The sequence below is a fragment of the Sceloporus occidentalis genome, unplaced genomic scaffold (assembly GCF_023333645.1).
Source record: "Sceloporus occidentalis isolate IW3139 unplaced genomic scaffold, rSceOcc1.0.p SCAF_6, whole genome shotgun sequence".
In the NCBI taxonomy this organism is placed as follows: Eukaryota; Metazoa; Chordata; class Lepidosauria; order Squamata; family Phrynosomatidae; genus Sceloporus; species Sceloporus occidentalis.
In genome coordinates this window covers 54277297-54565654 of record NW_028316986.1, presented here as the reverse complement: position 1 = coordinate 54565654, position 288358 = coordinate 54277297, and the positions used below count along the sequence as shown (strand labels likewise).

General features: G+C 42.0%; 10 protein-coding genes and 1 long non-coding RNA gene across 27 annotated transcripts in view; 6 read left to right on the top strand and 5 right to left on the bottom strand.

Moving 5' to 3' along the window:
* The window catches only part of TJAP1 (tight junction associated protein 1), a 78274-nt gene extending 31137 nt beyond the window's left edge, over window positions 1-47137 (top strand). Inside the window, exons 2-11 of one of the 6 annotated variants that reach the window (XM_089529687.1) lie at window positions 17327-17422; window positions 21628-21679; window positions 25612-25770; window positions 29542-29570; window positions 32158-32319; window positions 33658-33724; window positions 34224-34253; window positions 36700-36807; window positions 38266-38349; window positions 42887-47137. In XM_089529687.1, coding sequence (XP_089385813.1) covers window positions 25645-25770; window positions 29542-29570; window positions 32158-32319; window positions 33658-33724; window positions 34224-34253; window positions 36700-36807; window positions 38266-38349; window positions 42887-44200 — 1920 coding nt within the window. In that variant the 5' untranslated portion in view covers window positions 17327-17422; window positions 21628-21679; window positions 25612-25644 and the 3' untranslated portion in view covers window positions 44201-47137. Of the gene's footprint in view, window positions 1-17313; window positions 17423-21627; window positions 21680-25611; window positions 25771-25812; window positions 27091-29541; window positions 29571-32157; window positions 32320-33657; window positions 33725-34223; window positions 34254-36699; window positions 36808-38265; window positions 38350-42886 lie in introns of those variants that run through there. The other 5 variants (XM_089529688.1, XM_089529691.1, XM_089529690.1 and 2 more) reach the window with 5 other exon arrangements.
* A 763-nt stretch (window positions 47138-47900) lies between these two features.
* Window positions 47901-61692, bottom strand: LRRC73 (leucine rich repeat containing 73). 2 transcript variants are annotated; one of them, XM_089529684.1, is made up of 6 exons: window positions 60070-61692; window positions 57904-58064; window positions 54856-54978; window positions 53230-53330; window positions 50519-50630; window positions 47901-48828 (listed from the first exon to the last, which is right to left on the bottom strand). In XM_089529684.1, the coding sequence occupies exons 1-6, from the start codon at window positions 60339-60341 to the stop codon at window positions 48758-48760; spliced, it is 840 nt and encodes a 279-aa protein (XP_089385810.1). In that variant the 5' UTR covers window positions 60342-61692; the 3' UTR covers window positions 47901-48757. The 2 variants fall into 2 exon arrangements, with proteins under 2 accessions (XP_089385810.1, XP_089385809.1); XM_089529683.1 differs by having other exon boundaries at window positions 47905-48828; window positions 50447-50630; window positions 60070-61689.
* A 9988-nt stretch (window positions 61693-71680) lies between these two features.
* Window positions 71681-85006, bottom strand: YIPF3 (Yip1 domain family member 3). 2 transcript variants are annotated; one of them, XM_089529682.1, is made up of 9 exons: window positions 84932-85006; window positions 81123-81323; window positions 80421-80527; window positions 79217-79262; window positions 76507-76599; window positions 76122-76253; window positions 75432-75545; window positions 74115-74238; window positions 71681-72892 (listed from the first exon to the last, which is right to left on the bottom strand). In XM_089529682.1, exons 2-9 carry the CDS (start codon window positions 81297-81299, stop codon window positions 72774-72776), a joined length of 912 nt encoding a protein of 303 aa, XP_089385808.1. In that variant the 5' UTR covers window positions 81300-81323; window positions 84932-85006; the 3' UTR covers window positions 71681-72773. The 2 variants fall into 2 exon arrangements, with proteins under 2 accessions (XP_089385808.1, XP_089385807.1); XM_089529681.1 differs by lacking the exon at window positions 84932-85006 and adding an exon at window positions 84705-84878.
* Window positions 85007-85193: 187 nt separating this feature from the next.
* On the top strand, window positions 85194-93851 carry LOC149310760 (GDP-fucose protein O-fucosyltransferase 4-like). Of its 2 annotated transcripts, XM_089529679.1 has the most exons (3): window positions 85194-85473; window positions 86642-86713; window positions 90076-93851. In XM_089529679.1, exon 3 carries the CDS (start codon window positions 90303-90305, stop codon window positions 91896-91898), a length of 1596 nt encoding a protein of 531 aa, XP_089385805.1. In that variant the 5' UTR covers window positions 85194-85473; window positions 86642-86713; window positions 90076-90302; the 3' UTR covers window positions 91899-93851. The 2 variants fall into 2 exon arrangements, with proteins under 2 accessions (XP_089385805.1, XP_089385806.1); XM_089529680.1 differs by lacking the exon at window positions 85194-85473 and having other exon boundaries at window positions 86129-86713.
* A 4374-nt stretch (window positions 93852-98225) lies between these two features.
* Window positions 98226-112354, top strand: POLR1C (RNA polymerase I and III subunit C). Of its 3 annotated transcripts, none has more exons than XM_089529676.1 (9): window positions 98226-98614; window positions 101100-101171; window positions 101980-102087; window positions 103859-103991; window positions 104121-104237; window positions 104467-104616; window positions 107657-107806; window positions 109353-109469; window positions 110115-112354. In XM_089529676.1, the coding sequence occupies exons 1-9, from the start codon at window positions 98546-98548 to the stop codon at window positions 110231-110233; spliced, it is 1035 nt and encodes a 344-aa protein (XP_089385802.1). In that variant the 5' UTR covers window positions 98226-98545; the 3' UTR covers window positions 110234-112354. The 3 variants fall into 3 exon arrangements, with proteins under 3 accessions (XP_089385802.1, XP_089385803.1, XP_089385804.1); XM_089529677.1 differs by lacking the exon at window positions 98226-98614 and adding an exon at window positions 98688-98922; XM_089529678.1 differs by lacking the exon at window positions 98226-98614 and adding an exon at window positions 99507-99674.
* Window positions 112355-115632: 3278 nt separating this feature from the next.
* On the bottom strand, window positions 115633-190063 carry XPO5 (exportin 5). 2 transcript variants are annotated; one of them, XM_089529673.1, is made up of 32 exons: window positions 189759-190063; window positions 185858-185979; window positions 184902-184974; window positions 182551-182688; window positions 182002-182184; window positions 172553-172579; window positions 169214-169399; window positions 168629-168705; window positions 165389-165488; window positions 162885-162968; window positions 161950-162075; window positions 161264-161354; window positions 158485-158613; window positions 157962-158077; window positions 156552-156707; window positions 155045-155086; window positions 153746-153835; window positions 152985-153184; window positions 150394-150493; window positions 149073-149254; window positions 141711-141811; window positions 139327-139423; window positions 137663-137799; window positions 136332-136429; window positions 135756-135802; window positions 134800-134897; window positions 126875-126937; window positions 126669-126751; window positions 125653-125760; window positions 124818-124958; window positions 117579-117743; window positions 115633-117116 (listed from the first exon to the last, which is right to left on the bottom strand). In XM_089529673.1, the coding sequence occupies exons 1-32, from the start codon at window positions 190026-190028 to the stop codon at window positions 116976-116978; spliced, it is 3771 nt and encodes a 1256-aa protein (XP_089385799.1). In that variant the 5' UTR covers window positions 190029-190063; the 3' UTR covers window positions 115633-116975. The 2 variants fall into 2 exon arrangements, with proteins under 2 accessions (XP_089385799.1, XP_089385800.1); XM_089529674.1 differs by having other exon boundaries at window positions 134800-134894.
* LOC149310758 (uncharacterized) lies at window positions 182155-185949 on the top strand. Of its 2 annotated transcripts, none has more exons than XR_016281711.1 (3): window positions 182155-182238; window positions 182983-183127; window positions 185875-185949. It is a non-coding gene; the product is annotated as an uncharacterized LOC149310758 (long non-coding RNA). The 2 variants fall into 2 exon arrangements; XR_016281710.1 differs by lacking the exon at window positions 185875-185949 and adding an exon at window positions 185720-185862.
* A 189-nt stretch (window positions 190064-190252) lies between the features above and the next one.
* Window positions 190253-207598, top strand: POLH (DNA polymerase eta). The gene is made up of 11 exons (XM_089529670.1): window positions 190253-190315; window positions 192578-193013; window positions 196252-196386; window positions 197027-197244; window positions 198412-198581; window positions 199667-199770; window positions 200483-200602; window positions 201841-201964; window positions 202439-202504; window positions 204307-204479; window positions 205499-207598. The coding sequence occupies exons 2-11, from the start codon at window positions 192877-192879 to the stop codon at window positions 206361-206363; spliced, it is 2112 nt and encodes a 703-aa protein (XP_089385796.1). The 5' UTR covers window positions 190253-190315; window positions 192578-192876; the 3' UTR covers window positions 206364-207598.
* Window positions 207599-208835: 1237 nt separating this feature from the next.
* On the bottom strand, window positions 208836-228827 carry GTPBP2 (GTP binding protein 2). 4 transcript variants are annotated; one of them, XR_016281708.1, is made up of 14 exons: window positions 228584-228827; window positions 223887-223913; window positions 222457-222641; window positions 219985-220093; window positions 219360-219557; window positions 219079-219253; window positions 218642-218861; window positions 217782-217917; window positions 217320-217378; window positions 216292-216463; window positions 215498-215662; window positions 213695-213831; window positions 212903-213021; window positions 211466-211549 (listed from the first exon to the last, which is right to left on the bottom strand). XR_016281708.1 is itself a non-coding variant. In XM_089529671.1 (12 exons), exons 1-12 carry the CDS (start codon window positions 228767-228769, stop codon window positions 211352-211354), a joined length of 1830 nt encoding a protein of 609 aa, XP_089385797.1. In that variant the 5' UTR covers window positions 228770-228825; the 3' UTR covers window positions 208836-211351. The 4 variants fall into 4 exon arrangements, 2 of the variants coding, with proteins under 2 accessions (XP_089385797.1, XP_089385798.1); XR_016281709.1 differs by lacking the exon at window positions 212903-213021 and having other exon boundaries at window positions 211462-211549; XM_089529671.1 differs by lacking the exons at window positions 212903-213021; window positions 213695-213831 and having other exon boundaries at window positions 208836-211549; window positions 228584-228825.
* A 3154-nt stretch (window positions 228828-231981) lies between these two features.
* Window positions 231982-235262, top strand: MAD2L1BP (MAD2L1 binding protein). The gene is given in 4 exon segments (XM_089529668.1): window positions 231982-232010; window positions 232012-232061; window positions 232170-232423; window positions 234482-235262. Coding segments are annotated over 4 exon segments (873 nt in total). The 3' UTR covers window positions 235022-235262.
* Window positions 235263-235365: 103 nt separating this feature from the next.
* LOC149310753 (epoxide hydrolase 1-like) lies at window positions 235366-251500 on the bottom strand. 2 transcript variants are annotated; one of them, XM_089529666.1, is made up of 9 exons: window positions 251355-251500; window positions 247629-247839; window positions 243234-243414; window positions 242885-243097; window positions 242648-242777; window positions 241723-241937; window positions 239767-239875; window positions 238974-239099; window positions 235366-236977 (listed from the first exon to the last, which is right to left on the bottom strand). In XM_089529666.1, the coding sequence occupies exons 1-9, from the start codon at window positions 251381-251383 to the stop codon at window positions 236776-236778; spliced, it is 1416 nt and encodes a 471-aa protein (XP_089385792.1). In that variant the 5' UTR covers window positions 251384-251500; the 3' UTR covers window positions 235366-236775. The 2 variants fall into 2 exon arrangements, with proteins under 2 accessions (XP_089385792.1, XP_089385793.1); XM_089529667.1 differs by lacking the exon at window positions 242885-243097 and having other exon boundaries at window positions 235367-236977.
* Window positions 251501-288358: the final 36858 nt, after the last annotated feature.

Genomic DNA, 288358 nt, shown 5'->3' with positions numbered 1-288358 from the left:
TTAATACATGCAGGCAGGAACAGGCTGCCTGGCCAGGCTGGCAGATTGCAACACTACAATTATAAAGGGCCCCTTTCCCCTGCTCTGCCCGCCCACCAGTGGCAGAATGAAGGCTATGCCCTGAGATTCTGTAAAATATACAAAGAATATGTGTGGGCGGGAGCTGGTAAGCTGCAATGCCCCTCCTTTGCCTGCCTGCTTGCTTGCTGCTTTCTTGATTATCTGAATGCTGGGAGAATTGCAGCCTCCACAGACAGTGCTGCTGCAGTCTCTCACAGAGTCTGGGAGCAGCTGGAGAGGGGGTGGGTTGGTGGTAGAAAGGCTTCCTCTCTTTTTGAGAAACCAAAGAGCTTTTCTTCATGGGCATGTGCTTAGAGATTAAGAAAACACATTTTTATGTAATTTTGGAGAATGGGATTTATATTGCATATTTCTTTCCTAAGTGCAACTGTGACACCTGGCTGTCAACCTTAGCCTTGTGTTGTCCGTCTGGTATACATAGGATGCCCATTTTCAAATTTCTAGAGGACTGTTTCTCCTTGAACGTTAATTAAAACTGTGCTAGAAAATCTTGTATCATTTTTTAGGTGTGCTTTCTCTTTTTCTTCCTCCTGCCCTTGATCTTGCATGTGGAGGCAAAGAATGTATGGTTGCTGAAGTGTGTTAAACTGCTGCAGCATAACATGCAGCAAGTAAGGTCTGAACTCTTTCTCTTTATCTTGTGAAAGGTTCAGCCAGCTCTCATTCTCAGGTATTGGCATTCTGATTTAAGCCTGCTGTTTTAAATAGGTGTGACATTAATTCTCTAGGTAGGACCATTGCAATTAAGTCCTGGATGTGAGTTCATTGTTTTGGTGGGGGAAAAGAGGGTAATTTTCATTTTTATTTTAAAACCATCAAGATTGTCTGAATGTATGTGAGATAATTAAGAGGGAAGGCCTCTTAAGAAGCTTGTCCTGGGCTTGTCAGGGGTGCTGGCAGCAATTCTACTTAACATAAAGCTTCTCCTGTTTCAGATTTTTAATTGTATATTATTAGTGCAGACCATTCTTCTTAGTCCTGTACACTATCAACAGTTGCTTGTTCTGTGCAATCCATGTATTTTTGATGGTGCTATTGGGTTACTGGTTTGTATTTTCCTACTATAGTACTTCTTATATGAGGTCATTCATAGCAGTGTATACAAAGTCCTAGTAGAGTCATAGTCATATTGGTTGTTTTCCCAACATTTCTGTAATAAGAAACAGTGGGTAGTATTCCACTTACAATTGGGCAATTGAGGCTACGCTGTAGCACAGTCAAGATGGTTTTATAGTGATTAGAATTTGAACTGCTCAGTTTGCAGTTGTTGTTTGACTGGAGCACATGTCTCAGCTTCCCAGAATATATTACTACTATTGCCAAGAAGAAGCCAAATTAGAAAACACTTACCTAGAATCAATCTCTCTCTCTCTCTCTCTCTGTGTTTATGCACACATATGTGATGTGTTTAACTCCATCTGATATGGGCTGATTATGGCGGGAAATAGTCCCTTACATGAACTTTACTAGGCACTTTTGAGATATTTGCCTTGATTTCTTGAGATTTCCTTATGGTGTTACATAGAGGTAACTGTGAGAGAGAATCAGCAGTGCAAGAATCAGATCAGTCTTTGCTAATTTGGGGTAATATATCTGTGTGAGGGATAGAGATGAGAAAAGAAGGATGTGTATCCAAGGTGGGGCTGACAACCTGATGGAAAAAGAGAACACTGGCGTTCTTTAGAACCAACTAGTACTCATAAAGCAGAGGTCAAAATAGTGTGGCTCTCCAGATGTTGTTGGACAGCAACTCCCAGTATTCCTGATCTCAGGATATGCTGGAACTTTGCACTCCCAACAACATCTGGAGTGCTGCATGATTCCATTATTTCCTTGTGTTAAAAGAGTAGTGTGACTTTATATCTTCTGGTGGCTTATGTAGACCAGGACCTTTTAACTTGCTTCTGTTAACTGGGATTTGAACAAGCTTGCAAGCTGGGTTTTAAGCAAGAGGAGAGTTTGATTTCATCATATTTCTTTAAGCTGTTCTTAGTTCAAAATAGTCTGCTGCTATCCAAACGGCTTTTCTGTTTTTGTCTATGCAAAGATTTACTTAGTTCTCATCCTATTTCTGTTGCTGCAATGGATATGTTGGTGGCTCTAATATTCCTCATTTGGGTTCATGACTGAGGCAGCAATAGAGGTCTGTATGTGGCATGTATGAAGGCAAGATGGGGGACACGTGGGCTTGGCTGCTTGTTTTTGTTCTCTGCCTTGCGTGGAATGCAGTGTGTTTGCCTTTCTTGGCCTGTGGTTTCAGCCTGCATTCCTGTGTATAAAGTCAGCATGGCGGCAGGCGGCGTGCTGTTCATGCCCTCCAGCTACATGCTTTCAGCTCCACATCAAAGGTGTGTTTAGTGCGTAGCTTGTGCCATTCCTAGCCACACCTGGTGGCCTGCAGGCACGCAAGTAGGCGGGGCCTGGGCTGTGTTTGCAGACACTGTTTAAGGTTCAGACTTCTCCTCACTCAAGGAAGCAAAGGAAATGAGGTTATGTTAAAACAAAGGAGTCATATTCATGGTAACTGAGGAACTCTGTAGGGAGAGACAGTCATTCTAGGGGCATATGCCATCAACAATATCTGCAGCTAAATAATTGTTACATCTTCTCTTAAAATGGGCTAGCTTTGCTTAATTTTTTCTCAGAAAGGTCAATTGAGGTGGGTTCACTCTGCATTGTGCACGCTATTGGCTAGATGCCTACTAACTGGTTAGGTGCTGGAATGATAAAATGTTACCCTCTGAGGACTGAGTTAGATTACATCCAAACACCAGCCCTAATTGGCATATCAGAAGAGGTAACTTCTGATTACTTGGATCCAAAGGTGTAGAGTGCTTAGCCTGCGCTAGTTCCTGCCTAGTTTCTAGGTAGTGAAGATGGCTTATATCAGCCCCTATTAAAAAAACTGCTGTGCCTCTTCTTGCATATACAAGTTGAGCTTCTCTTTTCCCAGCAGACAGGATCCTAACCTCCTGTATTCTGGGTTAAGCTCCTCCTATTTGCTCCTGTAGGCAGGGACAGTAAACAAAAGACCGGCCCCTATGTAGAGAGGAGCTAACCCCCCTGGGCCTCAGTCTTGTTCCTGCCTAAGCTCCTAGCAGGATGTGTCTCTTCTTTTTAAAAAGTGCACATTGCATTTTTGTAAACTCTCTCCCAATGAAGCAGGGCCCTTTGCATGTGTTAACTAATTAGGTAGGAATACAATAAAATTCACATAGTCTGTAAAATACTCTCAGGAACAGTTGGTGTTCACAGTGTAAGATGTGAGATTTTGAATTTTAATAGTATGATTGTTGGGGGGGATAGAGATACTTGTAGAAGAACCTTTTGCTCGGTATGGTGTTGGAGGTACTTATAGATGTTTTATAAAAATGTGTCATGTACTTTTCCAAAGGGTGTGTAGAATGCCCTATGACAGTGCTTAAAGGAGCTGGCTGGTTGTCCTGAAGTTGTCTTATGTTGTTGTTTTTAAAGATTCTGCACAAGAATTACAGGGGTGAATAGCCATGTTTTTCTGTTGTAATAGATCCTCCAACTCATTCTGACTTGTCTGGCCAATAAGTAGAATATGATAGTGTGTGTTCTCTACACTCTTGCCTCTAATTTGCTTTGGTAATGAATCATGCAGAGGGCTGTGCCTTCCTTGAAACAGACATATTAATATAGTGGATCCCAGTTTTCCACTGGCGTTTGGTTCCACAGTCCAACCTGGATACTAAAATCTGTGGATGATCAAGTCCCATTATATAGCTTGATATAATACTGTAAAATGTATATAAAATGGCACAAATTGTAAGGTTTGCTTTTTGGAATTAAAAAAATGTATCTTCAAGCCATGGACAATTGTGAATAAAGAGGGCCTGGGGGCTTTATCTGTGTGGGTTCCCTCCACTTTTAAAAACATGATAATCCTTACAAGATATGTCTGCTATGGCTGGAGCTAAAGCTCCCTCTGCTGGAGCAACATGAATATGACAGATTTACTCTACAGCAAACATAGGTTGCAGGACCAAGCTACATGGTATGTAAGTGAAGTTGTGTATGGCTGTCTCCTTTCTGGGAAGAAGGAAGGCGGGGGTGGGTGGGTTATAATCTGTGTGAAAAGTGACAAGCAGCAATTTAGAAAGTTCCAAGAGATTTTCTTCTTATGCAAGAAATTTAACACAATTCTGGTATTTTCCTTTGTAGCACTTCAACTATCAACACCAAAAACCATGACACCTAATTTTCTCTGAGGAAAGGGCACCATAGCTGCAGGCACTGCAGCTCTTCGGCACTCCTTTGGCACTACATCATCTGGATGCAGTGCCACAGGAGTGCCGTGACCCTGCCCGCCGTGTGTCATGCAGACACCACACCCCCACTCTGCCCCAATACTGGCCTTTATCACCAGTCTGTTGAGGCTATACATTGTAAAAATAGATCCTAGGAAGCTTAGTGGATTAATTCCCATTGATTTTCTCTGCACCTTGAAAGTTTTGATTGTCTTTTCTGTCACAGATTAATTTTGGAATTTCTCTCTGGTAAGGTTACTTTTTGGGGAGAAATTAATTTTTTGGACTGTGTCTCCTAGAACTCTCAGTCTTTATGACTACTGGGTAGAGGATTCTAGGAAATGAAATTCTCAAAGCAATAAATATTCTCTAAGCACTCTTTAAAATAAATGCATGCAATGAGATTCTGAGATCTTTCCTTGTTAACCAACCTTAGAAAAATCTCCTGGACTCATTTGAGGAAACTTTTCTCCTCTTCTCTAGTGGGCTAGGTATTCCTTCCACAAACCAGTTCCCAGTAGTCTACATCTTTGATATTCTCACATTTTCACAAAGAGAGAGTTTGGAAATAGTTAGCAGGTGAATGAGTATATGCCAGCCAGCAAACAAGTAAATTCTCAATCCTGCCTTCATTTACCACATGATTAAAATTACTGCCACCACTAAAACAAGGAGCAGGGTTAGACCTGGATTCTCAAACCTGATTGTGCCTGTTTGCCTCTTAATTCAGGAGTGGGCAAAGTGCTCTTTAACTTAGAGATGAGCAAATTGTAGCTCTGTAGATGTTAGGCTGCAACTTATATCATTCCTCATTATTGGTTATACTGGCTATGTCTGACAGGAGTTGCAGTCAAACAGCATCTGGATGGCTGCAGTTTGCCCACCTCTGCCTTAAGTGAACTTCACTTCCAGTCCTGGAGCAGCTTTTGGTGCCAGCCCAGGATGAAAATTGTGTCTACTGCAGCCTCTGTCAATAGTGTGTGAATGCAGTGTTGGGATCAATGGCAGGTATACCGATGCTCCTTGATGATATATGACTCCCCCCTATATGTACAGCATTATCGAGCACATTTAGCTGGCCTGGATTTGATGTTTAGTTTTAATCTGTATTTTGAAATGTTTTTATTGACGTTTTATTTGTGTATTGCAATTTTTATCCTGTATTTTGTATTTGATATTGCAATTTTTATCTGTATACTGCTATGATCAACACGGAATAGCAGTTTATAAATAAAACTTATCATCATCATCATCATCATCATCATCATCATCATCATTATAATATTTAGATGGGAGAAGGTAAAAGGCACATAGGGCTTAAATACCCCAAAGGTACCTGATCCAGTCCCTATTAGTACATGGACAGGAGACTGCCAATGAATTCCAGGTGCTGTAGTCTATGGCGGGGTACAGACCGCCGATTTGCGGCGGTCTGCCGCCGCCGCCAGTAGGTCCGCGGGGGAGCCGGAGCCTTCAGACGGCCCGACTCCCGCGCGGACCGAAAAAAGAAGCTCCAAAATGGAGCTTCTTTTCAAGTCGCGTTTGCGACGTAGCGAGGCGCCAGGGGCGCGCTCGCTACGTCAGAAGCGGCGCGACACGTCTGGACGCTGTGCGTCCAGTACGTAAAGATGGCGGCGCCCATGTGGAAGGGGCGCCGCCATCTTGTACGTATTCTATACGTACTAGGGTTAGGGGGGTGCGGAAGCACTGCCCCTTCCTAACCCTAGTACGTATAGAAGACGTACTAAATGGCGGTGTGTATCCCGCCAAAATTTCAGAGGAAGGATTTGGCTAAACCACCTCTGAGAATTTCTTGCCTAAGAAAACTCTATGAAATTTATGGGGTCATCATAAGTTGACAGGCAACTTGAAGGCACAAACACACATAAAAGACACATGTTTTGGCTGGATTTTAGATTTACATATATTGAGGTTAGGAAATACATTCATTTGATTCACATTTTCATATGGAAATACCAATTTTGCACTTCTTTAAGATTGCCAGCAGAACAGAGTGCATCTTGGCTTGGCAATCTGTGTATCTGCAAAGCTTGCGGTGCATTTCATAAGAGAAAATATACAGTGCACCCTTGTTTTACGCGGGGGATCCGTTCTGGACCCCCCCAGTGTAAAACAAAAAGTGCGTATGCTCAAGCAGCGCCACTTCTTCCGGCGCCATGCACCAGAAGAAACAATGGCGTGCGCGTGCCACTGTCGCACGCTGCCACAAGCACAAGCCCCATTACTTGTAATGGAGCTTGTGCCTGCGGCGGCGTGCAGCAGTGGCGCATGCATGCCATTGTTTCTTTTGGTGCATGGCTCCAGAAGAAGCGGCGCTGCTTTCAGCATATGCTGAAAGCAGCGTATAATGCACCCACATATAACGCGGGCACACTGTACTCTCCTTGATAACCATAATGTGGACAGTAGAACCGAATGACTATCTCAGTGGGGAGAATGACACATGTTCACATTCCTAATAGAAATACCTTTAGTGTGGAGCAAAAACTACTGTACTAAGAAGCTGCATCTGGTTGAAGAACAGGTCCTCCCTATCCACTCGCCCACCCCACTGAAGCCTGTTTGCTTGTCTTGCAGAATTCAACTGAAATTATTAAAAATTAAGCAAAAGCTCTTTTCATATTATCATCCTGTTGTGCCTGCATGCTGGCTTTCTGAAAACATGAAAAAAGCTCTATATAAGCAGCAGTATGAGGCGATAGAATGGATTGCATCACTTCAGGTTCATGAACCATATTTTCACTGGTTTAAAACCTCCCTACAGACAGCCAACTAGATGAATGAAGACCAGAATCAGACCCCTCACTCTAAGATGTGCTAGGGGTGGTGTGTGTGTGTATACTTACGTTAGTGAACTTTCAAAGGTGATCTCCTTTGCCCAAAGCCTGAAGAGATATAATCCAATCTGCCTCATCAGGATTCTTCTACTTTATTTCCAGTTTATTCAGATGAATGTTTACAGATTGGATTAAAGAGAACAAATGTTGGAAACTGGCCATTAGGTGCTTTCACCTTGATTGCAGTGAAATATGAAAATATTTTGAGACACACGTTTTCAGACATTGAATTCACGTTGATATTATCATTGATACCTTGAAACATGATATTAGAATGTCTAGTTGCCCTTCCCAAGCAAATACTGTATTTATGTTCTTTCTGTTCATACATACAATCTTGGCCTGCCTGATCAAAGCTTGATAATTGCCTTTTCCTTGGTCAGTCAATGGAAACTTTCTAGAGCAAAGCAAAAATGAAGAATATCTCTGGACTCTGCTGACTGCAGCTACTTGGGTTGGGGGCAGAGAATATCTGATCCAAAAATAATGGAGACTGTTCCTTCAGATTCGTAGTAGTAGTTTTGTTACAGTGCCAAGATACTGAATGCTAAACACAGGAAAAATAAAATTTGAGTCTTACTTGCTACTCATTTGCACCAAAATGACATTAAGGACCAGAATTTGCTGACCAAATCCTGCAAAGTAGTGGTTGATGTGTTTTAGCTTATATCTGTATTTTAACATCATAAAAGTAACTGCCTGTAGTTTTCATGAACCTAATAGCTGCCAACCTACTGTTTTGTTAGGTGTGCTCATATCCTGAAGTGGGTACTATAAATTTGAGGAAACAGAGCTGCTCCTCTCTGAACTGGCCATACTTATATTGAGTAAGCTCTTCTATAAACAACAAGGCTCATTTGAAAATTTCCCCTGTTTCTTTAAAGCCTGATTACCTTAAGCTTTAATTTCCTGTCACAACCTGTTTTCTTCCATAGCTGTGCAGCAACATGATGAATCTGGAGGCAACTGAGTGGTGTTTGGAACAGTGATAGTCTATAGTTGATAATGTTTACAAAAGGCTTTAGAACGGGAGGTCCTAAACAAATTTAAGACAGTAATTCTCAGTGCAGTAAAATAAGAGATGATTTAATGGTAGACTGTGATAATACATATGAGGTGAAAATAGAACAGTTTTAACCAGCAGAGAAACCGAGCAATTCTGAAAAAGTTTCCCTGGATTAGTTTCCATGAAATAGTAAGAAATGTTTTGAATGGATTCTTCCTCCAAGCTTTTAAATGGAAAGCTTAATAGCCAAATCTGCGAAGGGTTCCATGGTAATGCTTAAACTTGTCAAAGTAAATTATTTTAAGGAGGGCTTGTTGGTGAGCTCAGTTGTTAATGGCCAGTTTGTTATCTTCAACTAGGACCTCCCTCATGGTTAGTCATTTGCATGGAACACATAGTGATTAGTGAGAGATCCTGTTTTTGTTCAGAGTCAGTCTGTGTCTCTATGTGTGTGTCTGTGTGTGCGTGCAGATGTGCACACACTTTTAAGTTGCCTGTTGACTTATGGTGACCTCATGAAATTCATAGGGTTTTCTTAGGTAAGGGATACCTAGAGGTGGGTTTGCTACTTCCTTCCCCTGAAATACTATATAGCCTATGCATCTGGTATTCATTGGCAGTCTCCCATAGTCCAATGCTGCTTAAACTGAAGGAAGAAGGTAGTAGAGTGAAGCTGTCATGGGTGGTATTTGGATTTGTCTCTCTAGGTTATCAGAATGAACGAAATCTCTTTTGGATTTCCAGAGAGAACAAGCCTTAGCCTCAACTCGGAATATACCAGTATTAACCAGGCAGTCTTCTGTATACTGGTTAACTATTCTTCCTCAACCCATCACTGTGGGTGACTCTGGACTAAGGAAAATCTATAGTTAAGTCTTATTTGTCTTATCAAATTTATCTAAAATTTGATTCATCTACATGAGTGAGCTGCAGCGCTGCGTAAAACAAAGTATGAGGCAGCAGCAGAAGGCATAGTGCAAACCAGCACTTAAACCTCTTCTTAACAGCGAGGAGTGCCTGTTATCAGCTTCGGCTGATACGCCAGTTATGCCCGTACCTGGAGCAGCTAGAAATGGTTTTACATGCCCTAGTAACCTCTCGTCTTGATTTCTGTAATGTGTTCTACATGGGGCAACCCTTGTGCCAAGTCCAGAAGCTTCAATTGATACAAAACATGGCAGCCAGACTGGTCACCGGAAAATCTAGGTCTGACCACTGGCTGCCTATTAGCTTCTGGGCACAGTACAAGGTGTTGGTTATTACCTATAATGCCCTACATGGCTTGTGTCCAGTTTACTTGAAAGAACGCCTCCTCCCATTTAATCCTTCCTGTACACTCCATTCCTACGGGAAAAATTTTTTACAACCAAGAAAGACCAGACTGGTGGTGACCTCCCAGAGATCTTTTTCTGCTACGAGTCCTAAAGCTTGGAATGATTGGTGCGGAGAGAGAGTGTTGCGTGTGTTTTCCCACCCCTGGACCATCTTCTCCTTCGGCGGGACAGCAGGAGAGCATTGGGAGTGGCTATAAAGCCAAATCCCAGAACACCAGCCTCACCAGGGGCGCGGAGAGAGAGTGCTGGATGTGTTTTCCCACCCCTGGACCATCTTCTCCCTCGGCAGGACGGCAGGAGAGCATTGGGACTGGCTATAAAGCCAAGCCCCGGAACACCAGCCTCACCGGCGGTGCGGGGAGAGAGTGTTGGATGTGTTTTCCCACACCCGGACCATCTTCTCCCTCGGCGGGACGGGCTATAAAACCAAGCCCCGGAACACCAGCCTCACCGGCGGCACAGACAGAGAGTGTTGGGTGTGTTTTCCCACCCCCGGACCATCTTCTCCCTCGGCAGGAAGGCAGGAGAGTGTTGGGAGTGGCTATAAAGCCAAGCCCCGGAACACCAGCCTCACCGGCAACACGGAGAGAGAGTGTTGGGTGTGTTTTCCCACACCTGGACCATCTTCTCCCTCAGCGGGATGGCAGGAGAGCATTGGGAGTGGCTATAAAGCCAAGCCCCGGGACACCAGCCTCACTGGTGGCGCGGAGAGAGAGTGTTGGGTGTGTTTTCCCACCCCCGGACCATCTTCCTCTCAGGCGAAGCGCCAAAGCTTCCGGTTGCTGTGGCGGTCCATGGAGACATCCCCCAATACCTTGATGGATAGTCTGAAAGACGTGGAGTAAAGTTGTGTTATTATACACAATTAAATCTTTCCTGAGTACAGGAAAGTCAGAGGGGTCCTACGCAGACCTGCAGAAAAACCCTTGAAGAATAGAAGTAATATCCATCTAGCTTGCTATTTTTTTGGTTTTAGGGTCAAGGACTCTCCATAACCACGTCTTTTGCAGCGGTACTTCGTGTTTAGGAACGTCGGCAACTTTTAAAACTTGTTTTTGAAATTTAAATGTGATTGGAGAATCTCCTTATTTATTTTTTTTTTTTTTGAGACCTCCATAATAAGTTTTAAAGTTCCAAATAGTTTGTATTATTTAATCTGATTGATAACTTCTGCTTAGCAAAGTGAAAAGAAGCTAGAATCAAAAGAAATAATGAAATAATAGAATACTCTGTAAATTTTGACACGATATTACTGTAGGATAGTGGAATTGTATAAATTAGCAATAATTTCTAATAGGCATAATGGATCCCAGAAAGAAGAATCAAGTGGAGAAACTACAAAATACACAACAACAACAGCGTAGACCATCTTTAGATCAACAACAACAATCTAGTGAAAATAAACCTAGTTTGTTGGAAGAAATACGAAAAATTACTATGGATTTGAGTGAAAAAATGAGTGAATTACAAAAAGAAATGGTAGACTTTAAATCTGAAATATGTAAAGAATTTAGATCAAATCTGAAGGAAATAAGAATATCAGTAGATAGAACTACTTCAAAAATTGTTAAATTAAATCAAAAATAGACAAAATAGAAGAAAAACATGCTAATTATGAAATTTTTTTAGAAGAACTCAATAATAATCAGGATGCCCAAATAGAAGAAAATTTAAAATGGGATTATAAACTGAGAGAAAAGTCATTAAAAATACGTGGACTTCCCGAAACAGAACATGAAGAATTATTTGAAACAATAATACCAGAATTGGCAAATTTTTTGAGTTATGATTTACAAATTTTTCATTTAGGAGTTGAACGAATTTTTCGATTAAATTCACAAATTGCGAGGCAAAAGAAAATTCCTCAAGATATTGTTATCAATTTTATTAGTAAACAAATGCGAGATCAACTAATTAGAAAACATAATGCAACCCCTTTGACAATAAATCAAATAGAGTTGCAGATTTTCAAGGATGTCCCCTCTAAAATTTTGTAAAGGCGTAATTTTTGACTTCGTATTTAAGGAAAGTTAACATTCCCTTTTGTTGATTAATCCCAGAAGGACTTTTGTTTTGGTACAGGAAAAAAATGAAATTAAAGCATTAGCTGAGGCTAAAAAGGTCTCAAATTTAATTTCTAAAGAACATAAGAAAGAGCAAAACCAACCAAGTAGTCAAGACAGAGAAGAACCAAAGATTAAAGAATACTATCTACGTAAACCCAGACAAAAAAATCTAAATACAGAACAGGAAAGTTTAACAACTCAGAAACCAGAAATATCTAATATAGATGATATGGATTCGAAACATGACAGTTTAGAAGCTGCCGTCAGTCTTGAAGAAATAAACTCAACACAAGAAGAGGATAATATATCTATTAAAGAATCTGATTTAGAAGAAAATCTACAGCAGCAAGATGAATAAAAACTTAAAGTCCATCTCCTGGAATGTTAAAGGTATTAATAGGTTGATAAAGCGGAAAAAGGTTTTTCATTATTTAGAGAATTTGAAATGTGATTTTATATGTTTACAAGAGTCACACATCAGGAAAGCAGAGACACATTATTTAAAGAATCCTAAATTAGGAGAATGTTTTGTTTCAGCTTCAGTTAAAAGGGAAAAAGGGGTGGCTATATATATAAATTCTAGATTAGAAGCAACTGAAGTTTTAAACGACCCAAAGAGCCATTATGTGGGTATTTTAACTAATATACATGAATATAAAACCTTAATTTTAGGAGTATATGCCCCAAATGAGAAAAAAGAAGGGTTCTATCAAAAATTATTGAATAAGGTGAAAAATATTTCTTTTGATGCAGTTATTTTATTAGGCGACTGGAACGGTGTATGGGAACCTAGTATAGACAGACTCTCTGTTAAAAAAAATCAAGCCAAAACAAGGCAAATTGCCTAAAAGCTTTTTTGATTTAGTAGATTTCTGTGCAGTACATGATATATGGGGATTAAAAAATCCATCTGCTAAAGATTATAATTTTTTTTCAAATGTACATAACTCATGGGCCAGATTAGATTTCTTTCTAATCTCATCTATTTTTTTGCCCAAAGGTAAAACAAGTTGACATATTTCCAGCTATAATCTCAGATCATAGACCCATTGTTATGGAAATGTGGTTGAGTAATTAGAATTATGATTGGAGACTGAACAAGACTTTACTATATGATGAAAAAATTGCAACACAGGCAAAAATAGAAATAATTAATTATTTCAAAGAAAATCTAAATGGGGATGTAATGATTGATAAAGTATGGGATGCAATGAAACCAGTCATGAGAGGTTTTTTTTATTTTAAAAGGCACGGAAAAGAGAAAAAAAGAAATAAATAAAAAAAATTGGGAATCTACAAGAACAATTAAGAAATAAAGAAAAACGATTGCAAACTATTGTATTAGATAAAGAGATACAAAGGGACATTAAAATAATACAAAATAAAATATCTCAGTTACTAGCGGACCAATTAAACAAAAATTTAAATTTATAAATCAAAAGTCTTTCGAATCAGCAAACAAACCAGGTAGATTCTTGGCTTATAAATTAAGGAAACAACAGCAATTGAAACAAATTTTGAAAATTAAAAGGATAGTGTTTATGATAAAGTGAAATAAAAAAAATCTTTGTTAACTATTACACTCAATTATTCAAAAAAAAGTTACACAGATAATGATGTTATTCAGAAATACTTAGATAATAAAAGGATTGCAGAAATTTCTAAGGACCAAAAAGATCTACTAAATAAAGAGATAACTCAACAAGAGGTGAGAGAGGCAATTAAGCAAAGCAAAACTGGGAAGGCCACTGGTCCTGATGGCTTCCCAGCCGAATTTTATAAAACTTTTATAGAGGAACTAAGAGCTCCCATGCAAAAAACGATGAATAATATTCTAGTGGGACAAATACCAGATTCCTGGTCTGATTCCAACACTACTTTGATCCCAAAACAGGATAAAGACAATCTTGATCCTAAAAATTATCGTCCTATAGCTTTGCTTAATGCTGACTACATAATTTTTGTGACTATATTAGCTGCTAGATTTAAAAAAATATTAAAAGACTGGATTAGTCAGGATCAAAGAGGTTTCTTATCGGGTAGGAAAATGAAGGATAATGTAAGATCTCTACTAAATATAATTGAGTATCACGGAAAAAAATTCGGGAATAAGTTAGCCCTGGTTTTTCTGGATTTCGAAAAAGCTTTTGATCGAGTTATTTGGTCATTTTTAAAAGAAATAACAAAAAAATGAATATAGGACAAAATTTTCAATGTTGGATCGATCAGATCTACACCAAACAACAAACCAGTCTAATAATAAACGGAGAAAAATCTAAAAAAAATTAAATCTTTAAAGGTACCAGACAGGGATGTCCACTCTCCCCCCTTTTGTTCATTTCAATTTTGGAAGTACTTACCAATACGATTAAAAATGATATGAATGGGGTAAAAATTAAAGAGAAAGAAACAAAGCTCAAAGCCTATGCAGATGACCTGGTTCTTACACTGTCAAATCCAATCGATCATATCCCTAAATTAAACAAAATTTTAGCGCAATTTGGTGACATATCCGGACTCGTGGTTAATAAAGATAAAACTTCTATTCTTGTGATGAATCTAAACAAACTAGAAAAAGATAATTTAGAAATGATATCTAATTATGGAATTAAAGAAAAAATAAAATATTTAGGTATTTGGTTGTCAACAAAAAATGTAGATCTTTATAACAACAATTATCTTAAGGTTTGGCAAAACATTAAAAATGACCTCCAGCGATGGGGGAAATTGGGTTTGTCATGGCTTGGAAAAGTTGCCACAATCAAAATGAAAGTTTTAACAAAGATCATGTTTTTATTTCAAACCATCCCCATCATAATCAATGTAAAACAGTTTACACAATGGAATAAAGACATCACCAGATTCATTTGCGGAGGGAAAAAACGGTGTGTCAGATTTAAGATTATGCAGGATGATGTTAAAAGAGGTGGACTGGGACTCCCTAATTTAAAACTTTATTTTTATGCCTGTTGGTTTGACTGGTTAATTGAATGGTTAACGATAGATAATAGAGATCTTTTGAATTGGGAAATGGATGGTGTATTATATGGTGTGCATGCATATCTTTTTTAATGAAAAAGTTAAGATAAATACAGTGGTACCCCGGGATACGAATTGACCGCGTTACGAAATTTCCGGGTTACGAAAAAGTTAGATTTAAAAAAACTGTTCCGGGTTACGAAAGATTTTTCGGGTTACGAAATTAATTTCGGCGCGAAATTTAAATCGGAAGCGCGGCTAGCGGCTTTCCAGCGCCTTTTCGGGTTGCGAAATGTATCGGGTTACGAATGGCGCCGCGGAACGAATTAAATTCGTAACCCGAGGTAGCACTGTAATGCATTCATTAACCATTGTATTAGGAAGCCCTTATTTAGAGCATGGTGCAAATTTAAGCCTCTGATCTATAAAAAATTGCCATTTTGGGTCTCAATAAATGAGGCCTTTCATAAAAAGGATGAAATGTACAAAGATAAATGGTTAACCTACAAAGATCTGGTTAAAATAGACAAAACTACTAATACTATAAATTAAAAACCCAGGATGAATTGACAGCAGAAGGAATTGTTTCAAATTGGTTCTTATATAGACAAATTAAAGAAAGGTTTAACTGTGACAACAATCAAGTGGGAATGAAAGTAGATAATGTAGATTTTGATAAAATCATTTTTGATGAGAAACAAACAAAAAAATCTTGTTGTTCTATAGAAATGTTAAAATAGAAATGCACAAGGAATATGTGAAACCCTCCATGATTAAATGGGCCCAGGATTTAAAAGAATTTTTACCCTTAGAACAGTGGGGAAAAATGTGGTCTAAAAGATTAAAACATACAGTATGTGTTGAAATAAGAGAGAATTATTACAAAATGCAAAACAGATGGTACCTCACACCAACAAAATTAGCAAAAATATATAACAATAATAAAACATTATGTTGGAAATGTGAAAAAACACCGGGATCGTTTGTATACATGTGGTGGTACTGTGAATGTGCAAAAAAATACTGGACCCAAATTCATGGAAAATACAAAATATATTGGGGTGTCAGATTAAATTAGAACCAAAATGTTATCTATTAAATATGATATCTGATTCCAATATAGAAGATAAATTTGATGTACTTCTATTTTATATGATTTCAGCAGCTCGGATAGTATGGGCGTCTCAATGGAAAGGGAAAAAACATCTTACATGGGAAGATTGGTTAATGAAACTATTGAAGTTTATGGAACTGGATAAACTTACTTGCTTGATTAGAGGAAGAAACTGGTGTAAAAGGAAGAAATGTTGGGAATCATTAATAAATTATGTTAAGGTGGAAAAGATATCCACTTATTTTGTTTGGTAAAATCAAGTATATATTTTTATAAGATAAGTACCTATAGAAACTGACGTTTAATCAATAGCAGAGTATTATGAGTATGAAATAAGAAATACGTTTTAGAATAATAGGAATACAAAACGGCAAGTAGAGAATAAAACAAAATGAAATATGTATTAATGTATGAAAACTCATATCACAAACTATTGGACTTTATAAGGAAGCTTCTGTTGTGTATGTATTGTAATGTATTGTGGTTTTGTTTGTGTAATCAATGTTACTATGTGTGTCTGTTTTAATGAATAAAATTTAATTTAAAAAATTATAAATAAATACATAAAGCTTGGAATGATCTGCTGGAAGAGATTCACTAATTATTCTCGTTGGAGGCTTTTAAAAAAGCGACAAAAACCTTTCTCTTCTGGCATGCCTTCTCTGAGTGATAACTGCCCAGAACCGATTGTACCCGTCCTTCCTACTATATCTCCTCGTCATTTGCGGATTGTAGAATAACCTTGTAGTACTGATATATATTTTAATCATGTTTTATTATGTCAATTTTATAGTTTGTGAGGAAGGGTTGGGTCAGGGTTTTCTGGGTTTTATTGTTTTTGTATTGTGTACTGCGTAAATTCTGTTGTTACCCGCCTCGATCCCCAAACGGAAGAGGCGGGATATAATTATTATTATTATTATTAACATTTAGTGAGGCTACTCTCATAACTACAAAAGTTTAAAAGTTGCAGTTATACCTGCAGTTATAGTGAAGCTGTTTGTTAAGTGCTTGGCCATGTGCTATAATAAATTATTTCATTTTGTTAAGTACTGATATACTAGTTATACTTTGTTATTTGAAAAAGTAGTACTAGCCCACTAGTTATTGGTAGCAAGTTATTTCCAAGCTCTGTCCATAATCAGTAAGAGAGTAGAATATCTACATATCTACATAATGCATGGAAATCTTCTGTCCCAATGCAAATACTTACCAAGAAATTGAACGGCCTATAAACACTCCCCTCCAATAATAATAATTATTATTATTATTAACCTTTATTTATAAAGTGCTGTAAATGTACACAGCGCTGTACATGCAATCTTTTTAATTGGATGGTTCCCTGCCATCAGGCTTACAATCTAGAAAAGATTTGAGCTATCAAAACTCAAGGTTTTCTTCAAATAAATTCATTGATTTTTAGAGGGAACCTTTCAAAGACAATTCTGTTCTGTTGAATTGTGGCTTGATGCTCAGATTTTCATCACTGTAGAAAACCTAGTTTTCTTGTTTTATATTCACTGTTGCTTGTATCCTTGCATATGACTGTGGTTTTCTTTATGCATTTCCATGTGGCATCCTGATTCATAATTCACACACAGCTTCCTTTGTCAGGTTTTAGAAGCCATTGGCCAGATGCTGTTAGATGCCATCAGGAAACTTCAGAGTCAAGAGGAGAGGCATGTTTGGACAAAACAACACTTTGGATCTGTAAGTACCTTATTTTAAAGGAAGTTGAATTGGGGATGTTCTTGATGTTTCCAATGATCTTACAAAGATACCATGAAATCTGTTGTTGTTTTTTAAAGAGGAGAGCAGGAGAAAGGTACTTAGCTTCATACTATACTTGGTTGTCACTGCAAGATTCTTCCCACTACATGTGTTTTTAGCCTTTTTTCTAGACACTTCATCCCCCAGGCTACATATACCCAAATCTGACTGTATTTTGTGATTTTGTCAACCACCTGAGTCAGCTTAATACCCCACAGATTATCTGGGGGTTTGATAGATACCTCAGCCATTCTAGCAGGAAAAATGTCTCAGTTGTTATTTAAATTCCCTCATTTTTCATGAACAGCCCATCTTAATTGGTCTTTCCCTTTTGTGGAAGAAAAAGGACACTGTGGGCAGTATTTTGTTCTGGGCAATTGTTTTCAGGGTTGTATGTCTTTCCAGAAGAGCTAGGAACTTGTTAAGAAATGAACAGTTTCTGAAGATGTTGAACTCTGCACCTGATGAAAATAATCAGTTTTCTGGTGCTTAAAATGAATTATACAGGCCTGTAAGGCTCTTTCTTCCATAGTATTGGTTAGAGCTGTGCTATGGTGAGTCAACCTGTGTTCAGGGACTTGTTTGATTATCTTGGAAGAGTGTAGATTCAATTGTTACTCTACAGCCTAGGAGCAGAGTAGCTATGTTATTGTGTGCTTGTTTGTTCTGTACTAGTTGAGGCCGGAAGAAAGCACTGTAGTAAGGAAAGGGGCCAAGGAGCTTGTTGGGGCAAGGCCAATACCAGGGCATCTCAAAGGCTTGTTTCAGCAGCTCCCTAGCCCAGCATGAGCCTGGTGACTTCCTGTTCCATTATCTTAGTTTATGGCTCTCCCTTAGGGCGTGCTTTTGTACACACAAAATACCAACCCCATCACCAAGGATGAATGTTGTTGATAAGGGTGAGTAGTTGAAGGGCCAGGAAAGCCTTAAGCAAAGCATTCCACCAAACTGCATGTTTAAGTGGACATAAACCAGAATTCCGTTTGTAACCCATTGCTGTCCCTTCCTGTTCCTAATACTCTGACCATTCATGGATTCTAATTGCCGTTGTTCCATATAGTTCCCTATATAGCATTGGATCACTTATGGTGAGAGCTGGATATGAGAGAAAAGTATGCATAGTGAAGTAGTTATAAGGGCTTCCTTTTAAGAAGATAAAAGGCTGCCACTAACTTTAAAACAATTGGGAAGGCTTTTTTTTTACCTTCTCTGTAATAATACAAAAATACATCTTGTAGAAATGGTGAACTACATGATCCATTTCATGAAAACCTATTTTTGCCTCCCATTTTTCCTAGTTTTATAGATAATTTTTTAAAAACTCTTGTTTTCTGATGAAAAAGTGATTAGTGCAAATTCTCATTAGTGCCCTGTAACATAAATGGGAAGATAGTTCTACCAAAGTTCTGTAGAAGCAGGGGTGGGCAATTAATGCTCCCCCCATACTCCTGGAGTGCAGTTCTTTGTTGTGGTCTCTGCATCACACATATGGATCTGCATCTTCCAGATAGCTCAGACTTCTGGCAGTAATCCTGGCCTTTCAAACCAGCGGCTCTCTAGGAGACATGTTTCTTTTCACATGGGACAGGACCTCTGGTATATACTTTTCCTTGTTTTCCTCTTCACACCAGAGTCATCACAAACACCGAGGAAGACAGTGCAAATGTCATACTCCTCACACCATGGTTCCCAATCTTTACAGGCTGTCTGGTGACAACTTTCACTGTTTTTTCTTCTCTCCATCTCTCATGGTAGGATACTTCATGCAAACATGGCCACCCTCATCTTGATTGTTTTCTAAGTCCACTGTTTTTGGAACTTTCAGCGATGTGATGTCTGCTGTCTGCAAGCAGTTGACAAAATGGGCTTCCTTTCTCTTGTTGCCTTCACCTCTGCTTATAGAGCAGACCACACCCCTTACTTTTCCTTTCATAGGGACAAGGTAGTCCTGTCTTTCCTCCTAAAGCTGGTTTCCACCTTCCATCTCAACCACCCTTTGGTTATTCCAACTTTCATGCACCTTAAATGTTAGAAGGATGCGCCTATAATATATTGCTCAAACTAAAGAGTTCTGAAAGAACTCTTTATCTGTCTATGGCATGCATAAGAAGGGGACAGCAATCTTGTCTTGGCATCTCTCCCATTTGGTGGTGAATGTTTTCCACCTTGCTGGGAAACTGCTTCCACAAGGGGTTAAAGCTCAGTTGACTCAAGTGATGGCCATCTCAGCATCACATCCTAAAGGGATTCCTTTTCTGAAACTCTGCTGTACATCTACATGGTCACAGCCATCTACGTTCCTGTCTCATTATAGGCTAGATACTTGGTCCTGATCCAATGCAGTATTTGGTAGGGCAGTCCTGTTGTCTGTCCTGACCCACCATCCGCAGTGAGTTAGCTTGCTATTCTCCTGTATGTGTAAATCACAGAAACGATGAAGAAGAAGTAGAAGAAGTTGTCTACCTGTAACTAATTTTTTGAGTGGTCATCTGTGCAGTCATAACCTGTTCTCCTCCCCTCTTCATGCTATCCCTTTATTCTAGGTCTACTACTGACGGACATATGCATGGCTCATATCTGTGTGAGTGAAGGAGCAGGTTACTGCCAAAATCCACTCTAGAAGCTTTTGAAAATTTCCATGCAGGTGCAGAATGACCAATATGTGCAAGCACACAAATATCACTCGAATTACAGTTAGGCAACCTGTTTCTTCTCAACTTTCTTTAATCCTTCATCACTTCTGGATATGCTGTTATATACTCCAGATGTCAGAAGTGCCCTGGCATTCGACACCTGGCATACTCAGGCTTTTTCTAGACTTCCAAATTATCCCTGAAGATGTTATTGAAATGGGTTACTAAAATGATACACCTTACATATGAGTTTTTGAAAGTGCCTAAGCATTTCACAATCATACTTCCATCATTTTCTGTTGCCTAAGCCTGAGTTTGTACGCAGCCACTCAACGATAGCAACAGCCACTTCAGTGGCCCTTGTGCAAGGCATCCCAATCCCAGACCTCTGAAAAGTGACTGCTTGGGCACAGGCTTCCAATTTTGGCTGGGCTGTTCTCCATATTATTATTATGTGCCTCCTTTCAGACTCTTTCTGGTATGCTTCTTAAACTTTTTTCCTGTGTGTGGTGTACGGAGACCCCGATGAAAAATGAGTTACTTGCCTGTAACTAATATTCTTCACATGCTCATTTGTGCATTCACACAAACCACCCTACCTCATCTTGGTAGCTAATAGATGGCTCCCTGTTGCTCTGCCACTTTATTAACTGTGTGAACTAAGAATAAGTCAGCACAAAGAGGTGTTTAAAAGGGATGTGAAGTATCTGGAATATTCTAGTCGGCTATTATATGTGTGAATGCATAGACGATATTCAAAGAACATTAGTTATAGGTAAGCAACCAATTTTTCTCATTCCTCCATCTTTGACCATCAAGTTTCTGTCATTTTTCAATTTGATGTTGCAGGATGAACATGCTTCTTTCTTGGGATCTTGGCTGGGTTGGATTCTGTTAATTAACAGAGGTTTACATTAAGCTATGCAGCATGGCAATCAGAGGTCTTCCTACTGGCAGAGGTGAAAGGAAGAATTTGGTTCCAGAAACCTCCATTTCCTATTTTAAGGAGAGAATGTTGCCAGGCTATCATGTACAAGACTACTTAGTGACATAATAGCAAACTTTAAAATTACTACCTTGAATCTGTGTATAATATGTTTAGCATTCAATAGCCTAGTCATTATGGTGGGCCTCTAAAAATACCAGATTTTTTATTTTGCTGTTGCTCCAGTATGCAAGCTTTTGAAAATCACACTTACCAGTCTTACCATATTCAGAGTGTCGCAAAAATAGTCTGAACAATCTGAACTTTAGGGTTATTTTCTACTTGAGAATCTGTGCTATTATTTCAGAAACAAAACAAATGTCCTGTCCTTCCAGGATCTAACTGGAACTTTGTATTTTGGGGAATGTTTGAAAACTGAAGAATCCATTTGGGACATGAAGTATTGCTAGTGCTATAGATCAACAGTGTCCTGGAGCCTACAGTGTCATGAATGTTCTTTCAGCTGGAAAAGAAGGGATGGCAATGGTCTCCATGCTAAGTAGTCTTTCTTTTCTTCACTTTTCAAGGTCAGTGGACTGAATACTGCCTTTATGTGGTTTCAAACAGCAAACCAAGCTGGTAAGTACTTTAGTACCTCTGTTATAGTTCCTATAAAAGTCCAGTAGAGAATGATTACTGCACCTCTCCACACATTGACCCTGGATCAGACAGCAAGACCTAGTCACTATGAAGAAAGCAATTTATGAAGCTGCCTTATATCAGGTCAGATTGTCTGTCTGTCTCATTCTGTATTATCTCCTTTGACTGATAAAGGCTCTTAGTTATAGGGTTTTTGCATTCCCTGTTATCTGATCATTTGTACTGGAGTTGGAACTTTGTCCCTCTCAATACAGTCGCCCTTCCAAGTATGCGGACGTAGAAATCTGCGGACGTAGAAATCCGCGAAGGGGTGGCCGCCATTAATCTTGATGGGGCATGCGCTTGTTGCGTGCCCCCCCCCCACAACCGTGCACCCCATTCAAGCCTGTGGGGCTTGAATATGCGAGAGATTTGGAACCCACGAGGGGAACTGGAAGGGATCCCCCACGCGTTCCAAGGGGCAACTGTAGTTGGAAGTGTTAGTTGGGGAGCAAGATTTTCTTAAAATTATGTCAGTACTTTAGTGTGGTCTCTGAATAGCTGTCCTTGCCAACTTAGAGAAGACTATACAAACATTTTCTTTATTTTTATTTTTTTAATTTTGCAAACATACATTACAAAATATTAATTTTGTAGCCATTTCTTACTTGCTTTTTGCATACTTGCTGGTTTGTATTTTTGCTGCAATTTACTATAATTCCTTAATTTTTGTTTTCTATCTTGAAAAGAGAAGGATTTTTCTGAGGAAGCGGTAGCAAAAATCTCATTGATTCTTCTAGAATTCTTATTAATCATTAGGCTACTAAATGTTTCACAGAAGCTGTTGGTGAGTTCAACTTTGCTTGCTGTTCCTGGATGACACTGCGGTAGCAAAGTGTTTGGTGTTGTAAATGTCTGGTTTTGAGCTCTAGTACTTTAGACATGTATTGATTTGTGCAGTGGGATACTGTAGGGAACAATTGTAGCAGTACACAGTACCAGACAGTTTAAGTACAAAGGCACTGTGGCTTCTTCACCCCATGCTATTTATTTTATGAAAATCCAGGTGTTTCACAATATGAAATATTTCAGAGAATCTGCATGCCTTCCATTATCCTCATTTATCTCTTGGTCAGCTATAATTATTACAAAGGCTGAATCTTGAAGGCTCGGAAACCCATCATGAATAGTAGTTCATTTACTGCATTTTGACTCAAGGAAAATCAATCCTTATATAGGAGAAAGAAGACAGGACAACTTTCTTAAAATAATGGTACAGATCCATTTAGCAAAGTGTTCTCTGGAGTGTCATGTTCTGGCCCTATCTGTATCTTCCGCTGTTTCTTAATACTCTCTTAGAATAACTTCTCAGCCTGTTCAGTCCTGACTTATTTTTGTTATGAGCACACCTTTTCATTTCTCTTTAGCCCTTATTGTGCAGTTTTCATTAGGTATGTATGTTAATACCAGGTATTATTAAGTGTGATCAACATTAATTCTACTGTAATGCTTAGGAACCGAAGTCAAGAATTGTGCAAATTCTAGCAGAAGGTAGCTCCATATGCATTCTATAGAAGAGAATGGCAGGCATCACAGGTGCTGTCTACTTAGTGAAACTGCGCAAGACAATGTCCCCTCTATTCTTTTGGCTACAGCATATGTTGTTTGTAGGTAACATAGCTTGTGAACTTTTCAGGGGCCAGCAGAGATAGGAAACAATTATTGGTTGGGAGCATCATCATCATCATCATCATCATCATCATCATCATCATCCTTTATAGATAAAGCACTGTAAATTTACACAGTGCTGTACATACAATCTTTTTAATGGGACGGTTCCCTGCCCTCAGGCTTACAGTCTAAAAAGACATGACACAAAGGGAGTGGTGGTGGGGAAGGGGCCTCTCTAGTAGGATAATACATATAAAATACATAGCAATACAGGAAATGATTCAATAAAACAGGCAACAAAAGAACAACAAATAGCAAGTGACAATTATGCAATGCCTGGGAATGCTGCCCTGAACAGCGTTGTACTCTGTACAACAACATTGTACTCCTGCAGGATGCTAGAGGGTTACACACACCTCCAGCCACCAGAACACTTTGCAGCAGCCCCACTCACTCCCTGCTGTACTCCCATCTTGGATTTTTTTTTTTTTAAAAAAAAATAGAATTCAAAAGCCACTGGGGGGTGAGGGTGGGAAGCAACTTAGGTACGTTTTGTGGGTCGCTGGGCTATTTTTGGTGCAGAAGAGACCTTTTTATAATGAGGAAGTAACTTGGAAACCAGCTTACAGCTTTTTCCCTTGTTAAACACAGGCTTCTTTTTGGCCCTGAACAGTCTGAGAAGATGCAAAGCACAGTAAAATTGCTTCCCCCATTTTTCAGGGAAAAGCTTTTTTTGAGGAAAAGGTTGAATGAGGGACAAGGAGCTCTGGAAAGCATGTGTGGACTATGGGACACACTTTCTCCACTCATGACTTAAAGGACTGCTGGAGAGCTTGATTTCTGCTGCCTTGCATAGTGTACAAGGGAGGCTTTCATGGCCAAGTTTGCATGGAGCCTCTCCAATTTCTGGAGTGAACATTCCTTGTCTTATGATTACTGACATGTTCATAGTCTTAGCTAGTAGTAGCTTGAGTACTGCCTTTTCCTGCCATTCTTGCATTGGCAGAAAGAGCAAACTATCACAATTGGGTTTTATCCCATGTACTAACTCCCTAGACAGGAGTCAACATTCTTTTCACTTACTATACTACCATTAAAATCCATCAGTGGTACTTTTATTGGCCAACTGAAATGTATAATATACTTGTTGCAAGCTTTTGAAGTTCCATGGGCTTCTTCATCAGGCAATATGTTGTAAACCAAACAGGAGGGGAAAAAACAATTGGAGATATTAGTCAGATGCCTGCATGTTGCTTCAGTCCTTAGTAAAGATGGTATGCTGGGGAGGATATCTTTTGCAGGCATTAGTAACTGTTCAGTTATTGTTCTGTCTACCTGGAAGAAGGTGGAAACCTATTTGTATCTTCATGAACATCACATCTGTTCTGGCCAGCCTTCTCGCCCATATTTTTTATAATCTACATTCTGTTTTTGGCATGTATAATCTTGGAAATTGATACAGGTATCTGAAGTTCTGAGTGATGGTTTTAAAAAAAATGGAATATAATCTTCTGTTCCTAAACTCTGTCATGTTGTATTTTTACTGCCTTGATAACTGGGGGCGGGGGCAGGAGGGCTTTCTACATGTTTAAATGTATAAATAAACAAACCTGATGCAGCAATATACCTCAGCAGATTTTAGAAGTATCTTCAATTCTAGGAGTGTCTCTAGCTTTGCCCTTGTCTGCTGAGAAAGAGAATAGCAGCAAAAGTGCCTCCCTCTGCTGTTTCTGTTTCACTTGGGAGTAATTTGGCTTTAACTAGTACAAGCTCACAACTCTTCCTGTGTGTTTAATATCTGCAGTTCCTGCCCATGTACTCCCTCTTGGCAGTGACAGCATGAGATCAATAGCTCCTGCCTGGCCTGTCACTACTGCCTATAAGGTTTTCAGTTTCCATATCGGAAACAGCCTTTCCTAAAGAGTCCAATCAATATGCTGCTCTGAGGCCTGTTCTCATTTGCTATATATAATCTGGACGCATGCTGTATGCTAGTGTGTGTGTGCACGCAGACGCGCACACAACAGAAAAAAAGAGGATGAGCCAGTTCTCTGGTCTTTCTGGCTGGGATGACACAGCTGTGCTTTTTCCTCTGCTCCTCCTTTTTCCTTCAGCTGTTATTCCAAAGCCTGTCTCCTACCTCTGCTCTCTGAATAATTGACTGTTCTGGGATACAGGGTACCTGATCACCTTGTGGAAACATCTCTAGACTGAATGGGGAACCTGTGACTGTCTGTTCTCTGCAATTTCTGCTGTTGCAGGTAACCTGTTGTGAAAGTAAAGTGAAAGGGACGATGACGAGTGTGGTACCTTCCAAGAAACCCTACCGCAAAGCTCCTCCACAACACCGTGAAATTCACCATGAGCTACCCATCCTGCGTGATGACCAAGATGGTGTGATTTTGGCAGAACAGAGTCAGGTAACTGAAACCAGGGCATCTAAGGGCCTGGCCCCACTGCATCAGCAGAAAGGGTTTAGTTACACCAAGGCAGGCCAGCTTAAACAGCAGGTGGATGGGTATGAGGTTTGCAACGTAAATTTTTCTTCCTGGTCTCTGGAATCCAGCAGTGACAAGGAGATAGCAGGGTGCCGAGCAGAATTGAACCTGAAGAGCAGGACACTATCACCTGTGTTATTACACAGCAGGAAAATAGGGAAGCGAAGTGTGAAGCACTGTCGGCATCCTAGTCGTGGCCGGCTCAGTAAATTCATGAGCCGGAGTGTGGAAACAGTAGTCGTTTCTGGAGACGAAGGCCGGCGGCCAACCTGCTCATTCAAAAGCAGAAGCCTAGAGCGGTCACTTATGTTCAAAGAACCTGCTGAAGTCTTAGCACCTAGGAAGTATCATGTCCCATCTACTCACCTGCCTCTCAAAGGTATCTTGAAGCAGACAGAGATGCTTGCAGTACAGCCTGAAGGCCTGCGTAAATCCCATTCAATGGAAACCCTAGCTCGTGGTTGCCGCTCTCGCAAGTATAGTGACCCTCAGCTGTGTCTCAACAGAAATGACAGGCATACATCTGAACCCAACAGCATGAGCTCTTCTGAATCCCTCAGGCGCAAAGAGAAGATGACGGAGGAGAAGCTCCAGTTCTCCAAATTCCTGGATGAGATCACTCACAGGGTGCTGAGCCCTGTACACTTGCATTCCTTGGGTGAGGGCAGAAATGGAGAAGGAATCCAGGACTCCCCCAGATGTTCCACACCAGAATGCCAGAAAGAAAGCCAGCCTGGAAGCAATAAGCGAGCAGCTGAGAAGAGCCCTCGCCCAACTAGGAGAAAATCAGAACGGAAGCGTGAGGGTTTTGAAATGGTATCCTGCTGTAGGAAACTGCCAGAGAAGATGGAAAGGGCTACAAAGCTAAGGAGAAAGCCTATCCTGGTGAGGAAGGACAGCAAGGAAAAATTCCTCTCCATGGAGAAGCGGGTGGTGGATATGTGTCAGTATCAGCTGCAGCACCTGGCAGAGCTGGGCTTGACAAAGGTGGCTTCCGAGCAGCAGCATCTGCCTTCATGGAAAATGCCTGATGAGGAGGGAGGGAGAGGCAAAGGGCAAGACGAGAGAGAGCACCCATTGCAGCATATGTGGGTGCCACCCCTGGCTTTCAAACACACCCAGAAGCCAGTGCTGGAGTCAAGCTGCTTGGAGAAAGGGCCCTTCTCCCCTCGCTCTCACTGGAACCAGGAGGGCAATGGCTCACCTAGAACCTCCCCTTCTTTCAGCTTAGCACTAAACAAGGTAGGTGTTTAGTGAGGAAGGACTGAGGAACAAATATTTGTATTTAAACTCCTATTGTATATATTATAGCTGTGAGCACTGGGGTGGCAGATTCCCCAGTCTGGTGAACTGCTGAAGGGATTTTACTTCTCTCTGAGGCATTAATCTATAGCTGTGGTGGCGAACCTATGGCATGTGTATCCTCTCTGGCACATGAAGCCATTTTGGAGGACATGCGAAGAGATAGGAGGGCGGGGGAAGAGGAAGAACAGGTGTGTGCCTGTTCCTCCTCTTCCCTCTGTCCTCCTGGGCCTTCAGCTGCCTCTCTGGAGTCAGGGAGGGTGAGGGGGGAAGAAGTGGAACAGGCATGTGCTCTTCTTCCCCCCTGCCCTCCCAGGCCTTTAGTTGTCTGTGGGGAAATCCTGCCTGAGAAGGTGGAAGCTCCGCCCCCTAGAGGGCAGAAGTCCCATCCCCCTGAAGTCCCATTTTTCTGGAAGTTCTGCCTCTGGCACCAGGTAACACCCGGTGCCAGAACACCTTTCAGTTTGGGCACTCAGTCTCTAAAAGTTTCACCATCACTGATCTATAGTGAGGCTAATCCTCACATTTTTTTTGTATAAGGTGGTGTTCATTCAATAGGAAATTAAGACCGTGTGCTCAATTTTTCATATATCACACATTCCAAGGAACCTATCGGTTTGTGTAGCTTCTTTCTAGCATCTAGGCTGCTCTGGGTTTGTTTGTCTTCAAGATGTTCTCCTCCCACCTTTTCCCTCAAAGCACTGTGGTCTAGTTGGAATAGCAGTGTTCAGAAGGGTGGGCAGAACAGTAAATGCTCTCTTTTTTTTTAATACTAGTCTCTATAATAACAGCCTTTGTTCCTTATGACAGCTTGTACCTTTGCTGCTCCCTATCTGTGTACAAGAAGGAGGCAGCCTTACATATCTACTGTAGCTTACCCATTTGAGTAGACAGCCAAGTAAATGCAATAGACACCCTTTGTTGAGCTGTAGTACTTAAGAAAAGCTAGGAGTTAGTTGTCCTTTAGTCATTAAGGAAAAGGATTCTGATGTTAAAGGTGCTCTAAAAGAATAGTATCATTTCTTTGACTAGCATTTTTATTTCTAATAACAGACATTAGAAGGAACTGGGGAGCTACAACTTGCTCCCAAATATGGATCTGCCAACAGTAATTCTATAATTTGGGTCTTCTAGGTGTTTTGAACTTCAGCTTCCGGAAGCCCCAGCCAGTTTAGTCAACAGTCAGGAATTTTGTGAGCTGAAGTCCAAAACATCTGGAGGACTACAATTTGGGAACCATTCTGCTAGATAGTCCCCTCAGTTTTGTACTTGGTGGTGCAATAGTGTCACTGTCATGTATTAGCATGGCTGAGTCCAATGGTAGAACTCCCTCCCATGGACTGCTGCCCTTCTTGCTGGCAGCTTGTCCTCTTTCTGACAGCTTTTCATGTCTCCTTTCCCTTTGACCCAGGAGAGAGCAAGTGCACAGTGGTGGAAGTAAGGAGGAGGAGCTTCTTGCTAACCAACCTTCTGTCTAACAAATAAGTCTATGCAATAGCGAGGCACAGCAGCAGTTGGCAACCATGCATTTCTTTCCCAGTGCTCCCCATAAACCTGGAGCCAGCACTGTGAGGTAGCATCTCCTATCATGGGAGGAAGATGGGATTAAAAGAAAATAATAAAATAACATAAAAAGCATTGTATAGAAATATAAAGCCAATATAGTGTTGTGCCTGACTAGAACAGAAGACCTGAGGGCAAATTCCTACTAAACTATGAAGCTCACAAGGTGATTTTGGAGCACTACCACTGTTGTCCCAACCTACCTCAAAGGATTGTTTCAAGGATAAAATCTGGAGAAGGAGACTGTGTGTGCTGTCTTGACCTCTTTCCAAGAATTACAGTAAATAGTATAAATATTACTGCATTACTAGAACTGCTTTCCTGAACAATGAGAAGGGGTAAGGTCATTGATAACAGTGTGACTCAGATGATTCACTGATTTACCAGAGCAAAATAGAGGGGTTTATAGCATCTGCTGGCTTGTCAAACAATATAGTGGCACATTGAACATTAAATGGGTGATCATGGAATACAAAAGAGAACAAACAAGTGGCCAGCAGGATCTCTGCCAGCATTTTTAGTAAAGAATCATATTTATCATAAAGCAAGTCTTTGGTGATGTTTGCGTAATATACACTGTAATGCAGGTAACTAAATCCATTTTGTAATGGAGTCTGAGCAGAATTTCGCCTCTTAACCGTACCTTCTAAAGCTATCATTCTCTTCTAATGTAGACAGTCTCTGAGAAATGTTGTGTCATCAGAGCTCTTTGCAGGAAAAAAGAGGACATTGTGGTTATTTTTCCCTGGTTAAATATTGAATTTTGCCACTCTGGAAATGGTCACATTTTTGTAAATGTTCTTAACTTCTGCTTCCTTTTTTATATAGGAGCCATTGACAGATGCAGAAAGAATGAAGTAAGTATCCTAGTTGTTTTTTGATCTTGTTTTATTTTGCAGATTGTCAGTTTTTCAGGTTTTTACATTTGCATTCATTCTCTGCTATTGTAGCGGCAATGGAATGCATCTCCATTAGGCTCTACACCTGTCAAGAAAACTTGAAGAAATAACTTTAGCTCAGTTTATTCTTACGTATCAGATGGCACCCTAGCAGAAACAGCTGTTAGAGAACTAATATTGTGTCCAGGCACAGACTCCTGCAATAAGGGGGCAGAGTCCCATTACGCTACAGCATGAAGTCCCTGTAGTAGCATTAAGTAAAACTTTCAACATTATATTTTCTGTAATGTTATTCTGTATGTCTAGAAGGAAGTAGAAGCACCATTTGCAACACTGTATGTATTGAATCTTGAAAACGTGTTTTAAGCACTATTACTTTTGTGTCATAATGTACAATTTGCTTTTTGTAGTAGAATATGCTTTGCATACTCTCAGTGAGTTGGTAATATATTTGCAGGAAGTACTATTTTTAAGTCAATAAAGAAGCCAAGTAAAGTTCATGGATATTTGATAGAATTTATGTATACATGCAAATGTGTGGATAGAACAACATAAACCTGCCATGTAATTCTTCTGCAGCTGTTTGTGTTTGCCTTATATATTTCTACTTAATGGCCTGGAAACTGAGCCTGTTCTACTTTGCTTGTACTGAACCCATGGTGGAGAAGGACTAATGTTAATAAATTCTCTTCTGTTCACTCTTGTTGACTTTCAAGGCAGCACATAAATTATTGAGTGAGTTTCGACTTCCAATGGAGGATACCTGAGCTGTATAACTGCATCTGGCTGCTATGTTTAATCTACATAATGTAAACTGAGAAGAAGGTGCTGGCATGGATGACTGTTCAGCTGCTGAGAATAAGGCTTCCTGTCTTTGCTCTCAAAGCAGTGTGACCAGTTGTGGAATTTCCAAATATCCAAAGCAGATCTTCTTATGTACTCATGCCAGCACTCACAGGGGTTTGCAACTCACAATCTGAAGGCATGAGACCCCCAGAGACCTCTTCACCCCATATCTAGTCTTTTTTTGTTTAGTGTTCCTGACCATAAGATTACATCCTATTTCATGCCTGTCAAAAGATCTCAGCTTCCCTTTTCTTGTGGCTAGCAGGCCATTCTTTCTGAGAATTTGAAGGGACTGGCAGAATCTAGCTTAGTCTGAACTGTGCTTGTGAGCACATTCTAAAATTGAGATAGTGTCATGGATGCCATCATAAAATGGTAATCATGTAGAAATAGCTGCTATAGTGGATAGGGCCGTCAAAACACCCATTCACAGAAGAGAAATCCAATTTTACAACATTAATACAAACCATGTGTAACAAAAATATAAATCCACATTTCAAGCATGCAACAAATCTTACATTTTGAGGACACTTTCCCCAAAATTCTAGAAAAACCCTAAACATTCATAATCATACCCAGACATATACACTGCCTTCCCCATCCACTTAGGTCTGTCTCTGCTGGTCTTCCCGTCCTCACCCCAGATCTTAGCAGACAAAAAGGTTCCTTTTCTTTCTGTTAGCTGGGCGTTCTCCACAATGAAATTTCCACTGATCACTTAGTCACCATCTTCATTTCCTGAGAACCTACTGGCCTAATTGTGCCAGAGACAAAGTGAGCAGGTGAAGATCATGGCTGAAATCCAGGGCATCACCTAGAAGTAATACCAGCTGTCTGGAAAAATGTACAAATTTGGCTCAGTGGTTATCAAGGGAGAAATGTGGGGCTATGCAGGAGCCCATGAGAACTGAGTTCATGACTCCAGGCTTAGTGGTAACTTTCCTAGAGTAGGATATATATCTTTTTTTAGTAGGATGTATATCTTTGACAGCAAGACATAGAGTATGGGCAAAAACTATTTTCAGAATAAGTGATTTGAATATTTCTCTCAAGCTGTATGTGGGGGTGGGGGGAAATAAGTGAGAATGTGGGTGCAGCCTGCCAAGGTCTGGAGGGGGCAAAACCGACTCTTATTTTCTCCACCTTTGATGAGAGCTTTTAAAAAATTACTGTTGGACCACAACTTCTGGAATCCATCAATAGCCATGCTAGTTGGACACTTCAAGAAATTGTAGATCAGAAAGTAAAGTTTCTGAACACTACCCTGACTTGCCAGTTAGTTTGAAAGTCCTTTGTCTTCCACTTTATAAATGTGATTCTGCTGTGAAAGGTAGCTTGCAAATAAGAATCATCTTTTGGAAATTTCAGCTTGGGCCTCAGTTCCATTACATAGAAATGCATTTATAAAAGTATAAATCATAAAAATGTAACTTTTACATGCCTTGTGATGTTTCCCGGGGAGGGCAGGAAACCTGTGAAGGAATCAATAAATTTATGGATAACTAGCCACTTTCTCCAAAAGGCCTTTCACCTTTGCCGCTTTGCAGTTTGAACTGAGCAGGTATTGAAGGTGAATTGTTTTCTGGATGGATCTTTCCACAGTCATTCAGGGTCCAAAAGTGATATACCTCTGTGTATGTATGTTGATTACAGCTTTTGAAATTCAATTAAAAATAGGTTACTGCTCTGTATACCTTAGGTTGTTGCAACATGAAAATGAGGAGCTGCGTCGCCGCCTGGCGTATGTCACCAACAAAATGGAGGCAATGGAGAGGGAGTTAGAGTCTGGACAAGACTATCTAGAGATGGAATTGGGACAGAATCGTGAGGAACTAGAGAAATTCAAGGACAAATTCCGTAGGTATGTCAACTTTAAGAACATCAAAACAGCCTGAGGGATTTTGAGAGTGATATACAGTAAAATAACCCAGTTGGACAGAAGAATGCCTTCTCCCTTTGAAGAATCTTACATATACCTCCTGTACCTAGCACCACTTCCAGGGTTGTTGGAGGAGCCTTAAATACAAATCTTATTCATCATCCTGGCCTGAGAATTTTTTATGTGTGTAAATGGGTTTTAATTTTGGGGAAGTTTTACAGGGACAGAATATTACCTTCCGCATTTATCGTGCTGTGACTGGCTTAATATTAGGCAGAATTGTTAAGGTTAAACATTGTTATAAGTATACTACATCACACAATCTAAAAAGGCTTTTAAAAAGAAAGGAAGATAAGAGAGGAGTACATACTGTTCCATACATTTTAGAAATAAAAAGAAACTCAAGGGTGGGAATAAAATGTTGCAGCGTGGTGCCAGGGATCAGCAGAAAAAAGGCCAGGACAACAGAAATATCATTAGGATATTTTTTTTAAAAATTGAGAACACAAAATATTGGAACCTCCCTACACATTTGCTCCACCTAGAGAAGCACTAAGTTCCCTTCCTTATTTCTTGAGGTGGATAGGTCATAGATCCTCATCTTAGAAACTAAGACAGTGGTGGTAAGGTTATTGCCAAGATAAATGGATTAATTATTTTTAAGCATTTCAGAGGCTGGGAAGGAAGGGGATGAAGAAAATGGTGGGGTAGGATTCACTCTCATTGACTCATTGACCAACTTTTCCTTCCCAAGACAAATTTGGGACCCTTCTATTATCATCATCATTATTATTATTATTATTATTATTATTATTAACCTTTATTTATAAAGCGCTGTAAATTTACACAGTGCTGCAGTTCTCTGAATCCTTTCTTCCTTAAACTCTGCTGTCCCTATGCTGATCAAAGAATCATAGAGTTGGAAGAGACCACAACGGCCATCCAGTCCAACCCCCTTCCATGCAGGAACTCTCTAGCTTCTGTTTAAAGACTTCCAAGGAGGGAAGCTCCACCACTCTCTGAGGGAGTGTGTTCCACTGTCAAACAGCCCTTACTGTCAGGAAGTTCCTCCTAATGTTGAGGTGGAATCTCTTTTCCTGTAGCTTGCATCCAGATTTTTCCTATCTTCTGGATCTCATTTCATACTACTTTACCCTCATTCTATTTAAATTTCTTGGGCTTACTAAGAGATATGTCAAATAACCGTAACTTGTGTCACACAACAGATTTGTGGCAAACAATACCCTGGAGCTGTGTAGAACAGTTTCTTTTATAATTTTGACTGCTCAGTAATCTGGTCACTCTTATTTCTGTCTTTAGGTTGCAGAACAGTTATACAGCCTCACAAAGAACCAATCAGGATTTGGAAGAGAAGCTGCATGCCCTGGTAATTAATCTGCTAGACCTGTTATGGAAGGAGTGGGTGGGCCAAGCCTAGCTAAAAAGTGGATGCCTAGGCGATCAGATTGTTATGCATTTACACCAGGATGTAGTGGGTCAGATTTAGGATACAACAACTCTAGAAGAGAGTTGCCAAGAAGAGCAGGTGGGAGTGCCTTTCATAGCTTTTGCATTATAGTGAAAGAGTTAGGATTTTTCTGCAACGTAGCTGTGTGTAGCTTTGCCTTGCATCAGCTTTTTAAAAGTGCTGGAAGTGTGATGTGTTTGCTTTCCACAGGATCTGGGCAGGGAAGTTCATCATGGGTTGTGGGCTATCAGATTGAAGCCAGCATTTGTGTATTGTGTGCATTCATAACACTCATGGCTGTTTCTTTTTTCTCCTCTCTCTCTGTCTCTCTCTCTCTCTCTCTCTCTCTCTCTCTCTCTCTCTCTCTTTTTTCTTCCTATGCTGCCGCTGGCGCACACTGGGTGTGCTCACCTCTCAGGCCTCTCTCAGTCAAAGCTGGATTTTTGCAGTTGCGTCTTTTCATTTGTGTGTTTTTCTTTTCTCCTCTTCACATGTCTCAGCCTATCCAGTTTCATGTTGGTCATGCATTACCCCAGTCCACTTGCACTTTCCTTGATGAGGTCCCAGAAGCTGAATCAGCCAGAAACTTGGGTTTGATTAAAATGATTAACCTTGGAATTGTGGCCTATTCTGGTCCACACATCTATCCAGAATATATTGTTCCATCTTACTATGGTGCAGCAAAGAAGTGTACTCTGTTAGGAGAAACTAGCATCTTTTGGCAGAAGAGGAACATAGGATCTTCTTGTTACCATTCTGCTATTCTCTCTGTAGCCCCATGAATGTAGTTCTAATAATTGCTGTGTTGGCTATTTGCATGCTAGACACCTCTTATCACTTGGGATCTTTTGGAGTTACAAAGTATATAGAAGTTACATGTTTTAAAAAGAGACAGCCTATTTCTATTTGAGCTGTTGCATGAGATTATGCTCCTGTAATCCCTGCTAGTACCAACCTCAGTACATGCCTGGTACAACTTCCCCTAACCCCTTTCTCTTAAAGATTTCAGAGGAGCAGGAAAAATCTAAGATGAATAAATTATCCTTAACTGGAGCTCATAGGAAGAGCCACAGGGACCAAACTAACAAGGCCTAAGAGGTGTGCATTCGGGACTCTTCATTCCAGTACAAATCCAACACCCATTCTTGATCATTTTAGCAGAGTATCTGCATTCTATTGAGCCCATTCATTTTTCATCTGGCACAGTCCTTCACTCTTCTCGTAGAAAGGGTGGTGGTGGTAGGCAGTTTAAGGTTCATATCTGGCAAACCTAATTAAAATTTGTTGTAGAGGAAAGTATTGGGAATAATGGTATCAGTGTCATTTATATCAACACCAAAGCAGGGTAGGCATGGTAGATTATCGCACTACACTTTTATAGCGCTGCTATTCCACTATAATTGCTTTGACTGCCTCCTGTTGTATCCTGGGGTTTGCAGTTGAGGGAGGGGCATTTAGAATTCTCAGCCAGAGAGCTCTTAGGCCTCATTGAACTACAAGCCTCGGAATTCAACAGGAGGCAGCCAGAGCAGTAAAAGTGGAATAGCAGCACTATAAGAGTGTAGTGCGGTAATCTCAATGGGAAAAGGTAGAAGAGTCGAACCCTGACTTGTGGAGCAAGGTGTCCCCAGTTCTTTTTCTGTAAAATGTTAAATTTTGTAATGCAGGAATATCATAATGTATATCTTTGGGAGGGTTATGTGAATTCTACAACTCTGGTTGAGTTGTGCAAGCGCATTTTACATACTTAATACATAAAAGCTGAAATCCTGTTTGCTGTTATTTGGGAACAAGCCCCACTGAACACACTGATGCCAGTTTCAGGTTAGATATGCATACAATTGGACCATATGAGAGGAAGATAGGTTTGCAATTAAGAGGAAAATGTCAAGTGGAATTTCAGAGCAAAACCTCCAATAGACAGAGTTCTCTCCCCCCCCCCTCCTTGTTACTGAGAGAAGTAGAATAAATTATGCAGAGCAAAAGCATATTTACTTCATTTGTAGAATTTAGTGGTGGGTACAGTGACAACCCCCCCCCCCCCCCAAAGCATATTTGTAGTCTCCAACCCTCCCCCGAGACTGTCCTGGGCTGCCCCTTTCCTGATAAAGATGGGTGGAAATGGATTTTAAAAAATGAGATGTCAAGTTGTTCCAAGGAAGAAGAAAAAAGGTTAGAAAGGTCAGAGAATGGATAAGCAATTTCAGAGAGTCTGGGCATTCCCCATATATCTGAAATTCAGTGGCAAATTGCCAAAATTCAATACCAAACCTCTAAACTCCATTAAAACAAGCAGTATATGCTTGCTTTAATCATTTGTAGGATAAGTTGTTAATAACTACTAGACTAAAGAAAAGCAGCTTTGGGGAGAAGATGATATAACTAAATGGGAATAACCAGATGTTTCTTGGATGACAAAGTTCTGTACCTGTAAACTGTGTTTTTCCATGTTACCTGAGTGAAATATGTGTTAGACGTATGTTTAAAGACATCTTAACACCACTAGAGAGCATTTCTCAGGCTCTTCACCATGTGTTTCCTTGCTGTCATATCCAAACCCTGATTGTTTAAGGGACAATGCTCATGCTCTGCATGGTCTGCTTGCCAGATAGGTATGAGAAGCAGCTGCATCAAGGGAAGTCCAAGTGCAGATTGCTTTCATGCTTAGAAAACGTGTAAGTTATGTCTTTCAAGCAAATGAATGCAGAATGACTTGAATTCCATGTATTGTTTGAGCTTTCACTCTCTCCCCTGCTAAAGTGGAGGGGAAAAGGGTGTTGAAAATTTTCTGGAGTTGGGTGGGGTGTGAATTTTGTTTGAAATAGTAGAGCAGAAGCAAGTTCAGTCTGATCTTTCATGGCGGGTATTATCCCCTGTATATTCCTGTACTCCAGATTAAGAAAGCTGAAATGGATCGGAAAACCCTTGACTGGGAGATTGTGGAGCTCACAAATAAGCTTTTGGATGCTAAAACAACCATAAATAAACTGGAAGAGCTTAACGTAAGTAATCATTTCCTTGAACCATGCATCCAGTGCAAATAGATGAGAGTGTGAGCAAGAATGAAAGGGCTGCATCCTTTCTAAATATGGATATGAGTATCGTTAATTGCTGTGGCAACTATGTGAAAAATTGAGTGTTTCATCTTTACTGAGGATCAAGGAAATGGAAGTCCTAAGAGAAGATTTACACCTTATAATTTAGCCTAAATCTGATTTAGAACTAGGCAGAATAATGATCTGAACCTTTGCAAGAAATCTTGGCATTCAAAAATAATTTGGAATGCCTGATCAACATATTAGATTAAACTTTCTTTTAGGGTTGCCAACTGTCCGGTATTTTACTTATGCTTTTGATACTTCTGTGTTTTGCTATTTATTTTGTTTTACTATAACCAGAATAATTATTTTTTCCTTGACTTCACAAAATGATATATCTGTGACATGCTATAGATTTATCAGGCCATATTTCCTTACGGGTCTCATTTATCTCCCACTGACTAACTATACCTACCAGTATCTCTATAATCATAATATTGGTAAATCTTCATACATTTTGATGCAATAATCACTCCCCTTAATTATGGGCATCTATATTGAACTTACCATGTTGTATTTGAAGACATTCATGAAAAAGAGGGCAAAGAGAAGTGGGTTTTCTACAAAATTAAAAGACGCTCAGTATGCTTGACTTAACCAAGTAGGATGTGGATTCTTACCATAATTGTCCAGTTTTAAATCCTTCTAATCTGTAGCATGTAGCTTTAAATAATTTTAGACTTTATTGACTAAAATGGGTTAAATCCTGCTTAAATCCAGATAGTGTGAGTAGTGAATCAGACATCTGTCATCCAAAGTGTATGCATCCAAAGCATACAGTATAGAATAAAAGTAAGGGTGAGCCAGTGTGGTGTAGTGGTTTGAGCACTGGAGTACAACTGTGGGGACCAGAGTTCAAATCCTCACTCAGCTATGAAAATCCACTGGTGACCTTGGGCAAGTCACACACACTCATTCTCAAAGGAGAGCAAGGCAAACCTTCTTTGAACAAATCTTGCCAAGAAAACTGCATGATGTTAGCCTGGGAGTTTCTATAAATTGAAAATTACTTGAAGGTACACAACTACAGCAAGGGTATGGGGTACTTGAAATTCAGCAAGTATGTAAACCATATAGGACAACTTCCTGATGTGCTCTGCTCTGAGTTCGAATAGCAGCTTTCTCTTCTATTCGGAGGAGTGTTGTTCGGGAATCAAGTCTTTTGACAGGTCTGGCAGAGAAGGTTGAAAAGATGGTGCAATACTGGTTCTTCCATTAGCCTAAGAAAAATGACCTGCCTTATGTGGCAGATTATGAGATACCATTAAAGACCAGTCAACTTTAATCACCTTTTCATTTTCTTCCCCAGGCACCAAGATACAAATATGTGACTTTCCACTTATCTTGTTTCTTTTTTGTCAGGAGAGATATCGGCAGGACTGTAACTTGGCAGTGCAGCTACTGAAGTGTAACAAATCTCACTTTCGAAACCACAAATTTGCTGATGTGAGTAGAAACTCTGAGGAAATTGGTAAACAGGTCTTGTTTTTAAATATGGCAGTCTGAAAAATGCTTACAGAATTAAAAATATATATATATTTTTTCTTCTGCTGTTCCAGCTAACCAGTGAATTCTGTGTGACTCTCCTCAGCTTTCTGAGTTATGATAAAGGACATAGTAAATTGAAACTTTTAACCCATTATGTTTGGATATATTTCAGTTGGATAAAAAATAAGAGGCTAGGTGACCCACAAGCATTTGTAGCACTTTGGTCATTTCCAGGCTTCATTTAATAATACCAGATCTCTCACCTTTCTGTAGTGCTGTGGCCAGTCCCATCTTGGAACTGCTTTGTATGTTAATTTTGATCTCATAAACATTTTCCAAAGCACAGCACCATTTATTATTATTATTATTAGTAGTAGTAGTAGTAGTAGTAGTAGCAGTAGTAGTATACCTGAACCACTTTTCAGCAAAGTAGCATACAAATAAGATCACAGTGAGATGTAAGTCATAACAGCCACATGGGGAAGCATACAAAATAGTTCACAAATCTGCTTGAAAGACATAGTTCAATTACTAATTCAATTTATTTCTATTAATGTTTTACTGCTGACCTAAATTTTTGCACAGAGGTGGTTAGATGCATGTCAGTAGGAATGACAGTTACATTATTAGAGTTACCGCAAAGAGGACCCCTTCACTTGTGTACCCACCTGGCAAAATGTAATGACACACTCTTGAGAAAAATCCCTGACACACATTGTACTATACATGGGTACAGATGGTCATTTATGTAGGCCATTTACAAACCATTAAAAGCTTTCAATCCAAGACTTTGAAGTGGGATCAGATGTATACTAACAGTTAGTGCACAATTATGTATACTTTTATAAATTGCAGGGTTTTTTTTTACACGTGTGCACCATTAATATATAGTGATGCTTTGTGTTAATATGCTGAAAAATACATTACTAGATAGGAAAATTAATAAAAGAAAAGGATATAACTTTTCCTATTAACTTTTCCTGCTGGAAAAACGCTGAAATTCTGGACCATGCCAACAATTATCAGGTCAGAATGCAGAGGGAAGCCATTGAAATCCATATGCACCTGAACAACTTCAACAGGAAAGAAGAAACCCTTAAAGTTAGCAAAGTTTGGCTCCCAGTCCTGAAAAACACTAAAATCAAGACCCAGCAAATGCAAATGAAAACCACCCTGTGTCAGTGGTTTTCCCAGAAAACAATGGATCTCTAATTGAAACGGATTATCTAGACCCATTTCAAACCGGCTTTCGGGCGGGTTACGGGGTTGAGACTGCCATGGTCGCCTTGGTCGATGACCTCCATCTGGGCATTGACAGGGGAAGTGTGTCCCTGTTGGTGCTCTTGGACATCTCAGCGGCTTTCGATACCATAGACCATGGTATCCTTCTGGAGCGCCTGGTAGAGGTGGGAGTCGGGGGCACTGCGCTCCAGTGGTTCCGGTCCTACCTCTCTGGGAGGTTCCAGATGGTGCAGCTGGGAGACGTGTGCTCCGACAAGAGACCCCTAACATCTGGGGTCCCTCAAGGAGCCATTCTGTCTCCCATGCTTTTCAACATTTACATGAAACCGCTGGGAGAGATCATCCGGAGACATGGGGCGCGGGGTTATCAGTACGCTGATGACACCCAAATAATTTTCTCTATGTCTCCGACTGATGCAGTGACCGGGGATGGCATCTCTCCTCTCGTGGCCTGTCTGGAGTCAGTAATGGGCTGGATGAGGGAAAACAGACTCAGCTTGAATCCAGAGAAAACGGAAGTACTTGTGATAGGTTCTCCTGGCCCAGGGATAGCGGTGGTTCCACCTGTCCTGAATGGGCTCACGCTTCCTGTGAGGGACTCTGTACGCAGTCTGGGGGTGCTCCTCGACTCGTCGCTCCACCTTACATCTCAGGTGGACGCGACGGTCAGGAGCACCTGTTATCAGCTTCGGCGGATACGCCAGCTGCGTCCCTACCTGAGCCAGGGGGACCTAGAAACAGTGGTACACGCTCTGGTAACCTCTCGGTTGGATTTCTGCAATGCGCTCTACATGGGGCAACCCTTGTACCATACCCGGAAGCTGCAATTAGTGCAGAATATGGCAGCAAGACTGGTCACTAATACATCTAGGACCAGTCATATAACACCGGTCTTAAAAGACCTACATTGGCTGCCTATTCGCTTCCGGGCGCAATACAAGGTGTTGGTTATAACCTATAAAGCCCTAAATGGCTTGGGCCCAGGGTACTTAAAGGACCGCCTCTCTCCGTACAATCCGCCCCGCACACTCAGATCCACCGGGCAGCATTTGTTAAGAGTTCCGGAGGCTAGATTGGTTAACACCACTAGAAGGGCCTTTTCCATCTCGGCCCCCACCCTCTGGAACTTGCTGCCCATCGAGCTCCGTTCAGCAACCTCCCTGGCCCAATTTAAGAAGGGGCTAAAAACATTCTTTTTCAGGCAGGCTTACCCCGATTCTTTGCCCTGAGAGTCCTCTTCCCCCCTCTGTCAGTTGTTTGTGATCTGGCACAAGTTCTTTTATTACTGTTTTAATGGTATTGTTTTTATAAATTGTATTGAATATTGCTGTTAACCGCCCTGATGTTTCGAAGGGCGGTATATAAATAAAGTTATTTATTTATTTATTTAAACAGACACAAATCCTCTTTGCATATCCTCCCACCCTGAGACCTTGCCATTCAACAACAGAACAATACACAGATTAACATGGAAATCACTCCTCCCAACCCAGGGTCATACAGTGTGTGTGTGTGTGTACACACACACACCCCACTCACTTTCATGCTAGCATTCTCTGAAGATGCTAGCCACAGATTCTGGCGAAACGTCAGAAACAAACTCTTCTGGAACATGCCACATAGCCCGAAAAACCCATTAAAAACTATGGATGCCAGCCAGGAAAGCCTTCGACTTGACAGTTCTGAGGTCCACTCTATATATCCTACCTATGGGGGAAAAAAGCTTTTTGAAATGGTCAAGTTCAGGTGGAAGAAAAGAACACAATGAATGACATGACTTTACACACTTAAGAAAATGACATTTCATTTTGGTATAAAAGTAGGCTGTTAGACACCCAGACAGACCTAGACGTAAATCTCATCTACACTTTAAATCTTTGTCCTATTTAACGTTTTAATATGAGTAATGTGTTCAGTGCCAGAGAGAAATTTTAAAACAATAAGCAAAATAAACAGTATTGTTTATGTGAGTATCTCCTTGTAGTTTATTTATAGTATTTATACTCCACATTTGTATTGTACGAAAAATTGATAAGACTTGACTGCAGCCAAAAGTAGTGTTCTCACCATTGTAATACAGGTTGAGTATTCCTTATTGGAAACGCTTGGGACCAGAAGTGTTTCAGAGTTACGGCTGGAGAGAGACACAAGGATCTGTGAAATGGCAGTACTCAAAAATTTGAGATTTTGGATTTTCAGATAAGGGAGACTCAACCTGTATTATGCACAGATGGTGGCATCAAGGGACATATATTTGATAAGTATTACTGGTTGTGATGGGGGGGCGCTACAAAAGGAGGTGAACTCTTAAGATTTTGAGGGGTTCATTTCTTTTAGGGATTGGCATTGACAGTTAAAGCCTGTTGGATTTTAGGGTAGAGCTTTCTAATAAATGTCATATGCATATTCTACGAGAAGAATGACTACTTCATAATCCATTTACTTGAGAGCTGCTTAACACAATGCATATTTTATTCAAACTTAGCCTGTAAATGTGGGAGTTCACACACTCTAAAACCTTTCTCTTCCTTTCTGTTTGCTCATTTTATAATGTCAGTCAGTGGGGGAGAGATAATAGTTAAGATCTAGTACAGGATGAACCCATTCAGATCCTGCAGCTGTTCAGGGGAACGTAGTTCTTTTTGGTCTTCACTGTCCTGATGCAAATATTATTGTGCTATCTCCAGCTGTGCCTTCCTGATGCAACTGACATAGGGGGGATCTTGGACAAGTGACATTATCAGGCTGGTCTAATCTCTGGAGTCAATGTGCTAGAAGAACCATTGATTCATCTACCAGGGCAGGGTGCCAGGGCAGTGGCCTATAATTACTACATGCTTCCTGGGTGCAGTAGATCCCCATAGTGGGGGTTGGTCACTCAGTCCAGTGCAGCCACCAGCTAATTTTTCCACCAATCAATAACACTGTATTTGCCTAATATGCACTAGCAAAGATTCTCAAGTTAGTGCATATACTTTTCTCTGTTTCTTCTAAATATGTTGTTTGTCAGATCTTGTTTCTTCTAAATAACTTGTTGGATCTAAAGGGAAAAATCTTTTTCTCATTTACTGACACTGAAATGGATACTTCTGTAAGTGGCTAGTGGTTCGAATGATTCCTTAATTATATCTTATCTTGGGACAAGTAGTTTCGGGTTGGGCTGGCACCATCATTTAAATACTGGTCTGTGTATTTGTCTCACCCTGTTAGTTCTGCTGTCTTCCACTTAACTTCCTTTCTCTTTTCTCCATAGCTTCCCTATGAACTGCAAGACATGGTCAACAAGCACCTACATAGCACTCAGGAGTCTTCAGGACCTGGCCAGGAGGCCCCACACACCTTGGCCCCAAATGATGTTGTGCCCACTTCAGTCATTGCTAGAGTCCTAGAGAAGCCAGAGTCACTGGTGCTGAACTCAGCTAAGTCCAGTAGTGGCAGCTGTCCTATGGCTGAGGATGTCTTTGTGCATGTAGATATGAGTGGAGCGCTGCCTGATGCTTGTCCAACCTCAGCGCAGTCTGGAAATGAAGTGTCAGGGGGAGCAAGACAGCAGCAAAATGGAAGTTGCAAGTCACAGGTCTGTTTGGAGAGTGAGGTCCCCACTTTTGAGAAATTGAGTCCATATCCCACTCCACCTCCTCCCCATCCCATGTATCCTGGGCGTAAGGTGATTGAGTTCTCAGAGGACAAGGTAAGGATCCCAAAGAACAGCCCCCTACCAAATTGTACTTATGCCACACGCCAGGCAATCTCGTTAAGCCTGGTTCAGGGGGAGGATGAGAGCTGTGACAGGCAACGCACCCTTCCCAGTAGCCCCGCTTCAGAAGGGCAACGCTCAGCCTCCAGTTGCTCTTACCAGCCATCCCCCAAGGTGAGTCGAGCCCATGGCTCTTCACAGAGCAGCCCCTTCAGCAGCCCTCCACAGGTTCCCAGCACATTTGCCAGTTCAGCCAGCTCCGAGGAGGATTTGCTAGCTAACTGGCAACGGATGTTTGTGGAAAAGGCACCCCCTACCACAGAGCGGGTGTTGGTGAATCGCACGTCATTTAGCCGTGACACTGCCCAGGAACTCCAGAAGCGTTTTAGCAGCTCTATGCAAGAGCTGGGCCGGGCAGCCTCTGCCTACTCAGATGGCGAAGAGTCAGTGCAGAGTTGCAGTTGGACTGTGAGCAGAGATTCAAGTGTGGACACAGACAGTACGGAATCCCGGGCCCGCCAGAGCCACTTCTCTCCCGACTATGGCACAGACTTCTCCCAGGATGAAGCCCGCAAACTTCTGCAAGAGGCCGGCAGTGAGGGACTGGCAGATCCAGCCAGTTCTTCCCCAGGGAAGCACAAAGACTTTGTAGATGTAGACTCACCAGGGAGCCCAGCGGAAGAACAGGGAATGCTGTTGCAGGGAAATAAGGAAAACAGCCAAGACAGAGTTTTGGAACAGAGCACAGAAGGCAGCAAAAACAAGCCTTCTGGCCGCCCACATCGCAGCCCCAAGAGGATGGGTGTTCATCACCTCCATCGGAAAGACAGTCTGACACAGGCTCAAGAGCAAGGCAACTTGCTTAATTGAGGGTAGGGAGGAAGGATAGCACAGGCTGCCCTGGTGCAGTACAGCCTCTAGTGTTGTTCCCAAGGGCTACACCTCTAGTCCTGAGATCCAAAGGACAACCACCGTGGTACTCCTTGCCAGGAATTCCAGGCCATTTTTTATATATTGTATTTTTACTATACATGAAGAGTGAGATAACTCTTCTACAGCACCTGAAAAAACATTTGGATGTACACCAGCACACACGTATGTGCTTGTGTCTTCACAGCTCAGTTTGCACTCATTCTCATTCTTTCAAAATTCAGTTCTGCCTTCACACTCCTATTCCTTCTAGCTAGTGCTACATCCTGTTATTGATTGAGTTATGCCCTGGGACACACAAGCCTGTATTCCTACTTTTTCAGTTTGTGCCAAGAAACAGGAACATACTTTCACTATTTTTCTTATCTGAACCCTCTATCAACCTGCCATGTGAAGGCCATGAATGAGGTATGAAGGATTACATGGGTGGATGTCCCTAATTGTGAAAGCTTTGTTGCTTTTATTTTGCTGCATTCATTTTTCTGTGTGTGTGCTATTGTGTTTATATGCATAAATGTGAACAAATTGGACAGTGTTCTGAGGTCACATCTGTAAGTTTCCTTGCCTCCTAAGTTGTGATCAAGGTATCTACTTGTTGGGATGAATTTCAGACTCTGAAAACTAAGTTTCATCTTCCAATATGGGATTCAGAGGTTCCAGTCACCCAGAAAAATTGGACTGTTTGCCATAGTGGACTGGATTGTGTGTCTGTCTCTGTATAACTGTCTTGTCAGCTCTCACTTGGATAGTCTGTATTTTATTTGGGTGTCATTAGCCTGTGTCTGTTTGTATATTCTTTTAGGTCCTGGGCTTTTTGAAATGTGATCTCTCCTTTTGTAAATGAGCAAAAATCTTGCAGTAAGCTTCACAAAATACCTGCTCTGCAAGAAGTGACTCATTTTATTCTTTGCTGTTGGTGTTACTCTTTATTGAATTCACAGGGCTCCTTCACTGGCTGTAGAAAGGGTTCTTGCTAGGTTAGGCCTAGACAGTGCAGTCATCTTGCCTCTTGATGGCTGTCTTTGTCATAAAATCATAAAATAAGATGCCGGCTCTTGTTTGACACACCCCCCCCCCCAAATAGAGGTGATTGACGGCAATGACATCCCTGTTTGAGTTGGTCTCCATATTAATACTAGTGCCTTTCCAAGGCCTTATCCAAGGCTTGTGATCCCTCCTCCCCTCCTTGGTTTGTCTTTTAAAAGTGTTTTCTGTGTTTTTATTTTATTTGCAGTGTTTGTGTTGTGTGTTTGTGTGTGTGTGTGCGCACGCATGCTCGAGGGGAGAGGGGGGAAAACTCACAGTATTAGGATTTTTCACCGACTGATCAAGTTCCCACAACTTAATTTGCTCACCTGCCCTAATCTCTTGGTTCATTCAGTGAAATGTTTAAGCCACTAGGGTCAGTTACATTGTCAGATGCCTTTGAATGAGGGCTGTGTGATCTTCCACAGGCGACTTATCTTTTTAATGTCTTTCCCCTTAGCACAGGGAGTGTTCTCCCTTGGAAACACCAGCAAAGCAGCCAAAAGCTGCCAGTAAACTCCACTCACAGCCCTGCAAGACCAACAGCTTTTCCTTAATTTTCCAGTATCCATTGGATAGCCGGTATAGCCTGTGTTGCATACATTTGCCTGCAGCCTACAGCACTTGTGCAGTTCCTCTGTTGTCTCTCACTTTAGCCAGGGTCTACTGTGCATAGCCTTGAACATAACTGACTAAAGATGTGGCCTTTCTTATATACTTGTTAATTGGCCACTTCTTTTGTTAAGCTGCTAGATATTGCATCTCAATGTTGGGGTGTGATTCAGTGTTTTTTGTTCAGCTATGTGAATAAATTGGTGCTAAACATGAACCCTTTCCCTTTAGCCCACAAGACACTATACCCCTTAAAGCAATGCTCCTCAAAGGAATGGTCCAGGTTGTTGCTTCCACAGTGAATATCCGGGAAACTATTGGAATATAATAATATGGAAAGAAAATAGAATATTGATCCCTGGAACTTTAGGGGGAAAATGCTGGTGTGCCACATCAGCTAGCTTGAGAAGCACTGCCTTAAAGTTCTGACCTCTGCAGTCACTGGCAGTTCATTGCTCTGCTCACCCACATCTGCTACTACCTTTGGTTTCTTGGAACTTCCTTTGCTCTTCATACTGCAAAATCCAAATTCCATTTCTTCCTGTGGCAGCTCTATAGTGTTTTCCTTTTCTCCTTGCAATAGCTGTTGGAGATGCAAAGACTTCAGGGCTGATTTGTGGCCTCTCATGTGTAGTCAGTATTAGACAGTCACAGTGTTGGTTGAAATCTATCCCTGTAGAATCTTGGCCCTTCTCATGAGCTACTTGGCTAAAACTTAACTAATTTTAGCACAGCAAAACTGAATGACAGTACTTTCTATGGCTGCACACTGTACTTAAGGCAACCTGAAACTGACAGTTGTAATTACCAGAGGATGAGAAGCAGGTACTACAATATTGATTGATACAGTGATTTTTTTTTCCCCTCCTCTTTTAATCATATTGGCTTAAAGGCTGGGAAAGAAGAAAAGAGTCCATTCTTGAGTGAAACCGAGGAGTGCTATTTCGCATGAAACTACCTGGCAATGAATCTGGAAAGCAAACTGAGGGGCTGGGGCATTAGTCCAGGAGCAGCCTACCTCCCAGAGTTCCTTTTGTGCAGTCCTGCCTCTTAGCCCTTTGTATTTTGCTCATCTTTGGCAGTATTAATTCTCTTGGGGAGCATGACTTGCCTTCTTTAGCTGCCCCACATTTTTACGGTTTCCCAAGTCAAGACTGTTAATCTGCAACTAATGGTTTTTTTCTGAGATTTTGAAACTGATGTATATTTTAAAGCAAGAAATAAACTATTTTAAAAGTATATGTCTGCATGTCTGTTTTGTTGCAATGAAAAAAATGCTGACGACAGTAAAACATAGAAACTCAGCTCTTCTTAGGGTTTTTAGTCAGTTGGCTTTCAGCACTTATCTCAAGCCAAGCTGAGATCTTTTCTATCTTCTGCTCAATCTTTTTGAATATGTGAACATTAGGACACTGTACACATTGCCAGTTTACCTCTGGAACTGTTAGCAGCTGTGTTCCAATGACTAGAGTTTGCACTTGGCCCTCTAATTTTTAAAGGGATGTTGGAGGATAAAGCATGCTGTTGGTTTAAGGTGAGAAATTCCCCTCCACAATGGATACAGATTGTATATGTGCACTTTCACTGCATGATGTCAATGGCTGCATCTCTTTTCTGTATATTTAGCTGTGTATCAGCCAACATTTGTTCAGATTTTTGGAATACAACTTCCAATTATTTTGTCCAGTAGGGAAGGTGCAGTCTCCCAAGAGCCCAGGATGGGGAGGTTGCTATGCACCCCTGCGAATCATGGGAACATGATTTCCAGAAAGTCTTTTGTCAAGAATTGCAGGGCACTACTGCCTCCTAGTGGCACTTGAGCCTTTCTTTTAACAAGAGATTGAATACCAGGTGCTCCAGGCTGTATTTCATGAGGAAGGTACTAGCACTGTTGGGATATAGAGTCACAAGGAAAATGTACAATGTGGGTTTTAATAGTAACCAGGCATTAAAGGGTTACTGTGACCCATAATGATTAGGCATTTAAACAGGAAGTGGCATCAAGAGATAGTCAACAAGTGCTGTAAAGTATTGTAGAATGCCACCAGTCTGAAAAGTCACTTGGGAGGGTGGCTGGATCCTTTGCTAGAGTAGTGACGAGCATTTAACCTCAGAGTGCGTTGTTACTAGTGTGGATGGCGGATGGTGTCGATGTATATACCATACGTATTGTACACAGTGGAACTCCTAAGAATAAAAGCCTCATCTGAGAGTAGTTTACAGCATCTCTTTGCTCATTAAGAAAGGGAGAGGTGTTTATCCAGCTCACAAGCTGCTGACTACAGTCACAAAGGTGGAAGATCTGGTGCCAAATGTTGACGTGTTGCCTCACATGCTACGCAACATCAAAAGCGTTTTAACAATCCTCTCCATGTCTGGTTAGAAATAAAAGACCCTCATGAAGCTACAACCATATCATTTCTGTGAATTTTATAAAATTCTACTCAGGACATAGATATAAGCAATAAAAAGAGTATCTGTTATACATAAATATACACATCTGAATAAATAGAACCTCCCCAAAAGATCAGATGAGAGTGGGGTGGAGAGGTTGAAAAATACAGCAATGGGACGATCACAAGCAACTGACAGTCATAGAACACAGGTTAATTTGGGTCAGGTACCAGTGTAGAGCTAAAAGGTGACTTCAGTAAGACACAGTGTGTGGATCTGCAGTCCGAGCAGGTCTAGCAATTGCACATGGGCATATGAGCTTTCAGACTGGCCTAGTGTATACACTCACTTGCAAACACACAGTTGACATTCACACATAATTGTGTGAATGCATTTCTATAAGCACACAGTCTTTCCACATACATGGAATTATATTTCTCATCAGAGGCTACTGGAGTTTCCTGATCACATCTCTGTTTCTGCTAGGAGACTTTCACCAAGGCCGGATGTTACCAAAACCATTTGGGAACTGGAATCTGAAATAGAAAAGTGTAATTTTGCTAGTGAATTGGATGGAAGGTAGAAGTGATCTGTACATAAAGTGAAAGCACAATTTGAAAATAGCAAGGAAACATTAGAGGTAAGAATGCAAGCATCCACAATCCTGAGTATCGGTCACTAAACACGTGTAGTCAGTGCTTTAAGAGTAGGGAGTGTTGTTGAACTTTACCCCCCACCATCCCTTACCATTGTCTAGGCTGGCTGAGAGCCAACGTGGTGTAGTGGTTTGAGTTTTGGGCTACGACTCTGGCGATCAGAGTTTGATTCCCACTCAGGCATGCAAACCCACCGGGTGGCCTTGAGTGAGTCACACACCCTCAGCCCCAAGAAAACCCCATGACAAGTTCGTCTTAAGGTCACTATAAATCAGAAACTACTTGAAGGCACACAACAACAACAAGGCTGGCTAGGGCTGATGAGAACTAGGATCTACAATATCTGAGGAGCCACAGGTCCCCCAAGCTTTCTCAATCTCATGCCCTCCATATGTTTTGGACCACTTCTCCCAGCATTCCTGATTGGCCATATCTGAGGCTCATGGGCCTTGAAATCTCCAGGGAGTGCTCTGTTGGGAAAAGGCTGTGCTGGCTATGTCCAAAGAGCACCCCTCCCCTCATGTTAAGGAAGGACTGATTCTAGAGTCTGCTGTAATATTAATGTCTGGCTATACAAAGAGACAGCCTGTCTTGTGTTGTAACCAAGGAAACCATTACTTAAATGCAATAGTAGAACTCCCATACAGATGTGCTACCTTTTGAACTGTAGTTTGCACACTGCCAGTTTCTGTTCCCAAAGTATGGTCTTTAATGGGAATATGAGGAACTAGTACGAAAGCTAATGCAACAACTTCTTTTGCACAATTAGTGTCAAAGGTGCTACAACAATCCTTTGTATACTGATATCTCAGACTAACATGACTTTGTCTCTGAATCTATGTTATGTTCTGTGGGTTAAGTTCCAGCAACTGCTTCTCACCATTGTAATAAAGAAACAGTACTTTTCTACCTGATAAAATGAGAATACTAAGCAAAACACATTAGACACAAAGTCCCAGTGGCATTCCCAGCCCCGGTGTCACCCGGTGCAGGTGCAGGACTTTGAGAGGGTGGGGCTTATGGAGGTGAGACCAAAAGGGCAGCCTCCCCCCAAGCCTTCTGAGTCCACGGAGGACTCAGAGAGTAGCCTCCCTTCCCCACATGTCCTCCAAGGACTCAGAGGGCAGCCTCCCTTCCTCCTGTGTCTTCCAAGTCCTCTGAGGACTTGGAGAGTAGCCTCTCTCCTCCCCCATGCCCTCTGAGTCCTCCATGGGCAGCTGTCTTCTCCCTCCCTCCATGCCTTCTGAGTCCATGCATGAACTGCTAGATTGCATTTAACTTTAGTGTTGTCATTTGGAGAGGGCAAAAGATTAGATGTCACTGCAGGGGAAAATTTTCATTATGAGGGACTACTGGGATGAAAATGGGTGCTACAAAAATGAGTAATTAACTCTTGTGATTTCTCTGACTTTTTTTTAAAAAATGTAATGGTTTCCCATTCTTGCCAACCTCCATGTCCCAATTTCACCACCTCTCAGTCAGGGCCCAAAAGCCTTACTGCTCTGACAGATCCAGGAGTTCTTCTCTCTGGCCATGACTTCACGAGTCTCCGTCTCCTCCTCTTCCTCACCCTCAGAAAGAAGGTCAGAGATCTGCTGCTGGAGTTCAGGGCTGATGTTGTTTTCCGCCAGGATCAACGTCCGCAAAGCTGTTGGATAGTTTTCCACCATGTCCAGCAGAATCTGAATAGGGCAAGAGCCAGAAACAACTGTACCAGACAGCTCATCTTAAGAGGCCAAACAGCCAAGGAAAAAGAATGCAAGAGATTCAGATCTGCCCAATATACAATGGTTCTGGGCTACATTTCTTTCTGAGCCCTTGATTTATTAGTTGCCTTTGGAACTACGTAGTTCTAAAGGAAATGCAATCCACGCTAAAATCAAACAAAAGACTAAATACAAATCAGAATTTTAAAAACAACACTAAAAATCAATTTTCTTCAGTTACAGGAAAATTTCTCATCAGTACAGACCTATGTTATATCGATGAAGTGTCTATTCTGGTCTAATAGCTATAGATGTATCACCCACAGCTTCTACTACCATATTTCCCTACCAAAACCTGTTGCATGATTGCTAGCTGTACATAAAGTTAAGAACTAGACCAAAGTGAAATTTATGGAAGGGAAACAAAGGTCTAGTTGGAAGGCAAAATCAGACATTTATGGACACCACAGATGGTATAAGGCACTTTGCATGTTCAGGCAAAGAATGAAGTTGGCAATGTAATCCCTCACCTCAGGGGCCGCCTACAGAAACTGACTGGACTGGGAGCTGAATCTTAATTCTACCCTGGTGAAGAGACAATGGAAATGTCATCTTCCATGTCACTTGGGACCAGAAGATGGCTGGGGTAAGGGTGGTCAAGGCAGACCACAGGGAAATACAACTCTAGTCTCTGGGGAATGCCCAGAGATCAGCTACTCTTGCTACTGCTGAACTTTCAACACCACCCCATCTGATGTATGAGGCTACTACCTTACTCTGCCAGTCCTGATGGGCAGCAAGGGCTACAGGATATGGCGGCTCTGCAGAGACTTATGGGCAAAGGAATTCAGCACCTGCAGAATCAAGTGACTGTGCTTACATCCGTGGTGAGTGAAATATGCAGCTCTCAAGGCTGTTTTTATGGACCCTGAGGCTCAAAGACTGCAAAAAACAAGCAAACAAAAAGCAAGTTGCCTCTCGTGGAAGCGGCCTGGAGTGGTGATTCGCTTTTTAATTAGATTGCTGAGGCTACCTGTACTGTTTAATATTTAAAGCTGTATTTCAAAACTAGAAGTCAACTTCCAGTTACTTCCCATATGTCGGCCCTCCCTGCATGAGCCTGTCTGGATTTTGCCATCTTTGAATGAGTCCCTTTTCTTGGTTCTTCCATCTCCACAGCAGTGTGAGAGAGCTTTCTCAGTGGCTGTCCCTAGACTTTGGGACTATCTTTCTATATAGGTTAGGCTGGCTTCCTGCTTGCTGTCCTGTCAGCAGGTGAAAACTGTTGTGTATAACAGATTTTTGGAAACTGACCAAGGAGTTTTAATCGTGTGCTGGTTCCACTGATATTATCATTTTAATGGCTACATTTTTTTAGTGGTTCTAATGCTATACACTTGTCTCTCCACATTTGCTGGGGTTAGGGGCACAGAACCCCTGTGAATGTGGAAAAACCACAAATATGTATTTACCTGAGAGAACACCTCTCTGGGAATCTCTAGGTCCCCCAGTGCAACTCTGTAGTCAACATCTGCCAGATGTTGACCATAGAATTGTGCTGGAGGAGATACAAATGCCTAGTGGAGTGTTCTCTCTAGGATCTCTAAGTTCTTTGATATGACTTTGGTTAAAGTTGACCATACAGTTGCGCTGGAGGACCTAGATATTCCTCGAGAGAACATAATATAATACATGAATAATCAAAGCTGCAAAAATCAAAGCTGCAAATGTGGAGGGACGAGTGTAGTTTATATTTTAACAATAAGCTTTTTATGTTTTTACCACCATGTGCATTTATTTTTCTTTCTTTTAACATCCACTCTCTGCCTTGAGTTCCAGTTCTGGGGGGAAAGCAGGATGTGAACAAACAAAAACAGCAGCTCTTCTATTCGTGATGCATTTTTCTGTTTTTAGCACTTTCACTGATCTGTATGTCCCATCAAGCCCTCAAGAGGCTGAATACTGGCTCTGAGCCTAACCAAAATTGCCTACTTCTTCCTTGTATCAACCTAAACTGGGATATGCAGTTTCTGAAGAGTTAAACTTCTTCTGAGATGTGTTGTTCACAACATGAGGCATCTTAAGTGCAAAAAATGTCCATAGTGTGTATGTGTATATACGTTTTATTTATTATTTTAAAAATGGGAAAGGCCTGAAATGGCCATATCCCATATCTTGGTACGTGCATGAAAAGAACCTAAAGTTTCGTTGGAAGTCAAAACCAGAGATGCCATCTTCCACCCCAATTCCACCTAAAGAAACTGATTAAACTGGCAGTTAAATCTTGGTTCTTATACTGGTAGAAATACACTGAATGTGTAATTTTCTCTTGATCCCAAGTACATTCAAGAGAACTGGACCTCAGAAGACATATCTTAAAAAAAAAAAGGGGGGGGTTGGAGGGCATAAAGAGGTCTCTTCCTTGCCTCTATCAAACAAAGACCTTTTATATGCAATCTATGGCTCCTCGGGTACTTTATGTAAGAGGGGGCAAAATACACTTGGAGTAAATGATGGACAAGACTTATGGCATGGAAAAGGAAATGAAGGCAACCAGCAGCCATGCTCCCCTTACCAAGGCTGATTGGTTGGTAAGTCCTGTTCCTTCCAAGTCCAAAACCTCTAGGGTCCGACTGGATGCCACAGAAACTGCCAGCATCGCCGCTATCTGGTCACCTATGGAGCAGAAAGCCAGGAGATGTTAGTAGACTTCATGCGGGCCATGTTCTACGTGCCCAAAAGCAGTAGCATTCACAGGGCACTATGGCACCTCCAGTCCCATCTCTTCCCACAACCTTCACCTAACACCAGACTAACACTTAACTACTAAATGCTAGGGACAGATTCAATAGATGCCACTTCCCCCTATCTTTTGATAAATTGTTGCACCTGTTGAATTTCCTGCCTGTTAAAGCACAACACACTAGGGAAGGAGTGATAACTCAGTGTTTATGCTCTTCTTCCCCTTGCAAGTTGGCAGAAAGGAAAGGGATGCTCTGGGCACAGCTGGAATGCTGCTCCCTCAGCCCCGGGGTAATACCAAGAGAGCTTGCTCTTTATTGTAGAGGCAAGTTAAACCTGGGCCCCTGGCATTCGAGGAACTAAGCCTTGGCAAAGGAGAGGCAGAAGGAGGGAATGCCTCGCCTAGTTTGGGAGGGCAGGAGCAGGTAGCGTGTGCTGAGGAGCAGCAGCTCCTGTTGGTTTCCCTGAGGCAAGATGGGGAGAGAAGAGCCTGCCCAGTCTAGTCTGGGTCTCACCAGCTGCCAGTTCTGCTCAAGCAGCACAGCTGTAGAGAGAGAAAGTTTCCATGGCAACCATGGCCGGGCCTTTACTTCTTGCTATTTTTTGAAGAAGAAGCTGGGGGAAGGGACACGTCATGACTGCCAAACAACGGTAGCCTAGGGGTCCAGCAAGAAGGGGCATACAGCAGAAAAGGTAACATCGAGCACAAAATATATTGCCATGCTAAAAGTAGAACGAGAAGCTCATCACCATAGGGCTGCCAAATGTGGAAGGTTCTTCCCGGCCCAAAGGGTAGGCTGGGAGCAAATCTCAATGTCTGTAGAACATAAGAGGCTGTCATCTTTCCAGGTTGAAAAACGTTACAGTCGTCCCTCCTAACTCATGGATCTGAGATCCGCGACCTCAATTATGCACGGAGGGGCATATCCCCCATATAAACAGAGGGCCAAATGTATTACATTATTACAGTGATCCCTCCACATTTGCTGGGGTGAGGGGTGAAGGACCCTCGTGAATGTGGAAAAGTTGCAAATAAAATAAACACTATTCCTTTTACCTAACAACAACAGCATTATTTATTTTCTGCCTCTCCTTAAGGCTTGAAACTTGCTGAGGATAATTCAGTAGCAAGCTAGGGTCCATTCACACTAGACAATTACAGTGCTAGTATTCCACTTTAACTGCTCTGGTTCCATCCTATGGAATCCTGGGCTTTGTAGTTTGGAGAGGCACTGGAGCTCTCTGGATGAGAATTCTGAATGTCACTCTCTAAACTGCAATTCCCAGAATTCCACAGGAGGGAACTATGGCAGCTAAGGTGAAATAAAAGTGCTATATGTGAATGGGCCTCCAGATATTCAATTTATTTCTTCATTGTTAGCTGTTATCAATCCTACATAGTCTCCATAACTCAAAAGTAGGGGAGGGGGGAAGACTTGTATGTCTATGCTCCTCTCACCCAGGGGGTTGTAGTCCAAGTTCAACACTCGCACCTGGGAACTGTGAGCCACTGCAATAGCCAGGCGCCCCCATCCTTTGGCTGTGATGCCAGGGTTAGCACTTAGGGTCAGCTCCTTCAAACCTAGGTCATAAGCAAAAAGCCCATTAAGACAGCACTCACAAGATTTCTTGTGAATTAATCAATCAGTACAGACTGCATATTGCCTTTTGTTTCACCAGAAAAAATCATGGTTATAGATCATGATCTCCATTTTAGGCTCAATTTCAGTGTCATTAGAAGGCTATATAACTTTTTTTTATATGATGTTTAAAATAACAGCCAAGATTCTGCATTGTCAAGACAATTATAATGATGGAGCCCCATCATTATAGCTGCTTTTGCAAATGCCTCTCCCAACCCCTGCGAAAACAAACAAACAAACAAACAAACAAAAACCCAAAAACCCGACCTCTAGACTTAAGTCAAGCAGTGCCCCAATTTAAGGGTTTCCAAGGCACTGCAGATTGGTAAATTATGACTTTAGTGCTTACCTGATCATGGGGCATGTTGAGACAGGCAGCCAGAGAGGCCTCTTGGGGTTCTGCCGCAGCTGCTTGTCTCAATACACCTCATGACCATCCAGGAGAACACTAATAATTTCCCAGCAGCCCAATCTGCAATGCCTCAAAAACTCTTCAGTTGGAACATTACCTGACTTCAGAGGTAAGTTTGGGGGGGGGGGGTCACATTTGGTCATTAACAACCACAAACATCCGTCCCAAAGGCTATGAGATCATAAGTGCAGTTTACAACCTCATACTGTAATTGTTGAACAGCATGCCAGCCATCATTTTAATATGTGTTTTATTATTGAAAATTACACATAGATTTTTAAAATTACCTCTCTCTCTCTGTGTGTGTGTGTGTGTGTGTGTGTTTGCAGGGTGAGGGTGGGTACTCTATATACACAAATCATTAAATGCTTTTAGGAACAAAAATGTCCCAAATCTGGTGGCTGACACAGGAAATAAAATAGCACCCACAATGATGATAAAAGTAATAAAAGGAATGCTGTTAAAGCAGCGGTGGAGACTTGCTGTCCTCCAAGTTGGGATGACTTGTTTGGTTAATTGGAGCTTACAGCACTACCGCTAGCAAACATAGTAACAGGAATGTTGGGAAGTGCAGTTCAAGTGCATCTGGAGGCTCACACAATTCCACCCCTGCTTTTTCAGCACTCTGAAGTCTGCCACCTAAGGTCTGCCCTAGTAGCAGCAGTACTGGTCTGTTTCAAGAAACAAAAAGTTGTGGTTACAGCATATGAAAGAGAAAATGAAATCTGGGCCAAATCATATTGTGAACACTTAGAATATGACATATTAATGGTTGCCCTGTGGCTGTGAATTCACTTATTCCATCTTCTTATAATCAGGACAAATGCTGTTGACTATCGTGTTGACCACCTTTTCCACAATACATATACTCCTGGCCAATTGGGACTGATCATTTAGTTAGAAGTGTCGCATAAACTGGGCTAAAAATAACCAAAAATTAGAGCATGTCATGCTAAGGATGGAATTCTGTTAGTGACTTGGTGCTGCAGAAGAAGACACCCAGCACCTCTGTGCATTGCTCCCACAGGCATGCAACCTACCTTTCTGTTGCTGGCATCCTTCTGGGCCTCCCCAGTGTCCCCCAAAAATCCAGAAGGACTGCATCTGCCTGCAGAAACACAGCTGGATACTGCCTGGCTGCTCCACATCCTCCCCCAGCCACTAAAGCACTGTAGAGGGGGCACACAAAGGTAGGTTGTGCGTGTTGGGAGGAGGAGAGGAAGCGGAGCTATGCCTGGTAGAGCATGCAGGATTTCAGCCTAAATTAGCTTCTAACATGTTAAAAACAAAACAGTTTGAATTATGGTTACTGAATGGTTATCTGATGACAGACTGTTTGAACTCCTTTTCCTACACTAAACTTGGTCATCTGATTTTCCCAGTCACACTATTCCAAACAAAGGGACAGCAAGTTGCAAAAGGAGTAAGTGTTGATAGGAGCATAAAAATAATTGTTCTTTCAAGAAAGAGTTTGGTGAGATGCAAAAAACACAGATTTACATTTTGGGTCATCTTTTGAACTTTGGAGTGGTTCCAGGCACAGAAGGTCTTCTTTTTTCGGATACTGAGGCATGGGGTGAAGACAATAATGGAATCAAGAGCAGAACAAGAGGAATTTAAATTCAGTCAAAGCTAGTCTTGGGTACTCTCTCCTTAGAAGAATTTGGTTTTTAACCGAGGATTATACTCTCAGCAAAAGAGTATTTGGTGTTATTTCTGAAGAGCATAGTTGAATAAGATTTACGCAAGGGTATTTCAGATAAAGAACTAGCTTCATGTGCTGACTTTTATGTTAGAGCATCAAGTCTAGGTTGCCACTTCTTCTTTTCATTTCTAGTACTGCATACAAATCCAGATCCCTACACAGACTCTGTGGGAATGGTGAGTTTTAGTTAACAACACAGCAAAGTAAAATTACTCCTGTTCTCAATACTGTACATTCTTTCTCAGAGTGGAAGTCAGTTAGCTCTCTGAAGATTCCCCAGTCAAGACAGTAACTTCACTAGAGTTGTGTATATGTGCAGTGTGTAGATTCAACTGTTGATTTATAGCAACTCATGAATTTCTTTAGACTTTCTTAAGCAAGGAACAGGCCTTCCTCTTAAATATAGCCTACAGCACCTGATATTTATTGGTGGTCTCCAAGCTGAGTAGTACCCAAATCTGATTAGCTTCTAAGATCAGACAGGATCTAGTGCCTTCATGGTATTTATCCCAGGCTGGGAGAAACATGGGATATAAATAAAAATAAGGCTGTTCCCCAGAGTTGTACTGTACTGAAAACTCAATGATCCAGTTTCATGGGGCAGGCATTCTATTCTCCCACCTTCCTGACAAAAAGAGAACAGTTTCAACCACTATGCTCTCCCAGTCTGCTAACAGAATAATCACACAGTGTAACCTAAGATCATTAGAATTCCAGAGATATGCAAATAAGTCCTCTTCTGATTACCTGACTTGGCTCCATCAGGAGGCAGAAGGCCACAGATCAAGTTGATACCTTCATCACCCAGCATGCAGTCCCCCAGGTCCAAAGCAACTAGTGAGGGATGGATGGAGAGTGCCGGATTGAGGAACGCTAGACCAGCATCGGTCAGGGGACTTCCATGGAGGCTATGGGAATTAAAAAAAATAGGGATTACAAATTCCCCTTCCACTGAGTAGCAATGGAACAGTGGAGGAATCATAGGCATATCTACTGTACTCAGATGCAGGGCCCACTGAGTTCCACTGGTTTACTTCCAAACACACACATACACACACAGAGTTTTGCAGTGAAATTCAATTAATGAGGCAGAGTAGCTGCACAATAAATGTTTTGTCCAGATCACATATTGTGACATGCTTTTAGGAGCTGCAACCCAATTCATCAGATGGTTGCAATGGACTCTGAAATAGGCTTCCTTCAGTATTCTCTGACCCATGTAAATTTCTATTTTTACCACAATAGGTTTGCTATTCTTTAAGATGGATTCTGATGTTTTTGCTGCGACAGAACAAGAAATTCACCACACCAAAAAATGAAGAACTGCAACTATCCCACACTTCCCTCCTGGAACAGCAAATACTAGAAAGTTATGTTTTCATTTTACTTTGATAAGGAATGCATTACAAGTAATGTGTGTGCTTGTGCATTCAAGTCACCCATCAATTTATGGCAAGCAACAGTGGCATCTAAATAGATGTGGAATTCCAGTTTGAGAATCAGTGAAAAATGGGAAAAACTTTCCAGTGGAGCAGGGAAAAACACAGTTTAGCATTCTTATTTTAGACTCATAACTACATACACTGCATAGATTGTTGGATTTATCTGAAGGGCTCAGGGAAGGTAAATTAAGATTATAACAAACTGCAGTCGTAATGACTTTGCCACCTTCATCCCACTACACCACTGGCAGCACCACTGGCTACCAAAAGTCAACAAGAACCAATCTAAGGGTCCTGCCCTGTTCCATTTAAGGACTGCACTAGACCATGACATTTAGAATATTTTAGCACAATTCCTATTGCATTATTCTGCATAACAAATGAAGCTAATTATGAAGGCAGTGCGCTCTTCCTTCTGTCACTGGCAATTTCTGGAAGCAATTTCTCTGCTTCACTGCAGGAAAGAGAAACCTATGGCCCTTGAGATTATACTGGACTCCAGTTCCCAACAGGCCAGTCAGCAGGACTAATGGTCAGTGCTGATGGAAACTATAGTCCAATATATGGAAGGGCACCAGTTTCTCTTTTATGCTGTAGAATATTAATCAGTGCTTGTTTTGCTTGTTAATATCCTGGGCATTTTAATCTAGATGGCTGTAACAACCACCATTTTGGATTAACGTCCCACCTTGCCCTTTAAAGCCTTCTAGGGCTGCATCTGTGCTGTAGAAATAATGCAGTTTGACACCACTTTAACTGCCATGGCTCCATGGGATTCTGGGAATCATAGTTTGCTGTGGCACCAGAGCTCTTTGACAAAAGGCTAAAATGACTCACAAAACTATGATTCCCAGAATTCCACAGCTTTGAGCCATGTCAGTTGAAGTGATCTCAAACTGGATTACCTCTGCAGTGCAGATGCAGCCAATGTTTCTGTACTACAGACACAGACGCGCACATATGTATGCACATAAGTGAACAGAAGATGTTAAGGAGTAATTGAGGTATGCTAAAAATATTTTAGGAAACCAGCACTGATGCTGCAATCCAGTGCATAATTACCTAGAAGGGGAAGACACTCTTTCAGCCTCAGAGGATGGCAATGGCAAGCCCCCTTCTGAAGAAAACTCTGACAGGTTTGCCTTGTCTGTGTGTGTTGTGTGTCTTCAAGTTGTTTCCAACTTATGGTGACCCTATAATGGGGTTTTCTCAGCAAGAGTTGTTCAGAGGAGGTTTGCCATTGCATTCGCCTGAGGCTGAGAAAATGTGACCTGCCCAAAAATAATAATGATGATTTTTTTAAAAATTGTAATAGGTTTGTTAGAATTTTTATTTGTGAGCTGCCTTGAGTCCCTTTCAAGGGAGAAAGGTGGCATAGAAAAATAACATAAAATATGCCTGGCATTTCAGTAAACCACTAATCTCCTTTTCCCAAGATGTACTAAATGGAGCAGGAGGAAGAAGGACTCACAACAAAGACTGGACGGAGCGGTTGGTCTTGAGGGCTTCAGCCAGCTGCTTGACCCGGTTGATGTTGGAGACAATCCCCAGGTTGAGGTTGAGTTGGGCCAGAGAGTGTGACTCGGCCACCCCTCGGCAAATCCGGCCAAAATCCCGGTCGGAGAGCTGGCAGCCCCGGAGGGACAGGAGTTTGATGGAGTTCTCTCTGAGGCTTTCGCAGATGTCGCGGATCTCAGCGCTGGATAAAGTCTCCCCAGAGATCTGGATGGACCCTGGCAGCATCTTCCTCCTTCCTACCTTTGGCAAGCGAGCAAAACCCTTTCAAGATCCAGGCAAGGAAGGGGCAACCCGGACTGACAGCTTTGCAATGCAAAGGTGCCCGTGAGGAGTGTGCAAAGGCGTGCAAAGTTGAGGGCGACTCTGCCACATGAAAGGCACCAATCCTGGATCAGAGCCACAAGGCCCTAGCTGCGAATTCAGGTAAGCACTGCTTTCCCGTCTCGCTCAGACTGGATCTGCGCTGGAAACCTGGATGCAAGGAGGGAGAGTCTGCACAAATCCCAAGGCAAGAGCAGAGAGAGAGAGAGAGAGAGAGAGAGAGAGAGAGAGAGAGAGGAGGGAACCCAGACGAACACTGTCTGGCAGGTTCAAAACTGGAGTATGATCCGGATCAGCCCCTCAGAATAGCCAGGTGTGCGGACTCACGATGCTGACAGAAGAGATCCAGAATGCCAAAACCAGGGATCTTAATCCAGAGCAGGATTTGGATGGGAGCAAAAAATCCCAGCCAAGTTCTTACATGAACATATATAGAGTTATAGAGCTGGAAGAGACCTCAAGAGCCATCCAGTCCAAGCCTCTGCCATGCAGGAATGTGTGTGAGAGAGATATATAATTGATATTAATATATAACTATATTAATATAGATAGACAAACAGACAGACAGAATTACAGTGATGGAAGAGACTTCAAGGGCCATCTAATCCAACCGCCTGCCATGCAAGAATATATATATATATATACACACACAATTTATATTAACATATAACTATATTAATATAAATAGATATATAGCCAGCCAAATAGAATTACAGAGCTAGAAGAGGCCTCAAGGGCCATCAAATCCAACCCCCTTCCATACAGGAATATATATATTAATATATAATTATGTTAATTACATTAATATAGACAGACAGACAGACAGAATCACAGAGCTGGAAGGGACTTCCAGGGCCATCCAACCCAACCCCTTTCCATACTGGAATATATCATTTATATTAAGATATAATTCTATTAAGATAGATAGAATTACAGAGCTGGAAGACACCTCCAACCCCCTGCCATTCTATATCAATCAGTATCTAGTGGTTCCACTGCCTTCCCCTTCCTTCCTTCCTTGCTTGCTTCCCCATCCAGAGCAGGACTCGAACCCAGAGCCAGGCGGCGGCACTCCTTGGGGCGTCTCCGTCCTCCTCCTCAGGAACCAGCAGGGAGCTCCCTGGGAGGCATGGGCCCGCTGCCTGCTTCCTCCGGCGCCGGCGGGGAGGGTCGAGGCTCCTGCTTTGTCTGGCGCTGCGCCGCTTCCCAGGGCCACAAAGGCGGCGGCGAGGGAAGGAGAGCACCGCCGCCGCCGCCGCAGCCTCCCTCTCCGTCTCCTGGCTCTCCTCCTCCTCCTCCTCCTCCTTCTGCCCAGACAACGCCAACGCCGCCTCCAGGTGTGCTGCTCTGCCCTCTAGTGGCCGCCTCCTCACACTGCGTCTCTCTCTCTCTCTGCTGGAGAGGTTGATCCAGGGCCTCAGACTTGGTCCTCTCCCTCTCCAGAGCATGTCCTCCACCTCAGCCTTCTGCCCAGGAGGGTTTTTTCCCAATGGGTCCTCCATTTGGAGCAGCAGGACTAAAAAGCATGGGTTTGCATTGATATGCAGGGTGGCCACCAGACTTGCTTCTCCCTTTCCAAAGTGTGTCCTTCATTTCAACCTTCTGTCTAAGAGGAATATCAAAAGACCCTCCATTTTGAGCACAACTTAAGAAGCATTCATTTATATTTCTATGCAGGGAGGGTGACCAGAGGTCCTCCTTTTCCAAGGCACATTCTGCATTTCAACAACAACAACAACAACAAAAGGGTATTGTCCCTAACCAGGTATAAGCGGGGGGGGGGGGGGAGAAAAAGGTTAGGTAATGGTAAAAATGGTCAAACTCTCTGGCTTTCCTTCGCAACCGCAAGCGAAGATTCAGGAAGGACTCATGATCCCGCGCTTTCTACAAGCACATTGATGACTAAAAAGGCCGATCAGAGATAAACAAGTCCGGTTGCAGAAGGCACAGCAGAAAGTCTCCTTGGGTGATGTTTCCAGGTTGTGGTTCTTTCTGCGTTGTCATTTCTCTTTGAGACTCATTATACAAGTGCTGATAGGACAAAGCCCATGCCAAAGGCCTGATACTTCTGGATAAGTATTCCAATGTATCTTTCGGCAGACGTTCTGTGAATTCAGTCTCAAATGATCACCAGCCAGACGCATTTTGACTTATGGTAGATTGATATGAAGGGTGACCAGGCATCCTCCTTTTCCAGAGTGTGTCCTTCATTTCAACCTTCTGTCCAGCAGGAATTCCAGTCTGTCCTCCATCTGGAGCAGAACTGAGAAGCATGCATTTATATTCATATGCAGGGTGACCAGACTTGGTCTCCTTTTTCCAGGGCATGCCCTAAACCTCAGCCTTCTGCCCAGGAGGGATTACAAAATGTCCTCCATTTTGCACAGGACTAAGAAGCATGGATTCAGAGGAGTCCCTAAGGTTTTGGTCACTTGGTGCAGTAACTCATTGTATCACACACACACAAACACACACACACATATAGTTATGACATAATATGTAATATAGTGGTAACGGTAATAGTTGTGACATAAACAACCAGCACAATTAAAAACTATACCTTTAAATTACAATATCATATGCACAGCCTACATGCATTTACATTACATGTCCATATACATTAGTTTCATGTGGTAGAAGTGAAAATTTGGTAAAATGTGATGTTTACAAATATTTTTCAATTTTTAATTTAATTTTTAAAAAGACTTACCTGTAGTGCTTGGTCAAGTGGAAGGCAGTATGGAAGAGGAAGACTGCGCTACAAGAGGATTGACTCAAAGGAAGCCATGGGCCTGAGTTTGCAAGACCTGAGCAGGGCTGGGTTTTTTTTAATAACACACACACACACACACACACTTAAAATCTGAGGCCTATCCTTTCTCCTCCTCCTAAGTCTCACCCCACTCACCCCACCTCTTCAGCATTTTAAAGGGACACAGGCAAATGCCACAGCCACTTTCTGCCGAAAGGCAAGCCTCTGGGAAGTAGTGGTGTCACCCCTCCTTAGGATGTCACCTGGTGTGGTCTGTACACCCCACGCTCCCCCAGTGATGCCACTACTGACTAGGTGCCCTCCTTTTCCAGGATCTGACCTACATTACAGACCTATGGCAACCAAGAACACCCCACCAAGTTCCTTGTTCAAAAACAGCCCCACTTAGGTATTGCAAACTCAGGCCTCAGGGCTTCCTTTTGGTGAATCCTCCTGTAGTGCAGTCTTCCTCTTCCCTACTACTGCCTTCTACCTGACCAAGCACTGTAGGTAAGTAGGTAAGTCTTTTCTCCAGTGAGTCATTGCTCATGATATATCCAAAGCATGACAGCCTCAGTTTAGTCATCCTCCCTCCTATTGAGAGTTCAGGCCTGAATTGCTCTTGGATTTGTCCATTTGTGTGTTTTGGTGTCCAAGGTATCTCTTCTAGATGGGTTTAACAATAGGATTTAGGCCAATAACTCCTTCATAATACAGTTAGTCTGCGTATGTTTCTGCACATGTAAACAAAATACCTTGTTGTGACTTGTTGATTTTTCCAAGGTCACACACATGTTGTAATATTGGCTAATGTTATTTATATTTCCAGTTTCCTCAAGGGCCATCCAGTCCAACCCCATGCCATGCAGGAATTCACAATCATTGTGAAGGTAAAATCTCACATTTTTTAAGTTCATGTACACTTTGGTTCAGTCTTTCTTCCTCACACTGAGCAAGCTCAACATTTCAGATTACTGGTAGTCCATTTAGTTGCTTTTGGAACATCGGCGGAGCAACTGTTTCAGGGACAGACCTTTACTTACAATTGTCCCATGTGAGTCATTTAAGTTCATTCAAAGGTTCACTCGTTGCAATCCTTAATTACAATATACACTCACAGATGCAATCCTTACTTAAAATACTAGGTAATGTTTGGGAGATAAAATACATTTTTAAAAAAGACTTTCTATATGTGTAGAAGGCAGCTGTGTTCATATCTGTAAAACTCTTCTCCAGCACCACATTTCAAATGAGTTTATTTTCTTTCTACCAGTATTGATCAATGCCCAGCTTTCATAAGCATATATAGAAATCAGAAATACTTGGGTGTTTTGGTGTATAGGGTAGAATTGCCCCACTGAATCAATAGTGTTTACTGCTTTACCAGGCTTCCATTGATCCAGTTGCCCTGCTTTAGTTGAGGTTGACGTTAATCTCAGTAAACTGTGTTGCTCTGCCTCTTGGATGCTTCTACATAGTGACAAGTTAGATATACAGCCTCATATATGGAAATCCTGAAAAGATGAGAGGGAACAGGTGAGATTTGTGGGACGTTTTCTCAGCAGTTATGAGAAAATGGATGGTGCACATGCACAGAGGTGCTCTTTCATAACTGCAGTTCCAGAGCAAAATTCAGCTGTCAAAAATAGATTTCGGAGCTAATGTACTGCAGAAATAATGCAGTTTGACACCATTTTAACTGCCATGGCTCAATGCTATGGAATTCCAGGATTTGTAGTTTTGTGAAATGTGTAGCCTTCTCTGTCAGAGAACGGTGCCACAACAATCTACAAAACCCAGGATTCCAAAGGATGGAGCCATGTCAGTTCAAGCAGTGTAAAACTGCATTAATCCTGCAGTGCAGATGAGTGCTAAGGCTTACTAACAGGGCTGAGGAGGCAGACTTGGGTATTTCACTGCCTGGGTCTATATTTTCTCAATAGGATGCCTCCAGAACACTAGCTATAACATCCAATCCAGTTTTGTTTTGTTTTTAAGCTGAAAATGCACAAGAGAAGAACAACATAAAGCATTCCTTCCAACTGTAACCCAAATAGGTTTTTGGAGGCAACTTGTTGTGGCAGAGCAGCCAAGCCAAGGCTCAGAACATGTGAAATGATAACCAAAGTAGCTTAGGTCCAAGGGTGATGCTGTAAATGCTTCACAACCTGTCCTGGGCCTCTAAACTACCCAGTTCCCACAATTGCAATGAAAGATGCTATCACATCTGTAGTTAGAGCCAGAGGTCAGGCCAGTCAGCTGGCATCCATCTTGTCCTTTACCTCAGGCAGGAAAATATCTTGGGTCAAGCCTCCTCTGCTCCTTAGTGGCTCTCCTCCGACTTTCATTAATACTGAAGGATTAGTAAACAGCAGTCAAGGGGCAGAGGGAGGAGGTTGTACAGTATTAAAGGATTACATTTCTTAATCCGTTACACGTTGTACTTCAGCTTTTTGTATACACAGAGAAGTACGGTAATACTGGATGAGAATAAAAGGAAATGTAGTCCAATACATCCAGAGGACATTTGGTCCATAACCAAACCTCTGCTTACTCCTACCACTGTTTCCCAGCCCTTTCTGCATCGTTCCCAATGCAGAATTAATGCAGTTTGACACCACTTCAACTGACATGGCTCCATCCTATGGAATCCTGGGATCTGTAGTTGTGGTGCCATCAAACTCTCTGATAGAGAAAGGCTTAATATCTCACAAAATTACAAACCCCGGAATTCCACAGCCATGGCAGTTAAGGCAGGGTCAAACTGCCTTAATTCTGCAGTGCAGATGAAGCCATAGGGCCCAAACAGACAGGCCAAAATAAAGCTGCTTTGGGTCACTTTGAAGGTATGCTGTTTAAGTGAAACATGCATCTTAAGAGGCCAGAAGCTGTGCCAAAGCTATGCTCTAGTCCTTAGGCCTGGAGCATGGCTTTGGCATGGCTTCTGGCCTCTTAGGATGCATGCAGCGTTTAAACCGCATATCTTCAAAGTGACCCAAAGGTATATACAAAAAAGTAATTAGTATGGAATGTGCTTGAGAGCAGCCTTGGGCCTTGTGTGTGTGTATGTGTGTGTGTGTGTGCGCACACACACACACACACACAGATTCATCAACATCGGGGTCACACGCAGGGAGGATGGGGCTTCCCTGACCAGGGTGATAACGACGAAGCAGAAGATGGGCTCAGGGGCTGCTCATCACACACACCCACATCATCATCATCATCATCATCATCATCATCATCATCATCATCATCATCATCATCATCATCATCCCCTCTCACATCATAAGCCCCACCCTTCCTGCGTGAGACCCGGATGTAAAAATTTGTAAATAAACCCACTCTGCTCCGCTCTGGGACCACAACAAACTCCAACTCCCAGAATTCCATAGCAGAGAGCCAGACAAAGAGTTAAAGTGCTGCCAAACTGGGTTATTCCTCCAGTGTGGATGTAGTCTTGTTCTCACACTGTGAGCAGGATGTTAACCATAATATATAAAAACTACACATATATAAAATGACATATCTTCCTTTCCATACATTCACTGACAACCATTACGATAAACATAGTTGCACCAATCTTACATACATTCTTTACTTCCTTCCTGCTGTTTGGAAATAAAAACCTTGATTTATGGTTATCTTTAATTAAACAACAATCCTTCGTTCCTTTTTAGGATATCCCCATGTTTTCCATTACCTCAAACACAAATAATCTTTGGATTCACTTTAACTTGGTGGGATTCTGGAATTTAACTGTTATTTAAGATAAGAGAGAAAAGATACAATCAAGATGTTACACTCTTTGACATTAACCAATATTCTTTGCATTTCAGTCTGATTCAACCCCCCTATAGTTATTATCCTCCTTCCCCCAGTTTGATCTGAGGTAGTTCGTTATTGCTTCCCAGTCTTCTTTATATTTATTTGAGTTTTCATTTCATAGTCCTTTCATTAGTTTATCCATTTCAAGCAAATCTAATAGTTTAAATGTCCATTTGTTCATCGTAGGGATCTCGTTAGTTTTCCACTTCTTCGCATAAATTATTCTCGCTGCTGATAGCATATAGAATAGAGACTTACCAGCTTTTTTCCCCCTACTGTTTACTCCAACGTATTTAACAAAAAGATTTCTGGTAAAAATTTCAAATCAATACACACACACACACACTTCAAAATATATTCACTTCCAATATTTTCTTGCTTTTTCACATGTCCACCACATGTGGAAAACTGAGCCCTTTTCTTTCCCACATTTCCAACATAAATTATTGCCATTCTTATAAATTTTACTTAACTTATCAGGTGTCAGATACCACCTGATAGATCTTATGATAACTTTCTCTGACACTGACAGCAAGAGTACCCTGACCTCTATTATTATTATTATTATTATTATTATTATTATTATTATTATTAATATAGCACTGTAAATTTCCATGTTCGTTCCCACTGATCTAACTAAAGTGTGTATCCAAAGTTCTGTGACCATTTGATCATATTATCCTTCACAACTTCTTAGTCAGTAAATATTTTTAGAAGAGTTAACCATAATATATGATGTAAAATGAACAAGCAGTTTGAACACTACTGTGATTATGATGATGATTATTATAGATTCAGTGTGTACGTGACAATAAACTATACTTTCCAGAATTCCATAGCATTGAGCCATGGCAGTTAAAGTGTCATCAAACCAGATTATTCCTGCAGTGCGGATGCAGCCAATGGGAAACAAAAGAGACATTTGTAGGCATAAGACAGACTTTAACAGTTCAAGGGATAGCAAAGGCTATGAAGGGACATCCATTTGGGACATGTTCAGTGATGCAATCCCTGCTCGGAAGAGTTTGCAGTCTAATCTAGCCATGGTTTTGCTTTTCCTCAGCTGGAGGGTGGGCAGCTGGTTTTAAGGAACTGCCTGGAAGGCACACAGTTTTGACAAAGAAGCTTTGCTTACTAGAGTAAGCATACTGTGCTGGGTTTTCTTGGCTGTATCTCAGTGTCATTAATTAAATGTGAGGAATGCCGAGCAAAGGAGCACGAACCACGGCTATGCTTTCCTTCTTCCTGGCCAATGGATTATAATGTGCTTGAGAAGCATCACGAGCCCAAGCAGTTTTGGGCTAAGGAGAGAACAGCTCAAACTGAGCCCTCAAGAAATGCCAGCTGGGATGATTAGTGTTGGGGCAAACAGGGTAGTAGTAAACCAAGTAAGAAGGCAGCTTTTCACATATTATTAGCCAGTAAGCAAAACCCATTTTATCATGAAAATAAGAGGAAGAATGAAACGATTCATTGGGCATTAGTTGCTGGATAAATGAGAGGAAATGGAGAAAGAAATAACACAGCATTTGGGTACATCGTAGCTGTTCCCTCTTCACGATTTGGAAGAGATGATTTGAGACAGGACTTGCTTTTAATTTGTTTTCCCAGTAACAGTATACTGTAAGGAGCAACAGGACAAGCCAGACCGGAATCCAGATTCAAGTGACAGGCCAAAAGGCTTTGACATTTATAGTTAGATAAAGATACTTCCAAATACATTAAAACCTGAGTCACTGACATTACATTATGTGGCAAGGAAGAATATCAGTCTACTACTTTTTTAATGATAGCCAGTGTGGTGTAGTGGTTTGAGTGTTGGACTAGGACTCAGGAGATCAGGGTTCGATTCCCCACTCGAACATAAAAACCCCTGGGTGGCCTTGGGCAAGTCATATTCGCTCAGCCTCAGAGGATGGCAATGGTAAACCTGCTCTGAAGAAACATGCCAAGAAAACCCTATGATAGATTCCCCTTAGGGTTGCCATAAGGCAAATATGACATGGAGGCTCACAGAAACAGCAACAAGAAGCCTGGTGACTTTGTGCACACTTTGCAGTTACAGAGTATTTCCATCATAAAGGAACTTAACTCAGCCAAATTGACAGTCCAATAATGTGCACAGGTTACAGATATGTACAGTTTAAATATTATTTGAATGTATTTGGAAGTATCATTACCTAAGTATAAATGTATAAAGTGTAGTGTAGACTTTCCAAACTTTAGCAAATTCATTTGGTGTTTAACAAGGGAATAACCAATCTGTTGGTTTTTGTGATGTTTTAAAAAATACCCAAGGCAGTTTGTGTAATAAACTGAAATCTACAAAGCCCAGCTCAATCTTAAAGATTCAAAATTTAGAAAATAAGCAGATGTAGCATCTTACATGATGGTTCCATCATGTACATAATAGTGTAATTTTGCACCTCTTCTATTACCAGCTTACAATGGAGATAATACCCATCAATTTCTGTCAACCTGGGGAACAACTGTTAATTTCCTCCCCTGTATTTTCTTGACATTTAATGAAGATTGTTTGTAAAAAAGTGAGTTATCTTTTCATTATTTTTTTTATAATATGTATCATTTTATGTTACTATTTGCAGTTTTTAATCTAGGAAAGTGTACGGACACGGTATTAGCTAAATAACAGTATGGTTTCCATGAGAGCAGAGAGTGCAGAGGCAGCTGGCAAAATTCCTGAGAACAATCAGATAAGCACTGCTTATAATAAGCATTCAATTTTAATAGGCATTAATAAATGCATTATTCAACTCCCACAGAAATTGGTGATGGCTACATATAAGCAGCATCACATGTGTTTAAAGTATTATCTCTAAGAGCCTGGACCTGAATGTTACAGGTGAATTGACTCAATAGTGCCAGTCCATGTTTCTCAGATTGTCTGTCGTGAAGTAAGCAACTTTCCCCCCCTTGATGTGATTTCAAAAGCCTTCAGCAAACCTTTAGCAAGCGATCTTCCCAAGAATTTATTGGGAGGACAAGGGGGGGGGGAGAGGCATCAGTCTTTTGGACCCACAAATATTGACATGCATACCTTGCAACTGTGCAGAGAAATTAGTTGCAGTTCTTATTTCTATCCTGGGAGAGAATTTATTTATTTATTGGATTTACGGTATATCCTGCCTTTCTCCCAAAATTGGCAATCAACGCAGCTTTACAAAGAATAATTTAGAAAAGACGAGGGGCTGGTACTTTTTCACTTTCATTGGAAGGTGGCAACTTGCAACACCACCACTACTTTGTGAATTTATTTATATTTAACCTGTTGTGAGGTTCCTGGATGGGCTGGGACAGGGGTAGGCAACCTTTTTGAGCCAGGGGCCGGGTTGCTGTCCCTCAGACAACTGGGGGGCCGAAGCCAAAAAATAAATAATTAAATATTTTTTTAAAAAATAAATATATAATTAAACCAGGACAAATGTAGGACAAAATTTTCAAATGGAAGACACTTTTTTTTAAAAAATGGAGGACACGTGAAAAAATTTGCAGATTTTTTAAAAAATGTTAATATAAATGCATGTTTCTGAGGCTTCTATAGACAATTGCCCCCCAAAGGCCCCGGCGGCAATCGGCAGCAGGATCAGGCGGGGGCCGGTCCCAAGGCCTCGCCGGGCCGCATCCGGCCCGCGGGCCGCAGGTTGCCTATCCCTGGGCTGGGACATAAAGCAGACAACCCCAACCCAACAAAAACAATGTAAAAACAATGACTATTAATAGTTTTTTGTGGGGTTTTGTGATTATTAACTTTTCTTGGGAGTAACAATGCCAAATTTTCATATCCAAACCAACTGAGGTTTAAAAAACAAGATGGATTTGGGAGTATTAAAATTCATCTTCCACCAGCACTTCTGCATGTACAGTTTGCATCATATTTTAATGTACAGTTTGCATCCTATTTTGATGTAGCAATTATGCAGATCCCTGAACAGTGGGTGATAATTAGCTTATTTGCTAATTAGCTTACTTGCTGTTCACCGCTATGATCTTTGGAATAGCGGTATATAAATAAAACAAATTATTATTATTATTTATTATTATGATGGAAATCAGTGCCTCTCAAACTATCTGATGTGGGAGTTCAGCAGTCCCCCCCCCCAACACCAGAGACCAGTACCTTGTTTGGGACCAATGAGAAGTGTTCCGTTTCTAGAAACTTACTAGGGATTAGCAGCTGATGGCTCGTGGATGGCACTAGTCTAAGGACTACAATGCTGATGTACACCACATAGGTAATAAGAGTTTCTTTTAATGTTTACTGCATCCTCTCAAACCTCCCACCCCACCCCAAACAGCCAGCATTTGCCCCATTTGATTTCCCACACTTCTGGAGAACTTTAATATGAGAAAATTCCCACACAGACATGCCTTCATGTGGAGCAGTATTTAAAGCTACGATAAACATGCTTAAATATGTGTCATTTTAGTGGCAACCTTATATCTTGTGTGTTATTTTTTTAGGGGAACAATTGTTGTGTATACAATTTAAAATTTAATTATGTTTTCCCCTTTACTAGCCAAGGTTTTTTTTTTCTTTATACAGTATACATATCACATTCAAACCCAGAAATTAATCTGAAAGAGCTTTGCAAACCCAAATAATTTAGTAAAGCCTGATATTCATGATACATAGACTAAGTGGTAGGATTTGCACTTTATTTTTACTATTTTTTAAAAAAATTGAAACCTGCATTTTTTTCTTGCTACATAAAATTCAATTTCTCTTTTCTATATTCATTCTTAAGTACTGCACACAATAACATGGGGGATGTCAGGAGGGAAGGAGGGAAATTGAGCAAATGTGAAAAATGAACTGAATGTGATCTATGTTGTAGAGGAAGTCATGTATACAAAGAACAAGTCCAGTCAACAGGAAGCTTTGTGTATGGTGCATAAAAAGGAGTGATCTAATGGTTGTCGTAAAAGCAGGTTTCTAGTTAGTGACAGCTGCTGCTACAGCAAAAATATGCCCCCTTTGTTAGACGTAGTGTGATGGGGACCTCCTCCCTAGACACATGACCAGCAGTTTAAGTGGCGAAAGCTAAAAGAAACATCTCACTGAATACTAGATTGTCACATGACTAGAAAGAAACTAAACCAATCAAATAATGTCAGTCTCAAAATACAAGATATAGTATGTAATATACAGTTGAGAGACTGATATAAATACTTCCACTCTGCAGATTACGGAAAGGTTTTCCTGAAGCGGTAAGGAAGGAAGGTGGTGATCTGCCATGTTGTGCATCAACCAAAGCCCAATTTTGTCTCATGACAGGAAGCCCCTTGGACAAAGGAATTTACCAACACAGTTTTGATCAGGTTTTAAGGCAGAACATCACAGAACCTACTGCTCTTAACTTAGAATTAGGATCCAACGGAAGAGATTGCTTAGAACCGACATTCATTTAATTTAATTCTTCCCTCGGCAAAAGAGAGGATTACACGTACACTGGCTAAAAAGACAAGAGCAAGCACAAAGGTATGGAGGAAAAGTCTGAGCTATGCAATCCCAGCTAGATATACATCGGCCAGGAGAAAGGCTCTGCCTCGCACAATCCAGCCAAAGTTGCACAAAAGCTGTTCCTCTGAAACATGCTGGGAACCTGCTGCCCTCACTTTCAAGATGAGGTCTGCAAATGAAACCAAGTCCTGCTTTTGTTACTTTTTCTTTCTTCCCTGGTAACAGCAGCAGAATATATGACCCATGAAGAGGCAGGGAGAATGAGTCTGTAAGGCTATGAGGTCAGCGCAGCAACAGGTCTGGTAGTTGTATTCAGAATGGAGACAACTGGAATGTCTCTGGGAACTCTTTGAAAGGGAGGGATGTTGGGTCTTTCCAATGTGTCCAGGATTCCTGTGAATGATAAAAGCAAAAGTACTGGTCAATAGCAAACTATATCCGCATTCATCTGCATCACATTGCATATTAATTTGGTTCCTTGCCATCTCAGTCTTTGCATATGCATCCATCTTGTACCCTGAATGTTATCCCCTCCACCAAATGTTGACTTTGCACTTTTAATACAGTATGCTGTAGAATTATGATGACATTGCTGGACAGGCAGATCCTGGAAACATGTTGTAGTTTTCGATAACAGATAAAATTAGAAAGGTCTTTAAAGAGAGGGGCACAAGGGTGCAAATTCACTCTGCTCAGGGAAGCCTAAAGCCCTCCCTCTATGGCATCTGACTCCATCCAGCCTGGAGGGAGAGAAAAGGCAGGGCCAGTTCCATCAGGCCTACACTCAAGAAGAAGAGCCCTCCCTCCAGTCCATCTGCCTTTGTCCAGGCCTCAGAGGGAGAGAAGAACTGCTAGACCTGATCCCTTTCCCCATCACCATTCCCTTCTCCTTTTGTGTTGTGGCTTTTTAGATTGTAAGACTGAGGGCAGGGAACCCTCTATTGTATGTAAAATGCTGTGTAAATTTACAGTGCTATATAAATAAAGCTTAATAATAATAAAGCCTGAACAATGCAAAGTTCTAACTAGTTAATACTAAGTGGAAGAGGATGGGGGCGTGAGAAACACTGAGAATCATGTGAGTTGGACTGTATTATCTTTATCTTTTTCTTTATCTTATCTATTATCTTTTCAGCCATGAGCCGTGCAAAATGTTGCCAGTTTAGGTTCACTCTCAAAGGAAAGGAGGATCGTACCTAACCAATGTCATGTTGATTACCATAAGCTGAGATGTTTTCTTTTCATACATCTCAGGGGCCCAAAGTGTGATTACCATATATTATACATTAGATATGTGTTCAAGAATGTACAGTGTATAATAAGGGATACTTCACACATGATGAGAAAAATCACTGTCATATATATGTGTGGACTCATTAGTAATGACAAATGCACACACATTTTGCCTACATAGGGGCTACAGCTATGTAGGAAGACCCTTATATATGAAATGGCCTGTAGCAGTAGCATGTCTTTCAGTGAAAAGAAGAGATTGGGTTATCACACGATGTTCTTAAAAACCAAATGTAGGCTTGAAAATTTATCCCAACACATTTTTTTAAAAAAGGAAAGCAAATGGAATGAAAAATGTACTCCCTCCCATTCCTTCTCTTACCTTCTACAACCTTGTGATAAGCAAAGTGCAGATAAAGGAGGAAAAGCATGTGCAGGGCAGCAAGCACTCCACACAAGATGAGTCTCTGAGTATGTCCCACTGTACGTGACACCAATACAGCAACCTAGGAAAGACCAGATCTTAATGTTTACAGACTGTTTATAAAACACAAATGAATTAAGATGAGTGGACCCCTTTCAGCCTGTATGACAATCTTTGTAGAGAATCCATTGCTAAAGTGTACTGGGGTGTATGGTTTAGTTTCACATGAATGGCCTCTTCAACCTTTCATTCTTTTCTTTTAAATGTCAGGGTTCCAGCACCAGCAGCTATAACTATGCCCTCAAGTTACCATCAGAGTTGGAGTATTTAAATTAGATTTCAGTGAATGTAGCAAGCTGAAGATGTTGTTATTGCCTGCTAGTGAAAGTAGATAGTGATGTTGCTGCTGATGTACTGCATGAAATTAGCAGGCCTTTGGGAATCTGCTCATATCACCAAAGAGTCAGGATGTTTCAAGTTGCAATCTTAGATGCTGTGACAGAAACTGCAAGTCTGCAGTTTTAAAACAGAACATCTTTCTTATCTCTTGTTACCAACAGTCTGAACAGAACAAGACTTCAACTTTATATCCAAATATCACTTCCTCCATCATACAGCAAAGCGGTTATCCTAAAGTCAATGTTTTGTACTGTAGAGGTTATTAAAAATTTTTGTCTGACAATTAAAGTCAGTAAAGTAATAAATGTAGTTCTTCTCAAAGCAACATGTATACTTTGCATGATCGAAGTTTTACTCTGAAGGAAGTATAAAGGGCTTTCAGTGATTGGCACAATTATACATTTGATGAGACCTAAACCTGGACTTCTCCCTGGAGCAGACACTGATAATATGAAAAAGAATAGGGAGGGAAGAGGAAAATAAACACATTTATATACCCATTTCTACACATACCTTTTGAACCACTTCTTAAACCTGATAGGCAGGGAACTTCTGTTATGATGGCTATTGGTCCTATCTCTGCTCTCTGTTTGTAGGCAGGCAAGCACCTTCTTATTTAAAGAGGCCTTCAGCCTCTTAACTGGTTAGGGTAGAAGGATGTACAATGGGTGGGCTGTTTTTTAAAACTATGAAACATGCGCTTAATGTATTTTAATTGTTTTAAATCAATGTTTTAATTGGATTGAATTTTTTTCACATTCAAATCACATATTGCTTTAACTGTTGTTGTTTTTTTAAATTACACTGTAAACCATGTTGAGTCCCATACTGTGGGAATGGCAGGATATAAATGTAATAAATGAAATAAATATTTACCATTCTTAGTGTAGAAAGACCACCAATCCCCAGCCAGAAGATATAAAAAAGGGAGTGAAAGTGGATGTTGTAGGTGATAAAGAGAGTAACACAATGCCCAAAAAGTCCATAGCCCTGAAAGGAAAAGATAATATCAAAGACTAGCATGTGAAAATGTACAGATAGAAACAGCTGCAATATTAATTATACCACATGCTTTCCTGAGGAAAGCCTTAAGCTTCAATAGTTTAAGTTCAGCAAGTGAGCTGAAGCTGAATGTCAAGATTTTTACCTACCAATTACAGTCATTAGAAGAATATCAGGTTCTGCCTGAGGCATGTCTACATCAATTAGGATTTCACTCACCACCCAGACATGTGGAAGCAAATTCATTTCTGTCTGGAAGCTAATAAGAATAGCCTAATTTCACTGCCATCTTTCCCCATCCCTCCTAATATGGCCCACACAAATAAACAACAACACCCTGTCTCTGTAGATTCAGATCAACCTTAGGATGTAAATTCAGATCAGCTTTATCTGTGGTTGGTGCAGATACAAAGCCATCTGTTACTCATGAGAGAAGATCAGCCCATAGCCGTATCAGAAGGGAATGGTGAGAGTTGTAGTACAACTCAACTTGAGGGTGCTAGGTTGGAAACAGTGACTTTAGACTATGTTAGAGACTACTGAGCAGCTGAAGTGTTTACTCACCAGTAGTGACAACATTTGCACCATGGTGATCTGAGCATTGCACAAGTATGCCAAGAAGTAAATGAAGGAGGAGACACCTATCCAGTAACCAAAGCAGGTGCCAATTGCAGTGCCCATCAGTGTCCCTTCCCTCTGCAGAAAGAGAAACAGAATGCTTATAAGAGGACACGATACACCTGGAAATACAGCTATTAAACAGTATCATCAACAGACAGTCCAATGTAAATAGGTGCTACCAGAACTTCAGAAACAGAATTCCTTCTAACCAGGAAGCATCCATAATACCTTAACAACTGCCTCCCCACCCCCAAAATACATAGAGAGTTCAAGGCAAAAATAGGTCTCTGGGTAGTAGCTTGTCAGGAAAGCAAAATGCCCTGCTTACAATAATTGTATCTGATGTCTTCATTCCATGCAGCAAAATGGCCACCAGCGTGAAGACCAGCATGAGGGGACCATACAGCTCACCTGCTATCTTCTATAAAAGATAAAAGGAATAATTGTTATTGATCAGTATTCTGGTAAGTCCAGTGTATCAATCAATTACAAAGAGCAAACAAAAGCTAATTTATACACTTAAAATAGGGTGGAGAAAGCAAGACCCCTGCAACCCACTCTCCCATTTTGCAGCTGCCTCAAGCCCTTAAACTTGGTGGTGTAGTGTTTAAATGCCTGTACTGCAGCCACTCATTCACAAACCATAAAGTTGCGAGTTCAAAACTAGCAAAAGGGTTGAAGCTCGACTCAGGCTTGCATCCTTCCGAGGTCGCTAAAATGAGTACTCAGATCGTTGGGGGCAATTAGCTTACACTTTGTAAACCACTTAGGAAGTGCTTAAGTGCACTGATAAGCGGTACAGAAATGTACTTGTTATTGCTATTAAACTTGTCCAGTTTAATTACAGTGCTACCTCGGGTTACGAATTTAATTCGTTCCGCGGCGCCGTTCGCAACCCGATACATTTCGCAACCCGAAAAGGCGCTGGAAAGCCGCTAGCCGCGCTTCACATTTGAATTTCGCGCCGAAATGAATTTCGTAACCCGAAAAATCTTTCGTAACCCGGAACAGTTTTTTCCAATGTAACTTTTTCGTACCCCGGAAATTTCGTAACGCGGTGAATTCGTATCCCGGGGTACCACTGTACCTGGAAAATGCTCAACTATGCTGCCAGGAGCACTGTTTTGCCTTAAAATAGCCCGCTCTGTGTAATTTTTCAGCTAAGAAATGGGGAAAAGAAGTATTTCTGGTCACTTCTGAGTTGTATTTTGTGCTCACATTGGACCAAAGATGTGGAAGTAAAACCTATCAGGGAACAGGCAAAAAATGGCCCTTGGTCCTTCACAGTTGCCCAGACATCTTAAAGGAACTAACAAGAGAAATCAGTTGTGTTATTTTATAAGTAGCAAGTTATTATCTGTCCTTTTTTTCAGAAAAAGACTGCTCAACTAACATCACATGTGATAAGAAAAGTTATGACATACAGCAGGGTGGGGTGTATTTCATGCAAGAGCATGGTCCCTGGACATTCTGTTTATAGGGGACACTGATGAAGTGACATCAGATTTAGTGGCAAACTGGTGTGCAGTCCCTGGATATTCTGCAGTCTGCTCCTTGACCTCTAGAATTCATCATCACTTGATGTACAGCCACAGATGAGTTCAATTTTACTTGTTGTTTTCATGGACTTTGAAATTCAGACTGATACTCTCTAAATTAGAGAGAACACTTGTTAAAGGTAGGCTAGCTACTCTTGAAAATCAAAGTAGCTGACTCAAATGCAATCAGACTGGATGTTCCTGCAAGACCAAGCCCACTGTGATATCAGAGCAGTTTGGCCAATGGTATAGACAGGGACAGAGCTGATAGAAAAAATGGATAAGGAGAAAGAATAGATGAAAAAGGAAATTTAAATCTTTACAGAAATCTGCCAGTATTCACCATTCACCAGTGAACTGATGGGGTCTTTGCTAAAAATGAGTAAGTATAAACTGATAAAGTGAAGTTAAAATACTGTACAAGGTACTGAGGCAAAGGGGCTACACAAGAACTGCCCCACAACCTTTGGGATGGGGAAGAACTCATACATCACCAAAAACTTCTGCCAAAGTGATTTATCATCAGGAAAATACCATTGTGAATTCAGGGTGAAAAACAAATGGGATTCTGCTTTATCTGTCAACTTCACAGCAATGAGAAATGAATTTGAATATAACCCCCATGCTCGGAGTGAGAAACCCATTCTTCCTTAGACACTATTGTTACCCTGGTTGCTCCATATAAATTTTGATATAAATGATAGCCCTTAATGACCCCTAGATGAACTCTGATAGTCTGTTCACCATTACCAGCAAAGCATGAAGACATGTACACCACCCCTGAGGGGTCGCCTTCATTAACATTTTTAGATAGTCTAGGGAGTCGCATATGAGGATTATCATAGGACCAGGAAGATCAAATGTTTGCCTTCCTTGAGGCTCTTACCCCCTCCCCGGGTCTGTTGTCCGAGCAGCTTAAGACCACTAAAACAATCGGACAGGGACATCCAGCTGAAAAGGAAGTAATTAAACACCTTTGCCAGCAGCAATATTTTGCCCGATAAAAAGTTTGGACTTTTGTTAGTCGGCGCACCATTTGAAAGGTCTCTATACTCCATGTCAGTCAGACCTCTGCTTTGGACACCAGCATTTCTGTTCAAACCCACGTTGCGGAGCAGAACTGTCCCATCACCACGCATCCCATTCAATTCCCGGAGGGAGTCTACATTCTGGTACGTATCACCCTAGTGACGCCTAAAATCCTATTCCACGTCAATCTCTGATTTTCCTGAGCCTTGTACAAGTGTGTGTGTGCAAGCGCATTGAATGCGCTTTTCCCTATTTCAATAAATTAAACATCTAGTTATTATTTCTGTCTCAGCTCCATTTATTGGTATTCCCTGGTCTTCTCAGTATACACAACGGGAGGAGATTCCACAGGGCCGTCATAGCAGGCCCCCTCTTGTAATAATAAAATTCCCCTAATCAGACCCTTGGCTTCACTATCACCTCCATAATATTAAGGAAAACCTTCACTTACTATCTAGTGCATTAGCTCACCTGGGGAAAATTAATCATCTTTACAGGTATCATGGATTCCAGCAACCTAAAAGAGAACAAGATGTATAGGAGATTATTACAGTCAGCCCTTGGTTTAACTCACCCATGTCTTGAAAATAACCCCTCCCTCAAATTCCTATAAAACAAACCTTGATTTTGCCATTTTGTGTAAGGGACACTGTTTTACTACACCATTATCTATACTGGGACCTGACCATCCACAGCTTTTCATATCCAGGAGGGTCCTGGAACCCAACACCAGTGGATATCAAGGGCCCACTGTAGTAGGAATGAACGAAAATTCAAATATTTTAGATAACCATATATTTAAAGAATTATTTGCGCTCATGCCAGACTAAAAACTGGGCATGTGCTAAATAACAAACCACCAACAACCTGATGCTATAGGATTAGAACACGGATGTGAAAAACTTCATAGTTCATTATATAATTTAAAAAATAGTTTTGTTAAATTAGATAAAAAACCTTGCTGGGAAATGGGGGGAGGGGAGCATTTAACGCAACCATAATCCTGTCTGCTCTACATAAGACTTGTAACGGGACTCAAGCATACACATTTTTTGTTTTACACGGGGAGGGGGGGGGGTCCAGAACGGATCCCCACTTAAAACAAGGGCACACTGTAATTTTTCCAGAATAGAATTTCTTACTTTTCTTCTGTGATCAGCAAGGACACTAGCTATGGAGGTTATATGGCCCAGAAAGAAAGCCTAACAGTAGTTTGTGACTCTTACAGTTAGTGTCAGTCCTGGAAGGACAGATTAATTGAACTCTGATGTATGCTCAAAAGGCATTTGCTGAATTGACATTTCATGGCTTAATTTGGCTCATACAGCAGCATCAAAAGACTAGAAATGAAACAGCTTGGTGTTATTTATTTGAGGAATAAAAATGCAACTGGGTGAAGTCTTGATCACTTCCCCCAGAGCTATCTTAATAAAGTACTGCAAGCAGATAGAACAGCAGTGTCATTCTCTTCTCTATAACCCAAATGCTACTTAAGGGAATAACCAGTTTCTCTTTATTAAGAATAAAAGTGTTGGGTGGCAGACAATTTCCACAATGGACTATGCTGCTATTACATATTAACATAGTTTCATTTATAAATGTGAGTTTTAAGAAAGCAATGACAGATAAGAAAAAGCTAGAAAAGTGGGAGGAACAATCTGCCAAGTTTGCTTACCGATTCCGAACTTGGTTTGGCTCCACATCAAAGTAGGGCCTGAGGATATCAATGTTGGCATACAGATTGAAGGCTTTTGAGGCTTGTCTTTTCCCTGCCTGCCACATCTAGGGAGTGCGGGTGAGATTGAGAGAGAAAGAGAGAGATTGAATACAAAAGACAGAAGCATCAAACTGAATGACAGAAGCATTTCATTGAAAAAAAGGCCAAATGTTTTTTAAAAACCAGAAGGGCACATTGGGCGGGGGAAGTGCTGCTTCCTATGTGATCCTCCCACTGCCCTTCTCTGATCTAAACTTCTCAACAGGGATTGATATTGATCTCACATTTTCTGTAGCTGTGCCTTGCAACATTCTGCTGCTCTAAAAATAATATTAGCTTGGGAATTAGTGGAAAACCAATTTGTCCCTGTAGGAAATACTTCCCATCAGTGCAGTTGGTTCTGCCTTATTTCTAATTACTTGCTCAGTGCTTCAAGGCAGAAATGCTTAGGGAGTCTCAGGTAAGATTAGGCCTACAGAGGGGATACCACTCTAGAAATTATCCCTCTAAAGCAGGCACAAAACACTATGGAAGAAACATCAAGACACTGTCTCCAGAGAACTGCAATAAATGAGAAACATGTGGAAATCAGCAGCCTTCTGGGCTCAGAACCTTGGTTTGCTGCTGTTCCTCAGATTTGACAAAGAAAGCTATGGTTACCTCATCGGCTACTTGCCGACTCAATTGTCCCTTAAAGCCTTTCATCCCTAGGAACTCTCCATCTTCTTCATCTGCTGCAGCTGCTTCTGCATCCACCTCTTCCTCTTCCTTTATGCGTTGATGCATCTCACCCATGTCTTCAAAGCTGGAGCCAGATGTGTCATCCATGTTTTCCATGTCAATCACAGCAGAACCCCCACCCTGAACAAAGTGAAAATATGCATGTGGTGAGACTGTGCACAATCATTTCCCCTTAATCAGAGAGGCAGCACAACCATGAGAAAAGAGGCTGAAAGAAATGCTTCTTACAAGATTCCATTTCTGTGGGAAAAGATACAGACATTCTTAACAATCAGATTGAGACCCATTTCTGGTATCTGTCTTCACATTCATGTATATTAAGAAGTGGAAAGAGCAAGAGGAAACCAATCCCACCCTTTTTGCTATCTTTACTTAATGTAATGGAGGGATCCATGGACACCAAAAATGACTACCAGACTTTGTGGAAGTCTCTACCTTTGAATGCAAGAATAATTAAATATAAAAACAGCAGGATGCCTACCCTCAATGGCTTGAAACAGCTCTGTCAATATGTACAGGAAACCATTTATGTCCAAAACAAAATTCGATATGTTTCCTGCTTCCATCTGCACTACCAGAAATCACTGTGAATGACTGGAGCGAAGATGCAAACTTGGTTTCATTATTTGTTCTTCCAACACCCAGTTGATGTTTACTCTTAATGGCTTATATTGTTTAGAACCTCGGCATATGAAGGAATGACTACTCTGTCCTCAACATGTCAATTTGTTGTTGTCTGTCTTCAAGACATTTTTGCCTTATAGTGACCCTAAGGTGAACCTGGGGAGCCAGTGTTGCATAGTGGTTTGAAACTGGGGTTGGATGACCCTGGACAAGTAACACACTCTGAGCCTCAGGGCAAACCTCTTTTGAACAAAACTTGAGTAGAAAAACCCATGATAGGTTCACCTTAGGGTTGTCTTGAAGACACACAATAACAACAACAAGGTCAACCTATCACAGGCCTTTTTTGGGGGGCAAAATTTGTTCAGAGGGGTTTTGCCATAGGCTTCCTCTGAGGCTGAGAGTGTAACTTACCCCAAGGTCACTTAGTGAATTTCCATGGCGGAGTGGGAATTTGAGCCCCAAGCTCCAGAGTCATTGTCCAATGCTCAAACCACTAAACTATGCTGGCTCTCAACATGTCCATACACCTGTTTAATAAATGGAAGTTTGTTCCTGGGTGCCTGTGGAGTTTGGAGTGAATTGACTGATGGCCATGGATGTGACACTACATTTCTGCAACACTCTCTACATAGAGGTCTGTCTGGCCTGCACTTGGGCCTCCTTCCAGTGCCAGATAATAATAATAATAATAATAATAATAATAATAATAATTTATTTTTCCCGCTTCTCCCTTTGGATTATATTTTATTTCTAGATAAAACTCTAGAAAAATTAAAAGGCCTTTAATTTTTCCTTATGCGTTGTTGCTTATGATTTTCAACTCTATGATTTTTTTATTGTTGAAATTTTAGTTGTTTAAAAATTTTGCTTTATTGAAATCATGTAAAAAGCCTTGGAAATACAACACTACATAAATGCGTAAAACAAAACAATAAAATGGCCTGTCTTCTTGGTAAATGGCAGCACAAGAGATCACTCCAAAGGCAGAGGTCTTCATGCATTTACTGTAATGAGAGGAAGAAATCAAAGCGTGAAGCGCCAACACCCCCCACTCCCACATCTCAGAAGGGGACATCCTCTTGTTAATGCTGGTGAAATGAGCCAAGCGCGCTTACTTGAGCCACTACTTGAGTGACCTCCATGAATGAGAGGGTTTCAGAGAAATGGGAAGAAGGGTCTGTTCGTCTGTTCTGTTTGTAAATGGACAGAAACCTAACACGTGCTCCTTGAGCTGGAGAGCCCAAACTGAGAAGGAAAGGGAGCAGTGGGAAAGTGGTGGTGGTGGCACTTTGGCGCTTGCCCTCGAGGAGCACAAAGAAGCGAGGGATGTGGCATCAGGGGCTCTGGTGCTTCTTAAAGGAGAACCAAGAGACAAGGGGGGCATCGGGGATGTGGCAGTTGCACCCTCAACCTATCCAAAAGTCCATACTTTGGGTCCCAAAACCTGCCCTTGACTTATACATGAGGTCAATTTATAGTCATGTATATATGGGACTCTTTATTTCATTAATTACATTATAGGGAGGGAAGACATCATGATAAAAATGTAACTGTAGAGCTCACTGTTTCTCATTTTAAGTCTTTAGTCTTTAAAGCCCTTTTGAGAAAAGACACTGCAGCCCAAAGGATCATGTATTGCTTCTCATGTTGTACTCAAATAAGAAGCCACACTGCAGCTGACAAAGCGAGAGAGTATATTTTTCTTACAGATTTCAGGCTGCTTATATTTAAAGAGGATAGGAACTTACAGTGTTGCATTAACCTCTTTTTGCAGTGGCTCCTACATCATTTTAAAGCTTTAGGATAACTGAAGGGTACATACAGTCCCCAGAGGCTGGTTTGTGAGGCTCCCGGGTCCCCCTGAAATTCTCTGAACTGTTAATGCTAAAAGTGCCCATCACAGCCCAAGTTTCCTTCCTGGTTAATTACAGGCCTCTCCTGGGACAAAAATCCCAGGGAGCATTTTAGGCAAGGCACCAGAGCTCTCTGACAAACCAGGCTAAATACCTCCCCAAACTAGAAATCCCGGGGTCCCACAGGAGGGACCCAAGACAGTCAAATGGTGCCAAACTGCTTTAGTTGTGCAGTGTGGATACTGCCCATGGAGGGATGTGAACTCACATCTCTTCTGAGTACAATGCTTTACTGATCAAATCATGTTTATAGTTTTGGGTGAGCGTTGGACTCAATGGAGAAAAGAAAAGATCGCATTAACTAGTTATATAAGGAAACTGTATGTCAGAGATGCGAAGGGCGGGGAAGACAAGGGAACTCTGTAACAGGTGGGCTCTTAGGTACAGTATCCACATCACTGCAATGCCTGAGGGCCTTGGCTTCTTTCCTCACTCGTTTTGATGGGAATGAAGGCTTTATGGAAGACTGAAGACACAGTCTCTAGGGCTTTGTCGACATGGTTTGTGCATTAACTCCATTGACAGGCCTCCTTCCTCCAGGGCGAAACCAAGGGGCTTCCGGGACGTCAAAGGCTTCTTCTACTTCAGATGCTCCTGGCAGCAGCAGAGAGAGGGCTTTGCAGCTCCCTTTTCATGAGGGCATTCATTCTAAAGAAGCAAGTCAGCTGCAATTCTTTCTTTCCCTTTTCCCTTCTTCCTGCACTTTTACAGTTTTAACGCCAACATCAAATTACGTCTCTATAGATCTATATCTATCATGTATTTTATACTGCTTCTAAAGGCACAGAAGTCCAAACCGCACTGCAGAAGTAATCCGGTTCCAGACCGCTGCGCTCTGGGCCCACAACAAATTCCCAGAATTCCATAGCCACACACGAGCCAAAGCGATGCCAAACCGGGTTATTTCTCCCGTGCGGATGCAGCCCCGGAGCCCCCCGGAATGCCTCCCAGAGAGCCCTACCTGCATGTTGTCCTCGAAGGCGCCCCACTCGGCCACCGCCCCCGCTCCGCCCCTGGCTCCTCCGGCAGCAGACCCCGCGGGGACCGCCATTCCGGCTGCGGGGGACCCAACGGCCCCCCGAGAAAGAGAGACACTGAGCTCCCAAACGGAGAGGGAGGAGGAGGAGGACCCGGATGTAGCACAACCCCCCAGCCCTCTCTGTTCAGTGGCCCCGAGGACGTGGATACCTCTCAACTCTCGCGAGAATTCCTGGCAAACGACAGCGCCATCTTGGTTGCTCAGCTGTTTCTGGACTTCATCTCCCATCATTCCTGACCGTCGGCCAAGCTGGCTGAGGCTTCTGGGAGTTGAAGTCCAACCCCCCCCACACACACACACAAAACAACAGACTCAGAGCCAATGTTTTGTTTCAGGGCAAGAAGAGTCTTTTCTTTGACCCCAACCCCCGGAGGAAGGGATAGATTAAAACCATAGCGGCCGCGACGGAGGGAGAGTATGACCTGCGTCTTGCCAGGCCAAGATGTATTCCCGCTATTATCCAGCGTTAAAGGAGTTTAAAAAATACAACAACAACAACAGCAACTATGTTTCTCATCACAGCGCCACACACAAGATGGCGGCGCCAAACAGACCATGGCGTAGGGAGGCGTCGACGTCACGTGACGTGACGGAAACCTTTTCCGGAAAGGCGCGGCGAAAGATGGCCGCGCCCTGGAAAGTGGGGAAGATGAGGGGTTAAGTTGTTCCGAGCGAGTTCGGAGTCCGAAATGTAAACGAGGGAACGGGAACCGGGGTGAGGGAGGTGGAGGGATGGCGGAGGCTGGTCCTGAGCCCCGTCCAATCAATAGAGTGATCGGATATGGCAACTCTTCCAAACATTGGCGCTGCGGGTGTTTTGGACTTCAACTCCCAGAAGCCTCAGCCAGCTTAGCCGGCGGCCGGGAGTCATGGGAGACGAAGTCCAAAACATCTGGAAGGCCCAAGTGTGGGAGCCACACCGCCAAGGAGGACAAGGACAATATCACCGTCTAAATGCCAGTGTAGGCCACTGTACTAATACAGGGAACATCTGCCAAGGCATTTAGTGCGGAGTGGAGTCTTTATTTATTTAAGTCCCCAAACTGTGCCCTTTGAGGGAATTTTGGGCCTCAGCTCCCAGAATCCCAGACTATTGGCCGAATTGGCTGAGGAGGCTTCTGGGAGCTGAAGTCTGAAATCTCTTCAGGGGTACAGTTTGGGGACCACTGATTTTAGAGTATTTGTCCTCAGCTCTTCAGCTACAAAGGCTCTTAGAGGGCCTAACAAACTGTTAGACTAACATCTTTAACTGTTTTTCTCCTGTTTGATGAAGAAGCCAGTGCAGCTTCGAAAGCTTGCAACGTGTATATTGTGCATTTTGGTTGGCCCAATAGAAGTATCTTTGTTTGGTGAATTGCGGGTGTTATTGGATTTGCCATATGGCCAACACAGCTACCCCTAAGTATGTTCCCTGTTTCTGGATTTCAAGGTAACCGCATTATAGTCACAAAAGGGGAATCCTAAAGAGAGAGCCAGTGGACTAGGACCTTCCTCTTTGAGGTTTCGACCTCCAGCAATGCCAAAACATTTTCCACCCTAAAATTGGGACTGATTTGGCATGTTTTGCCTCAACACCACCTAAAGTTTTCCTGATGCAAAAGAATGAAGACTGCTTGAGAAATTAAGTGTCCTCTGCCTAACAAAGGGGCCTGTGGCCTCACAGAGGATGGAAACATATTGGATTGCAAAGGAAGCAAATCAATTACCATCCAATTCAGTGTTCTCATAGATTGGCTGTACTTGTCCAGGGTTTCAGGCAGAGGATTTTCCAAGTTCTATCTGGGGCTGAACCATTGTCCTTCTCTATGCAAAGCATATGTTTCATCACTGAGCATCACCTCTTCCCCTCTTTTTCTCAGGTCCACACAACAGACTTTCCAGGGAATTATTCTGGATATGATGATGCCTGGGATAAGAATAGATTTGAAAAGGTGAGAGTACTGTGCTTAAGAAAAGGAGCTGGAACACTTCTTTTCAGGCATCTTGAGGTACCTGCCCTGTTTCTGAGCTTGGCAGCAATTAGCAAGGAGTTAGAACCTTCTTGGTCTCTAAGCTTTTAGTTTTGTTTTGTTGTGTGCCTGCAAATCGTTTCCAACTTACTGCGACCATAAGGCATGAGGTTTTTTTGGCACAATTTGGTCAGAGGAGGCTTGTCATTGACTTTCCCTGTGGCTGAGATTGTGTGACTTGCCCATGGTTACCCAGTGTTTGGGAAAGCAGCAGAATGGCTGATAGGGCCAGCCTAGTTTCCAAACAAACAAACCCCGGCTAGCAGAGTAAGTGCAAGCAACACAGTCTTTGAGTTTAAAGGCAGTATCAGAAGAACGATTACCAAAAGAGTTGTCAAACGGTACGAGATTCAAGGTATCAGATAGGCAGGTCGATAAAGCAGTCCAAGGTCAAGGGTTCCAGATAATCAAGATAGGTCAGCAGTCTAAGAAGCAAGGGTTTGGTCCAAAAAGTCACAGGAGCCGGAGACACAGTTTTTCCTCCAAGAAGATCAGAAAATTACTGGCAACCAGACATACATGCTCCAGCCGCCTAAATATGCAGGCGGCAGGCATTCAGGTGTGTGTGATTACCAACCCGTTTCTGATAAAGGCTCCATGATCTTCAAAGGCCCTCCCTTTCAGCTTGACGGTCCCTGAAGATAGGCACAGTCCCCTGTTCCTCCTCTACGTCGACAGCCCTCAGCCCCAGACGGACTTGGCTGCTGAACTTCTGGAGAGGCCACAGACTCTGCTACAGCAGAACTAGGGTCAGCCCCAGGCTCCCCAATTGCAGGCTCAGATCCCAGAGGCTCTGGCTCATCCTCTGAGTCGTCTGAGTTCTCCTCCAGGCTGAGCATGACACCCAGTGGGTTTCTATGGCTGAGCTGGGAATCAAACCCTGATCTCGAGAATCATAGTCCAACACTCAAACCAATATGCCGTGCTGACTCTTGATTTCTAAGTACTGTTGTTTCAACTATATGTTTGTTCAGGCAGTTGTACAGACATATTGTCTGTATGGTGGAGTAGAGGCCTTAGCTTTCCAGTCCCCACATAAAATGTGCGGGTTTGGTTACTATGCAGCAGGGATGGACAGCTGTGGAAACCCAGAGGGCTACATTACCCCTCCCCCTGGGGGACCTTAGGGGGTAAACCTTTCCCTTGCAGCTGCTACTGCCAATTTTTTTTTTTTAAAAAATCAAATTTTCCCCATATTTTGGGGCCTTACTGGGCCATTTTAGGCCCAAGAAAGGCCTTTGAATAACAGGAAGTAATTTCCCAGAAGAGGCAGTCAGGACATGCTATAGTTTTTTATAGGTTCTTCGGGCTATGTGGCCATGTTCTAGAAAAGTTTCTTCCTGACGTTTCGCCAGCATCTGTGGCTGGCATCTTCAGAGAAGATACTATAGTGTTTGTTGTTTCTCCCAATTAGGCAGGAAACAGGAGACCTTCCAGTGCTACATGAGAGGAGCAATCCCCTGAAAGTCAGTCCTTTCCTACCTATGCTCCCAGTAGGATGTGTTTTCTTGGAACTGGCTGATTGTCATTCCCATAGACCTCAAACATCCTTGGATTGTCCCTGGCTTCTGCTCCCCTCTCCTTTTCCTTCCTTTTTGACCCCTTAACCTTGCTCATACCTTTTTGCACATCCCTATTCACCCAGATTACCGACAGTATCTTCCCTTCACCTACAACAAGCAGCATTTTCAATAACGGGCTCTTCTGTTTGGCCTGTCATCAGCTCTCAGGGTGTGCACCAAGGTCATGATGGCACTTGTGGCACACTGGAGAAGGATTCACCTTCGTATTTATTCTCATTTGGATGATCAATTGCTCTGCTTGGTCTCAGAACACCAGGGCTGTCAGGACATCTTCAGTGTCCTTGAATCCTTGGAGAAGCTTTTTCTGGTGAAAAGAGCTTTCTCTCATCCAGTACCTGGTGGCATGACTGGAACAGCCTTATCTTTTAAAGTGTGAAGGACAAGCTAGAAAGAGCTTATAACAAAATGTCCTGTCTGTAAAATGGTTGGATGACCGGCAAAAGAAATAAAACAGATATGGCATGAGATGCTACAATTGTTTAGTTATCTGATGGATAATTAATGATGAACAAGCCACAGTTAATGTAAACCATAACTAAGTGTGACATGCATATGAGCCTACTGATTCTGTCTTTAATTATGTGCTTAGATTGCTTTTGCCATACTTAACTACTGTGACACAGAACCATCAAAAATATGTTATTTTCAGTTATCTATCTGCCAGTGCTTGACAATGCCAATTTCCCACCTGCCCAAAAGAATATTAGATGAATCTTGCTTATACTATAAAAGCTTTAGCCATAATTGTATCAGGGAAGGTTTTAGGCGTGGGTGTGAAAGAAATGCCAATGAACTGTCTTTATTTCCTTATTTTATATTGTTTTCAAGGGCACAAAGCAGAAACCATAAGAGGGAACTGATCCAAAGCAATACTTCTGAACCTCTTTGTAAAACTAGCCTTAGGGGAAACCATGCATGCATGACATTAGATGTGTGGCTCATCCAGGCATGTATGACTTTTAAACAGTAGATAACCTAAATGGTCCCACACCTCAAACTGCATCAGGAATATGGAGTGGCACTCTATACTTTCACCTCCACTGCAGTTGCAATCAAATCACTCCTCCCATGATACTAAGCACTTTCCTCCCATCACAAATACCAAATTTTAATCAGACAACAGTAGGAGAAAGTATAAAGCCTGCATCCCCAAATGCCATAAGTATAATCTGACTCGTGTTCTTTTTTTGCAGGCTGTTTATGTTTTGAAAGTCATGCACACCAAGGCCATGCACATAATTAACATGGCATCTAGTTGGCTCTTACAGGTTGCATTTTGTGCCTACCTTGTAAGAGTTTGTAATACAAAAGTCATCATCTTTTACTGAACAGCGAAGGAATGATCCAAGCATGCCTGTTTTCTGGTTTATGTGTAACAAGTCATTATTATGTGCATGTTACAAATTCTGATAGTAGTTAGGACTTTAAGCCCTAGTAACTCATTTAAGAACTATTTCTGAGCAAATAAGATTCTATAGTAAGATTAATTTTATTAGAGAAGGAACACATTTTTAAAGTAGTCCAGAAATCCCATTTTGGCATGGCTCCAGTTTGATTTTCTGCTACATATGTCCATTTTCCCCCTCTCGATTTCTGATTATTTTTTTTTTGGGGGGGGGGGGCGGCATATCTGCTCACCTCCTTAAAAAAAGAAAAAAATACTGCTTGATTTTATTTTTGCTCATCTTTCTCCCACTGCAGGACCCAAGGAAAAAAACACCATGATCTCTCTCCCAGGAGACTAGACTTAAAATCTCCACAGAGATGCTGCACTGCTGTTCAGTAGACTCTCTGACCCTTTTGCACAGTACCCAGATGTTCAATGCCTTTAGAAATAGCTGCCTAGAATATTTGCAAAACTGTTAGCTTGGGCATCTGTAAAGAGAAGCAGGCTGTGTTCGCACGGAGACTGAGACAAAGAAAAGAACATGGTATTTCCTTTGCGGGCTTTCTCATATCTGGCTCTCCTTTGCTGCTGGGTGCTGCTTGTCTTGGCCGTACAAGACAAGCATCACTCCCCAGACCTTGACAGAAAGGATGGTGCAAGTCCGGCTCATCTCAAGAGGAGTGAACAGGCTGAGCCATTGGTGTGGGATGGTGGCGATGCTGCAGAGTTTTCTCTGGGAGTGTCTGATGAGGCGGCAGTGGGGGGCTCCTTTTTCCAGCCTGCAGAGCCTCATATAGGGTTGCTAACAATGGCTGCTGCTGCAGTGCCTTCCTTCCGCGGCCCTGGCAACAATGACACCCGTGGCAACAAAGAGCTGCCTATCTTGTTGTGGTGGAGTGAGAACCTTTTCCCTCACTTTCCCGGTGAGACTGAGCGCATCGACTGCCCACGCAGCTCCTGCCTGACCACCAAGAACCGGCGAGTGAGGCTCCACCGGCGAACCCGGGCCCTCCTTTTCTATGGCACAGATTTCCGAGCCTATGAGGCACCTTTGCCACGGCTGCCCCACCAGGCCTGGGCCTTATTCCATGAAGAGTCCCCCATGAACAACTACCTCCTTTCGCACCAACCTGGCATTAGCCTCTTCAACTACACTGCCACTTTTCGCCGGGAGTCTGACTACCCTTTGAGCCTCCAGTGGCTGCCGGATCTCGCCTACCTACGCAGGCAACTGGCCTTCAGCCTGGAGGAGAAGGAGCGCTGGAGGAAGGGAGGCCTAGCCCCATTGCTTTACATCCAGTCCCACTGTGATGTCCCATCGGACCGGGACCGATATGTGCATGAGCTCATGAAATACATCAAAGTCGATTCTTATGGTAAATGCCTGAACAATCGAGAGCTTCCCAATATGAGGCTGGAGGACACTTCTACAGCCACTACCGAGGACTCTGAATTCATGATTTTTATTTCTAAGTACAAGTTTCACCTGGCTATGGAGAATGCTATATGCCATGATTATATGACAGAAAAACTTTGGCGGCCAATGCACGTTGGAGCTGTCCCTGTCTATCGAGGCTCACCATCAGTACGAGACTGGATGCCTGATGACCATTCCATCATTCTCATTGATGATTTTGGAAGCCCTAAAGAGCTAGCAGAATATATTGACTTCTTGGATAGGAATCCAGATGAGTACTTGAAATATTTAGAGTACAAGAGTCCAGATGGTATTAAAAACCAGTTCTTACTGGAGAGCATGGAGAAGCGCGAATGGGGAGTGAATGATATGACACTGCCTAATTATCTGAATGGGTTTGAGTGCTTTGTCTGTGACAGGGAAAATGCCAGAATCAATGCAGAAAGAAACCATAAGAGGACTCATGGGAAACTGCCAGCTCCTGAACCTCAGATAGCTCAGTTCTCACACATGGGATGTCCTCCACCTGCACCTGGATATGGAAACATTGAGGACATTCCTTCTGGGGACAGCTGGAAGGACATGTGGCTACAAGATTACTGGCAGAGTCTTGATCAAGGTGAAGCGCTCACAGCTATGATTCACCACAATGAATCACATCAAGGGAGATTTTGGGATTACATGCACAAAATCTTCATAAGAAGAACTCAGCAAAATTGACTACGCTATGTCGGCCCCATGTATATGTCAAGAGCTAGTTTTGCAACCAAAATTATGGATTTTGATATGCCCCATGGATAGGTCGAGGGTAAAACTTAGGGGCATGTAACAAAGGATGGAGGAAGGAAAACAATGTCAAAACATTTATACGATTCTAGCAGTCATAACTGTTTGTGCTCACACTAAAGCCTGAATGGATAAGAGAGCAGAGGAGGGTGGTGCTTCCAGGACAGAGTATAGTTCATTTTTTAATAAGAGTTAAAGTACAGTATTAACATTGACCCATGGATAAGTCGACTCAGGTTTTTTGGGTCAATTTTTGACTAAAATTTATAGGCTTATACATGAGTATATACACTATATACCAATTAAGTATTTTTAAATTAATCAGAAAAAGATAGATGTTCTAAGCCATGAGAAGACAAAATCATACCTGTACCAAAACTGAAGGTCTTGGATAACTTGGAAATAATACTTTATATTTTCTTCTGCTGTTGAGACTACTTTTTCATGACTAAAAGTCCAAATTTGGACCAAATTTTGCTGTTGCTTCCTTTGCTACTGCTTCATATTGTGAAACCTCATCTTTGGGCCAAAGAAAAACATTTAGGGTTTTTGTTGCTTGAACAGTATTTTATGAAGTATCATTTTTGTATTTGTAACATTTTACTTTGAACAGTGCCTATTGGACTTAGATGAAAATAACTCTCAAATGGTTCTCCTTCCTTTAATAATTATTCAACATTAATTTGTGGAGTTTTCCACACCAAAAAATGCCCTTCCTTAACTGCTGTCTGTTTCAACAGCAATGTGTGCATTTGTTTTAACAATGTTTTTGTCATAAATAATGAAGACCGGTGCTGATAAAAACATCCCCCCCCCAAAAAAAAACTTTAGAAAGGCTGAAGGTATAGCAGGTATAGGGCCCATGCCAAGACAGTGCATGTAGTTCAGATAGAACACGTCACAGCAGAGATCAAAGCCATAATTTGCTTACACAGTTATCTACCTTTGGGATGGAGGCAGGGGGTGAATTTAGGAAGAGAGACCCCGCCCCGAACACCTCTGAGGTGGCGCCATACAGCCAAACCCTCTTTTTCATTGTGGTCAGTACACTTTGTCTCAAAAATGGTTGCCACAAGGATGCAGTATGGGAGAAAACAAGCAGGATCATATTGCTACTGACTGGAGCATGTCTAGAGGAGGGTGACCAAAATGATGAAAGATCTGGAGAACATGCCTTATGAGGAGAGACCTAGGGAGTGAGTGCTGGTTGTGTTCAGCCTGGAGAAGAGAAGGTTAAGAGGTGATATGATAGCCCTGTTTAAATATTTGAAGGTGTGTCATTGAGGCTGGAGCAAGCTTGTGTTCTGCTGCTCCAGAGAATAGGACTTGGAGCAGTGGATGCAAGGGAAAAGAGAGTTCAGCTTAACATTAGGAGGAGCTTCCTGACAGTAAGTGCTGTTCAACATTGGAACACACTCCCTCAGAGTGTGGTGGAGTCTCCTTTGCAGGTTTTTTAATGGACTGGGTGGCCATCTGTCAGGGGTGCTTTGATTTTGTGCTCCTGCATGGCAGGGGGTTGGCCTGGATGGCCCTTGTGGTCGCTTACAACTACTGATTCTATGAATGCTGGGTATGTGTTGACTGGGCTTCACCAAGACACAGTCACCTCTTCAAACTTGATTTTCAGCAGTTTTCTGCTCTTCTTTTCCTTTCAAAATGCTTCTTTCCTTCTAGATACAGAAGCAGCATCTTGGATATAACAGACACTTATCAAACCTCTCATAAATATTCTTCAGGCTTCCATGGTCCTCTTTTTAATCTGATCCTTTTAACCCATTCTCCAAACTACCTTCCATGTACAAACTGCTTCTACTAATGGACTCCTCTGATTTCTAAGGCGGGATACAAACCACCATATAGTACGTATAGGATACGTACTAGGGTTAGGAAGGGGCGGTGCTTCCGCACCCCCCTAACCCTAGTACGTATCCTATACGTACAAGATGGCGGTGCCCCTTCTACATGGGCGCCGCCATCTTTACGTACTGGACGCATAGCGTCCAGACGTGTCGCGGCGCCTATGACGTCGCGAGTCCGCGCCAGGCGCCTCGCGACGTCATAGAGGCGCCGCAAAAAGAAGCTCCGAAATTGAGCTTCTTTTTTGCTCTGCGCGGGAGCCACGCGGTTTGGCTGCTGCAGCTCCCGCGCGGAGCAAACGGCGGCGGCGGGGAAGCGCCGCAAAGCGGCGGTTTGTATCCCGCCTAAATCTCCATAGCATGCAAGGAAATAAATGCCCTTAAAAGTGAAGAAGGGGCAGGACAACCATTTCCTTCATCTCCTTCAACCCAGTTGCATAATAGGCTGAGGGAACTGTTTTTCTGCTCAACTGGTTGAGAACCTCAGTATAGTTATACTCCTTCCTTCCTCAAAAAAGGAGGAACATAGGTGCTATTCTTTCATCTGTAAAAATATGTAGGTTTTACCATTAAAATTAGTATTCCAAATGCAAATAATCAATAGTTTCCCACTCTTGCAGCTCAGTGGTTAAATATTTGCTCGATCTAAATGTTTGTCCCAGTTCTGCCTGCTACTTCCCTTTTGCCTCTGACATAATTGCTGTGGGCAAGCACTGAAAAAGTTGCTTATTCTGCTATTCCCTAGCCTGCATTAATATTTCATTGCTCTATTCATTGAACAGCTCACATAGATCAGTAAGAGTGCTGCTATTGCTTCCTTTGTTGTTTGTCCAAATCCCTCCCTTTCCTCAAATGGATATTGTTCTTTAAAACCACTTAAACCTGTCCCGTATACATGTTATATGTATCTTCTCCCAAGCAATCTACTAAGCCTTGCCCCAAATCTTCCCCTATTCAGTGGTCACAAGGACTTAAATTTTTCATAACAAAACAAGGAGATGGCCATCACCACACGATAGTTGATAAGGTTTTTTTAATGAAATGCAGAAAGTCACTACTCTCATTCTGTGTTACCTAGAAAAATAAAATGAACATTGTTGTACTGAAATAAAATATATATATTTATATTATATTGTTGTAATAAATTTATATTTATACCTCCATAAGAGCCAGTGTGCTTTAGTGGTTTCAGAATTGGACAGTGATTGTGGTGGACAGGGTTCAAATCTTCACTTGGCCATGGAAACTCACTGGGTGATCTTGGGGAAGTCACACTCTCACAGCCTTAGAAGATGGCCCTCTGAACAGATTTTGCCAAAAAAAACCCACCTCTGATAGACTTGCCTTAGTGTCTCCATAAGTCAGAAACAGCTTGCAGACACACAACAACATAACAATCCCAGGGGAAAACAGACATTTCAAAGAAATCCAGCTTTTCATGAATTTTACTAGAATTTAAAACAAACTAATATTTCATACACAATCATGGAATCATAAGCAGTACAAATGCAGTCAAAAGCCCAGACGTTTGTTGTAGTATTGGCAATTCAGAGAAAATAAAGACTTCATTCTTTTAGGAAAAAATACTACAAAATTCTAAATTTATAAAGGAAAGGTCAAGGGGTAAATGGACACAAAGTCATTCTTCAGCCACATGGAACATAAAAAATTCCTCTGTATCACTTGTCTTCTCTTCTGTAGTTGCTATATGATTACAGAGGTTGCTGCAGCCAACATGTGAAAAAAACCTGCTATAATACTGCATCCATAAATGCAGTGTTGGAACAATGTTTATGTTAAAAAACAAACATGTACCAGTAAAATGCAAGCAGCAACCCTTAACTGCCCAAGTCTTACTGGCATCCCTCAATGCAAGTGTGAACTCAGTGCTCTATCCTGTGCTAAAAATGTAGGATATCGGCAACTAATCCCTAAAGGTAGTCATTACATGGTAAAATCCAAATCAAAATATGCCAAGGCTGATCTCCTGTATTTCTACTCATGTCTAGTTGACAGATGGCTTTCCAGTTAGAACTGTGACCTCACAACCGCAACCAAAGCATTCTAAAAATCACAAAGAATTCCTTGGAAAATCAATAATTCTTGCTGTGCCCATGTATCTGAACACCATCTTCCTGAGACCTTTTGAGTATAAGAGTGTAAGTCAAGAAAAGCAGGTCATGAATGGGGAAAAGACAGCAGTATATCAGAACTTGATATTGAAGAGTAGGCAGACCTTATCAATTTGCCTCTTTATTCTGGTATTATAATTTAATTCAATTATTACTGAATATGTAATGTCCCAATCAAACCTGTTTCCATATTTTATGAGCACTTGTACTGTATACATATAGTTCTGTTGCCCAGTCACTATATAATCTCATTGTCAGTTTTGTCTGATGTATTTGTAAGCTAAATAAAGGTATAGCTGACCATCTCTGGCCTTTACCTGTTTATAAGCAGTTCTAGCAGTAAATATTAAGAATGTGAACGTTGTCCAGTTGGTGTTGTGTGCCTTCAAGGCGTTTTCAGTTTATGGCAACCCTATTGAGTGTCATGGGTTTTTCTTAGCAATATTAATCTGTACTACTACAATGCATCCTTCTTTGTAGCATTCCACCTATTAAAGTGCCATTTAGAAACTGAGAAGAAAAACTGCTCTTGCCAGAAAATTACAACTTTAGTACAAGTGTACTGAGGAAGTAGACTGAAGCCTACGAAAGCTTATGTGGCCAATTTCTTTTTTTCAGTTAGTCTCAAAGGTGCCACAAGATCTCTCTACGATGTATAAACATCTCAATATAAGATGCCATTTCATTGACAGCACCAAACAGTTTATTGATAGCTTTGTTACAAATCAGATACCACATACTTCTTGTTTTGTTGTTGTTAACCGCCTTCGGGTCAATCTCGACTCATGGTGACTATGGATGAAACATCTCCAAGACTCTCTTTCCTCTGCTTAATTCCTGCAACCCCATATCTGTGACCTTAATAGAGTCCATCCATCTGGCATGTGGTCTTCCTCTCTTCCTACTATCCTCCACCTTTCCCAGCATTATTGTCTTTTCCAATGGGTCCTTCTTTCTCATGATGTGGCCAAAGTACAACAGCCTCAGTTTGGTCATCTTGGCTTCCAGGGAGGTTTCCAACTTAATCTCCTCTAGGACCCATTTGTTTGTCCTTTTGGCTGTCCATGGGATCCTCAGCAGTCTTCTCCAGCACCTCATCTCAAATGAATGGATTTTCTTCCTAAGTTCTCTCTTAACTGTCCAGCTCCCACATCCATACATGGTAATAGGGCATACAATGGCTTGTATGATTCTGACTTTCACAAGTAGGAACAGCTGCAGTATCCCAACTGAACATCTTCATGTCCCTGTATGTCTTTTACTGGAAGTCATTAGCATCACAAAGTGGAAGACAGCACCTCTATGTATTAGCCACACCAATTTTTCAGGTTCCAGACAACATTAATTGTACATTTACACAAGGCCTATCATTAAGAGCCATTGTATAATGCAACGGAAAAGGCTATATACCTATAATGTTGCACTGAAAGTGACTACATCCCAAATTCTGTGTCAACCTCAGCACTTCGGACGTTCAAGACTTTGTTGCTGCTGTTGGCCATATTTCCTTGCTAGAAAAATTAATGCATTTAGATATATATTGGAGTGAAAAAGGAATATAGAGCAGAAGCACACCAAGGGTGAAAGGCCAATACACAACAAACCACATCCATTCGTATATTTTAATTCTTCTATTTGTTTATATCCCGCCCTTTCCCCAAACCTGGGACTCGGGTGGAATGAGAACGCAACCAATGGCTAAACTGCATAGAGGGGCATCATAACCCTGCAAGTAAATGAATATATTGTAACCCGGTTTGAATCCCATTGTGGAGACAGGCGGGATATCAATCCTGGAAATTAATAAATACATTCAGTTTGTAAGTTGTCTCTGGCCTGGGCAGAACAAAAACAAAGGCGATTTAACCAGAAGCACAACACAGAGATTTATTGCAACATGCAGGTGGCTAGACTATCCAGAACCCTGTTATTTAATCCTTTCAGAGTGTATTTCTAGCCCCAAATTATGTGGCCCTCCTCCAGTTGTGTAACTCATCTTCAATAAGGGCCAAACCATACTGCAGAAATAACCCAGCTTTAAAAATCCTGGCTCAGTGCTAGGGAATCCTGGGAACTGTAATTTTGTGGGACGTTTAGCCTTCTCTGTCACAGAGCTCTGGTGCCGCAATAAACTACATTTCCCAAGATTCTCTAACACTGAGGCAGAGAAAGGAGGAGAAGGACCCGGATGGAGCACAACCCATCCCTCCCTATTCAGCGGCGCGCTAAGGACGTGGAGACCCCTCAACTCTCGCGATATTTCTTGGCAAACGGTGTGACGAGAGCGCCGTTTTGGTTGCTCAGGGCGAGAAAGTGTTTTATTTCTCTGAAGGGATGGATAGATAAACTACAGCGAGAACGGCACAGACAAGGCGGGGAGAGTCTGGTCAGCGTCGTGCCAGCTGATCTATTCACGCTATCCAGCGTCAAGGCAGTTACAGAAAACAATCATGTTTCTCCTCAGAGCGCCACACACAAGATGGCGGCTACAAACGGACACGGCGTAGTAGGAGGCGTCGACGTCACGTGACGTCACGGACGTCATCTCGCCGCCCCTCCCTTTTGGAAACGCGCGTCGGACAGAGGTCGCAAGATGGCGGCGCCCGGGAGCGTGGAGGAGATGCGGAGCCGGGTGGTTCTGGGCGAGTTCGGAGTCCGGAATGTAAACGAGGGAACGGGAACCGGGGGGATGGAGGGGGAGGGGTGGCGGAGGCTGGTCCTGAGGAGGGCCTGCGCGGCGTCCGTTGGATAGAGTGATCGGATGTGCCAACGGTCAAAACGTGGCTCTGCGTGTTTTTGGACTTCAACTCCCAGAAGCCTCAGCCAGGTTGGCCGACGGCCAGGAATCATGGGAGATGAAGTCCAAAACATTGCAGGACCAAAGGGCCGAGGAGGACGAGGCGCCTCAAAATGTAGAACGTTCCAGAAAAAGATGTAGAGAAATAAAACCCTAAATGCCCGGCTGTAAATGTAAATCCTTTTCCTAAGGTTTAGTTTCAGCTGCATGACACGCGCTGTGCAGCTTTATTATTATTTTGGGCCCCAAAACACACTGCAGACATCATCCAATTCGAGGCCGCCTTAACCGCCCTGGATCAGTGCTAGGGAGTCCTGGGAACTGTAGTTTGTCTCTCAGGCAGAGAAGGGATAAACGTCTCGCAAAACTGCAGTTCCCAGGATTCCCTAGCGCTGATCCAGGGCAGTTAAGGCGGTCTCAGACTGGATTATTTCTGCAGTGTGTTCTGGACCTCGGTTAAAACGCCTTGTTGGTTCGCAGTAGGCTTCTAGAACTCTGAGGGAGACAGATGCTTCAAGGGATGATTTGCCAGCTACAGTCCCTTGGCTGGAGCTGCATCTGGATTGTTAATTTGTGCATTGTGCTGAGATTCAAGGGAAAACAACCCTTTCAGTGTCTGCATTGTGTCCTCAAGCAGCCCATTGCCTAACGTATTTGATACCCTTTCTCCATCAGAGAAACAAACACACCCTGAAGCTCTGGGTGCAGTCTTGTCTGCTGCTGCTGCTTCTAGGAAAAAGGAACTTCAGAAGGATCCAGATTCTCCGCCTTTTTGCAACAAGGACTGGCTGCCAAGGAGACGCGTTTCCTGAAGGGCAGCAGCAGCAGCAGCAGCAGCAGCAAACATGGTGCTACTCAGTGGGCTTCTGAGTCGTGCTTAAAATGGAGGACATTTTGGAATTCTTCCTGAACAGAAGCTTGAAATGTAGGACATAGCATGGAAAAGGAGGACATCTCGTCACCCAATAGAGCAAACCCCCAGATCCAGCCTTGGCCAGATTCAAGTTTTCACACATAGAATTTATTTATTCATTTATATACCAGCGTCCTCTTGATACAGGGACTCAAGGCGGTTAACAAATGTTAATATAGAAAACCCTTAGGGATTGCTGTGTTGGTCATTTAGTAAATTCAAACAAAGATCTACCAAGCAGTGATACCTTTACTGGCCAACCGAAATGCACAGTGTACTTGTTGCAAGCTTTCGAAGCTCCATGGGCTTCTTCATCAGGCAAGATGATACAAACCAAACAGGAGAAAAAACTGGAGATGTTAGTAAGATGCTAGATTTTGTTGTTTCTGTCCTTAGTTAAGATGGTATGGGGAGGGTATATTAATATTCAGGCATCTTACTATTATCTCTAATTTTTCTCCTGTTTGGTATATAACATTTTGCCTGATGAAGAAGCCACTGGAGAGTTGAAAGCTTTCAACAAGTATACCGTGCATTTCGGTTGGCCAATAAAGGTATCACTGTTTGGTAAAATTTAAAATAGTACAAGTTAAAAAAATACAGCTCATTAAAGTGTAGGTACAAAGTTAAAAAAAGCATATGATTTTAGAAAGTTAAGAACACTACACATTAAGATTTCAAATGTATTAAAAACTCTATACAAACCTTAAGATCTAAATTACACAGCATTTAAAGTCCAACTTGCACTGAAAGAGACCTCTTTGTTGGCTGACCCTCAGTATAGATTATATTACCTTATAAATGCCAAAGTAGACCACCGTACTAATACAGGAAACATCTGTCAATATATTTAGTGTGGAGTGTTTTATTTATTTCTTTACTTTCAGTATTTACACTCAGCTCTTCGTCCAGAAAGGCTCTCAGAGCATCTAACAACTTGTTAATTTGATAGTTCCCTGCCATCAGGCTTAAAATTAAATTAAATTAAAGGATGAAATGATATGAAAGTTGCTGATTCAGATGTTTTGGCCTATTGTGGCCATTTCCTATCTGGAGCCTTGATGAGAGATGATAAATAAATGCCACAAGTAAGGAAACAAATACAATTTCTTGCATGCAAGTCACTGCTACTTGCTGCTGTGGTTACTTGAATATAGTGTGTGTGTCTGTAAGGATGTGGAGTCCCCCCTCCCTTGGCTGCAGTAGCCCAGGTAGCTGTAGTCCAGATAACTGTGAAAAATATTGTCCACTTTTTATTTCAAATAAATAAATGACAGTTGTTAATCAATTACCATCTAAATCAATGTTCTCATTGTATTTGTCCAGGGTTTCAGGCAGAGGATTTTCCAAGCTCTGTCTGGGGCTGAACTATTGTCCTTCTCTATGCAAAGAATATGTTCCATCACTGAGCATCACCTCTTCCCCTCTTTTTCCCAGGTCCACACAACAGACTTTCCAGGGAATTATTCTGGATATGATGATGCCTGGGATAAGAATAGATTTGAAAAGGTGAGAGTACTGTGCTTAAGAAAAGGGGTTGGAGCACTTATTTTCAGGCATCTTGGGATTCTTGTCCTGTTTCTGAGCTTGGCAGCAATTAGCAAGGATTTAGAACCTTCTTGGTTTTTAAGTACTGTTGCCTTATCTACATCTTTTTCCAGGCATTTGTAGAGTCATATTGCCTGTATGGCGGAGTATAGGCCTTAGTTTCTCAGTTCCCACATAAAATGTGCAGGTGGGCGGGCAACTGTAGAAGCCTAGGGGACTATATTAGCTCCCCAGGAGACTTTAGAAGACCAACTGCTGCTGCAAATAATAAAAGAAAAGTATCAAATATCAAAATATTTTGGTGGCTTACTGGGCCATTTTAGGCCCCAGAGTGGCCTTTTAACAACAGGAAGTCATTTCCTTTATCCTATTTTTTTTTAAAGTGCATCTCTTGGGCCTCAGTTGGCCCAAGGGGATGGCAGAAAGTGGCACATATGCACCCCTTGATCCCTGATGAACATTTTGGGACAAAGCCTTTAAAAAAATTAGGAAAAATATTTTTGACTGCCTAGGTGGCCTTTGGGGCACAAAAACAGCCTGTGGGGGTCATATGTCCTGTGAACTGCACATTGCTCATCCATGCCATTAATGTGCAACAGAGTTTGATAGTAGCCTATCAAACTTTTTTTAAAAAAAGTATAAACTGATTAAACAGATCCTTGGTTATGAAATGGTTTTTTTTAAATATATGTCTTGTTCCTTACCAGTGAAAGCATTTTATGCCAGTTAAGGCACTAACCTGTTTTGAAACTCTGCTTGTTTCCCACAGAATTTCAGAATAGATATGATCCATATGGATGAAAGCACACTGGAATTTGACATGGTGGGGATTGATGCCGCAATTGCCAATGCTTTCCGACGCATCTTGCTTGCTGAGGTATCAGTTTGCTTAGCTCAGTTAGTAAAAAGACACTTCTTGGACATTCCTCAGGCTTGGTGCTTCATTGGCTGGGTTTGGCTGCAATTACTTTTACAAGTACTAGGAGGCTATGGTGAGCTGTTTTAGAATTTCCTCCAGAAATGTATAAAAATGTTGAAGAAACGTTGAGAAGTCTGTGTTAAAGGTTGAAATATGGATGAAAGATTGAGATGCAAGAATTAAGACCCATTCTTTGTAGTTTTATATAGAAATTTATATGGTGAAAATGCTCTAAGTCACCTTGCGTTCGAAAAGGCAGGATATAAAACAAATAAATAAAAAATTGCATTACTTTTAAAAACGATTTTCTCTTGCAGAAAGAGGATAAGTGAGGTGTCTTAAGATTTAGGGCCCTTTCACACTGTGTAGGAGGAGGAGAGGCCCTCGCTCGCTTAAAAAGAGGACTGACACTTAGGCACAAATAAATGGAGGGACTTCCAGGGTAAATGTGGAGGATGTGGCCAAAGAAGAAGTGCTAGAGTCTAGAGTTCGATGGTCTTAGGCGACCCCTGTGAAGGGGTTGTTCTACCTCCAAAGGGGTCCTGACCCCAGGTTGGGAACCACTGGACTAGTGGATATAGGGCTTGATAGTAATGTTAGAAATAAGTCCCGGTGAATTTACCAATCATGGGGTAAAAATAAACATCTGCTCTAAACTTCTCACCTATGGACTGAACAATTAATTTCTTTCATGAGTCTTTCATGAGGCCTGGCTGCACTGGAGTGGTGGGTAGGAGAGGCTGCTTTTGCTTCATGGATGTCCATGTGACATCTCATTGCATGTGTGGGTGGGGGAAACATTCTATGTGAATTTGTGATATGGACCTAAATAAGATCAGTTTATCCAATGTACTTGCAATTCATTGCTTCTACATGTGTAAAGTGATGTGGATAGCTATTCTTTTTTTCCAGTCTGGAACTCAACATATACATAGAGTATGTTTACACTCTTCATTTCTGCACTTGGAGCTACCTGCATATGTTGTTGCTTCTCTCTCTCTCTCTGGAGGTTGAGAGGTTGCATTTTTAGATTAGGAGCAGGGATTACCGAACCTGTCCTTAATGAAGAGCTGGTAAATAAGGAATTGTGGAATTTGTTTAAATGTATACTGTCCCTAAAGTACAGTTACATATTATCAAGATATGTTTGTATTATTAAGCCACAAATGAGATCCAGCCACAAATAGTCCCCTATTTATTGCTTAAACTTCAAATTTGTATTTTTTTTGCCCTGTGCATATAGATACATTTTGGGGGGAAATTGCTAAAACACCATAGTCTCATATGATTAAGCTTTGTTGTTTGTGTTTACATTCAAATTCTGATTCTTTTCATAATATTCACTGCTTTAGATTAAACTAGGTAGAACGTACAAAGTCTAGTTTTGCAGGCTTTTAGCTGTAAAGTTGTAAATTAAGTCTTTAAAATGATCAGATGAATGATACTTCTTAGAAATATTACCTCAGACTTTCAGATCGCTAGAATATGTATGTCTTATCTTATGGAGTGAGTCTTGGCTGTACTTCAGGCAACGAAGCCCTGGACCTAAACAATGGATTTCTAGTTTATATCTTAAGACATGGCATAAAGAAATAGCATCAGAGCTTCAGAACCAAAAAAACAGATACATATGAAATAAGTAGATGTGGATGTTTATTGCGGACTGATCCTTTGAGATAATGTGTCTGAATATCTCTTTTTAGTAGTGCATTTATCTTCTCTTTCCTAGGTGCCAACCATGGCTGTTGAGAAAGTCTTTGTGTATAATAACACCTCCATTGTTCAGGATGAAATTCTGGCTCATCGTTTAGGACTGATCCCTATCTGTGCAGATCCTCGACTCTTTGAATACAAAAGTGAAGGTGCAGTGGTGTGGAATGCGTTTGTATGGAACCAAACTGACTAAAACCAAATTAGATTCTAAAAGCTGCTCACGTTACCAAAGCAAAGACTGTGTATAGAGTTCTTAATTTCTTTCTTTTCTTCTGCAGAAGATGAATGTGATGAAATTAATACTCTGCAATTCCAGTTAAAAATAAAATGTAGCAGGAATCCTCAGGCACCTAAAGAATCATCTGACCCTAATGAACTCTATATTAACCATAAAGGTAAAAACATCTGTTTCAGAGTAATTGTCCTGTATTCTACTTCTTGACACTTAGTATCTCAGTCTCCATTCAGTCTTCCACTTCTGAATCTTACTTGTGTTGTTAGTTGGAGCCAGTTGCTGCCCATAGTTGCTTCTTTTATTTCGTTGGTAGTAGAGAAAGGTGTAATAGTTGATTCAGCTGTCTGCCTAGTTACAAACACTTTTTCTGTGTCATTTTCTTTCTACAGTTTACAGCAGGCATATGGAATGGGTACCACTGGGGTCACAGGCTGACAACATGAATTCTAATTTCCGTCCTGTGCATGATGACATCCTCATTGCACAACTGCGGCCTGGCCAAGAGATTGACATCCTTATGCACTGTGTAAAGGGCATTGGTGAGGTGGTTAACACTACTAATATTGTGGAAACGTGGGGCAAAACTAAGCTGGGATTTTTATGTGGTAGCTGGGGCTTTCTGCTCACTATTCTGCTCTCCACAATGTAGAAGAATTTTTACTAAGATCCTTTTCCAAGGATTTTTATTGCATTAATATTCCTTTTTATATTTAAAACTTGGGCCTCTGCTGTACTGTAGACAATTGAGAAATTTCTGTTGAATAGCAAATGTCCGTGGATGCACATCTGTATGGCTCAGTGTAAGTAGTAGTTCTGCATGTGGACCTATGGTAGGCTGAGCCATATACCATCTCTTGTCTTACTGTACACTATCCCATTACCTTTCTGTGCCTCATGGGAGTGAGCTGGATTAGAAAAGCATGTGGCTGTGTCCCACTAGCCAGACATGAAATGATGACATCAGTGCTGAGATCCAGCAGCGTCTTGCAGAAGTCTCATTGCCGATGCAATAGCATTAGTTTCTTGGCTGATGTAGTCACATGTTTCTCTGCCCACTCTCCATGAGGCACAAAATGGCTATACAGGGGGTGTTTATAGTAAGTCAGGGGTGGGGTGGGGCTTTGAGCACTGAAGGGTGGAAGGGAATACCAAGCTCTGCAATGTCCCATAAAGTACATATACTGGTGAAGGAAAAACTTAAACATGTTTATATCAGAATGCCAGCCCATTGTTAACAAAAATAAATGTTGGAAATGCCAAAAAGAAGTGGGTGCTTATCTACATAGCTGGTGGTTATGTGAAAAAGTTAAACTATATTGGAAAACTATCCATTGTGAAATGAAAAAATACTCAAATTTAAGGAATGTGCAGACCCCCAAATGTATCTGCTAAATATGACTGAAAACCAAACATTGGAGAAAAAAGAAGGGAAATTACTTTTTTACATCACTGTGGCGGCAAGATTGCTTTGTGCAAAATATTGGAAGAAAGAAGATACCCCTAATATAGAAGAATGGAAACTTAAAATTTATGAAATTGATAAACTAACATGTCTGTTGAAAAAAAGACTCCTTAAAAGTCCATTATAGAGAATGGGATTCCTGGAAATATTATATCCAAGCTGTAGAATAATAATAATAATAATAATAATAATAATAATAATAATTATTATTATTATTATTATTATTATTATTATTATTATTTAATAAGATAAAAGACAGTGATGTAAGTTACAGAATTTACAACTAGACCTGATGGAACTGAGCCTGTCTTTTTCACTCCCTCCCAGGTCTGATGATGACAGTAGGTACGGAAGGAGGCTTCTTCTTGAGGCAGGAATTTTATTTTAATTAATTTTAATTTAATTCTTCTCATTAAATTTAAGAGAAGAATTGGTGGACAGAGTGACGTAAGTCACAGTAAACGGGGAGAGGAACTAGTTAGGGAAGGCCTGCCGGAAGAGATCCATCTTAAGAGCCTTCTTAAAGGCTGTAAGAGTAGAAATGTCGCGGATGTCCTTTGGCAGGTCATTCCATAACTTCGGAGCAGCAGTAGTGAAGGCCCTCTGGGGTTAGTCTAGATTTTTTTGGCTGAAGTAGATTCTTCCCCGAGGACCTTAGAGTGCGGGAAAAAGTATGTAAAGAAAAAGAAAATATGTACAGAGGGCCCTTCCTTTACGTGGGGAATCCATTCCAGATCTACCCGTGTAAGGGGAATTCCGTGTATGCTCGAGCCCCATTCGAAAGAATGGGGCTTGTGTCTGTGCCATGACGCATGCGCCACAGGCGTGCAAATTGTGCCAAACATTCTCCTGGTGTGGCTTTCAGCATATGCTGAAAGCTGCGTAAATCATGCCTGCGTATAACGTGGGCGCACTGCATATTGCTTTAGTAGAATAATAATAAGATTTGTCGATAAGAGTATTAATGTAAGCTACATAGTTTGGGGTTAGATAAAGAGTATCTGGTGGGTATTCTTTATTTTATTTTATTTTTCTTCCGCCTTTCTCCCAAAGTGGGACCCAAGGCGGCTAACATACATATAACACAACAGTTAAAATTGTAAAAATATAAAATTACAAATATAAAATTTAAAAACCACAAAGTTAAAATTAACAATCCAAGACCATCCCTCTTATCTCCCAATAAAACCAAGCCTGCCAGATCTCAAAAGGCCTGTTTAAACAAAAATGTCTTTGCCTGCGTGCGAAAGGCCAGCAGTGAGGCGGCCAGCCTAGTCTCCCATGGAAGGGAGTTCCACAAGGTAGAAGCAGCCACTGAGAAGGCTCTGTCTCTTGTCCTCACCAGGCAAGCCTGGGATGGTGGTGGGACTGAGAGAAAGCCTTCTCCTGAAGATCTTAGGGCTGTAGGTGGTTCATATGGGGAGATACGGTCTCTCAAATAGTCTGGTCCTAAGCCATGTAGAGCTTTATAGGTCATGACCAGCACTCTGGATTGTGCTTGGAAACGAACCGGTAGCCATTGAAGCTGTTTCAATACAGGAGTTATACGTTCTCTGTAACTGGCTCCAGTCAGCATTCTAGCCGCAGCATTTTGGACTCGTGGAAGTTCCTGAACAGTTTCCAAAGGCGGCCCCACGTAGAGCATGTTACAGTAGTCCAAACGGTAGTGTTATAGAATTTGATAGAAATAGCAATATAAACTATATATTATTGTATAATGATATAAATTTGAAAACTTAAAACATCTTTTATAATTGGATATTTAACTTATGTGAAACTAAACAGAAATTAAGAAAAAGTGATATTACAAATTATAATGGTAAAGATTATTCAGCAGTACTAGGAAGTAGTTGAATGTTTGTATGTTTTTGGATGTTTTCATTTATTTGTTTTTGTGTGTGAAGTTTTAAACCAAAGAATGCCAGCCCATTGGTGTTGGTGAAACTGATTTTAATTGTTCTTATGTAGTGGACTGACTGACTGCTACCTCCCCAATCCTATATCTCCCACCCCTACTTACTTCCATTTTTCATTTGCTACTTTGCCCCCACCCCTATTTTTATTTTGTTTTTATTAAATATATGTTTTAAACATAAAATTATGTCATCTTTCTTTAGGTAAAGATCATGCAAAGTTTTCTCCAGTGGCAACAGCCAGCTACCGCCTGTTGCCAGATATTACTCTGCTGCAGCCTATTGAAGGGGAAGCAGCTGAGAAGCTAAAGAAGTGCTTTTCAGCTGGAGTTATTGAAATCAAGGAAATCAAAGGTATTTTGTACTTCCTTTAAATTGTAAAAGTCACAGTTTCTGTATATTGAAGTAAAAAAAGTATTATGAAAAATATTCTGCCTCTATGGCTAATTGAGACTGGCATCCTGTTAGTATTATATGCAGGCATAAGTTAACCTTAATAAATAATAGATTCTTAGAGTTAGAAGTGAACACAATGACCATCTAATCCAACTCAGTGTCATGCAGTAATACATAATTAGAGCAGTTCTGAAAGATGCCCATCCAATCTCTGTTTAGAGACGTCTAAAGATTGAGACTCCACTACCCTCCAAGTCTGTCTATTAGTTCTTATAGTAAAGAAGTTCTTAATGTTTAGATGGAATTTCTTTTTTTTTGTACTTTGAATCCATTGGTTCATATTTTAGTCTCTGAAGCAGCGGTAAACAAGTTTTCTCCATCTTCTATAAGACATCCATTCAGATATTTAAAGATAACTGTCATGTCACCTCTCAATTTTCTCTTATTCAATAAATAATAATAATAATAATAAATTTTTATTTATATGCCGCCTCTCCCGCAGGATCGAGGCGGCTTACAGCATCAGGTAAAAACACATATGAAATGCAACATACAATTAAAATGCATCCCTTTAAGTCCCTCCCTCCCAATCTTACTACAATAAAATATCAATTAAACAATCAAGAATTAAAAGAATTAAAAATTAAAATTAAATTAAAATTAAAATTAAATAATCAAACATTCAGCCAGTCAGAGGCAAGGGGATGGGCAATTTGGGTGCTCTCTATGATGATATGTATCCATGGGAGGCCGGGTGGATTATTCAGGTCCTGTCGGAAGAGATCTATCTTGACAGCCCTTTTGAAGATGTCAAGATTGGTAATGTTCCAGATCTCTTCCGACAAACCATGCTATAGTTTGGGAGCGGCTGATGAGAAGGGTAACTGCCATTAACCTGGTCTTTATTGGCTGAAGAAGGTTTTCTCAGAGGACCTAAGTGTGCGGAGCAGATTTTATGGAAGGAGGCGATCCTGCAATAGGTTAGACACAAGCCATGTAGGGCTTTACCTTGTACTGTGCCCGGAAACTAATAGGCAGCTAAACATACCCGGCTTCCAAAGGCATTTCTCATAAGGCTTGGTTTCCAAACCTTTGATTAGCTTAGTCCTCTTTCTCTGGACATGTTCCAACTTGTCCATATCCTCCTTGAACTGTGGTGCTCAGAACTGGACATAGTATTCCATCAGTTCAGAGAAGCTCCAGTGGTGAAAGCTGGCTTTGCACAAACACCACCTGTATCAAAACCAACTCAACCAGCTTTGCTGAAGTGAGTGGGGAGTGGGACAGAATCAGGCAGCAGTCCTTTCCTGTGCCTCCTCTTGCACACTGCCATTGCCCCCACCTTGATGAAGACTCAGGAAGTGATGTATGGGTGCCATCTTGGCCACACCAGTGGGTTCCCACCAAAACGTATAGTGAGAGATCATTATGCTGTTAAGATGGGGAAGATTCCTTAAAAGCATGCTTGTACTTTGTGTTTCAAGTTTTTATTTCTTTTTCCTAGGGAAAAAAGTGGCAAGAGTGGCTAATGCTCGTTTGGACACATTTAGTAGAGAAATTTTTCGTCATGATGATTTGAAAAACTTTGTGCGCTTGGCTCGAGTAAGAGATCATTACATTTGTGAGTAATCCTTCAAATACTTGGTGATTTTAGTAATTCTTCAAGCCCACTGTGTGACTGTTTACTTTACAATCTCTTTATAGATGGTTCTGTAGTCCTTCAAATGTTATGCATTAAAGATCTATGAGTAGTTTTCCATGCTTTTAAAGCTGTAGATATGCATAAAAAGCTGTTTGACTCTCAAAATGAATATACATGTTTATTGAAATGGATAGTTAAAATAATTTGGTTTCATAGTTCAGTTTCTGAAACATTAAGCAACCTTCACAGTCAGATGTAATCTTTAAACCGTAATCTGAGGTGCTGATATTTGCTTTTGCATTTGAAAGCATAAAGTTGTTGTTGTTTTTATTGTTGTTATTATTATTATCATCATCCCCCCGCCCTTTTCCCAAATCTGGGGAGTTATTATCCTCCACTAACAGAAAGTCTGTTTTGGGATGTTAACAAAGCCATAAAACATGCTGCTTTTATTCCTAGTGAGGAATTAGGTTTCTAATAATAAGATGTTAGTTTGTGTATTGTGTATATGTTTTACATTGTATAAGAACAGGGCTGGCTGTTTTGTTGTTGTACTTGTAAAGCACTTTGCACATTGATGGCATTATATAAACAAACAACAACAACAATTTCTTTTTTCCCCAGTCTCTGTAGAGTCAACAGGTATCTTACCTCCAGATGTATTAGTGAGTGAAGCTATTAAGGTGTTGATCGGTAAATGTCAGCACTTTTTGGAGGAGCTGAAGTCCATCCAGAAGAAGTGACTTTAGGAACACAAAACTCATCAGAAGAGTCTTAGCAGAGCTCTCTATGGCTGCATTTTGAGAAGGAGCTCCAATGAAGTCTTTATCAGCTGGTACATCTACAAGAGATATGGAAGACTGACACCCTTTCCCATGTACTTCCTATTGGCAGTCATCTAAGATATGGTTGAAATGCAGCTGTGTAAAGGCAGTGCCACTGTGGAACTTTTTGCAAAGATCAGAATGTATTGACTTGGGACTTTGATTCTTTGACAGATGCCCCACATGGGGTGAAAAGAATGTGTTAGGACATTAAGTTGTAAGCTGCTAGTAATAAATTCTTGCCCATGTATGTTTGCCTTGAGGACTATATTAGAAAGCTGTACTGTAGATCCACCTCTTAAAGGTGAATTGTGTTCATAGTTCCTTAACATGGGCCTTAAGGTTTGTTTGGCCTGGATAATACCACAGCGCTATATAGTAAGGACTAATGCTACAGTCCTTTCATGCTAGCAGTGGGGTTTTTAACAAGTGTTGGCCACTTACTTGGCCACCACGTTGGCCACTTACTAAGAATGTTCATTTACATTGGTAAAGAAGATATCCAGGGATGTTTTTATCTGTGAAGGAGACATCCAAGAGTGAGTTACCATCCAGACAAGGCAGGGGTTGTATGATCAAACTTGCTGCTATGCTGAAAAAACATTATTCCCCTGTTACTTTCATAGCAAAATGTGGAACAGCCAGAAAGAAAATGTCACATGTTGACCAAGTGAACACAATATTATTCTTGGCAGACAAGAACCAACATTCAAAGGAAGCATCCAGGAATTGAATTTACCCACGTTACCTAAGAAGGTGGGAATGTCTTAGATAAGGGATTTTGATGTGGGGGACCAACAGTTTTCCCCATAATGTGCCAGGGACCATGCCATAATGGTGTTCATTGATTAGCGTTTCTTTCTTGGAAGTTCTGCAGGGGCTGATAGCTGATGGCTCATGGACTGGCACTAGTCTATAAACCACCACTTTGAGTAGCACTGTTCTAAAGTCTGTAGATTTGTTCAGCAGGCTGATCAGAAGAGTAGTGGCTGGCAGGTGACAAGTGCTTTTGGCAGTGAGAAGCAGCGGGTGGGACTACAGGCTGACTAAAACCATGCTGGGCACTAAACTTTCAAGCAGAAGTAGCAGTGGATGTTTTGTTTTTAACCCCTGAAACATCCTTGGCAGTCTAGGAGGCTGGTTTAGAAATTGCACATCAAAGTTGCTTTTTCTCAGGTTGACTGAAGCAAGCAGGCTAGTTTAAGAGATGTTTAGCCAAACCATCCAGTACCATCGCTTTGATTTTACAGAGAAGGCAGTGAAATTATATCTTGAGGAGGGAGACCAAAATGGGACATGACCTGAGTGTAGAAAAATCATGAAATAAATATAAAATGGCTGCCTGCTGTCCTCCGGTCTATTGGTAGTGAAGAGAATGGATGTGCGATTTTTCTTAAACAGGGGCCTCAGTGGAATTGAGAGTGTGAAACCATCAATGATGGACAAAGCTTGATGTGTATTTTTGCTACCATTATAATAACTCTTCTTTTTGTAGAATGATGATTAGATCATTCGACTTCTCATCCTCTTTTGCTCAAGATAAGGGTACTGGAGAGTCATAGAAACACTAAGCCAAGGGAAGCAGAAGGAATGCTCATTAACGAGTGAGATGCTGATGTAGCGTTTGTAGCTTTGGGTGTACTGAAGCAGCCAGCTTGCATAAGAAGGGATTAAGTCTTTTACCAATGGCACATATGTTATAAAAGAGACATTTTGTCTAGTATTTTTGAACCCAAGTGAACTAAAGTCTGGGAATAGCTGAAAATGGAGACAGCTTTACAAAAAAGTTTGGGGAAAGACTGAACACTAAGAGGCAAATATAAAACAAAGGGTATAGTAATAATCCAAAAGGGAATTGAAAATAAAGGTACAGATGTTGTCTCTAAGAGAAGGAACTCTACAGGGAGTACAGTACAGTAGCAACAATGATAATGTGCACCTGGCTTGCCTATGCAGTAGTGAGTCATCATCTACAGGATACATTCTGCAGAATGTGATTTATGGATATACTTTTCTGCTTATTAAAGCAGCTGAAATTACTTTATGCTCCTTTACAGCATCATTTTTTCATATTGGAAAGTATTACAGATGGGAATAATCTAATGCCTGCATGTTTAACTAAAACCTATAGAATTCTCACTTCCCTTGTTTACACAAGAGCACCAAATGTTTACAGCTTCCTAATTGTTATTTGTCCCCTAATTTCATATAGACCATGCTATGTGGGCAGATTCTTGTAACTTTTCAGTTCTTGCTGTTGCAATGGCTTAATTTTCTGACCAGTTTTTCCCACAGTTGGATAGATGTGATAAACTGTTTCCTTCCAGTTTAAGTCAGAGTCATGAAAATTCTACTTTGCTCTAGCAGAGAGAGATTGGACTGGCAGCTTCCCTACTCTTTCCATAAACACATGTAGACTTTTCTATTTGAACCGGCATTTGAAGTCTGATTGTTTAGTTGAGATGGGCCTTGTACAATGTGCTGGGTTGTTTTGTTATACTTTACATCACTTTTGTTTTTAACTTGTTTTAATTTTTTAATAGTTCAATCACTTTTTACCTTTTGTAAACCTTCTTCTAACTGTTGTAAGATGCTTTGAGACTTAATGGGGGGGAAAGTGGGATATAAATATAGTAACAGCTTCTATAAGCAGCATAATACCACAAGGCTGGACACTTCACTTGTCTATGATTGATGTTTTTCTAACATGTTTATTTTTAAAAGGCAGTCTTTTAAAAGCCAAGCTCCTCCATAAACAAGAATTTGGAAGAACTGTTTCACTTTCATTCTTCAGAGTAATTCTGCAACGTCAGGTTTTGCCAGTCAGACTCAGGTATCCTTGGAGCCCTGGTGGTGCAGTGGTTAAATGTCTGTACTGCAGCCAAAAACCATAAGGTTGCGTGTGCAATACCAGCGAAAGGGCTCAAGCTTGACTCATGCTTGCATCCTTCTGAGGTCGCTAAAATGAGTACCCAAATTGTTGGGGGCAATTAGCTTACAATTGTAAACCATTTAGACACTATTAGTTCAGTATGAAGCGGTATATAAATGAAGCTGTTTGTTTTGTTTGTTTTATCAAAGCTTCTGGTGTGTCCATGTACAGAATCGCTTGAGACCCCTTTGGATCTATTGACTGGTTTGGGGGCTGACCACATGCCTTACAAGTTTTTCAAAAAGAGATTTGCACCTGCTCTTCCATTGCCATTTTTTTTATAACAGAAAATAATGACTTCAGATGAGAGTGCCAGATCCTGCTTCTCCATTGCTTTAAAAACCCTTTTCTTCTACCACCCAAAATAGCAGGCCTCATAGTACAATTTAATATTTGGAAGTAGCAGAACACCTCTTTCTCTAGCATTCTTTAGAGTCTTTGAGCTTTATTCTGGGTTTTCTTGCCAGTCATGGCAAAACATTGGCTTTTATTACTGCAAATCCCCCCCAAAAAGATAAACTTAACTTTCCCCATAGTCTTTATTATAATTATTTTGGAATAAAAAATTGTTATTCTTTGTGATTGTAACTCCCAAATTGTAATCCCATTTACCCCACTTTAACACTAGAAAGAGAAAATAACTTATTTTCCTCTTCTGAAGTCATATTTTAGTCAACAATTTTGTTTTATTCCCCCCCCCCCCCCACCATTCCCTTTTCCTTTTGTGTCATGTCTTTTAGATTGTAAGCCTGAGGGCAGGGAATTGTCTATTATCCCCTCTGTTGTAAACCGCTTGGATTCCCAGTGATTGGGCGGTATATAAACAAATCCTATTATTATTATTATTATTATTACCCTTTAATGTAAAGAAAGATTCCAAAGTGAAACTGTTTACAGTGGACCCTTGTTATACGCTGGGGTTTGGTTCCAAGATCCCCCGTGTATAACAAAATCCGTGTATGCTCAAGTCCCATTAACTATAATGACATAGCAAAATGGCATCCCTTATAAAAAATGGAAAATCAAGGTAAATTTATACTTTTTTGGAACATTTTCAAACCGTGTATGCTTGAATCCGTGTATAAAATATCCGTGTATAAGAAGGGCCAACTGTATAAGGGTGCTAGTAACCCAGTGAAAAATGGGTCAAGAATATCCCTGAAAAATCCCAGAAACATGAGACTTATTATGACTCACATAGTTTCTAACCTATGCTGCGATAACATGATTTCTTCATTGCTGTGTCTTACAGTGAATCAGTAATTCATATTCTCATGAGAACTTATGTGATTCTCTGATAGCGAAGAAAGAGTTACACTGATGTGGCAGGTTTTGCTCCAGAACTTTAGGGCAATCATGCTTTGCTGCCTCAAAAGAGTTCTGTGTCCTAGCTGGGGTAAGAAACTGCCTTGCTTCCAGTACTGTCCAGTTCCCATGACCTGAGCCCTTAATGTGGGTAGATTGAGAGATTGCCTGTTTGCCTAGCTTCCTCCTTCAGACATTTTTACAAGCAGCTGCCAGGCCATGAAAGAAGTCACACAGCCACAGGCTGGTTTCTACCAAATGGGAACCAGGCACTGAAGCAGTAATACAATAGGATTGTTTTCTATCAGAGCATAAAAAAATCCTTGAGGAATTGCTAACCATTTCCATTGGTGCTAGGAAGAAAGTGGAATTATGTTGCCTCTCTACTAGGAAGTATATTTCCTATAGGAGCAAGTGGAAGAAATACTCTTGTCACTATCCATAACCACTACTGGAAAAATAGTTTGCAATTTCCATAGTAGATACGCTTATGCCTAGATATTAGTTGTTAGCTACTGATCGTCACCTCAAATTCAGATTATATTTAGCAAAGACCTGTTACAGACTGCCAAAATAAAGCTGCTTCGGGTCTCTTTGGAGGTATGCTTTTTAAATGATGCATGGGTCCTAAGAGTCCGGAGGTCGCGCCAAAGCCACACTCCATTCCTAAGCACTGGAGTGCAGCTTTGGTGCAGCTTCCGGATTCTTAGGATGCATGCATCATTTAAACAGCATATCTCCAAAGAGACCCGAACCAGCTTTATTTTGGCAGTCTGTAACAGGCCAAAGTGCATTAACTTTGAAGACTAGACTAAATAGCCTTTTGGAACTTTCCAGTTACTTTACAACTTTCTTTTTTTATTTTATATTTTTGAAAGTATAACATCTTTTTCCACACAATTATGTTTCCAACGTTCCTATGTCGTACATTAAACATTTACTTTACAACTTTCGACCTAGACAACTGGCACCCTTGCCACCAAAACAGGATATGGTGGTGGCTGTTGAATTCACATACTGGTAACTGTTACAGCAAAAACTGCACAGCCAGACAAAATAAAATCAGCAACACACAAATGTATAAAACTGTAAGACCTTTATTGACATTCAGAGGTGTATCACAATTGATTTGGACATAGTCAGATACAATGTCCTTACAAAAACTCTCAAATTACTTGAAATGTTTCTGTCATGGGTACGGAAAATAACATAACCGAGACACAATAAATACAGTTACACTAGACTCCAAAGCTACTGCCATAGGAGTTTTGTTTTAATAAATGTTACACTGATCTCAAGACTAGAGGGAAACATAAAAGTCTAAGTGGGGGGGGCAGGCTATTAGCAAGGGCCTGAACACCATGTTAAGGCCTGCAGTCTCCAAACATTCCTGGCCATGGCACCAGACTGCAAAATCATTTAAACCATACCTCTCTTCAGTTAAATATTATTTTGCATCTCCAGTTATGCTACTGCAATGGTTATTAAGTAATGACTTTCTAGTTAGTACTGAAAAACTGATTTCTTCAAATTCAATCTTTAAAAATCCAAGATTTTAAAGTCAAGAATACTAGGCTACATATACAATCCCAAACTACTGTGAAGCTTGCTTTGCATGTATTTTTCCATTACCAGGCTCTATTAGAGCTGCAGATCCAAACCTCTGCAACTCCACTTTCAAGTATAGCATTTCTGCTTGGTTATTTCAGATGAACACAAATTAGTCCTGGGTTACTGTAATCTGGATCATTCAGGCACCTGGCAGCTAATGCCAGACTTGGAGCTAGGGTACTTGTTTGGATAATATTTTTGGGACAAAGGAGGGTAAGCTATTTCACTTTAGGCTTCCTGAGGTATAGTTCAGTCAAAGTGACAACATAATAGTTTAACCTGCTTGGTTTGATGGAATATATGAGCAACTGCTACTTGAAAAGAAATGCAGCTTCTAGTCAATGGAGAATAGGGTGTGGCAATGTTCAGTGTGCAGATCTGTGATGCTGCAGGAATGCTGAGCTTTCCAAAAGGGAAATAGGAGGGGTCCTCTGATAGTGTCATACTGAGACTACCACAGTGTAAGTAGTGATAGGCATAAAAGGGAATGAACTGCATGCTCTCTTCACTCAGAAAGCACCATATGCCTGTAGAAAGGCTAATTTCTAAAGAATTAGATCAGTGATGAGATTGAATAGATGGCTCTACCCAATGGAAACCAACTGTGGAACTGAGGTGTGACTTGAACTGAGAAAATGAAACAGATTATGTTTCTTAGACTGAACTGTGTTTTCAGTTCACATCCATCTTCCAAGCAGAATGGATGAAGCCAGTGAGCTCTATCCAGGCTCAAGGGAAGTGAACAGAAAGTAAACAATGACTGAAAGAACACAGAATACCAAAGGAGAGGACAGCAGGAAAAATGTCCAGATCTTATGGCTCGAACAGAGCAATGAGTGCTCCGTCTTCACTGTTTTCCAATACATCTGACTGTAAAGATGGTTGCACATTTTTGAAAAGAGATGGGAGGTTTCTGATGTGAACTTCCTTCCTAAATTGTTCTCCTAGGGGCTTCTGGAAGGAACACAATGAAAAATCTAAATTAGGTTATAGCCATGCACAAGTAAATCAGTTGAAGAGCTTCTGATTTAAACTGAAAAATCACTCCTGTGATGACAGGAACTACTGTTGAGACACAACCTATTACATTATATCTTGGATAAAAATTCTCTGTTCCTGTAATCTAGGCTGCTCAGCATGTGTAACAACTAATACAGGTGTCAATGCCATAATAGGGCAAACCCAAATCAAGTACATTAAGGCATTTTAAGTCCAGAAAGCATCTCTGCAGCTGTAACTGAAGCAGAATTAGTTTCCCTCTCTAGCCTGGACAAACTATGCAATGCTTTTTTGTTTAGCATCTTAATAGGTAGCAAATAGGCAGCTGTCTATCACTATAGTAGCAGCTAGGTTAGATAGGGGGAAGAAAAGGCTTACTTAACTTTCCAGGAGGTATTGTCTGATACCATGACCTACCGCTATGCAGCCTGCAATCAGGCGTTTGAAATGGTCCTTCCGGCGCTTTTCTGCCATTTTCTTCAGTGTTACATTGAGTAGCTTGGAATCAAATTGTTCCAGAGACTCTTTCTGAATTTCTGGAACCGCTTCCATTACTGTCTTCAGTTCAGCATAGCGTGGACGCTTGAATTAAAAAAAAAAAAAAGTCAAAAGGGAACTGTGCCAAAGAGAAATTAACAACTCCTTTCCAATCAAAAAAGGAGAGCAGGAGTTGTCTCTATGGATTTGAGGTTGTTATTAATCCTCAAATAGAGCAGGGTTAATTAAGAACCTTTTTTCTTGTACTTTTGATCCAGAACTGTGCTGTCCAGGTTGTCTTAAATCTCCCCAAATACTCACATGTCTCTTGCCCGCATAGATCCCTCTACTGGCTTCCAGGCCAGTGTTCATTATAAGTTTTTGGACCTAGTATTTAAGGTTCTGAGCTTTAGCCTCACCATGTATTTGGCAGCTCAACTAACGGACAGGTTGCTTACCTGTAACAGTATTTCTTCGAGTGGTCATCTGCGAATACATACAAATGGGTTTCACTGCGCCTGCGCAGTGCTGCTCGGAACCTTCTGGAATCACTGGGCAGAGTTAACTCTGCAACATATTGAAACTTTTTGGCGGTAACTCCGCCCACCCGTTATAAGGCCCCTGCCTTCCCGCTCTTTTCCCCAGTTCCGCAATTTTTCCGCCAAGCAGGCGAAGGAAGAGAGCCAATGAGAGCAGGACACTGAGGGGACGGACGGGTGGGATTTGTATGTATTCGCAGATGACCACTCGAAGAAATACTGTTACAGGTAAGCAACCTGTCCTTCTTCTTCGTGGTCTCTGCGAATCATACAAATGGGTTTAGACTGACAAGCTAAGGTAGCGGCGGAGGGAGTGTCCTGAGACCAAAGCTATGGTAAACCAAAGGTATATTTATTGTAACAATAAACACCTTAAACCCCAAAAGGAGTCAGCCTTTTTTGTCCATGTCCAAATCAATGCATAGCAGCAACATTGCTAAACCTGAGAAGAGGACACACGGTCGTGCAAGACCAGTCCCAATGAATTGTGCAAACAACATTCAACAGACTGTAAAATAGTGGCATTGCATACATAAATGCTGAAGCATAAGCATCAGTAGTGCAATCAGTGTAACCCTGAAACCAACACAGCCCTCCCGAAAGCTGCGTCTCGGATGGCCCTGGTGTCCAACCTATAGTGCTTAATAAAAGTCAGTGGTTGGGACCAGACAGCAGCCTTACAGACATCCTCCAAAGGAATCCCCGAGAGGAATGCGGAGGACGCTGACATTGCCCTTGTGGAGTGAGACCGAACCCTGCCAGGGAGAGGCTTGCCTATCAGTTCATAGCAGAGGCGGATGGTACCAGCCACCCATTTGGACAACCTCTGTGCAGACACAGGCAACCCCTTCTTCGGTACCGAGTAGCACTGGAAGAGTCTGTCGGACCGACTGAAGGCAGCAGTTCTGTCCAGGTAGAAGGCTAGTGCCCTCCTGACATCAAGAGAGTGCAGGCGTCGCTCCTCATCCGATGTAGGATTGGATGCGAGAGTGGGCAACACAATGTCCTGGCACATGTGAAAGGCAGACACTACCTTAGGCAGGAAGGTAGTGTCCGTCCGGAGGACCACCTTGTCCTTGTGGAACCTCAGGAATGGCTGGTCCCTACGTAAAGCACAGAGTTCGCCCGCACGGCGGGCAGAGGTGATGGCCACAAGAAAAGCGGTCTTCCAAGTCAATAGTCTCAAGTCCGCTGTGGCCATCGGTTCAAAGGGCTTGGATTGGAGGGCGGACAATACCGACTCCAAACTCCAAGCCGGCGTTGGTACCGACACAGGAGGATAAAGGTTTGCACAACCCTTCAGGAACCCCTTCACCAAGGGGTCTTTGAAGAAAGAAACCCTCCCCCCGAACTGGTATTTGGCACAGATGGCAGACAGGTAGCATTTGATGGATGTGAGAGACAGCCCTCCATCCAAAAGTGCCATCAGGAACTCCAACACCACTGGAGTGGACACCTGTACAGGAGACAAGCCCTTCTGGTCAAGGAAGAGGCAAAATCTCCTCCATTTCAGGGCATAGGAGCGCTGGGTGGAAGGTTTCCTCGCAGCCAGGATCACCGCCCTCACCGATTCCGGCAAGGTAGTCAGCGCCAAATCCTCCAGGCCACCAGCGGCAGGCTCTCGATGTCGGGGTGGAGAATCCGGCCGTCCTGGATCGAAAGCAGGTCCGGGCGAGGGTCGAGACGGAGGAAGCATCTCCTGGAGAGGTGGAGAAGGGATGCGAACCACGGCTGTCTCGGCCACCACGGGGTGATGAGGATCGCGTGCGAGCGGTCCGTAGCCATCTTGGACACCACCCTGATGATGAGAGGGAACGGAGGGAAGGCGTAGAGGAGCTCTCCCGTCCAAAGGAAAGCGAATGCGTCTCCGAGGGATCCGTCCATTCGTTTCCTGGAGCAGAACTGGGGACAGTGGCTGTTCCAGCTGGTCGCGAAGAGGTCGATCCGGGGGGTTCCCCACCGATCGAAGAGGTCGCTGACCGTCTCGGGATGGAGCCTCCACTCGTGGCACACCGAAGAAGATCTGCTGAGGCGGTCTGCCAGCTCGTTGTCCTCTCCGGGAAGGTGAATCGCTTGGAGGAGGACGCGTCTCTGGATGCACCAATCCCAGATGCGGAGTGTGAGATCGAGTAAGGTCCTGGATCTGGTACCACCTTGCTTGTTGATGTAGTACATCACGGTGGTGTTGTCCGTCCTGAGGAGGACCACCCTTCCCGAGACCGCAAACTCGAACGCTCTCAAAGCCTTTTCCACAGCAAGCATTTCCAAGGCGTTGATGTGGAGGCGCTTGTCTTGTGTGGACCACCTGTCCTTGACGACCAGGTCGAGCAGGTGGGCGCCCCATCCCTCCAGGGATGCATCGGTTGTCAGGGTCAACTGAGCCTGAGGCTGATGGAAGGACATCCCGGTGCAGACGTTGGAACTGTCTAGCCACCATCTGAGGGAAGCAACCACCGGTCTCGGTACCGTGAGCCACTTCGAAGGCGGATCCTCCAACGGAGAGAAGACGGAGAGGAACCAGGCTTGGAGGGGTCGAAGACGAAGTCTTGCCCAGGGGGTGACGAATGTCGTCGACGCCATGTGGCCCAGAGCGACTTGGACATCTCTGGCTCTCACCCTTCTGTGGGAGATGCACGGCCTGAGGGATGTTGTCAGGGCCTGAAACCGATCCGGAGGAAGGAGAGCTAGGCAGTTTTCGGAGTCGAGGACGGCACCGATGAACTTGACCTGCCTGGTCGGCATAAAGTGGGACTTTTCCCTGTTGACGACCAGCCCGAGGGAGTCCAGGAGGCGCAAGGTGAATGAGACTGCCTCCTGCAGCTCGTCTTGGGATTCGGCTGCGAACAGCCAGTCGTCCAGGTAGGGAAAGACCATGAAGCCCTTCTGGTGAAGGTATGCCACCACCGGTGCCATGCACTTCGTGAAGACCCGTGGAGCCGTGGCCAGGCCGAAAGGGAGCACGTTGTAGTGGTACGAATCGGGGCCGACAGCGAAGGCGAGGAATCTCCGGTGGGACTGTCGGATGCCGATGTGGAAGTAGGCATCCTTCAAGTCGACGGTCGCGAACCACAAGCCCTGGTGGAGCAGAGGTAGAATGGAAGCCAAGGTTACCATTCGAAAGCGACGGTAGTCAAGGAACAAGTTCAATTGTCTCAAGTCCAGGATGGGCCTGATGCCCCCATCCGCTTTCGGTACCGTGAAGTACCTGGAAAAAAAGGCCCGAGAACACTGGTCGGGCGGCAAGGAGGAGATTGCCCCCTTTGCGAGCAAGGTGCGCACTTCGTCGAGAAGGGTGTCCGAGGGGGGAGTGGACATGAAGGCTCCAGTTGGAGGGAGCTCTTGGAACTCGAGGGCATAACCCCTACGGACGATGTCGAGAACCCACGAGTCCGATGTTATAGAGGCCCAGGTGTTAACATAGGGCCTCAAGATGTCCAAGAAGAAGAGGGGTGAAGGGGAGACGAAGCGCGCTGTGTCCCTTCAGGCTCTCTTCTTCCCCTGGTCGGTGTCCTGCCGGCGGGACTTGCGGTACCGAGGCGGGAAGTTACGACGGCCAGAGGAGGAGGAAGACTGCGAGGGGAAGCGCTGCCTCTGAGAGCCCTGCTGTTGGGGCTGTCGGTCCCGGGAGAAGGTCCCCTGTGACTGACCTTGTGGCTGCCACGGGCGTTGGCGCTTCCGGAAGGGAGAAGCCGGTGCGGAGGACATGCCGTGCTTCTTTGCCGCCGCCTTCATCCTAAACTTGCGGTTTAGGCGGTCGTCGGTCTCGGCGTGGAAGAGGCCGGTCCCGTCGATCGGCATGTCCTCGATGGCAGCCCTGACGGTCGGGTTGAGGTCGGAGGCCCTCAGCCAAGCGTGGCGCCGAAGAGCCATGGAAGCTGACATGGCCCTCCCGGAGCAGTCCACTAGGTTCCTGGAAGTGGTGATTAGCCAGCTTCCAATGGAGTGCGCCTCGTCCCTGATCTCCACCAGCTGCCTCTGGACGTCGTCTGGGACATCTGGAACGAGGGGGGAGATCCGCTCCATGAGGGTCTGGATGTAGGCCCCCATGCACGCGGTGTAGTTGGCGGCCTTGACCCCAAGCGCCGAAGCCGAGTACGCCTTCTTGGCCAGTCCGTCCACCTTTTTGGCCTCGCGGTCGACAGGGGAAGTGGCCTGCTTCGGGACGAAGCTGTGTTGGGCTCCCTCGACGATGGCGGAGTTGGGCCGGGGGTGCTCGGCCAACCAAGGACAACTCGCCGGGGCGACCCTATAAAGTGACTCCACCTTGCGGGAGGGTGCCGAAAGGGCGGCCGGAGAGTCCCAGGACCTCTTCACGATGGTCTGGGAGGGAAGGAGAGGCAGGCACGGCGGAGTGGGGACTCGACCATGCACCCGACGCTCAACCGGGTCCTCGGCGTCGTCCACTGCAGACGCGAGCTCGATGTCGAGGGCCCTCGCCATCCTAATCACGTGCTCCGTGAAGGACCTGACATCGTCCGACGGCGAAGATGGCTCCGGGTTGTGCATCCTCTGGGGGGAGGCCGAGCCTGAGAGGACATCCTCGTCCGAGGGTGCCTCCGAGGGTAGCAGCGGCTCGTCTTCGGAGTCCAGTTCGGAAGAGAGGGGATCCGTCACCTTGACCTGGGACCTCGGGCGGGTTGGAGCGAAGTCAACCGAAGAACGGGAGCGCCGACGGGGTGGAGACAGCGACCTCTCACGTCTACGGGGTGGAGTCGACGACCTCTCGTAGACAGACACGGTCGGAACCGACGTGGAAGGAAGAGGCCGGTCCGCGGGAGGGGGGTTCAGTTTGGTGAACTCCCTCAAGGCTCTGTCCTCCGGGACCGACATGTAGTAGCGGCGCGACTGCATGTCGTAGAAGAGGTCCGGAACGTCTTGTCCGCGGGGCAAGTCGTCCTCATCTTCAGCTGCCGAGCGAGAGGGCGACCGGTGCTCCGGGGAGCGAGGAGGCGCGGTATCATCCGTACCGTGGATGAAATCCATGGTCGGAGGAGGCAGAGGTGTGACCGGTACCGGGGTCCCTTGGTCCAGCGTCAGTTCTTGGTCACGGGGAGCTGATGGAGCGGAGGCGCGAGCCTGTTTGGAGGGGGAGCGCTTCTTCTCCTTCGGTCCCGGTAGGTCGGTAGCGGTCCGATCCTTGGAGGACTTTGCCTTCTTAGGGGCAGAGTCGCGCCCAGCCTCTTCGTGGCGCCTCTTCTTCCCATGTTTGGGAGGCTCCTCGGATGGGAAGAACGGGTTGTCCGGGAGGTCCAGGATGACAGCAGCCGCTGTCGACGACGAAGGCCTCGGTGACCTCGTCCCTTGCACCGGCTCGGTCCCGTCCTTCGGTGCCGCATGGCGCGATGTCTTGGACGCCTTAGAGGAGGAAGGCGAGGCCAGATGGACCTTAGGCTCGGTAGCCTCCTTCGAACGGGAGCCCCCCGATACCTTCTTCGGCTTGGAGGCCCGTTCGGTACCCTCAGCACCCGATGACTTCTGGGGGCGTTTGGAGGGCTTGTCGGTGGCGCTGGGCGGTTTGGAGCCACGGGCCACATCGGAGGTGGTGGAAGGGGTCCCGGCCGGGACGCACACCACACTGGGGACGGCTACTCTCCCCGATCCCACGCTGGAGACACTTGCCCGGGACGATGAAGCGGGGGGCGCCAGAGGCGGGACAGAAGAGGACCGTGAACCTCCCTCCTGCACTTTCCCCAGGGCGATCGCCGACGTGAGCCGGGACTCACGGTTCTTACGGGCCTGAGTGGAGAGGGATCCGCAGAGCGTGCAAGCCTTGGGATCATGGCTGGGTCCAAGGCACAACAGGCAGGAGGAGTGGGGGTCTTGAACGGGCACCTTGCCCTTGCAGATGTCGCACTTTTTGAAAGGCGCAGGCATCTTCAAAACGTCAAGCCGAAGGGAGATCCGAAACGAGGTCAGCAGTCCGAAGGTCCGAAGTTACCAGGGGCGGGAGACAAAGAATGGTCAAGATACAGTCCGAGGTCAAACGAAAGTGATTCCAAGCAAGTGAAGCAAGCGAAAGTTCCCTGAAGCAGCTAGCGCGGCGGAAAAAAGGAACTGGGGAAAAGAGCGGGAAGGCAGGGGCCTTATAACGGGTGGGCGGAGTTACCGCCAAAAAGTTTCAATATGTTGCAGAGTTAACTCTGCCCAGTGATTCCAGAAGGTTCCGAGCAGCACTGCGCAGGCGCAGTGAAACCCATTTGTATGATTCGCAGAGACCACGAAGAAGAAATGGTATATACCATCTAGATCTGCAGACAAAGAATTATTAGCTGTTCCACCAATGTATACAGCTCTGTCAGGGCTCCGAGCCTTTCAGGATCTCACTCCATGTTTGTGGAACAGCCTTCCTCTGCATCTCCGAATGGAGGAGGATCTGATCCACTTGTGTAAATGGCTGAAGAGCTTCCTCTTCGATTCACTGAATTAAGATGCTGAGCATGCCTAAGGTGACTGAGGTGGGCAGCAACTGAGGAGGATTTTGTTTGTTTTTGGTTTTAGCATATTAGTATATTATTTCAGTATTTTAGCATTTTATAGTGTGATGTTTTATCATTTTTATTGTATATGTTCCGGTGTATTGCCCTTTGGTGGAAAGGGCATAATAAATAAAGGATTATACATATAAATATTATTTCCTTACCAAAGCCTCGTAGACCTGGAAAGCCAAGTGAACAAGAGCTGCCATACAACCATCATGCTGCCCATGCACCTGCAATCCTTTCAATACACTTGTAAAAAACCAGATTACTGCATCAGGGTTCATCAAGTTCCTTGTGAGCCCCTACAGTAAAGAGGATAAAAACAAGTCAATAAGCCAAGATAGTAGCATCACTGCTCCTAGTGTCACCTGGTTCGGGGGGGGCGGGGCTTCCAGGGCCAGAAGCCAAAAGGTTGAGCTTGCCTTTTCTGCTGCTGAAGCAGTGAGGTCAGCAAGACTGCATTCAGCCCTCTCCTTTGCAGCTACGGCACCGTTCTCTTCACAAGTAGAGTGGTGCTGTGGCAGCGAATGTGGAAGGGTCACACTCAGCCCTCTCAGCTGCTGTAGTGCTGTGGCAAGGTTGGGAGGGGTGTGGAAGAGACTGCCACTGCTGCAGCGAAGCCAGGAGGGGCGCACTCCTCTCATCATGCAGTAGGAGGAGGTCCCAACTGGGTGTCACCTCTCTTCTGGGGTGTCAGCTGGTGCAGGCCGCACCCACCTAGTGATGCCACTGAGACAAGACATTTGTGCTTGTCTTTCCAAAAAAGGAGATCTCTAGCACTCATTCATACTAAACAAAAAGTCTCTAAAGAAGAGGGGGTGGACAAAAAGTGGCCCTCTAGATGTTGGACTACAACTCCTAGCATTCTTTGCTACTGGCTATGCTGGTTAGCACAGATGTAAGGTAGATTTGAAAAAACATTTTGAGAGATGCCCTGTCCTAAAGCAACTGCTAAGCCACACTGAACTTCAGCACTCAGTCCTGTAACAGAAGTACCTGTTTAAGCAATGGCCAGCAGAGATGTGAGGTTGTTCTTTGGCAGGACAGCGTATCCTTCCAGGAAAGGGATGTGTAGGCTGTAATAAGCAGAGCAGTGCAAACATCCTGGAGAAAGAAAAGGAAGACCACTTCAAGATTATCTATAAAATTTGTACATCAGGGAAATAGAATGTGCCTCATGCTGAAGGAATCTTAGATATGATGTTGAGCCCTCTTTAAGTGGATTCAATAAAAGTTCAGATTTCTGTTTTGGGCAAGGTGCATGGTGAGAAAAATGTTTAAAAAATCTCAACTGACTACTGAAACTTATGTTGCAGGGAACTTTTGAAGAAGTCTGCAATGGTGCCATTTTTAAAAAAATTGAACTAATTGTAAAGGATGTTTACATGGAGGAATGAGATGGGAACACTTCACTTTCCTCAGTTCTGAGAGCAGATACAACTGATACAGCTGCATATGAAATCTAACTTGCTGCTAGAAGGGAAGCATTGTTATCTGAGTGCAATAGTTCCCTATCTTGAAAAAAGGGGAAAAATAAAGTTTTTACAAAGCGCATAACTTTAGGCTTTTAATTAAGAGAAATTATTTTTTTACAGGCTCTTGGTTATTTTTGAGGGTTTAAGATGCAAGTGTATGTCAAGAACTCTTGAACCTTTTATGGATTTTCTAAATATTTGCCTTCTATGATTTGAATGGGTGAGGTGGGGGGAAGTGTGCTTTATTTTCTGAACAGTTGTCACTGAGACTTCTATTGCTGCTGACCTGTGTTTATTCTGAGACTGAGCTGATTTTTTTAAAAAAGTTTAAAGTATACAGCAACAACATATATTCCTCAAAGGGAGAGGAGCACTGAGAACAAGTTATCTCCGTCACTAGACACACATTACTTGAAGAGTTTATATTAACTTTCCTATTCCACATATTTGGTGGTTACCTGTATTCTACTCAATTAGTTGCTCTTTTGAAATAAAGATACCAATTATGAACACAGTCCTGAAGCACAGCTTGCTTACCTCTTGCTTCATCAAACACTTGCCCAGTTCAGTAAGCTCAGAGTTGGATGGTACAGTCACTTCTGCAGACATCATTTCTTCATCTGTCAGATAAAATGGCAATATAAAACACATTTTTCATGGCAGAGTGGCCAGTCAATGTGCATGAGTACAATTTGACTAGAAGTCAAACATTTCAACTAGAACATATTAATCCCTTTACTCACCATCTCCATCTGCAGCAACAGCACTATTTTGCTCTGCACCTTTCTTTGAGACACAGCAGACAGCTGCAAATACATCAGAAGGGGGAACACATGAAATGTTCAATGAGAAAACTTAATGAGATATCATATATGCCCCTCAGTGCTTTATTACTTAATGCATCATTAGAAATGCTTGAAATGTATTTAATAAAAAATAAAATAATAATAAAATTTATTTCTATACCGCTTTTCCACATTGATCAAAGTGGTGTACAAGACAAAAGAATACAACAATGCAACAATACAAAATAAAATTACAATATATACATAATGATAAAACTGTAAAAATTACAAATACAATTTAAAAAAGACTATTAAACCAAATCAAGGCCAGCTGAGCTGATGATCCATGGTGCAAAATACATATGGGGGGGGGGGGGGGGGAACCACATGATATCAAAGCACATGGGGGAAAGCTTGATGGAAGAAAAAGGTCTTAAGTTTCTTTTTAAAGAGATCCAGGGAGGTGATGGAGCGGAGCTCATCGGGAAGGGTGTTCCAAATTTTGGGGGCCGAAATAGAAAAGGCCCTTTGCGAGATCGACACATATTTCGCAGTCGGAACCCTCAACAGATTCTTACTGGCTGACCTGTGTGCGGGGCGGATTATATGGGGCAAAGAATCTAAACAAATTTGGAGGGGAGGAGGGGAAGAACGAGAGGTTGGACTTAGCATGATTGTTCATTCAGGGGTGACAGGGGGATCAATCCACTGTGATGGAGTTATTTCCCATGTGCCAACTGTAATGGCAGGAATTCATCTTCTTTTCAGTTGTACAGTCCACCCTCCCCATACGCAGGGATACGTTCCACCCCCCCATGTATGCGGAAAAGAGCGTATGCTCAAGCCCCATAGAAAATAATGGGGTGCATGCTCACTGAGGCACACAGGGCGAGTACACGCCCCATTATTTCTGCCAGAGCTTGCCTTCTGCGTGAGCTTAAAGCCGCGGAGAGCAAGCCTGCCTATAAGGAAGACTGACTGTAATTCTTTAAAACATTAATCCCCTTCCCTTCTCCGTCAGTTTGATTATCTAGCCCTACCTAACTTATTTCCTCATCTCAGTAATACCTACTCTTCTTCTAAGGGCAGTTGTGGATTAATTCTCCTACCATTTCGGAATGAACAATCATGGTAAGTCCAACCTCTCATTCACAGGATGGCATGGAGGAACAATCCGCAATGACAGGGCTATACCTAAGCTCCTTCCTTCTTGGTGGGAAATTCATTTGGCTATCATTGATTACAACACACTCCTGCTGAAAGCTGCCTGTGCTGACCTATACTAATCTAATTTATGGAGTCTCACAAAGGTGAATGGTTCTTTCTACCCTGCTGCATCACAAATGAACTGGATACAGCATAGGCTGAATAAGCTGACACTGATCTTGTGAAGCCATACTTTACTTGGCAGTGGCTTCTTCTCCCAGTCAAAGCAAAGAAAAATGCAAACCTGTAACAACCTACCAATTAATGATTCCAATGCTTTCTGACCTAAAGTTCTCGGACTATATGACAGAAATAAGATTCTGTGTGTCTACACTATTTAGTTCTCTTCAAATAAATCTTAAGTGATCTCCTTGCATGCAATGTATGCCACTGTCTCCCCTCCAGATGGCTTCGATTTGGACAGAAATTAGGTAGATAAACCACCTGCGGAGTCACCATTCGGGATATACACTTTGGTAGAAAGGTTGGCTCTACTATCAGCTCTAGCCTATCCTTCTCAAACGTACATAAATTTGGATTAACAGATAATGTGGCCAACTCTGACACTTCTTACTGATATGATAGCCACCAAAAAAACAACTTTGAACATTATCATCTGCAAAGACACTCAAATGGTGTATTTGGCCCTATGCACACTGGCCATTAAGGCTGGCATGGGGGTGGAGTCGGGATGTAGCATCCTCAGGACACACACCCCAACTCCGCCCCCCAGGGTGCCATGATGCCATGTGCTGCTTTTAGTGCCCTCAAAAAGCTAGAGCAGGGCTGCGACACGTAGTTGCTGCGGCCCCGATCTGGTGCAAAAAAAAAGGGGTGGTCTATAGAGCCCCTTTGTCAACTTACAGAGAACTAAGGTTAAATCCCAACTTGGAAACCTGTGCTGCATAGGGAACGATAGTAATAGTAGCCCCTCTCACAAATCTTTTTACACGTGTATGACCTGACAAAGGAATCCTTTCAAACTGTAAGGCTACTGACAAAGCTGACAGCTGCCTTTTTAACGTATTAGACCTAAAGCCCTTTTCCTCAACCTATTTTGCAAGAACTGCAAAACATGTTTGATTGTTACTTTGTCTTCAATACTTAAATGGTATGCCTCCTTGCAAATGTTTTTCATGTCATCGAATATACTGTTGAGTCTCTGCACGAGGCTAAGGTGGTATCAATCACCTCCTTCAAGTAATCTTTCAACATCAAATTTGACCTTTCAATTTCCAGGCTGTCAAACTCAGCCAATCCAGATTTGAATGATGAATTGGCCCTTGACTCAGCAGATCTGGTAGCCTCGGCAACCTCCATGATAGACTTACTGATTGCATATGAAGAGCAAACCATGGCCGTCATGACCAATAAGGTGCCATCAAAACCATTGTTTCTCTTTCTCATTGTATCTTTAACAGTACTTTCTGTATCATTTGGAATGGAAATGCATGATGACAGCCTTTCAGCCATGGTACTGTCAATGCGTGTGCTACCGTACCTTTGCCTCCATCTATTCAAAATTACCTTCTTAGTGTTCTGTGGTGGGGAAAACAAATCCACTTAGAATGGATTTCATCTCCTTTGGAGACAATGGAATACTGCACAACACAAAGCCCATTCTCCTGGATGTAACTTGCATTGACTCAGGTACTGTGCACGGACACTGCAACGTCCCTTCAGATGCACTGCAGTTATCAACTGGAAGTGTTTTTCTGCCCAGCTGAACAGCCTTTCCCATTTATTTATTAAGGGTTTTGAATGCAGACCTTCCTGATTTGATAATATAAATCTGATTATCATGTTGTCCAATCAAAACTGCACATGAGATCCCTGAGTTTCTTTTGCGAAACTGGTCAGAGCCAACCTCATCACTTTCAGTTCTAAATAACTAATGTTGTGTTTCTGTAGACTACAGTCCCTCTGTTAACCCTTGACAGTGACACCCCCCCCCCCCAATCCAGATAGGCTCACATCTGTTATCACTCTTACATATTCTGGGACTATTAGTTGCACTTGCTTGTCATCTTTTAGCCACCATTTCATTAGCCTTATCAATTGATTTTTTCCCCTTATGGCCTGTCGATGCCTGCAAACTCCTACAATGAAATCTTCCCCAAAGTACTATCTGAATGGACAATATCAGTAACACCATGATCTTGAGCAACTTCATGACATCCATTGTCCTTACAGACAGTAATAACCTTTTGACATCCCTCAACTTGCTCTTTCTCTCTTCTAATAGGGCCAGATATATCTGGTATATATCTGTGCTCCTAATTATGTTATTCATGTTGTTGGCTCTAACTGATTCTTTCCATAATTGATTAGGAAGCTATAATATTCCACCTCCTCTGTTTTATTGCTGTTTTGCATTCGGTCCTTGTCTACAAAATTGATCTCTTGGTCTGTTTCACTATTACCTTTACCATCTGTAATCCATTGATCCACCAACTCTTCTTCCTCAAAAGGGCCCTTTAGCAAACTTACATCTTTTTATAGTTGGCATGACTTATATCTTATGGGTACTTTCTACAAGAACTTTCTCTAGGGTTCTTTCTCCAAATAACAATTTACCCCTAAATGGTACATAAGCTAAATTGTTCCTTGATTTCTGGTCTGCCCCCCAATGATGTAACCATAAAGAGTGCCTAGCTACTGCCACTGCAGTAATGTCTTGTGCCACAAATCCTGCTGCATCCTGGAGTTCTTAACACCCCTTTCAATAAATTTTTGAAGTTTTTGGTTTAAACAGTCTGTTTGAGTCCTTATCATCTTCCTGTTTCAAAGAGTCCTAAGCAGTGTCTTGGTCTATTTCATTCCTCATCTCCTCTTGCCAAAACTCTTGATCTTCCTCCATTTCTAATTCATCTGTAGGCTTAGATTTTTAAAAACTCTTTCTTGGTTTGTCTTCCTCCTCTGTGTATATTGTTGTTTTTGTGTTATCTGAACCTCCTCTTTCATCTATCTCTCTATCCATCCATCCATAATTTCACATAGTAAAATACATTAATTACGTGTATAGTATTACTTTCATTTACTTTGATAATTCTCCCCCTCCCAAAACCTTCCTCAATTCTCTGTCAGAGCCGTGTCTATCTAATTACATATATTGTCACTTTCTATTCTTCTCTTCTTTAATTCGAAATCTGCTTTGCATGTATAATTCTTATTCCTTTACTTTTCTCATTCTTTTCAGTTTTTAACAATGTCGCTTTCTATTTAATTTTTATATCACATATTTACATATTTTCCCCTGATCACAAGTGAAATTGGTATTGTAAGCTAAAAATTAATTGAAAATAATACCTGTATATGCACCTTCCTTTTCTTTCAGATAACATATCCAGGGTTCCCAATCTTTCTTAAATTTATTTACCAATCTTTTATTTATGAAACAGGTTAGCTTATCTATCTCCATGTAATCATACATCTTTACTGTCCATTTTTCTATATCTGGAACCTTCTCGGATTTCCACATTGATGCCAGCAGCAGTCTAGCCGCACTAATCATGTAAAACAGGAGTTTCCCATGTTTCCTTTCTAAATCTTCATTTTCAATCATATTTAACAAGAGTATTTTGGGGCCTTTATTTATACTAATTTTGAGAACCTCTTGTATCTTTTGGTGTACTTCCATCCAAAATTTATTAATTTTTTTGCACTTCCACCAACAATGAGTCATATTTCCTAATTCCTCTTTACACTTCCAGCATCTATTTTGGGTATTATGTGACATCTTAGAAATTATCTCCAGAGTTAGATACCATCTGAATTGCATTTTAATCAAATTATCTTGGATTGCGTAATTTTTAGTCTATCTGATTCTCTTTTCCCAATTTTTTTCCCATTGTTCCAGTTGAATATTCTGGCCAAAGTCTTGTGCCCACTTAACCATGCAAGTTTTTATACTTTCTTGTTCTAATTCTTGTTTTAGAAGTAATTGATAGATTTTAGAAATTTCTCGTGGTCCTTCTTGTGCAATGATCTTTTCGAATTCTGTCTCGCCCTTCCCTATTCCATTAAGTTTCGTGTCTTGACTATATCTTTCTTTTAATCTTCTATATGTAAACCAATTGCAATTGTATCCTGCTTCGTATAATTCTTCTTCTGATTTTAATTTCCTTTGATTATTTTCCAATTTAGTTAAATCTTCATATGTTAGCCATTTCCCGCATACCAATTTTTCATTCCTAAAAAAAGCTTTGTTTATGGATACCCATAAGGGAATTTTGGTAAACCATCTCTCTTTTAATTTCTTCCACACATGATATATTGCTTTCCTTATGAGATGGTTACTAAATTCTTTGTTAACTTTAATTTTGTCGTAGAATAGGTATCCATGTAGACCATACTACTGTATGGTCTACTGTATGGTAAACTCCTCTTTCATCTTGTTGTTCTATTCCATTGTGTTGTTTGTTTGTCATTCATTTTATTATTTCTTGCCACACCTTATTTAAATCCACTTTTACTTGTTTTTTCATGTGAGTTTGAATTCATTTGCCTTGTACTTTCCAATTCATTAAATTCTTTTATTGTTTGTGGTTTTAAGTTCATTTGTCTGCCCATTTTTCATTGCACTGCCCATTTTTAATAGGAGTTGATGCACTAAATTCATTACATACAATTTCTCTTATTATTTCATGGGCTGAGGGACACCGTGCTGGGGAAGCTGACTCTTTCCTTCTCAACACCAGCAATGGAGCAGCTGCAGCCAGAGGGGTGTGGCCAAAGCTGGTAAGGCTTCAAAGCCTCCCCCCATCCCAGGAGGACCTGCTGAGGGACGCTGTGCTGGGAAGCTCTTTCCCTCCCAACATCAGGGCCAAGTCAGCCACAGAGTCTTGCCTTCCTTCATCCAGCTGTGTCTCCTGTTGGAAACATGATCCTCACAAGGAAAGCCTGTAAAGAATTGGCAATTTCTTCTCCACCTGTGTTTGATTTACCACGGAGAAGGTTGAAGATAGTTCAAACAAAAATCTCAACTTTTCCCCCTATATGGCTGCTCCTTGTGAACCCAGTGAGTTAAATGAATGTTCCTCTGTTGCTGAACTTCCTGATCTTCCATTAAGTTCAGTCCTTTGTGTGGCCTTCAGTATTTGTGCTCCCCTATGTCTGACTCTGCCTTTGCTGCCCTGCAGAAGTAGCTTGAGTAGGCACGTCCTTAAACATTTTCATTAAGTAGTCCATAAACTCCCATGGCATGCTCTGTAAAAGCACCTGCTGTGCATCTTCAGTGTGAGCCTGCTGAGTATCCTCTCTGTCTTGGTCATGCACCATATCCCAAGCTGCTACAGAAGATACCGAGCATACCCGTACAGAGGAGCTCTATTCTGAAGCAGCCCCTCCCATCACTTCTGAATCCTGTTTTGCAAGATGACAGGTGGAACCAACCTTTAGAGTTTTGGCTGCTACTGTTACTGTTTTTTTCTGACCTGATATTCTGTTTTTGACTCAAGTTTTGGCTTATCTTTGTCTTTTTGCTTTCTAATTATCACAGGCTGTGCCTCTTTAGCCTTGGATTTCTGCTTTTTAACTTTCTCTGCAGCGACTCTCTTGCATGCCAGCTCTACTTGATGTAATAAATATAATCTCCTCCTCAGAGACGGGATGGCAGCCATCTGAGGGGCATTTTTTCTCATTTTTTCTTGTCCCCTGATAAACTGTTCTGCCATCAAGGGGAGTTTGTCTTTATACTTACTGTTTGTTTTCCCTTGCAATACCGTCTTTATGTCTATACATTCTATTCTCCATTTTTATCCTAACAAAGCTGCAATCTCCTTACTATTTCCTTTTATATTTGACAGTGAAGGGCAAACATGTCTGGTTGGTATGGCAGGATCATAAAAACTGACAGAGAAAGAAGGGGCTTAATGTTTATAAGTGAGCTCCTGTTACAGCTGGTACACAAGGGAATAACCCAATCAATGGATTGTTCCTCCATGATAACCCCTGAATGATGTTCACATTTGTGCAAAACAGTTTCAAATGGTATATTATTATTCCTTCTAAGACAACTCGAGAACCATCAGGATGGCAAGGTTCAGATCTGAAACATGTTGGAAACTGTAGAAACTGAGGATATTGCTCGTTTATGTGGTTAGGGCTCAGAAACCAGGTGGTAAAGACCAAGATCACATTTTGACAACATTGGCAGTTATTTAGGCCTATGGTTTTCTAACAATGTACTCTTTGAGAAGTCTTTCAATTTGTCAGCTAAGGAATCTCCATGTATCTGTTGCAGAATTTCAGAGGTCCCTGAACTGCATTTTACACATGTGCTTATATCTCAATGGCTGCCTCCAAGATTGTCTGGCCTTACATTCTCCATATGTGCATGGAGAATGTGCTACAGAACATACTCCACACTCTTTTATTATGAGACATTTGGGGAATCTTATCTGCCATTGACAATCTGCTTATCTCTGAAATCATAAGCTTCTGACAAACACTACCTGAAATTAATTTAGGTGGCATTTATACCTAAAGTTATCCTAATAATTTGGGCACTATGAAAGAAAATATTTCTGAAACATGAAAAACAAGGTTAAAAGCACCAAAAGTATAGTTATGCCCCACAAAGCACTATGATCCTACAGTGTCAGTATAAGCATCATCCTAGTGACATTTCTATCCAGGGACACACAGATGATCCAAAGGTTTTCATGCTAACTCACCAATCAAATCCATGACTTCTCGGGTGAGCAGCCTAACCAACTGCTCCTCCAACATCTCTTGGGACTCTGGGTTGTCCTCTGCTGTGTCCTCATCACTGCTGATTAATATGGAGATAAATTTAAGCATACCAGTGTATATCTGAGAAGCACATGATGCTAAATGGAAAGAGGTAATGTCAGTAGTAGTTTGATCTGTGCAGTGATTTTCAGCCTGTTCTGAATAGGACTGCACTGTTCAGGATCAGTATTGTACCAAAATATAGTTGCTAGGCTGTGGACTGGGACCAAATAAGACAACAGTTGGCTTCTGTCCTGTTTTCAAGAACAATTCAATGTGTTGCTCCTAATCTTTGAAGACCTGAACGACTTGCAATCCTAGTAGCTAAAACTCTTCTAGAACAAGGCCAGATAGCCCGAAAACCCCACAAAAAAGCTAAAAGGACTACTTGCACTCAAATTAATCTGCCTGACAGTTAAGATAGTCTCTTAAGGCTCTTCTTTCATCAAATGTCCCTGCCAACAGAAATTAGGTAGGACATGACTGGGGAAAGAACCTTTTAGACGGTGGCACTGTTTCTGGAATGCTCTCCTCAAGAAGGTGGCTTAATGTCATACTTCTTGAGTACCAGGTGAAAGCGTTTTAACTTGCCTCTTTTATCCTGGATGGGTAACCCCCTAGAAAGTGTTACTGTGTTGCTGATGCTGCTTCAGAACTTCATGAGTTTCTTCATATAGGAGGTAATGGGCAAACAGCAAGTTGAAGTTTATAACACCTTGCATTTTCATGTATACAGTACTATACTTGTTTTATTTGCTGAGATTCAGTTGTGGGGGAAAGGTGCAAGATAAATTATTACCAAACAACAACAACAGAACAGCTGTTGCTGCTATTACTATTACTATAACAAATAATAGTACAGCAGTCCCCTTCATCTTGTTTAAGCCATCATACTTACCAAAGCAAACTTCTCTGGCTGATAACCTGCCATTTCTGGGACAGCCTCTGAAAGAAAGAAAAACAGTAGCAGCATCATAACATAGATGAAATTATAAATTATAAAGAGGGTGTACCAATTCTGTCTAAACAGGAACAGATGTAAGGAGGTGATATGGCATAGTTCCTTCACTCCATCACATTATGTGAAGGGTTTGCAGGTTCCTTCTGCTGGCTGCATCATGAATGATTCGGCAGGACTATGAAGGTCTTTACCAATTAAGTACACCTGGCGTATGAAGATACTAGTCACTGAGTACACTTATTTCCTTTCTTTCCTTCACACACATGCTTCAGGGTCATAAGTTTTGCAAACTATATACAAAATATAGTGGCCAATCTGTAGCAGAGGGATCCTTACCAGGAAATGTTTAGGCATTATCACTGCATGTCCATAGCAAGTTTACTGCTTTTAACTCAAGATGAATGATTTGGTAATAAATAAATAAAATCCTGGCTTAATTGTTCTGTTATCTTGACAGTTAATGATAGAGAGCTTTCAGCCTCCCTTCCACCACCACCCTCTCAATTTTTTTACCATTTGTAAGTAGGTGAAGAGTGGTCCAAGTATAGGACAGATAAGAGACTCATAGTGTTCAGATGGACAGGAGAGGACCAAGGGTTTCACAAATATACCTGTGTGGAACTAGTTAAAGAAATTACACAGCACATATCAGCCTCACCATTTCCTCATTGCAAATCATTAAATCAACCAGCCAAAAGGTGTAACTCTTTATGTTTGGCACACAGTGCTCCTTTAATAGTTTCTTTTAAAAAGCCAGCAGAGCAACTTGACTACCAGAAATTTCAGAGCAGGGGACATACAAGCAGCTGTAGAAACAATGTTTTCAACTTCTCTCTCTCTCTCCCCCTCTGCTAGCTCCTAAATCTAAGTTTTGTCCTCATAACACCACTGTTACAGGCAAAATTCACAAGGCCAGAAATCTAATCTGGACAGAAAATGTGTTGATTGTAATCCAAGGAGGAGAAAGCCTTCTCTGAAGATCTCAAAGTCTGGGAACATTCTAATAATAATAATAATAATAATAATAATAATAATAATAATATACTCTTCAGCCAAAAGGCTATCAGAGCGGCTTAGGGAGAATAGGGCCACTGAGATAATCTTTTAAACTGGAAGATGCTCTGCAGTAGAGGGAAGTGTGTGTTCACTTCTCAATTTATGCAAAGAAGAACTGCTATGGTGGATCAGGCATTATAGATCACATAAGGCATTATAGATCACATCCAGCACTTTGAAGGATTGAGCTTTTCCCACTGAGATTGCTGTGAAATGCTAGCAGAAATATTTGTTCCTTACTCTATCTTGTAACTCTGAAAATGATACTTTCCTCTTATTTCTCTGAGTAGTCCATAATTCATGATATACATTGTCAGTTACAAAAGTATCTGTGACAGACAGGCCCTTTAGCACGTCCTGGTGACATGCTAGGGTTGCCTCAGGGCGCTGTTTCCAGATGCCCCGCAACCATAGCATGTCACCAGGACGTCATCGCTGCACGGCGCTGTATATACGGCGTGCGTAGCAATGACATCACTGCTGCATAGGGTCCAGATGGACCCACACAGCAGCGATATGCTCGCGTCGCCGCAGGCAGTTTGTGGTGGCGCTAAAAGGAACTGCTTTTTAGCACTCCTTTACTTTCCGCGTAGCTGCGCCATGCAATTTGGTTGCTGGGACGAGGCTACACAGGAAAGAGGCGGCTCCTGGCCGCCTCTTTCTGGTGGTCTGTAACCTGCCTGTGTTAACCAGACACTCTCCTTGTTTCTTTGATTGATAAGGCACTGTGAGGAAGCCAAAACAATTTTAGAAGAATCACCTACCAGTAAATAGTAGACAAAGGATACGAAGCATAGGACGCAGTCTGTAGTCAGGAATATTGTCAAGATTGACAAAGGCAGAGTTGAGTAGCAGAGCTGCTAGACCCTCAACACTGTAAAAATCTTGCTGCATTGATGAACCAGCACTCCCCAGAATATGGAAACTGCAATTCAAAATGCATAGTCTAGACCAGTGGTTCTCAACCTGTGGGTTGCGATACCTTTGGAGTCGAATGACCCTTTCACAGGGTCACCTTAGACCATCGGAAAACACATATTTCCATTTGTCTTAGGAACTGAGACAATGCTCCTTTTATAGTTGGGGTTCATCATAACATGAGGAACTGTATTAAAGGGTCGCGGCATTAGGAAGGTTGAGAACTACTGGTCTAGACTGAACAAATTAAACAATTCATATGAAAGCTGGCAGATATTCTGCTGTAGAGGAAAGAGTGTGTTCACTTCTCATTTTATGCAAAGAAGAACTGCTATGTTGGATCAGACCAAGTCCATCCAGCTTAGTCTTCTGTCTCCAACAATTAGTCAAATATCTCTGAAAGTTGACAAGCATGACATGACACTATAAGCTATTTCACATTTGTCCTCAGTATTCCATAATTGTTTATACTGCCTCTGTACATAAAGATGCACAGCACAGCTTTGGTCTTTGAGATGGAGGAGCCCCAGGTATCATTGTTGCTGCCGCCAAGAGACCAGTCTCGAGCTTCGGGAGAGGGTTGGTGGCAACAGTGACCATCATTAGTTCTCCTTCTTTCTGAACATGAAGGGCTTTGGGAGGGGGGTGAGGGCAATGATGGCTGCTCTGTGCACATTCACACAGAAGCCTAAGGAATCAAGAGGGGGTTGGTGGCAGTGATTGTATTCACAGTTTTCCCACTTTCATGGGGGTCTTGCACCCCCCACCCTCACGAATGTAGAGGGTCGACTGTATGAACTAAATATAAATAATCAGAATAGCCTGGCTGGACCAAATGAAGGGCCTTTCTAGTTTAGGATCCCATTCCTATAGTGGACAACTAGATACATATGAGAATAGCATAATATATGAAGTTAATAGCATCCTCTCACTTTTGATTCCCATTAGTAAGCATACCAAGGTATGCTACTTCTAGTACTAGAAGACAAAATATAGCTATAATGACTTCATGGCCTGTTAGTCTTTCATGAATTTATCGAACTGCAATTAAAGCCACCCAGGCTGGTGGCCATCAGCACATTTTACAAAAGCAAATGTATCCACTCTGAAGAAGTATTTCCTCTTACCAGCAAGGTATGTTTTTCCCTCTTTGAATTATAATCTACAAACAGGAATTTGTTATTTCATCTCACCACTGAGAAGCAACTAATTCTAAATATATACCCATTGTATATACACACGTTAATGGCAGCAACTTGAATATATTTTTAAAACATCAGAACGCCTGATCAAGGAAGAATTTAGAACTGACATAGAATCATAGAATAATCTCTTCAAGCTTAGCTAATGCAGCAGGCTTTCATGAGAAAGAACCCCACTACTCCAAGACTGTAGTAGTGAAAGGATATGAAAACTGATTCTCTGTTAATTTCTCTGTTTTTTGCATATCCCGCAAGTTTTTTTTAAACGTCTCCTGGCTATTAGGGTAGCTGCAGTGTATTGTAATTATATGGGAAATCACTGAAATTCTTACCAGTTGTCATACAGGGTACAGAAAAAACCCTGCATCCTTTCCACCACTGTTTTGTAAACAGGAGAGTCATAAAGTTCTAGCAGAGGCTGAGGAAGGCCTAAGAAGAAGAAATGCTATCAGTGAAGAGACTCACTTCTGGAGGCAAACAATCAGTTAATAGGTGAGCCAGTCATTACTGGGAATCTTATAATGAAACTGTTTGGATACGTCCATGGACCACAAAAAACAAACAGCCACTCAGGATAGTCTGATTTACATCATACTCTCCCAACCTGGTGTCCTCCTGAGACTAGAACTGCCGACCTATAGTAATGTTGGTTGAGATATCTGGAGGCTGAATTCCACAATATCTGGAAGGCACTAGGTAGGAGAAAACTGCCGTAGACCAGTGCTATCCAAAGCTGGTCCTTGATCCAGTGGCTGCTGGTCTGTGGCAAATTTGCAAGAACCTGTGTGAATATCAAGATATGACACACACATGGTCCCAGTACTTGGCACACTGGAGAAAACAACAACAACAACACCTGTGAGTCTGTGACTTGAGATAAGACAGCATGAGAAGCTCTATCCTGGAACACAGATTCTGCTATTTTTAAAAGCTAAAAGGCAGAAGGGGGGGGGGAGTGCTGTTAGTGGGGGGAAAGTGAGTAGGGTTGGAGAACTAGAGATCCTTCAACTGTGGCCAGATACCACTTTCCATCAATTCTACAAGACTGGCCAATTATGAAAAATTGCAGGAGTAATGATTCCTCAGCATACAGAGGTCCTCAGGTTCTTCAGCCTGTGTATAGTTCTGTTCCAGGGGCTGGCAATAATTGGGAGATTAAAAATTCCATTGGCCCCTGAAGGGACTTTGGAGGGTTGCACCACTCATTTAAAAAAAATATTTGCCCTCAAATGCTCCGGGGGCATGTCTTCACATTTTTGGCCCTCTCTGAGCTTTCCCCCCAATGTTTCCTGTTAGAACAAAGTTTTTTCTGGGACCTAAAACTGACTAGCTGAGCCCCAAAATCCTTATTCCTGATGCATTTTATACAGCTCAGGTGCTGAAGGATGCAATTTTTACCTGTATACCGCTATGATCAACACGGAATAGTGGTTTATAAAAAAAAACTTATTATTATTATTATGTGGATGATCTTTCCTACTAAGTTATTTTACTAACAGACAAGGCTGAGCTGGAGTACTAATCAGAAAGTTGAGCTAACTATGATTACATGAGGGAGGTTTAGCTCATGTTTCTGAAAGAGATCACCCTTGTAAGATGCTTGGGGTGGAATCATTAAAGGAAAAAGAAGCAGCAAACATCTCCATCGAACTCATCTTGACTTCCAGCGCCTCAATTGTGGGCAGTAACTGTACAGAAGAACAGGTATTAAAGAGTTGATCAAAGCCTGGACAAATTTGTTCTCCTCTGACATGAATAACATAAATGTATATTCTTGTCAGTTACCACACCAGTTGCCCTATAATAATGGCCTTAACATTTGCCACTTTCTTCTGCCAGTAAATTGTACTTCATGTCACAATGGCCTGTTACAGACTGCCAAAATAAAGCTGCTTCGGGTCTCTTTGGAGGTATGCTATTTAAATGATGCATGGGTCCTAAGAGTCCGGAGGTCGCGCCAAAGCCACACTCCATTCCTAAGCACTGGAGTGCAGCTTTGGTGCAGCTTCCGGATTCTTAGGATGCATGCATCATTTAAACAGCATATCTCCAAAGAGACCTGAAGCAGCTTTATTTTGGCAGTCTGTAACAGTAAGCAAAAGTTGGGACTATTTTAAATATGTAGGTGAATAATTCTGTAACTTTTCTTACATGGACTTTAAGTCAGTCTGTACATATGCTCAAGTGCAGCTAAAACAATATGGATGGTTTTCAGCTGTGAGATTAGAAAAAAGAAAAGGGAAACAGCAGACACATTTTTCATTGAGAATGGAATAAATTTGTGGAAAGGAATAGTATCAAAGGAAAACTAGCAAAAAAAAAGTTGCTTCAGCCCCAACAGAGAATTGATCAAAAGACCTCATTACTGGGCATTAGGTTGGTTGTACTGTACTTCCTATCAATCCAAACAGACACAGCTTGGAAAATTAATTTTAAAAAGTTACAGTGGCTGTACTGGTTGGGGGATTCTGGAGTTGTGACCTAAATAACTTTTGCAAGCTCTCCAAAGGAATGAGCATGAGTGTAAACCTTTGGCATTTACCCAAGAAGGCCTACCTCTGATTCGCAGTAATCTAGGAAAACACAGCATTTGAATGTTTTCAACAGAGCCTCTCTGACCACAGTTAGTTTTTGCATTATTAAAAGGTTGCATCAACTGTAAAGATTAAAACATCACATGATTGCTAAAGTAACATGAATAGAAATAGGTACTTACCTAAAATGGCATTCTTTTCCACTTCCAGCATGTCTAAGGCTTTTGCAAAGTTTTCTCCCAATTTAGCCACTATCTCTGGTGTATACAGGTTGTTGTGAGTCCTGGAAGATAACATGGTATATTTCACAGTCAAAAGCTGTATCAACCAGCCACCTGGCAGTGGGAAACCACCTTCAGCTTGTGAACAGCTCCTGTATCTGAGGAGGAGGAAGGTGAGACCAAGCACTTGTGCATGGGATCTCCCTTCCTGACCAAGAAAAACACTAATTCCTTGGGGATTTGGAGAAGACTCCACTCTGTGTAGAGGGTAACAGCTGCTCTGCACAACAGTTACCCTCTGTTCACCTCATCTCAGCCCTCTGGAATGCTGGCTGCAGTGACCTGACTCCCACTGCTCCTTTAAGGATGGGTCATAGTCCCTAGAATGGCAGGTGGCACTGGATGAATGCAGCAGCTTATTCATATGCAGCTGTGTGTCACAGAGATGCCCCCTTGCAAAGGAGAACATCTCTGCACTGACCACACCATGCTGCAAGGGAGGGACCTCCATTCAGCTACGGGTGACTCCTCTCTTGCAATCCAGGGTAAACAAGGTTCCCTTACCAGCTAGATGTATCATCTGAGTGGGGGGAAGGGTCTCTGTCTCACCTACCTCTCTCCTTTGAGACCTCAGACCTCCACTCAGGGCTTCGGCAACTGCATACAGCACAAATTCTGTCACCAAGCAGCTCAACAACCTTCGCCAAAACTGCCACTGTACCTGCTGCTAGAAGTGATCAAGGGTAACTCAGTGTCTCCCCCTAGAGCAGCGTCTCCCCACAGTATGAGGGTGCAGGGGGAACAAAAGACTAGGATGCTGGGTGGTGGGGGCAGGCCTCTCAATTGCTCGCCAGAGTCTCAGCTTTCATATTAAGAAGTCTCTAGACTTGTGAAGAAAACCTTCAAGAACGTGACCAAAGTGCAACCAATGCAGCGATGTCTGCCTGAGCTTGCAGAGAGCCTGGAAGAATAGCTCTGAGGTGTGAACTGCCCATTCATGTCAAAAGGTGCTAACAGAGGCTGCAAGAAAGGAGAAGCATCATATTATGAAGACAGAGTAACTACTTGTTTTGGCTAAGCCTTTAAGCACCTTATTAGGGGCTTTATGGTATTATCATTTCTATCACCACCAAAAAAACCCTTAACTATTGGAAGTACAGGAAAATGCTCCCCTAAAGATCACATACATCCCAATATGCCAAGCAGAACCCCTTTCAGAATGCCAAATGGTATTTACTGAATTGGTTTTTCTAGTTTTAAAACAGCTTCTCCTTGTAGAGTTTTAACAAGTGCTATTTCTCTTTGGAAGTCTACTGTTTTAGCTAAGATGGTTTTTGAGCTAGATTTAAGATAAGAGTATGGTTTCTAAATTAGAGTAATTTCATCAATAATAAAGATGTGGCATGGGATGCATGGTTAATGCTATAATCTTATTTTTCTATACTATTATATGTCCAGCTCAGAGCTGAGACAGCTATCAGGAGAACCACAATGATACATGCTGGTCAAGGAGAGATTTGGTCACTTTCATCTCTGTGCGGTGTATACTGAAGAGTATGGGAATATCTGTGCTCAGTATTCTTATAATGGGATTGAATAAAATTCACTAAGGTGAGTTTTTAGCAACATATCTTGGAATCAGAATTGTACTAGGAGATGGGAAGCATATGCATTATCCACTAGGATAATGCTGCTGCTCCATATGTCAAGAAATAAATCTTTTAGCCCTACTATCAACCCTTAATTCTGACCAGAATTTTAGAACAGGAAATAGTGATTAACAGATTAAAAGTCATTTGACAGTCAACACATTAGGCACAGAAAAGAAGTCTCAAGCAAGAAGTACCACATTATAGTGCTCTGATGTCTTCTCTTGATTTCTGATAGTATTGAGTCAGCTATTTATTCAGACAGCTATTTATTGACTACTAGAAAACAATATAAGTCTTTCAGAATATAACAACATTGTATTGGCTTATTTCTCTTCCTCTCATGAAGCAGGGCTATTGCACCATTCCATGCCAGTGACATCTTATTATTTCATATATACTTCATGTCCTTTTATTTGCTACTGCTCTTGGGAACACCGATTAGATTTGTAACAGTAATTTAACATGTTGTAAAAGCCTAAATACACTGAAGGCACCAGATCCTCTCTGATCTTAGAAGCTCTGGTTAGTACTTGGATGGGAAACTACCAACGAATAGTAATAATTATAAGGAAACTGTCAACACTGTCAGCATTTCTCAAGGCCACGTGTATATACAGTTTTTGAAACAGAATGAAAATACAAATTGCACAAAGAAATAAAGTTGCCTGGAAGTCATGACTTTATCTCTTCTGCAGCAGCTTATTCAAGGTGCCATCAGCAGTTCCCCAAACCTGTTACCTGTTTACAGTACCTTAAAAAGTATTTTTCTCCCACATCCCCACCCACTGTCACAGGCTGCTCTTTCAGCACATTCTCAATATTAACAGGGGAGCATTAAGGAAAAGGAAATAGTTTCTATAGGCTGCAGAGCAACTAGGCAGTCTTGTTTTGCTATTCAGGGTGATTGGTTCTGTTACAGCATACAGAGATCATAGACACAGGAGGTGATAATGAGTAAGCAGAAAGGGTATCACAAATGCACAAAAGGAACCATTATTCTGGGTCAGAATCTTCTAAGGAAATAAAACCGCAACAAAAGAAAAGCAGAGATTTGGTTACAGAAACATGAAGTCTAGAGTATATGTAGGCCCCTCATTGGACTCCAAAGGGCCACAATCTGTTGCCAAACGATTTTTTTAAAAAAATCAAAATATTACCCTCCACCCTGCTTCCTCTATGGGACATGGAATCATTTTGCCATGTTTTAAACTCCCCGCCCCCAGATGCTTTAGTCTCAGGAGAGACTTTTGTTTTGTGAAAAAAATACTAAAACTGCTACATATGGAGGAAGCAGAAAAACAACCAAACTGTTCCCTACTTCTGTTCTTCTAAGTATTTTTCTTGCAAGGGCCCCTATGGGCCTCAAAATAGTCTTGGGGGCACATGTGGCCCAAGTGCCACTGTTTTCCCATCCTGTACTAAAGGATAAGGTATGTATTCTAAGTACACAAGGCAACAGAACATACTAGATACATCCACAACGATGCAGATAAGGAGCCTGCTAGATAATTAGACCAAAACCAAAGTTGGATTCCTTACATAAAAAAGCTTTCAAAGGTCTAAACTAATTAAAAGAAGGCTATATACAATTAAATGGTCATGTTCCCAAAGACACAGCAAAGAAAGCTTTACACATATAACTTACCTTCATGCAGACTTTTAGCTGTATCCACAGCTTCATCTGTCACACAGAGCACAAGGTACCATGCAAGAAACCCAAAGAAGAACAAGTGCAACCATTTACTTGACATTCTGATCACCCTTCTGCAGTCTTAGATGGCAGCCATGTACTGTGGCCAAACACTACCTATTTGCATCCACTCAGGATCAAATGGTCAGAATACAAATTCTTTTGAATTTTAATACATTGGTATTGTGCAATTAAAAAGAAAGAATGTACATAATTCAGGTGAGTAGCACTTAATAGTTTTATTGTAGCATATACACTCAGCTGGTGTGCACTTGCCAAAGGATGAACTGGGGGAGTGGAAATGTATCACTTAAAAATACAAGAAGAAAGAGAATCAATTTGGAATGTTTCCCCATGTAAACCACCACCACCACCACCACCACCACTTTGCATGGAAGAATACCATATGGTAGCTTTCCTCACTGCTAACCATCTATTATCCCCTCTGTTATAAACCGCCCGGATTCCCAGTGATTGGGCGGCATATAAATCAATCCTATATTATTATTATTATTATTATTATTATTATTATTATTATTACTTTTATCCTCCCAACAATCCTGAAAGATAGGTCAGGCTGAGACCTTGTGACTGGCCCAAATCCACACTTTGAGTTTCATGGCTCAGTAGGGATTTGAACTTGGATCTTCCAAGATACAATTCAACTACTGAACTACTACTACAATGCAAGATGTAATCTACCACCTAGTATCAAGTGATACAATCCATTTTATCGCCTCTGATTTGCTCACCTTGATCTGTATAATATTCAGGCAGAGCTATAGACTCTTACACAGAGACCAAAAAACTTGAAATAAGAAAAGTCACCTCTTTTGATGAGCTGAGGCTAATTTAACTACAGTTGGCCCTCCACATTTGTGGGCTTGACTTTTGACTTTTTGATTATTCACAGATTATCTGATGCAGCCTCCAATGATTTCTTGCACTCTACTAAGCCAACCCTCTCTGCCAAAATTCCCTGATTTCTTCCATAATATATTAATAACTCCCTCCTTTGTTGTCTTTGTTGCCTGTTCATCTCTGTTCAACTGCTAACCTGAGCATCTATGTTTTGGTCTACAGCCAGAAAGATTAACTCACCCTCTCCTACATGGGAAATATTAATGTGAGAGTACAAGAGGAAGACCCCCCCCCCCAATCCTCTAAAAAAGTTTTTCTTACATTGACAACTCTCACAGTCCCTCAATCGCCCCATGAGAGGCATTTAGCTGCTCTAATTAGGAAGCAACCAACTGGCTGGCATCTAATCTACTTACATTATTTGCTTTTACAGAAGAGCTCCACTGTCTACAAGTAATATCAAGGGAGCCATCTCAAACTGTGACCAATTAATCATTTATAAAATGCATTTGTAAAATCACTGCCCCCCTCTCAGCCACTGAAAGAGTTTAAATCACATATCACTAGCCTGATGACCTCCAGATATTTTAGACGAGTGCTTCTTAAGCTACCTGGTGTGGGAGACCAGTAGCGTTTCTCTCCAGTATGCCAGAGGCTGGTGTTATACTTTTTTCCAGTGCCTACAATTGATCTTTTTTCTTTCCTAGAAAGTTGCTAGAAAGTCACACAGAACTCCAAGTGGGCCCAACCAAAGGTCAGAGATTTACCTTTTGCCTGAAAACCATAAATAATGGAGGCTTCTAAGTGAATTTCTATTATTCCATTCTATAGGTATACATCTCTTACTTAGCATTGCTGTTTCATGCCTGGTGGATGATACTGAGACAAACAAGAACACTCAATGAATACCCTGCTAAGCATAACCTGTTACTTATGGGTCTCCCCACTTCTATCTAAAAGCTCTCTAATCCCATCTCCATCTTTAGTCAGAAAACAATATGCATTTCACTACAACTCAGTTCAAAGATGGATCATATAACATTTTCCTGTCTAAGAATGCCCATCTCCCAGATGTTCCTAGGTATCAGAAGACAGTCACATGGCAATAATACCAATGAGAACCATTTTGACTGGAGTTGCAGATCAACATTTTTTTAGAGGACTACATGCTCCCCACCTCAGCTTTTGATGATAATGTGATATACAATCATATAGAATCATAGAGTTGGAAGAGCCCGTAAGGGTCATCCAGTCCAACCTCTGCCATGCAGGAAATCTCAATGAAAGCATCCCAGACAGATGGCCATTCAGCCTCTGTTTAAAGACTTCTAAGGAAGGAGACTCCACTACACACCAAGGGAGTGTGTTCCACTGTCGAACAGCCTTTACTGTCAGGAAGTTCCTCCTAATGTTGAGGTGGAATCTCTTTTCCTGTAGCTTGCATCCACTGCTCCGGGTCCTGTTCTCTGGAGCAGCAGAAAACAAGTTTGTTCCCTCCTCAATATGACATCTCTTCAACTATTTAAACAGGGCTATCATATCACCTCTTAACCTTCTCTTCTCCAGGCTAAACATCCCCAGCTCCCTAAGTTGTTCCTCATGGGGCATGGTTTCCAGACCCTTCACCATTTTAGCCACCCTCCTTTGGACACTCTCCAGTTTCCTTTTTAAATTGTGGTGCCCAGAACTGGACACAATATTCCAGGTGGGGCCTGACCAGATCAGAACAGAGTGGAACTATTACTTCCCTTGATCTAGACACTATACTTCTATTGATGCAGCCTAAAATCGCACTGGACTTGTTAGCTGCCACTTCGCACTGTTGACTCATGTTCAACTTGTGGTCTACTTGGACTCCCAAATCCCTTTCACATGTAATCTTGTTCAGCCAGGTGTCACCCATCCTATATCTGTTCATTTCATTTTTCCGCCCTAAGTGCAGTACCTTGCATTTCTCCGTGTTGAATTTCATTTTGTTAGCTTTGGCCCAGCTTTCTAGTCTATTCAGGTCATTCTAAATTTTAATCCTGTCCTCTGGGGTGTTAGTTACTCCTCCTAATTTGGTGTCATCTGAAAATTTGATAAGTATACCCCCAATTCTGTCATCCAAGTCATTGATAAAGATGTTGAATAGCACTGGGCCCAGGACAGACCCCTGTGGGACCCCACTGGTCACTTCTCTCTAGGATGAAAAGGAGCCATTGTTGAGCATCCTTTGGGTTTGGCCCGTCAACCAATTACAAATCCATGTTTAACAGTTACGTTGTCTAGCCCACATTTCATTAGCTTGTTTGCAAGAATGTCATGGGGAACCCTGTCAAAAGCCTTACTTAAATCAAGATATACTATATCCACAACATTCCCTTCATCTATCAAGCTGGTAATTTTATCAAAAAAAGAGATTAGATTTGTCTGGCATGACTTCTTTCTCTGAAACCTGTGTTGACTTTTTGTGATCATGCCATTGTTTTCTAGATGTTCACATACTCTCTGTTTAATGATCTGCTCTAGAATCTTTCCTGGTATAGATGTCAGACTAAATGGATGATAATTGTTGGGATTTTCTTTTTTTTCCTTTTTGAAGATGGGAACGTTTGCCCTCCTCCAGTCTGTTTGGACTTCTCCTGTTCTCCAGGAGTTCTCAAAGATTATTGCCAATGGCTCTGATATTACAACTTCATCAGTGAAGGTAAGATCTCAATTTGATCATTTCCCCCCACAGGTGCATAAGAAACACACAACAATGTTACCAATAAACTGAATTTCAGAAGACTCATTGTGAAGCTGAGCACGTGAAAGAAGCTTCCATTCCGACTTAAAGAGAAGGGATAGAATGCACAATACCAAAGAGCAAAAGCAGCTTGACAAAAGTTGAAAGTGGAGGAAAACATGCTACAAAAGGCTTGGTTTAATTTGTTTAGCAAACCTTGGAGATACCTGTCAGAACTCAAATGCAGAAAAGGCAGGGTAGAACTGAGAGTTCCTTTCCCTTTATCTACATCATAATGCTGCTGTGTGAAAAGTGCTTTAGCTTATCCTTTCACTAGTTTTAATGGTGAAATGTGCTTTTCAGAGTTCCACTACACATGTTATTTTTACTAATATGCTACATTGACCCACCTTATAAGAGCAAGCAAGTTGTCGAAAAATTTCAGGACCTGCACAGAGCAAGGGTTACGGTAGATTGGATTTCCATTAGACATGTACCCAACCACAAATCCTCCAGCCTTTGCCTCTTCCAAGGAAGCGGGCCAACAAGCACGTTTTACAACTCCCAGAATAGTATATACACAAAAACTTATCTGCAGGGAAACAAACAAACAAAAAACCATAGAAAGAATTGTTTTTAGACTTTTCACTGTAAAAACAGAAACATGTTTCCCTTAGAACACACCAAAATAATTCTAAGATACTATTTCCCTCTACTGTGATCAATTATTTTGTGACAGATCCCCTTCCCCAGGCTGGCCCCACAGTTCCAACCCTTGGGATTCTGCCACTCAGCCTGCCCTTCTTCCCCTCTTAATCTCTTCTTGGATTTGGCCTCAGGGTGATTCTTTTACTGTGGACCTGTGGCTGTATTGCTCTGGTGGGTTGGTATTGGTATACATAGCCTGACTCTTTATCAGGCTTGACAAAGAAAGCCAATGACTGTTTTAAAACAACAAGTATAGGTTTATTGGAGCACAGTAAGACAAGACATGAACATTTGAATATTCTATTCTTTTATGTTACCAGATTCATTTTCTCCTTCTGACTGGATATTCTCTCTCTCTTCAATACAAACTCTGTCAGAATCCACAACCTCTCTCTCTCTCAACTCCAAGCCCTGTCTCTGTGTCATCTTCTTCCTGTGTGGCTTCTCTTGGAGACCAAACTCTGTTTTGTTACAATTATTTTAACCCACGTCCCCCTTTATAGCCCTCCCCTGAGCTGTGACTGGCTGCCCTCAAGCCATGTTTACCTACCATATCATTCACAACGGTGATCTGGAAAATACACATTAACCCATACATCCATAATCATGCATGTTGAACATGTTATGCCTATTTTATCATGTATATAAATGGGAAACTTCACCATACCTGAAAATGGATATGGCTTTCCCACCTGGCATTGAAATCCATATAACAAAATTGATATACATAAAATATTCAGAACAGAGCCCCCCATGTATGGTACTTTTTATTCTAGTTTCCTTCAGGCATCTTAATTCCCAAATATCCCATCGCTCTATAAGATGTTAAAAAGATTTTTGTTTTTTTCCCCAGAATGCAATGATATAGGAAACTGTTGCTATACAAACCACAACAAAACTATTACTACAAACACACCAAGGTAGAAGTCATACCTTTGTGCAATAACATAATTATTGAATCTGTACAAGAGTACAACAAAACATAAGAGAACAAAATTGTTCACTCAGATTGTTACTACTTACTCTAGAACGGTTCAGGCCACAGGTATCTTCTGTGACTGGATGAGTAATTCTGTTATCAGCGCCAACATAGCGGATAAAATCTTCAGAATTCATCAAGACTCTGCAGAATAAGATAGAAATGTCTTGAGTCAGGAAGATGCCTATGTACAGGCACAAATCTCCTTTGTTCCAAGTATACTCATTCCTCCATATTTGAGGCTTTGATATTTGTGGATTTGATTAATATGTTCTTTCTAGGAATATCTAGGTCCTCCAATGCAACTCTATGGTCAACTTTAACTAAAAGTCGCACTGAAAGACCTAGAGATTCCTAGAGAGAATACTCCACTAGACGTTTGTAGCTCCTCCAGTGCAATTCTATAGTCAGTGTCTATCGGACGTAATGGAGGATGTAATGGAGGACCTAGACTAGAGATTCCTAGAGAGGTGTCCTCTGTTAAAAACATGGTGTTTTTGTTATTTGCGGTTTTCCCATATTCACGGGGGTCTTGTGCCCCTAACCCTAGTGAATACGGAGGAACAAGTAATCAATTGAACTAGTCCATTTATCATGGAGGTCCATTTTTTTTTGGCAGAAAAGGAAACAAACAAGTCTAAACTGACTTGTTCTAATTAAACAGAACCCCTCTATTGTTACATTCCAATAATAACACTCATCCCACCAGGTTTCAGTGATGCCTATTATACTGTATTTGGTTTGTTGTGCTAGTTCAAGTTCATCTTGTTCATGTCACATGCTCTGTGCATTAGTGTAGAGACATCTAAGACCATGGGGTGTCCTCCCTTGCTGCCTACGTAAAGCAGCAAGGGGCGCATCCCATGATCTTAGTCTTCTGATTTTTTGACTGCAGTCTCCATGCTGATTAATGACTGACTGAACCAAGGTATGAAAAAGCTTCAACAATTTCAATGTCTTCATTGTATACTTTAAGATTATGTAAATCATCTGTGGTCATTATTTTTCTTTTTTAATGTTCAATTATAAACCTGCCTTTGCACTTTTTCCTTTACTTTCTTCAGTAATTATTACAAGCATTTGCTATTTGCTACTAGTAATATTGTATCATATGCACATCTTAAACTGTTGATGTTCCTTCTTCCAATTTTTACTCCTCTTTCCTCCAGAATTGCCACCTCTGCTTTAGGCTGATTGACATTTGCCCACTGGGAAAAAACTTACTAGTAAAAAGCAGATCTCAAGCCCATTCCAAATATGTTCTCTCTCTCTCTCTCTGTGTGTGTGTGTGTGTGTATCTATATCTATATCTCAGAAGTCACAACAGAATATATTCATTTATTTTCACACTTCTCACTTTTAACTGAGAAGAATCTTTTGAATAATCTGTTACATATATGAAATTCCTAACTGTCATGGCTCCACTCTGTGGAATCCTGGGATCTGTAGTTTTGGTGCAGTATTCAGCCTGTTGATGCACCCTGGGTCCCAAAGTGGCTTGCAAAAAGAATGAAGTGGTGTGAACAATGCTGCAGTTCTTATTTTCCACAAGAATATTCTCCATAATAGCCAAGTGTCTTGTTTCATATTCTGCTACCATAAGCTGCTGTTAAAAACTGATCCCCCCCAACAACAATGGTCCCAAGCAGCCGCATCCACTGGCTTCATTTTTATAGGCAACAATTAAGTCGGCTAATATAGGCGCGGTGCAGTCTGCAGCTGCCCCTTTTATCTCTGGGTTGGAGGCAGGGCAGCCTCACCAGCAGCCCTGCGGCCCCAATCCGGAGTTTTTCCAGACCATGGAGAAGCAGCAAAATGCAACTTCTCCATGGTGTGGAAAAGGGGTGTCCTTGGGGCTTCATGTCCCTCGACACCCCAGGAACCAGAGCCATGGGAGAAAGGGGCCGGCCAGCCCCTTTCTCCCTGGCATTGTTCCCACAGCCGTTTGGCTGCTGTGGGAACGATGCGGCTCCCAAAAGGAGCTCCGTTTCGGAGCTCTGTTCCGCGCCACACCCAAGCTGCCATAAGCAGCCTGGGGCTGCGTGGAGACGTCACGCACATGCCATACCGTTTGGACGCGGCGTGTGTGTGACATAATTATGCCATCCCCTTTGTAGATGGAAGGCCGCTGCCACATACTAGGGTTGTGGGCTGTGCGGATGCTCCACCCCCACGCAACCCTAGTATGTGGCGAGGCTGGCGCAAAGCACCGGTCTGGATTAGGCCATAAAAAGACTACAATACACTGAAAGGCACTGAAAACTGTGAAGTGGAGGCCAAAATCTAGCACCTAGACTTTGAACATGGAGGAGCTCAAACTGAGAAACCCACTCAGGGTTATTCCCAGGATTCCACACTCTGTACAGCCTTTTTTTCTATCCTTTTCTTTTTGTGGGGAGAAATTTTGAATGTCACTTCTGGGTTTAGTCTTTGTACCATTTTTCTTTACATCAAATAAAAGTCTGCAACAGGCCACAGAACAATATGCCCTAACAAGGTACCCACAAAAAAAGTGTGATTTACAGGTTACAATAAAACAACTAATTTTAAGATTCACCTACTCCAATGGCCTGTGCAGCTCTGTAATTATACTGCAGTGTGCTATACTAGGGGGAAATGCACAATATTTTTGTACCTTTTCATCTCTTCAGAAAGCCACAGGGTAACAACAGGAGACATTAGTTCTTCCAAGAAGACCTTCTGCCGCTCATAATCCTTGAATTGGTTGCTAATAAGGACCAGGGCTTCCATAAGAGCACACTTCTCCATCTGGGTCAGGAGCAGTTCATTAGACAGCAGCTGCTTCACGTGGTTATACAGCATGTCAAAGTTTGGCTAAAGGGACAGATTCAAGTTTCAGACAACCAAAGTAACAAACAAGATGACTTCTGATTTCATGCTGAGAGAATATTTGAATATCTAAGGCTGCTTCAGTTACAAGATATTTAACAGACTATGATTACTGTGGGAAATACTAACATTATTTGAAGCAAATATTTAACGTATGGATATAACATATCACCCAATTACATTTCTAAAATGCTTTTACACTTATGTCTAATGATATTCACCCATTACATTTGCTCTTACAGTAAGGAACTGCTCAAGGCCCAAGCCTTCAATTTCAAGCTCCCACATCCATAAATAACTCTTAAGTCTCCTCTATTATTAAATTTCTCCTCTTCCACAAGACTTCCGGAATCAATGAAAGATAGATGCAGTGATCAATATCTTTTCTAACCTTAATATTTAGACACAGCAGAATCACTGCTTAAACCTGTTCTTTTTCACAATAAAGGAAGCAATCTGATCACAGGAAGCTTTAAAACACAAAGAGTTTAAAGCCATTTCAGTTACAGCAATTGCTCCACATAGTGTACAAATTCAATTATGTACCAGCACAAGCTCTGGGTAATCCCGACACATCTTGATGATGGAGGAACAGGCATGTCGTCTCACATTCTTCACCGCACGGGTTCTTGGGGCCTGAGAAAGCCAAGAAATGAAAAATTAGAATAGTATATTATTTACACGCTTTAACAAAACCATAATTTTGAGCCTCTTTAATTGTTTAACAAGTCATATTCAGTAGTAGCTTTTTTTCAAACAGCTTCATTTATATACCGCTTCATGCTGAACTAACAAGTGTCTAAGCAGTTTACAACTGTAAGCTACTTGCCCCAACAATCTGGGTACTCATTTTAGTAACCTCTGAAGGATGCAAGCCTGAGTCAAGCTTGAACCCTTTCGCTGGTATTGAACTCGCAACCTTATGGTTTTGAGTGAGTGGCTGCAGTACAGGCATTTAAACACTGCGCCACTAGGGCTCTCTTTTCAAGGTACTAAACAAAAAGTTATAACTCCAGGTCACAGCAACAAAGAAAGCAGCCTTCTTAAAATGGTTTTTAAAACATTTAAAACATTTTTCAGGAACACTTAACAGGAAGTATGAACAGTATAGAAACACTACTAAGATGTTCTTGGATGTCATCCAAACCTGGACAGAATTTAATATAGTACACTCTGATTCTGTTAGCTTACTGTAAGGGAGGAGGCACAATACACAAACACATCTGTATAATATATTCAATTTTTGCCAATAACAGGTAAGGGCAGATACCTACAGGGTGTTTAAATCCATGACCTGACCACTGGTAACTATATTCATCTGCTCCTCTAATATCTAATACAATATCATTGAAGGACTTACTTTCGGGGTGGGGACTAAAGACTTATTTTTTAAAAAATGCAAATTTCACAGGAAACTGGGGTTCCACACTCAGTAGAAAAAGTATCTTGAAACACTTATTATTTACCATTTTGTTACGATAGTTTTCTCTAATACTATTTACACATTCAATATATACCATATAGCCAACTTCATGCCATGATGGAGATGTACTGAATAACATGTGTGGCTAATACCAAAGTTTGGCACCTCAGAGGCCTAATGCAAGAAATGCTGTTCAAGTATTAATTTACTATATTGATTTTTAGCCTGAAACACCTGGATCTCAATGGCTTTAGTAGCATGTGTATGTCCAATCACCAAGGTACTTGGGCTCATTCCAAACTTACAACAGCGCCTGATGAGTCTGTTATGAGCTAACCACATAAGATAACATTTTGCTTTGTAACTGCAATTAGGAAGCTTCAGCAATAAATTTTAGTGCAACATAACTGAAATGAACTTACTTTACTTTCTTCTACGACTTCAAAGGTAACAGAGGCAAAAAGCTATGGGAATAAGAGCAAAAATTATTCTTCATTCTCTATCGTGTGTTTTTCACTGATCGCCAATCTATGCACATAATCCAAGAACATTTTAAAAATTAGAGTAGTTCTTCCTATGTGTAAATTAGCTCAATATTTTGGTAGAGAATAAGAATTTCATAAAGTGGGCATCATCCCTTAACAGTTACAACACAGACACACTCTACAACTCTTACATTGACTCTCTTTACAAATAAGTTTAGCAGAGTTCTTCCATTGTTTCACTTTAGAACTGAATGGTTACCAATGAATATGAAAATAAACTAGTAGCAATACAGAATTAAGTATTGCACCTCAGGTCACCTAACACCAAAGTCCTCACCTACATCTCTTCTTCCTTCTACTACCCATAAATTGTGAAATTTGTCTCTGAAAAAGTTGGCTTCCAAAACATATTGGCTCTGTTTGAGCAGCCACATAACTTGTTATTACTAAAAAGCTCTACCCCTTCTTTTTGTTGTCTTCAGTTCAACTCCTGGAGAGGGAACCTTGAACAAGTTACTCTATTTTAATTGGTGAGAAGGTAAGGGGACATATGAGGAGAGGTTCCAGGACAGGAAGAACTTTACAATTTAATTCCAGCACCTGGAAAAAGATCAAGTGTAGCACAACAAAAGTGGTTACATATACCTTTTCCCTGCCTCGAGGATGTGGGAACTTATCAGTGTTTTAGCATAGCTTAAGGCCTGAGACAGACAGGTGGGAAGCAGCATGGTGCCGCTGATTCTAGGGTTTGGGTGCACGCAACAACCGCACACTCCCAAACCCTAGTCTGTACAGATGCCGCCATCATGGCGGGCTCCTGTCCATACGGGGGACGGCATGATGATGCCACCGCCATACAGTGACCAGACTTTGCTGGCAGGATGCGGCATCATAGGGCTGTATTGCAGCCCTTATGACACATCAAAAAAGGAGCCTCGTAGAGCTATGCTAAAATGCTAATAAGTTCCCACATCTGCAGCACAGACGTGGGGCTTACAGGCGTGGCTTCTAGCCGCCCGTCTGTACTTCCTCTAAGTTTTTGAGATATCTTCATCTCAGTATAAAGCACACTGTAATAGTCAATCTCAGAGGTTTCAAAGTAAGGGTGAGGTTAGTTATCCTTCTGTTCTAAGAAGAGCTGTACCCAAATGCAATACAAGTCCTCTTAGCTAAAAGTGGCACTTGCATCTCCAGGTGTAGCACTGGTTCAGAAGTGCCCTAAGAGTAGGAACATGTTGTGAAAGACCAATAACAACCCCCATGTTGTTGACTACAGAGCACATTACTCCTCTCAGCATAACTGGTCTCTGCTGTAGTGTATCTATCTCTTTAGAACCTTTTCCCATGCAACTTTTCAATATATAGAAAATTCACAGATATGGATTTCTGTGCTATAACTTCTCAAAATGATACCCCTCAAAGAGGATAGCACAGAATTACTTACCTTAGAAAGAACTTCTGGAAGATATTCAGGCCTGTACGTGACAAATGGAAAGAGTGCTGAGACATTAGAAAGAACACAGGACAGGATGAGGGGGTCCTTTGTTTCAAAGCGAAGGACAAGCTGCAGAAGCTCTATGCCATCTGACACTGGGATCTCCTGGAAGAAGAAAACAATATTAATATTTGTGTCCAGAAAATTCAGAAGGCTCACCTTAACAGAAACCTCTTAACACTTGCAGAAATGCAACTTTTAATTATCAAACTTAGGGCCTGAACAGACAGGCCAAAATAAAGCTGCTTTGGGCCACTATGGAAGTGTGCTGTTTAAATGATGCATGCGTTCTAAGGGGCTGGAAGCCACATCAAAGCTACGCTCCAGCCCTGAGGACTGGAGCGCAGCTTTGGTGCAGTTTGTGGCCTCTTAAGATGCACGTGTCATTTAAACAGCACACCTCCAAAGTTGCCAAAGCAGCTTTATTTTGGCCTGTCTGTTCAGGTCCTTAGATGAAAGGTATTCTCTTGCACAAAGTACTACAGACAAATTATTACAAGGTATTTCAAGACATGGATATGAATTAACATAACTTCAATAAATGATTCAGTGGAGAAATTGTGAACCACTGTATGTGGAGGCTCACCATGACCGGAATGTTATCGCTTCTTTTCTGGAGAGCTTTTAAAGACATGTTTCTGCACAGCTAAAAGTATTTAGCAATAACAGCACAGCTGATTCATTTAATCTACTGTTTAGCCTTCACCACCAAAATATTCTAATTCTAATATTGTGTGGTGTTTGAGCACATTTCAAAAATGGGGAGGAGGAAGACATTCTGAAAAGATTTACTTTGTTCAGGCATAACAAAGAGAAATCACAGGACAGCAGCACTGTGGCAGCTGAATTTGAAAATACTAACTTGCAGTTTTTGATTGCAAATGTTGTTCTACTCTCTCTAGCTCATTTTATTCCCTCAGCTAATTAACCTCCTAACTTAATCCTTAGAAGAGGCTTGAACTGAATGGAAATGAAATTCATGTTACCCCATTATGCAATTGTTGCTGTACAACCGGCCAAACCCAAGTTCAGATACTGTCCTACCTTGCATAGGCTTAACCACAAGTATGGGAGAGCAGTTATACAGTGATGCCTATGGTTTATACTTGAAGCTTTCTATCACAGAACTGGAACAAACAAGATGTTGCTACATTTTTCTATTCTCTTCTGCATTAAAATAGTAAACTTAAAATACTTATTTAAGATAGTATTTCCCAAAGGAAAAAGACAATTATAAATACAACCTAGGGTCTATTAGTGTAGACTAGTACCTCCACGGCATGATTTCAAGAGACAATGTTGTCACAGTAACACAAACAAGGATGGAGACAAATCATATAAAAGGTCTGGGTTACATACTTCCTTTTCCAGGGTCCGGAACACTGGACTAATAATGCTCTCCAAGAAAAATGTCATAGCATCCCATTGCACAAAGGCAGGAGAAAAAATGGAACAGTGGCTTTCATTGGTTTTAGCTATGAAAAGAAACAAAAGGAAAACATTAGAAAACTTTTGGATTAGTACTAATGTAAAACCATACTTAGATAATTAACAGTGCAAGAAATCCTTGATAAACTGTCAGACTGTGAATGCTTCCTAGAAATAAATACATTTATAAAACTTCTAACCTCATTTTACAGGAAACACTAGTTGAGTTTGACACTAGTTTTTCCTGTAAAAAGCTGTTTTTGCAGCATATGCTACTTTCACTAATAAGTGAACCAGGAAGGAAGCTATGTAAAGGTTAGAGATTTCACACAACAGGCTGAATAATCATAATGAGATTTTAAAGGCTCACATATCAAAATGGAAAAATTTTTAAAAAAATTAAGAGAAAGAAAAAGAAGCTTGTGAACCACTGCTAAAGTGTGGGGAAACTTACAGTTCGTGGGTCCAGCCTCCACAGGAGTGGACAGCTGGTATTTCAGCCATTCACCAGCCATTTGGAAGCCAGTCCGAGGGTCCAGTCGACATGCCATTCTGATTACCGATCCCTGTTGTGCACGAAAAGCTGTAAGAGAAATGAAACAGCTCAGAAACAGCTAAAGAAACTTTGATAAAAAAGGTATCTTCTCTCTCAAATCCTGTTTTGGAAGCATTTACTGCTGTTGTTCAATCTGCCTATGAAGGAAAAACTAGGATTAGTTTTCTTTTCTGAATACTTGTATTCTCAGTTCAGCACTTGGATAAGTACATCAGAAGTTATTATTATTATTATTAACCTTTATTTATAAAGCGCTGTAAATTTACACAGCGCTGTACATGCAATCTTTTTAATTGGACGGTTCCTGCCCTTAGGCTTACAATCTAGAAAGACACGACACAAAAGGAGAAGGGAGTGGTGGTGGGGAAAGGGCCTTTCTAGTAGGATAATACATATAAAATACATAGCAATACAGGAAATGATTCAACAAACAGACAACAAAAGAGCATCAAATAGCAAGTGACAATTATGCAATGCCTGGCAACGCTTCTCTGAACAAGATGGTCTTCAGCTCCGTTTTGAAGCTGGTTAAAGAAGTGATGACTCTTGTTCGCGGGGGAAGAAGGTTGCAGGAGTGAGGGGCAGCGAGTGAAAAGGGGCGAATCCGAGATGGGGCAGAGGAAATCCTGGGCTGGGACAGCAGACCTTGACTACCAGAACGGAGGGCCCTAGTTGGAAGGTGAGGAGAAATAAGGTCTGATAAGTAAGGAGGGGCCAGCCCATGGAGGGCTTTAAACGTTGAGAGCAGGAGCTTATACTGAATGCGGAAAGGGAGGGGGAGTCAGTGAAGGGATGCCAACACAGGAGAGATGTGGTCAGAGCGGTGGGTGGATGTGATAATGCGTGCAGCTGAATGTTGGACAGAAATTAAAGGACGGAGGTGAGAAAGAGGAAGCCCAGCCAGGAGGAAGTTTGAGAAATAATGTATATATTTGAGAAATAAAGTACATATCCTACCGATCTAGACCTTTTTGTATCTTTTCAGAGTTTCCTACTGGTCCACAACTAATTATGACAATGGATTTGCATCAACTAGGCAATAGGAACCACAGGCCAACAACCAAATGGATAAAAACAGGGTTGAAAATAACCTTTCAGTGCTGGTTAACTTCAATAAAAAGATTCTCCCTAAAATCTAAACAATTTGAATTTAAATAATTTAAACAATCAGGCAAACTGCATTAAAGGGCTGATCTCCAATATATGTAGTATGACTCATAACAATTTCATTCATCTCAAATTTTGTTTCCACAGACATACTGTATGAGGTCTTGGCATATGAGCTGAATTATAGCATGAAGAAATATATGCATGTACCTATCTAGCTATCTTCAAGAGTTTTGCCAAGTTTATTATCTCCACAGAATTCACTATTACAGGTTGAGAATTTCTATAATCAGAAGATATCACATTATTTTTTTAAAAATAAGTTTGACATGGAATTAAATTCATTAAATTAAATTCTGGAAAAATTACTAAACTCAACAGCAGCATTCAATTGATCGAAACTGTACAGCATTTGACTTGAATGACCCAATAACATAGCTGTTAATTCAGCAGCTACTGCTTTCCTTACAATTGTTTGAAAGTTAGTAGAAATAAGTAGCAGTCACACTGTATTAAATTTATGGAATGCACAATCTAAGGCAACTAGGTGCATACATTATTATTGCCTCTGGCTAACACATTTACCAACTGAACACACTCATGCTGAGGCGTTTGCCTGGGATTCCCCATATGAACTTGATTTATAATTTGCACATCAGAAAACATAACTTCTAAGAAATTTATAAATTCTGGCATTATGGGTTTAAGGGGAGCAAATTTAAACTGCATTCTCTTTATATCGCTTGTGTTCTCACACTACCTTCCAAGGCAATTTAATTTAAACTCTTAATTCTCTGTTACCTCCTGCAATGTTCTCCTAGAGGTACTTGAGGCTTCTGTTTGGGTGCACATCCTGAGCTGGACTCTATTTCCCTGATCCTTTCCCTTGTACCACACCTTTTGTTGCTGCTTTTCTCTTTTTTGGTCAGTTATTGGGATTGTATCTCCTTTCTGAAGCAGCCATCTCTTCTGTCTCACTTTCAGCTTGAAGACACAAATCTGCCACAGTGTTATGCTAGCTGAGACGCATGCTTAGCAATGACCAACTGAATGGCTGGATTTTCTTTCTCTAAACTGGGCTCACATACGGTATGTTGGGCAGCAATCACATAAGTAATTCTTAGGGCTGGATCTTCAGTATTTGCCTTTCCTTTTTTTCCTGAACATAATCATAGCTCCTTAGAAGTTTTGGAGTTCACCCCTTCTTTTTCTATGTAAGTGCTGTCCCAACCACTATATCCTGCTTAACTAAAGTACTTTTCTAAATGGAATTACTTAACAGGAAAGTGAAAAAAGTGAAAATAGTGACCTAAAGAGAGATTAATAGCGATTCAGAAACTTGTGCAGCTGGCAAGACAATGCCTCTGAACCCAGAAGCTGCATTTGGTTAACAGGGTTAACAGTAGACTTATGTCCTACAGCAGATAGGAGGCTTGTGCAAGTCAGGCTGCAGCACATCTCTGCTCTGAAGTGGCCCTTCCAAGAGTATGCTGATGCACCATTTAGTCCAAAGTGTATGGAGAAAACATCAAGCTATTCTCAAAATTTACTAGAATAAAAGTAAACATACAATTGAAGAAGCAATTGAAGTCTTCATCACTGTCAAAATCAAATCGAGAATATTCACAACTAGGGCTGTCTGTCTTGGAAGGAAACCCCACCTGCAAAAAGAAGGGACAAGAAGTGAGAGGTGGACCTTGCTCTAATATTTCTAACTCTGATGGAATTCAGACTTTGAAAAGTGGACTTAAAAATAGTAGTTCAGCTTGATGTCTTCCTAGCAAAGTTCTTATGGGAGCTGCAGCAAGATACTGCCAATAATACACTTGTCTGAATATCTCAAAATGCATTAGATCAGAAATATTTCCTTATGGTGCCCCTTTCCAGGTTCAATCAGGGAACAAGTTAAAGGGTCAAGATTTTTAAGGGCCTGCCAATTTAGCTTATAGAAGGAAAATGACCTGACAAAAACAGACGCTTCTTCTTTCCTCTCCGGCAGAGTGTGTCACCAGAGAGTATGTCACAAAATCTCATGTACTATACCAACTGGCAGGACAGCAGCTGGTGGAATTCTGCCTTTTGGTTGAGTCAAATCATCTAATGAAGTGGCATGGCTAGGAATGAAGCCTCCTGATAAGATTCTTTATATTCCAGGAAATTTCTGCCCTAAAACCTGAAAGGCCACAGCTCTTTAAAACATCTATACTGATGCCTTATCACATCATTGTGGAAGGACAGACTCTCATAACACTATACCTTCACTAAATTAGTCATAGATGCCCGCAGATAATTTGGAATAATAGCCAACAACCGAGGATCACGAGACAGGATTTCATGCCGAAGAAGTGCTCCCCATGTGATCTGTGTGGAAGAGCGTAAGAACTAGAGGGAAAACAAGGAATCAATCTATTAGGTTGGAAAACTTTATCAGGAAAACATGATTTCTAATGCTCAATTGGCAAATGGTGGGCAGAGGCCACCCATCTTAAGCATCTGTCAACACTTCTAGCTCAGTTGAAACCAAAGAATAATTCCAGCGATTGTATGACAAAATAATAGATAAAGAAACTTTTGTTCACATCTATATAACACCAAGTTCAACTTGGACTTCAATGAATGCTGGGATCAGAGAAAAGAATACCACATCTCGTTCAAGAGGAAAGAAATTCAGACATATAGTAGTCACTACCATGAATTGCACAAATAACCCAAATCATAATAGACTCTCCGTATGAAAGATTTAGAGCCAGGGCCATGCTGCCACCAACTAAGGGGCTCAACAGATGGCCCAAAGGAGCAACTTCCCGCCACCGCTTTCAGCGCTGGATCGGAGCCATGGCAACCGCATGCTGTGGCCCCGATATGGCGCTTTGTCAGTGCTAAAAAGAATGGCAAAATGCCACTCCTTTTAGTACCGGCAAAAAGGTGCCCTTGCCGCAACGGCCTTTCAGTGCTCCTTTGGCGCAGAGTGCCTCAACGCTGCACCAAAGGAGAAATGTGACGCCACACCCTCATCTTGCCCTGAGGCCGGTGTTAAATGTCAGTCTGTTTAGCCCCTTAGTTTTTTTTTAACTCAAGAAAACACAAGAATGTCTTTTAAAAAATAATTGCGATACTTAAGTTAATTACAGGCAGACAACGCATACTAGTGATTTTATACTCATAGTCCTAGAGGACCTTTACTTACCTACCTGACTAGGATGGGTTGTGAAGGCTAGAAATGACTCAAGGTATTTTTCTAGGTTGGCAGGTGTTTCCACATCTGAATCAGAGCCCTGTTAAAAAGAAAGCACTGATAAAACAATCCTGGATCCTGAAAGAATCCAAATGACCAATTGCCACTTGGCAGCTGCTCAGAATACACTTACAGAATTGTTTTATTTATTTTTTCTTCTCTAAACTGGAATGGAGCCTGACTTGTGGTTCTTGTCTGGAGTCTTGAAACACACAGTTAATTCATCATAATTTCAATTCCAACATATCTACCTTCTAAATCATTTATTATTTCTTTTGCTGTAATTTGATTTTTCACGTAGATTTGCAACCCTACTTTTTTTCTTCTCACCAGCGCTTATAAAGACTTGTCCAGGCTTCCCGTATACTCATTTTCTCTCTCTCTCTCTCTCTCTCTCCTAACAACCACTATTTTATAAACTGCAAGCTTCATGCAGTTAAGTTTTTTGGCAGTTACTAGATGGCTGCTAGCGAAGCAAAACCCGGGGAACACCCAAAGGAATCCACAGGTGAATTGAGACACGTTTCAAGATGCTGAAAATATTAGACTCTTTATTAGTAGAAAAGCCCACAGTGTTGTGACCCACAGCATAAAAATTGATCAATTATAGCAATTTGGTTGCTTTTTTATAAGGTGAAAATATCTCAGCACCTGTCAGGAAAATTCCCAAAGCTGGGGTGGGGGTCAAGAGAGATCACAGAAGAGTCAATATAGATAGCCAATATGTTGTAATGACAGTAATGGCTAGATAGTACTGCAACAAATATAATGGTTTACGCAAATGTTTAGGCAAGGTGACACTTACGTTACTAAAAAATTTAGAAACATAAATTTCTTTCTCTGATCTAGAAGCACTAATTCTTAATCTCAGAAAGATGGTTAAAATTGCTATAACACTCAGTAATGAACCCAGCAAGATATATGGACAATCCTTCAAACACAATATAAGACGATATAATTCACTTAAAGAGTACAGTCAGTTCTTTGTATTCACAGACTCTTCATTCACGGATTCAACCATCCATGAAAATATTTTAAAAAAAATCTTGATTTTGCCATTTTATCCCTAGAACCAAACCCCAGTGGATATCAAGTGTCCACTGTATTACTACTTGTCTTTATATGAGACAGCAAGAGGACTAAACTATTTTCTGTGCCATTTCACAGGATTAATCTGCCACACAAAATTTACAGTAATCACTTTAATACTACAGGTTTAGGCACAGAAGGCTGGGCAGAGTAAAGGCCACATGAGGTTGCCTTATCCAGACATCTAGCCCAGTAGTCTTGACACTGATAGGCAGTGGCTCTTCAGAAACCTCAGGCAGAAATTTCTCCAACCCTACTGTCAGAACGCCCCTGCATTCATATAACCCATTGGTCATTTATATATTCATTTGGGGATTCTGTCAGAGGGATTATTGGTTTAGGGTTTTGTTTAGATATTATTTGATTAAGGACATAATGGGTTTGATATATATTGGTTAGTTAGAATGTACTAGAAGGTGATAGATAGGTGGCTAGCTTCTGTGCTGGCTTATTAGGATTGGAATGTTACAATGTTAGGGAGTTACCCAGCCAGGCAGAGACTGCTCTTGTGTTGGGAGGGGTGAGTTAAACCTTAGGAGTTAAGGCTACTACTTATAGGCTGTTATAGTAATATGTTCATGATGTTAATATATGTTGTTGTTATGTTTAATATGCTAGCATGTAAGTTGGGTTGTGGGATGATGGGATATATAACCATTCTTACATATGTGCATAATTTGTTAAGGTTTTATATTACTTAGTCTAGTGGTGAGGGATGTTTGGGTTTCAAGGCCACAGGTGCAAGGAGGAGATAACGTTTGGTGAGAACTTGATTGTTTTGGGAACAGGCCAGAGAGCTCGGACGAGAGGACACTACGTCATCAGGGTGGAGATTCCTCACTGTGCGGGAAAGACTGATCCAATTAATTAACTTTATTGCTCTATGGGGGTGGGTCTGCTCGTGGGACTATATAACCCATCTGTAACTATGTATCTTCATTCCTGACAAAGAAGTCACTTCTGTTTCCTATACCTTTACCTTTCAATAAAGCTGTTACTTTTTATAAGCACAGTCTCTTGTTGTTTGGGGGTGGCAATTGGGAGCCTGACACCTACTGAGAGACACCAGATACTGAACCTATTTTGCCTGTGAAGTATGTGCTTTACTACTGAATTATTCCCTTTCAAATATAGAAAAGAAAAGAAACTTAAGATCTCCTCCAGGCTTAGCCCTTGTCTTATCAGGCTATTATACAGAACAACTTTCACTTTCATCTGATAAGCATGGAGATATTATTCTAATATTGCTAGCAAAATTCTTATTCTTTCAGATTTTATGGAAATTGATGGAAACTGTATGCAGTATTTCTACCTAGCCATGAAGATTAAATAACAACTTCCAAAAACATAGTCTGTGATAAAGGAACTCACCACCAATGCACATAGCTGGCTGCCCAAAGAACACAAGACTTGGCAAAGTCTCTTCAAAAAAACATAATGCTTTTCTACTAGACCTTCTCCATCAGCTGTCCTAAAAATAAAAGGTGGAGGGAAAAAATCACATATGCAGGCATTCCTCAGTTACAAAGCCTCTGACAAAGAAGATCCTTTTTATACCTGCCGAACCCCTCGTTCCCTCCTTATCCTCTATCTAGTTAGACTATTTTTGGAGCATCAGCAATAGGAAGATGAAGTAGAGCTGGGAAAATACAGACTTTCAGCAATGGGTTGCAATAGCATTTCTGTAGTAAACAATGCAATAAACAAACCTTGAGTTGGAAAAGTGTATGATCATACTCTAGCCTATTCCACTATAGCATGTATGCCTTTGTACGGCAACGTAAATAGCAGCTAACTCCAGAATCCCTTACTGAGCACACGTGAACAGCAAAAGAGACAAAAGGGGAAAGCATGTAATCCTTCTTCACCAGCTACCTCAAGCATGTTTTAAAAAAGTATAAATCTGTAACTTTGGATATCAAAATGGAAATCATAAGCAAAGTAGAAAGAAAAAAGTGGATGCATCTTGGAAGAAACCTTCAAGGGTCTCTAGATGGTTCAAATGGTTCTATTCACATATGCAAGGCTGACTAGAGCTGGTTTTTTTTTCATTTCATGTGTATGATTAGCTTTGAATTAAAATTTGCTGATGTATGTTGAATTCCTCTTGAGTGTAGGAATCCATCCCTATACATTACATATTATGTCTTCTGGTACCAAATTATCTGTTAAAGAAATAATGCCCAGGAACAAATCTACTTCATTAACTAAGGTATAAAGGTGAAGTTAGCCCCTTGACATGAATGTCTAGTTGTAACAGACTGTAGGGGGTGGGTGCTCAACTCTGTTACTAAGCTGAAGAGCCAGCGTTGTCTAAGGACTATGCTGGTGGTCATATGGCCAGCATGACTGCACCGAATGCTGTTACCTTTCCATTAAAGTGCTACCTATTTATCTACTTGCATTTGCATGCTTTCGAATTTCTAGGTTGGCAGAAGCTGGGACTAGTGACAGGAGCTCACCCCATCATGCAGCATTCAGGCCTCGAACTGCCAACCTTCCGATCTTCCGATCATCAGAATTGGCGTCTTAACCGCTAAGCCACCGCATCCCTGCGTATACCTGCATATAAGGTATACCTGCATTATAATTTTTGGTTAGGGAAGAATGTAAATATGACTAAAATCCCTACCTGGAAATGAGAGTGGCTTCCAAGAGCTACAGGAAACATTCCCGGGTCAAGTTCTACTTGCAATAACTTTGCATTTTATGGTTTTGCACAGAATAGGGCACAAAAGTTGGCATTGGAAGGAAAAGCTCATTTTTACTGAGCTGTTATAAAGCACAATTATCTTTTGACAAAACAAAATTCTGCAAGAGGTAAGGTATTAGCTGAATCACTACACCAAATATACTATCTAGGAACTACTGCTAGATTATTTTATCATAATCAGTTTTGCATCATGAAGGAAAACTGTAGTATTAAATCTAGCATCTGTTATGGCAAATGCCAGCTCACTCCATTCAAGAGCACATCCCAGAAACATAATCTCTGTACTGGGAAAATTATTTTAAGATCAGGAATCAGGACACATTGTTCTCATCTAGTGAGCAACATGAGGCTCTTAGAATCTTTCTGAAAGGATCCTGAAACTACAAAGGATGCCCGTATTTATATGTTTAATATGCCTGTGTATATAAATCAAAATCAAAAGCTTCTTATTCTACACATTTTGCCTCCTTAAAAAATCACATATACAACAGCTTGCAGTGATCACAGCAGAATGCTACATGTGTGCTTGCTGTCCCAATGCTGAACGGAAAACGTCAAGGGTGTACCCTTACCTCACCCCTCACTTGTTCTTTTTAAAAAAAAATGAAGCCCCCTTGACCTATGAGGAGCGATTCTGTCAGCCTTTACTCCCTCCTGACCTGTTCTATGCCCAGGATAGATCTCATTCCCCCCATAACAGGAATTAACTTCTGGTTTTGAAAAAAGACCCTCTGCAGGGCCTATATCATGCTGGCCTACACGCCCAGATCTTGTAAAATCCCTCAGACTTTTGGATGTTAGAACGTTCCTGAATTATACCAACACAACGACTATCAATCCGAACTTATGAATATTGATTTCTAGCCTCATCTTGCAGCTGTCCTTCAAGACTGTTGGAGGTACAGCTAGTATGGAATGCAGATTCTCAGCTCTTCTGGGTGCTAGAAGATTAGAATGGAACACAGCTGTATCAGCTGCACTAGTTGCCAGTGTGTTTTTGAATTCAGTTCAAAGTCTGCTTGTTACCTGGCCATTCAAAAGCTTGGAAGAAGGCTATCTGAATGAGTGTCTCACTAGTATAGACCAGTACAGGCCACCCTGGACCTTGCACAGACCCTGTTTATGTGCCTAACAACAAGACCTATTTGGTTGGCAGTAGATGGTGGTGGCTTTGCAGCTAAGAAACACCTCGCCTCTGAAAGTGTCTTTGGTTCTCTCACTGATTAAAATAACACATTGAAACAAATTAAAACAGTTCAAACCATGTACAGTTACAAACTGAATAAAACCATTAGGCCCCAATGACTTGAATATTTTTTTTTAACTTGGCACCAAAATGAAGCCAACATTGATACCAGCCAGAGAAGGCATTTCACAACTGGGGTGCGAGACAGAGAAGGCTCTTTTTCATGTTCTCACACAATATATTACTGCACTGCTGGACCACAAAAGAGGGATCCTTCAGCATTCCTCAGGGAGGAAATATATAGGGAGAGGCACTACTTCAGTCACTGAGGTCCCAAGCCATTTAGAGCTTCATATGTTACTACATGTTTTATTGTTGCTATTGACTTTTTAAAGATTATCTGTATTTTTTTCTTTATGTCAGTTTATACTTTTTAAAAAAGATGTATATACTTCTCTAAATTTGTAAACTGCACTGAAATGAAATGTGTGTCTTGAAAGACAGAATGTAAACAGATAAAGAATTGGCTTGAGGTGGAGCATTCTATGGTGTGGGTTTGGCAGCTCTGCCTACCCCTGAGCCAAGAACATATACTGATGGTCACTTACATAGGCTATGATGGGGGTGACACAATATGTTATGTTAAATTTAGGGCAGCTCATTTTCATTAAGCATTCATCATGTGTTCACAATAGTTGACAATACTACTCACTGAGCAGCAGAGAGTATGTAGTGCATGGCAACATCCCCAAATAAAACCATCAAGGGCTTGCGATCCTCCAATTTCCCCTATGAAAAAAGCATAGGAAATCTTTGTCAAAGCATACCTGATGTGAAGTTTTCAAGAACAAGTAGAAGTTGAAAATGTAGTTGTTACAAGCAAGTGGAAGCTTCTTCTGCTCACATAAGTGATGCAAAATACAAAAACAAACAATATGCCAATAGTTAACTCTGCACATTTCCCCCCATTCTTAGTGCTGCCACAGGTAATGTATGATATCAGTGTTACAATCCCACTATGGGAGAAAGGCAGGATATAAATACTGGAACTAAATCAATAAAATAAATAATTACAATAAAGGGAATCGTCCAATGAAAAAATCTCCCCTGCTGAACAAATGCCCTCTAGATAAGGTTAGATAAATGGAGAGTCCAGAGTTGTGCAGACCAGGAGAAACTCTTAGTAGGAAAAAAAGTGACTTCATGGCTTTACAGTGCTCAGTCTTATTTCATATCCATGGAGCCAGTTCATGTACAAAGATCCTTCATGAAAGAGACAAAGAGAAGAGAAACTCACTTTCCTGCTGACCACGATCAAAAGGCATTCTGCTGCTCCAACTTGAAGTTCTGGCTCATTCAAAAGCAGGCACAACATCTCTAAGAGCTTGCAGTTATCTGCAGTGATGTGATTCATAGCCACCCAATCAATGTAGCCAGCCAGAGTATTGAGTGCTGCTATCCCTACTCGACAATTTGCTTGTGCCTGTGGACAGACAGCAATTGAAAAGTCAGACAACAATTGATTCTGTAACTTGCTTCACAAAGTACTTACAGCAGATCACAGAGCAAGCACACTGACTTGCCCAAATAAATTTTAAAATTTGCTAGGTTCTAGCTTTGGTTGCAAGACACTCAGTAATATGAAACACATTTCCCCTATAGATAGATGGTCAGTATACACCATTGGAGTAATTTTCTCAAAATTCCCATACAAGTATTTGAACACTGGTAGAGAAAAATCAATTTAGGATATATTAGAGATGGATTTTTTTAAAGAAATTTTAAAGCCACAAAAAATATTTTTCTCTGATTTTTTTCCAGAAAAAAAACCCCCAGAACTTGGGGGAACACTGAAATAAATGCCATATTTATTTTCAGATCAAATACAGTGGCGCCTCCGCATACGCGGACTTTTTATAAGCGGCTTTGAGCGTATGCGCTCAAGCCGCTGGGCACGCGCGGGGCGGAAGGGGTGGTGCGTCCCATTCAGTTGAATGGGCGCGCGCGCCTGTTGCGCCCCGCACACCTCCGCGCCGCCGTGCACGAGCCCCATTGTTTACAATGGGGCTCGAGCATAGGCAGAAATCGCCATACGCAGTGGGATCTGGAACGGATCCCCGCGTATGGCGAGGTTCCACTGTACACACTTACTTTACTCCTTCAGGAAGATAAATCCTTTCTTTTTATACCTGAGCATATAAAATTATACTATTGGATCTATTTGTAGAATTTAAGCATATACATACCTTCAGTTTGTACAAGCAAAATTGTGAAAATGTTGTATACTAAACAAGGGCCACTGCTTACCCCAAACATATGCATCTTACTTTTTGTCATCTAATAAGTAGAAGGGGGAAACTTGAAATGCTTTTGGACATAAATAGTCGCTAAGGGCCAAAGCAGACAGCCTGGAAGGCGTGATCTCTGGCCACAATTGTTTCGGGACCATGACAAGCGCACGTCCCACCCCCGATGCAGGCCACAGCCACAGTCTCAAACAGGCCACCTTAGGCAGCCTTGGAGCAGCTTCTGGCTGCTTTGGGGGAGTGTTATCTAAATGCCACACCCCCAAAGTGTCTGGAAACTGCTTTATTTAGCTCTTCTGTTTTGGCCTAGCTTGATGACTAGGCTAGCATATTTGGATATGAAGTGTAATACAAAGTTGAAACTATGGAACTTTTCAATATTGTTTTATCATAAGCAAAAGCCTTCCTTAGTATGCTGTTGTCATGATGAGTACATCTTGTGCATCTTGTGTGCTGAACATAGTTATAATTCATAGGAATTACAGTTCTCTAATTCTTCATACAGTACTATGAAGTTCATAGCATTTCAAATAAATAAAACTTTATTTTAAATGAGAAAATATTGTATTAAAGTTTTTTTATGTTCCCCAAACTTTTCCCCATTTTTTCTCCTTTAGAAATGAACATTTATCCTTAGAAAAAATGTGCCAATTTTTCTGTTTTGTTTTCTGAATTCATCTCTAGGATGGTTTCATTTTCCTTCCAACTTTACTATCATGCTTCTCCCAAAGAAAATGAACACATCTTCTTCACTGTTAGTCCACTTGAATGAAATGCTAATTCAGGCTGCATCCACAATGCAGAAATAATCTAGTCTGATACACTTTAACTGCCATGGGTCAATGCTATGGAATTCTAGGGTTTGTGGTTTGTTGTGACACCAGAGCTCTCTGACAGAGAAGGATAAATGTCTCACAATACAATTCCCAGAATTCCATAGCATAGAGCCCTGGCAGTTAAAGTGGGGTCTGCAGTGTGGATGCAGCTTTACTAATGCTTAAGATCTTTTTTTATGTACAGTCGGCCCTAACCTCCATTTGCAAATAATGTGGAAAATTTGCAAATAAGGCAAGCCCCACCCATCCCGTCCTCCAATGGCTGGGACAGCTGTAGACAGCTGTCTCAGGCACCAGAGGAGAAAATGCGCAGAGCTTGCTCTCCTGTGGGCTTCCCTAGTCCCTCCTCCAATGACCGGGATAGCTGGCTACAGCTATCCCAGGCATGGGGGGAGGATGGGGTGGGCAGACCTCTCATGCGGGATCCCCTGGTCCCTCCTCTCTCTACAGCTATCCCAGGCACAGGAAGAGGGACTAGAGGAGCTTGCTCAAGAGCTCTGACCACTTCCTCCCATGCCTGGGATAGCTGTAGGCAGTTTTCCTAGGCATGGGGTGGGCGGCGTTTGTGCCTCTCAGATTGCAAATAACCAAATTCGCAAATCCCAAATCCGTGAATATGAAGGGCCAACTTATACACAGGTGAAATCCAATACCATACAAGAAGAGTTTTGGCTCACATGGCAGGTCCCTCTCTTTCCCATTTTGAAGCCCTACCATCCAAAATCTGCTACAGAGGGTGTGCCAATCCTTTGGAATATATTTTGACAAATTGTAGGGGATTGGAAGGGAAACATGCTTTCCCTTTCCATTACCAGAAACGATTTCATCAAGGAGAGATTACAACTGGCTACTACCCATGAGTTTTACTGTACAGTGCACCCGCGCCATACGCAGGCGCGCCATACGCGGACTTGAGCGTACGCACTCAAGCCGCGGCGCGCACGTGGGGCGGAAGGGGCGGCACGTCCCATTCAATTGAATGGGAGCGCGCGTCCGTTGCGCCCTGTGCGCGCCTGCGCCACCGCGCACGAGCCCCATTGTTTTTAATGGGGCTCGAGCATAGGCGGAATTCGCCTTATGCGGAGGGATCCGGAACGGATCCCCGCGTAAGGCGAGGACGGACTATATTTGTATTTTACCTATTAAGTCCCCCATATCCACAGATTTTTTATCTATGGATTCAAGCATCCACAGCTTGAATACATTTTAAAAATATATAAATTCTAAAGAGCAAACCTTGATTTTGACATTTTATATAAGAAACCCCATTTTACTATGTCATTGTATTTAATGGGACTTGAGCATTCACGGATTTTGCCCAACTCCAGCAGATAGCAAGGGCCCACCGTATTGATCTAAGTTGCAGATGAGACTAGTTTATTACAGGGATCTAAAAAACTGAACTGTTAAATGAAGGTCATGGCTACTGAACAAGAGTTTGGCGACACAGTGAATAGGAAAACATTTTGTGCTTCTTACTCTGGCTTGACTTACTTTTGATTCTTGAGATGCATCCACTTTCTGAAAGAAGAAAAGAATAAAGCTGAATGAGTTACTGAAATACATGGGGGTTTCTCATTACCTCTTTAGAGTCCCCTTCTTATTACAGAGAATAAAACCAAAGGCTTTTCCACTAAATTCCTCTTTAGTGAAAGAAGAAACAGGCTCAGATTTTAACATCATTTGATTCAAAGAAAAAATCATAAGTTCAAGTGAATTTAAAGAGAATGAACAATATATCAATATCTTGGACTCAGGAGCTGAGTAGAAAGACGGGAAAAACGAGGTTGATCTCAGTTTTTCCCAAAACAGTTGGAAATTTCGTTGTCCTCATGACCTGCTCCCAAGGCAGGCCGAACACCCACAAGCAGTCTGGACCACACAACGTCAAGCTGCACCTCGTTTTTTCTTTTCTTTTTGCCTTCCCACCATACATGCACATCATCGCAAGAACAAATCACCCATAACTACCAATTACCTCCCTTTCCCCACCTAGCTGCCATCCCATTGGCCCGACAACACAGATGCACAAGTGACAAATTGCCTGTACAGTGCATCAGTGCACTCAATAACACATTTGATACAAACATTTAGTTCCTTTTTGTTTCCTGCAACCAAATTTTATAAGAAGGGAAGAGCCAGAGGTGCTACTTAAGTTTCAGTAGAGCTGGACATTATGTCTGCAGTAATTTATCAGTTGAAAAAAGAAATTTTATTTTGACCGTATTGCTTAGAGGTAACTGGGGTACAGAGGTTGATGCTCTAATTTGCGCTAATGTATATTGTCCACCTAATTAAACTGGGAGCTCAAGGTTCTTTTCGGATGAACTGAAAGTGGCTCTGAATCTTTGTGAGATACAGTATCCTAAAACAACCAAGCTCTTGGCATGAACTATAATGAGAGTTTTTACCTTATTGTTGGGTTTTTTGGACAAAGTGATAAATAAAGAAGGTAGGACTTTGAGTTAACCTGCCTGTGCTTGATATGCCTTCACAGCAGTTCATGGGATAATTCTAATGGATATCATGCATTACCTAACAGCAGAGTATGTAGTGTTATTGATTACATCTTCTGCTCTTCAAAGTTATAGACCTATAGCAGTGATGGCGAACCTATGGCACGCGTGCCTGAGGTGACACTCAGAGCCCTCTCTGTGGGCACATGTCCCATCGTCCCAGCATAGAGTTTGCCACAGTTTGTTACTAGAAAGCCAGAGGGACATGGCACTTTGCAATAAATAAGTGGCTTTTGGGTTGCAGTTTGTGCACTCGGCCTCTAAAAGGTTCACCATCACTGACCTATAGGATGAGCTAGAATATTTTAGACCACTCAAAAAGTTATCATTTACGTATCCTTCCGTACATTTCCACATCAGCCCCTCAACGGCTCCCTCCACCTATTGATCTGGCAGAGGGAACAATAATTATGGGGGGGGGGGGACTTTAAGTAGTCTTCTTCTGCTGAACATTCAGTCCAAGAGCATCTGAATAATTCTTATCTTTTGAATGTAAATCAGAACATTGTGAAATCATACATGGATCCTGTATTATGGCTATTTTTGTAGCCTTAAGGCCACTTTTAACGAAAATGGTCCATCAGCCTAGAATTGCCTCTGGCAAAGTGGACTGGTATGATAATGTTTGTTGCTGTTGTTGTTTTGTGCAGCTAAAAAGAATCTGGCTCAACTAACCAGAAGGGTAAGGCAGAAATAACTGAAAGCTAATTTAGAAACAATGGCTTCCTGCTGCATTATTTATAAAGCTTTATTAAGGAAGAAAGAAAAAAGACATGCTGAGGACATGCTCAGTGGAAGGAGTTGGAGATGGCAACTCTGTGGAAGAATGAAAGATGCTTTTGGAATTTGATCTCAATATCAGTATATTATTGGAAGACTCAGCTACAAAACAGCACAGAGGTCATCCCATACTATACTGATTTTTTTTCTATTCTAGAGGTGCCAGGCTGGTAATTGCAGTATTGGAAGTGTGTTTAGGGAAAGTAGTTGCTCAAATGCAATATGGTATTGAGATCCAGGGGGTGGGGAATCATAGTAATCTGGAGATCTGTCAGAACAAGTTTTTGAGGTACTTGTTGGCAGTTCCTCTAGGAACTCCAGCTGCATTCCTCAGGACAGAGACATGTGTGGTATCTGTAAAAGATAGGGCTGAGATGGCAGCTCTTTTGTATTATAAGAGTGTCTTTGACATGACAGAGGACCACGTCCCTAAATAAAATAAATATTTTTTATCTTTCCTGGAGTTAAAAACAAGCTGAGGGACTGGATCTATAAACTGGATAATGATCAGAACTTTCTGTGTGCCTTCAAGTCATTTCTGGAGGGGTTTACTTGGCAAGGTTTTCTCAGAGTGGGGGTCCCCTCTGTCTTCTTTAGAGATTAAGAGAGTGTGGCTTGCTCAAGCTCACTCAGTGGATTTCCATGGTTGAATGGGGATTCAAACCCTGGTCTCCAGTTATAGTCCAACATGTAAACCGTTACCCCATGCTGGCCTGCACGCTGTAGATTCAGAAGCATTAATATTTATGGGATGATTGTTTCAGATGAGGTACCAATCCAACTATTTCTCAGACAGAAAGGACTTTAAGAGAGACCGGATTCACTACAGAAACTGATGTTCTAGCTAGCAACACCATACCAAGAATATATATCTTGCATAACCAAATGACACATTAGTAACTGAAGACAGCTGATAGTTAATGCTACTTCATGCATCCTAAGAGCTCCTGGTCAAAACCTCATACTGGGTCTTTGTTAACAGCAAAATCATGAATTGTTATTATTATTATTATTATTATTATTATTAACCTTTATTTATGAAGCGCTGTAAATTTACACAGCGCTGTACATGCAATCTTTTTAGTTAGATGGTTCCCTGCCCTCGGGCTTACAATCTAAAAAGACATGACACAGAAGGAGAAGGGAGTGGTGGTGGGAAAGGGTAAGAGGTCCAGCAGTTCCTCTCTACCTCCGAGGTCTGGACCAAGGCAGATGGACTGGAGGGAGGGCTTGGCTTCAGAATGGAAGGTTAATCTTCATCCAGGGAAAACACATACTCTCAAGTAGGATAATACATATACAATACATAGCAATACAGGAAATGGTTCAATAAACAGGCAACAAAAGAATATCACATAGTAAGCGACAATTATGCAATGCCTGGGAAGGCTTCTCTGAACAGGATGGTTTTCAACTCCGTTTTGAAGCTAGTTAAAGAAGTGATGGCTCTTGCTTGTGGGGGAAGAAGGTTCCAGGAGTGAGGGGCAGCAAGTGAAAAGGGGCGAATCCGGGATGGGGCAGAGGAAATCCTGGGCTGAGACAGGAACCCTTGACTACCAGAACGGAGGGCCCGAGTGGGAAGGTGAGGAGAAAGAAGGTCTGATAAGTAAGGAGGGGCCAGTCCATGGAGGGCTTTGAATGTCGACAGCAGGAGCTTATACTGAATGCGGAAAGGGAGAGGGAGCCAGTGAAGGGATGCCAACACAGGAGAGATGTGGTCAGAGCGGTGAGTGGAAGTAATAATACGTGCAGCTGAATGCTGGACAGAGATTAAAGGACGGAGGTGATAAAGAGGAAGCCCGGCCAGGAGGACGTTACAGTAATCCAGTCGTGAGATCACTAGGGCATGGACCAGGATCTTGGCAGTAGAGGCAGAGAGATATGGTCGGATTTTGGCAATATTGTACAAAAAGAATCTACAAGCCTTGGCTGTGGTCTGGATCTGAGGGATACACTACAGAGAAGAGTCAAAGATAAAACCAAGACTGTGGGCTTGCTGGACTGGTTGAATAGAAATGTTGTCCACAGAGACAGAAAAGGAGTGTTGAAGGGTGGGCTTAGGAGGAAGGACAAGAAGCTCCATCTTGGACATGTTGAGCTTCAAACGCCGATGGCACATCCACTGCGAGACAGTTGTAAAGCAAGACGAGACTTGCTGTTCAAGCCTTGGAGAAAGGTCAGGGGCAGAAAGATACAGCTGGGTGTCATCAGCATACAGATGGTAGGAAAAACCAAAAGAGCTTTCCTAAGGACAGTGTGTAGAGAGAAAACAGAAGGGGACCCAGAACAGAGCCCTGGGGAACTCCAACAGATAAGGGAACAGGAGAAGAAGTCGGACCCCCTGCAACTACTGCAAAAGATCGGCCAGACAAGTAAGATCTAAACCAGTTGAGAACAGAGTCTGAGAACCCAAGGTCAGAGAGTATGTCAATTAGGAGACAGTGATCAACAGTGTCGAATGCTGCAGCCAAATCGAGAAGGATGAGAACAGAGTAAAGGCCATTAGCCTTGGCCTGTAAAAGGTCATTCAAGATCTTAGTGAGAGCTGTCTCTGTGGAATGCCTTGGGTGGAAACCAGACTGAAAGGGATCAAGGATGGAGTTGGTTTCAAGAAACTTGTAGTAAAATTGTAGTAAAAGGGTTGTCACACTCTTAACTACCTTACTAAATGTGGGCTAGAGAATAAATACATTTTGAAATTATTATTATTATTAACCTTTATTTATAAAGCGCTGTAAATTTACACAGCGCTGTACATACAATCTTTTAGTCAGATGGTTTCCTGCCCTCAGGCTTACAATCTAAAAAGACACGACACAAAAGGAAAAGGGAGTGGTGGTGGGGAATAGGATCAGGTCCAGCAGATCTTCTCCACCTCTGAGGCCTGGACCAAGGCAGATGGACTGGAGGAAGGGCTTGGCTTCTTAATGAATGGTTAAAAGGAGGCTTCCTGGGTCAGAGAGGGGCTCGCCTCTGGGAACGCTTCTCTAAACAATATAGTCTTTAACTCAGTTTTGAAACTGGGTAGAGAAGTGATGAGGTGTGCATGTGGGGGAAGAAGGTTCCAGGAGTAAGGGGCAGCAAGCGAGAAGGGACGAATTCGGCAGGGGGCAGTGATAGTCCTACACTGTGACAGGAGACCTTGACTACCAGAGCGGAGGGTGCGAGTAGGAATGTAAGGAGAAAGAAGGTCAGATAAGTAAGGAGGGGCCAATCCATGGAGGGCTTTGAAAGACAATAACAAAAGCTTATACCGGATGTGGAAGGGGAAGGGGAGCCAATGAAGGGAGGATAATAGAGGAGAAATATGGTCAAAGCGGTGAGTGGATGTGACAATACGGGCAGCTGAATATTGGACAGAGATTAAAGGATGGAGGTGCGAAAGAGGAAGCCCTGTTAGAAGGAGGTTACAATAATCTAGTCGCAAAACCACTAGGGCAGGGGTAGGCAACCTTTTTGAGCCGGGGGCCAGGTTGCTGTCCCTCAGACAACTAGGAGGCCGAAGCCAAAAAATAAATAAATAATTAAATAATTTTTTTAAAAATTAAATATATAAATAAACCAGGACAAATGTAGGACAAAATTTTCAAATGGAAGATACTTTTTTTAAAAAAATGGAGGACACATGAAAAAAATTGCTGATTTTTAAAAAAATGTTAATATAAATGCATGTTTCTGAGGCTTCTATAGACAATTGCCCCCCAAAGGCCGCGGCAGCAATCGGTGTCAGGACTGGGCTGGAGCGGTCCCAAGGCCTTGCCGGGCCGCATCCGGCCCGTGGGCCGCAGGTTGCCTACCCCTGCACCAGGGCATGGACCAGAGTCTTGGCAGTAAAGATTGAGAGGAATGGATGGATCTTGGCAATGTTGTGGAGAAAGAATCTACAGGCCTTGGCGGTGGCCTGGATCTGGGGAATAAATGACAGAGAAGAGTCAAAAATGAAGCCAAGACTGCGGGCTTGATGAACCGGTTGAATAGAAGTGTCGTCGACAGAAACAGAAAAGGAATAATGAAGGGTGGGTTTAGGTGGAAAGACGAGAAGCTCAGTCTTAGACATGTTGAGCTTCAAGCGCCGAAGCCGCATCCACTGAGAGATGGCAGTCAGACAAGAAGAAACTTGCTGTTCAAGCCTCGTCGAAAGGTCAGGGATGGAGAGATACAGCTGAGTGTCGTCAGCGTACAGATGATAGGAGAAACCAAAAGAACTGATGAGTTTACCTAGGGACAGTGTGTATAGAGAGAACAGAAGGGGACCCAAGACAGAGCCCTGGGGAACTCCAACAGACAGGGGAACAGAGGATGAAGTCTGACCACCCGTGACCACTGCAAAAGATCTATCTGACAAGTAAGATTTAAACCAGTCGAGAGCAGAGTCGGAGAACCCAAGGTCAGAAAGTAAATCAACCAGGAGACAGTGATCAACAGTGTCAAAGGCCACAGACAAATCAAGAAGAATGAGAATAGAGTAGAGGCCGTTTGAGATCGTTTGAGATCTTGGTGAGGGCTGTCTCTGTAGAGTGCCGTGGGCGGAAGCCAGACTGGAAAGGGTCCAGGATGGAGTTGGTTTCAAGAAACTTAATACAGCGAGAATAAACGACCCGTTCTAGGACCTTAGAAAGAAAAGGAAGAAGAGAAATTGGACGATAGCTAGACAAAGAAGAGGGGTCGAGAGAGGGTTTCTTCAGAATTGGGGAAATGAGAGCATATTTGAAGTCAGAAGGGAAGGAACCCATAGAGAGAGAGAGAGAGATTAAAGATATAGAGGAGCGAGGGCAGAAGAGAAGGGGCTATAGAGATTAGGAGATGGGAGGGAATAGGATCAAGAGAACAGGTAGTAGGTTTGGAAGAATTTAGCAGCGTTGAGAGTTCATCCAGAGAAACAGGGGGAAACCCAGAGAGTTTATTAGTAGAAGGTACCAGGAGGTTAGTGGTAGGAGGCAAGTCGGGAGGAACTATTTCAGATCGAATAGTAGTGACTTTAGTGATGCAGTAGTTGGCGAAGTCAGTGGGGGAAAATGATGAGAAGACAGGGGGAGAGGAAGGTTTTAGTAGTGTATTGACGCAGGAGAACAAACGCTGCGGACGTCTCTCATTAGCGCATATCAGCGATTTAAAATAGTTCTGTTTCGCCATAGACAGAGCACGTGAAAAAGATAAAAGGATGAATTTATAATGAATGAAATCGGCCCGTTCCCTAGACTTTTTCCAAAGACGTTCGGCCGCTCGAGAGCAGGACCGGAATAACCTGATAGTGGGAGTGAGCCAGGGCTGAGGCCTAGTCATGGGGGAAGACACACGTACAGATACAGGAGCAAAGCTGTCGAGAGTTGAAGAAAGAGTGGAATTAAATAAAGATATTGCTGAATCAGCAGTCCCCAAAATCTAGAGAAGAGAGAGATGAATTCAAAGTCTGACTGAGATGGTCAGAGTTAACAGACTGAAGGTCGCGGAAATGGCGCTGGACAGTACGATGAGGAGGTGGGATATAAGTAAGAGTAAAAGAAATTAAATGATGGTCAGACAATGGAAAATCAGATGCCAGGTAGTCGGAAATGACACACTTAGCAGCAAGAATTAGGTCGAGACAGTGACCAGAGGAATGGGTTGAGGAGTTAGAATGAGGTTGAAGGCCAAAAGAAGCAAATAGGGATCTAAGGCGAGATGAAGAAGGATTGTTGGGATTGTCAAGGTGAATATTAAAGTCACCTAGGATTAGAGGAGGGACTGTATCAGATAGAAAAAACATCAGCCAAGATTCAAAGTCAGATAGGAACTAGGTAGCAGAACCAGGAGGGCGATAGATGACAGCAACTCGGAGCTGTAAAGGAAAAAAAGAGTCAAATACAGTGAGACTCGAATGAAGAGAAACAATAGCTGGGGGGAAAAGAAAGAACTTGAAACTGGCAGGAATTGGATAATAGTATACTGACCCCTCCTCCTTGACCCTCAGGGCGGCTTGTGTGAGTGAATGAGAGACCGCCAAAAGAAAGGGCAGCGGAGGTAGCAGTATCATGGGCAGGGAGCCAGGTTTCAGTAAGAGCGAGAAGGTTAAATGATCTAGAGAGAAAAAGATCATGGACAGCAGTCACTTTCGGAGCAACAGAGCAACAGTTCCAGAGTGAACAGAGGAATGGAAGCTGGGAGATAGGAAGAGGTTGGATAGGGATCAGGTTAGGAGAGATGCGTGGAGCCATGGGAAGGAAAGGATTCAGTAAGCGATAATCAAAAGAAGAGAAGATAACAATGACAAAAATAGGAATATAATAGCCAACTATACTTGATAATATTGCCTAAATACCACAAGGCACAAGGGATTTAATAGAGAAGGAAGGGGTGGGACTGGAAGCCTTTGTTCAAGGTCCCAGCTGCTGGGAGTGATGGAAGGAGAGGTGGCTGATGGATGGAGGGAAGGAAAGCTCTATCCCTTGAGGCAGGCCCGATAGATCAGACTCACTCCTCAGATGGATGTAGGAATGGGAGGCCCTTTCCCTTGAGGCGGGCCTGGTGGATGAAAGTCACTCCTCAGATGGATGTAGGAAAGAGAGGCCCTTTCTGCTGAGGGAGGCCTGGTGGATGAAAGCCACTCCTCAGATGGCTGCAGGGAGGATGGTCTAGAGACAGTTAAAGGAGTTACTGGCTCTCTCTTCCTGTGGAAGGATCCACTGCAGGCAGGGAGGACGGTATAGAGACAGTTAAAGGTGTTACTGGCTCTTTCTACCTGTGGAAGGATCCACTGCAGGCAGGGAGGGCAGTCTAGAGACAGTTGAAGGTGTTACTGGCTCTCTCTTCCTGTGGAAGGATCCACTGCAGGCAGGGAGGACGGTCTAGAGACAGTTAAAGGTGTTACTGGCTCTCGCTTCCGGTGGAAGGTTCCACTGCAGGCAGGGAGGACGGTCTAGAGACAGTTGAAGGTGTTACTGGCTCTCGCTTCCTGTGGAAGGATCCACTGCAGGCAGGGAGGCTGGTCTAGAGACAGTTAAAGGTGTTACTGGCTCTCTCTTCCTGTGGAAGGATCCACTGCAGGCAGGGAGGGCGGTCTAGAGACAGTTGAAGGTGTTACTGGCTCTCTCTTCCTGTGGAAGGATCCACTGCAGGCAGGGAGGATGGTCTAGAGACAGTTAAAGGTGTTACTGGCTCTCGCTTCCGGTGGAAGGTTCCACTGCAGGCAGGGAGGACGGTCTAGAGACAGTTGAAGGTGTTACTGGCTCTCGCTTCCTGTGGAAGGATCCACTGCAGGCAGGGAGGCTGGTCTAGAGACAGTTAAAGGTGTTACTGGCTCTCTCTTCCTGTGGAAGGATCCACTGCAGGCAGGGAGGGCGGTCTAGAGACAGTTAAAGGTGTTACTGGTTCTCGCTTCCGGTGGAAGGATCCACTGCAGGCAGGGAGGGCGGTCTAGAGACAGCTGAAGGTGTTACTGGCTCTTGCTTCCGGTGGAAGGATCCACTGCAGGCAGGGAGGACGGTCTAGAGACAGTTAAAGGTGTTACTGGCTCTCGCTTCCGGTGGAAGGTTCCACTGCAGGCAGGGAGGACAGTCTAGAGACAGTTAAAGGTGTTACTGGCTCTCTCTTCCTTTGGAAGGATCCACTGCAGGCGATAATCATAAGGATATTCAGTCTTAATCAATCCAACAGAAGGGAAACACTTACCATGCGTCTGTACTTGTTAACATTCTGTTGCAGGGTGTTGAGCAGGAAGCTAAAGATCTTGTCCATGTTCTGGGTGAGAGTTTGCTGGATATCCCGTCGTCGCTGGGCTGGCAGAGTCTGGAATGTTACCACATCTTCTGCCAAGCGCAGAAGTATGAACATCACCAGTTCTGTCTGGGTCTCCTAAAGTAAAAAACAAACAAAACACCTGAAGATACAAACAACATTAATATAAAGGTAATCTTTGGAGAGAGCATTTATGGATCATACAAAAGGATTCATGTATATATGGTGTGTGTATTGTTTGATGTCATTAATGGCTACAGAAACAACTTCTGAAAAGGTGCAGCAATCTGGGATGTTTTATATATCTTTCTAAACTTTTGTATGTCTTTTAAACTATTTCATGCTGTCTTATGCAGTGATTTGGTGTTTAATTTTTTTTTAACTGAGAAGCTTTTTAATTGGCCCTGGCCTTGTGGGAAAAAGGTGTAATACAAAATAAGTATGTCTGTAAGTAAATAAATAGATGTAAAATGCATGCTATACTCCTTGTTTGGAGAGTGTGTCCAGCTCCTTTAACATGTCTGGCCAGTGCTGGGGCCATTCACGCTTGATCATCTCCACCACGATGCGAGAAACAACATCCTTAATGTGACTTTCTTCCTCCAAAATATTCTGTGTACCCTGTGAACAAGACACTTGAGAATTACATAATGGAAGAAAATAGACAGATAATCCACTATTTACAAGCCTATCTGCTGAAAAATAATTTAAGAATCCTCCCTTTAAAATTATGCAATCACATTAATATAACCTGCTACTGCTTGAGAAATCTAATGCATTAAGACAACTGTTACTTTAATAAAAAAATCTATTTGGATTTTGTCTTGAGTGAAACAGTTCACAGCCAGACAGCTCAATAAGCTAAGGAGTGTCTGGATTTTGATATAATTTCCCTCTATAATTCTGTTTCTACAGATATGATGGAAACTTCGTACAAGGCAAGCCTCCAGCTATAGTCCTTCCTTATAAATACCAATCTGTCAAACCAGAAAAGCTAAACAAGGTTAAGCCTAGTTAATGCTTTGATGAGAGGCCTCCATGGAATACCAGGGATCTCCAGGTAGGTCCAGGAAAGAATCCTGCCTAAAACCCTGGAGTGTCTGTGAACTAAAGCTGACAACAGTGGGCTAGATGAAGCAATAACCAACTCAGTAATAAGCCAGCTTTTTATATTCTTATGGTAAATATGGGTTCTCTATCACACAGGTAAGAAAAGTGCAGAAAGAAGAATATCTTAGGACAATATGGGAGGAGGATTTAGGACAAAGAATAAATGTTCATGAATGGGGGAAAATTTGGAATCAACGTCATTTAAAAAAATTATCCATACGAATAAAAGAGAATTATTATAAAATAATTTGGAGATGGTATTTAACGCCAGTAAGGTTAAGCCATATAAATAAGAATGATTCAAGGCTATGTTGGAGGGGGTGCCAAGAAATAGGCATTTATATTCATATGTGGTGGGGCTGTAGAATTGTAAAGAAATTTTTACAAATAGTATTTAAAGAAATAAAAGAAATAATAGAAATTGATCTAGAATTTAGTCTAAAGATAGAGTTATTATCTACATATGACAAGATTAATTGCACCCAGGCTATAAATAAAGGATTTAATTACAAATTTATTAACAGCCGCGAGACTAATGATAGCAAAAAAGTAGAAAGATCTGGAAGATCTACAAATACAAGATTGGTATAAAGAGATATGGCAAATAGCAATTAATGATAACTTAACTTGTAGAATTAAGGTAAAAAAAGGAATAATGAAGAGAAATGATTTTGAAGCAATATGGAAAATATTTGTACAAAAGGCTTTAGCAAAAGAAGGAGGTGTTTTACCCCCAGAGGAAGAGTTACAATTTTGGAGGGTAGAGAAGATAGCAGGTTCTGGTGATGGGGAGCACTTGGGGGGGGGGGAGGGGGAAATGAAAAAGAAAAAGAAAAAAGAATTGAAAAATGAATTAATGATAAAATTAATGGTATTATACCTTTATGTGATTATGAAAAGTATATGATGAAAGGAAATAAGAATTAGATTTAGATAAAGTACTAAAGAATGGGATATAATGTGGTATATCATATATATGTGGAATATTATGTAGAAGTTTTCATATATTATTGTAAGTAGTATAATACTAATAAAGATTTTTAAAAAATAAAAAAAAACTGCAATCAATATAATAAATCCTTTTATTTTTAAAGTGAACAAGCTGCAGTTTCAAACTAAAGTGAAATCAGACTTTGGCTGGTGACACCTTTCCTCAAAAACATTCTACCATTAAAAGATAACTTAGCTATTTATCCAGAAACACTCCTGTGTTAGTCTTGAATATAAGTACGCAAAGGGATCTTGTAGCATCTTTGAGACGAACTGTGCAAAAGAAACTGTAGCATTAGCTTTCATTCAAGGAAGTAGACCAAGGCCCGGTATCGTTTGCGGTGATATTAGGGCTCGATAGGGCACAGCATCCATATTCGCCGAGCCCTAATATTGGCACCCTTACATCACAAGGCTGTGGCCCTGTCCACGGGGTGCAGCCGTGTGACATAAATGCGCCCGAGTGTCCAAACGGCTCTGGATGGAAGAATCGTCATAGGGCTGTGTTGCCGCCCTTATGACGCTTCATAGAGCAGCTCCTTTTGGAGGTCACATCTATGCTGCAGCATGCGGATGCTGCAGCACAGACGCGGGGCTTACAGAGACGGCTTTTAGCCACCTGTCTGTACTGCCCCCAAGTCTACAAAAGTTTATGCTACAATTGGTTTCGCAGTTAGTCTCAAAAGTGCTACAAGATCCCTTAGCTAGTTATTGTCAAAAATAGGCAGACTCACATTAGATATGAGCCCCATCACATTGTTCTTCAAATACACTTTCTCAAGCCGAGTCATAGTGTTCCAGCGGAACCTGTCCAACAAAACACAAAGTTGTCAATTCTACATTATAATAAAAAGTGTATCATGCTGAATTTGGCTATTGTTGGTGTGAAAAAGTGAAGACTGACTTATATTTCTCGACTGGAATCTGCCCTATAAAACACAGAGGAAACATCAACACAGAAAGTAGACTGCTTGGAGCTTTTTATTTTAGAAAAAAGTGATTAGCTGCTCACCCGATATGAATTTACTCAAAAGGAAGTGCATCCCAATTTGACTTATTTACTCCTAGTTAAGTGAATATAAAATTGCAACAAAGAGGAGGAGCATGATAAAGATTTATAAAATTATGCATAGTGCAAACATTGGTGAATAATGAAAACAGTTTCTTCCTCTTTTAAGAAGAGAACATGAGATTATCCAATCAAACTGACTAGTGGTAGACTCAAACAAGGCAAAAACAGAAGTACGTCATCACACAGTGTAATGAATTTATGGAATTTGTGCCTCGAGATGTGTTGCCAGTCAAACTTCAGATGGCTTTAAAAGGAGGATACAAACTCATGAAGAGGGTCTGTCAATAGGAAGCAGGAGCAATAAAAAGGTAAAAGTTAAGGTAAAGGTATCTCTTCTGGAGTTTGAGAAATACCATGAAAGAGAGGACCAAATAACTAGTATATTGGTAGCACCACTAAGAAAAAAAAGGCAGACATCAAAGCTACACACACAACAAATAAGATACCACATTTGCCTAACATTATACACCTTTCTTTCAGATGCCATTGGGTCCTCTATGATAAACTAAAGCAAAATTATAATTAAAGATAATTCTGACAAGTGGAAGTCTGACTTTCTCCTGGAAAACTTTAAAAAATTATAGTGTCAGAGTGTGTTGTTCATCTGATCTTTCTTACTTCACCACATGTTCCAGGATCTGAAGACCAAAGTGCCGTACGATAGCAGTCTGAGTTTTCTCTGCCAGCTTCAACCCACATGGAACACACACTGGACTTTTTTCTTTAAATTCTTCACAGAACTGAAATGTGAAAAATATTTTTTAAAGTAAACAAGAATATCCTTCCTACAGGAGAAAATCATGATATGAAGATACCAACACATCAAGAGTAATGCTTAATTCTAATATCAAAATGTTAAATTAAACTTATTAAAATCTGTCTCTCACAGCTGTTCTAAGAATGTGGAGAATGAAATGATTTTTGAAACATGGTTATGATCTTGTACTTTATGCTTATCTTAGTTAAAACTCTGGTGCACTTCCTAGCTTTGCACAGGCTTTTAGATTAATGACCACTAAGATTATGTTGTATTTGTTACTTCTTTTCTACTTTGTAATTTAATAAGTGGGAACAATCATAAAACTCAATAGACTTCCCTCTTCCCTCACACCTGCTTTATGAGTATATGTTTCATTGATGAGAATAGGCTCCACATCTTCCTTGTACACATTTATTGCCTAGGTTCCAGTGGACCTTCCTCATTTCTCATTTTCTCCCTACACATTTTCTTCCCTTTCTTCCAGTTCACTCCCTCCATTAAGTTACATCTGCTGCCATTAATAGTTTATATGGACTCGCTTCTTGCTTTCTGCCTCAATTTCAAATTCCTAGATCTTACATTAAAAGATTTTGAATAACCCCCCCATAAAACTTCTCATCTCCATGTTTCCTTTACTATTTTCTCCTTTCTGCATAAACTCATGAGATACTGGGGCTCTGGTATCACAACAAACTACACATCCCAGAATTCCATATCACTGAGCCATGGTGTTAAAGTGGTGTCAAATTGGATTATTTCTGCAGTGTGGATGCAGCCCAAGCCTTTGTCCATTTCCTGTTCCATCTCCTCACTCCATGGTAGTGCTACAACTTTTATTTTCTGACTTACTGTAATTCTGCCTGCAGAATTCCTGTTTCTACAAATGTCCACAGACATAGCACAGCAATACCACAACTGAATTGTTGTTGCGTGCCTTCAAGTTGTTTTTGACTTATGGTAACCCTATCACTGAGTTTTCTCGGCAAGATTTGTTCAGAGGGTGTTTGCCTTTGCCTTTCTCAAAAGGATGAAAGAGTGTGATCTTCCCAAGCTCAGTGATTTTTCACAGTTGAGCAAGAATTCAAATTCTGGTCTCCAGAGCCATAGGTCTAATCTGTACTGCAGAAATGCATTTTTACACTATTTTAATTGCCATGGCTTGGTGCTATGGGATTCTGAGAATCACATTTTGTTGTGGTACAGGAAGCCTTTGACAAAAGCTAAATATCTCACAAAACGCAAATCCCAGAATTCCACAGCCCTGAGCTATAACAGTTAAAGCAATGTCAAACTGCATTATTTCTGCAGTGCAAATAAGACCACAGTCCAGGACTCAAGCCACTACCCCATGCTGGCTCTCTGTTTTCCTATTCCTGTTTCATCATTTTCCACCTTTCCGTGTATTGTTTTGGTCAGAGTACAATCCTAAGGCCAGTTGTGGTAATTAGTTATCAAGGGAGATGATCAGTCTCCCATATCTCAGGTCGCTTCCGGTCACGTCTTGGAAAAGTTCCTTTTTTTATATCACAATTCCTAGAATTTCCCCAGCCAGCAGAGCCAATCTGGAGCACACGTTTTTTGCTGTTGTTAACTGCCTTTGAGTCAGTTTCGACCCATGGTGACCCTATGAACGAGCAGCCTCCAAGTCACCCTATCCTCAACTGTCCTGTTAGTTCCCGCAGATTGATGGCCATGACTTCTCTGATTGAGTCTATCCATCTGGAATGCAGTCTTCCTCTTTTCCTGTTGCCCTCCACAGGCATTATAATATTTTCTAATGAGTCCTTTCTTCTGGAAAGGATGCCCTATGAGGAGCGACTTAGTGAGCTGGGTATGTTTAGCCTGAGGAAAAGAGGGCTAAGAGATGACACGAAAGCCCTTTTTATTCGAAGGGATGTCATGCTGAGGATTGAGCATGCTTGTTTTCTGCAGCTCCAGAGAATAGGACTCGGAGCAATGGATGCAAGTTACAGGCAAAGAGATTCCACCTAAACCTTAGGAAAAACCTCTTGAAGGTAAGAGCTGTTTGACAGTGGAACACACTCCTTCGAAGTCTACTTTTTTGGAGGTTTTTAAACAGAGGCTGGATGGCCATCTGTCCGGGGTGTTTTGATTCTGTGTTCCTGCATGGCAGGGGGATAGACTGGATGGCTGTTGGGGTCTCTTCCAACTCTAAGATTCCCATGGTATGTCCAAACTAGAGCAACTTCAGTTTAGTTATTGCTTCCAGGGAGAGTTAAGGTCTGATCTCCTCTAGGGCATCTCCATTGTGTGTTTTTAGCCCTCCGCAATATTTATTCTCATCACTCTTCTCCGGCACCACATCTCCAATGAGTTGATTTTCTTCTTATCTGATTTCTCCGCTGCCCAACTCTCACAAACTTACATAGAAATGGGAAGTATTGCTTACACATTCCTCATCCAAAAACCAAAGCCTTCAACTTCCAGCCCAAGCCCCAGCAACAGGTCTGCAGGGTGACCCAACTTGCTCCTCTTTTCCCAGGACATCTCCTACGTTTCAGCCTTCAGTCCAGGAAGAATTCCAAAATGTCCTCCATTTTCAGAAGGACAAAGCAGCATGGATTTACATTTATATGCAGGCTGACCAGACTCCCTCCTTTTCCAGGACATGTCCTCCATTTCAACCTTCTGTCCAGGAGAAATTACAAACTGGCCTCCGTTTTGACCAGGACGAAGAAGCATGAATTTACGTTTATAGCCAGCGCAACCAGACATCCTCCTTTTCCAGGGCATGTCCTCCATTCCAACTTTTGTCCAGGAGGAATTCCAAACTGCCCTCCATTCTGACTAGGCATCATGACTAAGAAGCATAAAGGTCCATGTGTGTGAAGAAGGATTCTCCCTCTGATTCGATGATAAGGCCCTCCTCCACTTGGCTCTGCAGAGCCTTCTCCTTCTTTGTGGGGAGGAGGCCAGATGGCCACCCTCCAGGCGTGGGGAAAGCAGGAGCTTTGGGCTCCTGAGCCAAACCGCCAAGGCAAAAAGGTTGGGAGGCAGCCAGTTATCCAGCCACGTGGGCAAGGTGCCCAGCAATTCATTGGAGGGAGAGAGGGAGGGAGGGAAGGGCGGATGGAGGAGACCCAGAGGGGGCTGTGGAGCCCAGGAAACTTGTGGGGGTGGGATAAATACACAGAGCGTCCATCTGACTGAAGAGGCGGGAGAGAAACAAAACATTATTATTATTATTATTATTATTATTAAGCCATGCATGAATCCAGGGCTGTAAGAGAGATTGACTGCAAAGGCTGCAAGGCGTCTGGAAGGGCTGAAGTCTTACCATCGGAGCAGCATGGACCCGCTTCCCTAGAGTGCTTTGAGGGATGTACTACAACAAATGAGAGGACTCGCCATAGGGAAGGGATCATTGGGAAACACGTGCCCATGGTTTCCTACGGGTAAGCATGGCTTCCCTATGGGGCACTATTCCCCAATGATGATTCTCTATGGGCAAGGACTGCCAGACGTTGCCCTTTGAGCGTAGGGTTACCACTCTGGAGGCCCCGGGTTCGGATCCTGGCTCAGCCGCCCTGGAAGCCCGCCTTGGCCAAGAAGGGACACTCTCCCAGCCTCCCTCTGCGCCAGTCCTGCCAAGAACAGCCCATGATGAGGTCGCCAGGGGCCGGAGACGACTTGAAGCAGCGCCGCAAAAGCAACAACAACGCTCTGCCTCTCTCTGTGGCTCCTCTATGGAGAGGGAGGCCAGGAGGCCCCAGGCGGCGGGGCGCGGGGGCGGGGTACCTTGAGGGCCTCCAGGCGGTAGCGCTGCGTGGAAGCCGGGTCCATGGTCACCGTCACCGCCTTGACCAGCTGCTCGCAGAGAGTGTTCACGGGGTCCCAAGACATGATCCCGAGGCTGCGGCGAAAGAAAGAGGGGAGGAGGAGGAGGAGAACAGGGTAGGCCCCGTTGCCTCGGGCAACCAGGGAATTGGGGAGAGGGGCAGCCCAAGGGCAGCACTGCGCAGGCGCCAACCAGCCACGGACATTGGCTGGTCTCCCCTTTGGGACCATAGAGACGCTCTGGGCCGCTCTGTGCAGCTCTATGGTTGAGACGTAGAGCTAAAAAGTGGTAGAGTGCCATGCGCTTTATAGACTTGCCTGCATAGATCATGAAAGGCTATGGAAAGCCCTTGAAGACACGGGAGTGCCAACAGACCTGACAGCCCTGATGAGGAATCTGTACTCAGGACTAGCTGTCAGAAGGGAAGACGGAGAAACAGTGGTTCCCAGTTGGCCAAGGGGTCAGGCAAGGCTGCATCCTTTCACCCTATCTGTTCAACTTGTATGCAGAACATATTGTAAGAATATTATTATTATTATTATTATTATTTAGAAATATTATTATTATTATTAATGTTACAAATATTATTACTATTTATAATTTAGAAATATTATTATTTAGAAATATTATTAATATTATATTATATTACTATAGTATTATATTATATAATAGTATTATATTACAAATACTATTATTGTTATTAATAATGTTATTAACATTGTTATTAATTTAGAATTATTATTATTATTATTATTTAGAAATAAATATTATTATTATTATTATTATTATTATTATTTATGTAAGCAAGCTTGAACACAGAAGGAAGAGGAGTAAAAAGAGGAGGAGGGAATATCAACAATCTAAGATACACAGATGACACCATAATACAGTCAGCCCTCCTTATCTGTGGATATTTTTATCCACGGATTCAAGCATCCACAGCTTTAAAATATCCCCCCCCCCAAAAAAAAGTATAAATTCCAAATAGTAAACCTTGATTTTGCCACTTTATATAAGGAACACCATTTTGCTATGCCATTATATTTAATGGTACTTGAGCATCTACAGATTTTGTTATCCACGGGGGGCCCTGGAACCAAATCCCGGTGGCAAAAGAGGACCCACTGTATGCAGAAGATATTGTAAGAAAAGCAGGCCTGGACACAGAAAGAGCAGGAGTGAAAAGAGGAGGAAGGAGTATCAACAACAAAGATATGCAGACGACACCATCATACTAGCAGAAAACCTCCCAGACCTGGAACAGCTACCAAAGAAGATCAAGGAAGAAAGTGCAAAGGCAGGCTTATTGCTGAACATAAAGAAAACAAAAATAATGACCACGGAGAATCTACACAAGTTCAACCTAGATAATGAAGAAATAGAAATAGTTAAAAAGTTCTCATGTCTGGGATCAAACATTGATGGAAATGGGGACTGTAGTCAGGAAATCAGAAGAAGATTAAGAATGGGGAGGGTGGCTATGAAAGAACTAGAAAAGATCCTAAAAGGCAAAGATATACAACTGAGCAGAAATGTTAGAATCACACAGGCCATTGTATTCCCCATTACCCTGAATGGATGTGAGAGCTGGACAGTTAAGAGAGAAGATAGGAGGAAAATCCATTTGTTTGGTCCAGGCTCCTTGGCAGACGGATCTCCATGTATGATCTGGCCTAGCCTCTGAGACCCTCTGGAGAGGCCCTTCTTCTCTCAGTCCCACCGCCATCACAAGCACGGTTGATGGGGACGTAAGAGAGGGCCTTCTCGATGGCTGTCCATAGACTAGCGGTTCCCAAACTTTGGTCCTCCAGATGGTTTGGACTTCAGCTCCCAGAATTCCTGACTGTTGCCATGTTGGCTGGGGCTTCTGGGACTTGAAGTACAAAACACTTGGAGGACCAAAGCTTGGAAACAAACCACTGCCCTACACTCTGGAACTCCATTGCCAGGGAGGCAAAATGGCCCCCTGCCTGCTGTCAGCACTTCTGTACTTGGCAGGCAAAGGCACTTTAAAATGAACCAATTATTATTATTATTATACAGTACGTTTTTATTCAGGCAATTTTTAAAAAGAGGAAGTATTTAAAGTACCGGCTGGGGATGTTGTACTGCTTTAACTGTCCTGTTTTTAAGCGCTTTCATCTTTTATTCCTGAGTAACGTGTTTTAATACGGTATCGCTTTAGTTCTATTTCAATGTGCACTTTTGCATGTTTTAGGCCAGTGATCCCCAGACTGTGCTCTTTAAAGGATTTTGGGCTTCAGCTCCCAGAATCCCAGACTGTTGGCCAACGTGGCTGAGGCTTCTGGGAGACTGCAGTCCAAAATCTCTTAAGGGCACCGTCTGGGGATCACTGTTCTTCTGAATTGTATGCCACTTTGAGTTCCAGCTCTGGTTAAAAAAGTGAGATATCAATTATTATTATTATTATTATTATTATTATTATTATTGTCCAAAACACACTGCAGAAATAATGCAGTCTTCTGAGACCACTTTAACTGCTCTGGCTCAATGGTAGGGAATTCTGGTACCTGTAGTTCTCTGAGACATTTAGCCTTCTCTGTCAGAGTGCTCTGGTGCCACAATAAACTACAATTCCCAAGATTCCCTAGCACTAAGACAGGGCAGTTAAAGCGGTATCAAACTGGATTGTTTCTGCAGTGTGTCCTGGACCTAAATACTGCGTGTATAAGAAGCTCAGTATTTGCAAACTGCAACAGAGACTGGGGAGAGACACGCCATTTCCAGTCATAACGTTGCTGATCTATGACTTTCCTAGATCTATGATCCCGCCGAAAAAGATTCGCCTCATAAAGTCCCTGGAGGAAGCATGACGTAACCGCAGTTCCTCGACGACGCAAAGGGGAACCCCCCCCGCAGACTACATTTCCCAGGAGGCATTGCTGTGTGAAGGGCGGCCATTTCGAGCGCCGAACGAGCGGGTGGTCGCAGTGCCTCTCTCTCTCTCTCTCTCTCTCTCTCTCTCTCTCTCTCTCTCTCTCTCTCTCTCTCTCTCTCTCTCTCTCTCTCTCTCTCTCTCTCTCAGGAAGGCGGGAATCCTAGTCTGCGGTGCCCTTCATGGCTCGCGGGCGGGAGCGAGTGGTGGCCCTGGCCGACATGGACTGCTTCTACATCCAGGTGGAGCAGCGCCTGGAGCCCCGGCTGCGCGGCAAGCCCTGCGCCGTGGCCCAGTACAAGACCTGGAGAGGCGGAGGGTGCGTCAAGGAGGGAGTCTTAATCATGTCTAACGCAGTGGTCCCCACACTGTCCCCTTTAAGAGATCTTGGGCTTCAGCTCCCAGAAGCCTCAGCCATGTTGGCCAAGAGCCTGGGATTCTGGGAGCGGAAGTCCATAATAATAATAATAATAATAATACTAATTTATTTCTCTCCCGCCTCTTTGACAAGATCAATTAAAAAACCATATAAGCTTTAAAAAGGCTGTCAAGGCGGATCTCTCCCTGATTAACAAGCCTTTCCTGACGTAATTTCCTGATTAACCTACTTGGCCCCCAGTAATAGAATCATAGAGTTGGAAGAGACCGCAAGGGCCATCCAGTCCAACCCCATTCTGCCATGCAGGAAATCCAGATCAAAGCATCCCCAACAGATGGAGATCCAGCCTCTGCTTAAAGACCTCCAAGGAGGGAGACTCCAGTACACTCCAAGGAAGTGCATTCCACCGTCGAACAGCCCTGACTGTCAGGAAGTTCCTCCTAATGTTCAGGTGGAATCTCTTTTCCTGTAGCTTGCATCCATTGTTCTGGGTCCTGTTCTCTGGAGCAGCAGAAAACAAGCTTGCTCCCTCCTCAATATGACATCCCTTCAAATATTTAAACAGGGCTATCATATCACCTCTTAACCTTCTTTTCTCCAGGCTAAACATCCCCAGCTCCCTGAGTCGTTCCTCATAGGGCATGGTTTCCAGACCTTTCACCATTTTAGTCGCCCTCCTTTGGACTTGCTCCAGTTTCTCAATGTCCTTTTTGAATTGTGGTGCCCAGAACTGGACACAGTATTCCAGGTGGGGCCTGACCAGAGCAGAATAGAGTGGAACTATTACTTCTCTTGATCTAGACACTATACTTCTATTGATGCAGCCTAAAATTGCATTGGCCTTTTAGCTGCCGCATCTCACTGTTGACTCATGTTCAACTTGTGGTCTACTTGGACTCCTAGATCCCTTTCACACGTAGTTTCATTCAGTCAGGTGTCCCCCATAATCCTATATCTGTGGATTTCATTTTTCTGCCCTAAGTGCAGTACCTTACATTTCTCCGTGTTGAATTTCATTTTGTTAGCTTTGGCCCAGCTTTCTAGTCTATTCAGATCATTTTGAATGTTGATCCTGTCCTCTGGAGTATTAGCTATGCCATTGTTGAGCACCATTTGGGTTTGGCCGGTCAACCAATTACAAATCCACGTAATAGTTGCCTTGTCTAGCCCACCTTTTACAAGCTTGTTTGCAAGAATATCATGGGAAACCTTGTCAAAGGCCTTACTGAAATCAAGATATACTATATCCACAGCATTCCCTTCATCTACCAAGCTGGTAATTTTATCAAAGAAAGAGATCAGGTTTGTCTGGCATGACTTGTTTCTCTGAAACCCATGTTGACTTTTTGTGATTATGGCATTGCCTTCTAGATGTTCACAGACTCTCTGTTTAATGATCTGCTCCAGAATCTTTCCTGGTATAGATGTCAGACTAACTGGACGATAATTGTTGGGATCCTCTTTTTTCCACTTTTTGAAGATGAGGACAACATTTGCCCTCCTCCAGTCTGCTGGGACTTCTCCTGTTCTCCAGGAGTTTTCAAAGATTATTGCCAATGGCTCCGATATTACATTTGCCAGTTCTTTTAATACCCTTGGATGAAGTTCATCTGGTCCTGGCGACTTAAATTCATTTAGATTAACCAGGTATTCCTGTATAATCTCTTTACTTATTCTGTGCTGAAATTCCCCTATTCTGTCCTCTGCTCCATTATCCTCAGGTTGAGCACCCTTTGCCTTTTCTGAGAAGACTGAGGCAAAGAAGGTGTTGAGTAATTCTGCCTTTTTTCTGTCCCCTGTTAACATTTTGCCATCTTCTCCACGCAGTGGCCCTACCATTTCCTCCTTCTTCTTTTTGCTGTGGACATATCCAAAAAATCCCTTTTTATTCTTTTTAACCTCTCTAGCAAGCCTGAGCTCATTCTGCGCTTTAGCTTTTCTGACTTTACCCCTACACATGCCTGCTATTTCTTTGAATTCCTTTTTTGTGATTTCCCTCTTTTTCCATTTGTTGTAAATGTTCCGTTTCAAATTTAGCTCGGTTGAAAGTTCCTTAGTCATCCATCCTGGTTTCTTGAGACACCTCCCATTTTTCTTTCTCACTGGAACTGTTTGAGATTGGGCCTTCAGTATCTCTCTTTTGAGAAACTCCCATCCGTCCTGAACTAATACGAACCCAACACTTAGGTAATACAGGTAATAGACCTGTAGATCCTAGTAGCAATGCCAAGTACACTTGTCCCTCCCTTTTCATGGGCTCTTCGTGGGAGGGGCAAGTGGGGAGGATGCTGTGGCTTCAGCACTGGCATTTAACTGCACCACTACTGCACTCTTAGATCCTAAAGTGTAAGATATGACTCTGGACACTAAATGAGGATCATTCAAGCCATAGATCCTAAAGTGTACAGATACACAACTGAGCGTTAAAATCCAATCTTTCATAAGATGGCAGGGCTCTTTGGCAAAGATAATGCTAGGAAAGAGGGAGGGATGTAGAAAGCGAGGAAGGCCACATATCAGATACATTCATTCAGAGAGGTCACAGGTCTGGATCTGCAAGAACTAAGTAGAGCAATGGAACATAGAATGTAAGTCTTGGGCAGACTCATATGAAGAAGCAGGGCTTTCAAACACTGAAGTAAGCCACATAGGATTGGCTTCAACCCATGTTTATTCTCCCATCTCTGCAAATAGTCAGCAACAAACTAAATGATTACACATGGGAGAATAGTTTTAGTTTTGTACATGAGTTGTTGTGCTGTTTCCTTTGCATTGTCTATTAAACATGATTATACACTGTATTCTTTATTTCTAGTGACGTGACATCCTTTGTCATGTTCATTCTGTAAAAGCACAGCCTGTATTAGTATCCCTTTCTGCTGCCTGTGGTGAGTAAAACATATACCTCAGGTGTGGAACCTTTGACCTCCATATATACAACTTGTATACTCTTTTATTGGCTATGCCAGTGTGGGATTCTGGGAAATCAAAATCATTTGGAGAGCCAAAGTATCCTACTTTAAGTGACAGCAGAGGAGCAAAGGTTTGAAAATGACTTGTGGACTACAACTTCCAGAATCCAATAGCTAGCATAGCTAGCAGTAATCTTGCTTGGTAGGAGGTTTTATTGTCTGTACCTTTTATGTAGTGTATAATACTTTCCCTTTCTCTGACTTAGGATAATTGCTGTGAGCTATGAAGCTCGTGCTTTTGGTGTTACCAGAAACATGTGGGCTAATGATGCCAAGAAACTGTGCCCGGATCTCCTGTTAGCTCGGGTACCAGAGGCCCATGGTAAAGCAGATCTCACCAAGTAAGCCTAGGATTTATAGTCATTGTAGTTTCTCTTGGACATTAATGATGAGTATTTTTTGACTTAGATAATTGTGAAAGTTGTTGTTGTGTGTCTTCAAGTCATTTCTGGTTTATGCTGACCCTGCCATGGGTTTTGGTTTTTTTTGGACAAGATTTGTTCAGAGGGGATTGGCCATTACCTTCCTCTGAAGCTGAGAGAGGATGACTTTCTCAAGGTTTCTCTTGTCTCCAGAGTCATACTCCAACACTCAGACCTGTCAGTACTATTCTTTCATGCTCTACTTTAGGTCTTGGGTTTGCTTTCTGGAAGTTTTAGGAATCATATTTGGCTGTCTTTCGTAATTTGGATAAACTATGTATTGGCTGACTTTAAGTACAGTATACAGATTTCTAGGATTCAAATGTACCATCATATGTGCTTTTCTTCATAGTGAATTGTGCTAATTTTGGTTTATTCATTTTCTCAGTACATCTGTAGTGAATAAGAAAAAAATCATGTGAAGAGCATTGCAGGAGAGCGGGGAAACTTCTATTACATGTATATCACTTTCTAGTGGTTGGCGGCCAACTGATAATCTAGCTGGAAGAGATCATTTATTGGGAATATTAAAGCATTATTTTGTGCCTTTCCAATGTAGGTATCGAGAAGCTAGTGTGGAGGTGATGGAAGTGATGTCACGCTTTGCTGTGATTGAGCGTGCCAGCATTGATGAAGCCTATATGGACTTAACTAGTGCTGTGCAGGAAAGGCTTCAGAAGATGAAGGGACAGCCTATTGTAGCAGAGCAGTTGGCAACTACCTACATCCAAGGATTCCCAGACAGCTTTGCATCAGAAAAGACTACTGATAACAAAGGTATTTCATAGTTTCCATAAGGCTCCACTGTTCTACTTTGTCTTTCTTTTCTTTTTAACTTTCTCAAAAGATGTGCTTTGGAGAAGACGTTCCTCTGAAATATTTGTGCGTACATGAAAGGGCAAGTAAGATGTTAAAAGAATCCATGCATCCCAGGTGTTACAGATACTATTTCTCTCTCATAATTATATGATGGTAGAAAAGGCTCTGAACAGATTATTTAGAAAATGTGGCCTTGAAAGTCAGTAATTTGCTGTCAGTTCATAAGCCATTGCATTTAACAGACTATCTTAAACTAATACAGACAGGCTGTTGCTCATTCTAATAATTGAGCAGAGGTCAAATGAATTAGACTGTAATTATGTTTTACTCACAAAGAGTAGGCTGCCTCAAAACTTCAGGTAAGAAAGTAGCAATAAAAGGAAGTTGATTAAGTAAGCCTGCCACTGAAAATCCTGTAGTTTTGGACTGCTATGAATTGGCATCATTTTAAACTATCCACAATGTATGTGAAGGTGAGTACTGTATACAATTCTTTATTGCACACTTTTAACAATATTACTAATTATGTTTGAACAGCCTTTCAAGGATTAATAGTGCAGAATTTTCCTATTTAGGATGCATGTCAAGCTATAGATTAAGCTTTTGCCTTGGATAATAATTCTTTGAAAGTTGCTTCACATGTATCACTTCTTTGGCTGTAAATATTCAGACCTAAATCTAGAGCTGAATTAGCATCCAAACCACTAGGATAGGATTTTCTTTCCCTTCTCCCTTCATAGTCTCCACACTGTCTGGAAAAAAATTCCAGAGTGTTTGTCACCCTCCAGAGCAGAGTGTAAATAAGTGAGATGGGGATTGTCCCACCATTGGTTCTGCTGATGGAAGCAGTTCTTTCAGTCAAATAACCCTATTAGAGCCTAGCATTGAATTGATAAATCCAAACCAGTTTTTCCTCTCAGCAGTGGAGTTGCTTGCCTTGTAGGTTCTGTTCACCAGTACCTCAAGATGTAAATAGAAACAATTTTCATGGCTCTTTCCTTCTTTGGCAGATGCTGTAAGCATTGCACCTTTTTTGCAGCCTTTTTGTCCTTTTACTTTGGTGTGACATCTGTTACAGAGAGGTCATTAGGTCCATACTTTGAGTTGGTTTGTGTTTCATTTTAGAAGAGTGGCGGCAACATGGTTTGCGCCAGTGGCTTGAGTCACTACCTTTTGAAGATCCCAGCAGTCCAGAGCTGCAGCTGACAGTAGGTGCTGTCATTATGGAAGAAATGAGAGCAGCTGTGGAATCTGTCACCGGATTTAGATGTTCTGTTGGAATTTCTCATAACAAGGTGAAATAAGGGATTTAACATTTTTTTTAACTCAGCACTGCTATGAACATCAATGGTGATTTGATGGAATCAAGACCAAATGGAATATTTCTCTGTTGCAGCACAGCATACATAAAAGGAAAATAATGCAAAGGGTGAGAGCTATCAGTTGTAACCTAATTACAGTTTTAGTAGGAAACTTTATGAGCAACTAGTTTACCTCTTGAGGATGTGAGATGAACATTGGACAGCAAGGCAAATTTCACATGTAAGCTCTCGCTGGAATAATAGGAATATTTTTTTAGGTCTACAATCTCGAGCTTCCTGTGTATAAATGTGAGCCTAGCTAATTGTGGTGTTCATTAGTCTGGCTGGATCATAATTGTTTGAACACAACCAGTTGTTAAGGACAGATACTACACAAAGTCTGATCCACTTTGCTGCTGTTTGTATCATAGGAGTTCAGATATTGAAGTTGAGAAGCATTCTGAAGCTCGCATGTATAACATTTTAATATGTTTCTTCCTCTGAAACAAGTGCTACTTCAGACTTTTTAGAAGATGAGAGAAGTGGTCAAATGAGGGAAAAAGAAGAAACCTGGCTCCAAGAACTTCTGATTGCAGGCGTAGCTAGTACTTATTCAGGTGATAACTGACCTGATGGCACAGTGGGGGCCAGGATACCTAAAACTTCAGAGTAGGAAATGTTGTTGCCTAGATTGCCTGTTCCACGTAGTTGTTCTACAGAATAGTAAAATATAGACTGTAGAGTGGGGCAGAGATGGGAAATGTTTAGCCCTCCAGATCCTGTTGGGCTTCAGCTCCTGTCAACCTTAGCCACCACATTAAATGGGGAAGAATAGTGGGAGTGCAATCTCATAACATCTGGGGAGGCATGTTATTTCCCTTTGCCTTTGGGGCTGTTCTTTTCTGAAAAGCCGATGATTCCTCGAGTTTGCCTTAAAGAGTTTTTCATTCTTGTATATATTCCAGATGTTAAGAAGGAACAAAATGTTACTAATGAATTCTGATGGTGGAGGTATTTGTTGGAAAACTCATAAAAACTGGAAAGCCCAGGTTCGTAAAATGTCCTCATTTTTATTCTAGGTATTAGCAAAATTGGCCTGTGGTCTCAACAAACCTAATCGACAGACTCTGGTGTCACAGGGTTCTGTCCCTCAGCTCTTCAGCAAGATGCCAATTGGAAATATGTACGTAAAAGGAAACCCCACGTGAGATCACTTCTATGAATTTCTGGGTTATGTTTTTTGTTAGCATCTTTATCGCTTTGACATGCTTTGGTGTATTTTGTCCTCATTGCAAATGCAAGACAATAAGAAAGTAACACTAATCAAAATAGAAGTTAGAAGGGAAGATGGAAGATGGGAATAGGGCTAGAAAAATTCCTAAATGCCAGCATTGGAATTTGGGAAAAGAAAACCTTTTTGGTCTTCTTACTAAAATGGATTTCTGTTTTTTTAAAGTGCTGGTTTCAGAGGCATTTATCCAAAGTAGTGTCAGTTATAATAGGCCCATTGAATCAGTGGGATTAAGTGTTGACTCACCATTCAACAGTTGATTCATTGAATTTACTCTAATTGGGAATACCAGCAGCATTGAGACCATTGTGCTAGAATCTCAGGCCCAATTATAAATGCAAATTTATTCTAAAGAATGCTAGATACTGATAATATTTTTGATGTGCATCTTTCCAGATGGGTTATAAGACACATGATAATGTCATTAGAGAAATAGCTCCTCTGTCAAGTGTCTCTTCTATCACTGTGATTTAACTTCTTGTCTCATAAAGCCAAATTCTAATCCCTCTTTTCCCCCTGTGTTTACCTTTTGCTCAGTAGTATAAGAATTGGTGTCTAAGATCTTCTGTCTTCTCTATGTGATTTTTTTCATTTTTTTCAATAGCCGCAACCTTGGAGGGAAGCTGGGTGCTTCTGTCACTGAACTTCTGGGTGTGGAATATGTGGGACAGCTGACCCAGTTCAGTGAATCACAGCTTCAAACACATTTTGGAGATAAGACTGGGTAAATGACACCAGAATTCTGGTAAATTTTGTTTCCTTGTGTGCTTGCTGAAGCTGCGGAGGATTCTGCTTGAATCACAATCTCATGTGAAGCCCGGGAAAAACAGAAGAATTTAGATAAAAACTGGATGCATTTGAGGAAGTAGGCTCAAGTCTATGAAAGTTCAGGCTACCAACTTCTGTCCTTCAGTTAGTCTGAAAGGTGCTGCAAGACCCCTTTGTATGTTGATTTTCTAGACTAATATGGCTATGTCTTTGAATTCTATGAGTATGTACAGTAGGTGTGCTTGGGTATCTTAGGGGGCAGCATTTCTCATTTGTCCCCTAATTTCCAGTTACTTAAACTTTTAAGGCTGCCCAGTGTAAACGTATATGGGAATAAGCTCCACTACACAGTGGTTTTTAGTTCTGAATAAACATGCATATCATTCTTTTATGTAAGCCCCAAATTTTTAAATACATAAATTGGCTTTGCACACTTCCTAAATTTTACAAATAGTACAATTTTATATGTTAAATGATAAATGGTTCATTTTACATTAAAGTGAGAAGCTGTCCTTTTGTCCCCTTTGGTCTGAAAGTACTGAATGTGCCTTTTTACTGAAATGCTTTAAAATTAAGCTTAATTAGGCAGGATACATACTGCCAAAAAGAAGCGCCTCCTCGGTGCCTCTCTTTCCTGTGCAGGAGCGCCGCACATATAAATTGTGCGGCGCTGCTGCACAGGAAAAAGGGAGCCCCAAAAACCCAGTCCTTTTTGCGGTGCTGCAAAGCGCCAGAGATGTTTGGAGGCTGCGCAGCTGCGATGTAACTGTCACACGCCGCGTCTGGCAGGCGCACTGCATCTGTGGTGCCCTCATTACGTGCGAGGGCTGCCGGGCGTGTGGGCGCTCCAGGCAGCCCTCGTCACATGACGAGGGCGCCTCAAAGGCCTGTCTGTTCTGGGCCTTGGTTATGTTTTAATATTACAATTCAATTGTGTCTCAACACTGTAACTTTCTCTGTTTTTATCTGTACATTTTTGTTAGTCTTGTTTACCACACTGAGTCCCAAGTGGGGGAAAGGCCAGCTATTAAAACAAATTCATAAAAATAATAAACATTTTAACTCACTTGTCTTATTCTGAATTGATTCTGATGGAGCTGTCACATACTTCAGATGTCATTTAATAAACAGATTAGTAAGTCTTAGGTTTGAAACATTATGCATTTAACTCAGGTTTCTATATGTGATTTGCAGCTCCTGGTTGTATGATTTGTGCAGAGGGATTGAACACGAGCCTGTAAAACCTAGACAGCTGCCAAAATCCATTGGCTGCAGCAAGAATTTCCGTGGTAAAGAAGCTTTGGTTACACAGAAGCAGGTAAAAAAGTGTACAGAGAAGATAATGATGTCTCTTTTGTGCTGCTTCCTTTCTGTAGTCAGACCTTGGAAGATTATTATCTTCTATGTTATGCACTGTGCTCTGACATAAGGTTGATAGATAAAAGCCCTGTGCAGTTCCATCAGTGGGAACAGAGTACCTGATAGACTCTTGTAACCTATTGAAGAGATAATGTAGGAAAAGGTTCTTTGGACCATTGGGTGTGTGGTTTTAGTGAGAGCCTTGGCTTTATCACAATGTTATATCATAGAAGGATTCTGTAATAAAATGTTATTGTCCTTACAATGTTATTGTTCCATGACAACTTTTCTAATAATTTATGGATTTGGAAGAAGCTTGTTTGTATTGGTGTCAACTGGTATAAAATGTCCCATGCATGTTCCTTGGGTTATATTAGCAGAATATTGTGCAGTTGCCTAAGGTAGTAACAAACTGCAGTAATGTTGTCTGTAGGTGCAACACTGGTTGCTGCAGCTGGCCTTGGAGCTGGAGGAGAGACTGAACAAGGACAGAGATCAAGTAAGCACTGGGGGAGAGTGTAATAATAATAATAATAATACGTTTTATTTATAGACCGCTATTCCGCAATGATCATAGCGGTGTACAGTAAAAATTGCAATACAATACAATACAAAATACAAGGTGACAGTTAAAGGAGGGAGAAGTCTCGTCCTTCAGGCTGTCCCTGATGGAGCTGGGTCTGCCTGATCGCTCCCTCTGAGGCCAAGATGACAGTTAAAAGAGGGAGGAGCCTCTTCCTTCAGGCTGTCCCTGATTATCTTCCTTATTCTCTGAGTACACACTGTCAAAAGGAGATGTGCGTAATCTGGAATGAGAAATGTAGAGTAGTTCTGACTCCCCCTCTTTATTTTGATATCTATAGTGTTGTTCTCAAACTGTCAGTTTCTTATGTGTATGCAACATGCCCAAGGTCTGAATTTGTATCAGCAAATTCAGTGATTAGAAAGAACTAAAATAAAATGCACTGTTCAGGAAAAGCCATAGATATTGAAGCTATTCATACATGTACGTTTGGCTTTGGTTGGGTCTGCTTCAGAGGCTGCTATGGATTACATTCCCATTTGGCTTAGATGTTTGGTGGTTCTTTCTTGCTCTGTCAAATACGATTAACTTTGTGTACATATGGACAGGAAAAGTGTGGCCTGTTGCCACAGATGCAGTTCTGAATGGTGATTTTTTTTGTGGGGATGAAACCAGGCGTGTCCATCACTCCAAAAGTTGGTTTGGAAAAAATAGGGCTAAAAGTGCTCCCTGTGTTTGGAGGAAAGGTTTTGCCACAACCCCCCTCCCCCCCGAGCTTTTTGGGGGTCAGCAAAACTTTTTTTTAATCCAGAAAGCGAACTAGAAGTAGACGGTTTAAAAAAGGCCTCTCCCTGTCTAAAATGAGCCAGCTCTCCTCATTTCAAAATTTTTCCTCACACACCCAGGGAGACATTTTTAGCCAGTCTTTGTCTCCACAGTGTTATGTGGGGTACTGGCATGGATATCGTGTTCTAGGGAATGCATGCCTGGACTACTGCCATGAATTTTGCATAACACTTCCTCTAATAAGTACTCAGAAACTACCATTGGTCCAGAATCCTGTATCCAAACTATTCATTTGCGGGCATATACGTATATAGGGAGCATCGATACAGGATAGTCACATGATCTTTATGCAGTACTAACTACAGAAGGTGGTATTAGGTGATTGTTGTTCAGGCCCACCTTGGATGTAGAATGTCATAGGTATTCGTTCTATCCCCATGCTGTATTGCAAACCCCCAGGAGTAGAAATCTATATGCTAACTTCCAGCCCATTTTTGTTTTTTGTTTTTCGTTTTTGTTTTTCGGGGCATTTTGAAGAGATCATGTGCTCCCCCCCCCCCCAGACCAGAGGTGAGAAATCAGTGGCTCTCCAGCTGCTGTTGGACTCAAATCAACCCTGGGCATTTGATCTGATTGCTGGGGCTGATGACCAGGAACATCTGTAGGGCCATACATTTCTCCCAGCTTTGTATTAAACTATGTCCTGATCACAGATGTGACAAAGTAATACTAGTTTAGACTGTGGATCCCTTCAACTCTTAAGGTTTCCTTGTGGTGTGCCATGATTGAGCTGAGCTGCTTGAGCACTTGCTTTTTATTGAGAGCTGAGCAGTGTCTCATACTTTTTTCTTTGGACTGTAGACTGGTAATGATGGAGAGAACACATGTTATGTTCTGTATTAGAATATTTTTGGATTGATCCAGTTTCTTAGTATCTCATATATTTTGTCAGGATCCCTATTTTTATTTATATGTATTTTTTCTTCCAACAGAATAACAGGATAGCTAAACAACTTAGTATTGGGATTCGTGTGCAGGGTTCCAAATATGCCAGTGGCCTGTCTCGCTGCTGTGCGTTATCCCAGTACGATGCCCACAAAATTAGCCGAGATGCCTTTGCGGTAATCCAGAACTGCAATGCAGCAGGAGGCCAGCAGGGTGCATGGTAAGAATGTTTTTCCCCTAAATGGAAGGGTATGTTTTTGCAGAGGGGAAAGTTCAGTTTTTATCTCTGTCACTGGACTATGCACTACAAAGTATGTGCCAAATACAACAGGAGCAGAAACTGAAGTACAAGAAAGCTGGGTAGCCAAATTACATGTGGCAAATAGTTCTGACATAGATTTGCTTCTTGTAGAATCTATATAAGAGTTGTTAAGAATATCCTGGCCTCCCATCCAGAATATAAGAGGATACTGTGAGGGATGAGATCCAGAATGGCTTAGTGGTTTTAACATTAGACTATGATTCTGAAGACCAGGGTTTGAATCCTGGCTCGGCCATGTAAACCCACTGGTTGACTTTGGGCAAGTCATATACTCTCAGCCTCAGGGGAAGGCAGTTGTAAACCTCCTCTGAACAAATCTTGCCAACTAAACCCCATATGTTTGCCTTAGGGTCTCCAGAAGTCAGAAATGGCTTGAAGGCACACAACACACGTATGCTGTGAAGGATACGTGTAGAGTAACAAATACAATAGTGTGATTAAGAAACCTTGCACTGAAGAATGGGGAAGGTCAAAAGCTATTGCAGATAGAACTGTTCTCATCTTCATCTTACGTGATGGTTAGCTGTGCTGGCTATGGATGGAGGGCTGTTATAGTTCAGTACATTGAGAAAGCACCAGCTTTGGAAGTACTTTCCTATGTGTCATTTCAGTCAGAGCTTGGAAATGCTCCTTTGTGAGCTACATCCCCCAGAATCCCCCAGCCAGCATGGTTTTGTTCCAGGCATCTAATAGAAAACAATCTAAATTGTATCACTTGTTTCATTATAGCCGGCTTTAAATGTATAGTCAATGAAGCAGTCTCCTTTGCCTTGAATGGAAGCTCTGTTGCTTGAAAGGGAGCCTAATTTCTAAGGGAACGTCTTCCATGTCTGATGAACTGTTGAAAGATCTCTTCAATCTTGTTTTGAAAGTTTTACTTCCTTTTGAAATGTTTGCTAACCTACTCCTGTCTGCAGGTCTCCACCAATCACACTTCTCCAGCTCTCTGCAACCAAATTTGTAAAGGACATGATGTCCTCTGTGGGCATTACTGCTTTCTTGACTAATGATAGCCAGTATACCCAGCCCACTATCACCAATGCAGCCAGCCCAAATGCCAAGTCCTCTGGAAGCTCCAAAAAGGAGGCAAATAAGAAGACCATGAATGCTATTCAGATGCTGTTTCAAAGGGCAGCAGAAAAGAAACCAGCCCAGGCTGCAGTTGGATCCTCTCTTCCTATCACCAATGAAGAGGCAGTGCAGTCAACTGAAGAACCTGCTGTCTGTGCTGATGAAGGATTAATCTTTGTCAGCAATCATATTCCACAAGAACCAGTGGAGCAAAATGTCAGCAGTAGCAAACAAAACTATGTGCCAGAACAGCTCTGCCTAGAGCAGTCTCTGTCCAGCTCTGAAGCAGGGCCTCTGGAGATGCGTTTGATTAATCATGATTACAGAACACCTTTAGAAACAGCAATGCCTGAAGCCGCATCAGAGCTCCTTAATCTGTTGAAAAAAGAGAGACTGCAGTCTGCTCCTGGGCTTTCCTGTACAGGAGCTGATAGCAGGGCTCTTTCCTCTACAGGTGACTGGATACTATGTGAGAAATGTAACCAACAGGTTGTAGTGTGGGAATTCACCGAACACTCAGACTACCATTTTGCTGTGGAACTGCAGAACTCTTTCTCAGGATCCAGCTCTTTTGGGCCACACACACCTGTTGGCAGCCCTTCAGCAAAGATCAAAAGCAAATCTAGGGCACATGCAGCCTCTAGTGCCAAACGGCCAAGGCAAGACACAGTCAGGACTTTAGATTCCTTTTTTAAGCAGTTGCCTCCTTAAATTATAGGTCATTGGAGCAACTGGAAACCTATTTTAAAGAATGAAAGTGCAAATTTCCTAATAAAGTATTCTTAATAAATGTTTCCTAAAAGGAACTGATGGGGTTGTGGGGAAAAGAAAGTATCCATAGTGAAACTCATTGCTTCTGCTGCTCCATTTACTACTTCAGTTGCAGCTTTACATGAAATCAGACTGGGTGTATCAGCATGCTAATGATACAATTGTACTGGCAATTTATATACGTAATAATCTCAAGACTGTTTATGCTGGATGTTGTGCAAATGCTGGCTTGATATCAAATAAGCTGCATAAATAATAGAAATTACTCAGATGCAGTAAGTGATAGGATCTAGGCTGTTTTGGTACATTGTGGGGGGGAATGCTCTCCTGTCATTTCTGCTGTGGAACCTGACACATTGTAAGTGTTATCTCCACATGGTTCTGAGAACTTGATTTCATAACAGGATATAAACCGGAGAAAACGCTGAGAAAATACATACTACTTGCCATTGAATTCATGCACCATTCACATGTGCCTCCAGTGCAGGAGTGGAAAAGCTTTATTTGCCAGATTTTGGGGTACACCTTCCAGATGGCTGGGGGTGATGGCAATTAAAAGACCAACAGCTGGAAGGCTACATGTTCCCTGTCCCAGATTTAGTCTTATTCCAATGCTCCATGGATAAGATAAATCTAGTTTGATAATAGGCCTTCCCAAAGGTGTACTGGAGTCTGGTTGATCATTCAGGCTTAGTCAGCATATGAAGCTACCTTATACTGAGTCAGTCAAGCCAACAACTGGACTTTGCTGAAGAAATCCTTTACCAAATCTGTTTCAGTCAATTTGATACATCAAGGATTGAATCTGGGATTTTCTGCATGCCAGAAATATGTTGTCATAGAGGTTCTCCGATTTGAGTAGATTGTGACAGTGAATTTCTGCTGTGCAATCTACATGCATTCTTTTTCTTTTTTTTTGGGGGGGGGGGGGAATTCAGACATCTAACAGTTATGCTTTAATTTGATGCCCTGAGTAAACAATGGCTGTAGGACCTGCCTGTGCAAGAAGGTGGTCGTTATTTTTGTTTACTTAATTAATGTTAATCTGAATACATGTTTTTGCACTTTCAATAATTGTTCCAAATAGCAAAGACTTGGGATAATTACTGAAGAAAGTGCAAAAGCAGGTTTACAGTTGAACATTAAGAAAATAAACATGACTACATTAACTTTAATTAAGACATTGAAATAGTTTAAGATTTTTCATTCCTTGGTTCAGCCATTAATCAGGAGATATGGACTTGTAAGCTGTGGGGGAACTAGACAAGTCCCTGAAGTGTCTGCATATTGAATACTGGAGTTAGGATTGTCCATGCCATTGTATTTACCATTTCTATACCTGTTTGTGAAAGCTAGACAGTGAAGAAAGTTGATAGGGGAAAAAATCAACTCATTAAGATGTGTTACTGAAGAAACGTTCTGTGGATGCCATAGACTGCTAAAAAGACCAGTAAATGGGTCCTAGAACAAATCAAGCCTGAACTCTGTCTAAAAGCCAAAATGATAAAACTGTCATACTTTGGCCATATCATGAGAAGACATGACTTTGGTAAGGTAGACCGCACTAGGAAAAGAGGAAGACTTTATACCAGATGGATAGACTCAATCAGGAAAGCCACAGCCCTGAGTCTGCAAAACCTGAGTAGGTCTGTTGATGATAGGGCAATTTGGAAGTCTCATTTATGGGTTTGCCATAAGTCAAAGTCACTTGATGGCAATTAACAGCAGCAACAACATGTGAAGACTCCAAAACAAAGATTTCAAGTGTGACTCAAGATTATTTGACATTTTAGACTTCTTGTAAGGACAGCATTTCAGAGTGAATTCACATGCAGACAAATTAAGAGTAATGGAATAAATTCTTGGAGTCAATTCTAGCTCTTACCATCAGTGATCCCCGAACTGCCCTTTGATTTTGGACTTCAGTTCCCAGAAACCTTAGCCATGTTGGCCAATAGTTTGGGATTATTGGGAGCTGAAGTTCAAAATCCCTTAAAGGGCATAGTCTGGGGACCACTGTCTTACATCTTTATTATACTGTATTTTGATACTGTGCAGTTTTAGGTGAGCTGAAGAGTGGGTTGTAATTTTTTCAAAAAGATTTCCTGCAGTGAAATATTTACCAGATATGAAATATGTAATTGTGACCCTCAGGACCTACCATTGGGGGGGGGGGGGGGGAGGGTGAGAGAAGGAAAGCTGCCTTAGTTGAAACAGGTCCAAAACACATTGCAGAAATAATCCAGTTCAAGACTGCTTTAACTGTCCTAGCTCAGTGCCAGGGAATCCTGGGAAATACTCTCACAGGCTTAATGTCTTACACAACTACAGTTTCCAGGATTCCCTAGCATTGAGCTAGGTCAGTTACAGTGGTCTCAGACTAGATAATTTCTGCAGTATGTTTTGGATGATAATGATATAATTATTGCCTGTTGTGGCAGATACAGAATTCCACTGCCACAGGCTATATAGGAAAATAAAAATACAGCCAGCCCTCCTTATCCAGGTATTTTTTTTATTCATGGATTCAAGCATCCACAGCTTGAAAATATTCCAAAAAGTATAAATTGCAAATAGCAAACCTTGATTTTCCATTTTATATAAGGGGCACTATTTTACTATGCCATTGTATTAAATGGGACTTGAGCATCAATGGATTTTGTTATCCATGGGGGGTTCTGGAACCAAACCCCAGCTGTTAACAAGGGCCCACTGTAGCCCTAAGTGGTTTATTGGCTGAGGTATTTTCACTTAGGCCCGAAACAGACGGGCCAAAAGGAGCAGCTTCCGTCCACTTTGAGGGGTGGGGTGCAGATGACACACGTGGCCAGTAGGTGCTTTGAGGCTGCCTAAGGCCAGCAGCTCATTTGGGACTGCAATCACATCAGAAGCTAATTTAGCTAATGTTACTCAACATTTATCAAAATACAAAATTAGCAGTCAATGAATTAAGATTTGTATACAAGCATTACTTCGCTTTCCTAACTTTTTGAATAGTTAATGTCAAAATTATAGTATTAAATGGCAATAGACTATCTCTTCTTAGGCCATTGACTATGCACACTCCATCATGCAATAGCGAACTGAGAAAGTGCAGGATACGTAGGAAGCCTTGAGGAGCAAGGAATGTATATTCTTACATTTAGAAGTACACCACAGCTTTATTCTTTCAATAAAACATCTTTATTTTGTACATTATATATAAAGAGAGATGAAGACACCTCCCCGCTTTAAAGAATTCACAAACAGTGAATATGAAAAGCATGGCACTGAAAACACAATAGAATGCAAGGGAAAGAACAATCAAATGTCAGGACTTACAGCACCTTGTATGTTTGTTTACAATGGAGTTAACCTGTCCATCATTGCAAAATGCAAAGAAAGCATTTTCTTCCCCCAGAATAAACCTACTCAGACGAAAGTGTTTACCTTGTGTTTTCTTTATAAGGGGTGATCCAAATTATTAAATTGAAGTAGATAAACCATTCTGTTATGAAAGAATCATGATAAACAGATGAAGTCTACAACTTCTTTATACCAACTATCCACTGCACTATTGAAAAGATTATAAAGTGAATTATGAGTTCTGCTAAAAAAAGCACCATGAAGCTAGAAGCTTTCTGTGTAGCGAAACAGTATTAATGTTAATAATTGAATATCTGCAGAACAAATGGAACAGAAGGAGGGGGGAATTTTTCAGTGAGAACAAGTCAGTGTTTTTTTACTGGCCATGCTGACTTGGCTATTTGGACCCCCACTACCTCAGTGGCTAAGATATATGGGACTAGTTAAGTAAAAGCATCTAAAATATCTTGTAAAACAATTACAAATGAGAAATCTCTCAGTGCTTTAGGCTGCCTTACCCCATTGCCAATTCAGCAAACAAGTAACCTGAAACATACAGACTTAAACTGTACATGTAAGTATAGGTGTCTGGAGCATAGTAATAATATCTGGTCAAATTGCACAGGAGTCCAAATTGTGACAGCATTGCAAAACTTCCTGTGATGGCTGGACAACCCTTACTGGTTTAACCATGGAAAATTAAGGCATGTTTTACTAAGAACAGTTTGAACTGGAATCTCAATGCACTCAGTGGAACAGTAAGACTGGACAGGCATCTCAGGCAAGATTGCAAGTAGCCAACAAAAGCAATGAGATGTGTTTGATGTCTAATGAGCCAGCTCTGTTTTAGGTGGTCACTTCATATATATGGCCCCTGGCGAATACTGCCAAGGGATAAATGACTTTCAAAGGACCCTGTGGGAGCATGATAACATATTAATGAGCTAGGAACTGTAGTTGTGATTAGATTTGAAATTTTTTCAGAGGTATTCCTTCTTTGAAAAACAAATCTGGCATTAGCTGATAACTGAGCACATAAAAGTGTAAATAGAGGAGAGACTGATAAAATCAATAGATTAAAATGCAAATAAGGTGAATTTAAAGAAATTTCCCGAGCTGTACTGTGAGCAATGAGTAACTTTCAGCTGTAACTCATTTGCTCATTTGTCACAGACAGCTTGCAAAACCAGACAACAGGACACTAAAGGACTGGGCCCTGTGAGAAGAAATAGATCTACTGCTGCCTCCCAGGTGGCAGTATCTGCAAGCTACAGTCCAGAACACTTAAGGGCTTTGCCCTCTACCCAGGAATGACTTTTCAACAAAAGTCACCAAAGCAGGAATTGCCAGCCAAGGCAAAGATGCAGCTGCACTGTTGTCTATTCCAAGAAAGGCAGGGATATGGAAGCAGCAGGTGATGTACAAACAACAGGAAGACCACTCAATCCAAGAGGTGATTCTGGCTTCTGCCATGCAAAAGAGGAGATCTGCCCATGTACATCAACTGGACAGCAGGAACTCTGCACACTAGTGAGAGATTCCTTCCCTTCTTCTATGGTGAAACTCCACAGATGAGACGAAAGTCAGAAACTGACCAGCTCAGAATCCAAGCCCTGCTCCAAGCCGTTTTCACCAATGGTGATAGCCTGAATGTAAGTGACATGTCCAATACCTTTGGTAACACCTTCACGGAAAAGCAGTTTAGCTCCTATCTTCAGATATTCAGGATGTTTAATGAATCTGAAACAAACCACAGCCTTTTCTCCTGTCCGCAACTTATCCTGAATAAGAAGAGAGAACTATATTATTAATAAGATCAATAGCACAATTCAGCATAAGGAGTCTATTTATTTTGTGCATTTATGCCCCAGTAATGGGACTCAAGAAAGTTACAATTGATTAAAAATACAATATACAAAACGTCAATAAAAAGTACTGTATACATGTTACTTAGAAGACAATTTAAAATTATAAAGTTAAAACCATTAAAAGACTACGTACAAAGTATAAAATAGCACAGCTCACCAATAAAAGCCCATCCCAATCAATTTCTGAAAGCATGTCAGCACAACAATTTTTTTACTTGTAGTGGAAGGATAGTAAAGAGGGGGACCATCCTGGCCCACCCAAGGAGGGAGTTCTAAAGTCAAGGAGCAGCCACTGAGAAGGCTTTCTCCCTTGTACCCAAGAAATGAGTCTGAAAAGTTGGTGGGACAAAGAGAAAAGCCCCTTTTAAAGCTCTTAATGATCCAATAGACTCATAATAGGCCTCGATTAAGAAAAAGAGCCCTCCCTCCAGTCCATCTGCCTTGGTCCAGGCCTCAGAGGGAGAGAACTGCTGGACCTGATTCCCCCCCCCCCCCCCACCACCATTCCCTTCTCCTTTTGTGTCGTGTCTTTTTAGATTGTAAGCCTGAGGGCAGGGAACCGTCTATTATCCCCTCTGTTGTAAGCCGTCCGGATTCAGTGATTGGGCAGCATATAAATAAATCCTATTATTATTATTATTATTATTATTATTATTATTATTATTATTAACTGGCATAGGGTACTTCAAACAGCCTGCTGCATACAGCTTTATAGGTCATCAGCAGTATGTGCCTGGAAACAGATGGGCAGTCAGTGGAGCTGCTGCAACAAGGAAGTTGTGTGCTACCTGATTACTAATCTGGCTACAGCTCTTTGGACCAACTAAAATTTTTAAACACTTTTCAAAGGTAGCCTCATGTAAAGCACATTACAGTAATCCACCCCTTCCCTATCAGTTTCATTATCTAGCCCTGGCCAGATTCTCTAATACCTATTCTCAGCAAACTAAACCCACCGAACCCTCTTTATTATTGGAAGGGTGTGGACTCCTCCAGAATAATCATCCACAGTAAATTCCAACCTCTCATTTGCAGAATGGCACGAAGGAGCAATCCACTCACTAATGGAACTTACCCAAAACCCTTCTCTTCAGGTGGGCGTTATCTGCACCTCATGTCAACAAGGCTTGCAGCATAGTTTGACCAAATGTACCTATTTGTATCAACCTGTACCTACCTAATTTGTAAGGCTTAATAAATGCCCACCCCATGACATACATTTACCAAAAATGGCAGAACTACAAAAGCCATGGTGGTTGCACTGACCTGGTGGAAGGTGCCCAGACATTCTGCAGTTCTGGCTTCTTAGCACAGTGAAAACCAAGATAAATGCATGCTTTTATCCAACTTGCAATTACTGTTTTAGAAGCTTTCTGCCCCAGCATCTAAGGGCGGAAAGAAAGCCTCAGTGTACCAGACCTGCAGAGTCCTTCTCAAGTACACCATCCCAGCTTTCCTCACATCTAATATATGCCACCTATGCTCTAATGCAGGGATTCCCTACCTTTTTAACTTGTGAAGCTGTTATTTCTATGGCAGAGCCCCTAAGAGGCCTACCCTATGTCTTACAAGTTGATGATTTTTAGGATTATATATAAAAACATATTCTTATTCTTTAATTTCATTTAATTTTTATTTCTTTCATTTTCCTGGAGCATCTGGAAGTGCATGTGGAGCCCAAAGGGCTCCTCAGAAAACAGATTGGAAGCCTTGGATGAGGACAAAAAAATTTAAATTGTCTCATTCCTATCTTCAAAATGCAATTTGGGCAAAAATTATGGAACCAATGTTAAAGTAAGCCTACCTGTTCAACTTTGCATAAATTTGGGTGGGCAGAGCTGCCAACTATGACATCCACCTGGCTGACATAATTGCTATTAGAAAAGATACCCTGAAGGACAGCAGCCTAAAGAAGCACCTCTGACTGGCTCAAAAGGGAACTTTGTGAACATATTCAACATTAACTTCAGGCTCCATGTAGGAAATCTTTGAGCTGTCAGATACAATTTTATTGTTGCACCCTTAGAAATTTTTTAGTAATGAGGCAGGTATGCTTACAACATATACAGCAGGATGCGGTGGCTTAGTGATTAAGATGCCAATTCTGATGATTGGAAGATCAGAAAGTTGGCAGCTCGGACCCAAATGCTGCATGATGGGGTGAGCTCCCATCACGTGTCCCAGCTTCTGCCAACCTAGTAGTTTGAAAGCATGCAAATGCAAGTAGATAAATAGGTACCACTTTGGTGGGAAGGTAACAGTGTTTGGTACAGTCAAGCTGGCCCCACGGCCACCAGAATAGTCCTCGGACAATGCTGGCTTTTCGGCATAGTAATGGAGATGAGCACCACCCCCTATGGTCAGTTACAACTAGACATTCATCCCAAGGGACTACCTTTACCTTTATGTGGACAATAGATTGCCATCAAACTTTAGAACTGTTGATAATGCAGGAAAACTTGTCATTTCAGCATGGTTGGTCTTAGCCCTTTGTGAAGACCATCCTTCAAAAATTACAGAACATCTCTCATCTGGACCTCCTCTATCTCTATTATTGCGACCTACACCAATTTCTGAATACCTCCCATCTCAATGTATATATTTATTCTTTGTGTCAATTTTCTCCTGGAAACGAATTGTTTCTACTACCCCCTTAGAGTAACCCTGTAGCTGTAAGTGTCTCTACTCAAAATCCACACAGTCAAATGCCATCAGTCCACACTGGGATGGAACACTGACCTCTGACTGAGTTGATCAGTACCTGCAACTGCATCTAACGCAGGCTGAATCTCTATTCCTGATCTGTTTTGTCTGCATTAAACTGCAATTTGTTCACCAGCTCATATATGTCAGGCACCAGTTTAGCATGGAAACAGCTTTCTTGGAACTAAGTGGAAAGGAGTAATAGTGCTGGGCATCAGTATACTGAGGACACCTGACTTCAAAATTTAGGACAACGTCTCCCAATGTTTTCATGAATATGTTAAATAGTACAGGGGACAAGACATAACCCTGACTCCATAGTTGAATGGCCAGGGAGTCAAACATGAGTACCCATCACCATCCTCTGAGAACACCCCTCCAAGAAAAAATGGTGCTACTGTAGAACAGTACCTTCAAGATTCATCCCAGAGAGGGCACTCTGAAGAATACTATGGTTGATGGTATCAAAAGCCACTGAGAGGTAAAGCAGAATCAAAAGGGACATGTTTCCCTGTCTAGTTCCCTGTGTAGGTCATCCACCAAGGTGACCAAAGCAGGTCTGAAAGCAGATTGAAATAGATCAAGATAATGTGCCTCATCCAGGAACCCCTGGAGTTCAGAAACCACCACATGTTCTAGTACCTTGCCCAAAACCAGAAGGTTGAAGGACTGGCCTATAGTTATCAAATACAGTAGGAACCAGTGAAGGTTTTTTTAGAAGAGGTCTTAGCACATCTTCCTTCAGGCATGTTGGGACCATGCCTTGCTGTAAAGAAGCATTAATCGCTTCTCTTACCCACTCAGCCAGTTTCCCTCTGGCCTGTTTAATAAGCCAGGAGAAGTAAGAGTCTAGTATACATGTAGAGTGTTCTTGCCTTTCCAAGGATTCTGTCCACATTCTCAGGCTGTACAAAAGGTGAAGCAGGACCAGGGCTACATCCACTGGACCTGTATCATTTCTAGCTACAAGTCAGAATGAGTTGGCATCCAGAAAACAATGGTATGCCCTGAGTATTTCTGAGACTCTTCAAGTGGTTTTAACTGCACAAGACTCCTTCTGAAATAATGAAAACACTTGAGAAGGGGGGATGAAAGTGAAAAGGGACTTGAGTGAATCTGTGGACAAGAAAACACCTCTATTCTCAACCAGAAACCTACCTTCCCCTGGATCTTCTCCACAACTGCTGTTTGCCGTACATTGCCAACATGCACTGTTACTTGGAATCCTTTCCGAAAAGTTGTAGCGTGGAAGAGCAGAACAATTTCAGCTTCAAACACTGAACAAATGGTGGGGTTCATCTCTGGGCTGACCATCACCATGCCCTAAGTGACAGCAAGACTGTTGGATCAATTCTTTTGACAATGGAACTCATCTATTCCTAACATTTGCCCAAAAGGTACAGTATTACTGAATGTCCTGACAGTATCTACAGTTCTCCATTTATAGGAACCTGACATCTCCTCTAAACCAAATGAGAGTAGGCAAGTATGTGTATGTGAAAAACAGGCTAGCAGTGGTTAGGGATGTAAGGGGGAAATTTAACTGCTTTCTGGGACTTTCAGTTTACTCTCTTCACCTGTCAATAGTCTGATTCCCAAGACAACCACCCAAAGCCATGGGTTCCATTATTTCTTTTTGCCAAACCAATCAATACAGGATGAGCAGGATGGAGTTGACTGCAGAGTCAGCAAATATGTGGCCCTCTAGCTGACTTCCAACTCAGTCTTAGCCAACAAAGCTAAAGGTGAGCAATGATGGGAGGTGCAGTCCCATACAGCTACATCTACCCTATTCTTGGATCACAGCATTCCAGAATGTCTTCTCCAGCAGGAGTTCCAGAGGAACCACAGCTGCCAATTCCTCGTAACATCCTCAGTTCATTGCACATTATTCACAAAGGTATGGGGGGGGGGGGGAGATGTTTAAAACCACACCTCCCAGGTGGACTCACTTTGCGCAGTAGTGAGCGGTCAAAATGTCCAAGAGCCAGGGTAGCAGCCTGTCCAGCTCGAAGCACACGGCATGCTGAGCGATTTCGTTGGATACTGCACACTTTCAGATGTAGAAACTTGCCATCATCAGTTGGACCAACCACCAGGTTTTCTCCCTCTTTACATATCCCACTGGTAAGAGCACAAAATCAGTAGAACATATTTAGCTCCCAAAAGGCGTGAAATTTTTTTCTTCTGTGCCAACTTATGACTGACATCTGAAGTAACCTCTTGAAATTGATATGGGGAAAAAAGAATAAAAATGGTGTCTTGTATTTCATTGGGTGTGAATACTTCTGCTCTCTTTCTAGAGAATGGAACAGGAGTCTTTGAAGGTGTATTTCAGTTACTTTTCTTGAAGCAAACCCTGATATTCTTGACTCAGTTATCAAGAAAGCCAGTCATAAGCTACCATTGGCACTTTATTCCCTAGCTCAGTGGTTCTAAAATGGCGGGGTGGGACCTTCAGGTATGTGTGCCAGAGTTGCTCAAAGGGCATGTCAGACTTGGAGGCCCTGATCCCACCTCATCTTCTGAAACTTTTTTATGTATAAAATTTACACATGCTTTGAATTAAATACTGAAGATGCTTAAATAAAACTGTTCTAATCTGAATGATCTTATTTCCTTAAAATATTAAAATATGACTATATGTGAATGCGTGAATAAAAATATGCACACTAAATGAACAAAATAATAATATGATTTATTTATAGTCTGTCTTTTCCTTGCAGAATCAAGGCGGATTACAAAGCAGAGAAAAATATTTTTAAATAAAATAAATACATATTTTTATTCATATACTATATTGAGTGGTGGGGAGTGGCATGATGTCTACATATAGATGTAAAGGAGGTCATAAGGGTATAAAGTTTGAGTCCCATTGCCTTAAGCTTACAGTGATGAAAGGAATTTTATACTGCAACCCCCTCCCCAATGATGAAAGAAGAACTTTACTAACCCTAACTATCCATGGAGTATGACCCACCTTGACAGAGTTCCACCAACAACAGTGCCCACCTCAGGTACAGTGTAGATTTCATCCACCTATAACAGGACAAGAGCATGCATGTTAGGCCTGTGCAGCTGTAACACCAGCACTTCAGAGATACACTGAACAAGCTCAAGAATTTCAGTACAGACACTTCTACAGGACCTCAAAACCCACCCTTGAATATTTTCCTCCTTACATTAGTTCCAGCCATCACTGAAGAGCAATCATTCTATCGAGATTTCTGTGTAGATCTGCAGCTTAAACATCCTAAGGATTAACTAAGTAACAAGAATATTATCTAAATATTATCCCTTGAATAAAAACCAATAATGACTTTAGTGGGTCATCAACCTTTCACTGCCTGATACAAAGAATGCATGAGCTCCTTTTGTTCTCAAGCATTATAAAGGTAATACTGTTTGAGATCTCCAGTGAAGACTACATACACCTGTGTACCTGGAACTCAGTGAGCTGTTGCATTAGCTCTTCCTGTTCCTTGCTGTTTGTCAGGGGAGGAAGGATGTTGAGGAAAATTTTCAGAAGATCCAAATTTTCTCCAGAAACACTGGACAAGGTGAAGATAGGAGTGATGCTGCCAACACATGAAAGAAACATGCTAGTGATCTTCAGTTCTGTGCATGGTTTTAATTGAACATGGTGTGAGGGGACTTCTTCCATGTTAATGTGCAAATATTTAAGTGCATGGAACTTAAGTTCTCATATTTTTTCTAAATTCCAGCTAGTATCCTGTTGGGAAATTACAATGTTGTAAGACAACTTAAAATTGTGCAGTTTAGAATTATAGTGAGCTTATTCCCACGAAAGGAGCATTGTCATAACTGTCTCATCAGGATCACTATACAAGCAGAGCAAGGAGCAGGGCCACTGCACTACAGCTGCTAGATGCAACAGTACAGTACTTGTGAAGTCGAAGGCTTTCATGGCCGGCATCCATAGTTTTTTTAGGGTTTTTCAGGCCATGTGGCCATGTTCTAGAAAAATAGCCCGAAAGACCCACAAAAAACAGTACTTTGTGAGACAGGCTGCCCTTGTACAATGTCGTGCAAGGTAAAGGGGCAACAATCCCCAGCAAAGTCATGGGGCAGTGGTAATCCAGAATGCAAGGCAATGGAATGTCATGGGGACCCTGCACCCAGTTGAAAAAAAGGTTTTGTGGTGCCCCATCGTGCAGTGAAAACCTTCAATCCACATCACAGCACTTGTGTGGTACCCCATTGCACATTGTTACAATTGTCTAACAAGATTGTGCATTGTGTTAACTCTCTCCCATTGCAAGAAGGGCAAGTGGTTCTTACTTGGGAGACTGGGCACACTGCTGTGCTGCTGTGACTGCATCATCATCTGATGTTACCAGCAAAGGGAGCTTGTTGCAGCCAGGCTGTTTCAAGATCCGTTCCAGCTGTTTTACTGTCCGCTCCACGGTGGCTTTTGAGCATAAGTCCACTTTGCTAATGACAATGAAGAAGGGGACCTTGAGCGCCATAGCCAAGCCTAGATGCTCTCGAGTTGTACCTGCTGCAAGAAAAAGGAGAAAACCAAGCTGAGAAGGCAGTGACGCAAATGCACCTTACACATATGGCTCTAGGATCACCTTGCCATTTGCCTGACTTGGGGCTGGATATTTCTAAAGCTTGATTGCTTAAATCAGTCATTTGTACTGACCACAACTGCATATGCCAGTTTTCTCAAATCCCAGAGGAAGGCTAACCCAGATGATGCAATGGCCACTTACCAATCCCAGTGTTTGCGCTCACCACCAGCATTGCAAAATCTGGGCAGTAGCTTGTGAGGCCAAATATAGTGGTTTTCAGGTACTTGTGATGACCAGCCAAATCAATAAATGTGATCATCTTGGAGGAGCTCTCACAGATTTCCTCTGCTGTCCGTGAGTCACTGTAGTTCACAACCTGGAAGGCAGAAGATATAGCTGCTGAACACTAAAAATGTGGTCCTTTATATAAAGAAGTGGAATAAAAGGGTAAATCAAGAGTACAAACACCCTGGTATCCATACCTCTCCCTTGCTATTAAAGCCAAGAATTTCAAAGCTGATGCTGGATGTCCTCCCAGACTGGATTTCATGCAGGTGCCGAAAAAGGTTGAGACGAGCTCTACCCCGCCCATTATCAAGTTCTCCTTGTGTCAAGACACCTAACAGGGTTGATTTGCCTGAATCCACATTCCCAAGCACAGCTACTCGTAGGTCTAGAAACTTAAGAAAAAATGGGTTAGCTATTGAAATTTGTTTCTAAATAAGATAAAGTGACAGGGACAAGAGTCTTTAAAGTACATATGATTCATGTTTGACTGCCCTGCAAACTAATACATCAAAGGGATCTATAATTACTATGATAATTTACCTAATTCTGTGATGCCACAACAAAGACATCATTCCCAGGCACTGGGAAACTACCACCTTTGTCTACAAAGACTAAGCAAGGTTATAAACTGGCTTTGATGTAATGAAATGCTACAACTTTGCTTCAGCCATAAAACAGCTCCTACAGCACTCTCTGAAGCACAAATCAGCACAGCATCCCATGATTAAATGCCTTTATTACATTAGTTTCCATGTCATTTATGAAGGTCACCTTAATAGGAAAGCACCCAAAGCAGAGAGCATTCAAGCAGATAGTTACCTGTTGGTTATCTGGCACTTTTCGGACCAGCACCTCTGTTATCTTCCTGGGAATGTCACTGTCATAATCCACTTCTCTTTCCCGCAGCACAGTGATATCAGCTCCTACTCTGCAAAGGGAAAACAGAAAATTATAAGGTGTTTATAGATCATTTGCAAGGAATTTCTGAGCAGGCACAGGAACGGGACTATCTTGTAGTGACATTCAGAAAAGCTTCTGGGGGATGCAGCCTACAAATGGAAAAATTTACTTGTTTTCCCACTTACTGATTTTTGATCTCTCTCAGCCCATTGAGACTTAAATTTCTGTCAGTGGGTGGACATTCACATGGGTATTTTCCAATCAATGTCAAACCACTCTTCTTTTAAATTTGTGAATTTTGGAAATACAGGTTGAGGATCCCTTATCTGAAAATCCAAAATACTCAAAATTCCAAAACTTTTTTCATGGGTGGCTGAGATAATGACACCTTTGCTTTCTAATGGTTCAGTGTACACACACTTTGTTTCATGCACAAAATTATTAAAAATATTGTATAAAATTGCCTTCAGGCTATGTGTATAAAGTGAACATAAAACATAAGTGAATTTCATGTCCCACTGCCAAGATATTATATATATGCAAATATTCCAAAATCCAAAACAAACAAACAAATGAAGAAAAAAAAAACTGAAATCCAAAACACTTCTGGTCCCAAGCATTTCAGATAAGGAAGACTCAACTTGTATGTAGTTCAACACATAATATAAACCATCTTAATTAGGTATTTCACAGCTGGAAAGGTTTTCTTGGTTGTGTGAAGTCACTGGATGTGGCCACAGAGACAAAAAGCTTTCACTTTAAAAGAAAGTGGGTTAAAACAAAGTGTGTTAATATAGCAAGCCTATGTAGTTCTTTTACTATATCTAATTAAAATGAATTTTGACTGCATCGTCACTGATTCGCCTTAAACTAGCCAGATTTCAATTCCTTTCCCAAACAAGTACATACAGTACGTTGAAATAGCTTGCTATTAAAAAGAACAGTTTTATTACAACTGTGACATATCAGTACATATACATTACAGATTATGGCAATCTTCACCAAGCTGGTGCCCTACAGATGTTTATTGTTCTAAAGTATTTTAACTGGTTTTAATCTGTTTTTCTTTAATTTGTTAAATTGTTTAATATATTTTTAGCATTTTAAAATTATTTTACTATCTTAAATTGATCATCTTGATTTTATTGTATGCCACACTGACAACTTCAGATAGAAGGCAATTTAAATATTTTAAATTACTAAATAAAACCCAACTGTCATTAACCATTCTAGACTGGTATGATATCATTTCAGTACCACGTCAAAACGTGGCTTTTTTAAAAAAAATTAAAGCTTTTGGCCCTAATTGACGTCTGTCCAATTTGCACATGTGCTATGATTCACATTATTTTAAATTGTTTTAACTTGTTTTAAATTGCCTCATTTTAACTGATAAATGATTTAACACATTTTAGTCTTTTAAATATATTATGTATTGTTTTTAATTGAATTTTATTGTAAGCCACCCTGAGCTCTTCAGATATAGGTAAGTTATAAGTACTTTGGTTAATAAATACACAGACTTGGAAGGCATCAACTTGGGAAATGCTGGATTGTGATAATATGAGAAAATATGCATAGTACAAATAGACCTATTTGCTTGGCTTTCTGCTTAACAAATACAGTCGGACGTCCACATTCGTAGTCTGGACATTTGTGGTTTCGACTATTCACTGGTTTGAAGTTGCTGCTTAACTATCTTGACCTCTCCTCCTCCTCCCCTTAATTTCATCTTATTTTAACCAGCCAGGAGATTATGGACTGGAAAGGCTTGCTCTTTTGGCAAGATGGGAAGTTGAGAGCAATGGGGTGCAATATCAACAGTGTGGAAAGGGGTTTAAAACGTGGCTGGATGTTTTGGAAGGATGGGAGGTTAAGAGGAAATTGATTGGGAAGAACTGGGATAAAGTGTAATATCAGTAGGGTGGTTTAAAATCTGGCTGGCTCTTTTAGAAGGAAAGGTGGTTAGGAGGAGGTAGATTGGGAAGAACATGAGTGGAGTGAGGAGAGCGATGGGCTGGAAAAAGGTTTAAAACTTTGCTGGCATGTTTGAAAGGATGGGAGGTTGAGAGGACTTAGATTGTGAAGAACTAGAAAAATGGGCTGAGAAGATCAGTGGGTCAGAATGGGTTTAAAATCTGTCTGAGTCATGCTACTGGCCAGGTGGGAAATGGGAGTGACAGGCTGTTGCTGTTGACAAGAGTCGGCAGCATGTTTCTTTGGGGATCTATCTGCGGTTTTTCCACTTTTGCGAGGGTCCTGCACTCCTAACCCCTGAGAATATGGAGGGGTGACCATATTAAAAGGCATCAAGAACTTTTGGCTAGTTTTAGAAATGACAGAGCACTCAATTGGCTTGTTCTGGTTCAAAAGAAGGACAAATCCACATACTTCTCAGCCATTCGCCGTAGTGTTTTGAGAGAGGCACGCATCTCCTCTTCTGACAGTCCTACGAGCAGCCCATTGTCCTCTACACCAATCTGGTACACTGCTTCACCACGGCCTTCTTGTAGTCGCCACTTCATCTGCGTTACTAGGTGCTCAAAGCGGTACTGAGAAGGGTTAACCAGCTTCAGCTACCCAAAGAAAGGAGTGATTACAATCAGTGTGCAGTCTAATGGGTTAGAGTTTGTTTTGGGGAAGAGGGGAAATCTCCACTAGAATTAGGCATTTTTACACAAGGCATGGATTTGATCAGTTTTTAGCTTTGCTCATGTTAATTTTTGTTGTTGTTGTTATGAGTGACAACTTACTGTATATACTCAACTATAAGTCTAGAATTTTTAGTAAAAAAATCGACCCAAAAAACTTGAGTCGGCTTATCTATGTGTCAGTGTAAGTACTGTACTTTAACTCTTATCAAAAAAGGAACCATCCTCTGGTGAAAGGCAAGAGTGCAATCTGTCCTGGAAGAACTACTCTCATCCATCCAGCCTTTAGCGTGACCACAAACAGTTATAACTACTGAAATTTCATAGGTTCTTTGGCATTGTTTTTGCTTTATTATTTAGATCCTTTGTTGCATACCCATAGATTTTACCCTCAACTTATCCATGGGTCATATCAAAATCCAAATCTGCCCTCAACTTATACATGAGGTCGACTTATAGTCGAGTATATATGGTAGTTCATATGTAGCAGATACACTCCAGACAGCTAAATGAAGGGACTGGGCAACACATCTGATAATTTCTCAAAGAGAAACTATAATTACACAAGGAGAGTCTTTGTTTTCTAAAATCTACCCTGTAATTTTGAAAAGGGAATGTTCAGATCCAAATATTTGAGCATGAGAAAATCAACAGAGTAGCTAGTAGCCGCCAACTTTAAACAAATATATTTTCTTGTTGTTTCCTCCAAGCTTTGGCCCGTTACAGACTGCTGAGAAGTGGCGGTCTGCCGCCGCCGCCTGCAGCATCTGGGAACCACAGCAGCCAAACGGCGCGGTTCCCGGACGCTGCAGAGAAGGAGTGCGAAAATCGTGCTCCTTCCTGGGCCCTGGAAGAGACGCTGCGAGGAGCTAGTTGCACACTCGCGGCGTCACTTCTGGGGCGCGACATGCGGACACAGAGCATCTGCTACATCAAGATGGCAGCGGCCATATGGAACGGCCGCCGCCATTTGTTACGGACTCAGTCCATGGTAGGGTTAGGGGCGTCTGGAAGAGACGCCCCTTTCTAACCCTAGCACAGTATGTATCGGGCCTATATCATTCAGAAATTAAAATACTTTTAGGATCCTATATGATTCAAAGCATAATTTGGTTTGTAGCTCTTTGTGTTAAGAATCTCATCTTGGGAATTCCCTCCTACAAGACTCACCTTATATTCTATGTTTCCATCTTCTGCCTAAGTAAAAGAAGAAAAATTGTTATTAGTGGCCTTTATAGTGTTAGCCATTTGATAACTCAGTAAAATAGCACACAGACAGAACTTGTTATTTATATCAAGAGTCATTGAACGTTATCATTTTGGCTCCTATCTCTTTGAAAAACTATAATGAATCAACATATAAGCTCCCCAGTACAATTCTAGAACTTCTCCCTTCAGCTCACCATTGTCTGTTTTGCAAACAAAGCAACTAGTAGACTATTATGAATGCTACAAGTGCTGAATTAGGCCTTTAGCAATCAGATCATGGGGAAGGCTTCAATAATCTGTCTTCAGAAGAAGTAAATCCTATTCATGTACAGTATTTCAAGCAGACCCCAACTTTTTACTGCATCTTCACAAATCTCTTAACAGCCTTTAGAATGCTTTTGTTACCTCTTGATACCAGCATGCTGTTTGCCCAATCTGGTATTATTCACTTGACATAATTTTTTGGAAACAGAGTAAGAATTTGAAGACTCGATTTGTACACCTTGCTGGAAGAACTTTTGACCAACAATCTCAGAAGTTCTAGATTTCTAGAAGCTGCATGAAAACAGCATCAACTGCTCCACAGCTCCAGTGTAAACCAGGAAACTGGAGCAGATAATGTGAGACTCTGCATTCATCAATAGTCACCCTATGACCCACCTACATTGAAGTGATCTGTTCATCACTCACACCCTATATTTAGCTACATCATTTCAGTCTACTCTAGCAGTTCACTGACAATAATTCCTCATATTAGTCTCTCCCAAAGTAAATGTGGCTCGAGAAGATAAATATGACTGGCAGCTGAAGGAGATGGAGACTTGTAATCAGCTTGCGGTAAACAAGCTAGAAAATGTCATGGCAAAGTTAAAGAAAGAAAACACTTTAAACTTCCCTGAATTAGGTACTCAGATAATGTTTTTCAAAAGACACTCCTACTTGGCTAGGGGGTTAATAACTAAGGAGTATTCATTAAGCCTACAGTAGAAGAGACTATGATGAATCTCTAAAAAGCAGGCATGTGACAGTGCATTACACTCTACTGATCCTCTTCCAGACCTAAATGCTGTTGAAGGCTAGGAACTCAGTGGGAAGGTGCCATAAACCAGACTGGCAGCAGCATGAAAAGTGATCTGCTCATGTTTAATTTCTTCCTGAAATAATCTTGCTGCTCTGGAAGTAAACATCGCTCTCTTTCCCAGCATGTTTTCCTTGCTATGGGAGGAAGATTCTGTTTTTAATTCCATGAATTTTGCTTGTTCTAGCTCAAACCTGATTGATACAAAAGTAGTGATGACAGGGGAAATACTTCGCAAACAATATCTGAGAATTAACTGCCTACACCTTGGAGAGAAGACAGTTGCAATGCCAGCGAATCGTCTAGCTTTTATTTATCCAACATATTTTATTTACATATTTTATTTTATTTACACATCATCATCCCCAGATCAACAGTTTAAACGCAGCACAAACGTATTACCTATAACAGAAACGCTGCACGCACATCTATACTTTCTAAGGTGCAACCAGTTCTGTTGTATACATTATTAATTCAACTGTAGAAGTGATGCTGAAAGAGTGACAAGTCCAGACATGCCCAGAGATGGTCCACACAAGTTAAAAGAAGACAGAAAAATAGTACTGGTGTGCAGCGCAGAGAGTAATCCTGCTGTCTTGGAAATGGCTCACTACAGTGGGCCCTTGTTATCCGCTGGGGTTTGGTTCCAGGATCCCCCATGGATATCAAAATCCGTGGATGCTCAAGTCTCATTAAATACAATGGATAGTAAAATGATGCCCCTTATATGAAATGGCAGAATCAAGATTTGCTTTTTAGATTTCATATATATTTTTGAATATTTTCAAGCCATGGATGCTTGTATCCGTGAATAAAGAATCTGCAGACATGGATTCTGAAGCATATGTCAACTCAGAACCATCCATCTGCAGTTCTTATATCGTTTGTAAGACATGTTTGTAATTGCTTAACAGCAAAAACACTAGGACCATAACAGTCGCTTGAATGAAAGGGAGTCCATGCTGCACAGGTACACTGGTTTTAAGTAAGTGAGAATAAGTCAGGGTTGGCAAGCTGGCTTGGGGATCTTTTCAAGACACAGTTCATAATCAAGCTTATCTTCCATTACCATGCAGGGAGCACTACAGCCCAAGGCTGCATCCACACTGGAGAAATAACCCAGTTTGGCACTGCTTTAACTTGTCTGGCTCAAAGCTATGGAATTCTGGGAGTTGGGAGTTTTTTGTGGGCCCAGAGCGGAGCAGAGCTCTGCTCTGGGCACCACAACAAACTCCAGCACCCAGAATTCCATAGCCTTCAGCCAGGCCGGTTGAAGTGGTGCCAAACCGGGTTATTTCTCCGGTGTGGATGCAGCCTAAGTCTCACTCAAGAGCTACACCTGTGTCTAAGCTGTACGGCGCCAACCTGGCAGGCTCTGAAAACTGAATGCTCCTTTACCCATGCATCCTTCTGCCTTACCTCCAACTCTTTTGTTCATATATATATATATATATATATATTTGGAGAGAACAAGCATAAAACCTTGCTCAAGATAGCTGGTTTTCTTTGTGAAAATACTGTATTTATAGATGGTGGAGCAGGCAACATACGTTTTGTTTAAAGCAGTAAAGCTCAGAGACAGATTTATCAAAATTTAATAGAAGTACTGTATATGCGAGAGTAGAATGATATGTACTTCAGTGAAACAGGCAACGTGAAATTCACTGCCACAAGATATAGTTATGGCTGCTTACCTATGGATGTGGCCACCACCGCCAGGGAGCAAGAACTAGCAGTTGTGCTTGTGACCGGTTGGCATGTTTCACTTTGGGGCAACTAGTCGCTCGCTATTGAACGGAATGCTGAACTCAATAGGGCTTTGGTCTGATCCATGGCTGTCTTTATCTTCTTGAATGAGGTTGCTTTATGCTGAATCAGGCCAGAGGGGAATATCTACCATTCATGGGATCAGAGTTTGGCCCAAAACACACTGCAGAAATAATCCAGTTTGAGACTGTTTTAACTGCCCTGGCTCAATGCTTGGGAAATCTAGGAACTGTAGTTTTGTGAGACATTTAGGCGGGTTATAGACCGCCGCTTTGAGGTGGTCTGCCGCCGCCGCTGTTTGCTCCGTGTGGGAGCCGCAGCAGCCACACCGTGCGGCTCCCGCGCGGAACAAAAAAGGAGCTCCAAAATGGAGCTCCTTCTTGCGGCGCCTCTGTGACATCGCGAGGCGCCGCTGGCGCATTCGCAACGTCATAGGCGCCGCGACACGTCTGGACACTATGCGTCCGATACGTAAACATGGCGGCCCCCATGTGGAAGGGGCGCTGCCATGTTGTACGTATGGAATACGTACTAGGGTTAGGGGGGTGCGGAAGCACCGCCCCTTCCTAACCCTAATACGTATTCCATACGTATTTTTTAGCGGTCTGTAACCCGCCTTAGCCTTCTCCATCAGGGAGCTCTGGTGCCACAACAAACTACAATTCCCAAGATTCACTAGCACTGAGCCTAGGCAGTTGAAGTGGTCTCAACTAGATTATTTCTGCAGTGTGCTTTGGACCTTGGAAGAGAGGGCCATCCAGTTCAACTCCCTTCCATGCAGGAAAGCACCCCCGACAGATGGCTATCTTGTCTCTGTCTAAAGACCTCCAAAGATGGAGACTCCACCACTCTCTGAGGCAGCATATGCCACTATAGAACAGCTGTTACCATCACAAAGCTCTTCCTACTCTTTAGGGGGAATCTCTTTTCCTGATCCCAGGCAGAACACTCATTACCTGCCACCTGATTATTTTTGATGAATGAGCACTGAGCCAGGACAGTTAAAGCGGTCTCAAACTGGATTATTTCTGCAGTGTGTTTTGGACCTGAAAACATCTATTAAATATATTTGCCACCAACCTCAACTGGAATTACTGAAGAACCTAAAGTTCAGTTTATGTTTTAGTTAGGCTTTTTAGCTTTTGTATATTTTTGATGCAATTCTATACTGTTTTCAGTGAGGTGAATTAAAACGTTTTAAATTTTTATTGCCTTGGGTCCCTGTCTGGGAGAAAGGCGGCATAGAAAGGAAACACATCAAGGTGTCCCAGTCCTTCCAAACCTGATTCGTTGGCTGCCTTTCAAATGACAGCTGGATGAAGCAACTTAGGTGCAATTTGAGTGACTCAGAACCACAACAATGTGGAAGGGAAGAGTCTTGCAAGACGTAAACAATCCAGACAGTGGCAACCATACTTTAACCTCCCAGCAGAGAAAGACAGCAGTGGCTTTCAGTCTTGGACTATGGCTCTGGGTTCGAATCCTGGCTGGGCCAAGGAAACCCACTGGGCGAGTCACACTCTCTCAGCCTCAGAGGATGGCAATGGCAAACCCCCATAGAAGCCCTATGACAGGATCACCTTAGGGTTGCCATATGTCAGGAAAGGCTTAGGGCTGTGTCCTCACTGGAGGGATAACCCGGTTTGGCAGCGCTTTAACTCTTTGTTTGACTTTTTGCTATGGAATTCTGGGAGTTGGGCCCACAACAAACTCCAACTCCCAGAATTCCATAGCCAAGAAGCAGATAGAGTTAAAGCGCTGCCAAACCGGGTTATTTCCCCAGTATGGACGCACACAGCGAGGCCCCCCTCACCTCGGGCGGCAGGTAGGGCGGGTTGTTGGCCTTCCCGCCTCGGTGCCTGCCGTTCTTCTTCCTCCCCTTGGAGGAGCCTCCGTTGCCAGAGCCGGATCCAGGGCGGCCTCGCAAAGCCCCGCCGTTCCCGCCTCCCGAGGCCGGCCGGCAGCAGCCGCCGAAGAGTTCGGACACCCGGGAGTCCATCCTGGCAAAGGAGCCCCCGCCGCTCCAGCCCCGCGCCGCCGCCTCCGCCTCCTCCTCCTGCTGCTGCTGCTGCTGCCAGCTCCCAACTGAGCCGCTCCTCCTCCTCCTCCTCAATCCTGACGGCCCGGCTCCTCTGCTCTCCGTCAGAAAGAGGCCGCGGGGCACCATGGGAAATGAGGCCGCGGCGGAGGATTAAACTACGTCTCCCAGCGTCCCCCGCGCAGAAGAGGCCTGTCACGTGGCGGCCAAACCCAGAGAGACACCGTGGCGCAGTGGTCTGAGGCGCGAGTTCGATTCCCGGCGTCGGCTGTGGGAACTAATGGCAATGGAAATCAAGTCCCCACTCTCTCAGCCTCAGGGGAAGGCCATGGCAAACCTAAGGGAAGTCTTATAAAGGCATCGCTGACTACATTAGTTATAACTATGTTAATTATATTATCACAAATTATATTAATTTTATTTATATTTATGGAAATGCTAAGGAGAAATAATAATAATAATAATAATAATAATAATAATAATAGGGTTTTCTTGTCAAGATTTGTTCCAGGAAGGCTTGCCATGCCCTTCCCCTGAGGCTGAGAGAGTGTGACCTGCCCAAGGCCACCCAGTGGGTTGTCATGGCCGTGTCCAAATTCGAACCCTGCTCTCCAGAGTCCTAGTCCAATGTTCAAACCTCTATGCCACACTGTCTGGTTTGTGTTGTTGTCATCGTTGTGTGCTTTGGGTCATTCCTAACTAATGGAGATGCTAAGGCTTAGGGCCTTATGGGGCTTTCTTGGCAAGATTGGTTCAGAGGAGGTTTACCATGGCCTTCCTCTGAGGCTGAGAGAGTGTGACCTGCGCAAGGTCACCCAGTGGGTTTCATGAATTGTATACATATCTAGAATTAAGTCTCCTTGTGTTCAACAAGATACTCCCAGGCAATAAGAACTGAACCTATAATGGAGGAGGGCAGCAGCACACCTTCAGATTCCTCAATGCAGTCAAGCCAGAAGCACTGAGTTCCTCCCACCTCTCCCTCTGTTTTCAAATATAGTCACATATTATTTCCTTCAGGCACTCCCTCAGTACTAAGGTTACTGTTGATGGCAGCACATTGCATCAGTTGCAAGGGATTGCTCTGTTTAGTACACTCATTGCATCAGGTCAGGCCGGGGTGACTTGAGTACAGGATGTGCCCTGCTGCCCGGCTCATATAGGTGTTAGGCGAAGAAGAAAAACAAGACCTTAGCTCCTCCTCCACATCGCCTGGGAAAACAGAGTAGTACGCAACGCAAGGGGAGCTCGACTCACTGGAAGAAGTAAGCTGGGAGCATGAGTTTTCTTAGACCTGAGCCCACTTCCTCAGATGCTGGGTCAACACTAACAAAATGAATTTCAACGGGGAGAAATGTAAGGTACTACACTTAGGAAGAAGAAGAAGAAATGAAATGCACATACCGTATATACTCAGCTATAAGTCGATTTCATAAATAAGTTGAGGGCAAGTTTTGGGGCCAGAATTATGTATTTTGCTACGACCCATGGATAAGTCAAGGGCAAAACATATAGCAAAGGATCTAAAGTATGAAGCTGGGCAAAACAAAGCCAAAGAACTTACAAAACTCCAGCAGACATAACTCTTTGTGCTCACTCTGAAAATGAATGGCTGAGAGATTAGAGGGGCTCAGTGCTTCCAGGACAGATTATACTCTTGCTTTTCACCAGGGAATGGTTCATTCTTTTAAATAAGAGTTAAAGTACAGTACTTCCATTGACCCATGGCTAAGTTGACTCAGGTTTTTTGGGTCAGTTTTTTGATCTAAATTTCTAGACTTGTACATGAGTATATACAGTATATAGGACAGGGGACACTTGGCTTGGCAACAGTGCATGTGGTCTTGAAGTCCTAATAGACTGTAAGTTGAATGAGTCAACAGTGTTATTGGACAGCTAAAAAGACCTAGGCTGCTTCAATAGAAATATAGTATCTCTAGATCACGGGAAGTAATAGTGCCACTCTACTCTGCTTTAGTTGGTCAGGCTCCACCTGGAATACTGTGTCCAGTTCTGGGCACCACAATTTAAAAAGGATGTTGCGAAACTGGAGCATGTCCAAAGGAGGGAGCCTAAAATGGTGAAGGGTCTGGAAACCATGCCCTATGAGGAACGACTGGGTATGGGCATGTTGGGGGGGGGGGGTGATGTGTATTGTAAAACTACATATCCCAGGATTCCATAGACCAGAGGTACAGCACTTAAAGTGGTGTCAAGCTGCATTATTTGTACAGTGTAAATATATTCTCTGTTGCTGTGAGGGTCAAGTGGAGTGAGGCAGGGTGACCAGATGTCCTCACTACAAAGGAGGACAAAGCACCGTAAAATGTAGGGCATTCAAGACAAATGTAGGACATTGTGATAAATACAAACTAGAAACACTCATAGAAATATAAAATCATGCTCAAAATGGAGGACATTTTGGAATCCCTCCTGTACAGAAGGTTGAAATGCTGGACATGTCCTGTGAAAGGAGGACCAAGTCTGGTAACCTTGCCTATAAATGTAAATGCATGCTGCTTAGCCCTGCTCCAAAAATGGAGGACATTTTGGAAGCAGAAGGTAGAAAGGGAGGACATGTCCTGCAAAAGGAGGACCAAGTCTGGTCACCTTGGTTGGAGGAAAACCAAGTATGCTTCCTAGTGGAGAAAAGGCAGCATATATACTTGTACTTAAATAACAAATTAAACTCAAAAAGCATCTGAGGAAGTAGACTTAAGTCTAGGAAAGTCCATGCTGCCAACTTCTTTCTTTTCGTCTCAAAGGTGCTACAAGATCTCGCCAAATAATAATAATAATAACAATAACAATAATATCAAAAACATAGTGAGAGCCTTTGTGGCTGAAGAGTGGGATATAAATATCTAAATGCTTTTGTAGTTTTGCAAACCGCCTTGATCTTTTGGAAAGGCGGTGTATAAATAAAAGTTACTATTATTATTAAATAAATAACAGTGTAAAAAAGAAAAGAAAACTCCATCCAAAAACGTGCATTTGTTGGTTTCCCCACACAGATAGATAGATAGATAGATAGATAGATAGATATAAAATAAAGAATACATCTCTCTCTATCGCCATCTAGCGCCTCGCTGAGAGATCGCCGTTTCTTTTCCCGGATCAAAGATGGCGCCGGGAGACTCCGGAAGTGACGTCGCCTCCCGGCCGATCCCATGATGCTCTGCGAGGGCGGCCATTCAAACCGCGTCGCCCGAGGAGCCCAAAATGGCGTCGTCGAAAGAGACAGCGCAAGAAGGTAAGGCTGAAGGGCTTCGTTCGCCTCAGAGGGGAGTTCGGGGCTCTTTCTGGGGGCGTCTTGGGCTCCGGGCGTGACGTGGACCGCTCTCTTTCCTTCTCTCCGCAGCAGCCGGCCTCAGCGGCGTCGCCGGTCCTGCCCCGCAGCCCGAGGTGGCCGTGACGTTGGGCCCCGCGCCTCCGGCTCCCGGCGCCTTGTCGGTCTCGGTGGTCTTCCCCGGCTCGGTGACCCAGGAGGGCTGCTTCCGCTTCACCTGCGAGCTCCTCAAGCACGTCCTCTACCAGAGGCAGCAGCTGCCCCTGCCCTACGAACAGCTGGCCTTCTTCTGCGGGAGGCAGGCCCCCAGGCCTCGGGGGCAAGAGGTAGGCAGGCAGGCAGGGAGAGGGAGAGGGAGAGGCCTGGAGCCATTGGAGTCTCATTTTCTGATTCTGTGATAAGTTCACAAAACATACATACCTGGCAATACAAGGGTCATGGAGTACATTCGTCCCTTGACAGCCCACTTCCTCAGATGCCTTTGCTCTAAAATGCATCTGAGGAAGTGGACCGAAGTCTAGGAAAGCTCAGGCTGCCCATTTCATTCTTTTAGTGAATCTCAAAGGTGCCACAAGATCTCTCTCTACTTACTGTTTTTAATCTTGTAAGCCGCTCTGAGTCCCAGTTTTGGGGAAAGGGTGGGGTATTATTGTTATTATTGTTATTATTGGCACACAACAACTGCACACAAAGTGGGGATGTGACCCCCCCGGGTTCGTGATTCCATTTTTGGTGGTGGTTTCCAAATCCCAAAATATATTCAAAGAAGATACATTTATCCATTGAAATATGCTAAAGATAAAATAAAGTGGCAAAATGCAGTTTAGATGTTATGGCCACAAGCTTAAATAATAATTGGTCTTTAAGAAGTATTCTTAAAGCATGTTGTTTTGGCTGAACTTAATATCAGTTGAAGGATTTGTTTCTGAAATGCATTATTTGCACTATAAAATCAAGTGAAGAAGAAGAAGAAGCAGCTGGCACTGGATTTTGGTCTAACAATGAACAGTAAAAACTGTTAAAAGTTACTGTTGTTCAGAAAGAGGGTTGGAAAACCAGGCTTCAATTAAAAACAAAACACAGGAGTGGTTTGTTTTTTTAAAAAGTCATTTAGTTTAAACCAACATGATTTAACCCAGCCAAGCCTGTTGGATCATGCGTAAGCACACATGAGGCAATGCTGAAATATGACCAAGACTATCCAGAGTTCAGATGAGCGGTGACTTTAACCACTTTAGTAAATACGGAGCTGCACTGAATTGAGAAACAATTGTCCAGAATAAGGCAGTATTGGCTTTTATGACCAAAAACAGTTTTCCAAGGTTGCAGATAGATGTTTGTTTGTTTGTTTGTTTTATTTATATACCGCTATTCCAAAGATCATAGCAGTGAACAGCAAGTAAGCTAATTAGCAAGTAAGCTAATTTGCCCCCAACAGTCTGGGTACTCATTTTAGCTCCCTCCTCGGAAGGATGCAAGCCTGAGTCGAGCTTGGGCCCTTTTGCTGGTCTTGAACTCGCAACCTTGTGGTTTTGAGTGAATGGCTGCAGTGCAGGCATTTAACCACTGTGCCTGGCTCCCAGGCCTCTACCCAAGGTCCTTTAAAACAACAATTACACGTGAGTTAGCTTTTCCTTGTGTGTTTTGACATCTGTGCACCCAAACAAATGGAAAGAGCACATGTTTGAAGCAGGAATAGGTCCTGCTTCTTCATTTCATAATACAGCCGTTTGAACTACTGAATGTTAATTTGGAAGTAAGTGCCATTGACTTCAGTGGGGCTTCCCAGGTAAGCATGCATTGTCCATTTGTAATGAAGTACAGTATATCTGAATCATTCTGTAGATTGTTGTAGAGCAAATTGGTAAGATTTACGTTGCACCCTGCACACTTTGCTTTGCCTCTGCCCTGTGCTCTGATCTCTACTAGAATTTTCTTGCAATTTTGCCCTTAGACTGAAAAAAGTTTGCTAAGCCCGCTGTGCACTGATGACACAATGTTACTCCAGTATTTTTGTTGCTGTGAACAGATTTGAGTAACTTTGGGAGAAATAGTATAACAAAAATGTAAGCCTTTACATCTTGTGGGGTGCGTGTGCATTTCTGGGCAAGTCTGGAAGGTTCTGTACAACTTCCTTCTTAATAATTTGCTTATTTTTATTAATTTGGTAATGATCTTGGTTTCCATGTTCCTGACTGATTCTCACAGTCCCCCCCCCCCCCAGGTTATACTGTATGTTATCACTTGCATGTGTAGATCTTGAGGAAATATATATGAAGCACTTCACTTCTAAAATCACTGTAGTAAGGGCTATAAGGCTAATTATTGCCATGTTTTTCTCTTTTTAAAATATTCACAAATTTTCAACCCCCTTAACTGTACAGGAGGAAGAAGTGGTCAGAAAAGTCCACCTAAAAGATCAAGACAGCTACAAAAAGTGCCAGCAAGCCCTGAGTGATCTTGAGGGAGTCTTCCAGCACTTGGAAATCATGTTCTCTTTGACACTGGTCCCCCGGGTTCTTATTCTGCTTGGGGGTACTTCTGTCAGCCCTAAAGAACTCTATGAGATCAACCTGCAAGAGGTATCTGTAAGTGGTGCTGAGGAGAGCCTGCAGACGGCTGCCTGTGTTCGCAAGCTTTTCCATTCACTGTTCCTGGCAGATGTGTTCAGTGAGCTCCAGACTGGTCCTACCATGGGTGTCATTGTTATGGTTCAAGGGCACCGCAATTGTGGTATTGACTGGTTCAGACCCAAACTAAACTACAAAGTGCCTACTCGAGGGAGGAAGCTGACTGTCAACTTATGCAGCCATAGCAAAAGTACAGCTCTTTCTGCCTATCAGGAAATTAACTCTACTTGGGAAGATTATATATGGTTTCAAGCTCCAGTGACGGTCAAAGGCTTCCGCTACTTTTCTTCATAAAAAATTCAAAGGGACATTGCTAATTTGTTATCATCTTTTTGATCCACTGTAATCAAACTTTCCTTAATTCAGACTCTTAACAGCTGTGTTCCAGCTTCATTGCAGCCTTCAGAGTTACTCTTCGAAGAATGATGGTCAGAAGCAGGTCTATTTATGCCCATAGAAAATTGCTTTTGGACAACTGATTCAAAGGGCCAAAACATTGCCTTAATGATTCACTAACTATCTGGTACTGTGGACTTTATTACCAAACTATACTTGATGTAACAAGCACTAATTTCATTATAAAATATTACATTTCCAGTGAAGTGTGTTCATTGGTAGATAAATGAAATGTTGACAAATATTCAGTTGTTAGAGGATGGTGAAGCTTATTTTATTTGCAGGTCTTTATTGATGATGGTCTATGGATCTGTTATAAGGGGCATGGCTGTAGTCCAGAACTGCAAAATGCCCATCCATGAATGGATTACAATGTCTAAAACCAATGTCTTCCTAAGCACAATTATTGCAATGATGATGTACAGGTGCTGCCTGTGAGAAATAACTCCTTTGAGTAGTGGCATAAGAGGTGGCAAAGTGGAGCCCTTCGCTACATTGATAACTATGAGTAAAATTATTGCAAGCATTTGCCTTTGCCTGACTATAGAGATATTAACAACTGGAAAAGTTCAGTGGGGGGAATTGGAGGGGGGGGGCTAGAGAAAAGGGTGCTTTGAGAGACTTGCTCATTCTTTGAGGGGCTTTATGGCTTTATTGTCCAGTTAAGGGCGATTTCAGTTAATTGTGGGAAATGTGGCTTTCCATACTACTTTTTTATTAGAAATTAATTTAAGTTAGGGGGTGAATTAAAGGTAGATGAATGGCAGGTGATCTAAAATCTTGCTTTCGGGAAAGGAGGACATTTTTTAGCTTAAAAGCCAAAGACCTATGGGACACAAAGCAAACTTTGCTATACGCTGGTTTACAAATAGTTCTGGGGCATATGCCATTTGAACAACACGGGCCACTACTGTCTTTGGAATTATTCTGTCACAGAACTGGCAAATTCCAGAAAAGAGTCTCTAATCTTGTACCGTTTTAGGGACTACCTGACTTGATGGCATTTTGTATTGCACTCTAAATGCCTAGGTGAGGCTAAATAAACATGCTTGTTCTAGAATATAAAAGCACAGAAGATATTGCATCAGCCATGTGAACACAAGTTATGGTCTTGGGAGATATTGAATTAATGCACAGTATTCTAGTGTCCTTGTTCAAGGGGGAAATATCTGATTATCTACATAAAGTTGTTCTCTTAAGTGGTGCCCAGCCCTTTGACTGTGCTCCCAATTCATGAAACCTTTAAAAAAAACCTGGTGTACAAATTTACATACAGTTTGCTATCTTTGTTTACTTTCTAGAACTTTCTATAAAATGGTGCTATGTAAGATCTGTGTTCAAATGTACATGTACTGCTCCAATGGAATATTAATGGTCATTGCCCTTTTACAGGTCTGTAAAATGAAGTAAATTACAATAAGAACTACTATCTTCTTATAAGAAAAGAACTGATTTAATGTATATAGTGTCATCTCTTAAAAAGTTAAATAAAATCTTATATGCTTGCAATAGCCAGTTTCTCTCACTAGCACAAGTGACTATTAAAAGCTCAAGCATTAATGCAATAAGTGTTTTATGTACCACAAGTTGTCTAAAGGCTTTCTATGCTTGGATTACAGCCCTCTTAGCAGTGCTTGTGCCATGCTGTTACCTCACAGATGTTCCACTTTCCGGACAAATTGCTTGATGTCCTGAGCCAAGAGCTCTGGTTCCTCAAAAGCAGCGAAGTGGCCACCTCGTGGCATGTAGGTGTAAGTGACAAGTTTCTTCATCTTCCTTTTTACCCAGGACCGTGGGCTGTGTCCAAGTTCATTAGGGAAGGCAGCAACACCAGTGGGAACATAAACTCCAGTCCTGTTGTAGAAGAAACCACATTTTATCAAGGGCTGACTTGGCTGTAGTAGAGAAATTGCTGTACGTTTTTCCACAGTAAGTCACAATACTGTTGGAAAGCTATGTTCTTTTTGTCTTAACTTTATTAATATGCATGACTTTCACTTTTTCTTTCCCATTTGTGCACAAACGTCAAACTAGACCAACTACCATGTTTTCTAATAAAGCAGCTGGAGATATGTATTATGTTTTATGTTATACTGGCATCGACGTGGACTAGAATTGTTCTGTGCTGTCAAGTTATTTCCAACTTGGCAAGCCTAAAGCAAACCTATTGTGTTTTTTTTTTTTTTTGGGGGGTGGGGTAAGATTTGTTCAGTGGAGATTTGCTATTGACTTTCCTTAAGGCTGAGAGTCTATGACTTGCCCCAGATAACCCAGTGGGTTTCATGGCCAAGCTGGGAATTGAACTCTGGTCTCCAGAGTCATAGTCCAACACTCAAACCATTACATCACACTGGCTCTCTAATGGGTTAGAACAGGGGTAGGCAACCTTTTTGAGCCGGGGGCCGGGTTGGTGTTCCTCAGGCGACTGGGGGGCCGAAGCCGGGGGTGGAGCTTCAACCCTCCGGGGCGGGGCCACATGCGGGGGGTGGAGCTTCCACCCTACGGGGCGGGGCCGTGTGCTGGGGGTGGAGCTTCCACCCTCCGGGGCGGGGCCGCATGCCGGGGGCGGAGCTTCCACCCTCCGGGGGCCAGGCCTCCCCATCTTTGCTGGCCCCTGACGGGGCCCCAGGCCCCATCAGAGACCGGCAAAAAAGCTGGTGGGGGCCGCCAGCGCTGGAGGGCCCCCTGGAGGGCCCCAGCGACGGCACCGGGCCTCCCAGAGGCCCCCTGCCGCCATCGGAGCCCTCCTGGAGGGCCCCAGGGACTGCAAAGGGTCCCCCAGAGGCCCCCTGCCGCCCTCGGAGCCCTCCTGGAGGGCCCCAGGGAGGGCAAAGGGCCCCCCAGAGGCCCCCTGCCGCCCTCGGAGCCCTCCTGGAGGGCCCCAGAGACGGCAAAGGGCCCCCCAGAGGCCTTCTGCCGCCCTCGGAGCCCTCCTGGAGGGCCCCAGGGACGGCAGCGGGCCTCCTAAAGGTCCGCCGCCGCTGCCGCCGCGGCTGCCCATCGCAGCTTTTCGCCGGTCTGGGCGCCGCCATTTTGGGCGGCAAAATGGCGGCGAAGTCTCGCACAACCTCTCGCCACCATTTTGGGCGAAAAAATGGCGGTGCCCATAGCGGCCTCTAGGGCTATGGGCGCCGCCATTTTTTTGCCCAAAATGGCGGCGAAATCTCGCACGACCTCGCCGCCATTTTGCCGCCCAAAATGGCGGTGCCCAGAGCGGCGAAAAGCCGTGACCGGCGGCGGCAGCAACAGCAGCCAGGGGCCATGCGGCAGGCCTCTGCGGGCCGCATCCGGCCCGCGGGCCGGAGGTTGCCAACCCCTGGGTTAGAATGTCTATGCTTAAAAATGCAGCTGTATAGCAAGAATTGAGAGTAACATCTACACTCCTGCTTCCTAGGGATAATAAGCTTGACTATAGTTTTCGGTGCCTTTCTAGGTACTGGGAAAAACACTGTCATGGAACTTAAATCCTCGGGTTTCTAAATGGTTTGCAGTATTTGAAATTCAGTGAGCACCTTTTAAACTCATACAGAGGGTTTAATATATGGGATTTTGACTTGCTTTATAATATTCTGACAAATATTCCAACAGTTGTGGAGGAGCTTTTTTACTTGTATTGTGATAAAAGTAATTCATGGTGCAGTGTTTGATGTCACCCCATTAGCTGCTAGTCTAAAAATGTATGTAGAATAGAGAGGGAATGTCATCTTGCCCTTAGGCAGCAAAACGACTTGGGTCAGTCCCAATAGCAGGGGCTGGCTAGGTACAGATATAATAACATTTAAGATAGTATGTAGATTATCTTGAAAAGAAACAGTTTATCTTGTAGCAGTTTCTGGTGCTTCTTCCTTACCTGCCACTGGGAGTAGTGCTTGGATTCTTGGAAAAATTCTCCTTGTAAAAGCGCATTGATGGCACAATGGTGCATGTCACCCAGTAAATCATAATATTGGTCAAAAGATCATCCAGAGAATATTTCCTGGAAAAAAAAAGGCTTACTGAGCTTTGGCACTTGGATGCAATATAGCCTGCTCACAGAAATTGGAGCAGGCCTGGGGGTGCAGTTGTGGTGTGGCATCCACATAACACATGCCCCAACTCTGCTCCCAGGGGGGTGTAGTGGTGCTTGCTGCACTATGTGGTGTCATGGCGCTCTTCTGGCACTGCATTCACATGACGGCGCCAAAGGAGCATCGTAAAGCCGCTGCACCGACACTAGGGAGATTAGGGAACTAGGATCTAATATGTCCTGTTATGCTTTTATCTATTGATAGTTATGTTTGATTTTACTGTTTTTGTTTGTTGTTACCCACCTTGATCCAATACAGGGAGAGGCGGGATATTATTATTATTATTATTATTATTATTATTATTATTATTATTTCTTCCAGGTTGCAAAAAAAGCTGCTTTTTGCAGCTCCTTTTTGTGCCCTGGAAAGGCCAGATTAGGGCTGCGGCGTGCAATTGCCACAGCCCTGATCTTTCAAAGATGGAGGCGGCTGCAGGCCGCCTCTAAGTGCAGGACACAGCCTTTGAGGACAAGAGTGCTAGTTAAGTAATGCAGCAGCAGCAACAGTTGATCCAAGTACTGAAAACTCATTAGGTGCCCTGCTCCAGTTTTAAGATGGTGTTTACAGTGTCCCTACCTTTCCAAACCTCCGTCATCCAAGTTTGTAAATTTGTTATCTGTCCACGTGGAGAACTTTTCTAGGATGTATGCAGCAAGTCCAACGGGACAGTTATTCAATCCACATCCTAGGTTAGAAAAGCAGCTCATTAATTTTCAGAACAGTCCGATCTATCCTGTCTCAGGCTATAATCTGGAACCTCAAGGAGAGTTGCTTGTAGTTCTGAGGAAGAGTTAGGGCTTTGAATTTCAGACAACTGTGTATTACTCCTATCCTGGATAACTTCAGTTGCAATTATTCTTGCAAGTATCCAGTGAGCTGGAGAAAAAAATCTAGGAAAACTACTGTTGCATGGATTGTGACAGACATCTATGGTGCCCATCAGTCTGTGCCCATACACTCACTTTTCTCTCCATGGAATACTTAATGCAGTGATTAGAACACAAAACTTTTCTTTCCATGTAATACTTAATGCAGTGATTAGAACACAAATGGTGCCATTTCAGATTTGTAGGAGGATCTCCTGATTGAAGAATACTTGGTTAATCACATGTATTTTAAATTGCTAACTGCATAGCAAAATTCCTCTCCTATTTTCGAAGAGCTGGTATTCAGAGGAATGAGGACTCTGATTCAGGAGATAATATCTAGTTATCAATTTACAGCCATTGATAGCCTCATCCACTTTTAAATCTTTGCAACATTGATGGTCATTGCCTAACCATGTGGAAGCAATTCAATAGTACTGCTGTCCTAAATCTCACCATTCATTTCTGTTAGATGGCTAATATCCTAGGAAGGAGCTCCATTCTTTATCCAGTTTTCAGTTTTATACATCTCTATCATGTTTCCCCTTCCAAGCATTAGAGTGCCTTTTCCCCCAAACTGAAAAAGCCACTCAAATGTTGTAATGTGTCCTCAGATGAGAACTGCTTCAGCCCTATAGACATATTAGTTGCTCCATTTTGCATCTCTCCAACATCTCTCTTGAGAGGTGTCAACCAGAACTGTATTATTTCAGATGTCATCAAACCACAAATTCAGCAGGGGTTTAAAAGTTGCTTTCCTAATGATCCCAAGCAGAAAATCCCCCCTTTTCACAGCTGCCACACATTGAGGTAGCATCTTCATTGGGCTATCTTCCAGAACCACAAGGTCAATTATCTTTTCAATCACTGCCTACTAAGTCCACACATGTGAAGTCAGGATGGTTGTGCTACAAAGTGCATCACTTTACTCTTCCCTGGAAGTATGTTTGCCCAATCTGGATAGATCCTTTTGGATCTCTTCACAATCCTTTTTAAAAATCTTATCAAATAAATAATTATGTAATTCAGTCTCCAAACATGGATAAAATTCCACTGTCCACCCCTTACTCCAGATAATTCAGGAACAGTTTTTAAAAATACTAATCCCAATTAATCCCCTTTGGTGGTCCCAAAGCATAATTTCTTTTTCATTTTCTTATGTGCAACAGCAGACAGTATCTGAGAACACATGTTCTCTCTCTCTCTCTCTCTCTCTCTCTCTCTCTCTCTCTCTCTCTCTGATGCTTGCCCTCTCCAGTATTGTAAATTTTTATATTCAAAATTTACCCATATATTTTAGGGTAAATTTTAATTTGATTTTTTAAAAAGCTAGCTGATAAGTTATAAAGATGCCATCCTTCATTCATGATGCATGTGTTTTGAAATTTTAGCTTTCTGAATTGTGGTATGAGCTGTGTGTAGAACTATTTGTACCTATAACTTTACACTGATTTACATAGCCCACTGAGACCATTGTTTGGATTCATAAGATCTACTTGCCTATTTAGAAAAGGTTTCATGCATTACTTTTATCTCCTTCAACCTTGGTTGGGTGGTTTGTTACAATTGTTGTCTTCATTTCAGTACTGATATCAGCAGTATATTTGATTTCTAAATGCAGGCACAGAATTATCCTGTTGTGCTGCAAGGGATTTGGTTCACAAACCTGCTGTGTCCGGTTTGGTGGCTTGTATATGCATGTAGCCACTCTCGCGCAAGAGATAATACACATTCTTCTCAAAATATGGGAATAAACGGCGTGAGTCTTCTCTGGTGAACCCCACTAACCATGGGACATAGGCTCCCAGCATTAAAGACATTAAATCACACAAACCAAGTTTAGTTTGGAAGAACATGTTCAGATGAAGCCCCTTCACAGATCTGGAAACAAGGAAAAAAAGGCATGCTGAGTGATTTCCCCCCCCAAAATTAACACACTGAAGTAGAACAATGTATCATAGAATCATAGAGTTGGAATAGACCACAAGGGCCATCCAGTCCAACCCCCTGCCATGCAGGAACTGTCAATCAACGCATCCCTAACAGATGGCCATCTAGCCTCTGATTAAAGACCTCTAAGGAAGGAGACTCCACTACACTCTGAGGGAGTGTGTTCCACTGTCGAACTGCCCTTACTGTCAGGAAGTTCTTCCTAATGTTGAGGTGGAGTCAAAGATGGCCTCTACGTTAATCTTGGTACAGTTGACCCTCCATATCCACGTATTCAACTATCCATGGTTTGAAAGTATTAAAAAAATATAAATTCCAAAAAGCAAGCATTGATTTTGCTATTTTATATAAGAAACACCATTTTATGATGCCTTTGTATATAATGGAATGAATATCCATGGATTTTGGTACCATGCGGGATGCTGGAACCAAACCCCAAAGGATACCAAGGACCCACTATATAGCAGGGAGCTGCTTGCAGAGTACAATCCCAACAAATATCTACTGAGCTTTATGAAAGGAGATTATCTATACATTATAAACTTGGCTTCATAATGTGGATAGATACTTTGATTTGTTGAATAATAGTGAATTTGAGATTGAACTTGAGAGTCAGTAAGATACCGCTTTTTGCCACTCACTTGGGCAGCATCTGAGCCATGTTTGTGGTGATCGCAGAGCCCCAGTCTCCACCTTGTATGTAATATTCTTGGAATCCCAGTCTGTACATCAACTTGTGAAAGATTCGAGCAGCAGCTACTGTATCAAAGCCTGCCAGTTGGAAGAAATGTCTCATTAAAGATACAGTATCTCTTATAACATTTAGTTAAAACTTATATTATCTGGAAAAGTTTGAGGAAGGTTGTTCAGTTACTTGCCCTGCTTGTGTGGTGCCTCAGAGAAGCCATAGCCTGGGATGGATGGGCAAATAACCTCAAACACCAGATCACTGCTAGGATTAGTAAGCAGTGGGATGATCTTATAGAATTCATAGAAGGAGCCAGGCCAACCATGTACCATCAGCAAAGGCCTAGGAGTCTGACCATTTGGGATGTGAATTGGTTTCACATGGATAAAATGAATTTCAATCCCTGTCAGAAATCCAAAAGATATATTAGAGTGATAGCTGTTGTAAAGGAAGCTCAGTCTGGAAAAAGGGAGAGAGGCTGACTGAAAATGTTAGCCCCAAGACATGAGAGTTTTATAGCTCAGTGTGGAAGCATTCACCTTCAATGGTCGTTTTATAATGTGGGTACTGGTTGAGGATGTTAACTTGCTTCTCCCAGTCAAACTGATTCCTCCAGTATGAGACTACTCTCTGCAGATAGTTAGAGTTGAAACCGTAGTTGAAGGCAGCCCCATCCAACGGTGGTGTATAGCGTGCCTGATCAAGACGCTGATACAAATCCTAGAGAGAAAGAGAAGGGAGAGAATATTTGTAATGGGTGATAATGTAATGGATATTTGTGGACCAAAACCACTAATAGCTCCTTAAAATGTAGGGAATCAATTGCTACACCATACATTTTATCTTAGTAATGTCCAGAATGTGTGTAGGACTATGTATGCAAGGTATGTTCTTTCGATGTCTTAGGTAATGTATGTAAATGGGGCTGATCTTATCACTAGATAGGATATGCAGTTATCATAGCATATATGGAAGGTTGCAACCTCCAGTCCTGGATGGGGTCATGCTCTCCTCAAAGGACTGTGTTAGCAGCTTGGGTGTGCTCCTAGATCTGTCACTTTAGATGATAAATCAGATAAATGCAATGGTCAGGAGTGCCTGCTATCACCTTCCGCTGATACACCAGCTACGCCCTTTCTTGAAACCAAGGGACCTGGAAACTGTAGTACATGTACTGGTAACTTCATGACTCAACTTCTGCAATGCGCTCTACATGGGGCTACCCTTATGTTTAGTCCACAAACTACAATTAGTACAAAATATGGCGGCCAGGTTGGTCATCGGAAAAACAAGGAGTGACCATGTAACATCTATTTTGAAATCACTCCACTGGCTGCTTATTGGTTTCCGGTTGCAGTACAAGGTGTTGGTTATCACCTTTAAAGCCCTACATGGCTTGAGTCCAACCTATTTAAGGGATCGCCTACTTCCATATAATCCACCCTGCACTCTCAGGTCCTCTGGGAGGAATTTATTGCAGCGGAAAAAGACCAGATTAACTGCAACTCCCCCCAGATTGTGGAACGGCCTGCTGGAGGAGATCCATCAAATCACTAGCTTAAACAGCTTTAAAAAAGCTGTCAAGACGGATCTCCTCCGGCAGGCCTTTCCTGAATAAGAACCCTTAGCCAAAAAAAACCAACACTCCCTTATATTATGTATTATGCTACCACTCTGCCCATCGTTTATTTTGTTATTACTAATTTATTTTAAAAATGAATTTTAGCTGTAACATGTTTAATTCTTTTTTGGGGGGATATTGAGATATTTTATACACACACACACACACACATACTGGATGGTTTTAACAATGTAAGCTGCTTTGATTGTTTTATACAGAAAAGCAGGATATAAATAAAAGATTTATTTATTTATTTAAAAGGGTTTTATAAAAGGGAGCTCATTGTTAATTATTTAATTTATTTGTTATTTCATTTGTACTGCCAGGGATGGGGAGAGGCCCCTGTGGGATTTTCTTCCTCTTGTGCCAAAATAATGTAATTGGCTTGGGATAGTACACACCTTGAATTGGAGAAGTATGGAGTGCCATTTGTAGTTCTGCCTCAGCCATCAACATGTCTTAGCTTTCCCATATGGGCTTTTGTTTGGACTGGGGACCTGTCCTTTCACAAATTGAGAGGAACCTACTTTTAATTTAGTCAAAATTATTGTTTTTGTACAATGACGAATTGAAAATGCAGACTTGACACATTTCAAAAAGTTCTGTGACCTAATGCTACATGTCAAATAACAGGCAACAGCTTCTGAGGCAATCAGAATTTAAGAAATCTGGGCCATTGCTGACAAGGCAATTGCCCTTATTATGTCAACACCATTTAGAAAAAACATTCAATTTTGTTTTTTTATTTGTTACATGTATCCCCTTTCCTCCTCTGGGCTCAAGTTGTTCTGCATGGTCCGTCCCCCCCACATTGTGCTCAGAACATCTCTTGAGAAGTATTAAGTGTTTTTTTAGCCCTACCTTGTTCTGGAATGCCCGCCATTTTGTGGTGCTTTGTCTTTCTCTGTGGTTAGGACAATATCTAGTGACCCTGCCTTAAATGCCATTTCAAGAAACAATATGGATAACATGAGAATGTCTACTTTTGTTTGTTGTGTGTGGCAGCGAGTGAGAACATGCCTAGAAGGCCAGACACTTCATGCCTCATGGCTCTCCAAAGACAAAGCACAACAGATAGAAACTGTTGCCTCTAAAAGGCAGTTGCTCTCTTGTGCCAGCTCCCCACCCTCCTTCATGTGGCATGTGGAAGAATGGTGTGTGTGTGTGTTTTGTGTTGTGTGCCAATGAGGAGTGCAAACAGCGCACAGCGCAAAGCTGGAAACGTGTGGTGGCCTGGAGCTGAGAGAGTGATCCTTGACTGCCTCTCCCTTGGCTAACTTTAGCTAGCTAAGTTGAAAGCTGAAATGAGCATCATGTCTTCTTCTTGTTGCTAATTCTGACCCATCTTATTTATTTAAATCTTGATTTTAATGTCCTGCTGGACAAGGTGACCCATTGTTGTCCTAACCACAAAGGAGGACAAGGCACTACAAAACATTAGACATTCAAAAAATAATGTAGGACATGTGAAGTCAGAGGCTTTCATGGCTGGCATCCATAGTTTTTGTGGGTTTTTTGGCTATGTGGCCATGTTCTAGAAGAGTTTCTTCCTGATGTTTCGCCAGCATCTGTGGCTGGCATCTTCAGAGAATGCTTGCCTGGAAAAAGTTGGTATGTATATATACTGTGTGAGCCTGGGAATGCAGGAGTGATTTGCATGTGTATTGTTCTTTGCTGATGGCAGGCCTCAGGCTGGGAGGCTAATACAAAAGAGGATTAGTGTCTGCTAATTGGTGATCATTATCTGTTGGGAAAGCCCCTGACTCTGAGTGGTTTCCCATTTGCATTTGCTGAGTCCTCATTTTGCTATTCTTCAAGACTGGTAGCCAAATTTTGTTCACTTTAAGGGTTTCTTCTTTCCAGTTTAAATTATTCAGATGTTTGTGGATTTCAATGGCTTCCCTGTGCCATCCTGACATGGCAGTGGTTGGCATGGTCCAGAACTTCAATGTTTTCAAACAGTATTTTATGCCCAGGATGGTTTGTGGCATGTTCTGCTGACTTTTCTGGCTGTCCCAGTCTGCAGTGTCTCTCGTGTTCCTTGATTCTTGTTTGCACACCATAGTGCCAAATCTGTGTGCCAGAGTGAAAAATGGAAAGGGAGTCTGTAACTTTTTCTGATTCAGCATGGGAAAAGCCAAGGCACATAGCCAAAATAGATAAATTAAGATGGGAATCTGCATAATCCCTTCACATAGGAGTGATATGGAGTTGATGTACTAGGTACTTGCCAGAAAAATAGGAATCAAAGGGCACTTCCCTCTGGAGATGACACCTTTGTGTAAAACATTTGCATTGATTGTCCTGCCATTTCCACATATTTCTGGCCATTCCTCCTCCTGGAAAATATACTCAAACTGCTGAGGTACCACCTCAGGACACATTTCACCCTATAAATAGGCCTACTTGGACATTTCTAATTTTGTCCAATTGGAATCAGTTAGATACTCTGTGGGATTCAAGCTTGACCCCTCAGTACTACTGGCTGCACCACAAAGCTGAGTACTGAGCCCCATTCGATTTTCAGTCTTCCCCCAGTTTGGAGCCTCGCTTCTAGAACTGGTAAAGTATCGCCCACTGCAATTCTTTAATTCGCTGTCTGCTACCACCTTTTATATCTTAGTTCTGTGTGCATGTGAGAATGTTTTATGTGCGGGTTGATTCCACCATTAACCAATAAACTAAAGTAATTTGGAACCTGCTTCTGGAGTTCTAGGTTTGGAACCGTTATACATAGGATTGTGTCCTGGCTTTAGAGTTGCCCTAAACCCTCTGGCTGCTTCCTGTCAAGCTAAATCAATTCTCCCATTGAATACAATTGTGTGTGCCCTCCCAGGATCCTAGCATTTTGGGCAACACATGTATTGCCTGTGATGCAACTAGGTAACAAGCAGTGACTGCTGAAATTTCCTTTTTGATACAACCATTAAAGGTAGATGAGCCTTTCTGATTGTCATTCTGGTAACTCTGGGAAGTAGTTCTTTGAAAGATTTCCTGTTCAGCTTCCAAAGTTGGTTGATTGTTGCACACTTTAATTAACTGTGAGTGGGGGTGTCCAGCAAATAGAAACATAAATTAATAATAAAGAGTTTTAAATCTCAGCTTTGCTAGGACTATGTGGCCTATGATCATATATCTCTCTACCTTCCCCCCCCCAAAAAAAGGAACATGCAGTGTATATGTGACTTATCAGGTTAAACAAATCAATTATAAATAAGAGAGTGTGAGATAAATTATAAAATTTAGTACTAGTGTGCTATCCATGTATGTCTTATGAATTCCTCTTGTTCAGTTCTTTGCATCACACTGGTACCTGGATTTCTTTCTCAGATGTTTTCACTTGGAAAGGTCTAATACTTTCATTTTCTTTGTCCCTCGATGGCTTCTCGCCTGAGCCCCACCATCCATCTCCCATTTCTATGGTCCTTGTCCTGTGCCTAGACAGAAGCCAAAAAACGAGGAGGCTCCCACCTCCTAGAGCACAAGAAGCCGCAATCACATTTCTCTGGGGCAAGTCATAAGACCTGAAATAAACATTGAAGACATTGTGAGATTGAGACTGAAGGGAAATTGTATGTGCAGCACAGCACAATGGTGAGGACTTGCAGAGCCCTCAAGAGTTTCTTTGAAAACAACTCTCCGGATTTAACAAAATAACAAATGGAATAAAATGCATTCTGAATGGACAGGTAATTTAAGGTAACTACATTCAAGAGCATGTAATTTAGATTCAGGACAGATTTTACCCTACGGTGGAGTGAGATGGTTGCCTCTCGATTGCTGATTTTGAACATCACGGAACAAATTGTTAGTTAATTTGTTGTATTTTTACTGCCAAAAAGGGAGGTGCTTATCAGATTTTTGGCTTTAAATGCTAAAATTTGGCTGGCCTCAGGTTCTTTGCACCTAAAATTTTGGGGTGGAGGCTGAGATGGGGCAGAGTATCATTTGGCATTTTGTGTGTGTACAGGTAGCTTGTGAAAGAAATGCAACATTAAAATAAAACCCATTCAGACTAAAATACCATTAGAACCTCAATTTATAAGGGACACATTTAAAAGGCCAGGTTGAATTTTAAAAAATAATAATAATAAAAAGACCATAAAAATGGTGCCAAACAAATTTGTCTGAGGAAACTGTTTTCATAAGTAGAGTGCCTCTATGGATAAAAATCTTTCTGACCACTATTGACTACCTGTCTTACCTCATTTTGCAATAGCACTCATAGCACACTGATTTTCAAAGGAAAAAGCACTTCACATATTTTGCATGCCACCCCCTGAACATATTTTCTCTGAAGGAAGTCCTGGTGAAATATGATATACCTTTCAGTTAAGCACACTTCTGATCTCTAGTTAATGATTTAGTTATAATTTATATGAGAAACAATGTATCTTTAATAAACACAGTGGTGAGAATGGGAGCTTGGTTGCTTGTCAAAGGCGCACATATGCCTTCCCTTGTGCCACCAATGGTTGTAGCAGAGGGCAGGAATTACACCTACACTACCTACTCTATGGTGGCTGGGAATGATGGAAATTGCAGTCCAACACATCTAGAGGACAACAAGTTCAGGAAGGGTAATGTGATATGCCCTTCCTTATTTGTCATGAAACAGTGTGAGATGCAAATAGACTTTTTGTTTAAATTACTGCATCATTTGAAAAAATCCTGGTAGAAAGGAGAGGAGAGCGATTGGTAACATATCTGCCAGAGGACTATGACCTTTTCCTTCCAGGCAATATGATGATAACCTTCACCCCATTTAAACAAAAGAGATGGGGTAGTTGCAGGGAGCTTGTTTCACCTTTTTATTCCCACCAGAATAAAAACTTATGAGAATTTAAGAACTCATTTTTCCTCCTCACTCCCATGCCCTTTCCATTTTTACATCTTGCCTTGTATTTTATAAGCCCAAATGAAAGGGATGTCTTCTTATTAATTTTTGCATGCTGCTCTGGAAGCCCTTCTCTGCTCAAAAGCAGGGTGAAAATACCAGCCTCCTCCTTCCCCTCTCCCTCAAAGAAAACTGCCTAATTTGCTGAGTCTGCATTCTGAACTTGACTCAAGCCATCTTGGGCTATTTTTTAGCTGTGAGTTTATGCCTCTCAAATCCCTTCTTGGAAGCTGGCAAAAAGATTTAACTGGGCTGGTCTATGTGAACCAGAGAGGCAATATACTGTACAATCCTCTTCCAACCTTTATTACAATTCTTTTCTGCATGTTCTGTGGACATTGATCTGGGAATTGCATATTTCCCTTCTGCACACAATAGCTGAAAAGATGCCCTTTGGCCCAGGCTAGGCAGCAGTTAAAAGCTAGCAGAGTAGAATGAATTTAATTTCCCCTCCAAGTATGATAGAGGGAATGGGATAATAACAATTAAAAGTATTTGCACCGTGTTTTTTAAATACTCAAAGAGCTTCCCTTAAATTGGTCATCTTGTACTATTTACAACCATCCATTATGAAGCCTCCCCCTCCCTCCAGTCCATCTGCCTTGGTCCAGGCCTTGGAGGTAGAGAGGAACTGCTGGACCTCTTACCCTTTCCCTCCACCACTCCCTTCTCCTTCTGTGTTATGTCTTTTTAGATTGTAAGCCCGAGGGCAGGGAATCGTCTAACTAAAAGATTGTATGTACAGCGCTGTGTAAATTTACAGCGCTTCATAAATAAAGGTTAATAATAATAATAATTTACAACAATCCTGTAAGGTAGCCTAGTTTTGCTATTCCCCAGACTGCAAATGGTAACCACAACCATGGAAAACCACTGGGTGACCTTGGGCAAGTCTAATGCTACTTTTAAGAGGAAAGTAGCCTTGCAGATCTTGCGAGATAAGCCTATAGTCTAATAGAGTCTAGTAAAGAACAGCTGGAGTTCTGAGGACAAAGAATTTAAATTTGTTTTCCAGCTCTCTACACTGGAGTTTGGAAAAAAAATTACTTTTTTGTACACAAACTCCCAGAATCACTGGCTAGCATGGCAGTCCAAAAATATAACTTTTCCAATCAGTGTTTTCTACTCTAGGCTGAGCAATTCCTGTAACAGGCAATCAAATCCCAAGCAGTGCATTTCAGTCTGCAAAGGATTTCCTGAAAGGCCTTATCATGGAAAATTCAACATTGATTCAGCACAAAGCAGTTTGAAGGATCTTAGGCCTGTTACAGACAGGCCAAAATAAAGCTGCTTCGAGTCACTTTGGAGGACTGGAGTGCAGCTTTGGTGTGGCTTTTGGACTCTTAGGACTCGTGCATCATTGAAATACCATACCTCCAAAGTGACTCGAAGCAGCTTTATTTTGGCCTGTCTGTAACAGGCCTTAGTCTTCTTCAAGAAGGATCACACCTTGACGGCTTCCCTCAGATTTCACCTTTTCAACACTTCTGCAGCAAATAAAGTATTGGGGTTCTTCCAGTCAACATCTGGATGCATATTCAAAATTACCTAAGTTCCTTAGGTTCCTCTCAGTTCCTTGCTTTCCTCTCAACGCATGAAATATTTCAGCAATGTGTGTATGTATACATACACCTCACCTCTTTGGGTGTTTATTCAGGGAGAAGGAATTCTAATCCACATAGCTTTGATTATATGATCGTGCTGGGATAAAAGAGCTTGATCAGGTATACATCTCCCATTCTTGTTCACAGGCAAGCAAACTGGCCTCCCTAAGTTTTTTTTTAGATTTTCTAGCAAGAAGCCAGCATGATGTAGGAATCTGAGTGTTGGACCAGAACTCTGGAGAGAGCAGGGTTCGAATCCCTGCTCAGCTATGGATACCCACTGGCTACCCATGGGCAAGTCTCAGTCTCTCAGCCTCACAGGATGGCGATGGCAAGCCCCCTCTGAAGAAATGTGCCAAGAAAACCCCTTAATAGGTTTGCCTTAGAGTCACCATAAGTCAGAAATGACTTGAAGGCACATAACAACAACAACCTGACGCTAGCTCACCCTTTCTTCTCTGCACCAGTTCTGGCCTGCCTGAAACCTATTCAGCCCCACAAGCTCTTCCAGAACCTGCCACCTCTTTTGAGCACTCACCGGACACTCTGTAGGATTTGCTGCCACATGTCCACAACAAGGGCCTGGCTGGGAAAAGCAACCAGCTTGACACAATGTTGGTGCTAGTGCTTGCAGGATCTACTGGCTTCCGCTGTGTTCCCCCTTCCCATATGAGCTACAGTAAAGAAAGGATAACAGTTTCCTAGTGCCACCTACTGCTTAAAAGTTTATTTGCATAATTGTTCATGTTGATACGACATAACCTGTGATTAGTGACTTGTTTCTCAAGTGCAAGGAATGTGCTACGCCAGGGGTGGTAACCTCCTTGCTCCTTTAGAGCTGTATGCATGTGAGTTTGTAACATGACCCCTTGAAAAAATGACTGGGCACCTGCTGCATTGCAGAGGCTGTTCTTCTGGTTCCTCAGCTTGAGAAACTGCATTGAAGTGATTTCTAAAGACAGTTTTGTTCTACAGATTCCATTTGGTTTTAATGGTCAATTTAGGCTTCGTAAGGAATGCTGGGAAGTGTGGTTGTCTATGAGATGCTAGGTTTCACCAGTACAGAAATCACAACCACCACATCGGTGTCATTATGACAATTTATCTAGTCTGAAATAAATAGACAGGCATAACTCTGACAAAGAAGCACCTTTTTAGATCTGCCCAGCCCCACTTGCTTCCTTGACTTCTGTCTAACTGGAAGAATTTTAGCAGCTTTGGCACTAAGAGGATGTTGAAGGAGAGATAGAAAATCATAGTTGTTCACTATCTGGTCATAACAGTATGTCACAATAGTATAAAAAAGCTTATAATGGGATTTTACTCTACCAGATCCTACTGGAGCTGTGTGTGCCTACTTACAACAGCAATTGCCTCCAGAAACTCTGACTGAGTAGATGTGAACAGCAAAACAGAGAAAAGGAGCAAGCAAATAAGCCAGCATCACCAGTCCTTCTCAGCAAGTTAAAAAGGAATAGATATATATGCTTGGCCATCAAAATGGATAACATGACAATAGCGGAGGTTGGTGATGTATTTTGTAAGAAACCTTCAAATGGTCTTTAGAAATGTTGGAATGTTTTCACTTATGCAAGGTTTACCTACCTGGTTGTTTCATTTCACGTGTGCATATTGCTACTTTTGAACAAAAAGTTTGTTGAAACATGTTGAACTCTTCTTCAAACATCTCCAGTTCCCCCCCCCCCCCCTTCTGTTTGGTTTGTAACATCTTTCGTGAGGAAGAAGCCTGTGGAACTTTGAAAGCTTGCAACAAGTATATTGTGCATTTTGGTTGGCCAATAAAGGTATCACTGATGGATTTTTGTTTGTATTTGTTAAATGTTCAACACAGGTACCCCTAAATGTTTTCTTCTTTTTGTGGTGTAGGAATCTGTCCCTATTCTTACATGCTATTTCTGCCCCTGTTTTCAAATTTTCTGTTAAAAATGTAATGCCCAGGAACCTATCTATTTTGTTAGCTGAGTTACCTGTATGCAGAGCAGAAAGATGCTGTCAGTTGGCTTTCTTGTACCACCAATGCCTATTCTTTCTAGCTCTGGGGCTCGTCCTATAGTTGCCTGGGCTATGGAGAAAGGGCAAGAGAATGCCCCACACTTCATTTCCTACTCGCCTTTGAGTTGAGATAGTGCAAGCAGAGCCTGGGGAAGTTAACGTTTTGGACCTCATCTTGGATCCCCCACCTCAGACAGCATACAGTCCGGCCAGAGAGAGGAGGAGGAGAGGAGCTGCTTGGCAGCCATTTTGAGACCGTGTGCTTGAGACCGTGTGCTCGTTGCTGAAGGGGAGGAGCTTCTGTGAGTCACATCTGTGAGTCACAAGGGGGCGGAGCTAGCAGACTAGCTTTATATACCAACTTCCAGAGCCTTCCAGAACAGTCCGGCCAGAGAGAGGAGAAGGAGAGGAGCTGCTTGGCAGCCATTTTGAGACCGTGTGCTTGAGACCGTGTGCTCGTTGCTGAAGGGGAGGAGCTTCTGTGAGTCACATCTGTGAGTCACAAGGGGGCGGAGCTAGCAGACTAGCTTTATATACCAACTTCCAGAGCCTTCCAGAACAGTCCGGCCAGAGAGAGGAGAAGGAGAGGAGCTGCTTGGCAGCCATTTTGAGACCGTGTGCTCGAGACCGTGTGCTCGTTGCTGAAGGGGAGGAGCTTCTGTGAGTCACATCTGTGAGTCACAAGGGGGCGGAGCTAGCAGACTAGCCTTATATACCAACTTCCAGAGCCTTCCAGAACAGTCCGGCCAGAGAGAGGAGAAGGAGAATTTTAGTTTTCTTTAACTGAACAACTCTGCTCAAGTGGCATCAGGTTAGAATCGGATATTGAAACAGAACCTTCCCTTTAAGTGTAAGATAGCAGCCAGTACATTCCTTTAAAGAAGTATTCCCAGTAGATTGACTGTTATACTCATTACTAAAGACTTTGCAGTATGGACAACGAGGGATCTGCTGCAGTCACCTGCAACTCTTGTGGGATGTTTCTCTTCTTGCCTACAGAAGTGGAGAACTTCACATGCACCAAGTGCAAGTTGGTAGCACTCTTGGAGGAGAAAGTGCAGCAGCTGGAGTCCAGAGTAGCTACACTTCAGCAGATTAGGGAACAAGAGGATTTCCTGGACACAATAGAACTAACCATCTTGGATGAGTACCACGCAGAGGAAGATGCTAGGGTGGAAGAGGTCACTTGCCAATCAGAGGAGGCAGACAGCTGGAGGAATGTCACAAAGAGAAGTAAGCCAAGAAGGAATTGTTCGGGGAGCTTGCAGCTAGAGAATCGATTCCAAGCTCTTTCCCTTATCAAGGAGGATGAAGAAGAGCAGCATGGACAGACTTCAGGGACGGAGCAGGGGAGCCTGAGAGTCCCACCCGAGGGAACAGTCGCTGCTAAGCCTCGGAGGAGGCGTGTGGTCGTAGTGGGGGACTCCTTGCTGAGGGGTACAGAAGCAGTGATTTGTAGGCCTGACAAGATGTCTCGAGAGGTGTGTTGTCTTCCAGGTGCAAAGATCCGTGATGTGACAGAGAGGCTGACAAGACTGGTCAAGCCTACTGACCAATACCCCTTCCTTTTGGTCCACGTGGGAACTAATGATACTGCAAGACACAGCATTCAGAACATCAAAAGGGATTACGAGGCGCTTGGTAGGAAGCTGAAAGGAATGGATGTACAGGTTGTCATCTCGTCTCTTCTGCCAGTTGAAGGGCATGGTCCAGGAAGGGAGAGGAAAATAGCAGATGTGAACAACTGGCTTCGCAGATGGTGCCGGCGAGAAGGATTTGGATTCTTCGATCATGGGCTGCGGTTCCATGAGGAGGGACTTCTTGCAACAGACGGGTTGCATCTCACGCCAGTTGGAAGAAATGTTTTTGCCAACAGTCTCAAGAACTTGATCAGGAGAGCTTTAAACTGAGTTCCGAGGGGAAGGGAGACAATATTAAGGAAGGCGAAAGGGATGGCGAAAATAGTCAAACTGACACAGAGGAAACAAGGCAAACAGTGCAAGGACCCAACAGTGGGAGGCAAAAAAACTTGCACAGGCAGCAAGTGAAAGGGAACCATGGTCTGCGATGTCTCTACACTAATGCACAGAGCATGGGAAATAAGCAGGATGAACTCGAACTCCTAGTACAACAAAGCAAATATGATATAATAGGCATCACTGAAACCTGGTGGGATGAGTCTCATGATTGGAATGTGGAAATAGAGGGGTATAACCTTTTTAAGAGAAATAGGCCAAACAAGAAAGGAGGAGGAATAGCACTATATGTCAGAGATATTTACACCAGTGAAGAGATCCTGAACATCAATCATGGAAGCCAGGTGGAGAGCATCTGGATAAGAATCAAAGGGGAGGGAAACAACAAGGATGTTACAGTGGGAGTCTACTACAGACCCCCAAGTCAGACTGAGGAATTGGATGATGCCTTTCTAGAACAGATGACCACACACTCAGAAAGGAGAGATGTAGTAGTGATGGGCGACTTTAACTACCCTGATATTTGCTGGAAGTCAAACTCAGCAAAATCCTCAAGGTCTAGCAAATTCCTCACTTGCCTGGAAGACAATTTCATGGTCCAAAAGGTGGAAGAGGCAACAAGGGGGTCAGCTATTTTAGATCTGATCCTAACCAACAAGGATGACTTGGTTAATGGGGTGCAAGTAGTGGGATCATTAGGTGGAAGTGACCATGTTCTCCTGGAGTTTGTAATACAGTGGAAAGGAGAAGCCAGGCATAGTCAGACATGCATCCTAGACTTTAGGAGAGCGGATTTCAGTAAACTTAGAGAAGTATTGAGGGCGATTCCATGGTCAGAAATACTAAAAGATAAAGGAGTTCAGGATGGATGGGAGTTTCTCAAAAGAGAGATACTGAAGGCACAATTTCAAACAGTTCCAGTGAGAAAGAAAAACGGGAGGTGTCTCAAGAAACCAGGATGGATGACTAAGGAACTTTCAACTGAGCTAAGTTTGAAACGGAACATGTATAAGAAATGGAAAAAGGGGGAAATCACAAAAAAGGAATTCAAAGAAATAGCAGGCATGTGTAGGGGTAAAGTCAGAAAAGCTAAAGCGCAGAATGAACTCAGGCTTGCTAGAGAGGTTAAGAACAATAAAAAGGGCTTTTTTGGATATGTCCGCAGCAAAAGGAAGAAGAAGGAAATGGTAGGGTCACTGCGTGGAGAAGATGGCAAAATGCTAACAGAAGACAGAGAAAAGGCAGAATTACTCAACACTTTCTTTGCCTCAGTCTTCTCAGAAAAGGCAAAGGGTGCTCAACCTGAGGATAATGGAGCAGAGGACAGAATAGGGGAATTTCAGCACAGAATAAGTAAAGAGATAGTAGAGGAACACCTTATTAATCTAAATGAATTTAAGTCTCCGGGACCAGATGAACTCCATCCAAGGGTATTAAAAGAACTGGCAAATGTAATATCGGAGCCATTGGCAATAATCTTTGAAAACTCCTGGAGAACAGGAGAGATCCCAGCTGACTGGAGGAGGGCAAACGTTGTCCCCATCTTCAAAAAGGGGAAAAAAGAGGATCCCAACAATTATCGTCCAGTTAGTCTGACATCAATACCAGGAAAGATTCTGGAGCAGATCATTAAACAGAGAGTCTGTGAACATCTAGAAGGCAATGCCATAATCACAAAAAGTCAACATGGGTTTCAGAGAAACAAGTCATGCCAGACAAACCTAATCTCTTTCTTTGATAAAATTACCAGCTTGGTAGATGAAGGGAATGCTGTGGATATAGTATATCTTGATTTCAGCAAGGCCTTTGACAAGGTTTCCCATGACATTCTTGCAAACAAGCTTGTAAAATGTGGGCTAGACAAAGGAACTGTTACATGGATCTGTAATTGGTTGACCGGCCGAACCCAAAGGGTGCTCAACAATGGCTCCTTTTCATCCTGGAGAGAAGTGACCAGTGGGGTCCCACAGGGCTCTGTCCTGGGCCCAGTGCAATTCAACATCTTTATCAATGACCTGGATGACAGAATTGGGAGCATACTTATCAAATTTGCAGATGACACCAAATTAGGAGGAATAGCTAATACCCCAGAGGACAGGATCAAGATTCAAAATGACCTGAATAGACTAGAAAGCTGGGCCAAAGCTAACAAAATGAAATTCAACACAGAGAAATGTAAGGTATTGCACTTAGGGCGGAAAAATAAAATGCACAGATATAGGATGGGTGACACCTCGCTGAATGAAACTACGTGTGAAAGGGATCTAGGAGTCCAAGTAGACCACAAGTTGAACATGAGTGAACAGTGTGATGCGGCAGCTAAAAAGGCCAATGCTATTTTAGGCTGCATCAATAGAAGTATAGTGTCTAGATCAAGAGAAGTAATAGTGCCACTGTATTCTGCTCTGGTCAGGCCCCACCTAGAATATTGTGTCCAGTTCTGGGCACCACAATTCAGAAAGGACATTGAGAAACTGGAGCGTGTCCAAAGGAGGGCGACAAAAATGGTGAAGGGTCTGGAAACCATGCCCTATGAGGAACGACTTAGGGAGCTGGGGATGTTTAGCCTGGAGAAAAGAAGGTTAAGAGGTGATATGATAGCCCTGTTTAAATATTTGAAAGGATGTCATATTGAAGAGGGAGCAAGCTTGTTCTCTGCTGCTCCAGAGAACAGGACCCGGAACAATGGATGCAAGCTACAGGAAAAGAGATTCCACCTGAACATTAGGAGGAACTTCCTGACAGTAAGGGCTGTTCGACAGTGGAATGCACTCCCTCGGAGGGTGATAGAGTCTCCTTCCTTGGAGGTCTTTAAACAGAGGCTGGATGGCCATCTGTCAGGGATGCTTTGAATTGGATTTCCTGCATGGCAGGAGGTTGGACTGGATGGCCCTAGTGGTCTCTTCCAACTCTATGATTCTATGATTCTATGATTCTATGATCCCCACCGGCCAAGGGATTCTGGTAGCGGGAGTCTTAAAAAGTCACTTTTCTAATCTGTCAATGGTAGAAACATACAATCAGTAATCTCAGGTGGTCAGTTGTGAGTGACCTACTGCATTGAAGGGGTGGGAATGGGACTCAGCAGATGCAAACTGATGCTGACCTCTGATGCCCACTCTGGAAATCAGGGCTCAGTTCCCCACTTGGCCATGGAAACCCACTGGATGACATTGGGCAAGTCACATACTCTCAGCCCCAGAAAGGGCCATGGGTTTTAGGGACTTGAAGGCACACATCATCATCTACAACAAAACAAAGACATCAACAACACCCACATATTTCAAACTGGATACTAGATGCTCAAAGGCCACACATTCAAGGAGTGTGGCCTAAGGTGAAGCAGTAGACATTAACACACTTTTTAAATGAAAAAAAATGTATTAAACTACTTAGCCATTTATATTTTCTTATATTATGCATAATTAATTTTCATTGGTAACAAATAAAATCCTACATAAACCATATTAGCAAAATACTGTTACTTGTTCTAAAATGCATATACTGTACAGTACTTGCAAATCTTGTCATTGTGTTTGCAATATTCATTTAAAACAATAGCCTCATAGAACCTAAGAATATAACAGGAAAACAAGTCTTGCATTAATACTGTTTATACATAATATTTTAAATATTTTTGTGCACAAAACAATGTTTTTATATACTGGACCACCAGAAAGCAAAGCTGTCACTATCTCAGCCACCCATATTGACAATTGTTATTGTTTTTTGGAGTATTTTGGATTTCAGAATTCTGAATAAGGGATACTCAACCTATTAATTTATATTGCAAGAGAATCTACTGAACAGATCAACCCAACCCATTTTCTGTTATGTTGCAACATTTAGTGGTCAAAATGATGAACTATTTTCACCTGGTTTGATTCCAGGTGACACCTGTAAGCCTTGTCTTGAAAATGCCACAGCTTCACTTTAGTCAACCACTCTTGTGGAAATAGCTCTTTAATGACATTAGTATAAATTTACCCCTCCACATTGTTTGCTAAAATCTGTACAGTTTCTAGGGCCAAGTGACGACTAACGTCTGCCTTTTAAAACTGTCTCTAAAATGGGACTCCTTTGCCCAATCTGCTTGACATTTGATAGATCTGATACTGTGTGAGGATAGTAGGATGCTCACACATCCCTTGCTATTTGGCTGGAAAACACAAAAGTAAGAGTTGCTCTGGGACCACTTCCAGGAGGGAGGTTGTGGTGCATGAGGTATGGTATAAGAATCACAGTTCTCCATGACATAGCATGACATGGTGAATATTTGCAAATATTCAGAGTGCTTGTGGAACCAATATCATCTGGATGAATTAATGCCAACTGTACAATTTGCAAGGGGAAACCACGCTGGAAATATCTTAAATCTTCCAATTATAATGTTCTAATTGAATTATCATGAGTGAACCACTCTAGGGACCTTTTAACACTTCATTACTTCCATGGAATGAATACTGAATTGTTATCCAGTTATTTCACAAGATCCATGCATCCCTCTCTGGAGCGTAGTAGTAAATTCTGAACTGTCATCATGACAGTTTCCATTGCCACACCTGCAAAGAAAGTCCAAAAATGCAGGCAGCTGTATTGACCTGTATCAACAGACTAGTTCTAGATGTTTTCACTTCCATATGGAGCAAAATCTCCTGTAAAGCAAATGAATCTTAACTGCCTATTCAAGTCCAACCCATCCATAATTTCTTTGTAACACAAATAGCTCATAACCTAGGCAATACAAAGAGTACAGTGGTGTCTTAAAGGTGACTGTTATTTGGCATAACCTTTTGTGGACTATAGCCCATTTCGCAAGATGCATGGAGTGCTGACTCACTTCAACACACAGTTGAACAATACATTTTTTGTTAGGAAATCCACCTGCCCTTCTAGAGCTCCGATGTGGATCACTGCAAAGATCAGGAGGCACAGCAACTTGAGAAGGGTGGCATATGATATAATTGTCAATGCTAATCAAAGGTCCGAGAGCATCAACCCCACAAGTCCTGGAACTCCTAATCTCTCCCAAAGGTCTTATTTCTTTTGTAGTCTGTTGGATTTTCTGTACATTCAAAGCACAATATAATTTCTTGTTCTCTCGGTTTCCTTAACTAGTAGGTCAACACACAGAGACATTTTCAGCCACTGCAGGTCTCCCTTACTACCACGTCTGCTTTCTTGCACTTGTGATTAGAGATTGCAATGGTTAAAAAAAGCCAGGAAAACAGATTGGCTAGGGAGAAAAATATTAGAAAATTATAGTTTGTGGAATTAGGCTGCAAAAGAAAAGTGTTAGTGTCCTGCTAGAAGTTCTGTTCATTTCTGCATTCTGGAAATATTTCTAATGAGTAGATCTAGGCATGAAAATGCAACTGAAATTCTCAGGAAGCAATTTCTCCCCCTGGAGGAGATCATAGAATTATAGGAGCATAGAGTTGGAAGAGACCTCAAGGGCCATGAACTCCAACCTCCTGCCATGCAGGAACTTTCAGTCAAAGCATCCCTGACAGATGGCCATCCAGCCTCAATTTAAAGACCTCCAAAGGAGGAGACTCCACCACACTCTGAGGAAGTGTGTTCTACTGTTGAACAGCTCTTACTGTCAGGAAGTTCTTCCTAATGCTGAGTTGGAATCTCTTTTCCTGTAGTTGGAATCCCTTGCTCCATGTCCTAGTCTCTGGAGCGGTAGAAAAAAACTTGCTCCAAAAATCTAGATACTATATTCCAGGGGTAGGCAACCTGCAGCCCGCAGGCCGGATGCGGCCCGGCGAGGCCTTGGGACTGGCCCCACCCTGGTCCTGCCGCTGATTGCCGCCGGGGCCTTTGGCGTCTCGTGCGAGGGGCATGGTGGGGCAATTGTCTATAGAAGCCTCAGAAACATGCATTTATCTTAACATTTTTAAAAAAACCAGCAAATTTTTTCGCGTGTCCTCCATTTTTTATTAAAAAAGTGCCCTCCATTTGAAAATGTTGTCCTACATTTGTCCTGGTTTATGTATTTATTTAACTCAGCTCCCTCCCACCCTGAACCAGATCCTTGAACCTTCTAAGGCCTGCTGCGACCAATTTAACAACTTCTTCGCGGATAAAACCTCTCGGATAAGCGAAGGTCTTAACGCTGGCATTAGGGCAGAACCAAGGGTAGAGGCATCCAGAGCCTCCGTGGACTCCATTAAACTGGATCAGTTTGAGTTGGTTAGTACCGATGAAGTGGACAAGATCCTTGGAAGCGTTCGGAAGACAACCTGCTCTCTTGATCCCTGTCCCTCATGGCTGGCGGCCCAAGGGGGACCAGTGGTAACCTCGTTGTTGCACCGGATTATTAATACATCTCTGAGGGATGGGCAATTTCCATCCAGCTTGAAATTGGCCACTATAAAACCGCTGTTAAAAAAGCTCTCCCTCGACCCCCTGATACATAGTAATTATCGGCCAGTTTCGCTGCTGCCGTTTTTAGGGAAGGTGATCGAGAGGGCGGTTGCAATCCAGCTTCAATCGGTCTTGGATGAAACGGATTATCTGGACCCATTTCAAACTGGCTTTCGGGCGGGCTACGGGGTTGAGACGGCCATGGTCGCCTTGGTCGATGATCTCCGTCTGGGCATTGACAGGGGAAGCGTGTCCCTGCTGGTGCTCTTGGACATCTCAGCGGCTTTCGATACCATAGACCATGGTATCCTTCTGGAGCGCCTGTCAGAGGTGGGAATCGGGGGCACTGCGCTCCAGTGGTTCCGGTCCTACCTCTCTGGGAGGTTCCAGATGGTGCAGCTGGGAGACGTGTGCTCCGATAAGAGGGCCCTCACAACTGGGGTCCCTCAAGGAGCCATTCTGTCTCCCATGCTATTTAACATTTACATGAAACCGCTGGGAGAGATCATCCGGAGACATGGGGCGCGGGGTTATCAGTACGCTGATGACACCCAAATAGTTTTCTCTATGTCTCCGACTGATGCAGTGACTGAGGATGGCGTCTCTCCTCTCGTGGCTTGTCTGGAGTCGGTAATGGGCTGGATGAGGGAAAACCGACTCAGTCTGAATCCAGAGAAAACGGAGGTACTTGTGATAGGTTCCCCTGGTCCAGGAATGGCGGTGGTTCCACCTGTCCTGAACGGGATCACGCTTCCTGTGAAGGACTCTGTGCACAGTCTGGGGGTGCTTCTTGATTCGTCCCTTCACCTTACAGCTCAGGTGAATGCGACGGTCAAGAGCACCTGTTATCAGCTTCGGCTTATTCGCCAGCTGCGCCCATACCTGGCCCAGAGGGACCTTGAAACGGTGGTACACGCTCTGGTAACTTCTCGATTGGATTTCTGTAATGCGCTCTACATGGGGCAACCCTTGTACCATACCCGGAAGCTACAAATGATACAGAATATGGCAGCCAGACTGGTCACTGGCACGTCCAGGACCAGTCACATTACACCGGTACTTAAAAATCTGCATTGGCTGCCCATTCGCTTCCGGGCGCAATACAAGGTGTTGGTTATAACCTATAAAGCCCTACATGGCTTGGGCCCAGGATACCTTGAGGACCGCCTCTCCCCATACATTCCGCCCCGCACCCTCAGAACATCTGGGCAGCAACTACTGAGGGTTCCAGGGGCCAGATTAGTCTCCACAACAAGGAGATCATATTCTACCGTCGCCCCGACCCTCTGGAATTCGCTGCCCACTGAGCTCCGCTCGGCCACCTCCCTGGCCCAGTTCAGGAAGGAGCTGAAAACCTTCCTGTTCCAATCAGCATTCCCCAATACAAGTTCAGCTAGTCCCTCTCACTGACAGCAAGGGTAGCTGGCTTAAGGGGTTTTAATATTAGTTTTAATAGTTGTATCATATTGCATTGTTTGTTTTGATATGCAGCTGATATTGTATTGTTTTATCCTGTTGTTCACCGCCCTGATCATGGGAAGGGCGGTATACAAATAAAATTTTTATTTATTATTATTATTATTATTATTAATTTTTTAAAAATTATTTAATTATTTATTTTTTGGCTTCGGCCCCCCAGTTGTCTGAGGGACAGCAACCCGGCCCCTGGCTCAAAAGGGTTGCCTACCCCTGCTATATTCTATTGAAGCAGCCTAGAATCACATTGGCTTTTTAAGCTGCTAAATCACACTGTTGACTCATGTTCAACTTGTGGTCTACTAGGACTACTAGATCCCTTTCACATGTATTGTTGTCAAGCCAAATGTCCCTCATCCTATATATATGCCATGCCTTTTTTCTGTAACTATAGTACCTTACGTTTCTCCCTGCTGAAATTCATTTTGTTAGTTTTGTCCCAGCTCTCTAATCTGTTAAAGTCATCTTGAATTCTGATCCTGTCCTCTGGAATATTAGCTACTCTTCCTAATTTGATGTCATTTGCAAATTTGATATGCATGCTCTTTGTTCCATCATCCAAGTCATTAATAAAGATGTTGAATAGCACTGGGCTCAGGACAGAACCCTGTGGCACCCCGCTGGTCACTTCTCTCCAAAATGAAGAGGAGCCATTGGTGAGCATCCTTTGGGTCTGGCCAGTCAACCAATTATCTAACCCATTCTTTTACTAGCTTGTTTGCAAGAATATCACAGGGGATCTTGTTGAAGGTTTTACTGAAATCAAGATGTGTTACATCCACAGCATTCCTTTCATCTATCAAACTGAGTACAACACAATAGAGCACAATAGATCTTGAGTACAACAGAGTGAAATGGATTTAATAGCCATTTCTCTCTATGGATTCCTGCTAGTTACCATTCTCTAAGGAGCCTTTTACTGCATCTTCATAGCAGAAACAATGCAGTTTGGTACCACTTTAACTGTCATGGCTCAATGCTATGGAATGCTGGGATTTGTAGCTTGTGACTCCAAAACTCTCTGAAAAGGATGCCTAAATATTTCAAAACTACTAATCCCTGAAATTCCATAGCATTAAGCCATAGCAGTTAGTGGTGTCAAACTACATTATTTCTGCAGTGCAGATGCAGCCTCAGGAAACCCTAACGGAATTCTTTGTAGCATCCCCACCAAACCTATAGTCTTTATGATTCTTTTGAGGAAACTACTATTTGTTAATCTGACAGAAAAGCAAAATGAGTTTGAAGTGTAGAAGTTACATGGAAGAACAGTAAATGTTATTTTGCTTTTTGAAGCAAATGATGCCTCCATCTATTCAAGATGCAGAATAATCAGAGCAAAATTAGAAAAGAATGCAGAAATGACTAAGAGTTAGCATGGATCTCTCAAAGTCACATCATGCCTGATCATCTTATCTCTATTTTTGATAGAGTTACAAGCTTCCTGTGAATATAGTTATCTTGATTTCTGTAAGGTTTTCAACAAATACCCCATGATAGTCTCACTAAGTCAGTAAAATGTGGGGTAGACAATGCTACTGTTGAGTTGATTTGTAGCTCATTTATGGGCTCAGTTGGTGCTCACTAGAGGTTCTTTGTCATGTTGGAGAAATGTGATATGTGGGGTGCTGCAGAGTTTTCTCCTGGGGCCAGTGTTGTTCAACAGCTTTATAAATCACTTAAATGAGAGGGTAGAGGGAGACTCATGAAATTTACAGATGACACCAAACTGGGAAGGATAGCTAATATCTCAGAAGACAGGATCAGGGTTCAAGATGACCTTATTAGTTAGGAGAACTAGGCGCAAATTACCACATGAATTTAGGCAGGAAATCACATACACACATATTGGATGGCTAGTCTGCAGAATGTGTGAAAAGGGTCTAAGTTTCTTTATAGACCACAAGCTAAAACATGAGTCCACAGTGTGATCCAACACCATCTGAACAGCCGCATTGTTCCTAGTACATTATATATATCTTCAGATAGTTGCAACAATCAGGAAATTTGTGTACTAAAATCTTACTTGTTATATGCTGCTTGGATTCTATAGCAAAAGTTGAGGTTTGTTTTGCAATGATCCAGCTTTGTAAAAGGATCTCAGAGACTACGAGCTGAAGCAGGAAAGTGCTTACTAAAATTCTCTTCTTATTTATTCAAAAAGGAAAAACAAATGGCTGATAGGATTCAGCTCTGGCCAGCCAAAGTGAACAGGGCCTCAGGCGGACAACAGCTGCAGCGGGCTGCCCCCCAGGAATAGAGTGGATTTGCTCAGAAAACATCTGTGCCTTTTAATCTTTTGTTCCTTTGTGTTTTGGATTGAAATTCTTCTGCGCAATGAGTGGCCCCTTCTCGGCCCCTGCAGTGCCCCTGTCCTGAACTAGACTTAAGATTGGTGGTGGGACACTAGTGATGTGTTTTTAGCACTCAGCGCATTCCCAGAAGGCCCTGGAAGACAGCCGTTTATTCAGCAATGTAGTCATTCTGCTGGTTGTATTTCAACCTCTTTTGTACTGTCAGACTATTTTCCCCTCTAATAGCGAAAACAGGTGCTGAGCGCCAACAGCTATGTTGCAAAAATGGGGCCACTTAGAAATAGGAAGGCGGTATCAGCATGCTTGGGAATACACCAAGGTTTGCAGAACACACACACACACACACGCACACACACGCACACACACACACGGGGGAACTCAAAGGGTCCCACAGCAATCTCTAAAAGCCCAATAAGAAGTGAGCATGCCCAGTGGCCCTAGAATGCCAAATGTCTGTTGAGGGAGCATAATGTTGAATGCCACAACCTGATTTTGGTGGAAAGGGGGCATGGAAGAGGGTATGCTTGGTTGGCTGGAATCCTACACAGGAACACTTCCTATTTTTTGTGCAACTACCTTCTTGTTTCACTGTTAGTACTTATGTGTGAGAGTCTTGGCAGTTCAGAGTTTGAGAATGCTTTGCTGATCTCAGTATTCTCAACTGTATGGGTTACAAAATACTCATGACAACCAGACATTCCTTTTGTTCTTACCACTCCTTGGTGAGTTGGTGGCTTACCAGAAGAGGAAATATTCCATGTATGCCTAGTCCCTTAAATGGCCAAGAAAGGACTTTCAGGTTAGGTAAGGCACTCCTGCGGCTTCCAGTGGAAACTCAGTAGGGTGCTGGAAGAAAAGCCAAGGAAAGTATATTCCCGGGACTGTTAATTAATTTCCAATATACATAACATCTTTACTTCATGTAATCCCCTGACCAGGTGGTTCATGGGCACACATCCAAAGCTCAGGTTCAAGGCCTCCCAGAGATGCCAATCCCTTCCAGGAGAAAAGGAAGCTAAACATTACAGGAAATGCTGGATAATAATAACAATATTATAATTTCCTGCTTGGTGTTTTGTCTTGCTCCTTCTGAGATCCAGGAGTTGGAGAGTACAGATGGGGGACATCATTCTGAGTTCTTACAAGGATGTATTTCCCACTCTGCTCAAAACAAATGAGAAATTTTAATGCCTTGCAGTAATATTCAACAATATCTCCCCCTGATTTTCCTCATTTTGTAGTGTTATATCCTGGAATTAAAATGGATTTGTTTGGAATTGTTACCACTTTATGGACCCAAGATCCTCATCACTGTGAAAGTGCAAGATTATGGTAACACAAGTGTTAAATACATAAAAGCAAATAGGCACTGGTCAGTTGCAAAAGTATTTTGTACCTTGCTGGTACTGAGTATCTTATATACATTATATGGTAACAAAGCCATATAATTGTGTATAAGGGCACACAATGTGGAAGAGTCAAAGTGTGTGTGTGTGTGTGTGTGTGTGTGTGTGTGTGTAGTGAGTTCCGGGACCCCTTGTGGATACAAAATCTGTGGATGCTCAAATCTGATTACATACCATGACATAACAAAATGTCTTTATATAAATTGGCAAAATCAAGGTTTGCTTATTGCAATGTATATTTTAAGGGGAATATTTTCAAGCTGTGGATGGTTGAATCTGTAGATAAAGAATCCATGGATACGGAGGGTCAACTGTAGTTTTGCAAGGCACTGTAAGTATGACCATTCTTGCAAGAAAATAGCATGTGTGGGAGCAACTGGAATGTTAGGAATAAGTTATTACCATTCACCTGATAACAATGATGGATATAAAATGAGAAAATTATGGTTTCTTTAGTGATTTGTTTAGCTAATTGCTAAGCATTTTTTTCCATTGGTCCTGACAGAAGAGATTTCTTCAGCGGTTTTGGATATTTTTTTCTGCTGGTGTCAGTGGTGGTGATTACATAGGCTTAGCTTAGTAGTGTAGATATAAATTTTTGCCTAGATCATCTTCACATTTAAGAACAAATGACTGCTCTAATTTCTTCCCCACTGCATAAGAGAATGAAGATTTATCCTGTATTTTCTGCACAGGAAACTGTATTTTGCACAAAATAACACAAAGCAGAAGTATCAAGAGATAACTGCACAGAAATCTTGTTGTGCTCCTTCCAGCACTCTTACTGGCAGACTGATGTTTCAGAAATCAAAAAGGTTGTACTGTAGACTCCGTCTTGCAAGGGGAAATCTAAAGAACAGTGATTGCAGACAAAGAGAGATCCACACGAAACCACCCTCTAGTCTTGTTTTCATGTCTAAGCAAGCAAGTCCTTTTCCAGACTTTTAAATGACCTTCAGATGACTTTAGTCATACAGCTTGGTTGGATATTAGTTTAATCACTATGTTCTCTGTGCTCCCCATGGATATTGGTCCATCTGGATGGTTCTTCATTATTGAGAAATTGACTCTTGGCCAGAGGGCAATTCTTTCTGTGAATTTATAGAATTTAAACATTCAGACTCAAACAGGGGTGCTTTTTCATGCCTAAGTTGGGCTGCAGTGAGGGATGTGGCAGAAGAGAATCCACCAAAAACAGAAAAAGAAAAAAGGACCAGCTAGCAAAGTATGTGGGAATGTTGTGCCCTTTGATTCTCATGTTGGTGGGAAGTTCTGGCAGATGGGATTCCCCCAAGGGACTTCTGATTCTATGTTCCATTCACTAATCCTGTTCATCTGCAGTTTGCCACCACAGCCTCATTCCCATTACATAATGCACTGGTTTGCAAGCAGATCTGAACTGGTTTAAATGGCCTTTATTCACACTTGCACCAATTCCCTGATGAAGTTTGTGAAGGGGACCCCAGCACTAAACCCATTTAAAGCGCTTCTTCAGGATCTTCTGAATTACCCATGTCTTTTGCAATGAATTGATTCAGTGGTAGTGTGAATGAGCTGCGGATCTGAATCAGTTCCCTGTGGCACAGTCAGCCCTGTGACGTGACTCTGTGTTGAATCGATTCATTGATGAATGTGAATACGAAGTGGATTAAATTGAAATGTCTAAAGTTTGATCACTGCTTGAATAGTGTGAATATCTATTTGGCGCTAAATCACTTCATTGATTTGACTCAAAAACCGGTTTATTCTGTATTGGGAATGAGGCTCTGGACTAGCAGAGATTAGTCCTTGAGTTGGCACAGCCTTCTTTCTCCAGATGACTTTCAAAAACCTCTGCCTGGAAGCATCCTAGAAGCTTTTCTGGTAGTCAGTAATTATAGTGGATGCTTCCCAGTGTATTTGAAATGAATTATTTGTATTTCTTAGATAAAAGCACATCACCCATCTATCTCTGAAATCAGCAACTACTGCAGTTTGTTTTTTAAAGACAGCATTATAAACAGGACATGATCAACTCAAGTGTGTATCCACTTGTTCCAGGAAAACAGCCTGTGGGCAAAGTTCCTGCATCGCCCTAGAGCAATTGCCAGGGATAATAAACAGCGGTCAAGTGTGCAAATCTCACTTCAGGACTACTCCATAGCCACGGTCTCAAGAGATATCCACCTTAGTCTATAGTACATTCTCTAGTCTTTCATTCCACCTCCCTTGTTCCAACAGTAAACAGCAATTAACTGCATCTGTTAATAGAGGAAAGGGGGGAAGGCCTTTTCATACTGAAAGACACTAATTTCTTGGCAATACAAACAGGATAGATAGTCATTCATTTCCTTTCTTCCAGCCTCCCTCAGTCTTTTGTCCTCCCTTCCTTTCTTTCTTCATGGGATTAAGTGAAACTTTATGAGGTTGTTAAAGTGGTATTGTGGAAAGATAATAGAGCCCAGTTCTTCCTAGTTGCCACAGATAAGGAGCAAGAGGCAGACAGGGAGGAATCAAACTGAGGTGAAGCAAAGGATGAAAGAAAGGATGAGAGACATGGCACTGAGTACAGTGATGCCAGGTAAAGCGGGGGGGGGGGGGGGGGCAGGACAAGGCAATAGTGGTGTAATGAGGGAGAAGGAAAGAGAGACCCTAAACAGGAATGATGCCATCTCTCTGGGAGAAGTGGTGCAAATTTGCTGCCTTCTGGCACTTCTCTGAATCAGCTGCCTCGATTGGCCTAATGGACACATTATCTTAGGGTTGAACTATCTTAGGGTTGAACTACCTCTATATGTATTGGTGCAATGGTTCCCAAACTTTGATCCAAGATGGCCAGCTAGCTTGGGCAATAGTCAGGAATTCTGGGAGCTGAAGTCCAAAACACGTAGAGGACTAAAGTTTGGGAAACGCTGGATGTGTGAAGGAACCTATGTATAAAATGTGCCTTGCAGCTCTGAATACATACAAGGCACTGATGGCTGGTAACTTTTATGTTAGTGGGGTGGCAGGTCCACTCTAGGTCTTAGTCTGAAGTTTAAAAATCTATCCACAGTGCTGAAACCTATCTCACAAACAAATCCAATACCTGGGGCAGCCCCTTTAAGTTCCTTGGGTAGCTCCTTTAAAACCTGGAGCAGATCCACTGCACCACTGAGATGTACTGTAAGTCAGCTGCTGCCATTGACCAGTTGATCTAACAGTCCACAAGTGAGAACTGAACCACTTCCGTTATGCACATTTCAATCTACACATAGGAACTTAGTAACAGATTTCCATTTTCACTGGCCTATTTCATGTTTCCATGAACAATTCCATGGATGATTCCTATCTTTTTAGTGTAGACAGAGTGGTCAAGATGATTTGACAGCAATACAATTGGTTCTTTATTAGTGGTGAGCTAGGGTAAAAAGAAAATTCACAACCTTGATTTATTTCTGGTGCTCTTCTGTTACTGCCAACAGACAAATACACACCTTGATGTGTATCTACAGACTCTTTTCTGAGGGTGATTTTTAACCAAGTTTATGATATCTTGTTTATCATAAATTTTAATGGTTTATGCTTTAATATATTATATTTTAATTTATAACTGTTTTAATCCTAAAAATTGCTTAATTGTTTTTTAAAATTTTATATTTATGTATTTTAATATTTTATATTGTTTTTAAATTGTATTGTACTTGTTCACCGCCTTGAGTCGCTATATTGGGAGAAAGGTGGGATATAAGAAAATAAAATAATTAATAATAATAACAATAATTTATTGCATTGGTAGAGAAAGAACTGGGGACAAAATAAAAGTATGTGGATCTATTCTGTCCACAACGTGCCATCAGCTGTCCTGAATGACCTGAGAGATGTGCTTGGAAATACAGGAGATACCAGTGCTACTTGTTCTCTTTTGGATACTGGAACCTTTGCAACCACTTCCTATGTGGCAATTGAGTCATCAGCTTGTGATTCATTTTTTTTTTATCACCCTACTATTGTCCTTCCACGGGATTAAACACTCTTCCTCCAGCAGCTTTGCAAACAGATCAAAAGCACAGGGTTGTCAGCTTGGGGGCATCCATGATCTTCCATTTTTTGTATGAAAGGTAATGAGTGTGTGTATGTGTGTGGCTTCAGGTCTGTCAATATTTGACAAGTGAAGCTCCACATTTGTATGGGTGGATGTGAGGTTTTAGGGTGGTTCCCTTCTACACCCTTCCACTATTCTGCTTTTTGATTTCAGTTGTGGCTCCTCTGCTGCTGTGTTTAGCAATGAGAAGAGTAATCCTCTTTTTTCCTTACACTTTTCACAATTCTAGTCCCAGTTCTTCATATCTCTTCGCTTTACCAATACAAAGCTGGGTGTCAAGATTTCCTTCTTTTCCATGACATGTCCTACATTTCACCCTTCTGTCCAGAAGGAATTTCAAAAGGTCCTCCATTTTGAGCATGACTAAGAAGCATGAATTTACAGTTATATTAGTGCCTATCTTTTATTTTGTAATGTCCCACATTTGTTTTGCTTGAATGTTCTACATTTTGTGGTGCCTTGTCTTTCTTTGCAGTAATGACATCTAGTCACCCTGGCACAGGAGATTGAATTTTATCTCTTTTACATCATATACTTAACTACACAGGGTTTACATATATACCAACCAAGACCTCTCACGTTTTCCTCTCTCTCTGGTAGCAAGCTTTTTTACTATGGCTGACCTTGCCAGAAAACCCTATGTTCTCAGCAGTTCCTAATTTCAGCCCAAACTCTTTACCATGACAGCATGGTGCACCTTTCTCTGAGGCAGCTCTCTCAGAGGTAACTGCTGCCATCTGTAAACCACTGTACAATTAATGTTTTTTTAATGTGTAATGTTTTGTAGAGTTTACATCCCCCCCACACTTTGGTTTTATGTTTGTGCTCATTGTGCTTTCTCATTGGCAGGGAGAGTTAAGAAGGTCTCCCAAAAGTCACAAGGGCACATGATGTTGAAGAAAAGTACTGTTTTTCAGCAAGTGTGGATTGGAAGTCACATGGCCATGGGAGCATAAAAAGTTCTTCCATTAGACAGCACAGTAGACTTGACATATAATGGACCATAATGAAGAGAAAATTAATTTTGGGTACAAGTGAAACAGATTGTAAAATAGATTTCCCCATAGATAAAGCTGTTTGTAATGTCCTCCTTTACAACATGGAGGTTGTCTTATGCTGAGAAGCCTCCAAAAGAAAAATGACATATGCAGCTACAGGCCATAGTTCTACCTTCTGAGCCAGTGAAGCATATAGAATATTATTTTATTTATTTCTTTACCTATTTTTGTATGGTGCCCCAGCAACTTGCATTCTACACTATAGGGTTGAGAAAGAAAATTTATTTTCACGTTTTTATTTTGACTGCTTGTTTCCAGCACAGGCAGATGTGATCAGAATCATTCAGGGAGAGGATTATTTGGCTGAAATATTTGTGTAACTTGGAGGTAAATAGAGGAATATTTTCACAGGAGACAGTCAGTGTGGTAAAACAATAAACACAGTTCCTTTGGGGAACAGATTTCCCCCCCCCCAGCCCTTAATGATTTATAGTCCAGCATGAGATTTCTAGAGACGATTAGGAGAGCCCTATTAAAAGGTAATGCTGAAATTCAGCACAATTTGTCCTTTGTCTTTATATTGTAGCTTGTATTTTTGTTACGTCTATGTCCTGGCTACCTCTTCTTCTCATTCCTGGAACTAAGATGGTCCCTTGACCTCTGAAGTACCTGTGTGCATGAGCCAGACATAGCAGCTGTGCAACCTTCGACTGCTGGACTCCCTCTGCCAAGCTTGTTACTCTTCCAGAGTTTGTGTCGTCGAAGAGTTTCTTTGCAATTTGGTTCCTTAGCTAGCTCAATTCAGATAATTCTTTTACTCTAGTCTAGAGCTTAGAAAAGTTACTTTTTTGAACAACAATTCTAGGAATCTATTAGACACCATGGCTTTTCTGTGGGTTATGGTAAAAAATCTGGGTTTTTTAAAGCACTCTTCCTGCTAAGAACAGAAAACAATTAATTTTCTTAGAGAAGGGTCTATATATTCTAGAATCATAGAATCACAGAGTTGAAAGAGACCACAAGGGCCATCCAGTCCAACCCCTGCCATGCAGGAACTCACAATCAAAGCATCCCCGACAGATGGCCATCCAGCCTCTGTTTAAAAACCAAAGTCTTCAAAGAAGGAAACTCCACCACCATCCAAGGGAGTATGTTCCACTGTCAAACAGCTCTTACTGTCAGGAAATTCCTCCTAATGTTTAGATGGAATCTCTTTTCCTGTAGCTTGTATCCACCGTTTTGAGTTTTATTCTCTGGAGTAGCAGAAAACAAGCTTGCTCCATCCTCAAATGACACCCCTTCAAATACTTAAACAGGGCTATCATATCATCTCTTAATCGTCTCTTCTCCAGGCTAAACATCCCCAGCTCCCTAAGTCTCTCCTCATAGGGCATGATTTCCAGACCCTTCACCATTTTGGTCGCCCTCCTCTGGACACACTCCAGCTGTCTAGACTTATTAGTAGGACCGATTCCATCCTTTCCAAGGAATCTTGAGATCTGTAATTTTGTAATGGGATCATTGGCATCACTAGGGGATGAGAGGTGTGTGGACTGCACCAGAAAAGTGGGGGGTGGGGGTGGGTGACACCATTGCTCTCCAGTCATCTGCCTTTTGGCAGAAATGGGCAGCTGTACTTACCTGCATCCCTTTAAAATGCTGGAAATGAGTGGAAAAGATGGTATGAGTGGGGTAATTCCCAGTGAGAGGAGAGGCCCCACATTTTAAATTTTTATTTATTTTTATTTTTTTAAAAAATATTTAAGAGCATCACATCTTACCAAATTTTCACTTTAACTACATGAAACGATGTACATGCAAATACATTTAAACTGTGTGTATGGTATTGTAATTTAAAGGTATAATTTTAATTTTGCTGGTTGTTTATCTCACAACTATTGTAGTTACATTCAGTGATATAATTACAACTGATGGGTAACATTAGAACAAAAAACATTGCTAAGGATTCAGTGTGGGGTGGTATGAGAGGAGGTCAATGGGGAGGTGTGACACAAAGAGTTACTGCACTGAGTGATGCCAACACTAGTGACACACACCACTGAAATGGATTAGACACCACCCTAAAAAACAAAAATCTGTTGTTTGCACTGTTTGCTTGGGAAACAGCCTTGACCCAGTCTTGAAAAACAGTTTCAGTATACAGTGGTCCTCTAAAAGGTATTTTAAATACATTCATTAGACTTGTATCCCATCTTTCTCCCAGAACTGGGATCCAATGTGACTTCCAGCATTATTAAAAAGCAAACGCCATTAAAAACCAATAAACTATGCCTATCAAAATTAAACTGGTTATAGTATTAAAGCACAGATGGATGTACAATCATTTTTAAAAAACTAAAAGTTCTGTCAACTTCCAACAGCACATATGAAACCAAGAGATAAAGCTGCTATTCTTTATTATCCTTGGCTCCACTCTGTTTCACTCCACACATCCTTCTCTCCACCCAGATTTCAACTGACCTGTAAAGTTTTATAATGCAATCCTATACATGTTTACTCAGATTTAAGCAAAGCTTGGAAAAATTACAGCTCCCAGAATTCCTCACCTACTGGGGAATTCTGAGAGTTACAGCCCCTCAAAAGTAGCTTTTGGAATTAAGCCTTATTGGTACGCTTACTTGAAGTTAACACTCCACCAAATGCATCTGATGAAGTAGATTGGAGTCTACGAAAGCTCATGCTGCCATTTTTTTTCTTTCACTTAGTCTCAAAGGTGCTACAAGATCTCTCTGCATAGAATCTTAGGCATGTTCCGGACGGGCCCTATGGGGCGCCGTCGTTACGTGCGACGGGTGGCGCTTCCTGATGCGCCTTGCCCCTTGCGCGTAACGGCTACGTCAAAATGGCGGCGCTGCATACAGGTGGGCGCCGCCATTTTGACGTCGTGGATGCGCAGCGTCCAGACATCACACACCGGAAGTGGCGCTGCAAGTGCATGCCTCGCGCCTTGCGGCACCTCTTCCGGAGCACAGGAAGAAGCGCCATTTTGGGGCTTCTTTTTGCTCCGCGAGGGAGCCGCACAGTTTGGCTGCTGAGGCTCCCTCGTGGAGCAACTGGCAGTGGTGCGAGACCGTCCGTTTTGGGCGGTCTGTAACGCGCCATAGCTACTTATAAATACTTCCAGGTCTTCTTCCAGATCTTGCCTGGAGATTGTGTTGGTGGGATTGTGTTGTTGAGCTTCTGTTCTCACAATATTTCATTATGGTTGTTTTTCTTTCCCTTCCTTCTTAAATTTAGGCAACATTTTTATTTTATCTGCCAGTGGAAGAAGAACCTAATTCTGCTTCTTTTCCTTTCTGGCCTTAAAAGAAATGTGTCAAATTCAAGTTTACTCTACCCATTGCCTCCCAAGACTTTACTTTTTATTGTATCCCTCTGTGTCTGTGTACACATTTCTGATACTGTGGGGTAGGTGAATCCTCTTCACAAATATTTGTTGCTGTGTGAATGAAGTATGAGATTTACTGAACAACTATTGTTATTTTCTTTAGGCAGGGTGAGCCATGTATGTGCTGTAATTGAAGCAAGAGGGCAGCATTTACTAAGTCTTCTCCCTGCTATGTTAACATAACTCCTAAGCCATATTGCCCTGGTCTGAATTTCCTGAAGCCTATTGTCTTGGCCACCCTTTCTAAACCCTTTAATTTACTGTCTTCCCATCACCACAATGAAACATTCAGTCCATATAAATCGCCTGTTTTAACACGCTTCACATCTGTTCACTGTACATAGGGAACGAGAGAGGACTCCTTCTGGCCAGCCCAGATGTGCTCTAAAAGGTCAATGACCTGGAGTAATAGGGAACTATGAAGTTCAAGCAGATTTTTTAAAAAGCCCAATCTATTCTTCAGATATAAAGGAGAAAACCACTCCACTTTTGCTGTCCTCCCCCAGGATTCTGTTGAATTAAATCATTGTTTGATTGAAACAATGAAAAAAAAGAGAAAAGAAGCAATGCCATCATTACTGTCATCAATGATTTGCTTAATGCAGTTCCCCAAAGGAGGAGATCACTTGTCCCAGGAATAAAACTTGGAAAAGGTATGTTTTCAAATTATTGTTCCCAGAAACCCCCAGGCTGCATGGCCACAAGCTGGGCTAGGGGTTTCTATGAGATGTAATTATGGGGAAGGACCTTTGGGAGTTGTAGTCTAAAAAAAGGAACTTCCAGAGGCTCTATTCTAAGTTAATGCCTACATTTTGCATGAGAGGAATTAACCTGCTTGACATTCTTATGAGGACAAAGGATGTAAGAGTCTAGGAATGTTTACAAGGCAGGATTTATAGGTTACAGGGCCCACTAGTCATCCGCCAAGGTTACCACTGGCTTGAGCAATCATCAGCTTAGTGAACTGGAGTACAATTATGCAATTGTAACTATATCACCAGAAATCTCTTCCTGAGCAAGTTTACTTGTGCAATGAGGCATGATGTAGGGGAGTGCTTCTCAAGATATCTGAAATGGTGGACTGATATTTCCCTCCCCCAATGTGCTGAGATCCACTACCATATTTGTGCCATATTATTAGTTTATTCACCTAATTTCCTGGAAACTTTTCTGTGGACTAGCAGCCAAGCATTTGTGGAGTAGTGCTGGTTCACGGAGCACCACTTTGGGTATCATTGATGTAGGGAACACATTTCTTGGCCAAAGTCAAGTGGTAGTGTTTCTTTAAGGGTACAATCCTAAATTTTCTTGGAGAACCTGGAAAAGTTACTTTTGAAGTTGTAGACCAAAACAAGCAACTTTTCCAGCACTGCACTCTGGAATACACCCCAGTCAAATGGCTGAGCAAACAGGGTTACAATAAATGTTTCAGATGTTCTGTTTGTAGTAATATGTCATGCTTATCCAGTGTCGCCAGATGGACAGCTTTGTTGTTCTAGTTGTAAAGCAGGGATAAAAAATGTGTCGGGGTGCCACTCCAATTATCCTACATCATTGGCTGTGGTGGCTGTGAAGAGGCACAGTCCAACAACATCTGGAAGACTACAAGTTGCCCACCCATGTGCTAAACTAACAGCATTTATGAGGAGTGGAACAACAAATGTTTCAACAGCCTCTCCCCTTTTAAATTTGCAATTGTGTTCTTGCTATTCTGGTGCCAAACCGCCAAATAAAGTTATTTTTTCCATATTGTGTTGCCAGCTCATGCAAGTTCTCTATTCTCTGGGTCAAGAGATGGTTGTCCAAGCACCTTAAAATGTTAAACTCACAGATTCAGCTGTTAATGATCCCCTCTTGTCTTGAGTTACAGGGATTGTGAGGAGATGCAAAAATTCAGTAGGGCATTTTCTGAGTCAAACAGAAGGGCATCTTCCCTTGAAATGGTGGGGTGATGCACCCCCTCTTGTCAGCCCACATGCCACCTGTGGATGGAACATGATCACATGGAACAATATATACTTGTGGAAAATTATGGTTTTCTCACCTATTCCTCAATTGCAAGGCAATTAGGAGCCCTGGTGGTGCGGTGGTTAAATGCCTATACTGCAGCCACTGACTCACAAACCATAAGGTTGCTAGTTCAATCCAAGCTAAGGGGGCTCAAGCTTAACTCAGGCTTGCATCCTTCTGAGGTCGCTAAAATGAGTACCCAAATTGTTGGGGCAATTAGCTTACAATTTGTAAGCCACTTAGGGAGTGCTTAAGTGCATTGATAAGCGGTATAGAAATGTACTTGCTATTGCTATTGCTGTTGCAAATTGCTTTGCAATTGAGATATGGATTGCCACTTTGATTCTTGAGCCAATAAAGACACATTATAGGAAGGGGGTCAAGGGGAAAAATCCAGGTTATCCAGGTCTCTTAGGCTACATTCTTTAGGAGGCCTGCTTCCATAATGTAAAGAAATTCTCTCATCATAAGGAGATATTTGACTTTTAAAACCTTTTCTCAATATGTTCTGCTATATCAGGTTGAGGCATCACATCTGTTTAGGCTGCAAGATTTGGAGGCTACAGTTCTGCTCCAGGGTCCCTTTGCCAAATATGCAAAAACAAAACAAAAACAAAACAATCAAGGATCCCAGGTCTGATTGTCTGGAAGTCCATTTATGACTTTGAAAAAGGGCATTTTTCCAGGAATAGCAATTCTTTTTATCAGGATAAGGGCAGTGTGTGTGTGTGTGTGTGTGGGGGGGCAGTTTGAGGGCCTCAAAACCAGCAGAGGGGACGAAGCCCATGCTTGCTGGCTATGATGAGTGGAAACGATGGGGAAATTATAGTCCAGTGCATCTGGAGAGCTAGGGAAGGATGATCTAACACAAACTAGATTGAAAACCTGTAACATTAAAAAACAACAACCAAGAAGCAACATTAACCCAACTTTCATGTATTGCATAGAGTTGTGAACAAAAGTTGATTACTTCAGAGATGAGCCATCATCTTGCTATAAAAACTACCAAATGTTAAGCTGGCACAACTGCATTCGGCATAAAAGGAGAAAGAAACCATTTTGCTTCTACATTGTGAAAAGAATGGTTCTGATGTTTACAAACCCAAGTCCCAGGACACCAAGATTAGTCAGCCCAATTACTCTATTCCAGATAGATTCCTGAGGAGTACTGATGGACTTGCATTTAGGGATTCAATGCTCCCAATTTGGCAGGAACAATCAGATAAACCCTTTGTCATGCCACTTTTTCAGTGCTTTTAAAATGTCCCAGTTTCTTTTTCCTCCTCTCACTTTCCTCCTTCATCCTCAGCTTATTGAACACTGCAAACTGAGTTCAAGATGTGAAAGGAATCTGCATTCAAAATTAACTCAGCAATGCGAGAGGAGAGGAAGGGATGGAATTTTGCCCTTCCCACTAGGCTTTGGTAAACAAAACACAAAGCGCTGCAGCCTCTCCTTGTTTGTGCGTTCTTCTTCTTTAATATCTGAATCCCATTTTTGGGGAGAAAGATGGGTTATAAAATAAACAAACAAGCAAATAAATAAATAAATAAATTGCTATTTCTTCCTGATATTTTCTCATAAAATCAATAATCAATTCACACTCTTTAAAAAAGTTAACAGACCTCTCTCTATGCAAATTCATTAATGTATCCATCTCTGCGAAGTCATGCAGTTTTATCAACCATTCTTCCTGTGAAGGGATGTCCTCATCCTTCCACTTTGGAGTGTAAAGTATTTTAGTGATTGTAACCATATTTTGGACAATTCTTCATTGTTTCTGCTTCATCTGTTCATCCGTAAACCCCAGTAAGAAAAGGTCTGGCATCAAGTAGAATCTAAACTTCAGAATATCTTCTATAATAGAATGTATCTCAGTCCAATATTTTCTTGTCTTAGCACAAGTCCACCACATATGATAAAATGTTCCCTCTTTTTGATTACATTTCCAACACATGTTGGTGGAACTTTTAAACATCTTAAGATGTCTCTTTGGTGTCACATAGCATCAATACATAATTTTATTATTTTATAAATATTATCCGTTAAATCATAACTCAATGTTAACTTTTGACTTTTTATCCATATTCTCTCCCATTGGCCCATATAAGGGGGAGATTTCTGCATCAGATTACAGCAAAATTTTCAGGGTCTGAAGAGAAATTATATTTTAATGATTATGTATTTCTTTTTTTTTTAAAGTTTAAATAAGAAATGAGAACAAATACATAGTAAAAAAAAACCTAACATAGGCAGCAGATTGCTTCTCTCTGTTTGTGTTAGTTAAAAATGGAACAGAAAATCATTTAGTTCATGCTCAGTTCATGTGATCTGTCTACAGAGTTCATTGATTGCTTGTCAGGTTCAAGGGGAGAGAAGTTTTTTTTAAAACTTTATTTTTAGCCCGCCTTTCCTGGGATCAAGGCGGGTTACAACAGCGAGTAGCACAATACAATCAATAAACAATAAAATTAAAAATACAAGAATTACAAAATATAAGAACTATAAAATACAGGTAAGAATTATTCAACTAGCACAGATTTACAAAAACAATGAGGAGAGAGAAGGAGGTTACATTGGAATGTTAGGGGTAGGCCCGCTGGAACAGAAAAGTTTTAAGCCCCTTTTTAAACTGGTCCAGGGAGGTGGCCGAGCGGAGCTTGTCCGGAAGCGAGTTCCAGAGGTTGGGGGACGAGGTAGAGAAGGCCCTCTGAGTGGTGGTAGAATATCTTACCTCTGGGACTCGTAACAATTGCTTCCCAACAGATCTGAGTGTGCGGGGCGGAATGTATGGGGAGAGGCGGTCCTCCAAGTACCTTGGGCCCAAGCCATATAGGGCTTTATAGGTAATAACCAACACCTTGTATTGTGCCCAGAAGCGAATAGGCAGCTAATGGAGATCTTTCAGAATAGGTGTTATGTGACTGGTCCTGGAGAAGCCAGTGACCAGTCTTGCTGCCATGTTTTGAACCAATTGAAGCTTCTGAGTATGGTACAAGGGTTGCCCCATGTAGAGCACATTACAGAAATCCAAATGAGAGGTTACCAGAGCATGTATCACTGTTTCAAGGTCCCCCTGGCCCAGGTAGGGTCGCAGCTGGCGTATCAGCCTAAGCTGATAACAAGTGCTCCTGACCGTCGCATCCACCTGAGATGTAAGATGGAGCGACGAGTCCAGAAGCACCCCCAGACTGCGAACTGAGTCCTTCACGGGGAGTGTGATCCCGTTCAGGAGAGGTGGACAAACAACCATTCCCGGGCCTGGCGAGCCTATCACAAGCACTTCCGTTTTCTCTGGATTCAAACTGAGTATGTTTTCCCTCATCCAGCCCATTACCAACTCCAGACAGGCATCCAGAGGAGAGATGCCATCCCTGGTCACTGCAACAGTCGGAGGCACAGAGAAGACTATCTGGGTGTCATCAGCGTACTGATAACACCGCGCCCCGTGTCTCCGGATGATCTTTCCCAGCGGTTTCATGTAAATGTTAAATAGCATGGGGGACAGAATGGCTCCCTGAGGGACACCAGATGTAAGTGCCCTCCTATCGGAGCACACGTCCCCCAGCTGCACCATCTGGGACCGACCCGAGAGGTAGGAACAGAACCACTGGAGCGCAGTGCCCCCGATTCCCAGCTCTCTCAGGCGTCCCAGAAGGATACCATGGTCAATGGTATCGAAAGCCGCTGAGATGTCTAAGAGCACTAACAGGGACACGCTACCCCTGTCCATGCCCAGATGGAGATCGTCGACCATGGCAGTCTCAACCCCGTAGCCCGCCCAGAAGCCGGTTTGAAATGGCTCCAGAAAATCAGTATCATCCAAGATCAATTGAAGCTGGATGGCAACCGCCCTCTCGATCACCTTCCCCAAAAATGGCAGTAGCGATACCGGCCGATAATTACTATGCATCAGAGGGTCAAGGGAGGGCTTCTTTAATAATGGTTTTACAATAGCCATTTTCAAATTGGATGGAAATTGCCCATCCCTGAATGATGTATTTATTATTCGGCGCAACAAAGTGGTTACCACTGATCCCCCCTGAGCCGCTAGCCATGAGGGACAGGGATCGAGAGAGCAGGTCGTCCTCCTAACACTTCTAAGGATCTTGTCCACATCCTCGGAATTTACAGACTCAAAGTGATCCAGTCTAACTGAGTCCACAGAAGCTCTGGAGAACTCTACACTGGTTTCTGACCCGACAATGGTGTCGAGATCAGCCCTTATCCGAGAGGTTTTATCCGCGAAGAAGTTATTAAATTGGTCACAGCAGGCCTTGGATGGTTCCAAAATAGGGTTCAGGGAGGAGGGAAGCTGTGTAAGTTCCCTCACTACCCTGAACAGCTCTGCTGGACAAGACTCCGCGGACGCGATACGCGCAGCATAGAACGAGTTCTTTGCTGCGTCTATCGCCACTCCGTAGTCCTTCAAGAGGGAAGCTAGGAGTGCCTTGTCTGCTAAGCGCTGGTGTCTCTGCCATTTGTGCTCTAGTCGTCGCAGAGCCCGCTTCCTTGCCCGAAGATCTTCCGTATACCAGGGCTTCTTTTTGGAAGCAGGCCTGAGAGGGTGCTTGGGAGCGATACTGTGTATAGCCCTGGAGAGATCAGTGTCCCAGATGTTTGTCAGGGCATCAAAAGAATCGCTGTCACATCCAACCATATACTCCTCTAGGGCTTCCTGGAACCTTATGGGTTCCATCAGCCTTCGAGGGTGGACCATTCTAATAGGTCCGCCACCCCTGGGGGGGAGTTGGGTAGATACCTTGATCTTCGCCTCTACCAGGAAATAGTCCATCCATGACAAGGCGGAGATATTAGTAACCTCCGCCCACGGACTTTCCATGTCCGTGCAGAAAACCATATCGAGCGTATTACCAGCAGAATGCGTTGGCCCTGTGACTAATTGAGACAGACCCATGGCAGCCATGGTATCCATGAACTCACGAGCCGCACCTGTTGGACTTTGGCTGGTCATGAAGGGGACATTGAGGTCCCCCAGGACAAGAAGCCTGGGAGACTCCAATATCAGCTCTGAGACCAGCTGTGTCAGCTCGGCCAGAGAGTCTGTTAGCGCAAGTTGACGATTCAGTGATTGAAGCTGCTGCAAATGTTTCTTCTTCTTCTTCTTCTTCTTCTTCTTCTTCTTCTTCTTCTTCTTCTTCAATTACTTTGTTTATATCCTGCCTTTCTTCCAGCATGGGATTTAGGGCAGCATGCAGAATATAAAAACACACTCTCTCTCTCCCTCTCTCTATCTTAAAAACCTCTTAATACAAAAGTTAAAACACAATTATACTAACTTTGGTCCAAAACACACTGCAGAAATAATCCAGTTCAAGACCACTTTAACTCAGTGCTAGGGAATCCTGGAAATTGTAGTTTGTTGCAGCACCAGAGTTCTCTGACTTCCCAGAATTCCCTAGCACTGAGCCAGGGCAGTTAAAGCAGTCTCAAACTGGATTATTTCTGCACTGTGTTTTGGATCATTGTTTTTTTTAAAAAACATAAATTTAAGACAAAAGTTAAAAGTAATATTAAAAAGACTTTATAAACATATTAAAATGCCAACACTATACTACCTTCCTGCATCTCCCACTATTCAGCTTAATTGGGTAACTCCTAAGAAGGGTATATAAAGGTATTTAATAATCACAGCCATATACATATAAGACATTATTATTATTAGTCTTCCATAAAAACATTTTTCCAGAGATTTAAATGCTGGTCTGGCAGTTTCAAATGATTATGTATTTCTAATGTTTTATGTTATGACTTGGAGTCACAACATTAAATTTACTTACTCTGATGTTGCTTGGCCATACATGTCCCTGTTTTCATCTGTGAAATGTTGGAGGGCACAGGCTGGCAAGAATCCATCAGACACCCTGTTATAAAACTAGCAGAATGAAGTGAAATCTATTAGCCACCTTGCCCAGGGTAGTGAACTCCCCTGTTCTATTAGAGCAGATGAACTCTCATGGCATTGTAAGATTTTATATTTATAAAGGTGCCTTATTATGCATGGTTTGAGGGTTGGTGGCAACAGTTCTACAAAAATGTATACACTCATCCCTCCATATTTGTGGCTTTGATATTTGCAGATTTGATTATTTATGGATTTGATTAATATGTTCTCTCTAGGAATATCTAGGTCCTCCAGTGCAACTCTATGGTCAACTTTAACTAAAAGTCGCACTGAAAGACCTAGCGATTCCTAGAGAGAATACTCCACTAGGCATTTGTAGCTCCTCCAGCGCAGTTCTGTGGTCAGTGTCTGTTGGATGTTGACCACAGAGTTGCACTGGAGGACGTAGAGATTCCTAGAGAAGTGTCCTCTCAGGTCAAAACATAGTGTTTTTGTTATTTGCAGTTTTTCCATATTCACGGGGGTCTTGCCCCTCTAACCCTAGCGAATATGGAGAGACAAGTGTATATCCAAAGGTCTTATTATCCTAAAAACTTTGCAGGGCTGGCCATCCAACCCTTCTGTTAAATCATGTGTGTCACCTGCCTCAGGTAGATGCTTTTTTGGTGGTATGAAAAGGCAGCAAATTGAAGGAGTTGGGTGAAGAGAAGACTGAGGGATGACATGATTTCACTCTTTAAATACCTCAAGGGCTTCCACAGAGAAGATAGCGCAAGGTTGTTCTCTGCTGCCTCAGAGGGTAGAAGTAGGTCTAATGGTTTTAAGTTACAGGAGAGTAGATTTTGATTGAACATTAGAAGGAACTTCCAGACCATGGGGATGATTTGGCAATGGTACCAATTGCCTAGAGAGGTTGTGAGATCTTATTCTCTGGATGTTTTCAAAAAGAGGTTAGAGAGCTACCTGCTTGGAATGCTCTAGTTGGAGATCCTGTATAGAGCAAGGGATTGTAGCAGATGACCCATAGGGCTCCTTGTAACCTTATGATTCTGTGACTTTATTGTTATTGTACTTTTGCTGCCAGGAAAGAGAGGTACCTGTTTTGACTTGTGTTGGCCCTGCTCTGTGATTAGATGGACTAATTCTGCTTCCATAATTCAGCTATAGTAGGATATGTAGACATTTATTGCTATTTATTAGCATTATTTGTCTCCTGCCTTCCTGTCACAAGGAGAGGCAGCTAATACAATTGTCAGGTTTTGGCCAGGAGATGAGCGCTATATTCCATGTGTCAAGCTAGTAGTCATGATCAGAGAATAAGTCAGGACCAAAGGACACCTAAATGGGTAGACTCAACAACTTTGTAACAAACAGTAGGATACAAGATCACATCTGAGGCCAGGCAGACTTTTTAATCATATAAAGCTCAACTGAAACAGGAAGCGCTTCCTCTGGGAAAGATCCAATGATTAGTCTGGATGAGATGAGTCAATCTGCAAAGTTCTTCTCAGGGAAGCTGCCACTTATATTTTACCACATAGGAACTGGACATAGATTTAGAGGCTGTAAGAGCAACTTATCAAATGAATAAAATATACAGACATCCATGAACAATGGATGAAGTATCCTCCTAGGCAAAGAACATTTGGCAGAACAGAGCATCTAATCCTAAGCATATTTAATCAGAGGTAAATTCCACTGATTTCAAAGGAGCATACTCATTGGTAAATGTGAACTGGACTGCAGCCTTCATCCTGTTTAAATGGTCCACATGACCCCTGGAAAGTGGTGGTTCTCCATTATTGGTTGTGGGGTATGAATTTGAGCCACCATGCTCTCTGCCTTATATAGTAAGGACATGGGCAGGCCCTGCCTCCTGGATAGACAAATTAGTAGGTATTATGGGCCTCCTAACTAGTTCCCCTAATGGGAGCAGTCCAGTACATGGATGGCTTTAGCCATCTCTCATCCTGTGGAAAGTATGTTTTACCATTGCTGCAAGCAGCTGTGGTCCCTCCAACCCCACCTGGGCACACCTTTCTGCTCCATTCATATTAGCCTCACTAACAAATCAGTACCATGAGGTATCATGCAGTTACCTCTGTCCAGAGAGCTCATATAAATAGTTTTTGTGGGTTTTTTGGGCTATGTGGCCATGTTCTAGAAGAGTTTATTCCTGAAGATGCCAGCCACAGATGCTGGCAAAATGTAAGAAAGAAACTCTGCTAGAACATGGCCACATAGCCCGAAAAACCCACAAAAAACTATGGATGCTGGCCATGAAAGCCTTTGACTTTACATTTATTCCTGATGTTTTGCCTGCATCTGTGGCTGGCATCTGCAGAGAATGCATCTGCAGAGAAAGCCAGTCACAGCTGTAGGCGAAACATCAAGAATAAACTCTTCTAGAACATGGCCACATAGCCCCCCAAACCCACAAAAAACTATGGATGCTGGCCATCATAGCCTTCAGCTCGTATAAACCTTCCTCTGCTCTCAGCCTTTCCCTCACTACTACTACTACTACTAATAAAATTTATTTATATTTCCCCGCCTCTCCCGGTGGATCGAAGTGGGGTTACAGACTAACTAACAGCACACAGTGTTTACCTCAAAATTCAATTAAAAGCAGCTAAAAACAATAAAATATCCAACATCAGACAATAACAATAGCATCAACAAGCAAGGCAGCGATCATACACAGACGGGGGCATATCATTCATATCATATCAGGGGGGTATTCATATCAGGTGGGGTATGCTCAGCTAAAAAGCTTGGTTTTAACTGCTTTTCTAAATGTTTTTAACGAGGCCACCGAGCGGATCTCCTCAGAAAGACTGTTCCAGAGTCTCGGAGCTGTTGTTGAAAATGCTCTTTGCGAAGTAGCAACATACTTAGAGGTTGCTATCTCCAATAGGTTCTTACCCGATGTTCTAAGAATGCGGGGCAGATTATATAGGGAGATGCGGTCCCGTAAGTAACTTGGGCCCAAGCCATGTAGGGCTTTATAGGTAATAACCAACACCTTGTACTGTGCCCGGAAACAAATAGGGAGCCAGTGAAGATCTTTTAAGATAGGTGTAATATGGTCGAACCTTGATGAACCAGTGACCAATCTGGCTGCCATATTTTGCACTAACTGAAGCTTCCGAACTTGGTACAAGGGTAGCCCCATGTAAAGTGCATTACAGAAATCTAGATGAGAGGTTACCAGAGCATGTACCACCATTTCAAGGTCCCTTCGGTCTAGGTAGGGTGGCAGTTGGCATATCAACCGAAGTTGATAGCAAGCACTTCTGGCCGTCGCATCTACCTGAGATGTCAATTGTAGGGACGAGTCCAGAAGTACTACCCTGTCAAGGTAGAAACAAGGCCTCTCTCCTCATGAGTCTCCCTCATTACTGCTGTCACGGAGAATCCTCCTTCTGTATCTTTTCCACCCATGGGCACTAGTTTGACCTGGCATGTCATTGGGCATGGTGGCCTCATAGATCGAAGCTCAAAAAAGAAGGGTCACCATACACACGGGGAAATTATTTGTTCTTTTCTGAGTGACATGGCTGTCTTTTCAGGCTGAAACTCTTCCCAGATAGTAATCTGCTGATTAGCATGCTCAAACTGTGCCTGCCTCAGCTTCTGCTTCCTAAATAAAAAAGCTTAGTTTGCCAGTGGGACAATGAAACTGAGCCAGAAGAGATTTTCCAGTTTCATGTTGCCATCCTCTGCCATCTTGTGAACAAAACACCATGATAGGTTTGCCTTAAGGTTGTCATAAGTCAGGAATGACTTGAAGGCACACCACACCACACCTCACCACCACCATCCTCCAATAGTTGTCTTTCTTGAGGGCAGTGCCACCTGAAATTCAAGCATTCACAATGTTGGTATTCGGTTCTCTGGATTCAAGTATTTATTCAATTGGACTTTCCTCTGCTCAGCCATGGAAACCCACTGGGTGACCTTGAGCAAGTCACACTGTCTCAGCTTCAGAAGAAGACAAAGGCAAAGGCAAATTCCCTCTGAACAAATCTTGCAAAGAAAACCCTGTGATAGGGTTGCCTTGGGGTTGGCATAATTCAGAAATGACTTGAAGGCGCACAACAATAATATACAGTATATATACACCTCTATGTGATAGCCATGATGTGTGGGCCATGAAATTAAATTACCCAGTGGCCCATAGTAAAAACAGGTGTTCTCAGTTACTTTCCATCAAACTTTTCCAATCAATATAGAGATAATATAATATAATTTTTCACAGTGTATTAAACACCCCCCCACACAGTATGACACTGAACTATAAGCAAAACTAGTGGGACATACATGAAAGAGAATATCCCAAAATAATCCATTGAGTCTCCACTGACTGGAATGCATTCTCTCCTTCCAAATGGTCATAGGAGTACACTGTATTTCTCACGTTTGCTTATAAATGTTTTGGGGAGTATTTCTAAACAGATACATAGAATGATGTTTCCAAATAGCTATTTAAATTCATTGGTTAATTTCTTTCCTGACCCAATTCCACTCTCATCTCTGTAAAAATAAGATGAGGACAGAAATTACAGGGAGGTATTTAGGGTTCAAGGTAAATAGGAAAAGTAGCCTTTCTTGAACTACATATTCTAGAATGTCTCATGCTAGCTAGGGGATTTATGGAAGCTGGAAACGGCTGCAAACCAGCTCCCTCTTACAACTAAAGCACTCTCAAAAGACACCTATCCAACCTATGTTTAAAGATTCTTGGGGTTGTAGTAAAGTAACTTTGCAAAGGTTTGTGCATCAGAGTTACCATTTTCTGCCATTTCTTAATTTGCAGTTACTCATAATCCAAACATGTTTGAATTAATCAAAGAAGAAACACTTGGCTCAACATCTAAAATCCACAGCCATACAGCTGAGTACTGAAAGACATAAAACCAGATGGTGCTGCGAATGAATAAAACAGAAGAAAAAAAAAAGAATTAAATGAAACACTACATTCAAATAAACAGCCGGATATAAAAGGAAAAAAAAGGTTTAATGCAGTATGGAAAATCTAAGTGCCTAAATAGACTTTAAAAACAAAGCAGAATAAAAAATAAATTGGGGATGCTCAGGAATTGAGTTAATAGCTCTGGTTAAGTGGGATGAAATCAGCAGAAGTATCATGTGGGGACTGAGAGCTTTGGGGGATTGTACCCAAGTATTCAAGTATACAATGGCTCTTTCTTTGAAAAGAAAAGCAGCCGAAAAAGCCATGATGTAAGTGATGACGTACCGATGGGAAGCCTGATTATGGAATCTGAAAATGAGGCAGAAATTTGAAGTTGTACAACGAAGCAAGAAGAATGCCGGGAATAACTGAAAAGGCCAGAAAGCAAATGGATGGAAAGATATGTTTTGTATTTTCTTTCTAGGAGAGAGAAAAAATGTATTCTTGTGAATCATGGTCAGCATCCATAGTTTTTTGTGTTTTTTTGGGCTATGAGGCTGTGTCCTATAAGAGTTTATTTGTGACGTTTTGCCAGCAGCTGTGGCTGGCACCTTCAGAGAACTTCTCTGAAGAGGCCAACCACAGCTGCTGGCAAAAAACCACAAAAAACTATGTATTGTTCTTGTTTGCAACACATTTTACACTTGTTATTTTGTACACAGA

Coding starts and splice junctions, on each gene's coding strand:
- LRRC73 (XM_089529683.1), bottom strand. CDS start 60,341: ATGCTGCCAGGGTCCATCCAGATCTCTGGGGAGACTTTATCCAGCGCT. Junction 58,065..60,069: donor CGCTCCGTCCAGTCTTTGTT/GTGAGTCCTTCT, acceptor TAATTCCCATAG/CCTCCATGGAAGTCCCCTGA. Junction 54,979..57,903: donor TCCTGATGGAGCCAAGTCAG/GTAATCAGAAGA, acceptor CTTATGACCTAG/GTTTGAAGGAGCTGACCCTA.
- YIPF3 (XM_089529681.1), bottom strand. CDS start 84,794: ATGGCGGTCCCCGCGGGGTCTGCTGCCGGAGGAGCCAGGGGCGGAGCG. Junction 79,263..80,420: donor CCAAACCAAGTTCGGAATCG/GTAAGCAAACTT, acceptor GTTCTCTTTTAG/GTTGCTGGAATCCATGATAC. Junction 72,893..74,114: donor TTATCACAAGGTTGTAGAAG/GTAAGAGAAGGA, acceptor TATCATTCACAG/GAATCCTGGACACATTGGAA.
- LOC149310760 (XM_089529679.1), top strand. CDS start 90,303: ATGGTATTTCCTTTGCGGGCTTTCTCATATCTGGCTCTCCTTTGCTGC.
- POLR1C (XM_089529676.1), top strand. CDS start 98,546: ATGGCGGCGCCCGGGAGCGTGGAGGAGATGCGGAGCCGGGTGGTTCTG. Junction 102,088..103,858: donor GACGCATCTTGCTTGCTGAG/GTATCAGTTTGC, acceptor TCTCTTTCCTAG/GTGCCAACCATGGCTGTTGA. Junction 109,470..110,114: donor AGTAAGAGATCATTACATTT/GTGAGTAATCCT, acceptor TTTTTTCCCCAG/TCTCTGTAGAGTCAACAGGT.
- XPO5 (XM_089529673.1), bottom strand. CDS start 190,028: ATGGTCCCAAAGGGGAGACCAGCCAATGTCCGTGGCTGGTTGGCGCCT. Junction 184,975..185,857: donor ATCCTGGAACATGTGGTGAA/GTAAGAAAGATC, acceptor TTTGTTGGACAG/GTTCCGCTGGAACACTATGA. Junction 141,812..149,072: donor AACTTGCTTGCTCTTATAAG/GTGGGTCAATGT, acceptor GTTATCTTCCAG/GACTCACAACAACCTGTATA.
- POLH (XM_089529670.1), top strand. CDS start 192,877: ATGGCTCGCGGGCGGGAGCGAGTGGTGGCCCTGGCCGACATGGACTGC. Junction 201,965..202,438: donor CTTTGGTTACACAGAAGCAG/GTAAAAAAGTGT, acceptor TGTTGTCTGTAG/GTGCAACACTGGTTGCTGCA. Junction 202,505..204,306: donor TGAACAAGGACAGAGATCAA/GTAAGCACTGGG, acceptor TTCTTCCAACAG/AATAACAGGATAGCTAAACA.
- GTPBP2 (XM_089529671.1), bottom strand. CDS start 228,769: ATGGACTCCCGGGTGTCCGAACTCTTCGGCGGCTGCTGCCGGCCGGCC. Junction 217,379..217,781: donor AACAGCTCACTGAGTTCCAG/GTACACAGGTGT, acceptor GTCCTGTTATAG/GTGGATGAAATCTACACTGT. Junction 215,663..216,291: donor ACCGCTCACTACTGCGCAAA/GTGAGTCCACCT, acceptor GCTGTCACTTAG/GGCATGGTGATGGTCAGCCC.
- LOC149310753 (XM_089529666.1), bottom strand. CDS start 251,383: ATGTGGCAGCAAATCCTACAGAGTGTCCG. Junction 243,098..243,233: donor TTATAAAACGACCATTGAAG/GTGAATGCTTCC, acceptor GATTTCTGACAG/GGATTGAAATTCATTTTATC. Junction 241,938..242,647: donor ATGGCTCAGATGCTGCCCAA/GTGAGTGGCAAA, acceptor CCTTGTTTCCAG/ATCTGTGAAGGGGCTTCATC.